The following is a 214,648-nucleotide window of genomic DNA, read 5'->3' as shown; positions in this document are numbered from 1 at the left end:
TAAGCATTTAACTGTGAAATAACAGCAAAGTAATTTCATTTCACACTTGTTTCTTGCATATGCCCGGAAAGAGGCTCCATCCGCAGTTTAGGCTTTAAGATAAGGAGCAGATTTGAAATCCTCGAGTCTAACACAACATGACTTCATGAACCCCCTCTCCATAGCCAAACACAAAATGTAAATGTTGCTAACTCAATTATGTTTTCTGCTCTGTGGAATAGTAATCCATTGTTCCTTCAGCTGTCCAGTGGCTTCACGTCGGACTGAGACTTGCTGATAGCAGAATCTTGACACTGCAGACAGACACACAAACATGCGCACATGCAAGCAGAATCTTGACACTGCAGACAGACACACAAACATGCATGCACGCAAACGCAAGTCCCTCATTTTCCTCGCCTGAACGCATGTAAACAGTGGGCTTTATCAAACTGCTGAGCTCCGGACTTGAGCAGGTTCACAGTCGAGTCTCTCTGGTGAATCCCTCTCAACAGCAGCACTCCCAGGCCTGAAGGGAAAACAAGTTCACATTGTCGACAGACACACAGGTTCGTGTGGCATGTTGGCACTTCACAGAACTACTCTAGGATTGTCAGTGCACAGGGACAAACGCTTGAATGCAGAAGGCCACAAGATGCTTGACCTCGCTACTGCTAAGGAAAACGATCACCTCAATATTCACCAGAATACTAAGAAAAGTGAAAATGTGTCATAGAGACCTTAAAGAACCACTGTCCAGGGAGGTATTAAATGAACATTTCAATTTCAATTACCTGAACTTTAAGTGCCATGTGACTAATCGCTCTGGGGAGGGATCAATTATAGCAATGCCCACAAGAACATCAATATTATAACAATATTGGCTGATTTTATTATTATATAATATGTGGTTGGTTGATGGCAACACTGGTTGTTTGATGGTAGCACAAGAAGAACATGTCAGTTCAAGGACCTTCATTAGCGACTGTCTTGAGCTCTGATATCAATTATATATTTTTAGGCCAGTTGACTTTTTATAGAATATTCATTTTCCTTTCAAAACGCTAGCTGAAAGAAAAAACATTACACTCATTTAGAATACTTTTAAGCATGTGTTTTTTATTTTTTTTTTTTTGCTGTAGATCTTCACTATTTTCAAAATGCATATCTTTTAAAGCATTATTTTAGAGTCTTGTAAAAAAAATAATATCCAAAATACTCCCCTGTAAGCAGTTTTTTTATTTATCTATATACTGAAGGTTTTTACGGTGTAGATTTTGTTTTTTTGTTTGCCAAATTTTATCTTTGAAAATCATTTTTATTCCTGTCAAATGTGGAGCCAGACTGTGATGTCTAGGGAACTTCCACCAAAGTTTTGAGAATTTTCTTATATAAATACTGGTCCAGTTTTTACAGAGGCGTATGGCTTGGTCCAGTTTTCAGATTTCTGCTTAGTGTATCAGGCCAACCAGCCAAACTTTGATCCTAGACCTTTAAAAACAAATTTTGGTAGTTTTATTATTTTGATTATTTTGTATTAAGTTTTATTTTTTATTTTTTTTTGATACTGTATGAAGCACTTTTTTAGCTTACAAAAATGGTTGGAAAGAAATATGGTAGAATTATTTAATTCAGTATATAATAAACTCAACATATGCCCGCTCACATTTGTTTTTAGGCATGGTGTGCTGTAAAAATGACCATCAACTGTATTTTACCGGTATTGGTTCCTTTATGTTGGCAGTGTATTGTGGAAATGATTTAATCAAGCTTCTTTTCACTCGTGTGTGGAGGTGGGGACTGTCTCATCACCTCTTCAATCCCTCCTCTGAGAATCAGCTTGAGATTAAAATATGTCATCATAATGTAATCCAAAAAAATAAATATATAAATCCTCAGTAGACGGGGGTGGCTACTCTATGGCTCATCCCTTAAGATCTTATTTAATCTGTTCAAGTTCATTAAGATGAAGAGTAGGGGGAGAGACGCTGATTTGAGTCGCCCGGGAAAAGAGGGGGTGGGGGTTCTCAAAGGCAGCCGATCCCTTGTCAGGCCCATGCAGAGAAATGCGTAATTACTTAAGCTTTCACGATTAATAAAGATTCTTTTGGCAATTTTTGCAGAATTTACTGTAATTGGTATTGGTGGGAGTTGAATGAGGTCAATGCTATGGCTAGCTCTTAAATAGCATTGCATGATTCTGCTCAAACTCCATGCATGGAAAGACCTGGATGAATCACATTGTGACAGGCTTATGTATGTGAATGTGCATGATAAGTGTTTCTAGGGTAAAAAAAAAAAATTAAAATATGTGAGTTGTCAAAGCTCATTATGTGGCGTGCTGGAATTTGGAAAGCTTGAATAGCAGCAAAGAGGAGCACATCATTGTGTATTAAGAGCACCAGTAGGATTGTTTTAGAAATGAATGGATGTTCTGTCTTCATGGAGTGTGTCCAACAAAAACACTGAGGTTTTATTATTCCTGGGACTGGGATATGCGTTTAATGTTTGTTTTATTATTCCTGGGACTGGGATGTTTTAGGATATTAATTAGATCGTGTTTGTTTTTATGTATGTGTTTTTTATTATAATTTAAATCATTAGATTCTCAAGCTACAAGGTTTTATAAAATATTCTTGAAGTGAGAAGCAAAACATAGTTGCACAACAAGCTTAAAACAAAAAGTAGAGCTACATTAAGCTATTTGAGGGGGCAGCATCTTTTCATATTTATTATCAGATATGTTTTATTTTTCTTTTAAAGTTAATAGCATTGCTGCCTCCCTAACACTGTAAAATGGTGTTTTAATGAAACTTCAAGTCCCAACCAACATTAAAAGACAACAATAATAAAAGAATGGAAAGCAGTGTGGTTTGTTTTTTTTTTTTTTTATGTTTTTTTTATTTATTTATCTTGTTTTTTTTTTTTATGTTAGTTCATTAAGGTTTGTTTATTTTGATTGGTTAGTTGATGGAAAAGCATATATGTTATATTTTGTTGTTTTTTATGTTGTAAACAAGAAAGTAAGGTACTGTGTTGAACATATGACATTATAAAGGTGGTTTACAGTAGTACATTGAATTTGATCTGCTGTATGGCAGAATATGGATGGGCTGAATTCAGGTAAATTGGGACACTTTTTGTCATTGAGATGATTGGGAAATATGGCCCAATTATCCTGAATTAACCCCAAGTTGTTTAAAATTAGACTTGTATTGCTTACCATTAAATACACTCCATTGCAGTAGTATAGCAATGCAATCTGATGAATAAGTAAATCATAGGTGCTGTAACAGATGAACAAGAAGAACCTGTTTTGGAACATTAATGTCTGAAATCTTATTTTTGGAATTTTCTATTTTGTTCACATTTCATAAGATATGCAGTTACACAGATGCTACAGTGACCATTCAAAGGGAAAGTTGACCCAAAAATTTAAACTGTGTGATCATTTACTAAAACCTTTTAAAATGTTTTTTTTTTTTGTCTTGTCCAAACAATAAAGTCAGTGTTCTGCTTTCAAAGGGGAAGTCGTGGCCTAGTGGTTAGAGAGTTTGACTTGGAGTCCCTAAGGTTGTGGGTTTGTCTCGGGCTGGCAATACAGTTCGACTGACATGCCCTTCTGCAAGGCACCTGCCCAAAATGCTTACACGGGCGCCGCATGATCTTAATGGCTGCCCACTGCTCCTTTGTGTGTTGCCAACATGTGTGTGTGCACTTTGGTCTTAAATGCAGAGCAGAATTCTGAGTATGGGACCATAAAGACATTTGCCTTCACTCATATGGGACAAATACTGTTGTTTTCATTATTTGCCTTGCACTGGCTGTCTTACCAATTAAAACCAGGTTACCTAGAAATAATATACTTCATATATGAGTACGATATTATTTTGCAAATGCATAATTTGGCATGTGCTGCAGACAGCCTCTAAAAACATCAGAACATAACTAAACCTAAAAAACAATATGATAACCATCATAAATGATATTATTGAGCACTTACCAGGATTAAGGGCTACTGTTCTGCTCAGCTGGCACCTTGTTCTTCATGTACGACAGTTGTGTGTGCATTGGTTTATAGCATTAATTTTATGATGTCCTAAAAAAAAGTATGGACCTGCTGTATATAAAATCAAAAAAGTCATTATGAACTTGTAAACACTGAGACCAAGCAAGATATTTGCAATGCACCTTCTTGTAAAAGCAACAGGTACAAGAAAAATACATACACCTGTATTCGGGTTATAAATATCTGTTATAAATAGTTGGTTCTGAAAGCAGTTGAAATGCGTAATTGTTTTTTTTTTTGTTTGTTTTTTTTCACAGTGTCCTTTTAGGTGTTTTCATACCGAATCTACTTTGACTTGGTTGTTGTTTGTCATTAAAGGAGATGGCTTGCTTTTGATCCGATCCGCAGCATCGTTTGAACTCTCTGGGAAGGACATCCTCGCAGTACAGAGTGAGATGATAATTTTTTTGTACTCTCGTCTGAAGTTTTGGTTCAGCAGTCCATATACTATTGCATTAAGGCAACTGTTGAAATAGGCCATAAAATAACTGGATACAAAAAACCACTCTGGGATGAGAGGCGCGACCCGCCTGGGGTTTATAGCGACTGCCAAGCCGATGAAATTGAGAGGGGCCCAGCAGACGGCAAAAAGAACGAATACTACAAACATGGTGACAAAGTTCCTTATGTCGTGCGGCGTGAGTTTGGGCCGGAACTCGGGTTTGACGCGTCTCCTCACCTGGATCACCAAGATCCAGATCCGCAGGTAGCAGTACGACACAATCATGATCGGAAGAATGAAGTGGAAGAAGACGACGGCGATGGTGTACGCCGAGCTTGCTGACTGCGCAAACGTACATGAGTAGACCCTGGGGTCATACTGCAGGGAGCCGACGTAAAAGTTTGGCACTATAGCGACCACTGTCAGTATCCAGATGAGAAGGACGTAGCAAAGCGAGTTCTTGTCGCTGTATAGCTTGTCATACTTGAGGCTGTGACAGATATAGCAGTAGCGATTGATTGCAATGCCGGTGATGTTAAATATAGATCCAATCACACTTAGTCCCATCAGGAATCCACTGATCTGGCAATGGACGAATCCCAAATTCCATCCATTATGGACAATGGAGACCAGCACGAGAGGATAAGGATAGATGGCTACTACCAGGTCAGCTACTGCCAGGCTCACCACAAATATGTTCCCTGCAAAACAATGACAGTGGAAGGACAATAAATGCAAATAAAGCAATTATAGCCACATAGCAACACGTAAAAATGGGAAAACCTTCAAGCAAAACAGCTTATTACAATTTCCAGAATGCATTTTATTAGGTTATTGAATAATATTAGGCCAAATACAATACTGTAGCGACTTTTAAATAGAGGGGAAATGAAGTTTCATATGATTTACCATCTCACATTTTGCAGATGGCTTGTCGGGTTCCTTGAAGCCATCAGATTAGATTTGTATGAAGTTTTGTGTGTGATGTTTTCCCAAGGTGCGTTATTTCTCCTGTCCTTTTCAGGATGGATGCCAGTATGCTTCTGCAGCATGACCTTTATTGCATCTAATTAAATCATATCTTTCCTAAGTCTGTCAGCTGCTTTCACTATTAAAAGGATTTGGGTTGCATCTGTTATTGTCACATGATGCTTCGCTCTCCAATGAAGACCTTTTAGAACTTTTGGGCCCCATGTTAGAAGAGACACTGATGAGACCAGGCTGTAGCAAGTCGCTGTTTTTAAATATACCATTTTTATGTTGTTGTTGTTGTTTTTTTCTTTATGTTATGTATTATGTATTTGTGATTCATACGTATTTGAAAAAGATTAATACCACTTGAAATAAATATGATTCTTTGACTCAAATAACGTCAAATCTTGTCATCTTTAAACATCTTAATTATTTTATGAAATCAAACATTTTGGAGTTACTAATTTCAGCTAAACTGAACTAACCTTGGATTTTCCTAAAGCAACCATATAAATGCGTGCTTTAAGAAATATAAATACATTGCTGGTTAAATATTAATATAAAGAATTAAAAATCAGCAGTCTTAGGCTTTTTACTGTTGGTAGTTTTTTTTTTTCTCAGCAATTTATATGAGACTTTTTTTATCCTAAAAGTTTATAGAGACTCACAAAGTCAAACTTTTGTCTTTGTGTCCCACACAAAAATAAAGAAATAAATAAAAAATACATATATTTTAGAACTTGCCAAAAATATATACAGTATGTTATCAAATAATCCGATAACTAAGGTACCTTTAAATGTAGGTTTGGTTATTTCGGAGAGGCTAGCAATAGCAAGCTAGCTTTGAAAGCATAAGATCCCACCCTCCCTGCAAATAACTCTCCAATCGTAGCCCTTGGATCAGGGGATATGATTGGGCAAACATTTTATAGTCCTAAGCCTTCCACAGATTATATAAATACATTAAGACCACTTAGTGATTGCTATCAGGATGTGAAGAGACTTTCAACCAGCATAACAAAAACATTTTTTATCAATCAATCACCTTCCCTGCTTTTAACTGAGTCATCAGTTCTATAACAAGGACCATTTTAAATGGTCTGGAAGTTTTTCTGTACTCATTCTAATGATTTCTGTACTCATTCTGTACTCATTTCCTTTTGGCTCACTTAGAAAGAAAAGGTAAAATATTCAGACTGCGAATCAGCCTAACTTTCTCAACATGCAGATCAGATGTGGACCATTGCACTCGTGTACTGGCATTTTTATCTCATATACAGAACATGCTGTGCAAATCTTGTAATCCTGAAGGATTGCCAAATAAATACATTCATGATTTAGCAAATTTAGCTCAATGTTAAGAGGAGTCATCGGAGCAGAAGATTGTTCCAGAACAGTGACTCAGTAAATTATTCCTGTGACATCTCAGCAGCTCCTCTATTTTCAACTGTTGTGTTCCTAAAGTTCCACTTGAACTGAGGATGACTAGCAGAAAAAGGGAAAATATGAACAGAGATCTGGAAAGCCCAGCAGGGGCCCTGTAGCATGGACCACCAATCTCACTGCAGAAGTCATCTGCGGCTATAGGCTTCATGCGAGACATCATTATTTTGAGTGCACAGCTGCAACAAGCTTAAGTTTATATTCCCAAGAGTTCTTTATGCTGTTTATATGATTACAACTAGAAGGAGGTTTGTAGGTTTACAACATAAGTAACTCTGATTTCAGTGTTCGCAAATAGAGTCTAACATACAACACTAGCTCTGAATTTTTGTCTGTAAGAAAAAATCTAACTACTAAAGCAGTTTAACAAAACTGTCAATGTGATGTCATTAAATATTCATAATAATTTAATGTCTAGTTCTAGCACACATATATTTTTTGTTTGTTTGGACAGAGACTACAATGTCCAATATTGAAAATGATCATAATGAAATCATGCTCCTGTCTCTAAAAGGATAAAATGTCAAAAAATATCAACTTCACACTTCCAATCTGAATTGTAGTATAAGAGGCAACTCTGAGACTGTAGAGTAAAAGCCCTTACAAGCACGTAACTTCTCCCTAGAGAGTTTGTTTGTGCCACTAATAGCATATATGCTGCAGGGCAAACCTTTGGTTATGATTTTTCCACACTACCAAACATACAGTGAGAGAAATTCACGGCCAGATTCACAGGATCCTTTGAGAGCCAGAGGAGTGCACAGAGAATTTCTCACTCTGTTAAGTCTTCTACATCCAATTGTTTATGTGGCTGCTTTTTTCTTTCTTTCTGCTATGCGCTATATGATTAAATTATCTTGTGAGATTTATTTTTTGCATTTACTTTCATGCATTTGGCAGAAGCTTTAATTCAAAGCATTTTACATTTGAACAGTTCTAGCATTCCCTGGGAATCAAACCCATGCCCTTGATGTTATGATCGCCACGCTGTAGAGTTTGATCTATAGCATGAAAGCAAAAATGTCAACCATAGAATAATTTCTTGATTTGAAAGTTTTTAATCATGAACATGACTACCATATACTACAAATCTTATTTATTTATTTTTTTTAAGAATTTGATATTTGTGACCCTGGACCACAAAACCAGTCATAAGGGTCAATTTCTCGAAATTGAGATTTATACATCATCTGAAAGCTGAATAAATAGGTTTTCCTTTAATGTATGGTTTGTTAGGATAGGACAATTTTTGGCCAAAATACAACTATTTGAATATCTGGAATCTGAGGGTGCAAAAAAATCTAAATACTGAGAAAATCACCTTTAAAGTTTAAACTTGTCCACCTTTAAAGTTCTTTGCAATGAATATTACTAATCAAAAATTAGGTTTTGATATATTTACGGTAGGACATTTACAAAACATCTTAATGGAAAATTAAAAAAGAAAATTTAAGAAAATTTAAAAACAATGTTTTTTTGGCTTTTGCTAAAAAATATACCCCAGCAACTTAAGACTGGTTTTGTGGTCCAGGGTTACATTTTATTCAGCAAGGACACATTAAATTGATTAAAAGTGACTTGTTTTGTTTAGGTGAGTTTCTAAAGACTCTTATTTTGTATTATATTTCCATTGTTTCTTTTTTTACTTCCTGTGTTTGACCTTGGCTAGCGATTAATCTCACCTGTTTCTAATTTAGTTTCCTTTTTCTTTTGTATCTGTAGCTCTTTGATCTGACTTTCCTTTGACAGTTCTTTTCATACTGTATAGTCTAAGTTTGCTGTTGATAGAAAACTTTAACACTGTTGTTTCTATATTGGATTCCTGTGTTCCTAAGTTTTTGGTTTGCTTTAATAAATTCAGTTATAACCTTCTCTTCATTCACACCACTGCGCCATGACAGCAACGACATTTATAATGTTACAAATGATTCCTAACTCAAATAAAAATCTTTTTTTTTACTTTCTATTCATGCTAAAACATAATGATGTTAATAACAATGTGTCTTGAGAAGCAAATCAACATATTAGAGCGATTTCTTGAGTTTCATGTGACACTGAAGATTGGAGTAATGATGCTGAAAATTCAACTTTACACTCACAGGAAAAAAAAATATATTTTAAAATATATTAAAATTGAAAACAGTTATATTAAATTATAATAGTATTTCACTTTTACTATGTTTACTGTTTTTTTGAATAAACAATTGCACTCTTGTAGTGCATCTACAAAGCAAGTACTACTGTATCTTAGTCTTTCCCCTGATTTTGTTGAAGTTCTATACTATATATCCACCAAGAAGCAAACAAGTTCATATCTGATTTAGCATATCACATATGCCAGATGCAAAGCCATCAGAAAGCAGAGAAAGCAAGCAAGAGTTAAACTGAATGAACCATTAGCTTGACTCTAATGAGTGATGTCAATCTGACTGGTGTCTGTGAGGGACCGCCTTTAGCTTTGCAGCACAAATTCGGCAGTATGGCAAAATAAATTATATTTGACTCGTGAGCTTTCAGTGTGAGTTGTATGTGACTGAGATACAAAAGACTGGTATTGCAAAATAATGTCAAGTCAGTAGGTCATTCAACTGAGCTAAAAAAACAAAACAAAAAAAAGCTAATGCTTCAAAGCATGACCACTGTAGTCTGATTCGCTGATGAGTGGTTCTTTAGCCAGTTTGTTTAATAAAACACTCAAAAAGGACAGTATCTTCTTCAGTATAAAACTACACCTGTCTAAGGTATGAATGAGATTTCATCTCTTTTCACCAAGAATATAAACATTTTACTCTTGTTTAAGTGCTGGACAGGCCTACGGGATGTAGAGGCGAATTTATTTATAGTAGTTGGAGATGGTAATGAAGTCTAAATGTTTACACACAACTTGTTCAGGAGGAAATGTGGTAGAGCATGTTCGCTATCAACACAGCGGCTAGATGTCATTAAGATGAAATGAATCTAAGTCCTGTTAGATGCTGCCGGTGGATTCTGTAACTACACCATCTGGATCTAAAAGGCATGTTTCTCCATTGTCAGCCATTCAAAAGCAGCCACGCATTCAGTATTTCATTATATTGTACTAGGTCTTTTGTCAGAGCCTGGTTTGTTTTTGTTGTTTTTTAAATGAATTGATATCGTTCCTGTCTGCTGCCTTTGCCATCACAGCTAAGGAAAGCCACGAGTTTGTATGGTGACATCAAGTCAGCGTTGTAATGGCGTCATTTTCCTGCAGAGCTAGAGCTAGTCACATGACATTTGCAGTTCAGGTGATTCAGAATCGTGTAAATGCAAAATCAAATCTTTTAACACTTCAGTGATGTCATAAGGTTCTAAGCACAATATTATGGGGACTAAAATCTAGATGCCAAGGTTTGTTTATTCAGTGAAAAACTGCACGTTAAATATGATGTTTAAAGTAATTAAATTGTATTTAATCTATGCACTTGTGTGTTTAACAGGCCAAATGCAAAGACTACAGTATATACTAGACAGGTTTGTTATCCTTTCAAATTGAAGTCTTTGGAAGTTGAACAGTGATGAGATATTGTACTGTTTAAAGAAAACACAGAAAAAAATGAGTGCAGTTGGTTTGGAGACCAAACATATAACCATACAAACAAATATATTAAAGTAGTGCAACAAATTGGAAAATCAAGAGCATACTAGTATAATACTAAGAAATATGTATATATCATAAATCAAGGGCACATTCAAATATAAAGTTATTATTATATTTTTCATACTGTGCCCTTGATTTTTGAAGCTAAAGACAAACCCATTGCCATGCTGTTGCTCTTTATCTTTGTTCATCTTACAGAAAGAAAAATACAGCACTCATTAAAAAGGGCAAGGAATGTTGGCTATTTCTTGGCTTTAACCTCTTGGCTTAAACCAAAAGATATTTGCTAGGTATCTGTTATATTTATTCAATATCCCTTTAATGAAGCCTCTCCACATCTAAGCAAATTTATGTTAAAGCAAGTTATTTATGAAAATGATTGTAATATTTTTAATATTTTGTTATAATTGGTTATTGTTGGTTATAGCTTGTTTTAATTTCAGCCTTTACAAAATAAACTTTCATATTATTTTGTCACACCTTCTGAGTGTAAATACAGCACTAAAGGGAAAACTACCCTTGAGTTCACAGAAATATAATGCTTAAATCAATATTTTATTGCTTTGGGATCCTGGAGGGCTGTTTCAAATGATACTGGAGTCTTGTCAAGCATAACTCATCACTCATGTCCTTCTGCTTAATTCAACTAAAGAGTGGCAAAAGACTTTCAGGAGAAAGTATCTAGCAGGTCCTATTTAGCTCACATTTGCACACAGATTGTATTGAATGATAAGCACAGTACAGTGTGTCCTATTCTGAGGCATGGAAAATAACCAAATGTACTTCTAGGAAAAACAATTGACAAGAAAAACGAACTGAAATTCATTTATCTATACCACAACTAAAATTACAGAGCCACAGCAACATGTATTCTTGAATATCATTCCTCACTTCATCTCTATAGATAATAAGACCATTATGGAGCTCAATCAGGAGGAGATATGACATTTAATATCAAGTCATCTGCAACAGTCAAATCCAATTAACGGGTCAAAGTCTGGTCTTGCACAAAAACTACTGAACAAACTAGTTCAAAGCCAATAGCAGCACACAGACCATAAATATGCTTAAGTGGGGATATTGCTTGTCTGCATTAAAGAATATTTCTATGTAAATAATGTTCATTTGGGTAAACATCACACACTGCTATTTTGTTTGACTCTGAAGTAGAACTATATGCAACCATATGTAATATATAAAAAATAAGCAGGATGGCCTGACATAACCTAAAAAAAAAGTCTTAAAATCTAAAAACAGACCCCTTGGTTCTTTGGTTTTGGAATTTGTGAAACGGATGAATAAATCACTCAGGAATATGGGAGGCAAAGAGAAACATACTACTGTATAGTGATTAATTATGACCTAATACACAGTGTGCTTCAAACAACAGATGGAGAGATTGCTCTGTTGTGATTTGCTCAGTAATACTTTTTTTATGCTAAATGGACCAAATGCTGGCCTCAAAACATGGCTGTACTTTTTGAAACTTAAAAAAAGAAAAACACAGCTGGCCATATTTACAAGATTATACTCTTGTCTCTTATCCAAAGCAACTTTCATTGCATTCAAGTTACACATTCTGTAAATTAATGTGTTCACTCTGAATTGAACCAACTGTTTTAGTGTTACCTACTGTAGCAACATGCTCTTTTGCTGAGCTACAGAAATGACTAAACAAAAAACAAGAGGCCCAATAAAAAAACATGGCATCAGTGCTGAAGATACACAAGTATTTGGAGTATTGCATTTTAATTTTTCCTCTTTAAATGTATGCATTTGGCATAAAGGTATTATATATTATGATGCATTCCCTGGGTATTGAACCTGTAACCCTGGCATTCCTAGCTCCATGCTAACTACTTGAGCAACTTGAACTGTTAAGTAATCAGAGAAGACAAACAGTATTTTGAAAAACAGTCATATAAGCAGCAGGAAAAAGTTATTATGTCTGCACTTTATATGCATAAAGAGCTGGGTAGTAACGGATTACATTACATAATTAGATTAAATTACATTTTAAAATACTCATAATCAGACAACAGTTACTTTTTTATTGATTAAATGATTATATATTATTCACACAATATCAATAAAGTATTCATATTTCCACCTTTTCATATTTTAAATGTTGCTTTCTAAAATAGCCTACCACTTATCAGAAAGTATTCCAGTTTTGTGGACATTCACACAAAGACCAGTCACTAGTCAGGTAGCTACACAGCATTCGACCAATGGATTTACAGAAATTATTTTGGGTTTAAGAAGTGTGCATTAAGTGATGTTATTTTAAAATGATTAATTTAAATTTTTCATTTTTATGAATTAATTAATTATTAGCTTTTCATTAAACTCATGAACCCCAGTTTGGGAAACCTTAATGCACTCCATGTTATTAATTACAATGACAATGGAATATATTTTCCTACTCTTTGTATTTTTATATCAGTATGGTACAAGTTTATGCTATTCAAATCAATGTGATAAATCAGTAAGGACAAAAGTAATCTAAAAATAGTCAGATTTTATTACCTAAAAATGTATAATGTAATGCATTACGTTAATAACTACAATTTTTGCCATGCAATTTGGAATCAGTAATGGACTATTTGTAATCTACCCAGCTCTGCATATATACTTTATGGCCACAGACCATTCACACTGAGACATTTGACTGACAAAGTGGTGGACCAGGCATTTCTGGCTGTGTTTAACAGTGGACAAGCCAAGAGTGGATCTTCAAAAGTGAGTCAGACTGTTAGTGAGCACAGCATCAGTACAGTGTATCGCCAATTGCCCATTCATTAAGGCATCGAAACCAGCCCAAGGGCAGGCCGAGGGCCAAGTCGGGCAGGAGTGAGCACATGAACTCCTCAAGAATAAATAAAGCTTCATGGCAAAAAGCAAAACATTAGGGAGTTTCCCACGGGGCAATGCAGCATGACAACAAAACTGCAAGGTAAAACAAGGGTATATGACCCTGCAAAAAAGTTCATCTTTAGGAATCAGACAGCTTGTATATTCATTTCAATATTATTTTATATGCATATGTAATTGTCTTGTCATTTAAAGCTACAGTTAATTTTAATCTTAAATTGCATGACTTTAGAAGATTTAGAATGTGAAAATTTTTCACTCTCTCTGTCTGTCTGTCTTGTCTTGTTCTTTTTGGAGCTTTATTAAGCAACCAATTCTGTTGCAAAGAGCAATCAAACCATTCAGACGTGTGACAGTAAATTTTCTACAACTGCATCATTGTTCAATTAAACCTGAACGATAGCTTTTAAATCATCAGTAGCATTATTTTATATCCTAAGGAATACACTTTGAACAAGACTTTTAGATGATGTTATTTGATATTACAGTAAATAATCACTTTATTCTCTAGAAAGATTCTGTCCTCGTTCCACCCATATTCAGCACCCGAGCCTGCTGAAAGGGCCCTTCTTCCACTCACACAAGCTCTGTGAATAATTGGTAGAGAAGAGTTCCTCTTGAATGAACAGTGAACTTCATCTAATAAGACCGCCTTGGGCTCATAAGCGGCTTCAGAGCAACTAAAGGACAGTAGTTAGAGATGAGAGTTGCACAGAGAAGACAAGCTCTGTTACAATGTCCAAGACATTGAGAAACGTAAAAAGGGAATCAAACACATGCATGGAGTTCCTGTAGCTCAGCTGGTAGTGGATGATGCTCACAACACAAAGGTCATGGATTCGATTCACAGGAAATGCACAAATTGATTACCTTTACCTTGAAATATACAGCTGGTCCCGAGTTATAAGATGCATATAGTCCAGCAGCATATCAATGCTAGCTCTCATGTGGAGTTTCATTTGTAATTTTATGATGTAGGTACACTGGCTTTGTTGAAATGAGGTTTACCTAACAGCAGGGAATGGTTGGTCTGAATAATCTAAACAGACAGTGGTGCCACAGCAGATAGAGTCTTTGAGGTTGAGTAGCTTAAATAAAACAGATAGACCGCAATGGGGAGGAAGAAACCACTTTGTTTTACCACAGAAGAACAATGGAGAGCGAATGTGTGCGTGCTCGTTTGACCATGCATGTATGCATGTTTTTTGAGTAACTGTAACTTTGGATATGTGGTGGAATGATTGCTAATTGAATATTCACACTGGGTCAGTGGTCTTTACAGTGGGCCATGGGAGGTCCTCTCACTAGTGAGAAACATAATGAAGCACACATCGCAGGAGGCTAATGGGACAATTACTGGGTTAATTTGATGCGCTAATCCAATAACATGGTGCACTATACTGAGTAGAGGATGAAACAATACAAAACAAATATAATAAATAAGTAATTTATTTGAAAAAACTGACAAGTATGCTGAAATATTTCAAAATTGATTGAAAAGTTTGGTGTTGTTACTTAAAAATATTGTGAATAATTCTATGTTATCTGAATGGTTCGGATTTTTAAAACACATTAGCTTCTTTTCCATTAGCTGGTTAAAATATACAACACTGCATTTATGCTGCGAAACAGGCTAAATGAAAATGCAGATTTCCAGTTTGACAGTAGGTGGCACTCACATAATAATGCATATGTAAGTAGTTCATTAGAATTGCTTTGTACTTAATATAAACATAATTACTGTCCAAAACCTGTTTTTCCATAGTGCTTTTTGTAATTTCAAAACTGGTGCCACAAACTTCACAGTTGAGGAACAACATAAGGTCTCTGTCTCTACTGGCAGAGAAAAGTGACATATGGGTCGGTGTGACACCGGTGATAAGCACTCCATCCACTCACAGGAAAATGACTGGCCTGTTCAGATTTGTTTGATATTGGGCCAGTTACCTGAAACCCCTAAAAATAGTTCCTTACTGTCCACTATGATTCAGTACAATAACCTGTCAGGAATGGCAGAAAATATGAAATCATACTAAGTAAGAATTAAGCTGCATGATATCCTAATTCATTTATAAACTCTTAAAACTCACTGTATACTACAGTACAATATAAGCTGACTGTTAAACAGTATGCTTTTTTGCTGTAATTCTGTCAATATTTAATATCCTGCAATTTACGCACTTTATTAGCTGGAATCCTGGGTCTGTTTTATTGAGGAATTGTTATTTATTATTATTTTTTGTTTTTTTTTTAGGCATTTTAATTTTACTTGGGAAATATAACTTTATCTTAAGTCAAATAAATCTTATCTTAAGTTAAGTTTCTGCAAAACACACCTGGTCCCTGGCATCTGCCCAGTAAGTTTGTAATAAACTATAAAGTTGCAATTCTGAATAGTCATTAACCCAGTAAAAAAATAACTGTAACTAGTGAGATAAAATGTTACTACAAATTAAATAGATACTAGTTTAATAAATATTAAGTACAATGAATAAGTACTAATAAAGCTGGAAAATATAATACATGCTAGCAAGAAATATTGGAGGTTTTTTAGTTTTTTTTTATTTTAGAATTAATTGGAAAAAACGTTACATTTGTTTCCAGCAACAATGGGATAGTCACTAATGTTACTAATAAGGAATAAGTAGGAGAATTTAAGGAATACGTACTGGTGACTAATTAATTAAATCTTAGTCACTATTTGTAGTACTAGTATCGAATAAACAGTTACAGGAGAAATAGAAAAGATACTAGTAATAGATTATTTGCCAGCAATTAAATCATCTGGACATAATCCATAGTTTAAACGAATAAATGTTTAAACGGCTTGCCATATTTAGTTTAAAAGCGATCTTACCTGCGTTTCGAAGTTTCTTGTTTCTGTACACAGAAAAGATCACCAAGAGGTTCCCCAATATATCAACCACGATAGTGAAGATCAGAAAGCTGCCCAAAGTTGTGGCGACCCAGGGTGGGCGATTCAGAGTGATCTCGTGAGGGCTCAGTGAAGAACTGTTCATCAAGCGGCTGCCATTTATTTTCATTTTATCTTCACTTCAGTAATCCTCGCCATAAATCATAGGATTTGATTCCAATGGAAAAACCATGTGTGGCTGTTATTGCGTAAACGTGCGTAAAATGAAGGTCTGTTATCATATCATGGTCCTCGATGGAGCGCACGCCTTCATGGTCTGAGCGCGGACATGTGTCCGCACTTTTATAGCTTTCTGTCTACATCAGATTGTTGGTATGTGACATCCGACAGCAAGTTAAGTTCTTCTCAAATGCACATGGATGGGTGATGCTGTCTGTAGATCGCTGTTACGCTGCCCCGTTGTGGAAGACAACGAAATCGGCTCGGAATTTGGGGCGAAGAAGGTTGAGTTGCTTCTTTTGCATTCCCTAGCGATTATTTATGCATGTGTTCAGTCATTTATTTTTGGTCATCGATGCTTTATTTACATCGAAATCGACGCATTTTAATACAGTTTAATCAAGCGTCGTGGGGAAAAATTCGTTTCAGTGCGTGGAATATTGGTTAAAGACCTGGGATGAAACTTGGAGGTTCAAACCCTGCTTAAAGGCTAAGGTTAAACTTTTAGTTGTTCGTTTGGGTACCCTTAAACTATTAGTTTTGTTCATAAAAATAAAAAATAAAAAATAAAAAAATTATTCACCCGAGGTTGTTTTATGGCTGTTTCTGTATTAAGTGACCTGTAAATCCCTTTGTGCAAAAGGTCTTCAAGATCACAAGTTTAAGTATTAATGTCATATACGTTGTCAAATCCATATATGTTGTCATTTATATAAGTTCAAAATTAAGGTTAGAGTTGATATGTGTTTAAATCTAAGATTAGAGAGACTAGGTATTTTGTTTTTTGACATTTGATACAGTTCATTAAACCCATGTTGACCATTTTTGAGGGTGCCTAACTAGACCTTTGACTTAAAACCTTAAGAGCTGCTGAATCATAGCCTATATACTGTGATAGCTTCCCCCTGAGGTAATATTGAGTTTTATTTTTATTTTTTATTTTTTTGCATCATCACCCAGCCCTAATAAGTCAGTCATGTATCATGCATATGCGCTTATTATGAAAAATGTATGAGAAGTGGTCATGTTTATTATAAATATATTGTTGGTGGTGCTGTCAGCAACTCATCAGTGCATTTTATTCCAAAAGAAAAAAGCATGCCTTTGCATTCTGTTATCTAAATGTTGGAGTTTTCCAACTGCTGGACAGAGCTGCAAAAAGCATCTGAGCAGCAATAATAAACTGCCCCTTAAAAACAACCTTTAGACCATGCAGCTGTCCATTTGCACATACAGCCAAATGTATTCGTCATAGAGTAATGTAGTCCAAACACTCTTTGGAATGAGGCTCAGTACCATGTATTATAGCTTTGCATTGGAGGATGCCTATCAGTCCCAGCCTCTTTAAATAAACCACACTGAATAGTTGCGAGTTTATATCTCTCATACACACTTCATTTCAGACATGTCAAAGCTATACATTCCAGTGTGTTACAAGTTAAACGGGTTATATCATATATTTGAAATATTTCCTCTCTGAGGTCCATTTCTAAGGTCAAGGTGTCTTGCACCAAAACCAGTGATAATTTAGACTCATTTACAGCCTCTCTATGCTTTATGCCACTATATCTTTAAAACTTAAGTAAATGTCTTTTACGTATGGGTTGTGGGCTTAATATACTGTAAACACCTCATTCTTCTGTAACAGTCTTTTTGCAAAATATTCATTACATTGTGACAAAATAGTCTGCACTGTTTTAACTGACAATATCAAGGACACTGTTAAAAAATTCCAAATTTTGGGATCCTTACGAAGACGTGGCAGAATAGCATATATTTTAGATTAACATAAAACTTTTTTATTTAAAAAAAAAGATTTTAGAGGATGTGTCTATATCTGTGTATTTTTTTCTCTCTTGTTTTTTTTTTGTATATTCCTTTTGATTTTAACAGTATGCCATTATGAAACTCCATCATCAATATACTGCAGTTTGTGTGTTAACAATTGCATTTGATTGAACTTTTGACAGCATAACTTGAACAATGCACAGACAGCTTTGGGTTTTGTTTTTGGTCCAGGTCTTGAAGAGCAGTTGAGTGCACTTGAACAAGTCACAGAAAAAAATTAAAATTCTTATCTGAAATGGAACAGATTAATGAGTTGGAGTCTGGGAGACAATTTAATGAAGAAGAATCCAATATAATTTTGCATTAGCTCATTCATCAAGAATGCAGATCTTAACATTTATTGACATGTACCCTCACCTTCCTATCAGAACACATTTACACTGGATCTTTTTACACTTTACCCATGGTATTGGTTACTCCAGAGGACACATTACAGAGAAGAATATACTTTTTTTTTTCATTAAATTGACATTCATTTTTACAGTAAACACTAGTGGAGGGAGAGAGTATTATACTTTTTTTTTAATATTTTTTCAGATTTCCCTGGGCTTGGTTATATAAATCTAAAACAAGGCTGCATTTGATCTCAGCAACGTGACATAAACATGAGCAAATAGGTTGTGCAATGGTGTGAAACTGCCAGTGTCAGCTTTCAAACTCAAGTTACATATATTACACGCTTGCAAACAAACAAACAAACAAACTTGGGCTCCCATTTTTGTTTACACTTGTAATATAATAATAAAAAAAAAAATCCTGTCAAATCCTGTCATGCTTTTTACTGCACCTTGTTGTGAAGCAGATGGGAGCAGATAGATAAGAACAGACAGCCCGGCTTACTGTCAAATTTATAAAGATATGATGATCTGACGACTGTCAAATTCATCAAATCCTTCTGCTTTGGTTTCACCAGCTCCGAACAAACAAAGGAAGGACAAAGCCACGTCCTAAGTAATTAACTCAAAGTGCATTGTTCGTCTCACTGGCATTTCATTGATAAAGGTTGACGTGTGGTGGATGTAGGACCTCTCTGAGTTAATGTTGGTTTCCCTTAAAGATCACAAGTTGATGTACTGTATTTGTTTGGATGGAGTTTAATTATGTTCTGAACTTTGTCGGTCCTCAGATATGAGGAATCCTCGCTCATATTACAGAGAGTGTGAGAAAGGGGATACAGGACCATAGTCATCAATAAATCATTAAAGTGTACTTCAAAGTTAATTCTGTCAGCCTTTGTTGTTTAGAAGTAAGAAGAGACTGGAGTTTTGGTTTTATCGTTCACTGTGTATCCAAGTAATACTAGGTTTCAGTTAAAGACACTTTTTGACTCATTCCCACTTTTCTGTTTCTTTTCTGTTTCTGTTTGGCAACTTCAATGTTGTTGAAATGTTTGTGAGTGAGAAACATGCATGTCTGCCATTGGCTTTCAGAGAAGATTGATTTATGACCATACAGTAGTTGTGGTCAACTCTACATCATATGATCACGTTGACAAACTTTCAGGGCTTTTGAAGTTTGTGAATTACATAGACACTTTATACCTTCTAGTGAAATCCACTAGAAGAAATTGCCATGTGAGTGCATATAAATAGAAAATGCCATTATCGGGTTGTGATTGTAAGATAATGTTGGCGTTTTTGTACATAAATTACCTACCTTAGGCATTAAACCAATTTTTGAGAGCAGCAGCAAATCTGTTAAGGAACAGACAGCATATTCAGCTTAATTATGTTTCTGATTCGTTGTGACACAGCCATGAGTAAGTCTCGTTGTGTTTCTAAGGCACACTGCTTCAGGTCTTCATGCAAATGCGAGTTCACAGTCTTTCGCTGAGAATTTGTGAAGTAAATATGAAGAAATGCCATGTTCTGGGCTGAGCAATGAGCACATGAGCTGCCAAAAGGGTGTTTATAGAAATTAAAAGACGCCTGTAGTGATGAGACTAAAAATGTTTTTAGGAAAGGGTGTTTTGTGTTTATGTGAGTTGGAGGGTGGAATGGAGTGAGGGATTGTTGACAGGCATATCGGTTCCTTAACAGATGACTGAAGGAGGAAAGACAGGAGGTCACAAAGAAGAGATAATGAGAGTCACCTAGAAAGATGGATGGGGTCGGCCTTGTGTGAGAAAGAGAAAAAGGTAGGAGAAACATCAGGCAAAGTAGATTGGGAAAAAGTTAACAAATATTGACCACAATTTACTCTGTAAGGAAGAGACATATGAATGAAACCCCTCCTTAAAATGTCTTTCAAATCAAACATTGTAATCTTTCATTCATGGCAATATTATTAAGTTTTATCTTAAACATTAGCATAGGTTGAATAGGAAAATGAACTCTGCACTGTAAAAATAAATAAATAAATAAATAAATAAAACAAGAAAATAAAACAAAGATTATTATAGTAATAATATAGTAATATTATAGTAATAATAATTTCACTCCTTATACTTAAAAAAAATTCACATTTAACTGTTAAATTCTCCAATTTTTGTGTTTGTTTCTAAATGTCACTTGAACTTTATGGGTTGGGAACCGAAAATCAATTCCAATTCCAGAATCAGATATTTGTTATAAAATTAAAATTTCAGTTCCATCTATCAATTCCTGGTTGTGCATTTTTTATTTTTTATTTTTTTTCGGTGGCGAAAAGGGGCTGTTAAAAATGTATTTGTCTTTGAATCACTCATTCAAGAGATTCATTCAAAAACTCTGATTCATCCAGTAATGAAGCACGTAAATCTTGAGTAAGTCATTGAATCATTCCATTTATAAATTCCGTGAGATTGTTAGTTGTCTAATATATTTTCTTCAGAATTGTGAGAGAACTACAACTTCCAAAAAAAAGAAAAAAAAAAAAGAAAAAAAGGACCCGGAATCATGCAGCTCTATTTTGCACACAAACAGCTCTTAATAGTTTTTATGTAGCCAGCTGATTTTTGTTCATGGTATTCAGCAACAATTAAATGTTTTGCAAAAAGAGGCACAGAATAAATATGTTTGATATCTAAATGTTTGACTTCATTTAATTAACCACATTGGAATCGAAACTGTGATTCGATAAGAATTAGAATCGATAAGGAGAATCCAAATCGGAATTGGAATTGATCAAATTCAAACGATACCCAAACCTAAACTTAAAAATGGTTTCTACCAGGTGACAAGTGACCAACAGACTGTTTGTGAAATGCACAAACTTTTCAGTGTCAGAGTTACCCACAGCAAAATTTAAGTGTACTTTTGAAAAAAATGCCATTGTGTTATCTGTGAAATTTTGCCATTGAAGGGAAAATTGATAAGGAGTGATCATGGAGTGACATTTAGGTAGAAAGGTGTGTGTGTTGTTGGTCTAGTTTGTCTTTCATTTTGTGGACAATTGCTATATTGCAGCTGTAATGTTTTTTTTGTTTTTTTTGTTTTTCTTTTTTTGTTTTATTTTTATATTGAAGGAAATTTAGATTTGTTATGACTGAACAGAAAGAGCACAATATGTATTCAACCACTGGAATTCAGCTTGTTGTTTATTTATCAATTTTTTTTATTTTTATATATATATATATATATATATTATATATATATTTTTTTTTTTTTTCTAGAAATAGCTGGGAACAACAATGATTGCCATGAAGAGGGTATTGTTTGTAAAAAATAAAAATAAAAAATCCTCCCAAAAATGCTTTGAGAGCTCTGGCTACTGTAAGTATCCATACAGAGTTGAAACGGGGTCATCCAACATTTCGTGGCTTTCTCACCTTCTGTAGAGGCCAGGTGTGAGGAGACTGCTCAGGACAATTAGTCCCAGTAAATAGGTTATTACCACCTGGCCTGCTCATTAACATGTTTAATTGATCTTGGTACATGTGTTAGAGAGAGAGTGTGTGTGTATGTGTGTGTGTGTGTGTGTGTGTGTGTGTGTGTGTGTGTGTGTGTGTGTGTGTGTGTGTGTGTGTGTGTGTGTGTGTGTATATATGTGTGTGTGCATGCATGTGTTCCTGAGAAATATAATGAGTGTATAATGAAAACTCAGTGAAATCTTGAGGTGATTTAGCACTCAAAGGTCAGGGTAAAACTGGATGTTGTAGACAGTGAAATGTGTGAAGTGGCTTTTCCTGACACATGGGTGTATTTCTTATTAAACAGCTTTTTTTTTTAGATTTTTATTTTATTATAAGGCATATTTCACTAATATGGGCTTGTCCTTTGCCCAGACTTTATTTATCATTTATATTATTATTATTATTATTATTATTATTATTATTATTTCATTTATATTATTATTATTATTATTTGTAAAGTCTACTTTCTACTGTCTACTTTCCAAAAAAACATAAAAAAAAATAATAAAAAAATATATATATATATATATATATATATATATATATATATATATATATATATATATATATATATTAATTTGGTTATTATTATTATTATATTAAATTATGGAAAGTATTCATATGTTATTGGTTTATTTTGTTAGTATTTTTTATTTTTGGTAGTAAAGAATTATGTAATGTTCTGTTATGAATAATGTATTATTTGCAGACTGTTGTTGTGTTAGTAAAGGTGCTTTTTCTCCAAAAATTTAAGTTGTCATTCCTATCACATACAATACCCAGATTTAAAAGTCCACTCTTTTACATATTATGCCAAAACCATTTGAAGGTTGATCAATTTCATTATGTGACATTTATTCCTTCGCATATGATAAATAAAGGTTAACAGAGATTAAATGTATTTTAAATACATTTTTCCAAACTGAAGAATCACTCATATATGTGTATATATATATATATATATATATATATATATATATATATATTATATATATATACATATATATATATATAGACAACCTGAACTAAGTGTGAAAATTCCCTTCATGCACAGCTTTTTAGGTAAGCATTTCCAGCCGTTATTGACATTTGAAATTCAGTCATCTATTATAAGTATGCAAGTCTCTTCTTGTATGTGCAGTGGATGATACAAGTGCACTGGCACAAAATTATTTAGACACATATACATATACATTTATTTTGTGATTATTTTCTAATATATCAAAAACTGCATGGCAGTATGTTATTTTGAACATATGAAGTCCCATTCGACCCTTGGAACATTTGTTGTTCATTGTGGAACTGGTTGGGCCACATGAGTCACATGACTGTATCAGGCAAGGTCAACCTGTCACACTGTGTTACACACACACATCCCGTTCCTCGCCTCAGGCCTCTGTCACTACTTCTCAAAGCATTTAAGTGCTGTCACTATCTCATACAGTGAACTGTAAGACATGCACTGTGTAGACCTGTCTTTTCCAGTATACTCTATTGATTGTAAAAGACATAATATAATGCCCACAGCAGTGCTCAAGAGTATTCTGGAGAATATTGTTATTTGACTATCAGCACTATTCAAAATGAAAATATATTTTCATTGAAATAGTCTCAAAATTAAGTGTTCATATGTGTTATTAACAGAAGAAACTGTATTAAGTTTTAAAAATCTTCCAATAAAACTGTCTCTGTTCAGGTTGTTTTAATAAAACTTCTGTGAATAATTTATGTTTTATTGTTGGTTGTTTGTCTTTATTTGAGTGTGGTTGCTTGTTTTGTTTTATTTTGTGTATAACATCGAAAGTGTTTTATTCTTTTCAACACTCCTTTTCAATGCAAAGACTTTAAATTGAATATTTATAGTTCATAAGTTGACACACCTGTTTTGCTGAAAAAAACCACAATGCTGATATGATTTGATGTTTTTTGATCAAATATAAATAGCAAATATACATTATAAAGCATAGATTTTCATTTAGTGGCTATTGTAGTCAACCATGTATATGATTTGATTAATTAGCCATTTAAAAAATTAAACTTAAATTTAAATGTTAACATGTTCATGCCCAAAGTTCTTAAAGAGTAAAACACTCCAATTTTTTAAATGAAATAAAAGGGTGGCCCTGACAGCAGATGACCTTCTAGTCATTTCCATAACAACCCTATTGAGAACATCTGCGTTTAGCTCCGGATCATCAAGCTTTTTCTAAATACAAAAATTTAAAGCTTCAGAAAAGTTTAAACTCCCCTAATGAGACTGTTAGATTGCATTAGAGATGCTAAAGCAGCAGGAAACCTGTAGTCTTCAGTCTTTTTTTACCATATGGATATTCTCTCTGTTCCTCAACCTGATGCCTTACTCATTAACAAAGACCTTCAGGTCCTTTATAATCTTTAAACAATCAACCAAACACTGTAAATGCATAAATGAGACAGAGCATTTTAAAGTATTATGTCTTAAAAAATATTTTCATTTTTGTACGTACAGAATATTAACATTTCAAAGGAGAGAATAATAGCATTTAACAGACAATACATAACTGTCTACTGTTATGAAAAAGTATTGTGTATTCACAGGTATCTAAGAATACATAAAAAAAAAAAAAAAAAAAAAAAAGATTTTTTTTTTTTTTTACTTTACAATGACACACTTAATTACGGAAGAGGATTAGGGCCAAGCAATAATAAAAAAATAAAACCATCTCGAGATTAAAGTCATTATATTGCGAGATTAAACTAGTTAAATTTCGAGAAAAAAAGTCGAAATACAATCTTGAGAATAAACTCATGAAATATCGAGAATAAAGTCGTTGTGTTTCGAGATTTAAACTCGTTAAATTTCGAGAAAAAAAGTCGAAATACAATCTTTTGAATAAACTCATTAAATATCGAGAATAAAGTCGTTGTGTTTCGAGAAAAAAACTCGTTACATTTCGAGAAAAAAAGTAAAAATACAAACTTGAGAATAAACTCATTACATTACACGCCATTAATGGCAATGCCGTACGGTTTTAATTTATCATAGCTGTCCAAGTGCCAGAGTGCATTTGGGTGAAGCCAGCGATAACCTTGCATTTGTCATCTGGTTGTCATTTCATGTTGGACAAAAGCGAGTAGCCTACATCGCGCAAAATTGGACTGATTTTTTTCTTCTAAAAAGACCTAGCCGCTTGCAAATTCACTTTTAAAGTTTGTGTGTGCTAATTATTATTGTGTCATAATTAGCTAAAGTTTATAGTATTTCTTTGTTACTGAAAGATATAGGCTATGCAATGAACACTGATCGAATGCGTTATTCTCTACATTTCATTTCGACTTTTTTCTCCGAAACACAACAACTTTATTCTCGAAATTAAATGAGTTTTTATTCTCACGATTAATTCGACGATTATTTTCTCGAAATTTTAACGAGTTTTTTTCCTCGAAACACAACGACTTTATTCTCGAAATTTAATGAGTTTTTTTGTTTATTCTCAAGATTGTCTTTCGACTATTTTTCTCGAAATTTAACGAGTTTTTTTCTCGAAACACAACGACTTTATTCTCGATATTTAATGAGTTTATTCTCAAGATTGAATTTCGACTTTTTTTCTCGAAATTTAACTAGTTTAATCTCACAATATAATGACTTTAATCTCGAGATGGTTTTATTTTTTTTATTATTGCTTGGCCCTAATCCTCTTCCGTACTTAATAATGCCCCTTTCTGGACACTGGTCTTTTACAAACTTCAGTAATTAAATACATTAGGAATACATTGAATATTCTTCTCATATTTTTTTCTGATTACCCAAAACTAATTCATAAAGAATTTCATAACTGTACAATTCCCACACTGATTTTTTTAATAACAATTTCATGTCAATTCATGTCATCATGGAAAAAGAAAAAAAAATAATGCTGTGTGTGATTTTTTTTTTTTTTTTTTTTTTTTTCTAATTAACTACTTCAATGCATCTAAACCAATGGCATGAGTTTGGGGTTGAACTGTATGTCGTTCGACCAATGTATGTAAAATATGCAAAAGAAATACATAGGACTATTTAAAATGTGTAAAGATAAATCATATAAGAGACCTAAAAAGATTGAATTCATTTGTACTGTAACTGACATTCAACAAACTCCAAGTAACTTTGCAACTCAACCGTCAACCAGCAGACATTAGAGTATTAGTAGACTGTATACTTAATATCTACTAACCCTTTATTTTAGTGTCCCCCAACACATTCATCTGACTACAAGAAAATTTTTTTAGAAAAACATCTTACTCTATTAACCCTAAACTAACAGTCTACTTATACTCTAATGTTAGTTGGCATGTAGTTGCAGATTACTGAGCGTTAGATGAAGTGTAGTTGCAAAGCTATTTATAGTTAGTAGTATGTTTAATGTGGACTGTTGAAATAAAGCACTACTACAGTTTTATTCTACATGGAGCGAGTCCCCTCTTATTGGCCACCATGTTGAGATCACATGACTTGAGCCAAACTACTTGTTTGACATTAACCCCGTTTGTACGTTTTCATTTACAGAATAAATTATGACTGACTGTGAATAGCATGTTTGACTGATGGCATGAATAACAAAAAAAAAACAAAAAACATTTTGTATGATGCTTCATCCATACCACTAGGTGTCAGTATAACCACCAAGTTCCCTGTCATGTCAACCAGAGCTAATTTTTTTCCAACAAATAGTTTGCACCTAGATTGCAAATCTAGGAGTGACATATCTTAGCATTTAAAGACTGATGGTTCTGCATTAGTGACTAATGGTGATTTCAAATGTGTCTGTAAACCCACCTCACCCTCTGGTAGTGTTACCAGCAACATATTTATGAAGTTCTTTATGGTCAGTAACTGTGGAATTGAATTTCTAACCACTGGCTGTTAAGTCTGATGGAGTTTAGAAGTGTGGCTCTCACAAAGGACTTTCTAAGGAATCTGGAACCTCAGCAGGTCCTGTATGTTGGCCCTGGGCATCTCAAAGGTTGTTTGAATGGGCTGTGGGTAGTCATGGATGTGATGTTGACTATAAGACATGGAGTTTGATGTTGCTGTTGGGTGGATGACGTGGTGGACCTCTGGCCTGGTATACTGGTTATACTCCGGAACTGCAGACATGTCAGTATTAAGAGGGAGAGCTGGAATCGGCAGGAAGTTGTCAGTGTCATAGCCACCAGTAAGGTAGTCCATGTCGAGAATTTCTGGAGCAGTGTGCGTGGTGGAGGGCATCTGCACCAATTCATATTTCAGAAAACCTTGGATCCCAGGAGAACAGATATTCTGAAGGCAGTCTGAGGTATCCCAGTAATAGCCTGTTTTGAGTTAAAAAAAACAGACAATTTGGCATATTTATTGTAGATTTTAAAGAACTCAGTATACTGTAGATTAACAGATAGTTTGCATTAAAAAAAAAACAAAAAAAAAAACATTATTAAAACATTAGATTCACCAAAAAAAAATTATACACTACTGTTGAAATGTTTGGTGTCAGTTAGATTGAAAAAAGAAAAAAAAAAAAAAAAAGGCAATAAAAAAAATTCTCTTTTGCTCACCAAAGCTGCATGTTTTCTATTTTAAAATATTCTGAAATGTAATTTATTCTTGTGATGTTTTTTTTTTTTTTTTTTTAGCAGCAATTACTCCAGTTTTAAGTGTCACATGATTTCCTTCAGAAATCATGTTGACTTGGTGCTCAAGAAACATTTCTAATTATTATCTATGTTATTACCATTGTGCTGCTTCATATTTTTGCTGAAACATACTTTTTTTCAGGATTCTTTGATGACCTGAACATTCAAAAGAACAGCATTTATTTTAAATAAAAATCTTTTGAAAAATTATGACAATATTATATAATCATTTTGTCACTTAATGTATATTGTCACATCATCCACATTCTCACAGCCACAAGTAGCTCCACAACACACATTTCAGTAAAGCTCACATGTATCTACAGACTACGGCATGCTTTGATAGTTCTGAGGCTCATTAATCTTAGATGTGTGAAAGATCTGAGCATGCTGGTTTGAAAGAGCTTGTTATAACTCCTCAGAGTTAAAGAAGATTAAACATCAAAGTGCCCCTGAGATCGATGCCACTGCATCTTGTTATAGCCGATACACAAGAACCTATCAAATTCTCACAGTTGTTCAGTGTAACCCAACTTGCTAAAGCAATGGAGCATGCAAGAAGGGTCTAATAAATAACAACAAAAATGTGATTCTCAAGGTTTAAAAGTTGATGATGATAGTATGTTGTGGTGTATAGGAAAAAGAAAAGGAAATTTTTAAAATTGTGAAAGTTTTAAATACATATTTAAAATGGCAAAATGAATCTCTCAATTTTCATGCGATTAGTTTGGTCCATGCTGATCACTAAGTAAATAAACAATCATCTGCATGCTGCCATGCAGGAACTGAGTTAGAGTAACAGACTCATGGGAAATGTTTAACACTCAACGGGACATGAATGTAACATTGTATACCTGTTTCTCACCATGTCAATCTATGTTTTGACAGGGTGTTTCACTTTGGAGGCTTGTAAAAGTAAAATACAAAGAAATCAGTTGTTAAATCAGATCTTACACTTTTTTAACAAAACAATACTAAAGACCTTATGTATTAAAAATATAAATAAAGCCTAAAATATAACAGACACAACATAGATACATAACATATGCGACCCTGGACCACAAAACCAGTCTTAAGTGTGATTTTTTTGAATAAATAAATAAATAAATAAGCTTTCCATTGATGTATGGTTTATTAGGATCGGACAATATTTGGCCGAGATACAACTACTGGAAAATCTGGAATCTGAGGGTGTAAAAAAAATCAAAATACTGAGAAAATCGCCTCTGAAATTGTCCAAATGAATTCTTAGCTATTCATATTACTAATCAAAAATTAAGTTTTGATATATTTACAGTAGGAAATTTACTAAATATCTTCATGGAACATGATCTTTACTTAATATCCTAATGATTTTTGGCATAAAAAAAAATCTATAATTTTGACCCATACAGTGTTTTTTTGGCTATTGCTAAAAATATATCCTAGCAACTTAAGACTGGTTTTGTGGTCCAGGGTCACGTATTGATATAGCCTAAATGTGATTCTAACTAGGTTCTGTGTTCTGTAAAGCCACTATGAAATCATGTAAACATGATTAAGATCTAGCAAGACCTACGCATTATGAAAATACTAAAGCAAGAGTTCTAAAAGTGTTCTAAAAGCAGAAATCTCAGGCCTTTCTTGCTTTTCTTTTTAAAATCCAGTCATTCAGCATAACACTTACACTGTAAAACCCTTTGGATCTGTTCAGAATCTTTACTCAGGTTTAATCCATATGGGGGCTGAATTCATTACAGAAATAGCAAAGATGTGTATGTTGCAAATGAATACACCGGTGCACAAAATAACAAAACACATTTTTGTCTGATCTGTGCATTTGTAAGAATGTTGTTAACGAAATGATACAGTTTCAGATTTGTAGAATTTTTAGTACAACTTACTGTTGTCATCCATGACGTCTGCTTGGAGGGAGCTCATGGACCGCAGACCTCTATTTTCACGTGTAAAGGAAATACTGTCTTCCTCAACTGCTAAACAGGAAGTCAAGTCTAGGACTTTTTCTGAAAGAATGAATACAAAGAAGTAACAGTAAACAGCAATTCTGCAAACAAAGGCGATAACTAAAGGTACATTAAAATGTCAACAATGTACTAAAAACGGAAAAGCTTCTTTGCATTTTTTAAAAATTTGCATACCGATTACAAAGTTATCAAAATGATCCCCGTCTACAAGGATCTGCAAAAATGACAAAAAACACTTTCATATTCATGCCAGGCCAGTAGTTGGCAATGCCTGCGCTTTTTGTCTCCAGAAGTTATGACCCATAAAAATTTTGTACTCTTTTTAACTAAAGTTGTGGCTCTCTCATAACCCTCTCTCACACAAGTGCTTGTCAGTGTGGCTGCCTGTTGTTGTTGCAATCCCCGCCATTTTGTTTTTGTTGTTCCGATTCTTTAGTTTCATTTTCCAATGAGAAACAACGGGCCAGGCCAGTGTTGCCACCTTGTGGAACAACTTCTTATTGCAAAACCAAGCCAATGTGCAATTGTTTCTGTTGTGTTGTGCTAATTTCTTTGTGTTGCGGCTTGTTTCTGTTGTGTTGGGCTAATTACGTTGTGTTGCATCCTTTTTCTGTTGTGCTGAGCTAATTTTTTTGTGTCCCAGCTTGTTTCTGGTGTGTTGTGCTAATTTCTTTGTGTCTCGGCTTGTTTCTGTTGTGTTGTGCTAATTTATTTGTGTTGTGGCTTGTTTCCGTTGTGTTTTGCTAATATCGTTGTGTTGCGGTTTGTTTCCAATGTGTTGGGAAAATGCACAAAGCACTGTTGTTGTGTAAATAATGGCCAAAACACTTAAAAAGTTTTTAGTTGGAAATGGTGTTGTATAAACGCCCCCTTAGACCAAACCACTGAACAATCGACTATTTAGGAATTTATTTTAAATTAAAATAGAACTCTGTTTTAGTTAAAAATGCACTCAGTAACTAGTTTTACACTTTTATAAATTAAACAATACTCTTCAGATAATCTACATGGAGCCCACATAAGTACCGAATAGTACTTGCTTTTTTACTGAGGGCACCTTAAAAGGCCCCCATCTGAGGGTTCAGATTTCACTTACCATCATACTCCTCATCCCAGTCCATTTGCTGTATGGAATAATTTTTCGAGTGTGAATGGGGCGCCTTGAGATGTGGTAGGTTAGGGGCTACACTGCACACAGCCACAGACTTCCTAAGACCAAAGAGTGCATCTGGCGTGAAGCTGCTGTACTCAGGCACGGAGCCTCGGTTGTTTCGACATTCTCCAGGAATGCTGGGCGTGTAGGAGATGGGTCGCACTGGGACCTGCGGAGGGGTGTCCGGGCACGATTCTTTTCGGGCTTGGTTGTATACGCTGGACCTTTGAATGTAAGAATCAACATCTTTGTACTTATCAAGTACTTTATCGCTCTTGTCAGGTTTGCAGGTTCCTTTCCACACTATTAAGAAAAACAATGTCAAAACAAAGATGGCTGTCAAGAAGGCCAGCATTGCAACCAGTTCTCCAATCCAAGCGTTCCAGGATGAAGATACAAGTTGGTTCCTCACTTCTGTGTCCATTTCACACAGTCTCCCGCTGAATCCCACCGAACAGGAACAGTTAAAGGATCCATATGTGTTGACACAATGGCCGTTATTGAAGCAAGGCCTGTCCACACACTCGTCAACATCGATCATGCACCTGAAATACAATAATACTAAGTATGTCACACATACTTAGGAAAAGTACTATGATATGTTCATAAGGATGATAAAAACAAAATACCCTTCTCCTTTGAATCCTGGCTCACACTCACAGATGGGTCCATCAAGACCGTCTATACAATGTCCACCATTCTGGCATGGATTCTCCTTGCAGTACGGACCTATCTGACACCTGCAATCACACAAAGAGTTTTGGGCATACAGAAATTCTGTCCCATTGACAGATTTTACAATCAAAAAATTTGTGTACATTGAAAGTGCAATACCTTTGACCTGAGTAGTGGCCCCTGCATTTACAGTAGTAGTCCAGGTTATTCTGGATGCAGGTTCCTCCATACAGGCAAGGGTTGGAGTCACAAGGACTGATCTTGACCTCACAGTGAGTCCCAGAGAATAAAGTGCTGCATTTACAGACATAACCTGTGGGAATATCAGCGACTCAGCAATACAATAAACCAGTTAATATAGGGGTTAGCTAAAGACATATATTGTACAGTGGAGTCTTAAAACACCAGCAAAATGTTTTGTTTATCTAATATATCTCTAGTAGGTAATTTTAAAAAAAGAATGGTATAGAATTATCTCTTTTTTAAATTTTATGGAAGCCCATTTCCTCCTTAGATAAATAAAATGTAACTGAGATAAAGTTAAAAATGAGAAGTACACTCACATTTGTGACTTTATTTCTCAAAATGATAACTATACTACACATGAGTTGAGCATTTTATAAAAAAGAATCACGTAAAAATGGAATATAAAATTGGAGACATAAATTTCTACATGAAATAATGTCACCATTGTGTTTGTTGCAGTTACCTTTTTTGTACCCTAAGGCAGAAATGGGCTCCCACATTTTTGTCCCCCCCAAAAGTAATTCATTTCCAGTTTAGCAGCAAGAAAATCAATGGGGTCATAGACTATTGGAGTCTAACAGTTATAATAAAATGTATATAAATAATAAATATAAAAAATATTGTCTGCATTGATAATAATACCGATCCTGTTAGTATGATATTGTCATGAATCTACAGTATGTGGGGTCCAGTCTACCTCCACTCTGCCTCATCAAGCAGCTCCCTCCGTTGAGGCAGGGATTACTGGAGCAGTCTGGAGATAGGAAGAAGACACAGCCAGGAGACACTCCCACCATGTCCTCAATGGCAACCCCTAATGGACCATTTGAGTCCAAGGACAGTCTCTGTCCATTAAACAGCACAGAGTCCATGCAGCCCTGTAGGCTGTCTGATACAGGCAGATTGCGCCTGAGTCTGGAACCGAAGCGTTGAGCGGGTCCACCCAGGACCACCTGGTCACCCAGGTTGAGGCAGTGGAGGGGACCGGGCGCGAGGCCTGACGCAGAATGGAGCTGATCCAGAACCAGCCTGGCATAGTTACCCTTCACCTCAAGTTCTGCCATGTGCCATTGTCCATCATTCACCAGGACGCTGTGCACAGAAACTGTAGCGAGACCCCAGCCGCAGTCAAACTGGAACTGCAGTCGGCCTCCCACAATCTGAGGAAAACATGCAGTCAGTTAAGAAATATAATGGTAAAATTCAGATGAAATGTAAAAATTATTTTGCTATCATTTAAAATACACTGCAGAAAAATCAGCTTTTTGTTGGTCTAAGCTGGCTTAAAATGGTTTAGTTAGTTGCTCTAAAACCAAGATTAAACACCACCTTACCCTTTTCAAACTTATCTAGGGACTTATCTGATTTTATTAGGGTTCAAGTATATTGTACTATACTTTTTTTTTTTAATCAAACACCATGAAAATAAGGTATGATTTAATATTCTTTTATACCTCTAAAACGCTGTGGCCTCTTCCTCTGGCGAGCATTACTGTTCCTTCTCTTGAGAGAGTTTTTAACTTGAGCGTGAGCTTCACTTCTCTCATGCTTTCTCTCAGGCGATATTTAATGTAGCTGCTCTCACTAAATGTCATTGAAGATCCTCCTAGAACCGAAAAAAAAAACAGACAAAATACAATTAGTAGCAAATTAATTAAAACATACAGATGACATTTAAGTTGTGATCCTGGTTGGTTTAGTCTGTTATACACACCTTTAAAACTGGCTGTATGTAATAAATGTCTTACTAAATCATTTTAAGCCATGGAAAATTTTAGAAAATGTCATGCACAGAATACCCATACTAAAATTACTGACTACAGTATGTTTCCATCACAATATCATACCGCCTACACAAGCAAGACAAAGTAACAGTAATCGTATCTACAATAAAACGGTTATCAATTGGTAAGGGTTTTAAAACATGAATGGTATTTTGGCAGAAATGAATGTTACCATTATAATGTCGTTGTAATAGTAAAATACACGTGTTAAACCCAATAGTATCAATTACTCTGACAAAGAAGTATAACACATGTGGTTGTGGAAGATAATTATAATTGTTAAGACATTCTCCTTAAGGATATAATGGAGGATACTCCGTTTCTCAGTTGAAGAAACTCTCGTCTTTTATCTTGTAGTTGATTTACTGTTAAACACCTCAAAGATCCTGCTCTCTGCACTGATAATAAAAACACCCTTGTGTTAAATTATGCGTGTAAACACTGCTCTACCTAATGATTAAATCTTCAAATAGCTGAAAGTGAAGCCTATATTATTGTATAATTAATGAATGTGTTTTCAATACACACACTTTAACACTAAATGCTTGCAAATTATGTTTAATTAAGTGAGCAGGGAACAATTTAATCTGCACCTGTGATGTGTCTTTTAGATGATACTGTCTTCTCTGATAAGGAAATTAATTCACTGTTACCTGAGCATTTCTCTTTGGCAGCACCTGTGCATACGCAGCTGTGTTTGTCTTCCTCAAAGCCTGACACACACTCATAGCCCTGAGGACATGGGCTGTCTTCACAGGTGGTTTCGTGCTTCTGGCACTTTCTGTCTGAAAATAGCAGGAGATTGTTTTTAAGTCTTGTCCAGTACTAACGGGTTTCTGTGCTCACACACCGAAAGCGTGCGAATGCTGAGTTCTCTTTCGCTTAAGTTCGCTTAAGTTCTGTTATTGCTATATTGACTTATTAACTTTAATAAGAGTCATCTATATTTAAAGTATACAGTGAAGATTATTTTTACATTTATTACTTCATGAAATGTCTATAGTATGCTATTTCTAGAAGCCTTTACTTCTATCTGAAAAACGTTAAAAAAGAAAAAAAAAACTATTTAATTTGTATTTTTGAGTAATATATTTATTTATCATTTAGCCTGTAAGTAATGTGTTGTGGGGGGAAAATGTTTTTTTTTTTTTTAAATGTTACAATTCATAAACAACAACTTTCCAGATTGTTACCCAGCTTATGACCGTAACATTGCATACCTGTGCACAGGCATTTGGCTGTCATGTGGTGTCTGGGTGTGACATAGCTCACTCGGGCAGTGCTGTACGTGGCCATACTGGTCTGGTTAAGCAGCACCACTCGTCTGCACATGCTACCAGGACACTCAGAGCTTGAGCACTGACTATTCAAAACCCGCACTACATGTAGTCCTGTCATCTCTTTGATGGCTGCTCTGGAAGAACTGAGCTTCTGAGAGAAGGCTTCCAGCGAGCTGCCACCTCGTCCTGGTTTCTCAAAGCACAGAAGAACATCCAGGCCATTTCCAGTTTCTGCAGACTGTAGACTGATCAGCTGCAGGGCACCCCTGCGGACTCCAGCGACACTGCGCACCACTTTTTGGAGGTTTTTCCAGTGGTCCTGAATAAAATCTTCTGCAGCAATGCCAGCAAAGCGCACAGAAACAGAACTGTCCAGCATCTGCTCTGTGACCCGCAGCACGTTCACTGTGACACTGGATAAGGCCGAGAAACGGCCGTCACTGACTGAGACATTAAGCTGGTAATGACCCACGTCCAAGCCTCCGTGGGCCGACAATCTGCCATCCGTGGCAACGATGGAGAACAAGCTGTGTGACTGTGGCTCCAGACTGAATGTGAGCGTGTCATATTCATCTTGATCTGTGGCCTGGACTTTGCCCAGCTTGCCTCCTAAATACTCATCTTCCAAGATCATGATGAAAACATCCAGAGAAAGCACAGATGGAGGATACACACTCGTCTGTAGTACAAGCACACTGACAGATGTGACTGATTTCAGTGGGGGCCTTCCATTGTCAGACACCTGAAATTACATACAGAAGATTTTCGTTTTTCATTCTAAACTATGGTAAACTAAGGCTGACAATAAATTTCATAAATGACCCTAACAAACATATATAATATGTGACAGATTATTTGTTAAAGTACATAAAATTAATTCATATTTAAACATTCAACAATTAAAATTTTAATCAATTAATATTTTTAAATGTAAACATAAAAATATAATATAATATATCAGTGTCACATGATTCTTCAGAAATCATTCTAATATGCTGATTTGGTGCTCAAAAAGCATTTCTTTATTAAAGTTTAATATATATATTCAATATTTATATATTGGATTTAAAAAACATCATTTATTTGAAATAGGAATATTTTGTAAAATTACTTATGTCTTTACTGCCATGCTTTTGGTTAATGCATGCATCCTTGCTGAATTACAAATATTATTATAATTTTTTTTAATTACTTATTTAAATACTGACCCCAAGTTTTTTAACAGTGGTGTAAAAAATGTAAACAGTGACATCATAATATTATATATGAAATATAAAATTGGTCTATAAGTTATAAAAAAAAAAAAAAATGTGTCTAACCAAAATTCTGCCAGTATTTCAAGTCTATAGGACCCAACATTGTGGAGAGGAAGACAGTACAAATTTTTACTTGCCTGCTATGACACTTGTTCAACACAAGAGGGAACTTTCAACACATGACTCTTTACAAATGTCCGTTACACAATGAAATCTTCCACTACTGGTGGAATCAAATACTTATGAAAGGTTTTTTTTGTTGTTTTTTAGATTAACATAAATTAGTGCTGTTTTCAGCCAACAAATCAGGCCATCATCCTCTAATCATGCATAGTTTGTCCATCTATGTCCATCTAAGCCATGGAACCTTGTCATGAACCCAAAGTGTCTGCAGACCCCGGTTAACTACCTTGTATATTTTATGATTTCAGATGCATTTTTGCTTTGATCCAGTTGGTTGGTTGGGTTTAAGGCTATTATTTTCTAATCCTCAAGAGGAAAACTAATACGTAGGAAACCCTATTCTGCCAAAGAAGTCATTGTTGCACTCCATCAGTGATAGTCCCCTGGCTATTTATTCGGGACCCACAGGGGTCCATAAAGTCCAGTTCGAGAAACACTGCTGTAAGACTCTCCTGAAGGCCTACTACACAACAAACATATGAAAAAAGCTCAATTCTCACCTGCACTTGAAGTATATGCTGACCCTTTCTCAGTGGTCCAACTGTCTTTACTACACCCTGCTGGTCTATGCTGAAGGGGCTTGTTTCTTCACCCTTTAAAATACTAAAGGAGAAAGGAGGCCCATTTTGGGGGGAGTCGTTGTCTGTCACATTGAGCTGTAACACAGCAGCCCCTGAAGGCAGATTCTCCTACAAAAGAGAGAAAAATATCCAGAATCACTCCGAAAGAACTGAGAGATTACAACATCACCTCTCACTGAGAACTCAAGCATGGAGTTAGGAAAGAGCGTGTAGGATTTAATTTCCTCTACTCCATAGGAGCGTGTGGTCTTGCCTGGATGATGAGACTGTAGTTAGCCTGAGAGAAGACAGGGGGATTATCATTCACATCAGACACGGTCATGTTGATTGCAGCGCTGTCGGATTTGGGGGGATTTCCACTGTCGGAAGCCAGCACGGTCAGCATGTAACTCGCTACCTAATTTAACCGAAATGAAAAAGGCAGAAAAGATGGAGACATCCTTGGGCTTTTCCGAGGAATTTGGAACACTGTTGTCAAGGCCTGTGAAGATGTAATGAAGGAGGAAGATTACCTTTTCCCTGTCCAACTGATGGGCCAGTCGCAGTTCACCACTGACTGCATCCATGATGAATGGACACGTTTGGTTGTAGTTCTCAATAGAATAGCGGATTTGGTTGTTTAAAGGCCCATCAAAATCATTCGCAAGTACCTAAGGACAAGGATCATTACACTTGATGAAAATCTGTTTATCTCACCTAAACCATATGCCACACATTTTTATACTGGTGCAGCAACACAATCAAAACATAATTTCATCATTTTAACTAGATTAATGTGGTGCCTGCTCACCCAGAACTCACTGGCATAATGCCAGGGAGTTGTTCTGTGTGGTTTTTGAGGTCCCAAGATATGGGGCTCTTTATTTCTTCCAAGGTATGTATAATTAATAAATAAATAAATACTAACTCTACTTTGATGCTTCAAAGGATATCGCACAACATCAAGATAGCCAACTTTCTAATAATCTACCTCAGTGATCTAATAGCGCTCATCAATGTCAAGATGTTTAAGATGACCAATCAAGTCAAAGAAGGCCGGTTTTATTGTTCACAAAGGCTGCTGAGTCAAATTCCAGTGTAGAGAGAACCTGAAACATAACTGCCATACATTCTGCAAAACATAACTGCCTACACTATGGACCCTTTCAAAGATATGGTGTAATTTAATGCAAACACATGCAAAACACTTACCGTCAGCACTGCGCTCTCGAGTTTGGTGTCCTCACTGACTACAGCTGAGTAGATCTTCTGGCTGAACACAGGGCTGTTGTCATTGATGTCAAGGAGGTGAATAGTAACAGTAGCTATGGCACTGAGCGACTCTTTCCCTCTGGTGGTGGCCTTCACTGTCAGAAAGTGCTGAGGAGAAGCCTCATAGTCCAGCGGCTCCATCACAAAGATGTCACCTGCAAACATAAAACATTCACTAGATCCACAAAGCCACAGTAGAGTCCTCTTTGAGTCACATCATCAGAGGAGAAACTGTGTGTGTCACCTGTCTGTGAATCAATTCGGAGAGCTCCTTGCTCATTGCCGCTGGTGATAGAGTATGTTGTCTGGGAAGTCATTGTCTTTTTGCTTGCAGCAAAGACATTCAGAAGTTTTGTCCCTATCGCAACATCCTCAGGAACTGTGGAAACGTATTCCCTGTGCTCAAACCCCAGTGGATGGTCGTTAGCGTCCAGCACTGTCACCACCACAGAGCTGAGAGAGGATAGTCTATGAGGAGAGCCATGGTCTGTCGCTCGTACCCTCAGCACATGTGTGGCCTTCGTCTGTCTGTCCAGGGACCTTTCTAAACTGATAATTCCTGAGCTCTCCTCGATTGAAAACAGACCTCTGGCAGAATCCTCAAATGTGTAACGTATTTTACCGTTCATCCCTGGAGATAAAGAAACAAGAAAGAGTATTAGGAAAGATCAGTTCTGGAGATCTGCATTAGATTTGTGATAGATTTGTATTAGATTTGTGGCAGCATGGGACTCTGGTGGAAGCAGCCTGCTTTAGAGTGTTTTTTTTTTTAGTTGCCTTTAGTGTTTTCTAGCATTCATATTTCTGTGAATTGTTGAAAAAGTCAATTTAGTCTATTGAGTGTTCACATAAGCCCTCCTTCCATTCTTTCACTGAAAGCCTAGCAAAAATATATTTTTTTTTTAATTTGTTGGTGAACAATATACCATTTATGGATGGTTTTTTAAATAGCTTAATATGCCAAGGCTGTGATGCTGTGGGCTGTATAAGAGATGGTCGCTCCCACCCCTTAAACCACTTACTATAAAAAATATCTGGTTAAATTAACAATTAAAACAAACAAACAGGCACCTGTGATGAAAAAGGTGTGATGAATCAGGGTTCATTGTAAGTGGCATGTCCATAAAAACTAAATATGGTAGACTGTGCACTTGGTCATAAACACAAAAACAAAATGCTATTAGGGTATTAAAATATTAAAATAAATATTAACTAAATAACAGAGAGTGTAACATGAAACATCCTAATGATGATGTACAAAAATAATAATTTAGTTATTAAGTTTTATTGTAAAATTACATGTGATATTAAACTATTAACAGTTTTTCACTGTATATGGTAAGGTAACTTACAGTTAACTCGGTTAACAGGTTTTTACTATAGCATTTTTACAGTTCTTTCCTGAAAATTTTAATAATAATAATAATTACAAACATTTTGTTTTCATTTTACAGTGCTACTTTCCTGAAGGCAAAAAAAAAAAAAATGCCCAACAGATCATTAGTAAATTGTTTAACAAGTTGATAGGCTGAAGTGTTATTAAAATGTAAGTTTTAAATGTTTTACAGTATATATCTTCTCAAAAGATTCATGCAGCATGTGTACCTTCAGTGACCCCTTTATAAACCTTTGGCTTTTGGCAACAAAAATAAATCTTGCACTTATTGTAAACAAGAGAAACAGTGATTTGTGCTGTGATTTATGCTCTTTGTTATTAAATTAATGATATTTCATGACAAAAACACAGCCTCAAATAAAGACACAGAGTATACAAGTTAAAAAAATCGACTTAAATTGAGTAGAAGTGGGCAGTGGAATATCATTAAGTCATGAGTGGGTTGACATGATAACATTCTGAGAGCGTCCGGACTTGCAACAAAACCCAAGGGATGCAAAAACGAGCCTGTTCCTCTAGTCTGTTTCATGTCATAGTGGGGCAGGATGCCATAAATATGATCTGATTGCTTCTTGTTTAGTTAATTTGCAGTTTATATACAAATACATACTTGTTCATATGCTCATTAGTGCAGTGAGAGCAGACCTTGTTGTTGGTGTCGCCCGGTCGTCCAGTCTAATTGCCTCTGACTAATTAACGCCTATGAAAATCCTACGATGACAGCTGAGTGAATTGGAATTAATCACTTCACAATCTCCCTCCAATCAGCAAATGCTCACGAACACATCTTGTTGATGGTAATTTCTGAAAGAACCACTAATTACAAGACACCCATCCCGGTAGTTGTTTACTTTAGTCATTAGTGCCCACAATAGTGTTTGCAAGACAGACAGGCCTTCAAGTGACCAAGCTTTAGAGAGTAATGATACGGAAGAGAATGGAACGCGTGCCCTTTAACTTCATCTGAACAAAGAAGACGGGCATCTCGCCATCTTCTAGTATTGAGACTGAAGCCCAGATGGACAAAAATAATTGAAATGTTACAAATTTGAAGATCGAACAAGCAACAGGCACTTGAGATGTTATAAAAGAGAAAAAAGTGATCTGAACTTTAATTCCAAGGCAGAAAGTTCAAATTATCTGCAGAAAATAAGACCACTGCAAGAAAGTAATTGTTACCTTCGCAGGGAGCAAAGACAACTGTGCACAAGGAGCAACGATTATATTCAACTGTTCCATTGTCAGAGAATGTTACACGCTGAGTGAAGATGAGAGTGATGAAATGCCACACAGAGCAAAAGATGGCACAGACTAATAACTACTGATGCAACAACTGCTTCAATCAAGATACACACTGCTGGAACAATAGACTACAAGCTAACAAATACTTTGTGATTGTATGAGGGAATTTGCACAAACAAGGTTACCAAACAACAGAAATGATAATGTTGAAAAGTTGTTCATACCAATATCTGCATCGAAGGCCTCTAGTCGTGCCACGTATGCCCCAGGTTGTGTATTATGGAAAATACTAATGTGATGTTGGTCAGATGGGAATTTGGGGCTGTTGTCATTAACATCATCGACTGTGATGAACACAGAAGCTTGGCAGAAACGATTGCCTCCGTCCACTGCACGCACAGTTAAGTTGTACACATCTGTCATCTCTCTGTCCAGGGTTACCAGTGTCCTCACTGCCCCTAGAAGACAAATACAAATATATACAGTACTCTTGAAAGGTTTAGGGGTCAGTATGTTTTAAAGAAATTAATACCTTTATTCAGCAAGGATTCATTAAAAAGATCCAAAGAGACAGTTAAGACATTTATAATTCTACAAAATATTTCTATTTCAAATGAATGCTGTTCCCTTGAACTTTCTATTCATCAAGGTATCCTCAAAATATGTCACAAAGTTTATATTAAAATATTAGGCAGCAACTATTTTCAACATTAAGTATTATAACCAACATTTCTTGAGCATCAAATCAGCTTATTAGAATGATTTTTGAAGGATCTTGTGACACTCAACACTGGCTGCTGAAAATTCAGCTTTGCAATCACGATAAATTACATATAATACAACAGAAATGTCAATTTCTATTTTTTTCTTCAAAATTTCTATTTATTTGTGATCATATAAATACAGCTTTAGTGAGCGTAAGAGATATATATAAAAAGTGAAAAAAGTGACATGACATACATATATATTTATATATTTATATATAGATATAAAATATATATATATATATATATATATATATATATATATATATATATATATATATATATATATATATATATATATATATATAATATAAATTTACCAACCCAGTAGTTTTAATTTAAAACATTTATATGTGCTCTTTAAACATACTCGCAAGGGAAGGATGGAAACACTCTTTTCTTGCCACTGTCATGTTTGGCTTTTTCGCTTTTTGGGTGGTTTTAAGGGGCTGTTCTATGTAAAGTGAAATTGGAACAACAGGTATAAGGAAAATTGCTATTCACATTAAACATTGAACGCATTAAAGTCGATACCGATCAGAACTGATAAACACAAGGTTGTGGGCTTGAACCAGGCAAGGAGTGATCAATGAGCTACTGCCATTATGTCCTTGAATCAGACACTTAACCTCTTGCTTTAGATAAAAATGCAGGCTAAATGGCTATATGTTTCTTATTTGCTCATTTTACCTGTTTTGGCATCAATTGTAAATGATTCAGCTCCACTGCCACTCAGCTGGTACGTGATTTCCGCATTTGACTGGATATCTGCATCAGTGGCTGAGACTTGAAGAATTTGTCTTCCAACAAGAGCATCCTCAGGAACAGTTTGAGTATACACATCCTGAGAACAAAAGTGGATTTCAGTTTAAACTGGCACTGCAGATGTCAGTCTGTAAAAAAGAAATTCTCTCTGAAAAATGTGTCTATGCGTAATGTGTCTAAAATGTATTAATTAAAAGTTCTCTGCACAGTTCAGAATAAAGAGCTCAGGGGCTAATGAATATACACATCATGCCTTCTCACAAACAGGACTGTTGTCATTTGCATCAAGGACAGTGATCTCTACGGTAGACTTTGTCTCAAAGGCTCCATCAGTGGCTGTGATGTTTAAAAGATAGAAATCTCTCTCCTCCCTGTCCAGGGTTTTGCTGACAGCGACCACCCAAACACCATCTGTGTGCCTCACATCAAACAGGCCCTGCGGGTCTCCACCTGAATACATTAAACAAGGAAAAATTAACTTTGGTCTAATCAGAAATATTTAATAAGGAGATCAGCAGTCAAATCATCATGCGTTTAGCATCATTTTAAACAGCTTGGGGATTCATTGTATTTCTAGCTGCATTCAAGATACTAATCAGGCGATGTAATGAAACTGAGGAAAATAACAAGATGCTCTGAATATCTCTAATCAGCTTCTGTATAATACAGAACACTCATATACATATCATAGATTATTCATTACATCCAGCAATTGAGTTTTTGGTGTTAGCTCTGTAATGTCTTTGCTAACTATCCAAAGGTTAATAAATAGTAAATACCTCACAAAATTACCATGTTGAAATGCCAATACAAGTTCCCTTAAAGGGATAGTTCACCTAAAAATAAAAAATTTGGTCTGTTTTTCACACAAAGTTATCATATGGCTTTAGACAAAGTGTTTTCAAACTGGTTCCAGGGGATTTTAGGTGATCAAGAAGGGAAAAAAAGGGGCAGGGTAATTTACACCATGTATTTTTAGGGTTGTCAAAGATAAAGGGATAGTTCACCTAAAACTGAAAATGCTGTTCATGATGCATAATACTGAACTCACAATATAAACATCTTAAATGAAACTGTCTTTATATTTAGGCAAGCGTTGCTTTAGATGACCAATGATTTGAGGAACACTGTATGGTATGATTTTATGGGTAGTCTGAACTGTATGGACATTCTTCTTTTTATATTACAGGAACAAACATGTCATTATGGATGCCTGTTTCCACCACTGAATAAAAAGTCAAAAAGGTAATTGCTACTTTTTATCTCTCACTTATGACTTTTCTTTTTGTACTGAGAGTTTACATCTCGTGATTGCGAGATATAAACTCGCAATTCTAACTTTTTTCTTTTTCATAGTTTATCTTTGCTGTTATTTTTTTTTTCTTTTTTGCTTTTTATTAGTTTGTAATTGTAAATTTAGATTTCTGAGGGGAATTTTTTTTTTTTTTTCAGAACTGCGAGTTTATATCTCACAGTTCTGATTTAACTTGCAAATTTGTGTTATAAAGTCAGAATTGTGAAATAAAATGAATGTCACAATTTCCTTCTTTTTTTTTTTTGTCAGTGGCGGAAACTTGCTTCCATATATCACATAGCATGGGGGAGAGTAAATGATGACATTTATGGTGATCTCTTCAATCTTATGAATCTCACTGGTTTCACTTAGTAGCATGGACAGTGTACCTGTGATAAAGCAGCTGAATCTCCTGTTGACCTCCTCACTGTCAGAATCTGTATAGCTAAGAATAGTGACAACAGTGCCTGGTGTGGATTCATCTTCTCTCACAGTGCCTTTAAAAACTGCTTCAGTAAATAACGGAGGGTGGTCATTTGTGTCCACAACTGTCACTTCTACAACAGTAGTGCCTGTCATCTGTAGCCCTTGGGCTCGGTCTGTGGCCAGCACTGTGATTCGATATCGGTCTGTCTTTTCTCTGTCTATCTCTGTGAGGGTGGTTATCCAGCCCAACTCACTGTCCACTGCAAACATCTCCAGAACGTCAGACCGCTCCTGGATTCCATGCAGAGTATAAGTGACCTGACCATTCAGCCAGGAATCCAGATCGGTTGCCTTGACCTGCACTACAGAAGTCCCTTTCGGTAGGTTTTCAACAATATATGACTGGTAGGGGTAGGACTCAAATTGTGGGCTATTATCATTGACATCCTTGAGATGGATACTCACATCTATAATTGAGACAATTTCCATGCTATCCTCAGCATCTCTGACCTGTACTGCAAGCTGGTACCATTTAATAGTCTCATAGTCTAGTCTTTTCGTGAGTGTAAGCTTTCCAGTACTGCTGTCAATAGCAAAGACATCATCTTTGTTACTCTCAGGAGTGTTCCCACCAACAAGGCTGTAGATCACAGGCCGCTCATTCTCAGTTTGGAAGATATCCATCTCACTTCCGACAGCCAGGTCTTCTGAAAGCTCTAGCAACAGTGACGGCTCTGCAAACTTTGGGATTGATGTTTCAGGGGGGACTATTCTAATTGAAACGGGAATAACAGATTGCCTTGGTGGGCTTCCAGAATCTTTAGCCTTCACAAGTAAGGAATAGAGGCCATTTTCCAGCCCAATTAGACTCTCCTTTGTGACAATTGCACCAGTAAGTGGATGAATTTCAAAGTGTCCTATATCAGAATCAATAGTGTAAATGATATCAGCATTACTTCCCTCATCTTCATCTACTGCAGATGTTTTGATCACTGTCGTACCACTGGGAGCATCTCCTGGCACAGTAACTTTATATTCTGAAAGCCTGAATTTGGGTGAATTGTCATTCACGTCAGAGAGAGTTACAATAACAGTACAAAAGCTTAACCGACCACCACCACCTTTAGCCATTAAACTGAGGCTAATTGTTTTCTCCTCTGGCTTTTCTCTGTCAAAACTCTCTACTGTGTGAATCTGGCCATCATCGTTGATGGTAAATTTATCCCTGGCGATATCATTTAAAATGAAAAATGTCAACTGTCCATATATCCCTGGGTCTTTGTCAATGGCTTCAACTTGTCCAACCAACGTACCAACTGGAGAGTTCTCAGCGAGCTCAATAACATACTCATCCTGGGTAAATGATGGGCTGTGGCTGTTCTCGCCCATCATATAGATGTTTGCCTCAGCAGTACTTCTAAAAATACCATCGGTTACTGACAAAACTAAGCTGTAGAAGTGCCCAAAAGACTGTTGGCTGAAGTTGGCAATCACAATTTCTCCACTTGATGCATCAATGGCAAAGATATTGTTGTCATTTCCAGACAAAATAGCATACTCAAGCTGACTGGTTCCATGGCTGTCAGCATCATATGCTTTAACACAGGTCACAAGCTGCCCTGGAGAAGAAATCTTGCTTATTGTGGCATTATAAAGCTGGTGTGCAAAAAGAGGCGGGTTGTCATTAAGATCTGTTACATATATGATCACTTGGACCTCAGCAGACAGCTGAAATGCTCCATGGTCAAGTGCTTTTATAATAAGTTCATGCTGTGATTGGGTTTCGTGGTCCAATAGTCCTGCAGTCCATATGACTCCACTCTCAACATCCATTCTGAAGTGATCTGAAGTGGCTCCATCCTTTTCATACAACTGATAAAACAATATTGCATTGCTTCCTGTGTCAGAGTCCATGGCTACCACTTGTAGCACCGAGGTTCCAATTACAGCAGATTCAGAGATACTGATGTTATACACTGCCGCTTCAAATTTGGGTGCATTGTCATTGACGTCTTCCAATATGATATCTACAAAGACATCAGAGTTGGCGCCAGTTAAAGAGTCTGTCGCCTGGATGCATAACCGATATGCAGGATGAGCCTCATAATCCAATGGCTGGATGACTTCAATGAGTCCTGAATTGAAATCAATGTAGAACTGATTGAATGGGTTTCCCCCACAGATGCTGTAGACCGTGCGAGGTCCTGCAGATTGATTGGCTATGACTTGTAGTACAGATGTACGTACTTGCACATTCTCAGGGATTTCAAGCTTGTAAAAAGGTCTTTCAAACATTGGTGTTGCTTTGTTTACCACTGAAATAACAGCCTCTGCTTTTGTAAACAGTGGTGGTTCACCTCCGTCTTGTGCGGTGATGTTAATGACGAATTTTCCAACGCTTTTGAGCTCAAGAGGTTTCTTGAGAGAAATTTCTCCAGAAGGGCTTACCTGAAAATATTTATCGTGCCCTTTCAAATTGTACGTAACCTTTGCGTTTCTGCCAATATCTTTGTCCACGGTGGTCACCTTCCTGATAACCGAACCCACGGTTTTGTCGACTGGAACAATGACATTATAGGGCTGATCTACAAAGACGGGGGCATTATCATTCACATCTTCAATGTGCACTCTCACAAGCACGTGGGCGGTACTGTTTAACGTTGGCTCTTTTGTAACCTCCACATAGATTTCGAACAAATCCTGCTCCTCACGATCAAATGGGATGCCTGTGGAGAAGAGCACTCCAGATGTGCGTCCCATTTCAAATTTGCTGTTAGGGTTGAGAATAGAATAAAACAAAGGCTCATTGACTCTATTTCCAACTACAGAGAGGATTGCCAGGGTTTTCTTCTCTGCTGAGTTTTCCTGCACATAGGCGGTGAAAATTTCCTGAGTAAACTTCAGATTGTGACCTTTATTTTCTTGAACACTGACTTTAACAGTTGCAGTGCCAGTAAAGCTTCCATCAGAGACTTGGACTGTCAGTCTGTACCTGCTCCGCAACTGTGTGGCATTTTGCACAAAAATATCCCCTGAAGTTGGATCAAGCTTGAATTTGTTCCCTATGTTGCCATCTACAAGTTCAAAGCGCAGTTTGGTGTCTGGCAGTGAGTCCTCATCTGTAGCCTTTACTGTTGTCACTTTAACCCCTTTGTAGGTTGGAAGGAGGAGTGTTGTCTCATATGAATCCTGAGTGAATTTTGGAGCACAATCATTGATGTTAATGACATATATAGTCACATTGGCAGTGTTTTGAGCAAACAAACGTGGCATTCCAATGTCATGGACCTGAACTCGGAAGACAAACACCTTTCTCTGCTCATAATCCAGATTGCTGAGCGTTTGAATAGCTCCGGTCCCAGAATCAATAGAAAAATAGTCATGAGCAAATGGCTCCACAATCTCATAAACAAGCCTCCCGTTTAAGTGCTGATCTGCATCTGTTGCACGAACAACAAGCGGAACATTTTGAGAAGTCAGAACTACACTTCTGACAATGGCTGACTCACTGATGAAGCCAGTGATTTCAGGTTGAGTGAAAACAGGAGCATTGTCATTTTCATCCTTTAAATGAATGTTTACTGTGACACTGCTTGACCTTTCAGCCATGTCTGACCCTTGCACAATCAGTTTATATGACGAAAGGGTTTCAAAGTCCAGCTTTTTCCTTGTGATGACAGCACCAGAGTTTGGATTGATGTCAAACGCACTGTTCACATTTCCCTCTTTGATCTGATAGTAGATGGTTGATTGACTGAAGGCTGAAACTAAAGTTACAAAACTCCCAACAGGGACAGATTCACTGACTTCAGCTGATACTGAACTGAAGGGGAACTTTGGCTTGGTATTATCTGAGATAGTGACCGTGATCTTGGCGGTTGTAACCACGCTGAGAGGAGGTTCTCCTTTATCTGATGCTTTAATTACCAATTCATACCAGTCTTTGTATTCACGATCAAGTTCTCTTGCAACTGTTACAATGCCTGAAGAATGTTCAATGTTGAAGGAATTTCCATGATTTCCTATACCATGAGAAAGAGGCAAAAGATGCATTAAGAAATATTATAATTGCATTGATCATCTCACTGGCAATTTATACAGCAATTATATTGGTATAATAATACAGTGTTAATAATAGTGCAGTGTTAGTAGAGCTGTGCTGTACCTGAATCTATGTTGTAGAGGATTTCAGCATTTAGGCCTTTGTCTTTGTCCAGAGCAGTGACCTGTAACACAGAAGAACCAATCGCAGCTGTCTCAAACACACGGGCAGTGTACTGAGAGCTGGTGAACCATGGTGGATTGTCATTACTGTCCTCCACGTTGATGATCACTCTCACAACATTGTTCTTCACAGGCACGCCTTGATCCCTAACCTGGAATAATATGACATACTGTACTGTAACAACCAGCTGCAGTTTTTCTTCTAATACTTAGTGTAGAGGACAAAGAAGATTATACATGGTCTTACCATTACTGTGAGGATGTGTCTGTGCATGGTTTCATGGTCCAGTTTTTCAGCGGTGTACAGAAAGCCTGTTGCAGGATCAAGTCGAAACTTCTTCAGGCTGAATAAGTCTGTGCTGCTCAACAGTGTGTAGGATAATTTGTTCTTCTCATCTTTATCTGTTGCATTTATTTCCAGTATCTTCATACCAGGCTGAGTTTCCTCTGGAATACTTATCTCATATTGGTTTTGTCCAAACTGGGGGCGGTGTTCATTTGTGTCAATAACGTGAATTATGACCTGTTTAACAAAGCACAATCCACACAGTTAAATATGGCATATATGCATTTATAATAACATTCTAAAGCCCTACTGTGTCATTTTAATTCACATATTTCTAAGGTCTTTAAATTACAGTTAATTTACTATAAGTTTATACTTTTTTACCAAGTAAATGCCTTTTAGCTTAATTATAAAAACATCCCCCTTCAGGTCTTTTTGCTGGGAAAGTTCTATTGATTTTTATTTTGAGATTATAGTGTTTATTTTTTTTTTAGTATTTATTTTCATAGGTGTGAGTTACACGTATGAATAAACTCAGGTTTACTTAATTATCGATACAGAATTTTTTAGTAAAATATTGTGAAAATGTAAGCATCAAATATGATTCATCAGGCTAGATAAATTTTTCTGACTATTATTGTTACTGGATATAGGGTTAACACATATATATATATAAATATATATATATATATATATATATATATATATATATATATATATATATATATATATATATTAAGTGATATAAAGTTATTATACTACATTATATTATATATTATTTCTTGTAGTAACCATAGTGGCAGTGAGATCAGTTTAGAGTCAAATGGGAAAAATTTGGCTGCTTTTAAGGAAGTACTTTCTTCAAAATCATAGCATATGTCCAAAATCCACCTTTTAAGTTCATCATACTGTAAATACATTCATGTTTTTTGAAGAATGTGTGTTTACTCAAGCAACCAGAACATAAGGGCACCAGTGCATATTATTTGTCCTGAGACACAAATTTATGAAAATCTGTAATTCACACAGACCCTGAAACTGCCCACAAGTAAGAAGCCCATTATGGGATGACAAACTGTACTGAGTGCAATCTCCTGGAGGGCATGCTCTCTGCAACTGGAGCGATGGGCTGAGGGCTGAAACGGAGCTCTCTTTTAAAACATTACTCCCTCTCACATCATTCTTTGCCTCTGGGTCTGCTCACACTGATGGATGAGTCTCGCACTGTGACCTGATAAGGCTGGCTGGCTTGGCTGATACATGCAGGTATCGCCCAAGGAGAGGTATGCTCACACCATGACAAAAGGACAAAGCCAACCTGTACATTAGAAAGACAGCCAGAGAGCTTGACTCCAGCCAAGTCTAGTATTGCAATATGCAGGAGGAGGGTACATTCCAGCTAGTTGAGTTATCATGTTTTTGACATGAAATTGAATATGTTCTATTGAGATTAAACCTGATCTTTCGATTTGGAATGTCACGTGTAGCAAGACAAAGAAATGAAATGGATACAACTAAAATCTGTACTACTTTATTATTCTTTTTTTTTTTTTTTTTAGAAACGTGATCAAGAGGTTAAGATATCAAGCGTTTAGGAAAAAGCAAAATGATATGTTTGCTTTCTGAGAAATTCAAATCTGTCATTCATTGTGTGGCATGTAATCTTGTTCATTTTAAATGTTTTTTGCAAGTTGAGCAGTGACGGAATGTATAGGTGATACTAAGCAACAAAACAATTATCCTGTCACAATACAGGTGCACGCGTATACAATCTTTGTCAAAAGCAAAGATGTGCATAATTTTTCTTATGCTCCATCCATTATTCAACTGCTCCAATTTTATAAATACATGGGCAATTTCTTGGTAAGTGCCATTAAAGACAAAACACCTGAGTGCTGATAGATCTTGTTCCATCTGTTGCTTCAACAGTGAGGTTGTAATTTGACTGCCGTTCAGCATCTAGAGCGCCAGCGATGATGATTGTGCCACTCGCCCTCTCCATGTCAAAGCGGCTGTCAGCGTTTCCACCTGTTCATACAAATACAGACAGCGGTCCCATTTTAACGCTGTTCACTAACAGGTGTAATTTTTGCATAATATATCATTTGCATCAGCTATTAAAGTAGCAAACATTCAAAGAAAGTAAATAATGTGCAAGATCTCTTCGCAGAATGCAAATTCAGAACTCTTTCTAGAATAATCCAAGAGCTGCAAGAAAAACAAGAAGGGATATTTCTATTTATCAGCAGATACCTGCTGTACAGTTCGGGTCACAAGCCATCTGTAGGATGTGAAAAACCTCTTTAACATGTGTGACTCCTTGTGAAGAAAGAGAAAAACAGATAAAGCAGAGGATGCAGACAAGAAGGTGGCAGAGGGAAAAGAAACATTTAGTTAGTTGAAAGCTGATTAGGGCAAAATCAAGGTTGACTAAACATTGAGTCATCAAAGATGACTAAACATTGTATTTATTGCTTTCTTTTAAAGGAGTAATTCACCCAAAAAATATATTTCCATTTATTCACCCTAATAGTGTTCCAATCCTGATGATGTTCTGGCTTTCGAAGTTAAATGGAGAAACGTACCAATGATTTTTTTACATTTACATTTACGCATTTAGCAGACGCTTTTATCCAAAGCGACTTACAGTGCATTCAGGCTATACATTTTTTTTTTTTTTTTACCTAACATGTGTTCCCCTGGGAATCAAACCCACAACCTTTTGCGCTGCTAACGCAATGCTCTACCACTGAGCCACAGGAACACTCCCCCCATGTACCCCCCATTCACAGCCATTACATTACCCCAATGTAATGGCTGTGAATGAGAACTAAGGCTTTAAAACTTCAAAAAGCACCATAAAAGTGATACGTGATTTGTGTGCTGTCTTCTGAACCCTTTCAAAAACAATGTGTGAGGATTAGACTGGAGTTTAAATAAACTGAAAAGCCCCAAAATTAATTTACTCACCCTCATGTCATATTTTGAAGAGAGTTGGAAACCAAACAACACTGAAACTCATTGACTACCATAGTATGGATGCAAAACAACTGACATTCTATAAAATACATTCTTTAGTTCGGTGAAAGAAACTCAATTTATTTAAATTGTATTGTTTAGTTAGATGTGAGAAACTCTGTTTAGTTTTATGTGAGTAAATTAGGTTTATTTTTATTTGTTTATTATTTATTTTTGTTATTTTTTATTGGAGTTTAGGTAATTAGGATTATCGTTTAAATGTTAAATTTTAGCCTGTTCTTTACTTAAAGCTACTGTATGACTTTAATTAGTAGGTTTAAAATGTGCATGAGTCATATTGGCACTTTTATGGAAATTTTAATGATGTTTATTTGTCCTTTTTGGGTGCTTGAAAGCGGCAATCCCTATTTATAGTGATTGTATGAAATATAGAAGACCACCATACTCTTGAAAAATTCTCCTGTTGTGCTTCACTGAAGATAGAGAGTCATATGGGTTTGGAATCACATGAGGGTGAGTACATGACAGAATATTCATTTTTGGAAATATTCTTTTAAGGCTGATTGTAGAGCTTTAGATCTTTACCTTTGATTGTGAACCATACTGGGGAGTCAAGTGGCTGAGCGCTGATGACTCCCACCATATGGGCTACTGGATCATTCTCCACCACAGAGAATGAGAGTGGAATCTCCTCAAATGCCAGCGGTTGTTTAGCCAGCTTAGGCTTTGGAATCCACTCAATGTGCAACCGACAGATGGACGACTTTGAAGGCCTTCCACTGTCTGATGCTTTAATCTGCAAGAGAGCAGTGTGAGTGTTTTCTCTTGTTTCTTGACATACTGTAGTGTGCCAAAAATGCCAAGAACCTATTTTTAAGAAGATATACTGTTTTTTAAAATCTGTACTTTTCTTTTTCTTTTTTTAGAAATCTGATCAAGAGGGTAAGATATCAAGCATTTAGGAAAAAATGTTTTTTTGGATCTGTATTTATTTGAGAAAAGTTGTGTTCTCATTCAGTCTGAAGCCACAAATACACCTTTATTATGTTTGACACCATTTGGAGACTAGGAATTGAAATAAACGTACCGTGAGAATATGATACTCCCCCGCTGAAAAAACCTCTTTGGAGTACACAAACCCAGTTGTGGGCTCAATGAAGAATTTCCCGTGCTCTTCACCCTCCTCGATTGTGTATGAGATATCAGAGAAGGAACTCTCATCTCTGTCATAAGCAATCACTCGATAAATTGGCTCCCATTCGACTGCCTCTGGTCGTTCCACCAGCTTGATTTTAAAGCTCTTTTCCAAGAACTGGGGACTGTTGTCATTTTCATCCAATACGCTGACTATCACACGAACCACTGTAGACTTGGATGGGCTGCCATCATCCGAAACAGTGATCTGTTTATAAGAAAAAACTGATCTCATGCCTGAGCGCTTAAGAAACTACTGCCAAAGTAAACATGAGGGAGGCATAAAATTATTGCATATTCAATTAATTGTAAACTTCAATATCTCTTCAATAAGAACAGTTCACCCAAAAATGAAAATGATTAACACACCATCAGTGCTGGGTAGTAACTGACATTACATTTTATTTACATTTTAAAATACTCTTAATCAGACTACAGTTACTTATTAATGATTACATGATATTCACACAATAGCAAAAAATTATTTATAATTAATTCAGTTAAAATCACGAACCCCATTTTGGAAAATGTAATGTAATATTTAATGCACTTCATGCAGGTAATAACAGTGAACGGAATATATTTTCTTTGTATTTTTATATCAATGTGATTGAGAAGATATCCTATTTAAATCAAAGTGATAAGTAAGTAATCTAAAGTCAAAAGTAAAGTCAAAAGTAATCAAAAAGTAGTCCAGTTATATTACCAAAATGTGAAATGTAATGGATTATGTTACAAACTACAATTTATGTCATGTAATGTGGAATCAGTAACAGATTACAATTTGTAAGTAATCTACCCAGCACTGCATAGTGCACAAGTGCACTGACTACTTTTTAAAATGCTTTTGTGTCCTTTTAGGAGCTTGACACATCTGGTCACTATGAACTATTGTTGTAAGGGGAAGTTGTTGTTAGGGGATTGTCCAAATACAATGTCTTCTGCTTACTTCAAGAAGATGCTCTGCTTGCTTTTCCCTGTCCAGTTTCCGAGATGTTGTTGTCACCAACCCTGTGCATGACAAATGGTATAGTTCAGTGTGTTTCTTCCTCTGACTGAGAAAACTTTCTATCAGTAATAAAAGATTCAAGCTGTTCTCCCTAACAAAAAAGAAACATTCAGGCATGACAGATGAATCTATCCTAAATTTTGTATTCTCCTCAGAGAGTGTTTCCTTTATATTGAATTCCTATTGAAAAAAAAGAAAACGCAAATAGAGTCATACATTAGAATGTACTGTGCTTGTTGTTCCTTGAAACACTATCTGAACGGTTACAATTCTTTCCCAGAAAAACATTAAGTTCTAAATTTATCAACTAAGTTCAGTTTGTTAGATTGACTTTGGCAGGGAAATCCTCTGAAAAACTTTTTTACTTGCACTGTTGAGACTGACTGAGAGTGGCAAGTAATTTGGTGGAGGAGAAATCAATTGACGCCTCAAATTAATTAGCTGCATTCATTACTTGTGCTGCTCGGTGAATGTAATTAACCAGCTGGTGTGAATATCAATTATGTCTATATACTGTATAAAAAACTTCAAGAAAGATTTCATGTCAAAACTTATATAGCATATGTGTTATTTGCATTAATGAACATTAATGTTATTGTTCATAAATGTTTGATTCTGATCTCCCTTAAAGGTGTGGAGACCACTCAAATGCTGAAGTTATCAAGAAAGCTTTATTTTTATTTGTGTATATGCTCAAATACAGGGTTTAAAAATGTTTTAAATAGTCTACTCTTTACTAAATGTTCAATGCGGTTTCTTTTTGCATATGAAACACAAAGGACATTGTTTCAATAACACAGACCCAGAAAATAGGGCATAGGGCATCATAATAATCATGCTAAAATAAAATAATAATAATAAAAAAATTGACATTTGTAAAACACAAATACATAGCCCAATTTTTATGAGAGGTATCAACTTACCTGTCTGGGTGTTAATGACAAAAAATCCCTGTGGATTTCCACTGGTTATTTTATATGAGAGATTATCGCTTGATTTTGTGTCCAGGTCAAAAGCTTGGATCTGGATGACTGAGATGTCTTTGGGAGAGTTCTCAGATACAGAAGAATAGTACACAGGCTCTGATGTCAGTGGAGCATTATCATTAACATCTTTAACCTCGATGTAAACCTCCACAAATGAGGAAAGAGGCACAATTCCTTGATCTGTAGCATAGATTGTGAGCCAGTAATGATTAGAAGTCTCACGATCGAGGATTTCTTGTGTCCTTATTATGCCTGTGACAAAGAAAAGTAGAAGGAACATGTTGCACTACATGTTAAGCACTTGAAGAACAAAAGGCACTTGAAATATTTAGACTGAGAAAGCACCAATGGAGCTGCCATAAAACAGTGTCACATGGTACTGAGAGTTTTGCATTGTAAACTCTGAAGCCTAGATAAGGATGGAGCAGAAATTAACCATACAAAGTAGGAACAACTGACACAACGCTAATAATATTCTATTGAAATGAAAAATGTAATCAACATAGAAGCAAAAATTGGATCTATTATCTAGCAGGGAATTGAGAATTCATAACGCAGACATTTGGATAAAGGATTAAATGTGTAAAGGGCAGACATTGTACACAAAATATGGAGTGATTAAGAGGGTAAAGGGAGATGAGGCAGCTCTTTTTGTTCGTCTGTTTCTCGGCAGTGTCTGCTTTCACGCTGTGGGCTTTGTTCTAAAGGTAGCGGTGTGGCTTCTACAACTCCAGTAAAACTTGATAAGCTCTTTCCTCAGGGTGAAAGTGTCCAGCATCGCTCTTTGTTTTACCCTCTTTTTCTCTTTGTCTCTCTCGCATGTGGCCCTGAAATGTACTGGTTATTTCGTTCACACTTAAAATTAATACATTTCATTGCATTAGATAACAAAATGGTTACAAAATATTTCAAAATGGTATATGCAGATACCACAGTAACACCACTAATTGTTCAGTTCACTATTCCTTTTTACAGATTTACAGTGTTAGAAAAAGTTACTTTTAAAAGTAATGCATTACAATAGTGCAGTACTCACTATAAAAAAGTGACTAATTAAGCATTACTTAGTTACTTTTTATGGAATGTAATGCATTACGTTACTTTTTGTCACCTGAACTTGACTTGCTCATTTATTTGAAAAAAAAATAAATAAATAAATAAAAACTGATATTTTTGGCAACTTTAAACACCCTTTCACACCAAAATTAACAAGTCTTAGGCTGAAGAAAGTGCCTTTGCACCTCACTCACAATTTCTCTCAACACAAGGACAGTTTATGTCATTATTGACTGAAATCTCATTTCTTGAGATGTCAGTCAATAATGGGAAAACAAAGTAACTTGCAACACTCAAAAATTTCATAGTAAATTTAAAAGTAATGTGTTACTTTACTAGTTACTTAAAAAGTAATATGATTACGTAATTTGCTTTACTTGTAATGCATTAGCCCAACACTGCTTATAACTGATCTCAAGGTGATTTCTAGTAGATATACAAAGCAAGTTCTCCTCAGGTCCTATCAGAGCAAACACAGGTATACTGTAGTTCATAACATTATCTATGAGCATTTTCCACTAACATCTGACATCCAGAAAGTGTCCAAATATATATATATTTTTCTTCATTTTGAACAATACAATGTTATTGTAAAGTTTTTTTTTTTTTTGGCAACATATTTTGGTTGAAATTGTTTATACCCTAAATGATACCTGGTTTTATATTTTGCTGTGATGCAAAGATGTTCACAGTGCAAAGCACAATATTATAAAGTGTCCAAACACTTAGTGGGGCAATCTTTCATCAGTTAATATTAATACTGAAAAAAATGAAAAACCACATACCATACAAAATAAATAAATAATGCACTTTTTACACTCTTTTTCTAAAAAAAAGAAAGAAAAAAAGAAAGAAAATGAATCCACAAACCTCCATTATTTGCTCATAATATTTTTTAGATGTGGTTTGTAGATTCCTTTACCCTTACTGATGACTTATTTGTTTTGAATCCTTGCACCTAATGAACCAGGCTTAATTTTCCACAGAACGAGATATTTTTTTATTTGAAAAACACAAGAATACTAATGAACTTACCGCTGTCTTCATCAATGGTGAACACACCAAGGCCTGAACCTCCTCGTATGGAGTAGCGAACTTCTCCATCCCTGCCGCTGTCCTCATCGTGAGCTGCAACTTTCAGAACAGAAGTGCCAGATGGGGCATCCTCACTCACAGCTCCCCAGTCCACAAAGAATGGGAAGGACGGGCGGTACAAGTTCTCATTAACATCCACAATCTCCACATGAATGAAACAGGATGAGGATAAAGAGTTCGGCTTGCCTCTGTCTTTGGCCTTTGCTGTCAGATTATATACTTGTCTTGTTTCGAAATCAAGAGTCTGAGAGACATACACAGCTCCAGTCATTTTATCCACTTGAAAGCTTCCATCTTCCCCATCTGTTAAACTGTATCTCACCTGTCCAGACAGGCCAAGGTCAGGATCGTGAGTTTCAAGCCAGAGCACCAAGGTGCCCACTGGAATGTCTTCTCTGACTCTGATATGGTATTGTTGGGGTATAAATGTAGGGGCATTGTCATTCACATCCTCCAAATGAATGTATAACAATGCTGTTGATACCATTTTAGGCTCATCAATTGCAGCGTCAAAAGCAGCTACCTTCAAAACAAACGATGGATTGGCTTCTCTGTCTAACGGACTCATAACAGTTACAATCCCTGTTTCTTCATGTATGACGAATTTGTCTGTTTTGGTAAGAAACGAGTATCTAACCATTCCATTGACCCCTAAATCTTTATCTTTTGCTATAAGCTGAATGATGTCTGTCGCCATAGCAATGTCTTCACTTATATCCACTGAATACTCAGACTGAAGGAACTCAGGACTGTTGTCATTTACGTCTAAAATGTTAACATTTACCATGTGAGATGAGGATTTCTGCGGTAAGCCAAGGTCATAAACAGTGATGTTGAGAGTGTAGTGGTCTGTTGTTTCTCGATCAAGTGGCTCGAAAACTTTAAGCCACCCTGTGTCAGATTCTATCGTGAAACAACTATCAAAATCTCCCCCTGAGATCACAAAAAGCAATTTCCCACTGAAGCCGGAGTCTGAATCGGCAGCTCTGAGGAGTGCTACGCTTGTCCCTACAGGAAGGTCCTCTTTAACTTCTATTACAGTTGGAGTGGACTCTATAAACCGTGGAGTGTGGCGGTTAACAGAATGGATGTCTGCGAATTCATCTTCTGCTTCTTTCTGACTGTGTCGTTTAGAGCCAAAAAGCAGCAGCCCGGCTAAAGTTCTCAGAACGCCAGTCTCTGCACATTTGGAGCGGACATGTTTAAAAGCACTAACTACTGTTAGATTTAGGAACATAGGGTTACTTGATATTTCTCCATCGCTGGCAGTTATTTGCAAGCGGTGGAAAGACTGTTTCGCTGCATCGCCATCCCTCAAAGACTTTTTAAGTGTCAGCACCCCTGAGCTGGAATCCAATTCGAAAAGATTCATGTTATTACCACTGTCAATTCTGTACTGCACTATGCCAAGATCATCAGCGTCAATGGCAGACACCACTATTATTTGTTCACCGACCCCTAGAGATCTTGGCACAGTAACATCACAATCCATATTCTCAAAGTGTGGCTTATTATCATTCAGGTTGGTGAGAGTGATTGAAACAACAATCTCTGCCTCACGGCGGAAAGGGGAGCCCCAGTCTGATGCCCGAATCCTTAGGGAGAATTTTCTCGGCATTGTCTCGTAATCTAGATCTTCTGCAGTGCTTATGACACCGGTGAAATAATCCACTACAAAAGGCTGTTTGTTCACATTGACAATACTGTAGGTGACATAGCCATTTTCGCCGTCATCTTTGTCGGTAGCACTGACTGTCAAGACACTGGTCCCTATGGGCATGTGTTCAGCGATACTGGCTTCATAATTAGACTTTTGAAACACTGGGGCATTGTTGTTCACATCGCTTACACTGATGATCACCTTGGCCACTGCTCGTCTGTCACTCGTAACAACATCAAACTCATATTGACTGACACTTTCTGCTTTTACAGGTGCCACGGTGGTGATAAGGCCCGTGTTTGGATTAATGACAAATGGATTCTCATGTTGTTGCATCTTAAATTGTAACAAGTAAGTAATCTTTGAATGTTTCTGTACAGTTTTGACCATAACAACCGGAGAGTGAGGAGGCGCAAACTCACTGAGAGTAACTCTATAGACGCTCTTCTCAAATGTAGGAGTTTCTGTGTATTCGCTGGGCGATTTCACCCTCACAACTATCGCTGAGGAAAACTTTGGAGGATTCCCCCTATCTTTGGCCTGCAATGTAAGATTGCACCCAAAACTACAACCCTCCCATTCCACGTCTTTGATGGCCTTGATTTTGTATTCTTTGCTCCCAGGGTTTGTTCTGAAGGCCTTGAACTGCTGGAGTGGATCTCCAGCCACGATGCTCAAAGAGGCAATCTCGCCATTGTGCCCTTCATCGGCATCCTCCACAGTCACATACGCATAAGTGGAATCCCTGGTTGTGTTCCATGGAGTTAAGGGGACAGCTGTGATAACAGGTGCATGTTCATTGGCCGGCAGCACGTGCACCTTTAGCTTTGCCGTGCTACTGCTGCTGCTACTCCCATAGAGCTTCAGACCTCTGTCCACAGCCAACACATCAATCTCATAAAGAGCCACCTCAGAGTAATCCAGCTTGCCTGTCAGAGTTATAACCCCACTAGTAGGATGAATGGAGAACATGTCATTCCACTCTTTGAAGCTGAAATAGTACTCTCCATTGGTGCCTGTGTCAGCGTCTGTGGCAAAAACTCTGCCTACACTTGTTCTGATGGCTGAGTTTTCGGGTACAAAAAAACTATATGTAGTCGGTGAGAAAAGAGGTCTGAGATCATTTGTGTCCATAACTTGCACTTTAACTTGTGTTTGTGTTTCAGCACCAGTATGTCTTTCAATAGCATTTACAGTCAGTAGATAGTGGTCTTTTACTTCCCTATTAAGAGTGGCAGAATTCCCTCCTTTGGTTCTTATTCGCAGGAAACAAAAATGACCCAAAACATACTTCTCAGCTTTGAATAAATTATCATGGTCCCCGGATTCTATTACGTACCAAATGTCCCAAGACTGGTTCGTCATAAAAATGCCCATTTTTATGGGGCATTCAACAAAGGTTTTTGCTGCTGAATTTTCATATATCATTACGTTGTAAAGTGGATGAGTAAACTGAAAAGACAATGTATCTTCCATTTGCTGGGCGCCTAAGCAAGTCCACATAAACAGCACTAAAAGACAACTAGTCCAGGATTTACCCATTGTGACAGGTGATTACAGAGCCAACTGAAAAAAAAGAACAGTGACAGGTAGAAAATATTTTAAATATGAAAAAAAAAATCACAATAATGCATCAATTCAACACTCATGTCAAATTATTTTACTCTTTAAAGCCAACTATTTCAAATTTGATGATATAATATGTACTTTTTTAGCAAATAAAATGCCTTTTAGTATAATACTAAAAATGTCCCCCCTGTTGTGTTTTTGCTGTGAAATCTACTGATTTTATATGATGTAAACATTAGAATAACTTTTATATTGTTAATAATATTTCAAGATGAACACATACTAGACTGAAGCAACTTGGATTTACTTGATTAGCAATACATAATTTCTCATCAAAAAATCATGTTAAAATGTCAGCATCAAATATGATACATGCAGGCTTTTGAGTTACATTTATATGTAATCATTATTGTACTGCATTGCATTATATGTTTTGCCCCCACAATAAAACCACAGAGCTTTGATCATAAGGCTAAGCATTTAAATACCATCTTACAAAGAAGATAGAGTGACAACTGATATTTAAATTCATTTTATGAAATTAGCCTGCTAATCTCACTGATTTCATAAAAAAATCATTGCTTTTTGAGACGTTACAAACTATCAGAATTTCATCTACATCTATATCCTAATCCTGTATCATACGTATGAGCCAAAAAAGCCTGATGTATCGTCAAATATGATACTATCTCTCTCTCTCACACACACACACACACAAACACACACATATTATCAAAAGTTCAATTAACTGTTCCATTAAAAAAGTAGACAATATCAAATCATTATTTAAGGGCTAATATAGTAAATACACATATACTCTAGAACAAATACTTAAGTCATACTTTCTGAGCATGTGATTTTAACCATTAACTTTTTGATGAAGTACCAGTTACAAAGATTTTGGTGGCGACTATTGTGCTAACACTTGAGCTGCCTGGAAACAGTTCTCTGCCATTTTTATTTTCCCGCTTCTCCTCAGTACATGTCCTCATGGGATGGCAAAGTTTACAGGTTGCACACTTCACAATCTTAGCACGTGCATTACGACATTCAGATATTTTTTTTACTTAGCCTACTAAACAATTTTCACACAGAATTAAAAAAAAAAAAGTACATTTCACAAATAATTACAAAGAAATGTAACACAATGAATTAGATGGTAAATTTTGAAGTAGAAAAGCAGAAATATTATTTTCTTGTAAAACGTACTTCAATATATGTTTTGATTAAGTATAAAATTACGTTAAATCTATGTAAGATAATGCAATAGGCTATTTAAACTCATTTATTTATATATTTGATTGACTGATTGATTGAACTGAACCCCCCTCAGGGTGAGACCACTGTATTGTTATACTTTCGTATTATTTAAAATGATTAGATGCAGTTTAGATGGATATTTTATTAGATAAAATGAGGAAAACGCACTGGTATTTAACCGGTATTTTAATAACTGTATTTTATTTGAAAGTTAATCCGGATGATTTGCTCGCATACAACAGTTTATAAAGTGCATGCACGGAAAGACTCAGTTCAAGTTTGTTCTTACGAGCTCATTGTTAATGTAAATGCACACGTCTCATACAGCTCATGATCATCACTATGTTCAGACATTGTTCAGACATTCATCGCGACAGCAGATTAAATTACAGTAGGCAACACATACAAAAGAAATAATAAAAAAAAAGCAAATGCGACTAACTTTACCTGTAACTATACCTGTTTTTGAGAGCAAAGGTGGCTTTAGTTTTTACTTACCATCGCTGCAAAAGAATATTTGTCTAAATTAAGAAATCTTCATTTCTGCTATCTCAGAAATGAAGCTGCCGTGTAAACTCCACATGAGGCGGAGAGCGCTCGTGTTTCTGTGCCTCACTGATGCTGGATCTTTACCGCTCCTCAGAGGACCGTCTGTCTGGATCAGCTTCTGTGATGTCATCGCTGTCAGAACTTAGTTGTATGGACTGTTCTTGATCTGTATTTACAGAAAGACGTGATAGAAAAATATGTAAGTAAAACGTCGATAAGATTGAGATGATAATTCGGTATCACTAGAATATTGTTCCATCATTAATAAATAACACAATAACACAGCCTAACACAATATTAGCACTCTACTAACTAGCCTAGTATCTAACGAGAAACTCTGATTAATGAATTAGTAAGTAATAGTGCTTAGTCGAATGTTGTAGTTCACCATTAGCTAATAAGTACCTATATTATTTTTCATACCTCCCCAAGAACTACTAAGAACTACTGTATACACAGGTTCATAATAATATAAATAATGCATAATTTATAATTGATTCTAAAGTGAAGGTCATAGTAACCCACTAATAATGACTCATGTAATACCAATTTCTTCTGAAGGAATTACTAATTATTTGGATCAATATTCTAAAGTGAATAACATGGTAACTCTCTATTAATTATGAAGTCATTGCAAACTTTCTGGTAGTAATTTATTTTGCTAGATTTGGTAACACTTAAATAGTGGGTTACTGTGATCTTCACTTTAGAATACTGATCTAAATAATTAGTCATTTCTTCAGAAGAATGTAGTAACACTTGAGTCAATACTATCCAAAACCTTTCATATATCTCAAAAGCTTACTATGACGTCAGCCAATATTAGCGAGTGTACTTTTCACTTTAGAATACTGATCCTTTTCCTTTTGAATGATTTGGTAGTACTTGAGCCATTACTAGTGGGTTACACGATCTTCACTTTTTATAATTAATTATAAATTATGCATAATTCACATTAAATATGAACCTGTATACAGTAATTCTTAGTAGTTCTCCAAGATTTATGAAAAATAGTAGTTATTGATTAGCTAATAGTGAACTACCAGTTTCAGCTGAGCGCTATTACTTACTTAATCATTAATCAGAGTTTCTTGTTAGTTAATACTAAAATGTTAATATTGCATTAGTCATTTGTTGTTGTGTAGTTATTCATTAATGATGGAACAGTATTCTAAAGTGTTACCAATAATTGGACTACATGAGATAATTTAAACAGCCGATATATGAATACAGTAAGTGGGATTTGATTATTTCATAATTTAGTAAATTTTAGTCTGCTGAGTTTCTAATGGGTAATAGATGGCTGTAGTCACACTTATATGACATAAAAAAATTTAATTTCTGCAAGAATTGTCATTAATGTCTTTGTTTATCTTCTGAAATTGTGTGGTTGTGATTGTTAGAGTTTTTCTTTAAAGACTTGAATAGGATTGTAGTGCTTGTTTTATGCAAGTCTCCTTGCCTGCATGTCCTCCATGATGCTTGCTGGTTTTATATAGCTTTAGCAAACCTTTTTGTCACAGAATTACACTTTCTTTTCATATATTCCCACTGTTATGATCGTTGTATGCTTGATCAAATGTTACAGATTTTACATGGCAATCATATCCAGTTTATTTTCAGTTCAAGGCATCTACTGAAATACAGTGCTTTAAAACAGTACTGGTAAAATAAAGCCATGTGAATGTGTTTATTGAACAGTTCTTGTCTGTATGGGGAAATAGACTGGAGTTCTAATGGCATTAAGGAGCATTTGAATGGTGTATAGAGTAGTTCTCAAAGGAAATAAAATGGGGGGGAAAGGCTATTTGCACTTTCCTAATAACTTCACATCATCTTTTCAATCACATCTTGCTTATGGGAATCAGCCTGTGTTCAGAGTTATTTAGCAAGAAATACCCAAACGCACCTCTACATTCATTAGAACATAATGTAACAGTAAATTCCAGTTATCCTGTATTAAAAGAACATTAGATAGATCTAGAAATATCAAAATCTAAACTAAACTTGCGTACCTGTTAGTTTAGCGCTTTGTTGGACTGTACAGTTCACAGAATTGTTTATCCTTCCCAGACTGGTGTAGTTTTTAACATCCATTCAATAATTCACTGCCAGATTTTCTCCTTAATGAAAAACAACAGAACGCAAACCCTGTAGCTGGCATAGTTTCAGCTTTGACTGTATTGGCACTTGCTTCGCAACAAGATGATACACACAGTGTGGAAGCTGTAAGCGTCGCATTGATCGTTCATGAGTGGGAGGATATATATTGGATAAGCCTGTGAGCAAAACACTTTTGCTTTTCCATCTCGCTCTAAGATGTTATTTGCATACATCTCCAGCAAGAGACTTCAGAGAAGCACTCTGCTGTTTTGAGACAATATGTGTTATTGAGTGTCTCTGTGTAATCTATATCCTCTCATGACACTGGCGATGATCTGTCCCTGTACAGTGTTTCTAAGTTAGACACAAAAGGAGAGATAAACACATAACACAGAGACAAGGGAGAACCTATATTGCATCATTGTCTTTATTTCCCTACCAGGATTACTTGAGAAGTCTATAATGATGCAAAAAAAAAAAAAAAATTAAATGAATCAGGGGGAAGATTGTATACGGACATCAGTAATTAAACATGCAGAACAATCTGTGCTATACATTTAAATAAGAATCTCATAACCATAAGAACATAAAGAAGTATGGAAGTATAGCGGAATGATACTGCCCATTTAATTCAGACAGAGGAAAATAAAAAGTTCAGACAACTGTGACATTAGCAGTAATTTCAACTCTTTTAATGTAACATTTCCTATCTTTTGTACACTGCACAGATAATATTTTTCCCTTTATGTAGAAATTGTAATTTGTAGATACACTGTCCACATAAAATGCGCTGAAGCATTTACTGAATCCAAAATTCCAAAATTGCTATATACTAATACTATACCAGACATCTTTCAAACTTTACAGTGAGAATACAATGCAGGATGCAATGCTCTTTAGCCAGTGAAAGTGTGAATCTTGGCCGGTGAAAATAGCACTGTTGCCATCTTATGTGTGACAGTCCAAGACGAACAGATGAACAGCTCTGACTTCTCTCTTCTCCCTTATAGCTCTGGTCACAGAACCTGGAAACATAATCTTAAAGGAATAGTTCATCCAAAAATTAAAATTTACTGAAAATGTACTTACCCTTAAGCCATACAAGATATAAATGAGTTTGTTTTTTCAGCAGAACAGATTTGAAGAAGTTTAGCATTACATCACTTACTCACCATTGGATCCTCTGGAGTGAACGGGTGCCATCAGAATGAGAGTCTAAATGGCTGATTAAAAACATCACAATAATTTACGTGACTTCAGTCCACCAATTAACATCTTGTGAAATGAAATATTGCATGTTTGTAAGAAACAAATCTATCAAGGCATTTTAATTTTAAACCCATAATCCATAAAAAGTCCATAATCCATAATAATGCTTCCTCCAGTCAAGAAGTTTATCCCCCGTTTTTCTTTAACATCAAAATTCAACAGCATTTTTGTTTAGAACTGTTTTGTACTGTCTTCACTTGTAAATGGTGTTTAATCTGTGCATATTTCTCTCTTGATTCAGGCGAGATTATTTTTTTTACTGGAGAAAGAAATGCATAGAGGACTTTAGGATTTTAGACAGAATTGGCACCCATTCACTGCAGAGGATCCATTGAAAAGCAAGTGATGCAATGGTACTTTTCTCTAAATATGTTATGATGGAGAAACAGCATCTACATCTTGTATAGCCTGAGGGTGCGTGAACATTTTCAGCAAATTGTTATTTTTGGGTGATCTATTGCTTTAAATAGTAAGATTTTAAAATCATAGAATGTAATCTTATCTCTAGCATGCTGTTACTTGCGCATACAAATTAATTTGGATGTAATTGTGACACTAGATGATGCAGAATTTTTACTTTGCTATGAAGAGTCTTCAAACTTGTCTGCTGAACTTTTTTGTTTTTCCTGTTGTTTCAGAGCTGTGTAATTTATGTGGTCATAAATAGACTGAATTGTTTTTCACCAGAGGTGAAAAAGATGTGTTAAATGTGGGTGACGATGGATGTTTTCAGCATTGCTGAAATGCTTGTGGGTTTTAGAATTTGTAACAATTTGTTTTAAAGGGTTTGGTAAAAATAGGTCCTTAAAGTGTGCCATTTCAGTAAGTCATTATGTATTGTAATCTGTAGATTAGTGTGATATTTTAAGATTTAAACTCTGATGAGCTGAGATATGCAATCAATACAGATGCAGACTTAAAATAGCAGCATACATATAAAATGATGTTATGAAAGGACTGAATCATGGACTGAATCACGGCCCAGACAATTCAGTAGGAAAGGAAAGATGCATTCAATAGAGTATACTTATCTTTAATAGAGAAAAACTGGATCATGGCTCAGTTAAAAAAAGAAAGACTTTAGCATGGATAGAAACCATTTATGTTTTTCTTATAGGTTTAAATCCAATTGACATTGATTTAGTCAGCATGAATCATCCTCAGATTAGTCACACTCAGGGAATAATTAGTGGGATTTTCATATTGATAGTAAAAGCATCATATACACTGCCACTTATTTCAGAAACTTTCAAACTACAGCCCCCACCCAATGTGTGGAGATATGGACCAGACGGTTTTAATTCTGAGCTTTAATACAAGCCGCCATCGAGTATAGCTGTTGGGCTTTCTAGTATTTAATTTATTGTGAACTCTTGGGAGGTTGGTTGGACTCGGTGCCTGGTGTGTGTGGCACACCTGCACAGAACAGATTAGAGAAGATTTATCTGGGGGTCTAAAAAGAACCAGTTTGCCATTGATTTGTGGTCAATCTATCATTTAATCTTGCTGACTGCAGCTGCCATTGCTGCTGCCTCTTAGGTAAGGAAGGTGTATCTCTTCTACTCACCCAGGAATGGGAAATTTTGTATGGCCTTAGGTATCTTTCTGAATGATTCACCATTAGAATGATCCTAAATATGTTTACAGAATGTCAGTCAGTGTAATGTGTTCACCACAAATGTACCTGGAATTTTATTTCTGGGATTTTGTCCAGGGTAGGGCGAAATCCAAAATTAAAGAACCAGTTTCCTTTCAATTCAGTTGTGAATATAAATGAAATCGGCCACAAAGGAAGTTGGATTGGAATTTGAATTAGAAAGAGTCTATATGTCCATTCATTCATCAAACTTGAAGACATTTTAAAAAAAAAAATTTCCTTTGGATTAAGATTTTTCAAGCCAACAGACTTTGTAGTTAAATTTCAGTTCATTTTAATTCTTCTTCTTTGCATTCATCATTCAACTCATCCATTATGAGTGTCTTTTACTTCAGAGCTCATTGACAAAACTTTAATTTGGACACTTTGGATATCATGACCACAAGTTATTTCATTCTGTATTCACTGTTAAACTAATATAGTGTAACAAAATAAAGCAATTAATACATAAAACAGTGAGTTGTTGGATGTATGATGGCCAGAAAATAAATCTACATTGTGAACATGACTCTGATGAGACATTAACCTCACACTTAGCATGATTTATGAGTTGTTACTTCCAAATACAAGGACATCGTTGTATAACACAAAATTAGCTTTTCAAGCTTAATTACAAAATATGTGTTTGTGTTTAGGTAATTAATCAAAAATGATTTACAGTGAAGTCAGGTTTTAAGTATAGATTAATAAACTCCTAAATATGAAACAGATTGAGGTGACAAGGTAAAGCTGGCGTTATAAATTTAATCTGTGCACATAAAAGGACAAACAGATCCAGTGAGTCAAAACGATGAAGTTAATTTAAGTCCCTGTTTCAATCAATAACAGCTTCGAAGTGTCTTGACTAACAACATCCTCTTCCCTCTCTTCAGGAGTTTCGTTCTTATGAACTCTCTGATCTGATCAACTTGGAAATAGGTAACCATCAACCTAAACTATCAGGTCTGAAGCATGTACTCCATCAAAGATGTCAACACAAATTTGTCCTTGAACAGGTCTATTAGTCATGCACAATTTAACAAGCAACGGTGGGGATCTGTTAAGTAATCACATCACGAGACATTCCCCTCGACTGCCAGCTCTTCACTCACAGCTGTCATGCCAACTGAGCGATGTTCTAGTGTACACACTCACCTTACTAATCACTTGCTACAAATCACTCATCTTATTGAATTGTAGATGAATCGATGCACTTGGACCACATATTTAGAAAGGGGACTCTCTGCAATGCTTGTGTGTAGAAAATACTCTGTAAAATTTGATGTTAAATTGACTAAACAATGCTAAAAAAAAAAAAAAAAAAATGTAATACTTTAAGTATATTTTGGTTCATTGGTTTTCTGATTCTGATTTAGTCCCATGTACCGGGCATTAATAATTCATGTGGGTGCATATGATTTTATATGCACTGATGTTGATTTTTGTCACTTTTACTGGCATCAGGAGAGTTTGTTCCTAATTATCAGTCTGTGAAAGGCGCTTGAAGGTATTTTATGAGTGTCTTTAGCCTCATTAGTGTTCATGTGGTGATTGTTTGTGTGATGTGATGATTATTTTAAGACAACAAGTACTTTTATTCCCATGACAAGTATGCTTCTAATTGAAAACATGGTGAACAGTTTGAATAGAAATCTTTTGATGAAGATGTAATTAAAAAAATTTTTTACAGTAACTGAATCGAACTAATCAAGGCATATTTTAAGTATTGTCAACTTGGTGGCATTTTAAGGCCACTTGAAGGAATAGTTTACCAAAAATGAAAATGAAATGTACTCACCCTCAGGCCATCCAAGACGTAGATGAGTTTGTTCTTCATCGGAAAAGATTTGGAGAAATGTAGCATTACATCACTTGCTCGCCAATGGATCCTCTTAAGTGAATTGGTGGCGGATGGATGATTTTGAAGTGATTGTGTGAAGGTAAAATTAGTTCAAGTAGTTTATAAAAACTCCTGTCCATCAATTAATGTCTTGCAATGTCTAATAAGAAACAAATCCATCATTAAGGCATTTTCAACTTTCAATACTAGTCCATAATCCATAATATTGCTTTGAAAAAGTCTATTTCCTGTTTTTCTCTCACATCAAAATCCACTGATATATTGGTTTAGAACTGTTTTGGTCTGCCTTCTCTGATAAACAGTGCTTGAAATATATATATTTTTCTCTTATAATCCAAAAGAATTGACTTTCACTGGAGAAAGTAATACAATGGACAGAGTAGTCTTATTTTATGATTTGAATTGAAAAATGTCTTGATGGATTTGTTTCTTACAAACACACTACTTTCATTTCACAAACTGATGGACTGAAGTCATGTGGTGTATTATTGTGATGTTTTTATCAGCTGTTTGGACTTGCACTCTGACGGCACCCATTCACTCCAGAGGATCCATTGACGAGCAAGTGATTTGATGTTAAATTTCTCTAAATCTGTTCTGATAAAGAAACAAACTCATCGAGCTCTTGGATCATTTTGGGGTAAACTATTCCTTGAAGACATTTGCTTAAATTAAGTAAATAAATAAAATTAAACAATATTCAATAAGTGATTCATGAATTATACACCCTACCTAAGGAAAAGTACTATTATCATCACTTACAAAAGTCAAAATGGAAAAGCTTTGCATAGCCTGTGGCTCCTGTTGAGGAATAACAATAAATTTTAGTGCATTTGAAACTCCAGATTCAGCTGCTGAGTTGTGGACTCTAGTGGTGAATGCCCCAGCTGCTGTGCCAAATAGAGACTCAATCACACAGGCACTGGGGCTTAACCTGCAGTTTTCTCTATTTCCACAGCCTTGCTCTCTCTGCCATCTATACGACCCGACTCCTGCCAAAAGCTATTCATCACCCTGTCACCTGCTACAGTCTGACCCGCGCCCAACTGAACCATTCCTAATGGACCATCATATTCGCCTGACTTCGTTCCATTTAGCATGGAGCACAACTCCGCACGAGCTCAGTCAGAGATGATATGCCGCATGGAGATGGATTTGTGGGCTCAGCCATGCCTTCCCTCGGTTGTATCTACTCAGCACTAAGATGACAGTAAACATATACATAATTGGAGTGGAATGTGAATGAAATTGAATAAAGTGAGATATTTTTTATTCTGTTATGGTGAAAGTAATGCAAGCTTAGTAATAATCAATATGATTTATGCAGACTACCCTGCAAACAAAAACCAAAACATTTAGGATCAAAAGGAACTTAAGGACAATGTGTGGACTGCAGATAAATGTTTTCACGTTTAGATTAGCATTTTCAACTCAATTGATTTGTTTTGTTAAATTCTGTATATTTTTATGTTGATTTTTATGCTTGTTTTAGCTGCCTTGTGCTACAATGTCTATTATGGCTCTCTGATCTGGTTGATCAATAATTTTTAATTACCACTGAACTTTATATTGTTTTTCCTCATACACTTGGTTTCATGTATCACTGTGCAGAGGATAGAGGATTTGTATTTTACGGTTTTGATTTAAAAATGTCTTGATGGATTTGTTTCTTACAAACACACAACTATTCACTTCACAAATTAATGGACTGCAGTCATATTGTGTACTATTGTGATGTCTTTATCAGCTGTATGGACTCTCAGTCTGATGGCACCCATTCACTCCAGAGGATCCATTAACGAGTAAGTGATTTAATGTTAAATTTCTCCAAATCTGTTCTGAGAAAGAAACAACTCATTGGCTTGAGGGTGAGTATATTTTCAGCAGTCTCTTTCCCCTCACGTAATCAGTTCAAATCAATATTTATGTTCATTAATTTACTTATTTGTTAAGTAGTCATGTAATTAGCTGCATAATTGAAAGTACCATTTTGCATCACCATCCTGATCAACCTGTCTGGGTTTATTTTGCTATAAATACTAAGTTTTGGCTTGTAAAGACCTGTACTTAACATTATGTGTTATATGGTATGCACTATATGGCTCCATACAACAGTTAAAAAAGGACATAAAATCTGATTGGTCAGCGTTCCAAGAGTTCTGATACAGACCTTATGCATCAGAGAAACAAGCTCGCAGCCATCTATAGAATTTTGTCTTTGAACTTCTGTTTTTTCTGTAGCTTTATAGCATCCCCGTTAAAGAGTTATTAGGTGGTAAAGTGGATTACTTATTGTAGAGTTAACAAAAGTTATAAGTTATAACTAACGATACTATATCTAAAATGTCAATTATTTGATATCACACTTGTAATTGTGCTATTTATATATATATATAGATAGATAGATAGATAGATAGATAGATAGATAGATAGATAGATAGATAGATAGATAGATAGATAGATAGATAGATAGATAGATAGATATAATTAGGGCTGTAGTGTCTTAACTGACTTGACTACTTTAGCAAATATATTGTGATATAATAACTGGATTATTGCTAATAAGGAGTATTGTTAAAGATGTTATCAGATTGCTGTGAAATGTGAGTATGCGGTGACAAACAGTATTGCTACACGAACATGGCCTTACAGAGCGGGGGAGTTTCTCCTATAGTCTTCCAAACTCTCTCCCAGAGGACAAGTTCTGTCAGTTGAGTCTTTTATCTTTTTCTCTCTTTTAGGACTTGGTCTGGGCTAGATATGGTGCATTTTCATGTATTTTTCATCAGAAGAGACTGATGTAATGCTTCCACATGGTGGTATGGCATGGTGATATCTTGATAAATTCTGGGTGATGTTTTGCTGTTGTTGTTTTTCATAGATAAATCGTGTAAGTGACTCATCTATTCTCACCAGTTGTCTGGGACTCTTGTTAGCCAGTTTAAATGAACAAATGATATTATCTTTTGAAGTTCTGGCTCTCATGAAGGATTTTTTTTCAAACAATACAGAAGTTGATATACTAGAGTAGAAATCTCTGAAATCAGCTGGTGTATTTGTGAATCATTATATAATATGAAATTTACATATTTATATGAAAATGAATATTTAAAATTTGTTTTATACTAATGTATACTGAAGGTACATTAATTACTTTTATTGATAATAATACTGGTGCACCATGGATATATGATTGCTAAATCTGTTTCCTTTTCAACTATGAATTACTTCACTAGCCTAATGTGATTCAGTGTAAAAAATAGCCAGAATTCCTCACTTCATCTTTGACATGTAACACAATGCGTGATGATAAAATGACAGCTGATGTCAAATAATGTTTTACAGATGATTGCGCATTCACTGTTGACAGGAACATGCAAAAGATTATCTGTCAGTCCAGTGGAAGCTTTTGCATGACTATGTTCCCATGTTACAATCTATGCATTCAGGCCTTTCATCCAAGGCGAAGGAGCAAAATAAATAATGATGAAGACACACCATCTGTCTCTACACTCTACACTCTCTGCTACACTCTTTCCAAACAATAGTATGGAAAACTTTAATTCACTAAAGAAAATTTTCCATGAGCTTCCATTTATGCATCTGACACTTCACACAAAAAAATATATGCTAGTATTTTTATGCCCACAGACAGTGACTCACCAGTGATTCATTCAATTCATTGCATGCTCCATTTCCACTATGCATTGTGTTTTATCAAAAGGTGATTTTGTGCAATTTTTTTGTACTTCATTTCTTTCCGACCTCAGAGGAAGCAGAAAAATAGCAGCTATGATCAGAAGCTTTGTTGTAGAGAAGCCTTTTTGTTGTGGGGACTTTCTGAATATGTGGAATATGTGCAAATATGTATGTTAATAAGTATTTATGGTCATCAGAAGTGAAATAGTTTTTCTAATGATTTGAGAGTTCTAATGGCAGGAAGGGGGGGAATGTGTATTGTGTAGTGTGGTTTTATCACAATATGTTTTGGGGTTTTTTTTTTTCTAATGGCTCATCATTGCAAAGAGCTGCTTTATGGCTGCATGATATTTTTATTTGTTTATGGATCGCTGGTCACCTGGTTTTAAAGTGATAATATTCTAAAGTAATTTTGTGTAATCATGCATTAATCACTTCCACAAGGGATGGACAATGACACTGGGAGTCTCTTCACTATAGTGCTTTATTTAAATGATTTTTCATATCTCTGTGAACAAAACAGCTGAATAATCATAACATGTGATGCCTTTCCATTCAGGTCTGAAACGCTCAATCTCTAATGATTGCTTTATCTGAAACAGTATAAAGTGAAACTTATATGGTTAAAAGTCCTTCCAAGTAATAATTTCAGAAAGGCTTCTATAGCTCTATTCAAATGGGACTAATTTTCTAAACAAATTATTTTATATTTTTATTTTTTATGGTATTGTTTTTTTTATAATGATATTTTGTATCTTAGAATTAAAATCTATGCATGTGTCTTTCCTGATGCTGACACTAAAGAGGCCAGTCTTAGACATTTCCAAAACTTGGTTCTCCTTAATTTTATAAAATGATATTTATTTATTCATTTTTATATCCTGGTTCTGATTCTTAATATTTAATGCTTAAATTTTAGGTGAGGTTCATATGGAAGCCTGTTTCTGCCACAAAAAAAAAAATAACTTATGAAAAAGTCTAGGCCAGTCTTAGACATTTCCAAAACTTGGTTCTCCTTAATTTTATAAAATGATATAAGTGTAAGAGAAACTAGTGTTTTGTTGTGAGAATTTAAGGAAAAATTCCAACTGTAAAATAGTCACAATTTTTATTTTTTATTCCGTATAGCAGAAACAGGCTTCCATAGAGGAACCGTTTGAATCTGCAAAGTACATGTGTTAAACAAGAATTTCTTTTATTAACCTCTTCCAGAAAACTAGTACCGTCTACATAGGGCTTTAGTATGCTGGCCACATCTTACCTAATTTGAAGTTTGAAAATGACACTTTTAAGAACACACAAGAGGATCCGTTTACATTTGGATGTTCTGCACACTCCTCCTTTACCTAGGGGTGCTTCACCTCTGTGTTCATGTGTCTGAATTAATGAAGTTTCAGGGTTATATTGGCACGCTGACATAATCTGTAGTCACATAATGTAGAATAAAGCCAAAAACAATTGCATGCATGGATGACTCATAATGCGTTTATAACTCAAAGTAATTTAATTACCCCCTCCTCTTTTTTACACGATTTCACACTTCAGTGTGCAGTATTAAATGATAACAATGGCACACATTAAATACAATGTCTTTCTTCTCTCAATGTAACTATTATCATTATTATTAGCCAATTATTACAGTGCCTATTTCTAATGCATAACAGCTAAGCTATTAATGGCCACGCCAGCTGCTCTGTTATTTCACTGTAATTTGAAACTGAAGTAATCCATTTTTTTTTCATGATGTCTTTTGTTATCTAGAACTGTCTGCTAATTAGGAAGGCCATTATTCATTACCATCCGGAATCATTCCGCCAGAGCCCTTCCGATGTATTTCTGTCTAAAGAACATATGGCTTTTATTTTTTCTCCCCTCCATTCCACATATAGAGGTTCTCCTGTGGAACCTTACAGAAGTTATTGCCCCTTGAAATACAATAAACCTAAATACCTCCGCTAACTATAGTATATGTCCGAGGAACCTCCAGACAATGATGGATGAGAGCCTCCCTATCAGAACAACTGGAGGAGCTTCCTGAGGTGCGCTTTCCACCCTGCACTGATAGACACTTTCATTAAGTCTCTGTCCATACATCATTTGTCACTGGAGGACAATGACAAAGAACCAAACTGATACAATATTCTCCTTTCTATTTCTGTGCCAGACACAGAAACGACATACGTAGCCACTCATTAACCCACTGACTAACTAACATCCGTGTAATGTTTCAAAACAGTTAAAGATGAATAAATATAATATTAGTATTACATTCACTGTTTTTAAGTGTTGAGATTCATTGTTTTCTGTTGTTTATGTGTTTTGGGTTTTATTGTGTTTTCTGTGCACACGGCCAGCAGTCAAGACCAAGGACACCGATAAGGTTAATAACAAACTTGATGTGCTATTAGTGTCGTGTTTTCTGACAGATCCTAATAGAAAATGAGTAGCTTAATTTATCTGAAATCATGTTGGTAATTAGGCTCTGCATGACTGTGAATATCTGTGATGCAATATGTTCCTAATGTTCGATTGTGCAGGTCTCTATTGCAATTAATGAGTTTGTTATAAGTGCATCACTCATTGAACTAAGACAGAAGCAATTACAACATGGCAAGTTGAGACTGACTTTTGAAAATGTACTATTTTTTACATTTAGAAGACTCTGTGTTATTATTTTCACCCTTTTTGGTCTTTCTTTTCTTCTTAAATTTTGTCTTCTTAAATTTAGAAAAATCTAAAAAGTCTGATTCTGAGTGAAGAGTGTCGTATTTTTCTAATATATTTCTAGCCTTCCACTGCAGCATCACTTTCATGGGATTTGAAGTCGAAATTTACTGGACTCATAATGCATTTATGAGTGTTCCTGGACTGATAATGCATTTCAGTAAAAAATATCTTTGAAATATCTCATTAAAATGTAACTTGCTCTACCTCTGAAATGACTTTACAGTATTATCAACCCCTTTACCTTCAACCATCTTTCATGAAAAGACCATTTTTTAACAATAATTAATTTCTGATAAATAAAAACAAGCACCAACTCTACATGTATTTATGTATTTATAAATAAAATAGATTTAAAATCATCCAACAGAGAAGCCAAAACTGGGCAGAAACAAAGAAGCAATCCATCACTGGAAGATCGAAACCACATACTTTATTTTCATAGTCTTTTTGTAAGATCACCTAAACTGATGGAGCAGCTTTTGAAATTAAACTCAGGGCGTGAAAGGTGTGTTTTTAATACATAAATATGTGCTGTTTATCTGAATGAGGAAAGAATATTGTTGACAGTGCATAATTTAAATTATGCTGATATCTAAGCTGAGCTGAAGTAAATATAAAGTTTAGAAGTAAACATCAAACACCTTTTCCATTAAATTCCTGAAACCATTTAAGAGCAATGTATTTTCTATTTTGTATTTTTAAAAATAATAAAGATGCATATAAAGACATTTTAGTACTAAAAAATGTTGACAAATCTCACAAATTAAATTAAATGTTCTCAACTTATTTTCTAATAATAATAATACATAATATGTCAATAAATATGGCTCCAACTATATATCACTTTATCACTAACACGATGTCACTATCATCACCATGTAGTGACAAAAGTCGATTTGAGAGGCACCATTTAGCAAGCAAGTTGCTACAACACTACAGTTCAGTTCTGGTAAGAATTCGAAGGTTTAATCTTGCTACTCCTGAGAGAAAAGCTATTTTATATAGTAGTTTAATAACACTTCCCTGGCAGCTCAAGTGGTGTTACAAGGTGTCTATGCTTCATGCATCACACTAAAACCCTGTTCTTTTTGTGTTAATGGTGCCAAACAGATGCCAGAAGTGTCACATTTCACCTCACTTCTCCCTTTACCTCAGAGACACTGTGGAGGCAAAAATGGTGTGTCAACCTGAGACTTTGTGACATTTGACAGATGCTTACAGAGGCTTGGATTACCATCTCAGCAACTAGCCAGATAACCAGTCCCCACGGCACTGCCTAGTTAACTCTTTAATGTGACATGACATTGTTCCAATAAACTGCATCTAATTCCTGTCTGTAGCTGCTCTAATCCTTAAAACAACTTCTGAGCTTGCAAAAGCTTTTTACTTTAACTGGATTTCGATCCAACAAGTCCAGGGGGTTGACCTTCTGATCCGCTTAGAGTTCCCAGGCCCTGGATTAACATTGAAGAAGATTTGCATTTAGTCTACGTTTGTAGGGAAGAAGAATTAGTTGATATTTAATGTAATGTAATTTAATTTTATGTTTACATTTTTGTTTATCATATAGACCTACTGTACCTGTGGAAGCCAGTTTCACACTCAGAGAGAAAATAAATAAAATATGTCTCATAACTCAGACTTCATTTCTCACAATTATGACTTTATTTCTCATTATTTTGACTATATATCTCTCGCAGTTGTGAGTATTTCTTTTTTTTAGTTTCACATTTTTCATTTTATTCTGAGACAGAAACAGGTTTCACGTTTCACAAACCTTGTTACGTGGTCAAAATAATTTCCACAAAGCATTTAATTCTTATTATAGGCATAAGAAAGTTTGTGATTATGTTTAATCATGTGTAACTTTTGAAAAATATGCAGTTTAATTTTGAATGTCAGCACTAAGAATTCAACTTGAAAGTTTTCACTTTGCAATATGGGAACATTTCATAATGTCAGAAAAACATTCGAGGCCCAGGAGACTTTTGAGTCAAATGAAAATTCTCCAGTGCTACAGTGCCATTAGCTTTCATGCTTCCGTTTGTGTGTGATTTATTGCCCTGCGACAGATGCTTAAATCATTTTCAGCTTTGACAGTGAACAGGTTTACAGCTACAAACATTTCAGCTGTATAGAAATCATCAAGTCTTTATATGGTTTTCATGAAGCAGAATGCATAAAACGGTGTTATTTGTAATACAGTTTGTTGTAATATATTTCATTTCAGGTAAACAAGGTTAGAGAAAGTTTTTAAAGTTGCATCAAAAAGGCCTATATGTACATAACCATAGCATACAGACACAGTTAAGATACTCCAGAATATCTGTTCTGTAGTCAGATATGATATACATGTATTCGTTTAACATGCAGCCTGCATTGTGTTGGTAAAGCAACGTCCTCTGAAATCTGAGCATGATGTATGTTTTTGTGCTTTTTTTGCTGGTTTCACCTTCAGAAGTCATACAGTGTATTTCAGTGCATGCACAGGGTCACCTTCCATTAATGCTAAGTGACAAGGTGATTATAATTGGTGATATGTGCTTTTGTGATGGTTTTGAAGAAGACAATGCAGCACAGACAGCTTCCCTTTGTTAGACATGCTGTAATCTGTCAGAGAGTGACAAACCTCCTGCAGTCATTAAATGATTGATTTACCCTTTTTTCACTTGAACATGAGTTATTTGAGTTGTTTGTGTATTTTGTTTATGATTCAAAGTGATCACGCCAATACTAAGTCAGTGGGATCATCAATATTATCCAGAGGAAATGGAATCCAGGGACACCTCAGTAAAAGTCAGCATGTAAAGGACTCCATACACCTGAGAACAGGCACAAATTGATATTGTAAAAAGGAAAAACCTGAAAAAAGTGCATAATTTTATGATGATGTTGTGTAGGCAGTTATGAGTAAAATGCTGTTTGTGGGACTTGTGTTGAAAGTATGCGTATATGTCATTGCACTTCAGTTGCAGTTTGCATTGCAAACCTAATCTACTGTACAATGTTTTAAGATTGAGGCTAGTTTTCACACCTTTCACTCTAGTGAATAAATCTCAGGGATCTACTGTACAATGTTTTAAGATTGAGGCTAGTTTTCACACCTTTCACTCTAGTGAATAAATCTCTATATAATATTTTATTTTTTATATTATAATATATTATTATATATATTTATATATATACTAAATATAGGGATGGGTAGGATTTTTTTAATTTATTTTTTAAGACTATAATTCTCAACAGGGCTACATTTGTTTGATAAAACTTATATAAATAACTGTAATATTGTGAAATATTATTACAGTTTAAATAACCATAGCCTCATAATCTTTTACTCATAAGCTGTCTTCTCACATGATCCTTCAGAAATCATTCTGATTTGCTGCTCAAGAAACATTTATTTTTATCAGTATAAAAAAGTTGATTTTTTTTTGTTATTAATAAACATTAAAAAACAGCATTTATTTAAAATAATTTATTGTGATCTTTATTGTCACTTTTGATCATTTTAATGCATCCTTGCTGAATAAAGGTGTTCATTTCTTTCAAAAAATAATTCATTTTAGCTTGTTTGCCTTCCTGAGAGTCAGAGAAATCAGCTCTCCTTTGGGTCAAACTGAAAATTGCACTCAAATTCATTCATTAATGTGCGTTTTACAGTATATAAACCCAGCGTAAACGAAGTGAAATGCATCACATTGTGTTTGTGTTTTGATGTAACAGCCCATTAGGTGGGTGCAGCCCTGACTCTGGAGATAAGTTCTATCAGGGGGCATAATCACTGGGAAGTGTTTAATTAATTGAGGATTCTCAGCTGGCTGAGCAGCCAGTCAGCTTTTATCTCTTGTTTGTGAAAGGCTCATAACTCAAACTCCACTCTGTGCTCCATTCACCGCTCCGCAGGGGGCTGTGCTTGTATTTTAAAGCTGTTTCCACAGGAACCTGAATGTTTATAACCAATAACGGAAATGCTCGAATTTTGTGATGCATACAGATGGTTGCTCATATCCTGCATTTTTATAGACAAACAGGATGCTAGTGGTTCTAAATTGGTTTATTGTCAAATCCAAAGGAAAACAAAATTAAACACATTAAATAAATTTAATTAGGGTTATCCAGTATGTACAGTGCTTTAGTCAGCATGTTACCTGGTATTAAATGATGACTCAATGTATTATCATTCAAGTCAGGCAAAAATATTTTCTTTATTATTATTATTACTTTCTCTTTTAATGCATGTTATTTTTTTTCTCAGTTTTATGCAATTTTTTGTCTGTTTATTCTGTGGCACAAAATAAATAAATAAATAAATAAATAAAATAAAAATAAAAAAACATTTCAGGATGGTTTATATTCCCTGTCCCTTGCTAGCGTACTCTGAGGGCTGTTAACCAATCTGCTTTAGCCAAAGTTGAGACTGTGTTTTTGTGGACCCCTTTTGGTGGATTAGTAATGCTGTTTCTCTGTAATGGAAACTGAGGCTGGTGCTAGCGTGGTCAGTTTGGTGAGATTGGATAAGTTTTGCTGAACAAGCTGATCTGTCACTTTGAGAAAACACTTTTTCATGGCTTGAGAAATGCACAGAAAGCAGCACTGTTGAAGGCAACCAGTGGTAAGCAGCTCATCGTTGCTTGAGATGGGAGAAGAGGTGGATCAGTGCAAATCAATTAAAGAGGTAGGGATAAGTTTTTGTGTGGTGATGGTGTGGTGGATAAAGACTTGAGTTGGCAATCAAAAAGTCCCATCTAGAGGTTGAGTTTATTCTTATCCAGCTGCAAATACATGGTTTATAAATAATACATGGGTTTAAATTTTGAAATGTTTTTTTTTTCTTTTTTATTATTAGTTCATGGTTTTATTTAACAAAGTTACAATTGACTTCGAAAATAAACAGCAAATCATTTCATTGACCTTATATTAAATCCTAATATTGCTGATGAAGTGTTTATAAATTGCTACATTTAGTAAATCATTTTGTCAGTTTGAAGAATATTTTCATGATGTTTCTTGAATAATGTTTTTGTGATCTAAACAGGGTTATACTGCCTCCTGCTGGATATACTGAATCATTTCATCTGAAATGAATTATCCTACTTATTTTAGAGCCTTCGTCTTTCTTTCTTTCTTTCTTTCTTTCTTTCTTTCTTTCTTTCTTTCTTTCTTTCTTTCTTTCTTTCTTTCTTTCTTTCTTTCTTTCTTTCTTTCGCTCTTTCTTTCCGAGAAGTTTTGTTTTGCTTTCAATGTCTATGCTGAGTAGCCCAAAAAAATCACAGCCGTGAAATAGGGAAGTCATTAATCAATTTTATATAATACGTAACCAGGTGTATGGAAACCCATTTCCTCCACATAAGGGAAAAATCATGCTAAGTCGTATAAAAAATAAAATAAAATAAAATTTAATTATTAGATAGAAAAGTCAAAATTGTCAATTATCAGAAATTATTAGTCATATGCCTAACTATGAGTTTTAAAAAAGTCGTAAGTGATATAAAAAGTAGAAATTAGGAGTTAGAAAATCGTATTATTATTATGATTTCGACTTTTTAAGTCATAATTCTTACTTTTTAATTATTATAATTGATAATTATAATTTACATGTGATTTTTTTTCTCTCCATGTTTTTACGTGGCGGAAATTGGCTTCCATAAATTGTTGAGAAGCTGAAACAGCAGAAAATAAACCCGTGATGATTCTTCTTTCACGTTTAGTGCTGCCTGGTAAACCGGTGTCGTGGAAGCTCACTCGTGATCCCTCTCTGTCACGCCTGATGCACAGCGGACAGATCAAAACATTGAACAAATGAACTTGAACTTCCTTGTTTACTTGCCGAGAGAAGCTCAAGCAGCAGAATCACGGGGGTGTTCGTGTTGTGGGTGTACTCATAAACAAGCACAACCTAACTAAATCCAATTAAGTATTAGTTAATATATGTAAGAATATTGTTAATTAATATTTATAAGAAGAAAAACCTATGTTAACCTTTCCTTAAAAATAATGCAAACGTATACTGTGTCTGAGCACCCCTTACATTATGGTACGTTCCGTCGCGAGGCTTATTTCCTGCACTGTCTTCCGCAGGGAATGACTGAACGTTTAGAAAACTTCGCGGAAAGACAATGAAGCCAATATCAGCTTATGACATTATTGTTATATATTTATTTGTTTTCTCACAGTTTGTTCGAGGGGTAAGAATAAATGCGGTTTCTGCACCAGAGTGATCTGTCTTTGGTTATGAATAAATGCGGCTTCTGCACCGGGGTGTTTCACTTTGTGCTGGTGTCACGCTTTTCTCATTACTGTCTGTATTTGCAGCTGGAGGATTGCAGAAGTGGAATGTATCCACCTAAAGGACCCACGTACTGCTGTTACTCTCTTCTTCAAATATTCAGTTTGATGTGCTCCTACATTTCAGATGCTCTGTGCTCTGCATTAAGTGGAGCTTATATGTTTTTTTTTTTTTTTTTTTGGTTTATCTAGGTTTAAAGGTAATGTAACCTGGTACACTGTTGATCTCGATTTACCTCCTAGTGAGAGATGGACGCAAGTAATCAAAGATAAAAACACAGAGGTAAAACTCTTTAATAACGTGCATGTCTTTTATCATGTCTCTCATGTCTCTTACAAGAAGGCTTTGATTTGTTTACAATAATCATGTTGCATTACAGCTGATCACAATGGTGCAAACAATAAAAGACCTGGCCAAGGGCTTTTTTGATGGAAAACTTGTTGATTTAGTGGACGAGGAGCTGGTAAGTAATTAAATGTATGAATGAATTTGGACATCTTAAAAATGCATTTTGAATATTTTGATATTATATATTTTGATGTCTTATTATTTTGCTGTGATTTATGTCCTCACTGTTTTATAGCCGTTGATTGTGGATACACTTCCACAACCTTTCAGTGATGAAATTAAGGGAATAGCAGCTGTTTCTGGCATCCCTCTAGGTGGGATTGTTATTATTTCCATTTTATTTGTTAAATAATAATTATGGTAAATGCAAGCAATCTAATAAATTAAAGCTCAAACAAACTCCTTAATTATGCTTAATTGTCCCCATTTCTTTAAAAAAGGCATTGCAACTGTAATTTATCATTTTTATATTTTTGTACATTTATTTTATGTGTCTCCCTAGGTGAAATTACACTGTTCAATATCTTTTATGAGGTTTTCACTGTTTGCACATCAGTTGTTGCTGAAGATTTTAATGGTGAGAATATATAAATAAGTTTGCATAATGTTTTAAATCAAGTTTAATTTTAATAAACATTTTATTGCATATATTTTATTTTTTCTAGGAAATATTTACCATGCCCGGAATTTGGACTTTGGACTGTTTATGGGGTAGGATTTTATTTTTTATTTTTGGCAAATATTTAGAAAATAATAGGAAAAAATATCTGATTCTGCACACTGTTATTCTCCTTTTATAGAAAAAAAAAGTTAAAAGTGGCAATGTTTCAGTCAAAGACCTTTGTCAGGCAAGGTCTTTTTTTTATAAAGGGGGAATAACAGCATGCAGATCTTTTTTGCTGTTATTGATGAGGTACCTTTTGATCTTGCACCTGGCCAAGACATTTTTGGATGTGTGTGCTCTGACCCTTCAAATATTTATATTTGCATACATACTTTATATCATGTCATAAGAATGATATGTTTTTTCATAAAGGTGGGATCGACAGAATAAAACATGGACTTTAACAGAGAAGCTTAAGCCTCTTGTGGTTAATGTCAATTTCCAAAGAGGGAACAAAACCGTCTTTAAATCAACAAACTTTGCTGGATATGTTGGCATACTTACTGGAATTAGACCTGTAAGTGAATAAAGATAAAAAATGATGTTTCTCTTTTTGTAAATGTAAAACAAGTAACTGTTTTACTTGTTTAGGGTGAATTCAGTCTAACAATGAATGAGCGTTTCAACTTTGATGGGGGTTATGTAGGTAAGATTTTTTTTTAAGTGATTATGACAAATGAAATGTAAGTGACAGGTATATAAACAGTTGTAGGAATGTTTAAAGTTTGTAAAGAACTACACAACACTACGTATATATTTCTTCTAAACATAGCTACTGTACAAATCATTGGTGCAACTAGATGTTTTTGATGGTTGACTGGTTAGATAACATCATAAATTCTTACAGGGATTCTGGAATGGATTCTTGGCTGGAGAGATGGAATGTGGATGGGTTTTCTCACTCGGAAAGTTCTGGAAAATGCTACCAGGTAAAAACAACACCACACTAGCATAACACGAAAGCACAACTTCCTTATTTCTCTGTCATGACCACATAGTTCCCGCATAACTTTAAGTAGTAGTTTTAAAATTATTTTAATTAGCTCATGGGTAGATAAAAAGTATATATATTTTTTATTTTAAAAATATAATTTTAAACTTTTCTGTGACAAGAGGAAAACGAGTTCATCACTTTATTTTAAAAATATATAATTTTTGATATATACCAGCTCTCTCAGACTGAACTGCTTGCACCAGCTTACTTCATCTTGGGTGGTAACGGAACGGGCCAGGGTTGTGTGATAACCAGGACGAGAATAAACACATTAGACATATGGGAGTGAGTAAATCATATCACATAGAAGTATCAAATTTCTGTCTGCAATGTTTTAAAATGACTCTAAACTTTGTTGTGTTGTTGATGATGTTAAAGACTTGATATGAAGCTTGGGAGATGGTACGTCCTGGAAACAAACTATGATCACTGGGAAAAGCCTATGATATTTGATGACCGTAGAACTCCGGCAATGAAGTGCATGAATCAAACCACACAAGCGGTATGTTGTATTATGTTTTAGAAATAAAACTGCTTTGTAGTAGTAATTTAGAGAGTAGTTTTGAAGTGCTTTTAAAAGAATGAGCATAATTAATAACTAATTGTTCATGAAGACATGTTTTATAGAAGATAACAAATTGTAATTTCCACAGAATATTTCTCTGGCATCAATATATGATGTTCTGTCTACAAAACCAGTTCTTAATAAAGTAAGTCTTCCTTTCAGTTTTATTAACAACAGCCTTAAACTTACATATATCATACTTTATATTTGGTTTATTTGGTTATTGCATCTGGTCTAATGTCATATGAAGTAATAATGAAGCCATTTTCTGGTCATGTGTTTTAAGTTGGGATAATGAAGCCATCTACTCTCCTGTTTTTGCAGTTGACAACCTACACGTCGCTGATGGATGTGTCAGCTGGAACTCTGGAGTCCTATATCCATCAATTCTGAATTAACTAAGGCATATGAAATACTGTTCTAGATATCTGTCATTACAGAGCGGTGTATAAGAAAAGGAGGATGTTAAAAATCATAATGGTTGCAATTCTACCTCTGAACTTGCACATATCTCTTCTCATGGACACGTCTGTTGTAACTGATTTACCACTGCAACATTTGTGCTTGTTTCTTTTGCATAATAAACTGAATAACCACACATTTTAAATGGAAATTTGTTGCCTTTTTCTTTAATGTTTTGATGATATAAGGAAATCTATTTTTCTGAAATCCTTGGTAATGATGCAGGAAAGTGTTTTTGTAGTTTAAACTGACATTTTATGTGTCTCTTTCTGGGACTGTATTGAATGTGTAATGATAGTATGCTGATTTAGTTACTGCTTTGACATGCCTACTGAAACCAAGGTCTGTCTCCAGAATCACAACAAGATTCTTCACTTGATTTTTAGTTGTTTAACCCCTAGAGTCAAGGTATGCATTCACCTTGAGAACTTCATCTTTGTTTCCAAATGCAATGACTTTAGATTTCTCCTTGTTTAACTGAAGAAAGTTCTGGCACATCTAACTGTTCATTTCATCAATGCATTGGCAGAGGGAGTCAATGGGGCTCTAGTCATTTGGTGATAGGGCTGGGTAAATCTGGGTATCATCAGCATAGCTGAAATACCTTACAATAACTTTTTGTTATTAAATACCAGTTTTTATTTTATTTTTTGTTTTGTTTTATTTACTTTTTTTTTATATTAAACAAATTTTAAATCTTTTATGTTTGATATTTGGTGGGGAGAGAGTTTGGCAAAAGGCGAATTCAAACTCTGGTCAATTGCATCAGAAGATATCATCACACGCCTTACATCTTTTAGAGCACTGTTTAAATCATGTATCTTGTGTAATTTTGTCTATCTCAACCAGTAATTGGTAGGCGGAGTTAGTGTAAATAGCTTCTGCCAACAAGGTGGACTAGCACTTATTGTGTATAGACACTTTGTTAATATTAACATTTCAGATTATTTAAATGATCAGCCCTTGGGGTGGCCCTCAAAATGCGGGGCCCCAGGCAATTGCCTGCCTTGCGTGCCTTATTGCTACTGTACACCTCTGCTTGATTTAAATTTCTTTTAATTGTTGTGCAAGTTTCTTTTAATTGTTGTGCATATGCATGTCTATCATCAGCAAGATCAATTATTCTTTTAATGGTTTTACTTTTGGAATGAAACTCCCTCTCTCCCTCTCCTTCTCTCTCCCTCTCTCTTTAGGATCAGTGTGCCTTGTATCACACATTTTTTTTTTTTTTTTTTTTTTTTTGCTGTTAAGGTTTTGGTATTCTTAGTTTTAGACATTCTTTAATTTGTGATTTTTCTATTTATTTTGTAAACAAATATTCATGTGTTTTAGATATACAGAGAATTAAATGTGTGCATCAATGTAAATTACAGATAATTTTTTTATTTTTATTTTTTTAATGTAAAAAACATCTAAACTTTGAGCGCCGTTCGTTTGTTTTACTGGAATTTTATTTTAACAAATTTAAGGATTGAGATCAAATGTCTAAATTGTTTATTCATTTACAGAACATTCTTCTTTGTGACGTCTCGGGAGCTGTTTGTAGTTATCTGCACATCTGTTTTGATCCAGAGTGACTCAGCTCAAAGTAGTGCACATTCAACCACAGCAAACTTTGTCAGGCACCAGAACAGACCAGAGAAGCAACTGTACAAGCTGAGAATGTATTTGTTCTTTAGTGCCTAAATTGCACGACATCACTTGGTTTACAATCTTTTATCTTTAAATACAGCATCGAATAAGTACATTTGCAATGTCAGTTTTGCTCATGATTTGGATGCTTTGTACTAATCTGGATTTGTCAGACTCTGTAAGTATTGTCTTAAAATTCATTTTGCTTCTTTCTTATGTGTTTAAATTACTTTTAGTTACACCCAAATGAAACAGTGTGTATATACTTTATTTGTATGTTGAGTTTACAGTAGTCATTCTGTGTGTTGTGTGTTTAGACTCCTGACGAATGTGAAGATGAGATACAGCGCCTTCAAGCAGAGTTGAGGAGTTTGGAACTTCGCCATACAAAGCAACAGCAACTTATTCAACGATTAATGAATCTCAACCAGATGGATGAACGTTCCCTTAAAGCAGGCTCATTTTATGACATGGGAGACAAACAGTACATGGGTCAAAGCTCTATATAATTTTCTTAAGATGTAGTATTCATTGTGTAAATATGTTATACTTTTCTGATTATAACAGCACAAAGTAATCCTAACAAAAATCTATCTGCCATAAACAGACTGTGCTCAGATCTTCAAAAATGGCAGCAATCAGAGTGGGTTTTACATGATAAAACCACTGCTAAGTCCATCCCGGATGAGAGTGTACTGTGATATGACAGAGGGGGGTGGATGGACAGTCTTGCAGAGACGCTCGGATGGCAGTCAGTCATTTGACAGGTACTGAAAACTCTATTTCATTGTTGTAAGAAGAGATGTCTACTTATTAATAAATGAAACATGATGTCTCGATGTTCATGTTTAGAGATTGGAATGATTATAAAATTGGATTTGGTGACATGAAGGTTGCTAATGGAGAGTTCTGGTTAGGGAATGATAATCTGCATTATCTGACATCTCAAGGTGAGTAAATCTATAATCTATGCATCTAAAATGCATACAAACTGAAAAAGATATGTCATAATAAGCCATAATTATATGTATTTATACCCTACATTCGAAGAATAGATGGATATATTATATTATATTATATTATAAAGCCATAATTATATGTATTTATTACATTATAAAATTATAAAATTATTTTGTTACATACAGAACTTTGAGGGATTAATATTTGTTTCTACCGTATTCTGCAAAATACACACAATGCATGACATATTTTAATAACCTTATGGTTATGGATATTTATATGAAAATCAATCTGAAAGACTTTTTAATAAGTCTCTTTCAAAACTTTGAAGGCAGCCACCGTTTTGCAGTGTACAAAACGTTCAAAGTGGATAATGAACAGGTCTTTTTATTAATCTCTTCATATTATGAAAAATGTTGTGTGTTTATATTTTATGTTCTTATTATGGACTTATATGTGTTTTTTATATTTTTTTTATTTTCATTAAGAAAGGGGTTAAGGGGTTTCACAATTCATAAACTTCATATGACCCAAATGGTATAATATCTGTGTGCTGTTTATTTGGTTTATGTTTTAACGATCCCATTCGTCTTCTCAGAACCATTACCAGCTCCAGTTTGGCGTATATACAGGAAACGCAGGGGACGCTCTCTCTGGAAGTTACCATCCTGAGGTTCAGTGGTGGGCCAGCCATCAAGGAATGAAGTTCAGCACACGAGACAGAGATAATGACCGTTATGGTGGCAGTTGTGCTCAGGAGGACAAGGGTGGCTGGTGGTTTAACAGGTTTGCATCTGTAACAATGACAGAGCTTTTCACATTATGGTGGTTTAACAGGTTTGCATCTGTAACAATGACAGAGCTTTTCACATTATAGTAATAAGACAACTACAAAATTTGTTACGTTTTGTATGTTGTTTAATGTTTTTTTTTATTGATGTCACTCTGCCAATCTGAATGGATTCTACCACAGAGGCCCCTACAGCGCAGTCACTGATGATGGAGTAGTGTGGTACCCGTGGCATGGCTGGTGGTACTCCCTCAAATCTGTGCAGATGAAGATCAGACCGGCCAGCTTTGAGCCTAATGATGTTTAATTCCTGGATCTAATATCTGAACCATGAAGGAAATGATGAATTTGTGGACGGATGACAAATGATATTAGTTCAGCTTAGTAGTCCAATTTAAGTTTTTACATGTGTAGTTAAAAAAGCTCTTCTCCTGCATGCAGCGCAATAAAGTTTTCAACACATCCTTGCTGCATCCATGCATAATCCGCAATAAAGTTTTCAATTAATTTCATAGTTGCTTTAGTAATTGATGATACATGTTTAATTTTTTTAATTTGGTAGTTTTTATTTGAAGTTGTCATTAATAAAAATAATTGAATATAGAATACAAAACTTGTTGTCATCATTTATATTTGTAAATATCTGTCAAGGTTAATGTAGCTAATAATTAACATCCACTGGTAAATATACAATTCAAAGTTCTACAGAAAGTGCAAACACTATCAATATCAGGGTATTTAGAAAACTGGCAGGGTGTTTAGAGAACTGGTTTAATGTGGTAAATAAAATTTAATTAAAAAAAAAATGTTATTACATTTTATAAAATTTTATATATATATATAATCTTTTTTTTTTTTTTTAAACCCATATGACCAAAGTGCACTATCCAAACTTAAATTGTTGTATTTTATGAACACTTTGGAATATAGACCTAAGGTTGGTCTCTTTTTAAAGAAGAAAATTAGCAGATTTTGGCAAAAGTGGAATTTTTTAAAAAAAATTAAAGTATCAAAAATCTATAGAAGTTTAAATGTACTGCCAAATAAAATGTGCTATATTATTTTTATTTTATTTTATTTATTATAAATATTTTACATAACAGGTTTTACTCTAAAATTGGTTTAGCCTAAAATTAAAAGCCTTGTGTTAAAAATAAGTTATGTTCCAAATTTGAAGTTGATATGAAAAAAAATTGAGGTTCCTGTGAGATTTTATTTAGGGCGTCATCCCACAAACAGCCACTGGGAGCATTTCAAAACTCCTTTGAAATGTTTAATGAATTTTCAGAATTAGAGAGGAAAGTTATTTTACTTCAATACTCAAAATAACCACCAAATATAGAATACTGAGACTTGACCTGTCCAAATTTATGTTTGTTGTAAAGTCTATCAAAAGTTAATGATTCTAAGAGACCGTAATGCAGTTTGTAATATGACACTTGACACTGCCCACTAAGGGTGGAGACCGCCATAAGATTTTTAAAGTACCATTTCATGGTATTTCCGAAAAATGACAGGGTTCACAGAGAATCTTGGCTTCTAAGCTGGTAAATAAAATGAATATTTATGATGATTACTAAAAGATTTTATAGAGAAAAAGGACAACAAAAAAAAAAGAGCGCCAAGCGTCCCACAGGTGGGACGGTGACAGTTAAGGGGTTAATAGAGCCTCTATAATAATAGTTTTTTAAAAATTAACACTGACAAATGAAGTAGTAGAGATTTTATAGTAGATTATTATTATTATTATTATTATTATTATTATTATTATTAAGATATTATATATAGGAAGTGTCAACAGTCAACATTTATTTATTCATTTATTTTTATCTTTTTTAATTATAATATTTAGTTATCTTTAACTGAAACATCAATCCCTCTGCATAAGTGGTCGGGGACGGGTTTTTTTTTAATTTTTTTTTTTGGTGGTCGTGAACTGTAGAGGCTAGTGTCTTTCCTGCTGTGACGTCATTTAAGGAGAGCGCGAGCTCACCTGAGCTCTCACCTTTCCAGTGCACGCGCTGCTGTTAACGGTAGACAAATCTGTGAGTCCCAGTTTATATCGCTTGCGGCGTGCGGGGTAAGTAGGGCTATTCTGTTATAGGTAGAGAAGTTTGTGAGTCAGTGTTTATATGGCTTTTTGAGTTTTGTGTAAGTGCACTTTTGTACCTTACATTTCATCCTTGGTTTAGTAGCGCGAGGCATGTTTGTGTTGTTACTCGAGTCGCGTGAATCTGGTTTTTGTTTACGCCTGTTTAATGGTTATTTAGTCTGTATACATTTATTCGAGGGGGGTCTTCTGCTTTCTATCGCTTTACAACTTTGTTTACTTCAAGTGTTATATATAGACCGAGCTGCCAGAGATCCCAAGCAGGCCTCTGATGTTTATGTCAGGTGCACAAGACAATTTAAAGGCAGCGATCAGGAAATAGATTGTGAGGTATGAGGGAGAAACACGAGCTCAGCAGGAAAAAGTAACTAGATTTAAAAGAATCCAATGAACTTTTTATAGTCTTTTCTATTTCTATAGATTTTTCTGAGAATACAGTTCTGAGTCTCCTGATTTGTTTTTGAATGAATACTGTGATTAAGACGCTTTAGACGTCTGCCAGCCTATGCAATGATGTATTCTATGAATATTTTGAAGTGCGTGTTGGTTTGATGTGGCTCAAATGCACCATTAGCTTATGGTACTGTGGGACGTGTGTGCTATGCCTTGACCAGATATGGTGTTCAGAAACAGTGAAAAGCTCAAAGGGCAGAAGCTTTGAATTCCAGAGCAGGTTATAGTGCAGGTGCCCTTTAGGACCCAAGTCTCTGATACACTGCCATTCAAAAAGTTTGGGGTTGGTTTAAAAAAAAAAAAAAAATGTTGTGCTCACCAAGGCTGCATTTAATCAAAATTACAGTAAAAACGTAATATTGAAATAATTAATTATATTAATTAAATGTGATTTTTTAAAATGTGTTGGTTATTCATGTGATGGTATCAGCATGAATTTCTATATTTTAAAATGTGATTTATTCATGTGATGGTAAATATGAATTTTCAGCAGCCAGTCTGTTGAAAACAGTTGTGCTTCATAATTTTTATTTGTTTCACAGGTGCTTCTCAATAAATTAGTATGTCGTGAAAAAGTTCATTTGTTTCAATAATTCAACTCAAATTGTGAAACTCGTGTATTAAATAAATTCATTGCACACAGACTGAAGTAGTTTAAGTCTTTGGTTCTTTTAATTGTGATGATTTTGGCTCACATTTAACAAAAACCCACCAAATCACAATCTCAACAAATTAGAATACTTCATAAGAACAATAAAAAATTAAATAAAATAAAACTGTTTTAGTGAATTTTTGGCCTTCTGGAAAGTATGTTCATTTGTGTACTGTACTCAATACTTGGTTGGGTCTTCTTATGCTTTAAGCCTCAGTTCAGCGTGGCATGGAGGTGATCAGTTTGTGCATTGTTTGGTCTCTTGTTTTTCATTTTCCTCTTCACAATACCCCATAGATTCTCTATGGGGTTCAGGTCTGGTGAGTTGGCTGGCCAGTCAAGCACACCAACACCATGGTCATTTAACCAACTTTTGGTGTGTGATGTGGGCAGGTGCCAAATCCTCCTGGAAAATGAAATCAGCATCTTCAAAAAGCTGGTCAGCAGAAGGAAGCATGAAGTGCTCCAAGATTTCTTGGTAAATGGGTGCAGTGACTTTGGTGTCCAAAAAACAGAATGGACCAACACCAGCAGATGACATTGCACCCCAAATCATCACAGACTGTGGAAACTTAACACTGGACTTCAAGCAACTTTGACTATGAGCTTCTCCACCCTTCCTCCAGACTCTAGGACCTTGGTTTCCAAATGAAATGCAAAAACTTGCTCTCATCTGTAAGAGAGGACAACCTTTGACACCACTGGGCAACAGTCCGGTTCTTATTCTCCTTATCTATTTCCAGGTAAAGACGCCTCTGACGTTATCTGTGTTTCAGGAGTGGCTTAACAAGAGGTATACGACAACCATAGATCTGTGTTTCCTTGACTTGTGTCTGTGTGTGGTGGCTCTTGATGCCTTGACCCTAGCCTCAGTCCATTCCTTGTGAAATTTTACTCAAATTCTTGAATCTATTTCACTTGAAAATCCTCATAAGGCTGCAGTTCTCTCGGTTAGTTGTGCATTTTTTAATTCATAAATTTTTAGTTAAAATATTTTTTTTTTTGAAATGCTTGGTTTAAGCAATATTTGATGTTTTACTTATTTTACAAATGAATGTTTGTGGCTTACCCTCATATTGTGAAGGGTGTCAATGATTGTCTTTACTGCACACTGGACAACTGTTCAGATCAGCAGTCTTCGCCATGATTGTGTAGCCTATTGAACCAAACTGAGAGACCATTTTGAAGGATCAGGAAACCTTATGCAGGTGCTTTTTGAGTTGATTAGCAGATTGGGCATGTCGCCATATTCTAATTTGTCGAGATTTGGTGGTTTTTTTGTTAAATGTGAGCCAAATCATCACAATTAAAAGAAGTGCTCCGAAATCACCAAAGACTTAAACTACTTCAGTCTGTGTGCATTGAATTTATTTAATACCCGAGTTTCACAATTTGAGTTGAATTACTGAAATAAATGAACAGAACATTTCACAACATTCTAATTTGAGAAGCACCTGTATTTACTTATTTTATTGTCAAAACATTACAGGGAAAATAGAATGTTCAAAAGAACAGCAGTTATGTGAAATAGAAATCGTATGACATTACAAATGTAGCATTATACATAGACTGTTTGCGGTCATTTTGATCAGGTCAATGTTCTTGCAGAATAAAAGTATTAATTTCTATCAAAATAAATTTTCCCTGACTCTGAAGTTTTGAAGGGTAGTATGCTAATTTTTTGAGAAGGACCTGTATGTCTTGCCAAATAGTCTCAAACACTTACAAAATTATTTTAATAAATTTAGTAGTTATTTAATTAATATGATTTTGTGCTTATTTTATTGTTTGAGTGCCAGCAAAAATTACAGTCTATTGTTTGCTGAATCAAAATGGGTTGAATGATTTTATCTTTTTTGATTATGTAACTCTGTGACCTGGTGTCCAACACTTATTGGTATCTTTTGTTAACCGCGATTATGGATCCCTACCCTTGTGTAAAGACCTTTAAATAGGGATTAGTCAAGAATAGTACTGTTCCCAATGACAGATACATTAATTAGGGATTTAGATGTATTGGATGTAATTTGTCTATTTAATGATATTGTTGCTGATTTCTATGCCAAATATGCGTAATTGGATTACTTTTCTAAATAGATATGACATTTGAATTCTTCTAACTTTTGTTTTATCATTTCTTAATTCTTAACAGTTTTACATTGGAGGTTTTCCATGGTAGGAAATATCTGCATGGCTGACATCCAGTTTTTGTTTTTTTTTATTGTATGATATATATTCATGGTTGACCTCCAGATTTATGGCTGTTTTTCTACTGTTTTGTTTTCTGTTATCCAGATGTGTTTTTTTTCGCCTTGACTTGCCTTGGGCTTTTCTATTATAGGGTGATTGTTTAGTGTAGGCTGTAAAGTTAGCCTTGGGGCTTTGCAGTGGGTTCAGTCGTGGCCAAGGCTGGAACTTGAAGAGCGCTGTACGAGTAGAGGCGTGTTTTAGTATGCAGGGATAGCCCAAAAGTGTGCTGACAGCAGCCTGGACTGTGCTACATTCCTATGAGACAAACCATTGCTGTGAGCCAGGAGTGGTGCTGAAGGAGGGACTGCTGGGGCTGATGGGTATTTTGTCTTTATATATGTGCGTTCAGTGTGGTGTAGTGTTTACCACAGCACTAATAGGATTGATTCTGAGACATGGAGCTATGAGTGCTGCAGGAGCTTGAATGGGATGTGCTGAACTGACATAATGGCAATGCCTGGTAGGACTCTGAGGTTTTTCTGATTTTTGTTTTTTAATGTGTTTTAAAAGATTTTAGATAGCATGAAATTGCTAAGATTTAGATAAGATAAGGGCATAAATACTATTAGAATTCTATAGCATTTTTAACAATTACAAGCTGAGGGTATTTAATTTAGGAGAGATGTAATTACTCATAATTTTGACTTGAATGAAAGTTAATGAAATTTGATTAATACAATGCATCTGTTTTATTTATTTTATTGATTTATTAATTTTGTTTAACACTAATTGAAATGCTGTTAAAAAAAAAAAAAAAAAAAAAAAAAAAAAAAAAACTGTAAGCTTGGTTTGTTATGCAGTGTGCTATGTTTTTATGCCATAAACTGATTTAGTGCTCCAGTTATGATATTTTTCCAGACTGGGCTCTTAATGATTAGGCTGCTTTAACCTTCAGGAATGAATGATCTATTGTATTTCACTGTTGCTTTTTATGAGAGTTTGACATATCAGTTTTATGTCCCTTCAATTTGAGTTTAAGTAGGATTCATTAATAATTATTTATGCGGTAGTTAGTTATTTATTGAGGGATGTTGTTTTTTTTATTCTAATGCCTTGCATGAGCAGTCAGACTGTAAATGACTAAGCACACTGTTAGTTTCTAAGGTAACCTTTCACTTTGCCAGCGAGTCGAGGAAGGAATTTTTGCACTCCTTTTTATATCAGAATATTAGTGATGTTTTAATGAGAGTTTAATTTATTTTATAATTATGCTTTTATGTTAGAAAAGGATGAGAAATGAATGGGATGCAGCTTTGTAGTTTAAATATCTTGGTCCATTTGATTAACTTGAAGATTATATGAATTTAAAATGTTTAAGCAACTAAATAGAGGATAATTAATATTTTCTTTAACCTGCGAGGGTGTAATATTACACATTTTATACATTGTAAATAAAACAAAGATTATTGGTGTATGTTTTACAAGGAAATACTATTGTAGTCTTTATACTTGAAAAAATGTTTAATTAAATGTTACTTGCCATTTCTTTACTGGCAATTTCTGAGTGAAAATTGTTTCTACGCCATTTTTTTTCAGTGCACTATATGCTGAAAGTTTGTGTTAATATTTTTTCACGAGTAACATTAGAAGAATATCAATTATTGATAGTCTACATTTTAGAAGCAAATTCCAAGTGACAATTACTGGTCATTGTTTTATGAACATTTACACATTAACCTTGTAAACGGGTTCTGTGTTGGTATTTATTTTGTGAATTTTTGGTCATTTTTTTTTTAAAATTTTTATGTTTGTGTATTATTTGGTGGTTCTGTTTGTTTGTTTTTTGTTTTTTCTATTTATTGGTATACATTTTTATAAACTGGCCTCTTTCCTCATTGTACTTGTCAGAAGTGCATTAGAGCATGCAAGGCCTCCCCTCAGCAGAGGCAAAGTATGCCATGCCTTTTCAACCCTTGTGGAGTAAGGCAGTGATGTTAACATGAGGAGACACAACCCAAAAAATAAATGAGACACTTTGGCACTCAGAAATTAATTATAATTTCAGCAGATTGCAATTGACTTTTTGTCTTCAATCTTGAAGAAACTGTATTGATCATTAGATTTCATCAAATTAAGTGGCACATTTTGCAATTATTAATGTTTGTGTTAAGTCACAGCAAGCTTTCTGTGTTTGAAAAAGGCATGTTTGCTGGGGTGTAGCCGTCCTATCACAGAGCTAGATCTGTCCCTGCTAAACACAGTGAGGTGTTTTCACTTGCACACAGAGCTGCTTATCTAAATGCACTAAATGCACATGCTCCCACTAACCCCTCACCAGTCTCCATCTAACCCATGATTTGTCTCCAACTCGCAACGTTACATTCAGGCCACTAGACTGCTTTATCTCAGCAGTTACTGTTATTAAGGGTTCCTTTCTTTGAATAGACTAATTACACCTGTTTGTCCGTTTTGTGATGTGTTTGTGAAACTACTGTTCAAAAGGTTTTTTTTTTTTTTTTTTTTTTTTGATAGCAATTGATATTTTTAACAGACATTAAAACAAATGTTAAAGTAATGTAATGTATTATATTATTTTTATTTTTTTTTGTTTTTATTTTATTTTAATAATCTTTAAATATTTTGTATTGTGTGATGTGATATTAAACAGCACAGCTGTTTTCAAGATCGATGATAATCAGAAATGCTTGAGCATCAAATCATATTAAAATGATTTCACAGCAATGAATTACACAAGTTATGTTGAAAGTTATTTTACACCAAACGGAATGATAGTGTACATTCAGAGTTTCTGAGATGTTTTATAAAAACACTTTAAAATTCGTTTTTCAGTTCCATTTTAAGAACTAGAGGTTGGTAACCTATGAGTAAGCTCTTGCAATTTTAATGGTGTTTCTCTTGGAAACATAAAGAATTAAACAGGGGATCAATTTCCTCATTACTCTAAATGTAAATGGTCAGTAGATTATGTAACAACTTCTCCACAAAGAAGACGTTACTTATTTTGTAACCAGCAATACAACAGGTTTCACAAATTGTTATTGGCCAGGATGTGTGTTTGTTCAGTGAAGTATTACATCAACAATAGTTAATACCCTTCTAATTTCAGCTCCAGCACATGTTGAGTCACCTTCATATACTTCATAACCTCTTACATCAATCTAGACTATATATGCATTGTTTAGAATTTCACATTTGTTTACAACTTTTCTCTCTCTCTCTTTCAGGAACATTCACACAATGGGTTTCAATAAATAAACCTGTGCTGAAGTTCAGGGGACGACTAATGTAATTCTCATAAAACAAGAGGTGTTTCAGATAGATGTGAGATTTGCTCATAGCAGCTGATCCATGGAGATCACAAGTAGATCCGTGAATCTTACTTTCTCCATTGAGGACAAAAATGGAAATAACGTCACCTGTCCCAGTGAGCATTCCCCCGATTCACTAAGGGGCTCTAGCAGTTTGAGTTGTGGCAGTTCAGATAGTCCTCTTGATGTAGAAATGGAGGACTGTATCACTTTCACAACAAAAAACGAGACTTCTTCCTCAAAGGTAGTGAAATTAAGCAGTGCAATTTTTGACAACTGGAATGAGAATATGGCTCTCTTGATAGTGGAAACAAAAAACACTGAATGCAATGGCAGTGACCGAAGCTCGGAAACCTCCCCTGACTGTGGTGAGCGAGAGCTGTCTGAGGTGGACTCCTGCGAGCCATCACGTCGTGGATCCAGTGAGAACTGCTGCTCTGTGAGCTCAGGTGAGATGGTCATGAGAAGTAACAGCTTTCTTTTGCACCAGAATGATCAGCTACTGAGCATCTCACTGACTGGGGAGTCGAGATCCTCCTTGGATATATCTTCGGATCTCGGCGTGGTATCTGGGATGTTACCTGATGTGTGTGAGGGCTTAGCTGAGGTGCCACGAGGAGATCCCAAGAATCAGGGCCTGGAGTGTACTTACATCCAAACCAACAATCAGACCTTTCTCATAGATGAAAAGTCATTGAGCAATGAGAAACTTGAATGTGTTACACCTGTTCATTATCACAAATCCAATGTGCAAAAGTTGGTATGCAACAGCAGCGGATCAAATCAGTCAACGCCAGTGGAGGGAAAAACTGTTCTTATTACTGCTTCTGAGGATTTAGACATTAGTGGCAATGCTCAGACATCAACTCCAGTGCAGTCTGTGAATAACAAGACATTTTGCCTCCCATCTTTGTCTGAGTCACCTCTGAATAAAGATGAAGGTGATTCAGTGAGTCCAATGGCTCAATTTATTAGTCAGAAGCAAGGCGCTGCCTCTCAGAAGCCCAAAACTCCATTGGTGTCAGCAAGTAAAAGCAATAAGATAGAAATAAAACGGTTTCCGAAGCCTAACTTCAGTAGTATAAAGTCTAAAATTATGTCACGTGCCACCAACCCCTTTAAGATATCAAGTGCACAAGTTCCAAAGACTTCATCAAACTCCGTCCCTCAAAATAATGAAAGCCAGACTATGGACCAGCATAAGTCATCTCCTACAAAATCCACTTTTGCTGCAGTAACCAGCACATCTGCCACACCAGCTCGAAGTGTAAAGAGCTGTAATGCAGCTAAAAGGACTCGCTCATCTTGCCAAGAAAGTGGTCTAGCCTCGAAATCTCGACCTCGCCGATGGTCTGAAAGTGCTACCTCTTTCAAAACGAGTAAAGATGGAACACAAGAGAAGAATTCACATGTCAATGGAGTTTTGAACAACCTCGTCACACCACAAAAAAACACTAAAGGAGGTGCAAAGACCAAACCTGCAGAAACTAAGTGGAATAGAGAGGACACGCAGGGGAATGAGTCAATGAAGGTTCGTGGGAAGAATCAGAAAGTCAGTCTGTTGGTAAGTATGTCTTGGCAAATAACTGTAAAATGATAAAATGAATCCAGAATCAATCCTTTTAGATGCTACAAATGGATTTACAGAGCACAACATTAGTAAATCTAATACTATACATAACACAAAACAAAAAGATTGCATTAAATAAATGTAAGTGAGAGTTAGATGATGGTAAAGGTAATAGGGGAAATGAACATGCACAATTAAAGATAGTTTATCCAAAAATAAGACTTTTGTTTATCTTCAAAATACAAATGTGAAAAAATAACAAAAGTTATTTTTAAAGAAACAAAAAAGATTTCTTTCTCTCTATTCAAAGTCGCTTTAAACTTTAACGTTTCGAAAAGTTCATAAATGGGTGGTAAACACAATCAGAATGATTTGAGTAGTTTATTCCAAGTCTTCTGAAGAAACACGGTAGCTTTATAAGCTGAATATATTAAATGTAAGCTCTTAATCATGTATAAACATTGATGATACACACAGCATATATAGAGCACATGAAATATGATAAACAAAAGCAAGAATAAGTCTCACTGGTTGGAAACAAACCTCACGTTTTGAAGTCAAACTTTTGTTTGGATGTACAGAAATCTCATAAAAAATTTCATTAAAATATCTAATATAAAATAGAGTATGTTTAAAAGATGAATGGAGGTCATACAGGTTTACAGGGGGTAATATAAGTGAGTAAATGATGATAGAATTTTTGATTTTCCCCTTTCCTTGTTTCTTCATATATCCAGTATCGGCCAATATAGCCAATCTCGACTGATAAAGATGGATTAAATCTCTAATATTGGGCCACTATTAAAAATGTTAAGTTCTAAGTAAATTTTGAGTGAGTTTTAATTGATTTGGGTCTGTTTTATTTTGGATTAAGGCTGCCATCTCAAACAAAGCACAGTTCACAAACAAAAAAAACTAAAGAGCAAGTATTTATGCAGTGTACTGTAATTGCTGTTTTAATTACTGCTGCAAGAGGGCAGCAAGCTGAGTCTGTGGAAAATGCGTTTTATGTGCACACATCAAATCATGTTTACAGAGCAGGAGAGGGTAACAAAAAAAACTTGGCAGTGACTTCAGAATTCCCATGGGGACTTTATTACAATAGCTGCTCACATCTCAAGTCTGCGTGAGTTTCAGTCTCACTCTTCAGATGTGTTATGGCCAATGCTGCTGTAAGCGTGGGGAGCTCAGGTTTGGGGCGGCATGCGTGGGTGCAAATTGCTGAAAGGGGACTTCTCTTGCAGGCAGTGTCTGCCAGGCCATCGGCGGCAGCAGCATGTGAGAGGAGTAGAATCAGGCTTGGCTCCCAGCCATCCCCAGCCAGGACAGGAGGTGCCTCTGCTGCTCACGTTCCAGCTGCAAACTTACGACCACCGCTTTCAGCCTCTAAGCTCAAACCTGGTACAGCGGGAAAAGATGGCAGCAGTACCATTGACATGCCTTCACCCAGGAGTAAACTGAGCACGTCTGATGGTAAGGGCGTTGTGCACTGCAGAGCTCTATCTTTGTTGTTTGGTAAGCTTTTATTTTTACGGTGTGAGTTGGTGTATGGTCTATTGGTTGAAGTTTTTTAGGGATTAATTTTTTTTCTTTTTATTTGTCTTGTGTAGTGTCATTCCTGTCAGTCTACATTGTAAGAAAACACTGGTTTGATGCTACATTATAATAGAATTAAATGTGTGTTGTAACATCGTTGTTTCTTCATCAGTACAAATAGTTTCAGGGAGGACTTGATTTATTTGTAGATTTTGTACTCTACTGTTCTAAAGTTATTTTGAATATTTAAAAAAAAAAAAAAAACAAAGTCTCGTGCTCACCAAGACTGCATTAATTTGTTTAAAAAATACAGTAGTTTTATGAAATATTATTACAATTTAAAAGTATTGTTTTCTGTTTTAATATATTTTAAAATGCAATTTATTCCTGTGAAGCTAAACTTTTAGCATCATTACTCCAGTCTTCCATGTCACATTATCCTTGATGCTCAAGAAACATTTCTAATAATCAGTTGTGAAAACATTTGTGCTGCTTAATTTTTTTTTGTGGAAACTTTTTATTTTTCAGGATCCTTTGAATAGAAAGTTTAGAAGAATGGCATTTATTTGAAAAAGGAATAAATTGTTAATACTAAAATAATTCCATATATAAACAGTTTCTTTTGTCACAGATTTGTGTTAGGCAGTATGTTTAATCACATTTCTTTTGTTATTCTTTTCTGTGGGCTAGGCTATTTTAGGTATCTTAAAAGCCAGGTTTGGATCATTTTTGGCAGATTTAAAGCAGATGTAGTTGAGTGTCCAATGTGGGGTAAAAAACTCAACTTCCTGTAACCATGAACTTGGCACAAAACATTCATTGTGTTTTTTGGAGGCTTATGTTAAATTGCCTTTCCATTGTTTTTTTTTTTTTAAATAGTGCTCTGTTTGCAGTGCAAACATTTTTACAGTACAAGTATCTAGGCCTATACACTTATTTGTGACATCTGAATAACAATAGATTTATTGTTTGTCACTTCCCTCTGCAATTATGCTTAAAATCCATTTAACTGAAGGTGAATTTGAATTTTAGTGGATGTGAGTTGTGATGTTCTCTGTTTGGATCTGCTGCATCAGCCTCCAAACTGCCCGTGAAACCCAAATTACAGACCAAGAGCTCCAGTACTTCTCAGACAAATGGACATCCAAAGCAAGGTGAGCCTTCCCAGATTGTCAGCCCGGTGGAGGAAGAAAAAAATATTTATCAATAACTATTAAAAATGAAAATAATTATGGATAGAAGTGACTGATTTAGACAAAATCAACCTCATTTTATCCAGCTTGACCCATATTTTCTGCTAGGTCAGTGTTGACTTAAATCCAAAGACTTATGATTAAATCCCTTCTAAAGGATTCAATCTACTTTAACTAGATTTTTGAAACATGTCAACTTTGAAATATGATTTTAGCTTAAATATAAAGCCGTTTAAGTCCAAGTAGATTAAATGACCTGAAATCAGCTTAATCAGGAGTAGCACACATGAAAATATAGCCTGCTTTTTTCGGTCTAGACAGTGATGCTCTTTAACCTTTTGAACATTTGTGCTTATGGGCTTGTTTTTTTGTGTTTTTGTTTTTATGGTTTTTTACATTCTGTATAGTATTTTATGCGGGGAAGGGTTTGTTCCACCTCAGTTCACTTGGAGGGGTATGAGAAAGCAGTGCACATCCAAATAATGAGGATCTACCAATGCAAACAGACCTTATTTTCTCATTATTATGCTAGGCTCACTGTGGAAGGTCATGCCTGCATACAGAGGCACCTTAACTGAAATCTCAGAGCAAGTTTTTACTAATTCAACTCTGAATCAGCAGCCAAGCTCTTGTGCTCAGTGTGATCTGACTCTTTTGACATGCCTACTTATCGGATCTTGTCACTTTTGTATTATTCCTTTGTTGTTTGCCTTTTATGGGAAGCCTAAGACTCCGTTGTGGAGAAGTAAGTATAGTTTTTGTTTGTTTTTGTTTTTGTTTTTGGTAGGCTACTGTCAGATGTGGAGTTGCAAATATTTCCGAATTTGTTTGTGATAACTACATAAACATGGGTACCTATATTTTATCAGGTAGCAGTGTTGCTATATTTGCTGTTTGTGGTCAAATCAAGTCACGTTTATTTTTGTGGTGCTTTATACAATACAAATCATTCCAAAACAGCTTCACTTGATTAAAGTAACAGAATCAATGATGCAAACTTAGGCAAATAAGAATCCTGCTGTTAAGCAGGTGTAGCAAGACAATATGTGATTTATTCAGCTCTCATCAGTTCAGTGTTGGTTCAATTCATTTCAATAACTGTGTAAAGTTGATGCATTATGAAATGGGTCAGTGAAGTTCAGCTATAAACAGTTCTACTGGAGACAATAGTGTCATTATTCAGCTCTAGTCAGTTCAATATCGGTTCAATTCAGTGATATAACAGTGTTGATGCTGTGGAATTAATCAATGATGAACAAATCCAGTTCACTTAAAAAGTAGAAGACAATAGCAGCGTTATTCAGCTCCGTTTAGTCAAGTTTTGTTCTCATCTGATATTATCAGTGTGGTCAAATTGATATTGCGGAATATTAAGTGTTTTTTAAACAAGTTTTGTTATAATATGGTATTGTTAGTGTGGTCAAATTGATGTTGAGGATTATTAAGTGTTTTTATTGTAACAAAAGTTTTTCAGTTTTATAAGTGCTGTCGTCATAACATATTAAAAATCACTATATCAGCTCACAGCAGTTGCGACCCATCAAAGAAGGTACAATATCAGGGATAGATCATCTGTTTATAGGAGCAAGGTTATCATCAAAAAGAGATGGGATGATAAAATCTGCTTACAGTATGTTTTGATTCACATATAAGGCTCCTAGGAAATTTTCTCACAGGCTCACAAACTAATTTATGCACTAAGAAACTGTTGAATATTAATATTGGTTGTTTGTTTGTTTATTTATTTATTTATTTATTTATTTATTTATTTATTTATTTTAAATCAGACCATGCTGAGCCCTCTGTGGGAACCTTGAGTAAACCTCTTTCTAACAGGACCACATTGTTAAGGACCAAGCTGCAATGTCCACCTATCAGGAGTGTATCATCAGGTATGAGTCATATTTTCAATATCGTTTTGAGCATTAACTTTTGCATCTCAGATGGAAGGCTAAAACAGTGAATCTCCTGAACAGGCTTGGGGATGTCTGGGTCAGTTCCCCAAAAATCGAAAGAATCTTGCAAGAAAAGAAAATGTTTAGAAACTAATGCCTTTTTAGTGCCATTCATATTTTTTACATTGTGACATTATTGCGCCCCATTCTGTTCATTCGATATAAATAAGTCAAATTTTGGACTAAAATTATTTGACTTCTATTTTTCTTTTCTTTTATTCTTTTTCTTTCTTTTAGGAGCAGGATGCAAAAACACATCTTCACCAGGTTCAGCGAGGTCTTCAAGCAGTCCTCTGAAAACCCATCAGGTTCATCGAGGTCTTCATAGTCCTCTGAAAACCCCTCCCACAGCCAAACGTATGAGACCTGCTGCTACTCCAACAGGTAAAATGCCCAGTTTATGATGTTTAAAATAGCTATACTGAGTACTTTAATTTATTTGTGTTTTTTTTTTAATGTACAGTATATGGCATTTGTTTCAAAGAAAGACCCTCTAATTCTAATAAATCCTGTTGCTACACTGTCGTGTCTGTGATCTGTGAGCGGGGTGGCAGTTGGTTGCACTGTGTGAGCTCTGTGAAACCCTCTCAGCAATGCAGGATATTTTATCCCAGCCAAGTCCTTAACACAGCTGACACAGTCTCTGTCTTGTCTCAGCCGGCCTCTGTCAGCCTGGCACATGTAATGTGTGCTTTCTTACCACCCATAAGTACTGTAATTAAGAATGGCGATTGCATTCCTCTCAGGGATTAAGTCTTGGGTGTATGCATGCAGCATGCCTTCAAGTCTGTTAGACTGGACTCTGCCATCACACTGATCTATGAGAATGTTTTGTTCCAGAGAAAGTGTACTATAAATAATGATATTTTCCTACACCTTTGGACAGAATCACTTTGAATTGCTTTTATATAGTAAATGGATTCAATAGTTAGGTTTATTTTACTCTTAATAATTGCTCAATTCAGATTTGTGCCATATAATATAAGCCACTATACCATAACTCTGAGTCCACACATTAATCTTTTTATTTTTTATTTTTTTTTATTTAATGAAATTAATTAACTTAATAATTTGGAATTTTAATGAATGAAAATCGATATTTTATTAAATTAGATAAGATAAATAGAACCATCAAAAATAGTAAAGTAGAATCATGTTTACTTCAACCTTTAACCCCAGTCTTTTAGACCCCACTCTTTGTTTTAGAATTTGTGAAATTACATATTCATGTGAAAGCCTTGTATTTCATAAGCTTATTTTATGATTTTTGTTTATAGATTTTGTGATGTTTCTTGAAATGTTTTTATGTGCATTGTCTGCTGCTGTCAGCAGCCCCACATAAACACAATAACATTTCAAACATAAAATTATGTCTTCCATGGGCTGCATACTTTGTTTTCTGCATTCTTGCTGGCATCATAGGCGTGTGTTAGACATTTTTTGCGGTTGACTGTTTGTGACCACAAAGAAATCTGTTCTCTGGCCTTGTTGTGGGTCTTATTTGAGAGGTTTAAATGCAATGTACACCTCAGGACAAATTAAATGTTTGGGGTTTTATTTTTTTTATTATTATTATTATTATAATTTATTTTTAATAAATTTATTTTAATATTTAACTTTTTTTAAAAATATATATATATATATTTTTTAATTTTCTTGATTTGATGACTTGATCAGGGTTCATATCTTGCTGTAAGCTGTTACTTTCTCTCCTGCCATTTTTAACCCTCCCCGGTGTGTGAATATGGGAGAAAGCTGTGAGAGAGTGAACCACCCACCCACTCACGCTCTGCTGCTTACTCCTCCCAGCGCCCTCCCTTCACTCTCTTCTTCCTTCCGTTTACCCAGCATCTTGCACCTCCGTAACACCCAGTGGAGAGTGAGAGATGCTGAGTGTCAGTGGATGAGAGCTAAAACTGGAGGATGCCGCCTTCTCTGCCTCATTTGTCTCTGGGGCTCCTGTCCCTCTTTAATCCAGTCTGCTTCAGTTCATTTGTTTTTGTTAAAGTGTGACGGGAGACATGGATGTTTTCTCCCTCCTTTCTTCATCACAATCTTTGCCATTTGTTTGGCAGATGTAATTATCTATATATTTTTTTTGCTTTAGATTTGTTTGGTAGATGTGGTTTTTTTTTTTGTTTTGCTTGTGTGGGGTTGTTGTTTTTTTTTTTTGGCAAGATGATTTTCTCTCCCAAATTTTCATTTTCAATCCACATGAGGCTGACAGCGAAGGGATTGCTCAGAAGCCTCCAGCTGCTGTCAGGATGCAAGAGCACTGTGGTGTTTCAGGCAGGTCTGTTCGTCAGAAAACGCTGTTGTTGTGGCTTTTCCTTCATTCTGCACAGACGTTTCAGAGTGTTTCTGTACAGCTCGCAAGGTGCTGTCTTCGCTCATGTGGTGTTGATTCTATCTTTAGACTCCGCTTTTCTCTATCTGCCAAAGAGTATTTGATATGTGTACGTGGCCAGTAGGCATCTTCTTGCTAGCCGCAAATAGAGCCTGGGATCTTTTTGCAAATAACATGTATATTTGTGCCACAATTTGGGTTATGGTAATCACCTACCAAGTCAGTAGATACAGTAAGTTCATATTTACCTTATTCCTCTATTCAAGCAAGTTGGTTCACAGGTCTAAAAACTTAATTTACCTGTTTTCAAATGCTCAGAGGTTAATTTGGCCTGGATATTAGGTTGAATGTAATATCTTGTAAATATTTTGACAAGGTGAATTCCCATCGTAGGGATGAAGTAGACATGTTTGTGGCAGTAACTCTTCTTTTTATAGTGTCTGGCCAAATAAGGACTCTAATAAATAAGGAAACAACTATTTATTCCATGTTCGTAACATCACCGAGGACTATATTTGATCTCAGTAAGTATTTGGCTAAGGTTTCACCTGTTGAAATATCACTCTAAAAATAAATGCATATAAGCTCCAATTATAGCATTAATGATAACCTGATTGATGGTTAAATCTGTTTCTGCATGCATTACCTTCAATAGTACCTCTGACCTTTACGATGATTTGGAATCTTTTTATCTAGTTACATTCTCTGTCAGTATATATCGGCTAGCCTGAAATTGGTGTAACTGCTTTGTTTTTCTGCTTATCCTATCCTTTTTTTTTTTAATCTGCATAACTTATATTATTAAGAGTTACTATTCTGTGCTTGCACTTTAATGTACCTTCAGTCTACTCTTATGTGAGTTTTCCAGCAGAGGGAGCCACACAGATGTTTGCCTAGCAGTGACACCTTATGGTTTGAATTATACTGCATTTTTAATGTGTTGGCTAACATGATTTCTAATGTGCCACACCAAGACGACGACCTACATTTTTGCCTTTAAAAATGCACTGCTAGTTTTTAAGAGAATGGAATATGAAAAACAACAAAATTAAATTTAGGACCTCTGGAATCATGGTAGCAAGGCCAAAGTATTCAGAGGTTATTCAGAGTTCCTGATTAATGTTGTATTTCTGATTTGTTTTTAATTGCCTTTTTTGTATAATGTCTTAGTTTAATGTCTGCCACATAAAATTTTTCTAAAAAGCCAGTCTGGATTACATTTCATTAGCTTATTAAATATCATTACAGGAGAGACTGGTCTGCACAAACAGAGGTCAAGCACAGTAGATGTGTTCATAATATAGCCTCATTAGTCAGTATAGACAAGTTTTTAAAAAGGACTAATATTTCCAGTTCCTTCAATCCAAGCTAAACCGCTTTATTTACTTTATAGGTGGGTACTGTGAACTAACAGACTTGTAGCTGTTTGAGTTTTTGTCTTGTAGTAGAGCAGTTTTGATGTTTGTTTTGAAGGATTAATATGTTGTTGGAAAGGAATGATTTTTTTTTCAGCTGAAAATTTCAGCATTCTAGACAATGTCTGTTGGAAATCTTTTATTGACATTTGGATCAAGTTCCAAAATGGTCAATGTTTCCATTCTTATTGCTTAGTTGTTTCTCAAAAGACCTATATGGTCTGTTTCCTAGTAGCGTTAAACAATGCACATTTTGTGACCTTAGAAAACAGACTCTAAAAGGACTATTGTGAATCCCTGCTTGCATTAATTTAGAAGGTGGATAGTTGTATGATTAAAAGTATGCATATTCACATTAGTTTTCATAGCATTTAAAGTTGTGCAAAATGGACCAACTTGCACTGCTGAAACAGTGTGCATAAATGGTATTTAACCTTCAAGTATTGTTTTTTTTTTTTTTTCTTCTTCCCCCTGCATTCTTAAGGCATGATATATGCTGAAAATCATGAATCAGTGCTAAACATTTTTTTTTTCCCTCTGAAAGTGTTTCTCCCTCCTTTTTTGCCTTCTAGAAACCAGAATTTAAATAGTTCAGGTAGTAGTTTTGACACATTTTGTATTTTCTTTTTTTCAGTTTATTTTATATAAATATGTACATATTTTATAATACATGTTATGCATATTATATTTACATTAACACTTTTGGTTAAGAAAAGAGCGTGATAAAATGCATTGTTGTTGTTGTTGTTGTTGTTATTATTATATGTAAATAATATAAATATTAGATATATATTATTATAATATTTAATATTTTATTCTTTAAATAATTTTCTTTGGCACCTTAATGTCTTTGCAGATGTAAATTTAGTGCTGTAAATCAGTTGCTGTTGGATTGACATTAGAGGAGAAAGGCTTCATGGGGTTTGTTGTCCCGCCCCTGCCTTATTAAAGTTGGTATTTCAGAAATATCCTAGGCTGCTAACACCAAACTGTTATGTAATAACTCTGCTAGGACACACTGGATTAACAACATGAAGACTTTAGGTGTTGGCATTGGAAAAATGTTCCTATAAAAGCTGTATATACCTCACAGGGGTTTTACGGCTTCATATAGTGCCATTTAAATGCCAATGGCTTACTTCAGGTAACCTTCCTCTAGTAGTGAGGCTTTTTTTTTAGAGGGATTTGTGCCCTGATTATGTCTGGGTGTTATATTTATGAGCTGATGTAAATGAAAACCACTGTGGCATAGCCCTGCTAAAATAAGAGGTCTCTGATGGCCTGATCTACAGAGGGGGAGATATTATTTAGTGATGGGGTGAGCTGTTATCTCATTCAGCATTGCATTTGGTGAAGGGTTGAATCTGTTTTTGGATCGTCTCTTGGATTTTTTGTTTAATTATCTTATGTGGTTTGGTTTGATGTATGTTAATTGGACTGGAGAAGCACTTTGAAGAAAATAATGCTGAATGTTGTCTCAACACTCAATACATATTCTCTTACAGTTGACAAGTCAAGGACGAGTTCCCGAAACCAGCAGCCCCCGACAAATGGGCAACCAGATCTGGTACCGCCAGAAAGCAAGTCCAGAAATTCGAGTACTACAAGGCTCTGTGTGAGAAGAAGAACCAGACCATTCCAGCAGCTGGAGAGCTCTTCCGATCCAACAACCGCAGGTTCGAGGCTGTTGCTGTGGTCATAAAGCATCTATGTGCTGGGGTGAGTAGGCCTGTTATGAGATTACATTGCTTAAGTTCATGATGAATCATTCTGCTATACAGCAGACATGAATAATACATGAAGATGGTGTCTTTGATCAGTTGTCAAGTTAGGATTAGATTTCTTTGGTTAGGTTTAGATATCAAGTTGGGTTCTGACCACCCAGCACTGATTGTATTGGTTTGTAGTCTCGTTGGGTGTGTTTGCAGTCAGGTAATGTTGTGCTACTCCCTTCTGCTCTCTGTTTGTTCTAGTGATGTTCTTTTTGTTTTTATTTAAATTTTTACTTTTTTAGTGTTCTGTGTTGTACTGTCTTTTATAGGTTATGTTCTTTAAAACTTTACTACTTTAAAAATCAACCCACCAAAGATGTTTCTCAAATCCATTCAATATGCAATGTTTTTTAAATAACCCTCCAAAGTTTTGTCTGTGCAATTACTTATTTCACATTTTTATTAACAACATTTAATAGTAATTTTTTTTTCATGGTTTTTGAAAATCATCTTATGTGCACCAAGGCACCAAAAATTATTGTGATATTTCAGATTATAATCTCTTATAAAATATATTTATCTTTTGTAATTTACTTTCCACCCTAGATGTATCTATTAAAAATCAGGTTACATGTAATCTCTCCATAAAAATCAGGTTACATGTAAGGACCCAATTAGATTTGCTAATTTTAGAATTTTGTCCCCCTTGTTAACAAAATACTCAATATATTAAAATGGCAATATAAAGGCCGGTTGGCTTTACATGGTTAAAGTTAATGGTGAGAAAAGGACAAAGACGGGTGGAAAAATGGAGTTTGTTTGAGCTGGAGTTTGGTTTGTTATGGTCCTGGGGTGCATATTGCACAAAAGACGGGAAGAAGTGCAGTTTGTTTGAGCTGAACCTGACAGGTTAAAGTCTGGGGTGCATATTGGCTGCTCCTGCAGAATCTGGACCAAGACCAACTTATTAATTAAGCTTCTCTTTGTACTGTAGATTGTGGACAAGAAATTATATTTAATTATACCTTTAAGGTCCTAGGTCCACAGTTATTTATTTGAGCAGAGGTAATTTATAAATGGGATGTTCTATTTCAGGCCATCTTCATTTTTTTTTCTTGTAGGTGGTTCTTATTCAGTGTGTTTTAAATGTCTGAGCCACAATTTCGATATGTGCTGCTTTCGAAAATTCAGTGTTCAATATTGATTGTCAACAGATTTATGAATCTGAAAACTGGGTGATACAACATAATTTCATGACAAAAATCAGATATATAGAGCATGAAAGTAAATGTAGTGTTTGAGCAATGTCTTGTATAGGAATCTGTTAAGCATTCATTAGGAGGTTGGGCTTCAGCATGTCTGTGTGAGAGTGTACCAGCTGCTGCCTTGATATGGTCAGAAGCTGCTGGGGGCTGCTTCATATCCTTTGTTTGCACTGAGCTGTCAGCACACTGTGTGCATTGCCATAATTTCACTACAAGAGGCCACACATGCTTTCCCTGAAGCAGTAACATTAATTGCCATAGTTGATAATGATAAATGAATGTGTTTTTAATATTTTCCCACTCAAGTTCTTGGTGTGATCACATGATTCTAAATGCATTAGTTAAGATTGTATTTAGTATTGATTTGCCTCACCAAACTGTCCAACATTATTTAATTATAACTGAATTTTTTTTTGCATCATGACCCCTTTTTATTTTTAAGGCTGTTATATATATATATATATATCTATAATACTATATATGGATACCATATATATTTATATATATATTATATATAATATATATATATATATATATATACTATATATATATATAATATATACTATATATATATATACACACATTTGTTTATTTATAGTACAAAAATAAACCTGTAATCTAAAAACAGAAATGGTGGTGTTGTTATAAAAATGTTTATATTAAAAATATTAATCCATTATTTTCTATTGTGTATATAGAAATGAATAAAAAGGTTACTATTTCTTCAAAACAGCATTCAACATTATAATCATATTTTTATATTAAAAACATCATTCAATAATTATGATAATTATCATTGTTATTAGTAATAATGATAAATATAGGTCCTAATAATGTTATCCATTATTTTCTATTTCATACAAAAATATAATATTATTTATTAGATTTTAATGATGATAATAATAAAATGGTTAATTTTTTTGTATTGTGTATTATTTAATTGTTTTCTAATTCAATTGTTTTCTACTGAATAAAGATAGTATTTTAGTATTTTAATAATAATGGTATTGATAATGGTAACTATTTTATTTATTATGATTAAAAATACAACTTTCTATATGCAGTAGAAAACAATGGACTGTTATAATAACATTAATAATAATAATTTTTAAATAATAGCATTTTTATTATTATTATTTATTATTATTATTATTTATTATTATTATTATTTATTAGTTATTATTGTTATTAAATACTTTTTTCTGTGTGCAGTAGAAAATAATGGATTGTTATAAACATTAATAGTAACTTTTTGTTATGTTATAACAATCCATTATTTTCTACTGCATATAGAAAAAAATAGTATATAATAATTAATAAACAATAAAAGGCTACTGTTATTATTATTAGTTATTATAATAGTCATTTTTTTTCTACTGCATACAGAAAGTTGTTGTATTTTTAATCCTAATAAATAACAATAAAATAGTTACTATTATCATTATCATCATTATTATTATTATTATTATTATTTAATATTATAATTTTCATCATTTTTGATTGTTGAAAAGAATTGTTTTTTATTATTAATTAAAGTAACTATTTTATGGTTTAATTTTATTATTACCATAAAATACTATTATTTTTGTATGAAATGGAAAATAATGGATAACATTATTAGGACCTATTTTATCATTATTTCTATTACCATTGTTTAATATGATGATGATGATGATGATGTATTTTAATAGTAATACAAAAAATAAATTAATTTTATTATTGTTGTAGTTTTTTGCAGCACTTATTCGGTGTACAATAACTACAAACTTGATATGGACCTCCAAATTTTAATCTGACAGCCTTGATTAATTAGAGACGAATTAAAAGTGACATCCCTGTAGTTTTGTGTGTTGTCCAGTTGTTAACTTAATAATAAATATGAATGTTAAATTGTATCCTGCACTGCTTTCAGTTAGAAAATTCTGAGGAGGAAACCAAGAAAGACCGCTGTCCTCCTCTGTCCTCTCATGTCCTGTGGGAAGGTCACTGCACACTTCTCCTGTAACACGCACCATTTCATTAAGTGCCACTCAATCATCCAACTGTCAGACATTGCATTTTTTGTCTGCTCTCTTTGCTCTACTTACTGTGGTTGTCCTAAATTGCAGCATTTATGTAGCAGCCTACCAGGCACAACATAGCCACCTCCCTCCATTGCCCTTCTCTTAGATATATTACGGTATCCTTTCACCACTGAGAAGGCAAGCGGTTGGAGGAGGTGAGAGCCAATGAGCTTTTTCCACTAGTCCCTCCAATGTTGAGCGAGACGGCAGAGAGAGGAGGTAGAGGTGGCAGAGGTTTATGCATCTGGGCTGCTGCCGTCCTGCATTCTGGACTGAAGTCACAGAGACGGGATCATGGGCTGCTCCGGCAGCAAAGTGTGCCTTAACGCTCCCTGCGCTGGACACAGGGTAAAGACATTATCCTCTCCGCAGGGTGCAGGGCAGGACAGATTGGCATTTGAATGGGATAACTGTGGATGCCTATGTAAAGCATGTCAGTTCTGTATGATTAGTTTGTGGTATTCTTAAATCTGATTTGTTTCACTGTTTGATTTATTCTAATGAATATACAAGGATGAGTTCATAGCTGTAGAGTAAATGTCACTCTGCAAGTGTTTGCATTGATCTCGGGGGAAGGGGCAGGTCAGGGCGGCAGCACGCGGTTTTTGAAGCGTCTTTGTGTTGGTTGGGGAGGCTGACAGCACTGCAGCTGTGCCGCTGGATGTCCTCCCCCTTAAATGAGAGACAGTGGTAGGGAGAGAGAGAGACACTGCTGATTTCATTGCTCTGCATTCAGTTGTTGATGTCATTCATATGCTTGTTTTTTCAATTAAATATTTGGAGAGATGTCTTTGTTAGTGGTTATAAAACAAAGATGGGTTGTGTGTTGGGTGCTCGAGTTGGTGTTGAGGTGATGTTATGTCTTTTCTATAATTTTTTGTTTTGATTTTTATTTTTTTCAGGAAAGCCTGTTTTCTTTGAACGCTTCTGGGCTGCTTTACTAATACAGTTATTTATCATGACAATCAAGCACATTCAAAACTGAACTATAACTCCAATCCATCCACTCCTGTGGTTGACAGTCACCCTTCGAAGGGAAAACCTAATGCATAATTCATGTCTGCCGAAGGAATTTCAGAGTTGTTCATCATGACATTAGATTTCACTTGGCACTGCCCTGCTCTATTGTGACATTTTTTTTGGCATATTGTGTTTGAGTAATATGATGCATTGAGAAACGTTGAACTGGTTTTCCTTCTGTTTTCCTGCAGCATGAGGAGATGATGAAGCAGCGCAGGGAGCTGTCTCAGGAGCTGGTCACCTTGCGTGAGGAGCTGGGTAAGTGTGTGTGTGTGAGTCATTGTAGAGTGCTTGGCTTTCACTGTCTGCGGAAAGAATGAAAAGAGCTGCCAAAATGAAGCTGTTTGTAATTAATGTAATATTTGGATTGCTGGTCACAAGGTAATCATTGGGATGAGCGGTAGGTGTGTTGTTTGCCATAACATGCAGACTACCATGACCTCTCACGCTACCGTGTGATGGCCTCTGTCAGAATCTGTCAAAAGTTTGGACACATCTACCATTTCTGTGCTTTTCTCTGCATTTTACAATAAAAGTAGTAATAGAGTAGTGGTAAAAAACTACAAAAATGCAAATATGTGACCAAAAAAAGGTTATTGTTATTTGGGTAAATGATGTTATATTTTTCTTTTGCACATTAATTTATTTAGTTTTGTGTTTGTTTTTCTTTTTTGTTTTTGAGGTCCTATGGACACTACCATTCAAATGTTTTACAATCTAAGCTTCTTGTCCAAATTCATGTAGTGCTTCTTGGGATGCTTTTATTACTCTTTTTTTTCAATAGTATATACAAAAGTTTCAGTAACTACATTTATAATTACAAAAGATTTCTGTATCAAATAAATGCTGTTCTTTTGAATTTTCTATTCATCAAAGAATCCTGAAAAAAATCCACAAAAAAAATAAGCAACACAACTGGTTTTAGCATTGATTTAATAATAATAATAATAATAATTGTTTCTTGAGCAGCAAATAGGCATATTAGAATGATTTCTGAAAGATCATGTGACACTGAAGCCTGGATTAATGATGCTGAAAATTCAGCTTCGTCAGCACAGGAATTAATAGCTTTTTAAAAGGTATTAATATTTCACAGTATTGCTGCTTTTAATGTATTCATTTATTATATTTTAAATGTAGTAATTGTGGGCATTGTGAGCATTAGAAAATCTTTAAAAAATCGTATCAACCCCAAACTTTTGAATGGTACTGTTTACTAGGTGCTTGTTAAGTTTGGTATTCTGTCCTATTTACCCATTAAGTTATTTTAGAAAAATGCATTTAAGCTTGTCCACTTAGAACATAAGAAATATAATGTGTCCAGTGTACACTGGTACTATGTTTGAATTTGCCTACAACTGAGTGTGCCTACTAGTACATGAATTACCATGTGTTTGTAGATAAAGAGGATAGTCTGTTTGTTTTATTGGTCCTGTTGGAAGAGCTCTCCCCTCCCATTGGGCTCATTTAGGAGACACACCTCCAGAAAGCACATACTGAAAGCAGAAAGGGTGAGCCGTCCTGGAATGTGTAGGTCATGATAGTGTCTGTCGACAAGGTCGGAGAAGTCTGATGTCCCTCACAGTCTAATGGGCAAAGTAACATGGAGAAATGAATTTAGTACCAGTCAGTGTTTCCCATGAGACGTCTGATGCATTGATTTGTCATGGATAATTTTTTTTAATATTAGAAAGTGTTTAGCATGAGAGGTATGGTTATTTGATTTATGTTCTTTCTTTACTGATATACGGTATCATCTGAGCAGGGTTAATCTATTTTTGCTAATCAGTAAAATTTATTTATATTTTTACACTTTACAAATGTATAAGTCTGGCACATGATTACTCTTTATTATTATAATCTATGCTTAAGCGTATTAGCACATTCCAGGGCTCCTGACCCCTATAAGAATTCTTCAGACCACCTCCTGAAGTCAATAATATAGCTGCAGGAAAATATCAGCAATATTACCCACAGACAGCTTTGTTTTCAGCTTTCAACCAAGCATAAAGCGAGTGATGTCACTGTGAATACTGCAGCGTGCCATGTTTTTTGGCACGCACCCAGAATTCCCTTATAAAACAAAAGTGTCTTTTAACACAGGACAACTGCTCTCTTCCAATGAACCGAGTGCTGTCTTCACACAAAACCTGCTAGAACTGTGTCCAATTAATTTAGCTTGCTATTTGGCATGTGCCTTTATTAACTTCTCTGTGCAGAATGTTAACTTAAGTTGCCTTTTGTGTCATTTAGTGAATAGTTTTAATGTAAAAACATCTGTTTACGGAATAAACATGTCTAGACGATGTCACGTGATTTATTTGAGGCACATTCAAACCGGACTTTTAAATGTACAGTTTAATTTTCCATTTTGGTAAGAGATTGGATACAAACAGTGCATGTACATAAACAGCACATTTGACAAGCTTTCTTCTGCCAAGAGCTTTCTGTAATAACCTAAATATACTGTTTGGATGCATATGCGCAGTCATTTTTGCTGACTGTCGAGTCATGACCTGTGTGTCTCCTTTCTTTTTTTCTTCTGTGGAAAAGAAAAAGGATCCTCCTCCTCCTTAACTGTCTGTTTTTCCTCTTGTTTGCATTATTTGGATTATTTATAGGACTTCAGCTGTGCTTTGCATCATAAATATAACCTATAATCGAATTACACTGCAGATTCATGAAATACATCAAGCCATTAGTGAGCTCTGGGTCTGGCTCATCTTCTCTGAGTGGATCTGATCATGGTTTAGCTCTGTTTACTGTTTCTTGTACAGCAGGGTCAATAGATACTGTTCTCATTTAACCCCTAACAACAGCTTTATAATGATTATGATTGTAACTTATTTTAAGACTCTCTTTTAAAGGGGAACAATCTGTGGTTTTCATCTCAGAATATAGATGATTAGATTGCAGTGCCAGTAAGGGATGTGAACCTAAGTGTTCCTCCTGGAGAACAACAGCCGTTCTTGTGTTGTGACTCATTCAAGTAATTTATTTTGCTGACATGCTTTTGACCTTTGATAATAGATGAGGTTCAGAAATGCCTACTGATGCGCCAGTAAACAGATAAGATTAGCCGAACAATCTGGTGTAATTAAGCTGTTATATAGAAGTTAGACATAAGTTTGTTCCCAGCACTCACTGAGTGTTTTCACACAAATATGAGCATCACATTAGCCTCATAAAGTGAGTGGACTGGTAAGCTCTGTTTGAAACAGCTGCCTGGATTTCTGCTGTTATTTCATTATAGTGGCCTGGGCCAGGGACAAATAAGTCTTATAAAGAGACTTACTGGCCTTTGCGTGCTCGTTGCATCACATGACTTTGTTGGTTATGCCAGATCTCTTGGATTTGGCAGTTTTAAGTTTTTCAAGTATCAATAAACACTGAAGCATCTTTAATTTTTATTCAATAATAAAACCTAAAGTAGTTTGGCATAATCTTTTATTTTCATTCCATTATTTAATTTATTTTTTATTTTTTTCATTGTGATATGATGACTTTTGTATTACCCTGACATTTCTGATTTGTGCCTCTGACTTTTGTATCACCCTGACATTTCTGATTTGTGCCTCCTAATTATTAATATATTTAAATCTAAAAAAAATAATATTAATAAAGATATTTAAAAAAAAATGCATGTGTATTTAATATTGAAATAAATAATTTTAGATGCATAAACATCAATTCAGATATATAGATATATTTATTTTATTAATATAAAGGTAATGATATAAATAAAGAGATCCATACAGATAACCCTGACATTTCTGATTTGTGCCTCCTAATTATTTATATATTTATATGGTGGTATTTGGATAGCCTGTTACTCCATGTAACAAACTTGTACACTACAAAGACCGGAGCAGCTGCAGGATTCAGCTTGCTACTTTGTGTGAAAACCACAGCAGTTCTGTGCAGAGCAGTGAAGTGCCATCTGTTTCTTTCTATAAGAGCAGAGGTGGCTAATGCTCACAGGGACCGTATCTGTGACACAGTTCTGATTGAGAAAGCCTAGTGAGTGGTTGGGAAACTCCTGTTCATTATGGCTCTGTGGATTAGTGTTCCTTTTGCTGAACCTACCCTTAGTTGTAATTTGACATGTTCCTTGTAACAGTTGACACATTATTTACAGAACTGCTGGAGATACCATAACCGTAGAGACAACTGGGACTCATGCAGAATACTTGAGTATTGAATCATAGCATCGAGTGTCGGCAGGGCCTGATGTCAAAGCAGCAAATGGACATGTTGGCCTTTCAACATTTGCTCTGGTTATCCCACTGCTGTCTGCATATAGCATATCTAAATTTTCATATCAGATGTCCTACTCTTTTTGTTTTTTGTGGGTTGCTGTTGTATTGTGTGTAAATATGGAATATTTTTAAATGGTGCTTTACGGCTTGATTTTGTTAACTGAATTAATCACTTAATTGATCTTCTAACTTCTCCGATTGGATCTTTTCCTCAGTGAGCTCTGCTCATCCTGTGAGCGTCTGGAGCAGGAGAAGGAGGAGCTGCGTGCTGCTTTTGATGGAGTTCTACAGAAGGTCCAGGAGCAGCACCACTTGGACCTTGCTGACCTCGAGGAGAGACTGAAGACCTTTTACTCCACTGAGTGGGAGAAGGTCCATCAGACTTACCAGGAGGAGGCTGACAAGTGCAAAGCTCAGATGGAGCAGCAGGTGTGGAAGACACTGGGCCTTTTTTCATTTGTTCTCCAGTGTCCTTACACACTTTTTGTTGGATAGATTATTTCAGATGTCTTAAAGGGGTCATGACATGGGTTTTTTTATTTTATTATTATGGTCCCATAGGTACAATTATAGTATTACTATAGTTTTTTAAAAAAAAAAAAACTTTAAAAATGTAGTGAATTATGACATTTTTTTTTTTATTTATTTTTTTTTTTTTGATTTTTTTATTAAAGTCTGTTTTTTGTTTTTTTGTTTCTCCTTTAAGAGTTCAGTGTTAACGCCCACTGTTATGATTGGCTAACGACAGTGCATATGGATCAATTATTAAACACCCCCAGCCAGAACATTTGTGGATTGAGCGTAACTGTTTAGTAGCGGGTGATGCATTCGAAGCGATGGCTCTTGCAATGATAAAACCTTATATGTTTGAGCACATCTGCGTGGCATTGTATTTTTCTGTACACAGACCCACTCGCTGTCCGTTGACTGAACACTTGTGAGGCGCGCGGCGCGACAACGATACGAAAATGAGCGTAGTTGTCTTGTGCTGGAGGCGGTCATATGCAAATGGTTGGAACGTCACTTCGCACCGTGACGTCACTTCCTTACCATGGATCCAGAACGAGGTGTATTTAGAGCTTGATTAAATAAATGGCTCGTTTATAATGGGGAGGACGTCTTAAGCTATGAAACTTGCAGGACGTTTTATTGGTACAAAGACCTCTTATATTCCAAAAGATCAAGGCAAATTTGGTTTCTCATTTCATGACCCCTTTAAACTGTCAAATTAATACTTAAACATGATCACTTTCTCAGAACTATGTAGAGTGGTTTCATAGTTTTTGTTTTTCTTGTACATTGGCATATGAGCCTTGACCTTTTAGTTGTTTGAACATATGGTATCTGACTTCCTCATCATTTATTCACAAAACAAACCAATAAGACTTTTTCTAAATTAAGTTATTTATTTGTACTTGTCTAGCTAAAAGAGTTGCGAGAAAAACATGAGGCTTTGAAGAAGGAACTGGAAGTAAGCCATATGGAGGAGGTGGATGGCCTTAAACTACAGTTTGAACAGACTTTCAAAGGTAAATCATATTGGGCTTTGTTTTTGTCTAATATGGTCTTTTTCTCTCTTTAAAATGTGTGTGTGTGTGTGTGTCTACTACTGAACCATGTTTTGGGGACAAATTTGTTTCCAGAAGTAAGCTAAACATGACAATCTCTCTAAACCTTTTGGGAACGTCCTCATTTGTGAAAATTGTATTAAAGTAAATAAAAGTTAAAAAATATATGTATATGTTAGGTTAAACTATTTAATATCCCTATGTAGTTGTCTCTATTTACCTGAAAATGTTGGACGTTTATGGGGAAAAAGTTGAAGTCTGTATTAGGAAAATTGTTTATAAATTATACCAAATGATGTCTGTTAGGTTTAGGAGTAGTGTTAATGGATAAAATATAACGTTTGTACAGTAGATAAAATATCATGTCTATGGAGACTCCTCATAATACACACACAAATTCAACAAAAGTACACCAATATTACCTCTCATGCTCTGATATATTCTGCTCTGTCTTGACTTTCTCAGAACTCAGACAGTCCCATGAAAAGGAAATGCAGGCTTTCAATGCAACACTGAAGGAATCAGAGGACACGTTATCTGTAAGGCAGTGACCAAGAGCTAAAATTCTCCACACAACATCCGTGTTTCCTGCTCACCTTTCCTTTCTTGTATTTTGCCCTGTCAAAATGTAACAAACATTTTCATATCAGTGCATTTTTCCTCAAACAGAATAGAATTCAGGAGCTCATAACAGAGAATAACAACCTCAAAGAAAAGCTGGATGCAGAGGTGAAGAGAAGGATGGACCTGGCTGAGAAAACACAGGTATGTTATCACTCCTGTATAGCTCCCAAACATCTGTGTTATCAAGCAGACTTAGCCAGTGCTGTTGATAGTAATGCATCTCTGTTTTTAGTAGTGCATCTCTGCTTTAACTGGAATGTTATTTTTTTATTGGTCTTTTCTTTCAGGTTTGGGTTGATTAGGGAACACTCAACATTCTGAAAATGCATGCGAGGGCATTTAGATAAAGACCCTGTCCTATAAATAGTGTGACAATCCAGCACAGGGAAAGTTAATATATCAGGGTTTCTTCAACTATGGACACTTTCGACTTTAGAAAAAGTAAAAAGTTTCTTACATTTATGCATTTAGCAGATGCTTTTATCTAAATGCTCTTAAAACACACTTTTCACATTCTCACATTGGTTTAGTTTGTTCATCAACAAACGCCCAACATTGTATATATTCATACACCACAGGAGAAGTCTTTATTAGAGACCGTAACATCCTTTTGGGTAAAATTAGAATAATACCAAATGTGGAAACCTGAATTTGAGACTTTTATTTTATTCTATTATTTTACTGGATCTTAATGATCCAGTTTAGGAAAGCCAGTATATATTCCTGATATCTCTTTCTTATTTTCTTATGTTTAAGGACTCCCATACTCTTTATCTGGAGCAGGAGCTTGAAAGCCTTAAAGTAGTGCTGGACATCAAAAACAAACAGATCCATGAACAGGACAAGAAACTCTTGCAGATAGACAAACTGGTGAGCTCAGTTATCTGTTGTGCATAAAGCATCTACATTCTAATCACAGTAAACAGATGAACATAAATCTGACGCTCCTACAATATATGTGCTGGAGAAACTCTAAGATTTTATTTTATTTTTAGATGGAGAGGAATGTGAAGCTGGATGAATGTCTTAAGAAACTACAACAGGAAAACGAGGACCTTAAAGCCAGAATGGACAGACATGCTGCTTTGTCAAGGTAGCATACCACAAGTTTGTGTTTATAAACGTGATACTCTTGGGTTTTTAGAAATTATTTGACTTAATCCACCTGTCTAGCTTCTGACATTTGGGTGCTTTCCCAGTGGGCTTCATTCAGTTAGCAAACCAAAGTCTTTTTTGTAGTTTTACAGTATTTGCATGTGGTATAGGACATTCTACAAAATTGCTTCTGGCTATGCTTTGAGACTTTAATTGCTTTGATTACTGTTTGTGCTCTTTTCGTGGTAAGAATGGTGTGTTTTCATTGCAGCAAAGCTTTGTGCTGAGAGACCTTCTGCTCTTTCATCTTGTGCAGTAATAGTGACTACTTTAATCAGGTTTACCAGAGCTGCCTTGTTCCGTTGCAGACAACTGTCCACAGAGCAGGCGGCTTTGCAGGAAACCCTCCAGAAGGAGTCCAAAGTGAACAAACGCCTGTCTATGGAGAATGAAGAGCTGCTCTGGAAGCTCCACAACGGTGATCTGAGCAGCTCCCGCAAGGTGTCTCCTTCCCCGTCCTTGAATCTCCAGTCACCGCGGAACTCTGGGACAGTGTTCTCCAGCCCTCCCGTCTCACCCAGATAACAATGGCCTTCAGCTTCCAGGAAGCTCTTTCATTTATGAGGGAGCGCTTCCTGCATGCTGAATCTGGTCTGGACCATGTCAATGGCTCTCAATATGGAATTGACTTTGTTGACTCTTGTACAGATTAAAAAAAACAAACTGAAGACTAGATTGCACAGAAGCACTTACCAATGAGGTTACCCTCGTATTTTGCCTTTCACGTCAGACTATGGAGGAAAAAAGAAATATCTCAGGGCTTGTAGAAGGTTTTTCTCAAAGGTAGGGGGTTTTGTTTCCTCTCCTAGATTGCTTTGTTCCCTGAAGCTTCCTGACTTTTTCTTTTAATTTTTTTTTTTTTTTTTTTTTTTTTAATAGGTTACTGACTTTTGAATCCTTTACAGGGGCGTCTGACATTTTATTAAATTTTTTGGGCATTTGCCTTTAAGTGTACCTGTATATACCCAAATGTATCTTTGCTCTGGGATGAATGCCCAAATGCCAGCTGGCCAGTGGACATAACCCAGATGCTGCTGCTCGTGTAGCGTTTGGTTTCCCTTTATTTTATGCAGGACCTCAGACCCCAGATGAATTTTTCTAAAGAGACACTTCATAGATCAACTCAAGCCATAAACTGACTGTTACTATTTACTCAAATGGAAATATTCACTGATCTCAACCAGGTGTTCTCAAAACCTTATGCAACATTTTGGTTTATATCATTTTTGATTTTGTAAATGGTATTTGTTTTAAATCACACATTAAGAACTGCAAAAAGTTGAGCTTTACTCAGATCATGATGCATGTTTCATCACATATATGCTCTCCATATCACTCTCATATGCATAGGAGAGATGCAATACAGTGATTGATGCAGAATGAATTGATTAAAAGTCTTGAATGTTTTGATTAATGCCTGTTTAAGGGTTGAATTATCCCTTTTCCTCGTATCTTGGCAATCAGAGATGCAGTGGTATAATGTGCTTGATATGGAAATGGCATGTCATTGGGCAGCACTGTGACTGAAGGCATACACTATTGGGAATCTGAAATTTTTAATGACTTTCTTGAATACGGGTTTTGTATATTATTCTGTATGATTGAGCCCTAGGGTGGATTTGAGTGTTTGTTTGTCCTTGTTTCTATATTTATTTCTGATCATGAGACCAATGTAATGACGGAGCATGTTTCGTGGTGTCATCAAGAGCCCCCCTGTGTGTGAAACTCTACTGTGGATTTTTATTTAAGCTATTTACAAAGAAGTTAAATAGCAAAAGAAGAACTTTTTTTTTTTTTATGATGGTATGTATTGCTAAGCTGTTTGTGTGAATGTTGGTGTGAAACTGAAACTCATGAAAATATGCAATTAATAAAGAATTAAATTAATCTGTGTGTAATTGTCGCCCTGTGTTTATAACATGTAATTAAACTGCTAGTCCACCTAAAAATAAAATGAGTCATTAACAATCTAGTCTCACTCTCATGTCATTCCAAACCTGCATGAAATTCTGTAGAACACAAAGAATGTTGGTAACTGTTTCAGTTCCTGTCGATCCTCTATTGTATTTTTTTTTTACCATTTTTTTGCCCATATAGTGAATGTGTGGTTGTCTGTTTTCTTATATTTTTTTTAATTTTTTAAGTTTAAAAAATAAAGTAATAAAGTTTTGGAACAGTTTGTAAGGGTGAATAAATGAAGACAGAATTCTCATTTTTGAGAGCACTTTCCCTTTAAGGAGCCAAGCAGTGAAAGTGTGCAGGAACCTGTTGGTTTTCACATTCCTTTTAATCATGTTCAGGATGGAAGTCTATGGCAGCATTTAAAACTCCATCAATAGGCTTGTAGTTTGACTCTGATCTCTTGTTTTTTTTTTTTTGTGTAGTGAATTCTATTGTAGCTTTTTTTTGTTTTTGTTTTGATTGTATTATGTAAATCTCTGTGAGAGGAGGAGAAACATACTTTAAATATGTCGCACTGAACCAAAATAAGCACTGGGCTCCCACTGCACATTCCACATATGGAGTCCATTAGAGCAGAGCACAAAGCCTTCACGCTCCTCAGACATATTTCATGCATATAAAACATAACACCTACCATTCTGAGTATTATAGGTTAGCATGTTTTAAAAACACTATTTCAAAGACAATGGTGCATCACAAACTGTATTAAGTATGCTGTTGATTTACCATTGAACGTGAAGCTTGCATTAACTTGCTTCATCACTGAGTCTCAATTTAAAAAGTTTTTTTTATTTTCTAAGTCCTATATAGAATGCATGTTTTTCATAATGATTTCATTAAGCAGCACAAAGCCTGAAGTTTGAATGGAGTCCAGCTCAGCTCAATAATATAATCTTTATGTTCTTCTTATTCATGTGACTTTACCGTTGTGGCCACCAGTGTCTCTCCATGCTTATTTTTGGTGGTGCAGATGTACTTTCCATAGTCAATCGTTTCAACATCATCCACTATCATGACACTCTGGGAGATGCGTGTTGTGTGTCCCACTCCACGGTTTATCAGTCGCCAAGATTCATGAATGCTCACCGGCCTCTGACCCTGAGAAACACACACGTCACATTAACACATATTTATCTGAATCTATATTACCTACCAAACATTAGGAATAATTTATATTTTTTATGTTTTTGAAAGAAGCCTCTTATGCTAAGGCAGGCTGCATTTGATCAAAAATGCAGCCAAAATAGGAATATTGTGAATTATTGTTACAATTTAAAACAACTATGTCTATTTGAATATATTTTAAATGCAAGTTATTCCTGTGATGGCAAAACTGAATTTTCAGCATCACAAGATCCTTCAAAAATCATTGTAATAAACTGATTTGCTGCTCAAGAAATAATATTCTTATTATAAATGTTGAAAATAATAGCACTGCTTAATATTTTTGTGGAAACACTACCATTCAAATAAAGTTAATTAAAATATATATTTTCAGCAAAGATGCATTAAATTGATCAAAAGGTACAGTAAAGACATTTATAATGTATATTACAAATAACTGTTCTTTTGAACCTGTTCTTCAAAGAATCCTGAATAAATGTTTCCACAAAAAGCTAAATTAAGCAGAAAAACTGTTTAGTGCTGACAATATGAACCCTTAACAGATGAGCACCAAATCATTGTAATAATATCTCACAGTATTACTGTTCTTAATGTATTTTCGTTCAAATAAATGCAGCCTTGGTGAACATAAGAGATGTCTTTCAAAAATATAAAAAAATCATAATTGCTCTAAACTTTTGATCAATAGTGTATCTCTTTATATTTGTTATGAGCAAAGCTGTAGCATCCAAAAAGTAGCATAATACTGAAAAACTCAAATATTGTTGTCCCAATCATCCTGAATCAGACCCTCAGATGAGCAAATCTTGACCAAATCACCTTTTCTAAAAGAGAATAAAATTTATGTGGTGATAATATTTGCAGTAAATATTTTTCTTAAGGAAAAATTCATCTCAGGGTCACCCAGAACTGTGCATGTAACATTGAAGATCTCTCCACCACTCACTACGTTCGAAGAAGCCTCAATAGTCACAAAAGGGGGGCCACTTGGCACTACGAGGAGAAAAATGGCAAAACAAAAATGCATCTTTGACAAAAACACTATGTAAAATGTGTTTGCTAACACTATTATGCTCTCCTCTTACCTTCCACATACAGCAGCTGGTATTTTGTTGATATTTGTGGAGTGGTTTTCGTGGTGCTGTTGGCCTTGCAGTAATAAGCGCCTTTTTGTTCAGGACTGGGGTTTTGGATGATGAAGCCTTTCATGGGATTGTAAGAGATCTGGGTCCCATTCAAAGCAATTTCTTCTGCAGGAACTTCCCTATGCAGCGAGACTTTGATTTTGGGGTTTGTCACCCGGCACGGGACAGTGGCAGGCTTGTCAGGGCGCAGGTAGATGATCTCAAAATGGATGGCAGAGGGGACGAACAGCTCATCTTTGTCTAGATACAAAGAGAATAGTAAGAATGTCTTTGGAGTTTGAAGGTGGCGTGGTTGTTATGTTGTTGGTTGATGTGTGTTTGTGGTATATGTAGGTAGCAGAGGTGCTTTCTCCATCCTTTGTACATTCTTGTCCGTCACAGAGCACCACCCAGCAGCTGTACTCCCCCGTATCAGCAGCAGAGGGAGACGACAGAATCAGCTGACTGTACCGCTCATGCTGCTTGATGCTGGAACAACACAGTCAATCGAGTCTAGACCTTGGCTATGCATACTAATATCATACTACTTGTATTGTTTCTGCAGTATATAATAGGCTTATATATACTATGGAATGTATGATTCATTCTACAAATGTAGGTTACGTTTTATGTCCACTGATGATAAATATTTGTTTCTGACAATTTTCTTCAGAAAAATCATATTTTATCCATAAAGGAAAGCATATTCATTCAGTTTAGTTGATTTCAGTTTAGAAATCATTTCAGTTTGATGTCTTGATGTCTCTTAAATGTTATTTTTGCAGTGTCCACTTTTGAAGTGAGTGGGTTAACTATAACTAAAATCATTTAAAAAGTCCAGCACTTTAAATAAAATTACAAAACTTAAAATAATATAAAGCTTAAATAAGATTTTGTTTTAGCTACTTGCCAAGGGAACATTTCTCATTTTCTTTTAGTTCAACTTGTACTAAAATATATATATATATATATATATATATATATATATATATATGTGTGTGTGTGTGTGTGTGTGTGTGTGTGTGTGTGTGGTGTATATATATATATATATATATATATATATATAAACGTAAACACAAACCTACTAAAATGCTAAAATTAAAATGAAAACAGAAAATAAAAATAATAATAATTAATTCAGAAACTATAATAACATCTCATTGATAATAAAATAATATTTGAATTTAAAATATAAAATACATAAATGAATTTTAAAGTTAATATTATATATTGAATTTATTTCTAACAGTGAATACATGACCTTCCTGAAGTTATTACAGTTGACCACTGAATTAAATACTCAAAATTTTTCACATTTGATTCCTTATCAGACTGCCAAATGTTTAAATGCAATTTTTTAAATTTATCTATTTATTTACATTAAAATAGAATTTTGGGTAACAATTTATTTTAAGGTGTCCTTGTTGCATGTTACACGTATTTACCATTATAATAACAAAACATTATGCATAATTGCATGCAATTAACCCTAAGCCAATCCCTTATCCTAACCCTAACCATAAAGTAAGTACATATAGTTAATTAATATTCAGAAGTACTTAAATGTATAATTACACTGTAACAAGGACACCTTAAAATAAAGTGTAACCGAAACTTGTATTTATTCACATATAGTGTAATTATGCAACTTTGAAACACTAGTATTCCAAACTGAAAATACTCCTGGTATATTAATGTGTTAGATTTATGATTCTAACATAAATAAAATAAGAAAGAAGAATACCTGAGGCGGTTTTCATTGAAGGTGTCCAGATAAGAGGGATATGCCCAACCAATATTAGTCCCTTTGCATCTCAGTTCCATTGTTTTCCCAGGATTCAAGGAAAGGCTCTCACCCAGTCTGAGAAAATGGCCTTTATCGAGGACCTGGGTGAGAAGAGAGCCTTGCTGGCCCTTGCTTCCTGTCTCCTTTTCTTTTACTTTGGGGTAGCGAACCTTCACCCTCTTTCTTCCTTGTCTATTGCGGTTCTTGCCAGCCTCTTTCTTATGCTTGACCTGCTGACACACACCTGGGTAAACCAAAACACAGTTTTCCTAGTCAACAGCATGTTGTTTCAGCATTTGGATGTGACTGGCAAATTTTACATGGGGAACTTCTAAAGAGCAGTAACATTAATTTATTCACTGCTAGTAGGCAATCAACATAATACAGTGTATGTGTTTCATTTCTCTCTTTGTGACACTTGATAACTCCTATGACCAAGCCAAAAAAAAAAAAAAAAAATAAGGAGAGAGAGAGTGCAAGCGTAAGAGGTTTCTGCCATCTGGAAATCTGCTCTATATTCTTCAGCTTACAGCTGTGCAAACAGAAATGCTGGAAGTATGCCGTTCTTGTTCTCTGTGCAAAAGCCTACAAAACTGATCAGTACTGAGGTTCATTGAATCATAAATTCCTTTTAAATTCATTCTGACACATGCAAGGAAAACTGTATACAGATCTTTTGATTCCTTTTGATTTGTTTGAACTAAAAACAAAAATCATAGAAAATTTTAGTTGAATTGTTTGGATTGTTAGGTTTTTGATTTTTTTTATTTTGTTTTTTCTGTGCTGTTTAATTTTAAGTTTAGTTTAAGTTATGCCCTGATTTGATCTCTCCTCCCCTTTCTGCTCTGGAATTTGGTTTCCTTGGCACCATTGTCACCACTGGCACACCATACACATTCATTTATTTCCTTTTCAAGCAATAGAAAGTCCATTTTTGACTTTCTTCATGATTTGAAGTTATAATAACAAGGCAGAAAAAAATAAAATAAGAGAAAGATCTGCTCACCATTTTGGACCTCCAGCCAGAGCAGTGCCAGTGTGAAGAAGAGCCAGAGCTTCATGATGTCTGAAGTGGAGAGTTCCAGCAGGGCACACGGAGCTGTTTTTGCTGCTCAGGAGGCCTGAGAACTGCACAGGAGCTCTTCGTCCACTGTCTGTCCCGTTGAAACTCAGTCAGCTCCATTCTCTGTGAGAAAAGAGGAATTTCCCAACCCATCTGCACACGCCCCCTTTATAGTCAGTCTGTGAGCCCCGTCCTGCGATCCTCTAACGCCCTCTGCTGGACTGCAGCTATTTGCAGTATTTGCCCCATAATCCCAATCCAGATAACTCAAATTTATAAGAATAGTTTACCCAAAAATTAAAACCTGCTGTTAATTTTCTCACTCCCAGACCATCCAAGATGAATATGACATTCTTTAGAACACTAAAAAAAACTGAACCCATGCTCCTTTGTAATTCATAATATGCAAGTCAATGGGCACCGTCACTTTGAGAGTCAAAAAAGCAGACAACAAAAACTCGAATGAATCCCCTCGGCTCATGATATACATAAAAAATTGACATTATTTACAACATTATTTCCTCAAATCCAAAATAATAGTAGACAAACAGTCACATTGGGCTGCAAACGGACTACGTCATTGTTGTTCACAACAGGATCTTCACTACACACATGGAGAAGAAAGAAAAAAACAGCCTCGGTTTGTACTTCTAATTTACGACCCGAGTTTTAATTTGTTCTCTGAGTCCCTTTCGTCACTATTTACCCAAAGCTGACGTATTACGTCATCCACCGGAATTGCTTCAGTAGAGAAAAGTGTTTATTACGTTTGAAACATGGATATGGAAGGCCTTTATTCACCCCCAGAGCCTGTGAGGCAGGTTTTATTATGGATGCGCGCGCTTTATTTGACGACTTGTGGACTGTTCAACTGCAACATCAGCTGTCTGCAATGATAGAGCTTGGAAGAGCCAGGACAATTTTTAATATAACTCCGACTGGATTCGTCTGAAAGAAGAAAGACAGATACACTTTGGATGCCTCGAGGGTGAGTAAAACGATAATTTTCATTTTTGGGTGAACTAACCTTTTAACCGCAGATTTTCATTTTTGGATGAAGTATTTTATAAAGTATAGAATATTCATACAATATTCAGTATGAAATGTTGTGAGATAGTTTTGTCTGTAGCATTCATTTTATACCCATGCTTCACAAATAGAGGTCACCTTATCAATACTTTTATTAATTATATTATTATTATGATTATTAATAAATGGGCAGTTTAGTGTTTTGTTTACTGACGCGTAATGATGAAATCTGTTTCCATTGGCAGTTGAGTTATGCGGTCTTGCAGTAATTTGAAATCAAATATCATCTTCTTTTGATAGAAATTTAACATTACTCATATGAAATAGTATGTTCTATGAGATGAGCTAAAACTAAACTAATCAACAGCTCAACAGACCTACCAACCAAGAAAAAATATCCTTTAAATTTTAATAAAATGATGCAATGCCTGTTTAGAATAATGTGGGGAAACTTTGTTGAAAAGGGAGAAATATTTTAATGTTTTGTATGAAACCACTTTGCAATGTTTTGACAATGGCATAATCCACACATTACGTACAATATTAATAAACTAATTATAATGATAAGATACAATGATACAAAGGCTTTAAATGGAAGCTGATGTGCATTACTTAATGAGACACTAACACATTGTTATTAATGGTTGTTCCACAATTTTAGCCTTTCAATGATTCATTTACACTGCAATCTACAACACAAAATTGAGTATTTAATACAGAGAAAGACTTGAAGACCACTGCTTGCATCACTTTGTTAGCTGGATTAAACATATTGTCATGCATTGAGTGACTGCAGTGAACTATGTAGTGTAGATTGTTGATTATTCATCATAACGTTTCTGAAAATTACGGATTACTTAATTGTAGAGTAAAAAATCTAGAAAGTAAATAAAGTGAAAAAAGGTAAGTTTACAAGACAAAACATACATACATACTTGCTCCTTTTCAACATCATCAGACCTTCTGGTTGTTAAACAACAGATGAATACTGTACATTGTAAGATATCCCTGTCAAACATTCAGCGATAATTACACAACACATGTAACATAGATTAAGATAAAAAATTGTGTTTATCAGAATGCAAGAAAACATGAAATAGTGTTATCCAGACAGCTTTACATCTCAGGCACATACAGTAAGTTAAAAGAATTAATTCTAAATCTTAAAATGTAACACTTTAACAAGACAGTCAAACATGTAGACATGCTGTGAAGCTGGACATTCACCATTATCATGGCTTTACCAATATTTCTTCTGGTGTTCCACATTATTTAATAATGCCACTTTACCACATGTGTCCCATACCTTTAAAACTAGGTATATATGCTATAAAATGTTTTGTTTTCTTTTTTCTTTCTTTCTTTCTTTTTTTAACAGTGGAAGTAATTTTCGGATACTGTCTGTGGAAATCTTAATACTTTCATGCAAAAAAAAACAAACAAAAAAAACTTTTGCTATCCCTTTTTCTTCAAAACACATTTAAAAAGCAAATTGCTTAAAACACAGAGGTATGTCTTACAGGGATGAAAATATTTGCTCTCACAACAATTCAATGCTATTCTAATGATTTATTAAAGAAAATTAATAAAATGTCAAATTTAAAAAAAAGTAAGAGATCTTTCTTTTTCACATAACTTGGTCACTATTCATGTTAAGTTATTTTGCTACTATTCATAATTATGTATGTTTTATATCCAAAGTCACAAATATCAGTTTATATTGGGTATAGAATCAATTCCATAATCAATGCATTGAATTTCTATTGCCAGATCGCACACCCCTAACGTCCTGCTATCACGTCACAGATGAGAGCATCAGCACTGAGAGGTGTTACAGTGATTGTTCATGATGGCATTGACTGTAAAGGCAGAGCTGAATACACAGAGTTCAGGTCTGTCAGCAGGTTGGTGAATGCCGTGGATAACAGCTAGTTACTATTATAGTTTATCTGTCACTCTTTAACATGGGCTAGTCTTCTCTGTGTGCGTCACATATTCCACAGTGCCTTCATTTTCTGTCAGTGTCTTTTTCTCTGTCGCAACAGTACAGTTCTTTAGATGCCTCTTACGTTCATCGCTATGCCACATTCCATATCCAAAATAGATGAGGAAACCTGTGGATTGATATCAAAGTTAAGATTTCTATCAAATTTGTGTTAGGTTGCATTTGGATCCATTAAGATGCTTAAAGGCAGTTCATCCAAAAAAATAAAAAATAAAATTAAAAAGATCATCAAAGGACAGTTTACCCAATATAAATTTAATATATATGTGTATATATGCTGCCACTCCAAAGTTTGGGATCAGTAGGATTTTTATTGGTTTTTAAAGAAGTTTCTTTGCTCGTCAAGGCTGCATTTATTTGATTAAAAATTACAGAAAGAGAGTAATATAAAGTTTTTGATAAAGTAAAATATAAACATACTTTTGTCAGGATATTTTGATGAATAAAAAGTTAAAAAGTAAATTTTTTAAAAAAAATAAATATTTTTTGTAAATATATTATATAAATATATAAATTTTTTTTTGAGAAGATGTGTTATATATATATAAAGTGTTATTGTAGAGTTTTATTGTTACAAAATATTTCTATTTTAAATAAATGCTGTTCTTTTTAACTTTTTATTCATCAAAAAATCATCCTGACAAAAGTATCACAGGTTCCACAAAAATATTAAGCAGCATAACTGTTTCAATCATTGATCATGAATTAGCAGAATGATTTCTGAAGGATCATGTGTGACTCTGAAGACTGGAGTAATGATACTGCTTTGCATCACAGGAATAAATTATATTTTAAAGTATATTAAGATTATTTTAAATTGCAACAATATTACAGTTTTTTTCTGTATTTTTAATCAAATAAATGCAGCCTTGATGAGCAGAAGAAACTACTTTAAAAAAAAAACAATAAAATTCCTACTGATCCAAAACTTTTGTGACCCTGGACCACAAAACCAGTCTTAAGTCACTGGGGTATATTTGTAGCAATAAACAAAAATACATTGTGCAGGTCAAAATTATAGGTTTTTCTTTTATGCCAAAAATCATTAGAATATTAAGTAAAAATCATGTTCCATGAAGATACTTTGTACATTTCTTACCATATATATACCATATATATCAAAACTTAATTTTTGATTAGTAATATTCATTGCAAAGAACTTCATTTGGACAACGTTAAAGGCGATTTTCTCAATATTTTGATTTTTTTGCACCCTCGGATTCCAGATTTTCAGATAGTTGTCTCGACCAAATATTTCATTGCAAAGAACTTCATTTGGACAACGTTAAAGGCGCTATGCATTTAAGACTGGTTTTGTGGTCCAGGGTCACATATATGGTAAACACGGGTACATGTCTCATGTGTGAGTCACATGCTAGAACAAACCTCATTGGTTAAATACTTGAAGAAGAAGAAAAAAACAAGATCAAAATGAGGGTAAGTAAACAGTGACAGAATTTTCATCACTGGATAAACTATCCTTTCCAATTTTCCACCGACATAAACCTAACCAGTGAAAACCAGCCTTGACCACCATGGAAGTTCATGCTCATCTAAGCTGGTCTTTTCTGCAGGGTTTTCTTGCATTTATTTCCGATTATGCCTGTTTTTCAACCAAACAGCCTTGAAACGGCAATGAGACCTTTAGATTTGTTTGAATGTGGTTTAGGATTGCATCCTGTGTGTGTTTACTCAAAGTTAGCACGTACCTATGGCCATCCAGATGGAGAAACGGATCCACGTGTCTCCGCTGAGCTGAACCATGAGATACACATTGACAAATATACTCAAAATGGGTAGAAAGGGCAACAGAGGAACCTGAAACAAAAAATACACAATGCTTCAAACATGTGCTTGACTGAACTCTGCTTAGCACTTGCTAATGAAATGACCCAGACTAAAACAGAAAAAACAGCATGAATGGAGACTCTCTCGGGTCATATCACATTGTTTTTCATGTTAGATTAAGGATGGCACACAAAATGGTCCTCCAAAGAACACAGAATGCTTGGCAAACACAGATATTTTATACAGGCTATTACCCTAAAACCCAGTGCTCTTCTGGACAGAATACACAAGATAAACAGAGCAGCAACGGTTCAACAAGGTGCACATTTATTGAAAGGAAAGTACACCCCAAAATGAAAGTTCTGTCATTATTTACTCACCTTCACATCATTTCATTTTAGATTTTAGGCAGCTTGTTGCTTTTCTTTTCAATACAATAAAAGTGAAAGGATTATAGCAGCAGTCCTCACAACCTGTGTACTATGTAAATCTTGTGAAGTCATAGTGGACACCATTCACTTATATTGTATGGAAAGAGCAGTATCCTCACAGAGGGGAAAAAAACAGTTTGGTGATAATTTTTGGGTGAACTATCCCTTTAAGAGTGTGAACGGTATGTATATTTACATACACAAAAAAAAAAAATTGTTATAAAGTTTCAATATTTGGGTTCAGTCAGTTTTTTTTTTTAAGAAATTAATATTTTATTCAGCATAAAAAGTGACAGTTTTGACGTTTATAATGTTACAAAAGATTTCTATTTCAAATAAATTCTGTTCTTTTGAACTTTCTATCCACCCAGGATTCTTGAAGAAAATGCATCGCTTTACAAAATAAAAAAATAAATAATAATTAAGCAGTTTTAGAATTAAACTGTTTTCAAAATTGATAATAAGAAGAATTGTTTCGGCATATTAGAATGATTTCTAAAAAGATCTTCTGATACTTGTGATGCTGAAAATTCAGCTTTGCCTTCGCAGGAATAAATTACATTTTAAAATATATTCAAATAGAAAACTGTTATTTTAAATTGTAATAATATTTCACAATTTTACTGTTTTTACTGTATACATGTATGTTAAGTATGTTAGATTTCAAACCTACATACCATGAAGGAAACTTTCTTCCTTGTCTGAGGTTGTCTGCAAACCAGAAGGATGCACATGATGAAGATGAACAAAGATGCACCCAAGACCCCCAGGGCCCAAGGCTCCAAAGCAATAATTGCCTGTCCGTAGTATGTGTTGAGTGAGCTAATAACACACACAACAAACACTGTAGGGAAAAACAAACACAGATCAGAAATCTGCCTAATTGTCATCAGCTAACTTAAAGTCAGATCAGTCTCTATCTGCTGCTGTACTAACCTATGATAATAACAGACACGTTGACGGCAGTGGAGGTCTGTTCAGTGGGCAGCAGTGGAGGGTTGAGCAGAGAGCGCAGGGTTATGCTTCCTTCCTTCAGCATGTTCAGGTGAGACTCAGACTCTGTCAGTTCAGACTCACCGACCTTTTCCTTGCCTTCATTGATCCTAGAGCTCTCAAACGTAGATTCTGGCTGATACCTGACATGAGAATTTTATATTAGAATAGCTTCTTCATGCCATTAGAAACAGAAAAATTAATAAATCTATTTTTTTTAAATATGATAAATGCATCATAAAATGAGACAGTGTCATTTAAGCTCTACAGAGATTATCACAAGAAAACTGTCATATAAAATCTGTTCAAAGTCAAATCATTGAAATATGTTTATATGCCACAGTTGGAAGATGACACATGTCCAGTAGATGGCAGTATATAATTCTCACTGCATAATTCTCGCAGTAGGGGTTGCACCAACTGGTTTGCATCCTTGTATTAACAGCTGGATTGAGTAATGCTATTACCTTGAAGTTTTTTGAATGCACCGAATATACACTAACCTAAGGATTAGAACACAAGCAGCCACCAAAGAGTATGCCAGCAAGGTTCCGATAGACATCATGTCCACCAGCGCTTTCAAGTCAAACAGGAAAGCCATGATAGCTGTTGGTAGTAAACAAAAGCTTGTCAGATGTCAGTTAAAAAAAAAATAATGAATTAAATGCATATTTATATAACAGGAACCTCTATAAATTAAGTAGTTTACATACAGTGGCCCAAATATTTAGACACTTAAGCCATACTTAAAATGCATTAATTGCATTGCATAACAATTTAAATACCTCTATTTTTTCGTGATTAATGTAATTTTTTTAAGCGATGTTTACATTTACTTCCTAGGCTGATAAACAGAATGTTTTTTTTTTTTTGTTTTGTTTTTTCTGGATTTTGAGTTTTGCTTGAAAAGTGTGTTATTTTCCAACTTGTTTCACATTATATTGATACTTAATACAATGAACTTATGAACTTTTAAGTGTGGCGTGGTTGTCAAAAATATTTCAAGGCCATTATACACCAACAGAGCATGCACAGTTTATTACTTCATTTGAGTTCATTGAATAAATAAATCTTCCAGTTTTGAAGAGCCTGATTGGTAAATCGTGATATTTCCAAAATAATCCAGGTGTAAATGAAAGCTACTGTAAATGTACTGTGGGACTTATAAATAAATCACAAAAGTCTTTGTCAATAATCAATAGAGATTTCTTTATCAGTGGATGTCTGACTTTAAACTCAGATAGCAATGGTATTGGTATCTTCTGATGAAATCACACCAGATGTGCCCTATGACTTCATATACAGCTGTTTAGACTTCCCTCACAGTAAGAAGGCTATGTACACTAACAAACATACAGTGCTGTATAGATTTAACATGTTAGGTGTTAAGGTGTGTATTGTGAAGGGTTATCTGAAATGTGTTATCTTCCCTTTGTCTTCATCCCTTCATTATTTCTCATTCTTTAGAAGTCCTTGGAAACCATATGCATCCACTGAGTGACCCCTGCTAGCATCAAAGTGCTGTATTACCACACTGTAGGGAAGTACTGAGAGTCTCTCCCTGCAGCTGTCAGCAGTACATTACACATCTGCACCTGACACATGAAGTCAGATATAAATACACTACCAGTCAAATGTTTGGAATAATTGCTTTTTTCATATTTTTAAAAGCAGGATCTAATATGCTCACCAAGCCACGGCTACATTTATTTGATCAAATGTATATAATATATATATTATCAGTTATATATATGGTATATAATTGTTTAGTAGGGTATCAATTATTATTTGCAATGTTGAAACCGTTATTGCTGTGGTTAATATTTGCAATGTTGAAACCATGGTACATTTTCTTTTCAGGATTATTGATGCAAATAAAAGAAAGCATATGTTTGAAACAGACATTTTTGCAATGTCTTTGTCTTTAAATGTCATTACAGTCACTTTTTATCAATTTAATGCATCCTTTTTTTAATCTTTCCCCAAACTTTTGAATGGTAGTCACAATCATATCATCCATATTTTCATATATATCTATAATATAATTATGTGGCAAAAACGTAATAAAATAAATAAAATAAAAAATAGAAAACTTAAAAGTTACTTTAAATTGTATTAACATTTTCTAATATTACTGTTTATACTATATTTTGAACAAATAAATGCAGCCTAAAGCATAAAAGGTTTCTTTCAATAATATAAAAAATGAATGATTCCAAACTTCTAGTGGGTGACTTATTTCCTTTCTTTTCTACATATCACTTTTGCATGCAATAAATAGCTTCCACAGAGATTTCTATCACATATTGTATAATCCCAGCAATTTTAGCACCACCACAGTGACAGCATGCATCTGTTAACAGGGTACTGCAATTAAGCAAGCACACTGCACCTCCACCAGGCTGACACAAACAGGACAGCAGGCCATGCAAGGCCTACCTTGGTCTTAGCTTACCCGCGGTAGTGCCCGCTGCCATAGTGGCAGCCACTGGCGACTGATGCTTATTCACTTTGGAAAGAAATCTGAATAGCACGCCATCTCGTGCCATGGCAAACAGAATGCGGGGAAGAGGGAACATAGAGCCCAACAGGCTAAAAACAAAAAAGGAGTCATGGTTCAGATACCTGCAACTCTGGAGGGAAAAGAACATATTAACCAACACCAGCAAATGTGAAGGAGCAGATATTGACCAATTGCAGCCAGTTGTGTTTTTCCAGTCATTTGTAATTATTGGTGTTTTTTCAATTGTGTTTTTTTGTTTTTTTCCAGTCATTTGTAATTATTGGATTTAGGATTTTATTCATTTCCTTGATTCATCCAGGCTTGGAAGGTACCATTTTTAAAAGTCCTTATATTTCAAGTTTAAACCGATTTGATGTATGTTTTTATTGATTTTTTTTTTTTTTTGTATATTTTTGATATTTTTCTGGTTTGCCTGGTTGGTATTTTTGGTAGTTTTCGTGGCTACATTTCTCCCATCTCTCACCTGAAACTACACTTGAAGACATTGTAGCAATAAGAGGGGTCTTCGTCTTAGGATTGATTTGGGCTAACACTTTGAAAAGCACCCCATCCTGTGCCATAGCATAGATTACACGCGGCATTGGGAAAATGGAGCCCAGCAGACTGCATATGAGGCAAAGACATCAGCAGAAGCAAAGGGTCAATTAATTACATGCTGCAGACCTGATCCCAAACAGTTATGTTGCTGGGTACGGTTACAGGCCTCCACAAACAATGATTTTTATTTCAAAGTCAACATGAAATCAAAATGGGGGGAAAAGAGCTGGCTTTTGACTGAGTTTCAACTTATTTTCAACACCACTCCAATCACAGGATTTTTCACAACATCAATTCCCAATGCACAGAATTAAGTTATATTATGCTTATGTTCTTTCTGAATATTCTGTTTGACTCTTAAAAAAACTTATTCCAGAACAAATGGCTGTTTCATGTTGACTTTAGGAAATATGAAATTTGACAGCACATCTTACAGCACTTTGCAAATGAGGCAAATGGGACCAAACGTACAGTAAAATCATATTTACATTTTTTATTGTGTGTATTGTTTTTTGGTGTGGGTTTATAGCAACGTGTAGTATGTTTTCGTAATTTCTAGGATTGACACTAGTGTATAGAATTATTATGTTCGTTCTTGAGCATAAAACTTTTATAGCAAATAGCTAGATACAATGTAAATTTTTGATATTAGGCTTCTTGCTGATTTTGAACAGAATCAAGCAAATATAATAAATATACTGTTAAAATGAGTGGGTTGTAATTCATGCTGCTTTAGGGAGCGTTGCTAATTACCAAACAATAGTCCTTACTGATTTATGTCACCAGGAAAAAACAAAACTACATTCCACTTGAACATTTTGTTCTGAAAGAGAGCAAGTATAAACCTTAATCATGTTAAAGCTTATAATAATAATCTGATTAATTAAATGCTATGTATAATTATTTATATGGCTCTCTTTCAAACAAATCACCATCAAAAAGTCATTAGAGATGCAAAGCATAGGAATCAATCCACCACAGACCCAACTAAGAACTTCATACAAATGAATTAGGAAAGAAATGTTTAACTGAATTTCAAACAAATGACAAAATGAATGAAAGCATTTTTTTGTGACTATTCACAGTGTTTGCTATCAGCATGCTGCCTCAATTTACAATCTTGTAAGAAGCCTTGGCCAGCAGAACAGCATTATGGGAGCAAAGAAAGATGTTTACCTGGTTGATAAAGCACAGAGTGATCCTGCCGCTACAACATATTTCGCAGGTCCCCAGCCCACATATTCAAAAGCCATAGGCAGGGGACTCTTCTCATCCAGCAGGTAGTAGGGCATCATGAGGGTGAGGGCGGCTGAAACACCAAAGTAGGCAAGGAAACATACCAGTAGGGAAACAACTATTCCAATGGGAATGGCCTTCTGGGGATTCTTCACCTCCTCACCTGGTCACGATAACAAATATCAGAAGTCTTTGAGCACAAGATCAGACTGGAGAAATGAAGTTAACTGTTGTATAAAACTGAATAAGTGATTGAGTACCTGTGGTTGCAATGCAGTCAAATCCCACAAAGGCATAAAAGCATGTGGCTGCACCAGCCAGTGTCCCGCCAAAGCCATAAGGCAAAAATCCCCCTGCCCCATAATCGCTGGTGACATTAGCAGTGTGTGAGAGATTCCTGTAAGCGTATTTTAACATTTTAATGGTAATGATCATGTGAAATTAGCAGTTTGTGATTGATTCATTTAGGTGTATTTTGAAATTTTATGAAAAGATATCCTTCACCTTGTGACAATGGTAACATTTATGAGAGATTCCTCTGATATATTCCAATTGAGCGAGTCTCCTTTGACAAATCCAGAAATGATTACAAACATCAGCACGAGTACGTTTACAGCTGTGAAGATTTTGTTTACCCAAGCTGATTCTTTCTTTCAAAAGGAGGGAGGGAATGGGTGGGGGTTAATTAGAGAGGCATTTATTTTAATTTTAGGAAATAATTCAAGTAATAATTTAGTTGCAAATTTGCTTTCAGGAGATTTGAGATTTTTCTATTTGTGATTAATTTTTATTGTAATAATTTATTTAAATTTTTTTATTAGTAGATTTTTTCTTATTGTTGAGGAATACAACAAGCAGGTCATCTTAAAGCAGCAGTAACAGAAGTACTACACTCTCAGAAAAAAGGTACAAAAGCTATCACTGGGGGAGTAACCCTTTCAAAAGCTACTCGTATGTAACATATAGGAAATATGTACATTTAAGTTACAAAAATGCACCCTTTAATGGTAAATAAGGAAAAAGGGTGTACCTTTTGAATGGGTACTGTCCCAGTGACAGCTTTTGTACCTTTTTTCTGAGAGTGTGGCAATACAACATTGTTCAGAAAATAGTACAAGCCAAAACAAGGAGAGATTTAAAGTTTTTTTAAGATGAATGAAGTTCATGATTTTTTACCTGAAAGTAGTAAAATCAGGCAGACAGCAAAGAAATCAGGGTACTCCGCTAGGCCAGGCAAACTCATTTTGAAGTACATTTTGCAGAACTTTTCAATGTGGCCCCCTATAAGCTCATCAAACGTCCCACTCCATGCACGCGCCACACTAGAGGTCCCTGTCCCAACAGAATATTAGTTTAGGTTGGAAAATGATCTTTTGATTCTCTATAGAACTGCATGCTTTAGCATATTGCTAAACCATAATTAATTTTAATTTAGGTTGGAAAATTTTTTTTTATTTTGTTTTTGGCTGATTTCTCCCCCACGGTCACATAGCTGTACAGATAGGCTGAGCCCGTCTTGGGCACCCGCGCACCAAACTCGGCATAACACAGGCCGGCCATCACAGATGCGAGAGCAGCGATGAGGAAAGACACCACAATGCTGGGGCCAGAACTGCTTTTGGCCACCTCCCCTGCAAGCACATAGACACCGGCCCCAAGTGTACTTCCCACCCCGAGGGCAATCAGATCAACAGTGGAGAGGCAGCGGCACAGCTTGGATTCTTCCAGACAGTCCTGGTCCACATTCTTCCTCCTCACAAGGGAGCGACCAAATGTGAGGCAATGTTCCAGCATTATTCCTGTTAGCACAAACTGTCAAGATGGTTTTTTGTCAACTTAATAAATCAAGTATACAAACTTTTTTCTTTTCAAGTGAAAGGATACAATTTATTTCCCTTTTTTTACATACTCAGGACTGAATCTGAGTGGTGAACAGTTGTGTAGTTTTTGGCTAACACTGATAAGTAGGTATATCTACCTACTTATTTGTATTTTTTATTCTTTTATTATGTGTTTTTTGTTCTGTCGTTGTCATTCTGTTGCACTGCGGAAGCTTCTGTCATGAAAACAAATTCCTTGTATAAGATCATTCTGATTCTGATTCTGATTCATTCTGATTCTGAACATTGCACACAATAAATGCACAATGTAATGATTGGAGTCTGCAAGATTGCGGACCAAAGTAGAGCTGAGGCATGTAAAAGAAAACTGTATTATTCAATAACACTTTTGGCCTTTGTTCTCACTTGCACATCTGCAGTTTAAGCAGGTTTTAGCATTGCCCAATGTACAATAATGTAAAGGCTTTAGGCATTATTGCAAAATAGTGGTGTGAAGTGCTTTCATGTTGAAAGGCGTTGGTATTTGGTACATCGCTTATTGGCCAGTGCGCTTCTATGCAGTTAAAGAGTTAAATTAGTTGTAAGCAATTGACATCAAGTTAATTAAAGGTAAAAGTTCTTTATAAATGTTATATAAAAGTTTATATAAGGTAGGTTTTTAGACTTGTAAAAACTGAGGACAATCCTCCTCACTCCGCACTCAATGAAAATTTGTTATATACCCCACAAAGTTAATTAAAACCCTTTTAGCTTTGCCGTCATGATTGAATTTATTATCAAAATTTTTTTAGATAAATATCTTTATATTATTATAATTTGTATTTTTATACACTACTATTCAAAGGTTTATTTTGAATAATTTTTTTTTACGTATTATTTTATTTATTTTGATAGGAAGTGACAGTAAAAATATTTATAATGTTACAGAATATTTTGATTATCAATATACATTAGTATTCATTATGATGTTAGAGTTTTTTTTTTTTAGATATTATAACAAAATATTATTAATTTTTTTTTTATTCATTTATCATTTTAAGAACCATTATTAATAATTGAGCAGAAAATTAGCATATGAGAATGATTTCTGAAGGAGCATGTGACACTGGAGAATGGAGAATGATGTTAAAAATTCAGTTTTTCCATCACAGGAATAAATTGCATAAAAATTGAATTATTTATAGGAAAGGTTATTTTCAATCATAATAACATTTCACAATATTTCTGTTTCACTATTTTTTTTTTTTAAATGCAGCCTTGGTGATCCTCTTTTAAAAACATTATAAAAATCTTAACCCCAAACTTTTGAATGGTAGAATACATATTTTATATAAACACCCCCAAACAAATACTGTAGTAGGCTATACAGAACAGTTTTAGAGATTTTTTTTCCAGTCTCATTTTGCATGTAAATGAAGTTGCAGCCCAAAGCTGCAGGGAAGTTATTTTCTAAAGTACTTCTTTTACACATAAAACAGATATTTTTACAAATGATTTGGCACACTGTGGTGTGTGTGACCAAATTGCTGAGCATTAGCATTACACTGTGTTTGCATACAACCTGTGAAAGGTGTTAAGAAATCACACAGGCAGAGCAGATTGACATGCATGAGGCTGTACGAGCTGTAGCCCTGAGGGCTCATCATGCTTAATTTGACAAGCAACTCTGAAGCTCAGTTAAAGCATAGCATATTTATAGCTGGGCCAGATTTTATCATGTCTTACTGTAATGAGTGAGCAGATATCATTAATACTACAGTAAGGATTACAGACAGACTTTGCACATGCAATGGTCATAGATTAACATTTATACTTTAGTCTGCTTTAAAATTACATTTTCAGTTGATCTGCTAAAAGTATTTAAGTGTGTGTAAATGCATGTGATCAGATAGAAATTATTTACAATTATGTATTTGCTTAAACACAAAAACTAAAACTTACCACTTGATGAGAGACTGGCAGCTGTAGAATTGCCTTGTGGACGTAATGTCTTACGGTTTCATGCAAACACACACATACACGCCTCCACACACACGCCTCTCAGGGATCTCCAATGATTTCTTTAAAAAGCTCACGGACTCCAAGTCAGTCCTTCCAAAAAAGCTCACAGGCTTATTGAGGTTCAAGTGAGTTGTTAGCAAGTAATTTCACTAGTTTTACTGCCTGCTTTACTCTGTTCTGGTTTGCCTTAACTTGTCCTGCCCCCCACGAGGAGGGCTGGTCTGGCTAAAAAGGAGGAGAGACACTTCACACAGAGGGAGGCAATGCTAATTTTCCTATTCAACCAGGTCTCTCTTATTAAAAAAAAAAAAAAAAACTTTTAATAATGCTGCCTGATTTATTCTGAACATGCTTTAAAAAAAACCCTCATGGCCGAGTAAGTCCCAGCTGCCAGTGCACTTATTGACCACTGATAAATGGTTAAGCAATTGACATTGACAAACATTGAAACAGACAGATCTGTTTGCCAAATGCAGTGTGGAAGAGTCGCTAAAAGCATGAACACTGATTGGTCAAAGAGGTCTGTCAAAGGTAAAGGGCTTTAATGGATGCTGATTGGTCAAAGAGGTCTGTCCCATGAGCAGGATACAGGGTCAGTTGGTCTCTCCAGAACTACAGTATAGTGAAATCTGAGAGACCGAGGTGATTGACGGTTGAATTTTATTAACAAAGTCAAGTCCAGTTACAGGAATGGTGAACACAAATTCTTAAACAAGAAAGTATTTGTCAAATCTGTGGGCCTAGTAACTAAATGTAAAGGGCAGAGCAGAACTAAAGATCAAGTTACCATAGACCTTAGTCAGGGTAAAGAAGGAAAGGAAAATGAAAGCAGGGTCTCAAAATGCATTTTTTGCATTTGTTTACCCAAACATTAAAATTGGCTCACCTTCAGGCCATCCAATATGTAGATGAGTTTGTTTCTTATTCAGAACTATTTGGAGAAATTTTGCATTACATCACTTGCCCATCAGTGTATCCTCTGCAGTGAATGGGTGCCGTCAGAATGATAGTAATGAAACAGCTGATAAAAACATCACAATATTACACAAGTAATGCAAGTAATCCACAAGCTGTGTGTTTTTTAACCTCTAACCACTGATTCCTGTTAAAATATGAGGCCCTCTATCCATAATATTGCACTCCCCAGTGAAAAAGTCGTCTTGTCTGAATCAGGAGAGAAGTATACAATATACGAAAATAGTCCATTAGAAGCATTATTATGGTTTAGGAACCTGCATTTTTGGTGAAAGTTTTATTTTGTATTGACTTGTTTGTTGATTTTTTTATGTTAGCTTTTCACATCACAAGCTGTCAATTAATAGACTGGAGTTGTGAATTATTGTGATGCTTTTATTAGATGTTTGAGCTCTTATCCTAATGTCACCCATTCACTGCAGATGATCTACTGTTGATCAAGTGATGTAATGCTACATTTCTCCAAATCTGTTCCAATTAAGAAACAAACTCATCTGCATCTTTGATGACCTGTGGGTGAGTAAATTTCTTTTTTTTGTATGAACTTCACAAGGCATCTTAAAAATAAAAAATGCTGGGCTCATGCGTGAGACGCTTAAAAAGCAGCACAATGCTGCACAATAGTCAAAGACGTCCACATAGCTTAAAAATGATTAAAAAACAGATCTGCAAGATGCAAGCCTAACAGTCAAATATGTCTATCTAGTGCATTTATACATAGCCAGGACAATGTGAATAATGATAATGAAAATGCTTTTAAAAATCTACCAAAATATAAGAAGCTCTATATGATAACCCTTACGAAAAATAAGTTTATTCAAGTGTGCTATTAGTATACTTATTTTAAACTAAAAAATAGGAAAGTATACTTTTAGTTTACTTTTTATGTACTTCTCAGAAATGGGCTTTATGTACTTCTAAGATATATACTTATAATGACAATTAAGTATACTTGACTTATACTTACAAAAAGTCAAAATATACTTGAACTTTACTTAAGTATACTTAATAAAATAAACTTGAAGTATACTACTTTTTGGTAAGGGAATGCTTAGTAAGATCATAAAAAAAGAGGGATATGGACGTGCTTGCTATTATTACTAAAGGCAAGTGGAAAATAATTAACCTAACATGAAAATATGTGTATTTACAATATTTAATTCCATCTTGCATGTTATTTATTCAGTCCACCTTCTGTGTTGAAATGGTGAAAGTTTCTGAAACTGTGTGGTGCAATGAAACTCATTCTTCAATTGCTCTGCTCTAGCATGTGCCAGGCTGTTTCATTTTTCTTCATCAGTTGTAAGGCTGTGTCCATTCTGTGCCCTTTATCTATCTGAACACCTCAGTGAAAGTAAATACCACCCTGAATGGATGGCTAAGTAAGAGCCACCACTGCAAAAATTCACACACTACCCAGGGAAACAGCAGAACAGACTGCTTTACAGAAATTCAGGGAATGTGGTTTAACACATTTGCCAGTGCTGGCACAGTCATCAGGTAAAGACAGACCTGACATGAATCAAAATAAATTACATTAAAAGCCTGATGCAATTACATGCTAAAAGAATTTTTGAAACATAAGATGTGTATCATTAGAACAGAAGCTGTAGGTCCATTTCAATTTAACAACCTTTATATTGCATAAAAAACTACTGAATGTGCACTGGCGAACTTCTCTCATTGTTGGTCTAAAACCCAGAGGCCTTTTCAGGCATAACATCAAGTCCAAAGAGCAGCTGTATTCAACTGCCAATGTAGTTCTTCACAGTAGAGAAAACAAAAGAAGACAAGATTCCTTGAGAAATGGGAAGAAACCGGTTGAACTGCTATTTTTTTTTCAACTGCGCATTCATGTCAGGTCATACAACCAATTTTTCCCAAAATGAGTGAGGGGTTTTCTAAAATATGTTTTGCTCTGTCTCTCAGGACAGGCCGACCTCACTGATTTACTAGATTGCCAATGTCACCCACATGACCACAGTTAAAATATTGGTTCTAATGTCAACACCACTATACAGCAGTGCTGAAACTGTTTGTCATAGTGACACTCCACACCACTTAACAGAGCTGTCACCAGGAAATGTTCAAGTCAATTATTAGTGGGAAGACACGAGGACAGTCCAAGCTAATGGCTGCAGATAAGAATATAAGGATGCAAATCAGAAAACCTCTGTACAATCAATTTTAGTTTCATGCAGTGTCATTGTTGCAAAACACATGGTGCTGTTACGAAGATGAACTGCCCTCTCTCCCTCTTTATCTATGAGAACAAATAAAGTTTATGCAATGAGCGTCACTTTGTGCTTGCTTTTGTTTTGATGACGCTCCAATGGTGGAATCCTTAGAGTTTAGTTACCTGTTAACCATCCTCTATTAAATGACAAAAGGGACCATTTTTATAATGTTCAGTCTGATTGAAGGAATGAGACCAATAATGATCCTGTGCTCCACTGAAACTCACAGCAATTACCAGAAGACTACAAGTCTAGACTTGAATCATACTGTGCTGACTCCTGAATATCTAGAAAAGTTTAATCTGTTAAACTGAGCATCGGCATGGGAAAATGATCATCTATGACATCCCTGCATTTCCTAAGGAGAATCTGGTGAAGGTAAGATGACAAAAACTTTATTTTTTTTCTAAGAAAGCATTACCTGGTACCATAAAAGTAAGTGAATTGCAGTAAGTGCAATAGAAGGGGATATGAATATTACCTCATGCAGTGAAGTGGCATACTGACCCAGGAACCTTTGTTAATGCCCATAATCTTATTTATATTGAATACCAGTGTGAAGGCTGAAATGATCACCTATGTGTATTGCAAGATCTACTTAATGCTTGTTTTATTACAAAAGAGCTCAATTTGCCTAATCCTCTTCAGCACAGTGTGGGAAACTACCCCAAGGAGCATGTATCCAAGGAATTTTTTATTTTATTTTTTATTTATTTTTTGGTTACTAGGCCAGAAGTCAGAATACATTTGTTGATTTTTGCATGTCAACTAATGATATAATGAAAAAAAATGTTACGAAGGCTGAAGTCTGATGGACCAAGCCTTAGTTACAGAAACTGGCCCATTACTGAGGTTGCAATCCTGCTTTATTAACCATTATGGCCAAACACTTAACCATAGGTTGCTCCTGCATGTCTTTCCTTGCCATTACATATACAATATGATTAAGTGTACTATAGGGTAATATGGACAATAATTACTGATTAAATTGTAAGTACTGCTAAAATCTGGGACATGGGTGGTTATCAGAGGTATGTTTAAAGAAGGGGGAATGACGCAGGTGAATACATATATGTTTTCAGGCAAAATACATTATAATACATAGTAGGCCTACTCAAATTCTGCAAGCTTGAACAGGTTTTAAGAAAGATGGTAGGCCATAAAATCTACTACTAACTATTTTTGTTATCTGAAATATCTGTAGTAATAAATATTTTTTTTTTTTGTAATATTTTAGGGGTATGATAGGTTTTATAAATGGATTTTATAGATGATTTGAATTTATTTTTTTTAAATGGACAAACAATATGAAGTCCGTGTAAATAGTACTGAACTAAATTACAATGGTGATTGGAAGTGAAATAGTCAATTGGCTTTGACGCAATTTTCCCCTCTGGATGTGAAATGGTTAATTTGTATGATAAGGGTCATTGATTATATTTTAGAGTCATATTTAGTGATGGAAGTGTCAATATGTATTTTGTGTAGGGAGATGGGGGACATAGGTTTTAAGAATGAGAGATAGTTATTTGTTAACTCAATCTGTGCTGTAAAAAAAGTGAACAATTTAGGGGAAAAATATCACTAAGATTCATTAGAGATCTTCAGGTCAAGAACACAATATATTATGATTGTCAATTGGATATTTTATACAATTAACCATCATTTTACTGCCATTGAATTTTTTTTTAACAAGTCATGAACTGTTCAAGGTCATAATGATGTTTGATCCTGGTTAAGCGTCATGATTCAGTCATGTAATCTTTGCTCAGTGGTTTCAGGCCCAACAATACGTAATCCACATAATCCACAGTGTGCATGCTGATATAACAGTCCAGTAATACTTTGGTATCACTGTGCTTGAGCTGTGGGGATTTGTCAGTGACTTTTTGCAAGTTACATCATTACGCTAGTAAGTAGTGACCATAGACTGTATAAAAAGATGGATGACGCATTTCTACTTCCTTCCACTGTAGAAAAGTGAAGCCAAAATGTCACTTAGGCATGATATTTCATTACATCCACTAATTTTCTTCAATCCAAATAAATCCAATCCAATTTCAGATTCTAAAAGTTCTGTAAAACTAAACTTAATTCTTAAGGCAATCTGATTCACATATTTGATTGCATGTGCATTATGCATTTCAAACAATATGTCAACATTTGCACAGGTTCCAGCCACCACAAAAAAAAAAAAAAAAAAAAAAAAAATGAATAAATAATAATAATAACAATAATAAAGAGAGAGAAAGCACCATGATAATGTCACCAGAGCTAAAGTATAATTGTTGTTTTGGCCTTGATGACATATCTAAATGTAATCCTTAAAAATATCTAGGAGCTTTTCAGAAAAAAAATAAATAAATTATATACATATACAAATATATATGTGAACACACAACATTACATGTGCATATAGCCTACATAGGTATTTTTAAATCTAATTGATACAACAGTGAATAAGTCATTTGTTTTAAAAACCCTTATTCATTTAGCAACCAAAAAAGAAAAGAAAGAAAGAAAAAAAGAAGAAACAAATATTGTTGGGAGTTGTGGTTCAGTTACTTGTGGCTTTAGAACTATTTTCATTGGCAAAAACAGACAAAGTAACTGACAATTTGTATCTAAAATGTATCTAAAATCAACTTCCTGTTTATTTAAGTGTTGTAAAAAAAAAAAAAAAAAAAAAGTTTCCTCCATGTTAATCCCATATGACAATAACGTCTGTAATAACAGTTCTAACATGATGTTTCCGAAGACTTAAATCTTTTGTGCAGCTAGATTGCTTTTACCCTTAGTCAGTGTGTCTTTCTTTTGGGCAACAGCAATGGAAATGCTTTTTTTTCTATCCAGGACTTCAAACATCACCTAAATATTCACTGGAGTAAAACATAATTTAATTAGATTAAGAAAAAGGCATACATACGCTATATATTCACACGAATACCATTATACTATTGGCGTAAAGACAATTTGCTTCCATCTAATTAGCTCACACCACGAAACTCTTCGGCTTTAGGACCCGGCAGCGGTCAGCGCTGCACAGAGACCTTACGGTGAATCACTACAGATGACGGGAGGAGCCATATGTAACCGTATCATCCTTGGTTTAAAGGAGGTTTAGCGGTTTTTAAGATATTTTTGTTTTTGTTTTGTTTAAATTTAAATAGTTCTGGTTGAGAATGAGTATTTGTATTATTTGATATGTTTAACGTGATGTGGGTTTGTTGGTAGGTGTTGTGGTAAGTGATTGTGCTGAAGGTAGGTGTGCAGCATCCATACAATGATTGTTTGTATCCCTTTTTCATGACATGTACCTCACATCTCCTTGCATTCCTCCCACATCCTCAACATTAGTAACTTGAAGTTTTATTACTTGTAAATGGATTCATTCATAGGATTCAACAGTCAGTGAAACCAATGTGCAAGGATAAAAATACAAGGGCCTACATGTGTTATAGTTTACATTAGTTATAATTTAAAGAAAATGACTCAAAAGCCATATTCAATTTTAGGTTTTGCTATTTGATAATTAAAACATGCAGTATCATTTCAGGGCCACTAATATGTTTGTGTGATGGTGCATTAGTGCATCACTAATACAAATGTTGTCTAATTACCTTGGTTATATTTTACAGGTTGAAAATGTCTGGTTAGTGGACAGAAGTTCTTCTAGAAGAACTCAAGTGGGCACGCTCTACCTGACAGCCACACACACTATCTTTGTAGGTAAAGGATCTGAGGACAGAAATGAGCTGTGGGTAAGTGATGTTTTCAGTATGTCATTGTGCGATATTTCTGTGCTCTAAATATGTATTAATTCATTAATTTTCTTTTTTATAAGTACAATAGCTGACACTTTTTGTTTGTTTTTCAAAGGTTCTTCACAGTTTGGTGTGTGATGTTGTAAAGCATAAAGCATCTCAGAGTGGATACCCTTTATTAATCCACTGCAAGAACTTTCAGGTCATACAGTTTATCTTTCCTCAAGAGAGCGACTGTCACGATGTTTACATTTCACTCTCACGTCTCTCCAGGCCAGGTGGGTCATCTAGCATGCATTTTGTCATTGTTTTAGGTATATACTGTGATTACAATATCATTGCAGCATTTGTGCATTTAAGTAGAAATTATTTCTGTGTGCCAGGACATTGCTGTCATGATTTTGTTTTCTGTCTTGCAGAAAAATATGAGGAGTTGTATTGTTTTTCCTTTAATCCCAATGTTGGCAAAGCTGAAAGGGAGCATTCATGGGACTTTTTAGATCTGAAGGCTGAGTACAGTCGAATGGGACTTCCAAATAAGCTATGGCATGTCACCGCAATCAACCGAGAGTACAGAGTTCGTATTCCACCAACCATCACTATGTAAACACAATCAGTATACTATGTAAGTGCTTGTTTTTATGCACAACTTTTCTCCTTGTAACACAGGTGTGTGATACTTACCCAGCTGACTTGTTTGTTCCTAAATCCGTCACCCTTCCTGTTATCGTAGGGAGCTCGAAGTTTCGTAGCAGAGGTCGATTTCCCACGTTGTCATACTACTGCAAGGAAAACCATGTGAGTCTGTCTGCACATCTGGAACATTCTTTCTGCAGTCTTAGTATTCATCTGCCTCTTTTAATGAGGCTGTGGAGAATTTTGTCCTGTCCTTTATATGTCTTTGCCTGCCAAATATTTTGTCATTGGATTGAGGAGTCCAAGGTTCAAGAACACAGTGTTCTTATATATAAAAATACCTTATTTCTGATGAACCATAAATGTGATGCAGCTTGATTTTGCATTAAACTCCAGCTTGATTACAGAAAAAGTGCAGACTACTCTAGCTTTTCACAGAGCAAACTTACAGTCAGTTCAACATTAAGTTGTAGGACATTTACCATGACAAGATACTAAATGTGTCATGCATCATATGCGTTCAATAATGGATATTTTAAAAGCAAGGTCAAGCTCCTTCTGCACCCTCTTGGGTTCGGCATTCTGTTAAAAGACATTTCATTTCATTGAGGTCAAATATTCCCCTTGGAGTCTTTGTGTTTTCTTTTGGACACATGAATTCAAACCACATGGAGAAACTTGTGTGTGATTTCCACATAAGGATCATGCTGGTGAGGCCCAAAGGGGTCAGTTATAGTTTAATATCTCCTCCATTCATGGTTCGTTAACCCCAAAATATGATTAGAACAGTGTCTAAAAAAGTAATATTGCAAGCTCAGCCTTTAGAGTTTTATGAGGCCAGGGTCAAATTCTCATGAAATGTCCATTCCACAGAGAGGACAGTGTGATCTTCTGTTTAAGTTTAATTTATTAATTGAGCATGACAGGATCAGACTGGGAATTACTCTGAGACTGTATGAATGCATTTTAGTGAAAAGAATTAAAATATCATTTAATTTTTTTTGCAGTGATTTAAATAAAGAAATATATTTTATACATTTTAATAATTAAATTAAAATGTTTTCTTGTTTATTTAATTTTTTTAATGCTTTTCTCTTTCCCATTTGTTCAAAGAGCTGAATTTATTTAGCATGCCAGGCTGGGAATTACTTTGAGACTGTACGATGCACAATTTTACTAGATAATTGGAAAAATGTTTTTTGTTTTTTTTACGTATTAATAATCCAACAGAAATATACTTTCATGGATATATTTATATATTCATTTTGCACCACTTTCACACTAAAGAAACACTTTACCACTAAACTATTTTGTCTGACACTTACTTGTCGTGCCTTACCTTGTCTAGGTTACCTAATGAACAAGGACCATTACTGGTGTCCATTCAAAAAAAGAAAAAACAAAACCTGACACCACAGGATGCCAACATATGCTAATACCTACTCATATGATGTCTTTTTTTTTAGGCCACAATATGTCGCAGCAGTCAGCCTCTCTCTGGCTTTAGTGCTCGCTGCCTGGAGGACGAGCAAATGCTGCAGGCCATCATGAAGTCTAATCCTGGCAGCAGATTCATGTATGTTGTGGACACAAGACCCAAGGTCAGTCCACTTAATAATATCAGTGGACCAGATAGCAGAATTACACATGAAAGACACTTTATGTAAGACTCTCATTTATTTCCAGCTAAATGCAATGGCGAACCGAGCTGCGGGCAAAGGCTATGAAAATGAGGACAACTACTGCAACATTAAGTTCCAGTTCATTGGCATTGAAAACATCCATGTGATGAGGAACAGTCAACAGAAACTCATAGAGGGTATTGTCTCCATCTTATTAAGTGAGAAAATGAATTTCACATTATAAACCACTGTAGTAGATCCTTCTGTTAAGGTTTTAAAAGGGGGAGGGGGGGTTGCTGTGGTTCCATTAAGAGTTCTTAAAAGAAACCTTTTTCCACTAGAAAGACCCTTTTGGAAAGGTGGGTGTTAAAGGATCTTCATGCAATGCCAAAACTGTTTTGGAGAGTGTAGACCAGCTTTAACCATTAGCAGCTTCCCTTCAGTTTTTTTAGGAGATCTTCCCATAGTGCATTTAAAAAACCAAGACTTTAGAACAATTAGCATTTTATTGTCTATTATAAATATGTTCTGCAGTGAACCATTGATTGTACCACAGGAGAGTTTCTTGGCAAAGCAGATTGTGTCGTAGGGGTGCTTTGAATCCATCTGGCTTTTATTCCTCGCCTATTTTTGTTTTGTTGACTTAACGATTGGAGACCCTTTTGCCCTGATTGAGAAAAGGAGGGCGTGAGAATGAAATCTTCCAGTGTTGAAGAAATAATAGTGGTACTGGGTGTGATAGTATTCTGACTCACGAAAACACTAGGGAGTCATCTTGTTGAATAATCAGAGATTACCCTTCCAGCAGAGACTCTGTGGCTATTTGAGATCTCATTACAACATGCTTGATTGTTCCTAGAATGGCAGTTTCCTTGAAATACTGTAAAGTTAGTTTGGTCTCTGCCACCAAGAGTGACCGGGTTTGTCAGTATATTGGCTTGAGCCCTCATCTGGAGCGTTCTCATGGGCCGTCACCAGGCCTTAAATACTCTTATCACATTTGAACTGTTGGCATATCAAACCTTTCAGTGCTCACAAGAAATGTTTATGTTGGTTTGGAGAAAAAGAATCAATGCCACTTTTAGAAATACAAATTCTTTTGGTGGTCAAGCTAACTAATGAGCCATAAGACAGAACTGTCATCAAGCCAATTTATCAGTTATGCATATTTTAAGTAACATAAATAAAGAGGACACTCACAGAGGACGCTACATATGAGTCACCAGCTTTCTTAGCGAAGCCAAAGTAAATATTGAGCACTTTAAAGAAGAGGTCTCTAAACTACGGATATCCAAAAATATTCCTCACATCAGTTCCCTATTGTAAATTCTCAATAAAGCTCCTGGTTTTCATCATATTATATATAAACTTTACTTTAGCAATGAATTTATCTGGATCTTCTCAAAATGTCTGTTGTTTTTTAGTTTCGGCACTGCGTTCTCCCTCCATGGGAGAATTTCTCATGGGGCTTGAAAACTCAGACTGGTTGAGACACATCAAATCGATCATGGAGGCGGGACTCTTCATATCTAAGGTAAAAGATCTCTTTGAGAGTTCTTTGGCCCACGCACGATCACTCTGGTACTGATTTCATGTTCTCACGTACACAGGCCGTGGCAGAGGAAGGGGTCAGCGTCTTGGTTCATTGTTCTGATGGCTGGGATAGGACGGCTCAGGTGTGCTCTGTGGCCAGTGTGCTTCTGGATCCTTACTACAGGACCCTCAAGGGACTGATGGTAAATGAGAGCATGCTACAGTACAGCTTGTAAACTTTACTCCAAAAGTCACAGAGTTCACAGTGTACTGACAGGTTGCCAGTGTGGGTCTTACTCATTTAATTGTACGGATCCACTCTGGCTGGTTCTCTGCTGGAGGGAGGCTAGATCTCTGCTGGAGAGGTTTCATTCAATAGCCGGGCTCAGTTTGGAAAATCATATCTTACTTCTTTGAAATTTACCCTCATATGGGGTCAACATAAAAGGAAGAATACTTTCTAGCACAGATTAGTTCTGTCTGGGAATACAGTCTCATTTCCTGATAGTCTGGTAGCAGAAGGTACAGTATGTGCAGAAGCATAGAATGATTTTGTGACCCATTTACAAAGATGAAGTGTGTAATTTAATGTGCACACAGTACTAAACAGATATAATAAAATTATTACTTGTATTCAAACAGGTTTTACCAGCAGTTCCTGCCTTTTATTGATCAACTAAACAAGATGATCAGGATGCTCAAACAAATAGATCAATGTTGTGATAGTGCCAGTGTTTGCACTTTTTGAGGAAATGAGTGTACAAATTACTTGCTTATAGTTGTCTCTAAACTGGGATATGGAGTAGGGCTGTGCGATTAATCGAAATCGTAATAAAATCACGATTTGAGCGTGTGCGATTTCTAAATCGCTTTATAGCATGATTTTCCGTGGTCCCGAGCTCCCGCAGTATGCTATCCGATCCAAACAGAATGCAGCGCACCTAAGTGGAGCGCGAGAACAGAACAGACTGGGCATATGCCTAACTCCAGGTTCACACGCTGTCTGTGATGCGGGTTTTTTCCGAGCCCATGTTAATGGATCAGAACGTTCACACAAGGTTAGAATTTGAGAGGTGTGAAAAGAATGAATATCTAGCGCATGAGCATAGAGAGAGTTGTGAGTGAGTGAGAGGAGACATGTTTCAAGTGCGCGCATTCTCTCTGGACGAGAGCAGCGTGTATCTGAGCACGAGTGTCTGGTTTTGTGACAGCAAAGGAAATCTGCGTGCGAGCGGAGAGATTCGCGCTCGCGCATTATTTTAATGTGCTTTCGCGTTACAATAACTCGCTCTCGCTGCTTTGTGATCCGGGTTCTGAACCGAATACTGTAAACGCACTGCAGGCGGAGTACGTGTGAACCTTGGGCAGTAAATATATTTCTGAGGTACCGCTACAATGAGCTCTATAACCATGCATGGCAAAAAAAAAAAGCCCTGGACACGGGTTTTATTTTATTTTATTTTTTTACCATATGTCTTGACATTTTGTTTGACATCTTTACTTGGTGATTATTTTGACTTATGTCTGTCTTTAGAGGCATGTTACAACTTTTTGGTAAAGCTCTCATTGTATTCTTTTTTTTTTTTTTTTTTTTGGAATTGTTTTTATACTGAATGGTAAAGCATCTCTGTGTGTGTCAAAATCGTGATTAAAAAAAATCGCAAAATTGATTTGATAGGTAATTGATCAAAAAATCGTGATAGGTTTTTTTTGTCCATATCGCACAGCCCTAATATGGAGTATCTTAACATCAGAAATTGACATTTTACCTTTAAACAGGTCACAAGTACTGTTTGGTCCATTCTTCAATGTCACATTTTCCTTCAGAACCCATTCCAAAATGCTGATTAGCATTTTATGTTGATTTGTTTTTTTAATCTTTTGTAAATAGAAAGTTCAAAAGAACAGTATTTATTTGATTATGAATGTCTTTACTGACACTTTTGAGCTATTTAATTCATCCTTGCCGAGTAAAAGTATTAATTTCTTTTAAAAACCTATCTTAAATATGAATGGTATTTAAAGTAAAATCCTGTTTTATTTTATGTGCAGGTGCTGATTGAGAAAGACTGGGTTTCTTTTGGACATAGGTTTTCACACAGGTTGGCCTCCATCATGTGATTTACAGAGGTTTTCTGATGTATTAGCTCAAAAGTGCTCATTCTAAATGTAATTTACTTTATGGCATTTCAGATGTGGTCATCTTATTGGAGAGGCAAAGGAAGTGTCACCTGTCATAGACCAGTTCCTGGAATGTATATGGCAGCTTATGGAACAGTTTCCCTGTTATTTTGAGTACAATGAGAAGTTTCTAATCAGCATCCACAACCACATCTACTCCTGTCACTATGGCAACTTCATTTGTAACAGCCAGAAGGAGAGAAAAGACCTGTGGTAATTGTCCTGTTTATTTGATGATATGAATGACAAAACTTAATTTGCTGTTAAAATTTATGGTACTGCAGATGTCAGTATTCTCTGCATGTACTGAACATGTTTTATTGCATGTGTTTGTTTTTTTTTGTTTGTTTTTTCTGTAGCATCAAAGAGAAAACTCATTCCATATGGCCTCATTTATGGGAGAACAAGCTGGATTTCATGAACCCTCTGTTCAAACCTGATCAGAGCCAAAATCAGGGACTTCTTAGGCCCAGAACTGCCCCCTACTGTTTTAAGTATGTCAGAACATGTTAAATAGTTTTTTTCTTCTTGTTTTAAGTTTGTCTGATAGTTTTATTTTGTTTTTTTTTCATAATTTGTCTCTTTAGTCCTAAGTATCCACCTATCTTTAAGTCATCACAGCTATTACAGACTAACTGATATATGGTATTTATGTTTGTTTAACTGCAAAAATTGTTTGTCTTTTCCGTGTTTAGATACTGGAGAAGGTTGTATAATCGTTTTGATCGTGAGTTGCACCCACGTCAGTCTGAGCTAGATTGTCTGATGACTGTAAAAGAGGAAACACAACAACTTGAGGAAGCTCTGGCTCTCTATGAGCAGGTAGAACACCAGATATATGCCTAAAAATATTCGTATTTTCATTGGTTTTATAATTTGATTTGAATCTCTTTTAAATTGGATCATCATGTTTACTTAAAGTAATAGTTCACCCAAAAATAAAAATGTACTCACCCTCAGGCCATCCAAGAAGTAGATGAGTCTGTTTTTGTTTTTTTGTTTTGTTTTGTTTTCATGAAAACAGATTTGGCGAAATTTACATCACTTGCTCACCAGTGGACCGTCTGCAGTGAATGGGTGCCGTCAGAATGAGAAATAATCCACAGTCTCATTCTGACACCACTTATTCGCTACAGAGGGGTAAAGCTGAATTTCTCCAAATCTGTATAGATGAAGAAACAAACTCGAAGATTGTATAACTTTTCCGAAACTTTTCATTTTTTGATGAACTGTTCCTTTAAATATGCGTGTTCTACAAATGCAGAATTTTCATCTACACAAAGTCTGCCTTTTTACCTTCAGTGATCAAGTATTTTCTTGCAGAAAATGGCTGTTCTGGATAAGGAGCGTGCAAAAACCCTTTACATGCAAAAGGGTGTATTGGACAGCAAGCAGGCCCTTTGGTCGTTACCTTTAGATACAAGCCTGGCCAATACTCCTCAGGACTACATCAGTGGCTTTATAGGTGGTGCTCCCAATGTTTTCACCTTACAACAAGGAGAGAGAGAAAGCGCAGAGGTTTGCCTGTATGGAGACAAAACAAAAAGCTCTGATGCTGACAATAGTGACCAGGAGTCAGGAGTGGCAGATTTCAGCTCCCATTCTTCTGGTGAAGAGTCCCTGCCAAGTGAGGAGAGCGTGAAGGATCCTGACTCAGATGAGACTGGCCCCAACAGAGCGTGAACAAATACAACCGTTTGCAAAAAGAAAAAGCTGTAGCATCTACTGTATGTGAGCAAGATATGAGTGAGGGTATTTCAAATTATGCAAAGATATTGGACAATGTGGACATGTGTCTCATATGTCTGGCATTACAGAAGCATGTCTTTCTGTCTGAATGTGTAATACAGGTGTACTATATAAAGAGTTATGTTTTATTCTAGTATATATTTATAATTTCTCATTAGCATGAATTCTTTCAAGCATTAAATACTTGTGTGCAATAAATGATCTGATCTTAATTTTTTTGCACTTTATGCACAATGAATACATGAAAATTCAGTTTGTTGTGAAATTAATGATGTTTACATTTCTTCGGGTGTGCTTAAGAAGTAACGTTTACTTAGCAGATTTGGTCAATGCTTGGATAGTTTGGATAGTGTACAACTTCTAAAACTGTCGTTTTGGTGCATATTGTATAAGTTGTGCACTTTAAACTGAGCCTGGCACATGCACGGAACCAAAAGAAACCAGACCAAATACAATAATTTACTTTTAATGCAGCAAAAGGAATATAATACTAATAAAATACTCATATATATTTAAGAAATTAATGTTCTGTTAAATGATTTTGAAGGAGTAATGGAGGCGATTCTCAGATTTAGGTCAGTTTAGATCCATATTGAAGGTTTGCTCACCTATTATCATGTCTTAAAGGTGTGTAATGTTGATATGCTTTAAAATAAAGGCAACATTACAAGAAACAAACATTTCTTTAATTTGACTGATCTAGTTTTATCAAATCACCAGGTGGTTGTGATTTATTTATTCAATTTGTATTTTATTTATTTATTTTTTATTTATTTATTTGTAATTGTTTTGAGGGTGTTGGGGCAATGTAATCACAGCTATGTGAATATTACATTAAATTACATTATTGTTTATCCCAAAATATATATACCTTTTATATTGTAACAAAGAACACAAGTTGTACAGGCAAAGAGACGAACAAAACATTCTAAGAGGGTTACAATCACTGATCTATAATAGAGAATCTATATAGTCATATATAGATCAGTGGTTACAATATATGGAATTTTGAAATGTTCTAAACTGCATTATAATGTAACACCATAAAAGGGTCTTACAAGCAATCAAATGTTTCGAGTTCTTTAAAGAATACATATAAACGTCACCTTGAAATTAAAACAGGTATACGTTTGAAAAGTCATATTTATGAACGTAAAATCCCACAAGGAGTTCAAAGGTCACGTGTCGTCGTCTCGTGACGTCACGCTGGAGCGCTGTGGTGTGGTTCAGAGGTGGCAGCTGGTTGTTGATATCGGTGTTAGCCCAATAAAACTATATAAAAGTAAAGAGCAAGGTCCCAGTCCTTTCTAAACAAGGTGATTTTGTATTACAGAAGCAGTATATGCTTTAAGTGTAGCTGCCTTGTTTGAGGAAAGGTAAGTCCTGACAGAAAAAGTGAACTTTGAGCATAATAACAGGACAAACTTTTGTGGCTAGGCTAATAGCTAACACTCTAGCCACATACACAAATAAACACTCATGTCGACAACAAACAGCCTCATTCACATCTTACAAGAGGGACTGTTTACAAAAACCTCCAAAAGCTGACTGCAGGCATGATTTCGGGACGTATGCGGTTTTTTGTTTTAAAGTTGTTTAGCAGATGTTGTGCTAGCTAGTGCTGCTAACATGTCAACCTACAAGAAATGATTCGGACACTTAATAGCCTATGGACATATAAAACAACTTATAAAAGGTTAGAAAGGCACTGTAATGGACATGTATGTTTACAAGCATTTTTGGCACACGGCCAATCTTCCCACCTATTTTATTTTTTTTGGCACACTGAATGCTGCTTCATTTAGCCTGCGAACGTCTTGTCTCATCTTGCATTTGTTGTAATGTTTAGTCACAGTACAACAGTTTTTTTTTTTTTGCATTATAGGAGTAGGTCTGAATCATTGTCCTTTGAATGCTGTCATGAAGCAAGAATAGTAGATGAGTAGTGATGTTTACTAAGATTAAAGTGGAAAAATATGAAGTATCGCAATCTCTCTCTTCTGTTTACAGTCCTCATGATGCTGTCTGGGGTGATAAGGATGAACTAACCTAATATCTAGTTTGAAGTCAGTAAACAAACGATTAATGATTTACCAAAGTCAGTCAGCCAGGCCATGAAAGAAGAATTATCCACAAACCATTGATAAATGCATATTTGAAAATATATGTGGACCTGTTCTTTTTGACCATTTTAGAGAATACAATTTGGTGCAAAAATAAACAGTTTGGTCATGCTTTAACAGGAGAGTTCGTATGGTAATGTTAGAGTAAATGGAAGTAGATGTATTATGTTAATGTTTTGGTAATTGTTTAACAGGAGAGTTCGTATGGTAATGTTAGAGTATATAATTATAATTTATATATATAGGCATTCAATACATTTACTTCCATTTACTCTGCAATTAGAAGTAAGGTTTTTGCACATTTTTAAATGGTCTTAGTTTCCTTTTTTATTTGATTATGGTTTAGTGACAATGAAGTAATTTGATTTAAATCAGCAGCTCCATTTACTCTGAGTTTTTTGGTTTGGTTCAGCAGCTTTCTGATTGTGATGTTGGTGTTTTTTTTTGTATATCCCCTGGGAGGGTGTTTTTTTTTTTTTTTTTTTTTTGGTTTTGATGCCGTGAACCTGGAACTATGCCCGCAGCCACTGTGGATCATAGTCAAAGAATATGTGAGGTTTGGGCCAGCAACCTGGATGAGGAGATGAAGAGGATCCGACAGGTGACCCGAAAATTCAACTATATTGCAATGGTGAGTTTCAAACTCCGAATGCTTTATTCAAATCAGTTCAGTTTCATTTCTCAAATGTGATCTCGAACTGACTGTCATTTTCTACGCTATGAAATCAGATCCATATGTTCAGACAGTGCAGTGTTAATATCCGGTAGGTCTGTGTCAGTTGCCATAGTAATGATTTAAGTGTCAGCCTGTTGGCGAGGGACATAAATGAGCTTCTGTCTATGTTGTTAAGAGAGGACAGGAAAAATGGGTGAATTTCACTGAGGCGGTGCATCAGACAACAAAAAATAGGTCAAATGCATTACAGCAAATCATATCAAGTAACTAATTTACTGTTCGTTGTGCATATTTAATACACAGTGGATAATGTGAGCAAAATGAGTGTATTTTGACAGCTGTAGACACTACTATTTGTGAATGACATTAGTCACATTGCATCCTGAATAATAATTTAAAATAAAACTAATTTGAAATCCAGCCTGACTGTTCCAGTGTTGTTACTGGTAATTAAAATTAAAGCTATTGAGAATTGATTTTTGATAATTGAAATTGAAATTCTTCGTTTTTTTTTTTTTTTTTTTTTTTTTTTTTTTGTAAAACGTAAACTTAAAAGACTTGAACAAAAAAAAAAAAGAAAAAATGCAGCTAACTGAAATAAGGTTAGGTTGAAGTACTAAAATTATGAAAATGATTACTGGAGTAAAAATAGATTAAAGCTAAATAAAAAAAAATCAGATATCTCCTGCCTGTATGAACAAAACCATTTTTATACTGATAAATATACAAATATCCATAACAACTATGATGCATTTTGTTGCATTTGTAGGACACAGAGTTTCCAGGTGTAGTTGCAAGGCCAATCGGTGAATTTAGAAGCAATGCTGATTACCAGTACCAGCTGCTGCGGTGTAATGTTGACCTATTAAAGATCATCCAGCTTGGCCTTACATTTATGAACGAACAGGGTGAATACCCTCCAGGGACGTCAACATGGCAGTTCAACTTCAAATTTAACCTCACGTAAGCATTGCACTTTTGTAGTTTAAGAGGTATGGCACATGTTTTCAACAACAATGCATCAATCCATGATCTCACTTTTATGTACATAACTCCATGTTGAAGACATATGACAAGATGACTTTTCTTGTCTTCAGGTGTATCCATAGCCATCAGTGTGATTCTTTATGAAAGCTGGACATTACACCAACGGTACTGTCTTTTGCAGGGAAGACATGTATGCACAGGATTCCATTGAGTTGCTCACTTCGTCAGGTATCCAGTTTAAGAAGCATGAGGAGGAGGGTATTGAGACACTGTACTTTGCTGAGCTGCTTATGACCTCAGGTGTGGTGCTTTGTGAGGGGGTCAAGTGGCTCTCATTCCATAGGTAATCTTACAGTAATATTCACATAGTGAAATGAACACAGTGTTTCAGTGGTTATTCAAACCACAACTCCATTAAAAGTGGAAGATTCTTCACAGCTTGAGAAAATGTACAGTAGTGTTTAAAAATGTGTTTCTCTTTTGTGCTTGCTTATAGTACACGTCTAAAACTGTGGTTCAATTAATTATACTATCTATTTTCAAGCTAATTTTTGTCTTTTTTTTTCCAAACAGTGGCTATGACTTTGGGTACTTGATTAAAATTTTGTCTAACTCGAAATTGCCAGAGGAAGAGGTTGACTTCTTCGAGATTCTTCGTTTATTTTTTCCCATCATTTATGATGTGAAATACCTCATGAAGAGCTGTAAGAACTTGAAGGTATCTTAGCATTTAAATATATGAAATACAGGCTTTGCAAAGTATTTACACACTCGTGGACTTATTCATCAGTATTTTGTAGCAATGAGTCTTTTTTTTTTTTTGTGAGTCCATTAAACAACAGAAAAGTACTCAAAAACAAAAAAGACTACAATAATGAATAAATTAATTTTGAAACTATTTTGAACTATTTTAAAATAGTTTTGTCAATTTTATTAATTTTTATATTTCTATTTAGCTTTAGTTTAAATAGATTAAAAATGAGGAGCTGAGGAGCAAAATCATTTATTATTATTTTAAATTATCTTATTTTCTGTTTACATTTTTATGTATTCACTTTTTTCATTTTTATTAGTATAAATATTATTTATTATTATTTTTTTACCTCCATTTTAGTTTATATATATATATAATATTATATATATATATATATATATATTATATATATATATATATATTATATATATATATATAATGAGCTTTATTTTCAGTTACTGAAAATTAATTTGAATCAATATTAATTATGATAATTTAATTAATAATTAATTAAATAATCGTTATAATAAAATTATTAATCTATTATTTTTTTATTAATTTATTTTTTATAGTTTTAGTTAAAAGCTAACAGCACTGACTGATACGTATCCTTATAATGACTGGTATGTATCCTTATAATAATTATAATAGTACAAGGTGTAATTTTTAGTGTCCAAGATGCATATAGTAATTACTGACTTAAATTCTTGTATTGTGTTTTAGATTTTGCGTGTTTTGGTTTTTGTTTATGTTTAAATTGATAAATCATATTTTATGTTTTTTGTTGTTATTTTATTTTTTTTTTTTGTTCTGATCATTTTGTATTTTATTGATTTTTTTTTTTTTTTTGCTGTCATCACTGCAGCATTTGCTGTGAAGTATATCAGTGGTTACTCTAATTTGTAGCAGTCTGTGTGAATAGAAGGAATCTGTGCCTGATTTCTGTCATGTGATGTGCAGGGTGGTCTGCAGGAGGTAGCAGAGCAGCTTGAGCTGGAGAGAATTGGACCTCAGCATCAGGCAGGCTCTGACTCACTCCTCACAGGAATGGCTTTTTTCAAGATGAGAGAGGTGTGCCTTGAGATGAAAAAAATCATCAAAGTGCTATGCTTATTCAATATCATGAAAACCTTTTAAATTTGGCACTAAATGCAGCATTTGTACTGACTGTAGCATCGTTGTCGTTGCAGATGTTTTTTGAGGATCACATTGATGATGCAAAGTATTGTGGTCACTTGTATGGACTGGGTTCAGGCTCATCCTATGTCCAGAACGGCACCGGAAATGCTTACGAGGAGGAGGCAAACAAGCAGCAGTCATGACACAACAAGAATCCCTCACCATAAAGAACCTCATATACAGGGCTCGAAACATGGGTTTTTAGTTGTTTTGTTTTTCATGAAAGATTTGATAGGATTTTGCACTTTAAAGCTCCCATCCGACAGAACTTCTTCCCTTTGTTGCCTTCTCTGGGTTAAGTCTTCTCACACAATGTTCATCTTTTATGGTTAAAGAGGAGGAACCATTTGGTGTTTTAGTTCCCCCACACAGCTCAGCCTTAATATTAAGCTATTTTTTATATTCTTTTTTTAATCGTTAATTTATTGGATTCGTTTCTTCTCGTGTGCGGTTGCATAGTTCGACTAATTTGGCGAAACGGAGTACACCAGTCATCTGTGTGAACTGTCATTCCCTGATCACAGGAGTACTGATTTCTCACTCTTTGCAATAGCTTTAGGCAGTTGGAGGATCTCACAGACTCTTAAACAGGTAAATAACAGGCACTTAATTGTAAAGCAAAGCCTTGCACTGATTTTACCCTTTATGTTGGGTTAGCACAGATTTTACCACACAAGTAAATTAAGAGTGATGATGTAACTGCCACTATTTAAGTGAACTGAGGTCACCTCATACTTCTGGATCAAGATCGTCTTTCCATTTTCATTTTTAAAAGAGATTTAAAGGTTTTGTAGTATTTTAGTATCAATGAAGTTCAAAGCCTTTTATTCATTTAAGAAATAATGCCTCTTAAAAGAAATCTTAGCCAAGTCAAGTGCTCAGTATCAGTGGAATTAGTTTTACTTGTAGTGCTGGTTTTTGAATGGTGCACATTTTGTGCTGTTTGGGTTTTTCCTCCGTTTTCCTCTCTTTTTTGTATTGTATTGCTTTAGTGTTGCCTAGATCTGCTGCATGTACTGAAACATTTTTGAATAAATGCTGTGTTAACTAATCTGAGCTTTTATAGATATGTGAATCGCATGAACGCAGCTTGTCCTTTTTTTCTTCTATTTATTTTTTTGTATGTCTGATTTGGTGAATGATTTTGGTAGCTCTTAACCTCCCTCCTCCTGTTTGTCCTATCATCTTGATGTGTACAGTATCCACATTGGTATTATGCAATATAAAGAGTGGCTGTTTTTAGAGCATTTGGAAATAAAAGCCTGATTTTTCTAACATGTCCAAAATCTGTACAGATTTATGCTGTTCAAGTTTTATTGCACTTTTCTTAAAGGAATAGTTCACCTCAAAAAAATTACTTTGGACCCTCAGTCCACCCAAGATGTAGATGTGTGTGTTTCTTCATCGTAACAGAAATTTAGTGTCACCAGTAGATCCTCTGCAGTGAATGGGTGTCAAAGTCCAAACACCTGATAAAAACATCACCATAATCCACAAGTAATTCATATGACTCCAGTCCATCAATTACGGTCTCATGAAAAGCTGTGCGCTTGCAATAAATCCATCCTTAAGACATTTTTACCATTTCAACTGGCTAAAATACATGTTACGCCAAATTGTTTGAGTTCAAGAAGCTGATGAAAAAAATCAATATTATATGTTTATTTGATGGCCTGAGGATTTTCAGCAAATGTTCATTTTTGGGTGAAATATTCCTTTAATGGACAGATGCTATAGCTGTAACAGTGTTAGACAAACAATACCAGAACAACACTGTAGAACTTAATAAAATATCGCTTTATTTCTCTTACAGTAACACTCAAGGCGTATCATTCAATGGTGTTATCATACAGAGTCTGAATTTATATGAAGACACATCAAGCTACCAGCGCTGACTAGCCAGCAGAATTTTACATACTCTCAAAAAGAACAAAAGCAGCAACAACAATCGGCTGGTCTACATACACAAAAGCAAGAACCAGTAGAAATCTTGTATCACAGTTTCTTTTTAATGTGGTGTGTGAACCTAATCACAAAATAAACAACAGACCTTTCCATAAAAACTACAAAACAGACAACACACCACAATTCTTGGCATTTCTGAGGTTTTGTTCACGCCTCAGTCAAAATCAAGTACAAGTATGTACAGTATTAGTTTTTATATGTGATGAATGTTGTTTGGATATGAGATGTGGTATATGGTAGTAATTACATTATTAGAGCCCTTAGTTAAATTAGATGTGATACAAAACCACATCTTTCGTGGGTTTTGCATTGATTGTGCAAACAGTGTTATGAAAAGTATGTTTAAAATGATCTAATATACTGACTTTTAATAGTGAAATATTCTCTGCAGCTGTAGTGTAATAATGTATATGGAGTTAACACAGTACATTATCCTTGCATACTTGATTGGACAGAACCATCAAGAAAACATAAGGACAAAGACGATTTAAAAATTTAAATAATGTGCAGCTTTAAGCACTTTTCAAAGTGCAGATATAGTATTTTTGTTTTCCCTGTGCTTGTCAGGTAAAAACTTAAATAAACAGTGTTTTTGTCTGAATATCCAGTGCTAAAAATGGCCTAAAATATTTGCTACATCAGTCATTTTTTGCCTGTGTATGACCTTTGCAAAATTCATGACAGCTGCTATCCAGACTTAAATGTGATGGACAAGATCCTCACTGACACTTTGTCAAAAAAAAAAAAAAATATTTTTTATAGTGATTATGTTCATGTTTTTCTGTTTTGTATTTATTGTAATGAGATAAATTATGGTGTGTTTCTGCATTTCAGGATTGAGGGCATGGTCAAATTTGTAGAAGTCTAGTGCAAAAGCACTTGGGCTTTTCATTGTTCACATTTCAAACATGACAAACAGCTACATACCATGATAAAAAGGTATGTATAAATAATTAAACTTTTCCAGACTAACAAGTAAGAAGCATTGTTAAGTTCTTCATAAATGACTAAAGCTATATTGATATATTCAAGGCATTTACCATACAAACTTCTACATTTTTAAAAATGTGGGTCTTGCAGGAACCACGGTAATGTTACCAAATGTTCAGCCACATCTGTGGGCTTTTTTAGGCACATTAAGATAGCCATACAGTTTGCAAGGAGGACAAGCGACTCAGTGGCCCCTTATTTACAGTACACAGCATAATCCTGCACTGTCAGCTTTTGTGAAGGATCACAATTCATTAGGTAGAGAGTAGATGGTCATTGCAAGTCTGTGCAAGAGCAGTGGAGACGTCCTTACTGTTCCACTGACAACAGACATCACTAGCACAAAACTCCTAGAGAAAGAAAGTCAGATCATTTAGAATAAGCAATTAAGACATTCAGGGATTTCAAGATAAGAATCTGGGTGAAATTATATTATTATAATTATATTATATTAAATGACAATATATGTGGTAGATACACTACCATTCAAAAGGATCAGTTACATTTTTAAATAAAGAAATTAATGTTTCTATTCAGCAGGGATGCATAAAATTAATTAGAAGTGATGGTGAATGTTACAAAAATATTTCTACTTCAGATAAATGCTGATCTTTTGAACATTCTAATCTCCAATGAATCCAGTAAAAAAGTATCACTGTTTCCACAAAAAAAATATTAAGCAACATTTATAATAATAATAATAAATGTTTCTTGAGCAGCAAATCAGCATATTATAATGATTTCTGAAGGATCATGTGACACTGTGAAGACTGGAGTAATGATGCTGAAAATTCAGCTTTGCATCACAGGAATAAATTACATTTAAAACATATTAAAACTGAATACAGCTATTTTAAATTGTAATATTATTTCACAATATTACTGTTTTTTTCTGTATTTTTAATCAAATCAATGAAGCCTTGGAGAGCTAAAGATACTTTCTTCAAAAACATTAAAATATCTTACTGACCCCAAATGGTAGTGTATGTTACAATACTGTAATTTTAAAATACTTCAAAATTTTATTATCTCAAAATAAGTTGTATGTTATAGCAATATATACACTTAAAAGTACTAACCAGTTTCATTAACACACTCCTAAGTTTCCTTCTCAATAGTCAAGGCTGGGTTGCTTGTACCTGTTAGAAAAATACAGATTGAGCACCATGTTGTTTGACCACATTGTAATTTCACCTCACACATTCATAGCTGCATATTTATCTCTTATATAATTATTGTTTGAGGGCAATGTTGTTTGTCAAATTTGTAGTGTTTCGTGTTGTTTTGTAATGTGGCGTAACTGTGGTCTCACCTTGCGTGTCTCTGTCTTCACTTCCCTCTGACTGTCCGTTGCTGATCAGTCGGCTCTGAGACTCTCTCAGAGGTTTAGGTGGAAACTGATGGGATTCTCCAGCACTAGAATGTATAAGATTTGAGAAACTGATGGGATTCTCCAGCACTAGAAAAGAATGAAAAGGGTATGAATGAAAGGCTCTGTATATCATCAGTGCAGTATCCCACAATGCAATGGTGTTTTGTAATGATCTCGTAGATGTGGCGTTCCTATATAAAATCTAACTATGGTCTCATACACATTGCGTATATCATTTTAAAATTTCTATGTTTTCATATGTGTTCATCCCTCTGAAATCTCTCCGTTATATGTTATACTGCAAAGTGCAAACCTAGAATTTCTCCGTTGTTTTTAATTGATTAAAAAGATCAAGTAAGTGTAACTCCAGTATATTAAGTTATTTGTATGTCCAGTTTGAATTAGGTGATTTTATTTTAATGTTAGGAATTGTATAGTTTTTATGAATAAAGCAGTCTATAGTAATCTACTATAGTAGTCTTAATGTTTATAGACCCATCCTCATCTTCTTAGCACAATAACCTACCAAAAATGCAGACATAACAGAAACCAAACAAAACAGAATATTAAACGCTAACTATATTAATGTTGTGCAAGAACAAATAAATTAACAGTTATTTTCAACATTTACTCCTCTGAAGCAAAGCATGCTGTGAACTATAAACTAGCTTGACATAATGGTACAAATAACAGTCAATTTATCTTAACCTGGCTTTTCTGAGTAACAAGATTTTTACAATTAAAATCAAACAATTGTACATTAGGTAAAGTCAGCTAAAAAGTGTTAGTTAGGGCATCTGTTTAACAGGTTTTACAGTGTAATATGTGCAACATTTTTGTGATTCCATTCAGTTTCCTAAATGAATAATTCATTCTGAGCCATGAACCTTTTGACTGAAGGGTTGCGTCCAGAGGGTGAGGAGGGTTGTTCAGGGTCTGCGTTCACTAGACATGTGGGGAATGAACAGCCGTCGCCCAGACTGCAGAAACACAATGTGATGCTGAGGGAATGAGATCACAGAACACTCACACCAGTGTTTTCAGTGCTACTGAACAATACCTGCTACCTTGAAAAAACAGGCAACAGCCAGTATTTCTTTTCATCTCCAAACACTTGGAGAAAGTTCTTGCTTGTTCCTAAACTGAAGGCGTTCTTGTCTGGTCCGTGCTGGAATGTAGGAGCTCTGAAAGCCTCTGACAAGAGAACCATTTAAACCACATAAATACAACAACATGATAACATGATTTTCTTTTTTTTCTCTAAACACTGAATGCTGTAAAGCCTAAAATATGAAATATTAGTCAGATTTTTTATATATATATATATTATATAGAGAGAGAGAGAGAGAGAGCAGTATACTGAACCTTTAAACAAAATATTTTATAAAATCTAAAAAATCTAAATTAAAAAAAGTTGAATATTATATTTAATACATGAGGCTTTTATAGGGTAACATGAAGCTCATACTCTAGGAGGAAAAAACAACAGTTTTATTCAAAAGCCCAAACCAAGCAAAAATATGCAATTTGGGGCAATTGCTGATGTATCTATGGCCAAAAAGTAAGGTGAAATTCTGATAGCTTGCAATGTACATCAACGTGATCTTTATAACACTATAGCAGACATAACAGTTGTCACTGTATATCTCCCAATAATATGTCTTAGTAAGATGATATTTAAATGATTGAGAGACAAATGTTCCTCAAAAATCTAATGTATCATATGTGACCCTGGACCAAAAAAACAGTCAATTTTTTTAAATTAAGATCTATACATCATCTGAAAGCTGAATAAAAAAGAGTTCCATTGATGTATGGTTTGTTAGGAGAGGACAATATTTGGCCAAAAATCTGGTATCTGAGGTAAATTTTTTTTGGTTTTCTAAGGTTTGCAAAAAAATATTGATATTGTTGTATTTGTATTTGTAGTTGTTAAGTTTATTTGCTTAGCAATGTTATTTTTCTAATTTTTATACAGTATATTTACGGTAGAAAATTTACAAAATATCTTCATTGAACATGATCTTTACTTAATAGCCTAATGATTTTTTGGCATAAAAGAAAAAAATTATTTTTACCCATACAACATATTGTTGGCTACTGCTACAAATACACCTGTGCGACTTATGACTCATTTTGTGGTCAAGGGTCACATATGTGATACTGACAGTTCAGCAACATTTTCCTAAAAAATTACATATGGAATATCAAGTTGCTTCAGCCCAGTAAGTGTACATCTTATTACAAACAATATAAAAGTTATTCTTACATTTACTTTATAAAAAAAAAAAAAAAAAAAAATTTTCATAGCAAAAAGACACATGAACCACAAACTGGAAGGGTGACATATTTTTAATTATACTAAAAGGCCTTTTTCTTGCTAAAAAAAAAGTATAAACTATTAATCAGATGACTGAAACAAGTGATAGATTGTGTACAACAGGTTTTTCAGTAAAGCTTTGATCATGCAAATCATTTAGAGGCCTTAGAAATTCACCTATCAAATATAATACAGTAGGCTTTACAGTGTTAAGATTAGAATATGTCTGTTGCTGAGATGAATTTTCAATACTTTCAGCTGTATTGCATCTTGACACACTTGCTTTTGCCAGAAGAGTGGGCATGTTGTCACAGATACATGTTCCCTTGAGGATCTGCCACAAAGGGCAGACTGCAAGAAGACCTAAACACTACCTGCCCCAGATCTGAGCCACTGGACGTGTATGAGACATATTTGGTCAAGCAGTGTGGACAGATGATTACAGAAAGCAAAATACACACTATTGACGAGCCTGTGTTTACTACTGATATCCAAGGGTAATTAAAACACAGCCCACTCACCCAAAGTAGATCTGTTCTTGCAGACAAGCCAGCAGTGATAAGCAAATAAAAACGCTAGGCTCACTGAGAACGTGGAGGCAGCGAAAAACAGGAACATGATGTGAAACTTGGCTTGTGTATCAGGCAGACCATTCTGTGTAAAACATGGGAAAGACTCTTCATACACCACAAACAGACATGGACTAAAACAAATAAACAAAAAACAGCCTAGGCCTAATTTAAGATATTGCCAGTTATATTATCAAGTCTGGAATACTCAATTCACATCATAAAGGTTGAAAAAATGGGAACAAGCAGAAGTGGGATACATGGTCCCTATGGACTGTCCATGCCAGACTACAAGAGCCTATGTTTGCTTGTCTACTGGATCTAACAGAAATTGTAAAAACTAAGTTGTTATGCTGAGGGAAACAATCCAAACTACTGGAACTAGAGGAATAATTAGTGAAAGTATTTTTGTTAGTGAAACTATAGAAATTAGTGGAACTATGATAGTAGATCAATTATTTAAATCACAGAACAAATCTATTTTGTTTGTTTTAGTCAGTCATAGCAAATATTTGATTTGTGTGTTATGTGTTTTTCCATCAACCTTTCAAAATAAAAACACTCTTTTTATTGCTCCGACTAGTGTTCTGTTAAATTACAAACAGCCTATCTGCACATTCCAATTATTTCTGTTTCCTAATATAAGCCTAAGAAATTAATAATTCATACTTACTGTCCAGAACTGAATGAAATACTGCAAGTCTGTGGCAGTGACGAAGAGGCAATACAACAAAGAATATGCTAGGAAGAGCATGAAAAACTTGTAGTTGGCGAAGCCCACGCAATTGTTTACCCTGTCAAAGAAGATAAAAAACACATATACACACATTAATATCTATTCTGATCGCAAAATACTGCCCAATATACACTGTAACAAGGGGAAATGTGCAGTTGTTACCTTAATAAGATATTTCTACCCTTCTAGACCCTTCTGTCTGTGAAATGTTATGTAGTCAGATTGATTCGGCACATTTAAATGCTATTTTTGACTTGAATAAAACATTTTAATAGTACTAGCTACACAATGTAACTTTTGGCCCTCTAGCAGTCGAAGCATAACATTTATAAAATGCACTATTTTTAATTTATGTGATTTGTACGGAAATGTACAATCTTTTGAACAAAAAAAAAAAAGTAAGCATGATGGTTCACCCCTAAAGTAAGCAGATCGTACTAAAACACACTAATAAAATTAACTAATTTCATATCAATTCACCAAAACAACTGCTTTTAAAGTATTAAAGTTTGTTGTAGTAAACTCTTTCCTAAAATCATATTTGAACTGGGGTAAAGCAAAAACACGGTTTGGAGGATGGATTTAAGATATATTCACTCATTATTTGCATTTTATTTTTGTGTTTCAAGCAAAAATGTTACATAGTGTAACTTTAAATGACAACGTTAAATCATGTTCATTGAAAAAATAAAGGATTGTTTTCTTGGTCTTACAGAAATTTTGGTGCATGTGTTTCTTCTGAGACAAAAAAAAACAAAAAACTTTTTATTCTTGCTTTGCACCAGTACATACCACGGACAATGGTGATCCATCTTTAAAATGCACCTGTAAAACAGCAGAGGGAGGAGCTGTTAAAATGCAACACAGCAAAATCTAATGTGTTGTGTCTTTAAAAAAAAAGAGAGAGAAAGACATACATATCACAGGCAGAGCAATGATGACATCGATCAGGCTTCAGCAGCAGACAGCGATCACAGTAGCGGATAGCTGTATCAAGACAGCTTGTTAAAACACAGATCGATAGGATTCACTGAAGACTGAAGATAGAGTGAAACAAATGTAACTGTCTGTGACCATTATTTGTTATTGAATTTTATTGTAATTATTTGTTGATTGGACTAAATTTGGGTGGTATGGGTTGTTAAATAATTGTGAGCTGATGTTAATAGTGGAAAAATTGGGAAGTTCCAGACATTGTGCTTGTGTAAATGGGTAAATCCTTAGCAATTCTCCTCAAGATCTCCTGTTGAGATTCTCTCCGATCTTCACGCTCTAACAGCTCTTTGTCAGAATGTGACAGGTGGAACTGAAAGGAACAGACGAAAACCAAAACATTTTGATATTTCCGTGTGACAAGCAGCACGTTCTGCACTCAGAGATGTGAGAGGAGTACGACTGATTGCCAGTTTGAGCCATATGTGGCTTCTCTATTACAGTTTGTTTCTAATTCTCTCGGCTTGCAGTGAGGTGCTACAGTTACATCAACAATCACATGCAATTTGCAACCCAACATGCAGTTTTTTTCATTATGCAGAACCAGCAACTCATCATAATGGCCATTATGCCGTATATTTACAAATATTATACAGTAATCTCTGCCCTGCAGGGAACAATATTTATTATATGCCAACACCTCATGCTGAGTATATGCAGAGCAATAACGTTTAAATTGACTTTTACTTAGAGATTATGCAGCTTACACCACATTCTGATGGCTTCAGTTGTCTGCTATTAATTTTCCATAATGTTTACTATGAAATGAGTATCTATTTAATATATAACTTGTTTCCATAATCTAATATACTCACCTCTTTGAGTGGGTTCATAGGTTTTGTGAAGATGGTTTGCCAGTATGTCCACACGAACATGATGAAAAGCACATGATATACCAGGAGGTAAACTACTGTGATACAAAAATATTGAAAGGCGAAATTATTTTTTTTTATATAATTTTAATAACTTTTATATTAAATCATTAAAGCATCACTATTATTTTTTTATCATTAAATGATTTAAATTATCAAGAATATGTTTAAGGATTATTAAACTTTGGTGTGTAACTCATCCTGCACTGTTCAAGCTAAATACATAACAATAAAAATACATCAAATCATGTGGTTGTTTGAGGAGATGTGTTTTCTTTTATACAATTTTATGCAGGCAAATAATAGAATTTAAAAATAAATAAATAAAAACCATGAAAATATGGGTCAAAATATCCCATAGACTTTCAAATATTTTTTCGTGTTTTTGAAAGAAGCTTCTTATGTTCACCAAAGCAGCATTTATTTGATAAATACAGTAAAAACAGTAATACTGTGAAATATTATTACAATTTAAAATAACTATTTTCTATGTTAATGATTTAGAATGCAGTTTATTCCTGTGATTTATTCCTTAATTACTCCAATCTTCAACGTCACACAAGAAACATTTCTTATTATTTTCAGTGTTGAAAATGGTTGCGCTGCTAAATATTTTTATGAAATCCATGATTCATTATTTTCAGGACTTTTTGGATGAATAGAAAGTTCAAAACAGCATATATTTTTTGTAACATTATAAATGTCTTTACGGTCATTTTTGTGCAATTTAATGCATCCTAACTGCATAAAAGTATTTTTTATTTGAATTTTTTTATCTTGTAGACCCCAAACTTTTGAATGGTAGCCTATACATTAAAAGACCCAAGTCATATCTAGAGACCAGAATATCACAAACCTTAAAAACTGCATATAAGATCACCTTAGCAACCGCATAGCAATGCCCATGAGCAAACACCACTTACATGTTCTTCAGAAAATGCAAAAATCATTAAGGATTATCAGGTAATTCCAACTGAAAAATAGTAAGAAAAGGCTAACTTACTTTTCTCTCCTATGTTTTCAATAGTTTCTGCAGAATATATGGAGAGAGGAAGGTGTAAGTTTGTATTTATTTTTTTTTTAATAATTTGTTATTTGTATTTTGTTTTGGTTATTATTTGGTTATTATTGTATAAACAGTAGGTCAGAAACTCCTTGTGCATTTCATAGAAGGTCAGTGAGCAGCAGATGGTTCTCAGCACAGTTCTCTGATCGCTGTTGCTGTACGGAGGCTCTTGATCAGATGCCCAAATTCTCTAGCTCATAATTGCATCTCTTCAACTGGTGTTCTTTCAGAACGATAAGCTATATTGTGGTGATGAGGTTAGAAATACTAACCACAACCACGCAGGAAAAAAGCTGTTTCAAAAACAAGACACGACCACCCAAACACATGACACAGAAAGAGGCTTGCTGTTTTGCACAGTGCGTGTGTTAAGAACTTTTTTTTTTGTGATTATTCTTTCACATTCTACACTCTACTACTTTTCAAAAGGTACTAATATATACACTTGAGGTACTAATATGCACTTTTAAATTACTAAAATGTACAAAACTGTCACAATCAAATTCATCTGAACTTGAGCGGTTCTGCAAAGAGTGGTCAAATATTGCAAAGTCTAGATGTGCAAAGTTAGTAGAGACAGAGACACATTCCAACAGACTAAAGGCAACAAAATGTGATTTAAAGGGGTGTGATTCTTTTCTATACCCACTGTACCTTTACAGTGCCATTTAAGAAAAAATAAGGCACAAAGATGTACTTTTTAGCTTTTGTATCTTAGGGTATCACCCCAGTGGCAGCTTTGTACTTTTTTTCTGAGAGTAAGCATATGGTCTCTTCAGTAAATATCTAGTTCTTTAAGTTTACTGTGAAGTTGCAGTGTCCTAAAAGCCTCATTAGATTATCCTCTTATTTAATGTGGTTGGGCTGCATTACTCTCTATCCAAAATATGCTCTTTGAAAGATGATAGTGCCTGGCACTAAAGTAAAAAACTGTAATTCCTCAGAAGCACAGAGCAGAAATGAAATCCCAGAATGCAGTGCATCTCCAAACAGATATATTAATTGAGTATGTGTACCCTACAGAGCACTCAAGCGGGTTCAGGGGGTACTTAAAAATTGTGATGCATTTGTGGCAGTGCAAAGATTTTCATGATTTTGTAATAGTACAGAAAAAGCATGTAAAGAATTAATGCTAGTGTAACTGCACATTATATACTGTAAAAAGGGCTGTTATCATAATAACCCTTTGTAGACCTTAGTCAGGTTAGATGCAATATTTAATTTAATGCAGATGAAAAAAAGGCTGTGAGGGACAGACTTACAGTCTTCACAATGGCATACACTGTATAAAGCTCCTAGATCATGTCATTTCACCATGTTTATGGAGATTTTTTTAACTGAATTTTTTTTTTATTTTTTTTTTGATCATCAGCTGAACAACCTATATGTTGTTAAACAATAGTACAATCTATTGAACACACTGTACTTCTATCCCTCACAGCCTCATTTTCAATCCTATCAAAAAATAAATATGGTGCAACTTTGACTAAAGTCTACTGGTATATAAACCTCTCCATTAGAGCAATAAAAACTGTCAGCAGATCACGAGATTCATTATGGTATATTTCAATATTTATTAGTTTTATTTAAATGATGGTGTGGTTGTTGCAGTCTAAGAAATGTCATATGTGTTTGTTGCTAAACTCAGTGTGCAGCACAAGTGATTTGACAGCAGAAATAGGTCAAGTAGAGATTGGTGAGGTTGAGTTTGACAGCTTGGCGGTGAGATTAGCTGTGAGATATGAGGATCAGTAGACAGTGTGTTGCTTAACATTTGTCACCTCAGGTTCAGTAAAGTAAAGACTCATTGACCCCTCATTATCATGGTTTGCTTAGATAGATGCAAAGACAGCATGAACAAGTGAACAGATATTTTAAAATGACACTGTCTGTTGTGGTTTTGGCTATTCACGTGCTTGCTGCAATGAACCAACTAGATAATCCTACTGAACCCATGCAATATTATAGTGTTTTTTTCAGTGATTAAAGTATTTATTGTTGTTGTACTGGTGTAAACTGGTAGTTTTGAGTTTAAGAAATTAATACGGACACCCACTGTTTGTGGTTCAGCATAACAGCAGTCAGAACTAAGGCCTGGCCACTGATACTTCAGTCAGTGAAGTCTCTGAGGAACATCACAAATCTGCTGTTTTATGCACAAATATTTGAATGTCATTTGATTCTATTAAAGGAGTTCAAACACACACAACAACATTAGTCTTCAGTGAAAAGCAGGGCATCCTCATGATCATCTACCATTCAGGAGAACAATAAAGCCTCTTCATGCTGTTTTTATGGGGCCATGATAGGAGATGTTATCAAAGGAGTGAATGATGTTCTGAAGTCAATGTGAACACAAACCTTTTTTTGTTGTGCACACATAAATAAGCCACAGTCTAAACAAATGACACAGTACATCACAAAGGTTGAAGATTTTTTTTTTGTTTTTTTTTGTTTTTTTTACAGTGGAGAGAGCTCATTTACAGCAACAAAGGATTGGGAGAGAAGAAGTTTTGTATAATGCTCTAAATGTCCACCACAGAGTAGTTATGGAGTGATGCCAAATTGCTATATAAAGTATTGCATATGACTCAATGACATGATGCTTTTTTGTATGGATCTATTATGTTAATCTGTAACAGGCATTACAAATGAAACTATTTGTGATGCTTAAAATAAAAATTTTTTAAGTTGTGTTAACTGTCCTGAGATTGCAACAAAAATATTAAAATGCTACTATTATTCATTAAAATAAAAAATGTTTTCAAACACTATTAATATTTGAAAGACTGTGCAGCAATTCAAGGTCAATGTGGCATAACTAATATATATATAATATATATATATATATATATATACACACACACACACACACACACATACTTTAACCTTTTATGAAAATTTACTTTTATTCAAAGCTAAGAAAACATATTATTCATGACTAAAATAAATTCATGACATTTTTAACATCAATGAAACTATTAAAACAATTTTTTTGTAGATAATAGTATTCCAAATAGTATTGCAAAATGTATGAAACTAATACAATACAAATATCTTTTTTTTTTTTTTTAGATTTATCCTTTATCTCACACATCCTTATTAGTCACTGACCCATGCTCTTCAGTTTTGTACTTATTGTACATTGACATGCATACTATTATAATTTTCTTATACAGACACCTACAGAAGCGTATGCACATATAAAGAGAGAGGTTAAATAAATTAATCGTATAATCATGACCCACTCTTAATCAATGTGTTTATAAGCAAACAGACCCCATCAATAGCAGCAGAGACATTGCTCTAGTAAGAGAAGCAGACATATGCATAACGCATGGCGAGGCCAGGTGTTATTTATTCATTCTCTCTCCGTTTCACTCCAACTTCATTCAGAGAGCTGCTTCCAGTCTTACCTATGCAGAGCTGCACTACATAAGCGTAGTAGGACCATGCCACGATCAGACTGATGAACAGCACAGGGATCCAGTATAAAACTCTCCAGCAGTCAACGCTTCGCGAGCCCGACGGCGCCATCTTTCTATTTGAGGACCAAAAGTGGCCAAAACGACAAGTTCAGCCTCACCGAGCCCGCACTGCTCCTAAAACATCATATCGTCTTCCGCGTACAGCTGCGCTTCGTCTGCTCCTCCATCCTCCGGTTCTCTGGTCGCTCTTGTTTGCAGTGTAGCACATCGGTACCGCCCCTTTCTACAAACTTGCATGACGCTCAAGCGATGCGATGGATGTGTTACTACACTAAAGCCAGATTCTACTGTTTTGCTTCATCACCATAGGTTGGTCTGCTATAGTTTAACAAATATGTTCTAGCCTATATCTAGTAGAGGCTATTTAAATGTTAGTGATACCGTATGTCCACATATTACAAAATATGATTAAAAATGTCACACCGGTGCAACGTTCAATAACAATTTACATTGTTTCAATAATGAAATAATATAGCGATATCTAGTAGAGGATAAACATTTTTTTAATATAATTAAAATTTGGCTGGGTCGTTAATAAAACATTTCTCTGTGGTGTGACAAGCTCATAACACATTTAATATTTAGTTGGACTTTTAACACTGTAGGTCTAACATGAAGGTTTCACTGTAAACTCAGTTTATAAAATAAATAAATAAATAAATAAATAAAACTATTATAGACATAGTCTTCTTAACACAAGCACGCACAGACCATAAGGAATGACACAAATTATTATTTTGATGGTGGTTTTTAATCTATTCAAACCTTTAGCAAACTGAATGCTAATGCATAAAAACCATAATGACAGATGCACACTGTAATAAGTGAAAAAAAACAATAATAATGGTCTTAATATCTTAAAATATTTATATGAATTAGCTAATTAAATAAGCTATTGTAGGATGTACAGATCTAAGTCATGGCCTATATTCATTTTTTCATATATTTTTTATTATTATTGAGTGGAAAGTAAAATACATTATTGAAACAACAATATTAAAGACAATCCACAGTTTCTTTTTAAACTTTTACAAGAAAAGACAGCAGAAGAAGGAAAAGGAGAGGGAAAATAAATAAATAAATAAATAAATAAATAAATAAATAAATAAATAAATAAAAACCAATTTCTGGAGGAGGAAAGGTGATGATTCAAAGATTCAAATAAATTCAGTCAACTGGCAAAATCTGAAGGGAGTGAAAATGTTATAAAAGGTTGCCATTTATCATGAAAAGAACCATAACTGGTATACCAAAAGCATCTTATATTTTCCAACTTCAAAAAGTACATAGTATCCACAAGCCACTGTGAGATACCTGGTGGGTTGGTGGACTTCCAAAGAAATAAAATTTGTCATCTAGCCAATAAAGAAGGCAAGTTAAGGCAAGTACATCTAACTGTTTAGATGTAAACCGAGTCCAAGCTTTGGGAACCCCAAAGATTGCAGTAGTAGGGCAGACATCAACCTTGGTATTGAATATTTTGGACATAGTCTCAAAATAATTGTTACAATAGTTATGAAGCACTGGACAGAAAACAAAAAACATAGGACTCAAACATGACCAATTTTCTTTAGAAAAGTGAGAGCGGAGCTAATTGTCTCAAGGCAGTGGTTACAAGAGTTACTAATATAAAGTTTTGAGTAAAAGGTCCAAAAACACAAATACTTGTTTTATGCTAGTTCAAAACTGTCTTTAATTAGAATAAATTAGAAAGGGAAAAAAATAAATAAATAACAGTTGCACTGCAAGGTCAATATGTGTTCAGTTTCCTGGGCAATAATGGTGGTAATGTTCAAAAGTCTTTTTGTTGCCAATGATTTAAAATATCTGCACAGATGTTGACTTTAAAAAATAAATATACCCTGAGAATTATTCACTGGAGTAAAGTGTGACAACTAGCCCTGGTCTCCCTTATATATGTATCACAATGGAAATGAAAACTGCACACTGTAATATGCAGAAAAACTGTAATATGCTTAATCACCTCAAAGAATAATCTGAAATAACTAAAGTCTAAAGCACTGTCAATATTCTGAAGACAAGTCAGTGGAGACTGTTCTAACATGATTAACAGAGATTGATGTCGAATCTCGAAACCTAAATGAAATCAGGCCTGATAAGTTTCTTCTTGTTTGTTGTTTTGGCTTCGTAAGATGTTTCTTAAAGGAGCGGCAATGTAAGAAACCCATGAAAGAGGTGGAGAGAGGGATCTGTATGTGTAGCACATTGTGAGATTACTGAGGACTCATTATTGTTGTGTGCACTCAGCACTGTCGGACCCTTGTAAGCTGATCTGGGTGGTGGGCAGTGGACAAGCTCAGAGAAACTATGTTAGCAATGTGCTCATTGTAAGGAAAGATTATCTGGCTTATAACTCCTAGAGAAGCAAATATAACGATGCATTGCCAATACAGCACTACAGAGGCATTAAAACCCTTTACACAAAATAGATCAATAAATAGAATAAATAACTGTACACTCCATCAACATTACCATTTTCATTTCACCACAGTTTCCTTTAAATTTTTAAAGTAATAAGTCATCTTAATAAAGACACTACTTTGTAAATCATTAAACAATATAATTTATCCCAAAATGTGGGCACTGGACCCATTTAAATTTAAGACCTTTAATAAATAACTCTTTGATTAATAAAAGTGTTATGGCTATTTCATTCATAAAAGTGTTATTCCTTTTAGTTAATGGCTTTTAAAGAGTTCAGAAAGTGCCAGCCGAGTGACAAAGTTGCAACTACAGTCTAGGGAGGTAGCATTTGTTAATCTAACTATGGCAGTATTTGTATCTTACAGAGTTTGAAGCAGGTCAGGTAGATAATTGCATCGAGTCACTGAGAACTTTAATCCAACTTGAGATTTCTTCAGTGTGACATGAGGGTGAAGAGAAACACTCAACGGGACTTTCACCTGCACAAATATCAAACGATGATTCATCTACATCATAACTGAATCCAACAGGTGATACTTTGAATACAAATGTGCTTTATAAAAATAGCAACACCTGTTTATTTAATTCAAACTGCAAATATTTTCACAGTAAGTCTAACTGTTCCCTGTTTTTAGGTGTTTTATGGTGTAAGCCTTTTCTTGTGGGTTAGGCACTGTATTCTATTACTGCGTTAAGTCCTTATACACTGTGTTAGGCTGGTATCTTGTATCTCTGGATAGCAGACATTAATTTTACAGAGTAATCTGATGCTAGAGAAAGAGCTTTGGCTGAATGCTGAGCAGTGTTAGCGCTGTACTTCAGTATCATTAATTCTGAATTCTCCAGGGCAATATCATGAAGCCAAACTAAAAACACTGCATAATATCCACTTCATTTTTTTGTATTCAACCATGAACTTACCTATTTAGCAGTGAGTTCCTTCTTCATACAGGCTTTAAAGGATGTGAATCTCTCTTCGCCTTTATATCCCTGGGGTCATGATGATAATATAAAGGATAATATGTGTTACATCATTAAAATAAAAAACATTATCTTCAAAATAGGGAAAATTAAATCAACAGTGCTAATTGATAAGACTAGTAATATACTAAATGAACAATAAATGGCCACTAGATGTCAGCAAAATTGCATCCACAAGAAGCATTTACTTGGTTAAAAAAATATTAAAGGCATCAATATAAGGTTTGTATACAAACGTTTGGGGTCTGTAAGATTTTTTTTTTAATGTTTTTGAAAGAAGTCTCTTATGCTCACCAAAGCGCATTTATGTCAAATAGATTTTTTAGATAGAAGTCTACTGTCACTTTTGATTAGTTTATTGCATCCTTGCTAAATAAACATATTAATATCTTTAAAAGAAAACTTATTGACTCCAAACATTTGAACAGTAGTGTAATAATATTAATAGTAAAACTGTTTACAACAGTATAATAATAATGACTAACTTGAATTTGAATTTGAATTTTTTTTAAATGTGTTTAAAAAAAAAACTTTCTTGTCAAGCATAAATGTGTTATGATGACTGACAGCTGATTTGCATATTAAAAACACAAACAAATCTGGAAAGCACTCTCCCGAATACAAACACTAATGCCATGTGTCCATTCAAAACCTCAAACCAGATTTCTGGACCACCTGATTTTCTCCACTTGGATCTCAGAAACCTGTTTTTAAGGCTCGCCAGTTGTTCATTACTCTGCAGTTATTGCTGTGAAAGCTGGGAAAATGGCATTTAACCAACTGGAGAAAACCATCAACCTTCCCCCCATATTTACCCAGGAGCCACGATGCAGCCGGTCCTTCATTATCCCAATGAACTCCTTGTAGCTCAGCTGGTCATCATGGTCCACATCAAAGATCTTGAAAACAGTGTTCACGAGGTGTCGTGACAGCTTCAGCCCAGTGGCCACATAGACCGCCCGTGCAAACTCATCTGTGAGAGCCAAACATCATTACCCACAAGCGTTTCAGGAGTAAATGGATTATCTGAATGGATTATATGTTTACCTTGTCCAATTGGGCGATTTGCATAGTTGTACATTTGCATGGCAATTGCAAAATCCTCTAAGTTGTTGAGGAACTGAAAAAAGGACCTAAACTCTTCAAACGTGATGCCCTAGAAAAGAAGATCAGTGTTAAATCAGTGTCTTACAGATTGAATTTTTAAGAGGAACCTTTAGGCAATGGAAAGATAATTATGTCATCGTCTTTATAATATGACAGCACTCATGCAGAGAGCTAGTACATAAAATGATGAATTTTCTCAAATAGTCTCAGATTAATTATCTGGGTAATAAATGCAGCACCCCTAAACAAGACAAAACTGCATCCTGCCTCACTATTCCGACCAGGAGGACACCTTAAGTGTCTGTGGGACCTTGAAGAGCGATAACAGATCCCAAGACAGAAACAGCAAAGTCAAACAATCCCAGGACACATCTGTCCTGATCCTATACAATTTGAGCTGTCGACACCTTTAGATTGTTTTGTTTAAGGAGAGGTCAGGTAGCTTGTCGACTCTTCAAAAGAAGATTAACCTGATACTTGCATACATAAAAACAAAAGGGGATGTGTCCAAAATATCTCAGCGCTAGCAGATTACCCAAACAGCGGCCCTTTTGATTTCCACTCATCCATTTCCAGGCACTAGACCCACGTCTTTTTCTGAAGCCTCTCTTGCAACCAGACAACAACTGTTTTACAAATGATCTAATGAGTAATATGTGACGCTTTGGTGGTTTTACAAGTTAAGCTGTATTGCAATATCTCTTAACTTAAGAATAAAAACCACTTATATAGCAATGGCCATCCACCAACAGCCTCTTTGAGCAGCTGAAAAGAATCTACCCTCATAATGTGAGGGTCAATGTGCAAAAAGGGAAACAACCTCAAGGAAAAAAGACACTAGCATCACTCAGATTATAAATATCTGTATCTCTCTGCTATGTGGTGGTATTTGTTTTACTATGCAATGATTTGAATAGACTTGTTCAATAAAAATACATGAACTTAGATAAAGGTAAAAGAGCAGAAATATTAGAATATTGACAAACTGATGTGACTGATAAAGTTCATACCAATCTAGCTAGCGCCTTTCATTTTAATTCTGTACTTCTCAACTAACAATGAATGTTCTTATAACTTTGGCTAATGTTCTAACAAGGTTCTCCTAAGTCATCTGGTCTGTTGTTCTCAAAACATTAGCACAAAACACTATTTATACATGTAATATTCATTTAATGCTTTTCTTAAATGTTTTAGTTGGTTGTTCATCTAATGCTTTTTTAATATTACTAATTGATTCAGATGGTTCAGAGAACATTGTTAATGTTATCCATAATGTTTTCGAAAAAAATTGAATGTTTTGAATGTTCCAAGAACATTCAGAAATCACACTTTCATAACATAATGGGACTGTTTGCAAAATGTTCTTAAAATATATTTTGTTAGATCAGTTGTTGTACAAAAATAACAATGTGTTTAATTACAATATTTTACAATTTTGTTGGCAAATGCAAATTGAAATAAAATTTGAATGTGGTGTCTGTGGCGCTTGTTTGGAAAGCCTCCTGATTTTCTTGAGTGATGATGGTGGTGAATGTGTGTGTGTGTGTGGCCAGAGCAAATGTATTACCTTCTCATCAGGTATGCTCTGACGCACATTCTCAAGGTAGCCTGTGATGTTCTCCACTGTGGTGTAACGCAGCAGGATCCGAGCGAAGTCTTCCTCACTGATGGTGGTCATTCCCTTGGAATAACTGAGGAACTCAATCTCAAGGACTTCTGTCTGCAGGTTGTCCATGAATCTGCCGACAGAGCATGACACAGACACAGTGATAAGAGGAGATGCCATCACTCGCTCAGTAGGACACAAGACTAAGTGACTGGACCGTCCCAACATTCTTTAATACCAATACAACATCCTCACTGACGGCATCAGGCCATTCAAACTCCTTCTTAAGGGTCATGCATTAATAAATGACGGCATCAGGCCATTCAAACTCCTTATTGAGGGTAATGTGTTGATGCATTACAGAAACTTATGCACAGTCATGGTACCTGTAGAAGTCATCAAAGTTAAGTTCACTTTTGCCCTTTTTTCCAAAGAAATGCACCAGCAGAGTTGTGTGGATGACATTTTCTGATTCATGCTGTGAAAGGAAATTATGAAAACACATTATTCAGCTGTAAAAACTGAATAAGGGAGCAAAATTTGTCACAGAATAAGTGTACACAAAAATAGCTTGATGAGGATATTATTGTGCAGCCATAAACATAATATCCCAATATAAACAACACAGATACAGACACAAACACAAATAAATGTAAAATGAACTGGAAAATAAATGATCAATTAAAAGCAATAGATCAATTTGGATCTCTATCATACATCTTAAAATCACAAATGAACACCTGTGATTTGATTTGGACTTCAGATAGCCGTGAATGTCGATTAAAGGTATAATGAAGATTCTGTCATTGTTTTTTTCACACTCATGTTACTCTGGTTCTTCTTAGCACATTCATTAGATATTTTTATAGCACTTTTTGCATCATTTTGAAAGCTCCTGTCTCTACATTCACTGTAAACTAGAACTGCATAAAGGAAATCACAGATTTGGAACAACATGAGGGCGAGTAATTGATGACAGAATTCATTCTAGATAATATATCCCAATCTATAAAGTCTTGGAAAGTTGATATGTACATGTACTAATATGTTTGATAGAGCAAAGACACATCATGGAGCAGCCGACATCATCTCATGCCACGCAAACAACAGGTTGCTCGTGCAGAAATCTGCATACAAGATATACCTCAATGCTCCTTTGCAGCCATGTATCATTTCAAAAACAAGAGGCATACTGTATCTCATAGTCTTTTTCACAAAGATGCCTTAAAATGTCAACTAAAAGGTATTTTGGAAACCTGCATTATCATAATATTCTAGATATCATTAATATCATATCATAGAATCAATATCATATAATAACAAAATTTTATTTCTAATAATAATAATGTTTATTGAGATGCATAAATAAAACCAAACATGATCCTTTGTTGTATGGTTCAGTTGCCTTCATATACATTTTAAGGTCTTGAACTATCTGTTAATATCTAACTGTGACAAGATGAAATGTAGTGGCATTAATTAATGAAAATGGCGATACCACAAAAAGAAAAAAAAAAACATGAAACAATGGGCAGAACCTCACAGGGGATGGGGACAGGGAATGGCCAAGGGAATTATGAGATTAAAATGAGAAAACATGTGAGATCGAGGATACTTGTACCTCCATCAGATCTGAAAAGAGAACTATTCTCGCACCATGCCTCAGAACATCCCAGAAACTTCTGGGTTCAGACTGAGGCTGCTCTTTTTTAAGTACCTGCATATCAGAGGTGAAAATATTAAAGGCTTTGGTGAACAGAATTCAGTGAAAGACTATTCCACATGCAAAAACAACCTGAATTAATGCAACACAACGTCAAAGAAAAGCAAACTTTGTTTACCACACCCTTCTGATGAATTTCTCCCTATGTGATCAATGCTGTTTTATCTTAGATTTGTTATCATTTTGTTTTCAAGGTTTTTTAAGTATCCACTAATGTGAACTTTGCTTTCAAACCAAGCAATATAAAACACAGCTCATATTTCTGTCCCTATAAGTCAGCAAAACCACAAATGACAACACTAGTAGAACTAGTTGTCCTCTCAGTTGTGAGTCCTGAAAAGCTATGGGTATGAGTTTTGTTAATTTGTGACTCTCATAAACAACTAACAAGGCTTAAATGGTATTAAACACTAAAATACAGGGCAGACAATAATATTCTGCTGCTGTGTGAACGTGGCCTTAGTGCTTCAGTCAGTAAACAAGAACTCTGAATCAATCCAGTTATGTCCTTGCCAAGATAAACAGTGGATTGTGTTCAGTATTATTATATTTTTAAACTCAGCACAAGTATATTGTGGTTTACACAGAAAAACACTGACTGAACAGAGCTGAAAGAGCTTCTCATTTCTCTTGTTTGGTACTGAGACTGGCTCATTCCTCAGCTGCAACTCTAAGTGACACAAAACTCTTTATGGTCAAGCCGTCGCAAGAAGTAACCTAAACCCAAATACCACTCTTCAAGCAACTGTAAAAATAAAACATGGGGGTCCAGGGAGAGTTGCCTTTCTTCAGGTGAGGGCCTTTTAACGTGATTCTGTGAGACCATTCCTTTGTAGAAAGCTCCTGACAGTAGACAAGCAACATAAATCATCTGTCTCAGCCTCTGGATGATTTTTCTGCTCTCCTAGACATAAAGCTGCATTTCTGAGCCCCATTAGAGCTGCATTGTCCCTCTTCTGTGGAGGTGAGCCATGTGTGAGGGTCACTCTGTTACGCCCTATCCAAACATTTCAGTATGTAAAATAATATTGCTCACTGACTGTTTGAAAGAAGTCACTGAATGTGGATGTAACCCTTCTGGTTTATTGAGCACTAATTAGGGTGAAGCTGCATAAACTTTAGTGGTTACGACGGGCATGCATGGTTGCTGTTGATCATGACTGTACAAGTTCAATCGAGCACAGACCACATTACTGGCATGCAAAAACATGTCATACTCACAAGGATTCTTTAGTACGCAAATACATACATTGCTGCTGACAGATCCTTGATGTCCATACAGTTCCACGCTCTCACACACCGAAGATTATGATGGCGTGCAGAACAGGAAAGAAATCAAATCAAATCACCATTCAGCATCTGTCAAATCTCACTAAGGAATGGTGAAAGACAATGAACTCTGTATGTGTTTTTCAAAACACAATCTATAATAATCAGCATTTCCCCAGCATGAGCGATAAGAGACTTATTGTAGTCTTGTACTCTGCAGAAAGATATTCATATTTACACCGTGCATTTTTGTTTGGTATTTATTTTTTCACCATTTAAATTTTTTATAATATATATAATTCATTTGTGATTGAGTAAATGATTTATTATATTTAATTTTGATTGATTTCTATTTCAACAGATGTGTTAAAAAATTAAGAAAATAGCTCATCCAAAAATGATCGTTCACTCACACTCTTGTCTTTCTAACTCTTTATGACTTTATTTGTCTTTCATGAAACACAAAAGGTGAAATTCATAGCAGATAATGGATAGATATAGATGATAACAGTGTTGGGGAAAGTTATTTTTAAAAGTTATGCATTACAATATTGCGTTACTCCCTAAAAAAGTAACTAATTACATAACTTAGTTACTTTTTATGGCATGGAATGCAATGCATTGCATTACTTTTGCATTACTTTTTAAATCTGGGCTGGGCTTGCTTGATTGTTTTTAATATAAAAAGTTCTGCTTTTGGCCAATGTAAAAGTGCTTTCACACCAAAAGTGAAATGAATAAGCCTCAGGCTGAAGGAGATGGAAATTCACATCTGTACAGTAAGAGGGCACAGCTCAAATAAACACAAATGTTATATTTTTGAAAGTCATTTTTGCTTATTAGTATGATTGAATTGGATCATCAAATGTCAGCTGCAAAGACATGGTTTTATAAAATGGGATTAAAAACATGAAGGATATTTGTATTATTTAACACTCAATTATTGTAGGTGTGCATCATATTCTGAGTGCATTTTACTGTTTTTATACATGTTTAGGAATACTGAATCTGTTTTTGTGCAGGTGAGATGAGTAAATGCATATTCACATTTAGTCTAGAACTACAGTAAGCCTCATGTTGACACAACACACACAATGCCTCTGCACTCCAGGTTTCTCTCAACATTGGACAAGAGAGCTGTCAGTCAATAAATGGGAAAATAAAGTAACTTTTGTTACTTATTTGAAAAAGTAACTCAAAATTGTCTTAGTTATTTTACTAGTCACTTGAAAAAAGTAATCCGCAGTAATTTATTAAATCTAAAAATATATATAATAACAATTATTAATATAGTCAGTATATATAATTTTAAATTGAATTTAGTGTGTATGTTTAATATGGATTACAATTATTTTTTTTATATTAATCTTTTCAAGTTATCTTTAATTATATAGTGCTTCATACAATAAAAAAATTAACAGTGCAGCTTAACAGTGAAGGAACAGATTCAACAATGCAAACTTCATTAAATATGACAAATACCAATTTTGTTAGAAAATAAGTTTAATTCTGTAATGAGTAGCTCTGCTGACAGTACTGTATGTCATTATTCAACTTGAGTCAGTTCAATGTATTCAATTTAGTTCAATAACAGTGCTGATGTTGTCTATCAAACAAACTGATTTAGCTATAAAGCAGCTCTAAAGACAATATTGTCATTGTTTTGCTCAAGTTTTGTTCTCATCTGAGTGTCAGTGCCATCAAATCAATGATATTACCAAAGATAATGATATTACGACTTTTAAACCCCAACTAAGCAAGCTAAGGTCTTGCCACATGTTAAGCAATCAAATAAGAAAGAACTAAGGGTTTGGAATGACATGAGCGTGAGAAATCATGACAAAATTTTCTTTTTCTGCATGAACTATTTCTTTAGATTACTTTCAAATACCTACACATCGAATCAAGATATGGTAAAAGAGTATGCTCATGCAACAGAGTACTGTAAAATGCTTTTGGTAGGAAAGCAGAAATGTATTTCTTACCAGTTGAGAGTAACTGTCAGGATTTTCTGCGCGCTCTTTTTTCTTTTCATTTTTCTTAAGGAATATATCCTCCAGCTAAATGGAGAAAGTAGAAATTGATCTTTAAGCATGCTGACACTCAGATTAATAATAAACAACAACAAAACCAACCGTACCACCATGAATTCCCTCTTATCCACCATTTCATTGCCATCTGCATCAAACATTTTGAAAGCTATTTTAAAACCTGCATGCGGCTCTAGAAAACAAAAGAAAGACATATAACACATCATCATGAGGCTATATGTCTCGTGACCATTGTTTGTGCTAAACAAGCGTGGGTTTAACCTAAAGACAAACTTACTTGTCAAAATGCAAAGCAGAAACAGATACTCTGTGTAAGCGATGACACCTGAAAAACAGCACATAAACATTTCCTTTTGAGAGTTCAAACAAAGCTTGTTTTCTAACATCCCAGTACCTGCCTTTAAAATAAGTTTTACTATCAAATGTCATTTTAAACTAGAGCTCCTTTCTTCTTTTACACTGATAAGATCTTAGAGGACCCCGTTCTTTACTCTTGTTTGGTGTTCTCTTTGCACAAACAGAGACGTTAAAACGTAAAGTAACCAGGCTGGACACAAACCCAAACAAAATTAGAGCTCCTGAGTTCCCCTCTGTTTATTTTCCTAGGTGTAAAACATTCTCAAGTGATCTGTAACTGATTGCAGATGCCTGATGTGGGTTTGTTTTCCTTTTTGAGGTCTGTTAGTCCTTTGTTGTGTGAGAGGAGAAGAAAGGAAGATAAACTGTCAGGTCTCTGTCTAGGAGAGACTTAAGGAGAATTGTTCCTGCCACTGAAAGCATTCCCAAGCTTTTGTTTGAAGGAGATGATAGTGACTTGGACACAGATAGTTCAGAAGGGCTTCTTTGAGTGCTGTGGGAAAAGGACTTTGGAATGTTTAAGGAAACGGATGAAGAACAGAATAGAGAAGATAAATTTTCACATTTCAGACCACCTTGATCCTGATGTATATGTTCGTGAATTCACCACTGTTTTGTATTTGTATATAACTAATGCTGTGTATTTAAGGTGTTGATTTAATATAATTAATTATATAAAAATAACATTAATTCATTTATTTATAATTTCATTTAAAATGTATTATGCAACAATTATTATTTTTAGCATTGATAATAATGGTAATTGTTTCTTGAGAACCAAATCAGCATATATGAAGGACTTCTGAAGGATCATGTGACACTGAAGACTGGAGTAATGATGCTGAAAATTCAGCTTTGCCGGCACAGGAAAAAAATGACATTTTAAAATATATTAAAATAGAAACATTTTCCTTAATTTGATCAAAAAGTCAGTAAAAACTGTAATATTACTGTAATATATATAAACGTTACATGCTACATATATATTTGTGTGACTTTAATTTATTACATATTTTACATTTAATTTAATAAAAATTTATGTGATATTCATTTGAATTTAAATTAATTTATATATATTAAATTCAGTACTTTTAGATTAGATTTTTTTAAATGCATTTAAAAAAATATCATGACCCCAGATCCATAATTCAATGCCATCAGAGGAATTTAGGCCTGAAGTACAACTTTTTGTAATATCTATTCAATGCTCCATCTGCTATAAGTCTTTTTATTATCTTAATTTACATGCTTTATATAGCAAATATTCATTTGATTGCCCTCTGTATACCCACACTATTCAAAACTTAGTCTTTTAGGATCCCAGACAGGTTTCATTAGTGCCACACACCTTCATTTTTGCAGAAAGAAACCCATCCCAAGAGCTCAAACAGTTGTCAGAACACAAAGAATTCCACAGAAACAATTCATTGAGTGTCAGTGATGGAGATGTAATCCAACTCCATTCTTAGAATTCATACTGTCCAGAGTGATACGGGGCTGCCACTAGGACAAGTCTCAACACTGCAAAGTTCAAACAGCTCTTTTCATTTTCTGAAGTAAGGTTTTGTTCACAGATCAAGCCTATCTTTTTTTTTTTTTTTTACCTAAGTGCAGCTTTAACATTTAACAGCCGGATTAAAAGCTCAAATCCAGGCACTGGCACTCAAGGAGAGCAAATGGTGAGCAGAGATATCATGCACTATGTGGAGTGTTTTGGTGTTTTAAGTGTAAGAAAGAACATTACAAGGAATGTACTGTTAGCATCTTGGAAAGCCCCTCGTTAAAAGCTGAAAATGTTCTCGTACTTTTTAACTATTCTGTGTTAAATTATAAACTACATGAATATTCTTTATAAAAAAAAAAATAAAATAAAAAAAACCTTCGTGACAAAAGTCTAAATACTGTATATATAAAGAAAGACAGAGTTAAATTAAATTCAATTACATTTTTGTTTCTTTCTTTCTTTAAACATTGTGGCCCATGCCATTTTAAGAATTCTTGCAATACCATACATTTCCTTTTAATTTTTCTATTGTTGCTGATATGTCAAGTTTCTTGAAGCACATCTAGAAAATAAGACCTCAGGATAATATAAAGCTTGCTAATTTATGGATTATATGACTGTGTGAGCGTGGCTGAGTGTGTGATTATTTTCTATTATTGACTGTGTATGGCGTGTTCTTTAGGGTGTTTTTTTTTTTTTTTTTTTTTTTTTTGTCACCTTCCTATCTGTGATTATCCCAGAGCAAAGTCACAGTAATGTCAGACTGATTGCGAGATAAGAGAGTATTTACAGCCTGTGCACTCTCCTGCCACATGAGGCCAGTTTTAGGAACCAGACTTTCATAACACTGGGTATGTGGGTGGCCTAAGCATCTACAAGCTAAAAACTGTATCCTAATTGCACCTACATCACAATATCTGTTTTAATTGTAACCACATCATCCATAATTTGCACATTACTGTATATTAACTCTGTATTTAGAATGATAGCCACACACGTGGCAGTTTGAAAGCAGATCCTCTCAAAGTCAAATTGCCGGGAGGCATTTACTGTAGTAAACCATATTCAAATGACAAAGCATTATACACTGCATTATATGATAAAAATGCATTTTAATATAAAGATTGTTTTATATAAGATCTTTCCCGCAGGTTTCGGAACAGACGGGATGATCCTTTCCAAACAGGTGGCGCATCTGACAAAATCTTGTCTAGATCCTTTTTAAAAGGCACATATATTCAGTATCATTCAGATTTTCAAAACTCATAAGCAGATGTATAATCAGTCAAAGAAAAATCAAACCTGCTTTTTGAGGGATCTCCAAAACCTCTTTTCTAAAAGAATGAAGATAGATGTAAGAATTAGTTATTAAAACTATTTTTAAATGAAAGCAGATAAAAGATAAAAAATGGGTCAAAAAGTATAGCATAACACACTAGTTTATACACAATAATTCTGTATTAATGATAAATAAGTCTTTTTCGTATCTGAAAATGTAAGTGACAGTGCAGTTTCCTGAAAAGCATGATTACTTGCCAAAGATAGCTAACAAACTAAAGCTTCTGTTTATCTAATGCAGTTAAAATTGTGTTTTACAGCCACAGCATAAAACCATAAATACCACTATTCGTTCCGTCACGCATATGCCATTAAAGATAGTGATGCAATGTTTGCCTGCCATATTACAGTTCACATTTTATTCTCGTCTGCACATTCCAGGAAGTCCAAGTTTCAGATAGCAGCAAACATGACTGGTTGAAACTCAACTCCCCTACAAGTATAGCTAGGTCCTGAAAATACATTTATAGAGCATATCAACTCTACCATCTGGACCGATCTCAGTGCCTTTCCACTTTATGTGAGATATGAACTTAATGAGATCCACGGTACCTGACACACATGTTTAGAAGTTGTCTGTCTAGCTGGTTTCAGATTTTGGATACAGAAATAGGTCATAAGTGTGATGCTGGCAGAGAGAGATGACTATCTTCATGCAGGTGTTGCAGCTACATATGTTGATTTTAAGCCTGCAGGGTTACTTGCTTTTAAGATAATAGGGTTATTCCACACTGAGGCAAATATTAATAAGAGGTTCACCCAAGAAATGAAAATTCTGTCATTATTTACTGCTCATGTCATGCTGTTTGAAATCCATAAAAAATAAAAATTAAAGAATATCCTATTCATACTTCCTTGTGGGTTTGATTTATTAGTGAATTGGTTGATCTGGTTAACAAAAACACTACTCTAAATGATTTGTGATTCTTAGCCACTGTTACTTTTCTTTTATGGTGCTTTTAAATTCCTTTTGAAGGTTAAATGCTCCAATTTTCACTTTTGATCAACAGAAAAAAATAATGTTAAAGGGGTTTAAAAACTCTTGAAAATGAGTAAATGATGCAAATTTTTCTTTTTTTTTTTAATTGGAATAACCCTTTTAACCCTTGTGTGTCATTTACAAAAAGTTACACATACGTCCATAGTGGACAAAAATGTCCATGTCAAAAAACTGTCAAAAATTTTAAGCTTGGGAGCACAGAGTTAAGTTTGGTCTCATTTTAAAGAAGACCCATGGCAAATTATTGTTGAAGTAAAAAAAAACTTTAAAAAACTTTTCACTGTTGTATGTGTGCACTTTGGATGGGTTAAATGCGGAGCATGAATTCTGAGTATGGGTCACCATACTTGACTGTATGTCATGTCAGTTTCACTTTTTTTTCACTTGCTAGAAAACCAAAGCCATGAATCTGAACAAGTTGTGTTCCAAATTTGAAGTTGATATATCAAAAAATGAGCTTTCAGTAAGATTTTGTTTGGGCGCAGTACCAAATTTTCCCTATGCCAGCAAAACTCTGCTGGTGCACACAGTGGTTGGATTTGTGATTTGAAGTAGAGTTTTTTCTCTCTCAAATTTTACAAGAACACACATGCACACACATTTTTTTTTATGACACACATACAAACCACACTCTGACATCCATACCAACACACCCACACAATTATAGATGCATTATTTATCCAGTTGACTCTATAATATGCAGAAGCAGAAAACAAGAATAAAGCGAGTATTTGCTTTATAGGCCAAACTTGAAAAAATGGCACCATTTGGTTAAAAAATAGTGTAAAATTACATTTTAAAGCCTTGCCAACAGAATGAAAGCCTATTAACAAAAAATGCATCATTTTACAGTTAAATGGCACTGCTATTAAAAATAGCAGTTTTAATGGGTTTCAATGGGGACATTTTTTGTCCTTAAGGTCCAGAGAGGAACAATCTTGTGTACCAAGTGCAAAATAGATTTATTAAAGGAAATGGAAGTAAAATAGTAAAATTCCCATAAAAATACACACCTGTGCCAAAATGTATGCAGTTGGCAAAAACACAGGCAAAATTATCAAAAAAACAAAACTGAAAAGGACAAAAATGTCCAAAAGGTCGCACAAGGGTTAACTTAGATTGGCTAGGTCAATTGGAGGAAGCCCTTTTGTTCATAGACCATTTGCTAACATTCCTATTAAGACATGAAAACATTATTTATGATTGTTCTCGGAATGTTCAAAACACACAGTTTTTATTAAGTTTTTATAACTTTTTTTTTTTTTTTTTGGTTATGCAAACATTCCGGTAACATTCCATTTTGTCATTTTGCAACTATTACAGGAATGTTGTTTTTAAAAGTTCACAAAATATCCTGAAACAAGTAGAAACATATGAAAACATTAAACAAAATAAACTGCCCTGAATGATGCATTGTACAGTAATGTTTTGGTCTAATGTCTTGAGAACATAATTAAAGACCAGATGAAAGTGAAAAAGTGAAAGTGAAAGTCGTGACATTTGCCAAGTATGGTAACCCATACTCGGAATTAGTGCTCTGCATTTAACCCATCCAAGTGCACACACACACAGCAGTGAGAAGTGAACACACCCCCGGAACAGTGGGTAGCTATATATCCAGCGCCCGGGGAGCATTTGGGGGTTCAGTGCCTTGCTCAAGGGCACTTCAGCCATGGGTATTGAGGGTGGAAGAGAGCGCTGTTTATTCACTCCCTCCCACCTACAACTCCTGCCAGCACCAAGACTCGAACCTGTGACCCTCGGGTTACAAGTCCAAAGCTCTAACCAGTAGGCCACAGCTGCCCCAATTAAATAACTCTGAATAAACATTCTAGTAACGTTACTAGAAGAACCTTTGTTCATAACTTTTCCAGAATATTAGTCAAAGTTCTGAGAACATTTGTAAAAAAAATAAAAATTAAATAAATTGTCAAAAAATAAATACCCTTTTGTGGTGCTTTAATTTGTCATCAGATCACCATAGCACCTCAGTTCAAATGGCACATGAACTGATTATCTCTTCCTCTTTACTAGATATAGCACGATATAAACACAAATGAACATCAGCAGGTATCTTGTTTCAACCGTTTAAAGACATCTGTACATAATTTTTCATGATCAAGTCTACCGACGTTAATATACTCTACTGTCTGGTTTGTTTGCCAGACAAAAATGGCAGATTCTGCGTTTTTGGTCAGATGACCTGTCAATCAAACTCCCCACGAAGGGCCAATTATTTATCTCAATTACTGTTGCTTGCCATTTGTCAGCCACTAGGATTCTGAGAGCTTCATGTGGTAGTCTATAGTTACACAATCATATAATGAGTTCTAAGAAGGATTATTAACTGTTTGTGTAACTCACTCTTTGGTTCGCTCATAGTGACGGACTCAATGAAGTCAAGGGGAGTCATATAAAGCTGTCCATCATACTCCAGTGAACTGAAGAGCCTGAACCTGTGCTCATGGGCTGACATTGAAACCTCTTCATCTTCAACAGATGCACTGGCCTATAATTAAGCAAATTCACATCTCAATTAGAGGACATAGAAATACAGGATAAGATAGGTGTGACACTGGAGAAAGTGCTATCCATCTTCTTTTTCCTTCTTTAAGTGGACGGCCTCTCCTGTACAAAAAAAAAAAAAAAAAAAAAAAAAAAAAAAACAGACACATGCACAAAACCATCCACAAGCAGAAATATCAAGAAGACAGTGTACTTTTCACTCTACAGTGGCCAGCAGCCAGACCAACTAGGTACTGTGCAAACACCCTGGGAATGTGTGCCCTGCTACTTATTACCCCCATCAAACGTCCACCCAGCTGCCAAGCTGCAGTGTCCAGTTACCTCAACCCTGGATTCCTGCATCTCAATCCAAAAGTCAAGGTTACGTCTGACCCAAGCAGATAAGAGTATAAAAACAAAAGGAAACAGTGTGGACAGAGTCACACAAGACTGATTCAATCCTCTGTGGTTTAATGATCAATCTGATAACAGTCTGATAAATGCTTTTTCAACAACAGTCAAAACCAAGATTAGCGTATGTGTACCAGAGGCACTTAAACACAATCCAGAGGGTTCTTTTGCTTTGTTAAACCTATAAAATAGAATAATAATTAATAAATAAATGTAATAAATCATGATCAATGTCTTAATTTAATAGCAAATCTTTAGGGAAAAACAAAAAACTAAATGTATTGTTTTATGTTTAATATATAAGTGTATTAAATTTTTATCAGTGTATTGGTTTTTTTCTTCTTCTTCTTTTCTAAAAGTGACTTTAAAAGGCCTAATAGGCGTAATGACATTACTCTCTAAAAAAATATGAGTCTAAAAATATTGTGTTTTAGTATGAATTTATTTAGGTTAAATTTATGATGTATTTATGTAGAAGTACTGATGTGACCGAAAGACAGATGACGAGATTTTGACAATACTTGAGAGGAGGTTTTTGACTGAATTTGCATGCCTAGTAAAATGACCATAAGTCAAATGAGCATAAGTCAATACTACACATGCAGAATATATCTATAAAATGTGCAATATGTACAACGACTTTAATATTTGTTCCAATGTTTCTTTAATGTGTATTTTATGGAATCACAGTGTATCACCTGGCTTATGAATTGGGAAACCGAATTCAGCACCTCTCTAGTGGAGAGCGACAGTCTTGATGGCAATTTGTTTTAATGTATTTTAGAATAATAAAAAATAGGGATGGTTTATATGTATTGTATTTAATGTAAAATGTAATGTTTTTGTTTTGTAGTGTAGTAAGATTTAGATACCTTCTCTTTTGCAGCCACGGCTGGGAGCGGAGAAATCAATGCACGCAGACTAGCTGCGTGCCCCTGATCCGGACTCGAATTGTAGTAAACAACAGCGAATCCGCCGACAGTGATACACAGTCCTGTCCCTACACGCCTCAGAACTGCTCTTTCCCTCGATGACTGTCTGCTGTTAAAGTAAGGGCTTAAACCGTTTGTAGAGCTGGTGAACTTGTTTCGAAGAGCCAGAAACCGACGCACGGCGGCCATCATGACTGTGTCACCGCGCGCAGACCGCGCTCACTCCTCGCGAGATGAAATATGTTACCTCGCTACAGCAGCACATGGTGCATCAACACATTAGCAGCTGTATTTGCAGTCAATCGTCCTTTCCATTCAGGGCATAGTTGGAAATAATAGTTAAATATATGACATTGGCATATGTTATTGTTTAACGTTTATCGTATTTGCCTTTCAGGGAGTTGTTTGTTTATTTTTTTTTTGTGGGTTTCTTTTACACTCTTATTTGAGTTGGTAAACAGTTTCAGCTGAAATACTACAGGAGAGCTTGGGTTTGCTGTAGCCGTAGATTTTGTTTCAGCAACTATAACTAGGTGTTTTGTTTGTGTGTGTGTGTGTGTGTGTGTAGGAGAGCTTGGGTTTGCTGGTAGAAATATTTTTTGTGTGTGTGTGTGTGTGTGTTTTTTTTTGTGTGTGTTTTTGTGTGTGTGTTTTTTACATACAGTATATATATATATATATATATATATATATATATATTATATGTATATATATATATATATATATATCCATCCATCCATCCATATATCTATATATATATCTATCTATATATATATTATCTATCTATCTATCTATTATTTCTATCTATATATTATTGTCTATCTTGGTCGCTATAATTCTGTCTGTATATATATATAATATATAGGAAAGATCTTCTACCACCACAATTCTTCTACCATAATTCTTCTACCATAATTCTTCACCATAATTTCTATACAATTATTCCCCATAATTTACTCTGCTTGTGATATAGATACATATGCATCCCACACTGTGTGCAAAACCTGACCCACACAAACATATGACAGACAAACTAAAACACAACTGAGATTGTGCGCAAAAACTCAAGGCTGGACCAAACCGACGTCCCGCCCACAGAAGTGAGGTCTGTTCTCTTGCCACGTGCGCGAAGAGCAGAGAATCAATTCGGTGAGCAATTCACTTCCCAGCACATAGCCTACCTGCTGCCTTATACCTGCTCCACAGTTATTCATGTCAGAAAGCACCACCGGCCACCATGTGGACGAGGCATGAGAGCAGAAATTAAAGGAAGTCAGTTCTTTGCAGTGAAGTTTCTTGCCCACTGGATATGTCTGTATACATAATCTACAGGAGCCAAGTGATATTTCATATGCGCTCAGCATGGATCCACTACAAGTGAAGTGTTCTCATGGATATTATTCGTCGTTATAGCTTTGGACGATTGCTTCACCATATATCTCCAGATCAAGTTTCTCTGACCGCTCCTGTTGGATTTGAGGTTTGTGATGGCAGCTATGGGAGAGATCGGGACGTTTTTACAGAGCCTGGAGGGTTTCGGACAGGTCGGATCACAGTTCTTCCTACCACCTCTAGGAGAAAACCTCGGGCTGTTGAATGATCATCTAGTTCCAGCAGAGAGACTGTCACGGAGCACCTCCGCAGATCTAACGCACTTGAAAGGGATTTTGCGGAGAAGACAGTTGTACTGCAGGACTGGATTTCACCTTGAAATACTCCCGGATGGCAGCGTGCAGGGCACGAGAAAGGACCACAGTCGTTTTGGTAATTTCCCACTTTCTTTTCAGCATGATTGGTTGTTTAAACAGAATACGAATCATAATATGTACCCACTTTGACCGTACGCTTTTAAAAATGTGGGTTCTCCCGTTTTTATAGTTCTTATAGGTCAACTTAAAGTTGTTCTGGTCACTTTTAAATAACCCACAAATTCAATACCTTGATATGAACAAGGTAAAATGTAATAACAATTACTTTTTAACTTCTAAAAATAAATAAATAAACAAACAATAAACTCAAAAGCACCTTACAGTAAAGGAAAAATTAAAATTGTTTTTTTTTTTAATCTAATGGGCAAAAAACTTATAAAGAACTTTTTTTTTAATTATATTTATTTTAACTCTATAATAGTCTATGTGATATACGGATGGAATATGCAATGCATTTCAACTTCCTCACAATGTGTGATGAGGGTTTAGACTTCAAAGAACATCTCCTGAACAACTGGTTTATTCTTCTCCAGGTATTTTGGAATTCATAAGCCTTGCAGTTGGATTAATAAGCATCCGTGGAGTGGACAGTGGTCTCTATCTTGGGATGAACGACAAGGGAGAACTTTACGGCTCTGTAAGCAGAGTTTTGACTTTTTAAGATCTTTTTTTTTTTTAAGAATGATTCTGCATATTTGTTGTTCTTGTTCAAGCCCAGTAGATGGCATATATGTTTTATCATTTTGACCACCTCTCTCTGTGTTATTAATTATTGCATGAATTATATCACTAACATGTTTTTTTGTTTCTTAGGAGAAACTCACAGCTGAATGTGTCTTTCGTGAGCAGTTTGAGGAGAATTGGTACAACACATACTCTTCTAATCTCTACAAGCATGGGGAGAGAGGAGCGAGATATTTTGTGGCACTCAACAAAGATGGCACGCCACGTGATGGGACAAAATCTAGGAGACATCAAAAGTTCACTCATTTTCTTCCAAGACCAGTGGACCCTGAAAAAGTTCCAGAACTTTACAAAGAAGTGCTTGGAGTGCTGAGACCATCAGTCCCAGCCAAGGGGTGAGAGGGATGCCCATTTCTTCTCTAAATGAGGTGGAGATGCTAATGTTCGGTTAAAGTGTGAAAGGGTTGGATGTGCTCTGGAAATGCACGGGCTAGTACTGACGGTGAAGACAACAGTCTCAAAAGACTCCCTATGTTAGTGCAGTTGCTGTCTTTGTTGCTGGTTGCAACTGACTAGTAGCATAACATGTCTATGAAAACCAAAACTGAGGGTTTTGGAGGTTTTAAACATGGTGCTGCTTTGCTCTGGAAATATTTGATATGGGTTTAGAAGGACTTGAAGGAACAATGCATACATGATGCTCAGAGATGACAGAACTGGGACGGTGGAGAACAGGAGATGCCATCTCACATGATGTTATTTATACAGTTCTTGATACACATATTTATTGTATGTATTTATTTATTTGAAAATATAAATATATATTTTTACATCTAAAAGTAGATTTTTTTATTAGACCAAACAGTAGAAGGTGTTTTGAAATAGTGGCAAAGCTGTTCTTTTTATGTGACGGAAGCTGTACAAGTTACTTATTATCACTGCTATGATATTAAGAAAGATTGTGATTTAATATTGCAAATGTATGAAGAATGCAATAAGACTCTGTGATTTTAATAGATTTGTTTTCAAGCAGGATTTCCCGGAATGGCATGCTGCACAGTATATTTTACAGGCCATTAAATCAAGTATTATAATAAAAAAGCTTGTTTTGTTTGATATGATTTATTAATTGTGAAATTATTATTATCTGGAAAAATATAAAGGATCCAATAGAGTTCTAACATGACAACCATAGATTCTGAAACTATTAATGATTTGTTGACCAAAAAAAAAAAAAAAAGGTAAAAAAGACCCTCTCTCTCTCTAAATGCTCTCTTATTCTCTCTCTCTCTCTCTCGCAAAAGAAGATGTCTATATATATATGATATATATATTTGGTTATAATGTTCTATAAAAGAAATTCTTCAAAGAAAGAAAGAAAGAAAGAAAGTCAGGTTTGGAACGACTTGAGGGTGAATAACTTTTTATTTTTGGCTGAACTATCTCTTTAAGTTGCTGTTTAGCTGAGACCCAGGGTTACCCTGCACTCATCAGCATCAAAGTTCTTTTGCGAGACCTTCTCAGGTAACAGCTACACAATGACTGAATCTGAGTGAAATAAAAACTGACCTTTTCTTTTGGGTCAAACCCAAAGTCAGAGTAATCTCAGCTGATGCTTAGTAATGATGCCTGCTAAATATTTCAGGGAAAGTTATAAGGAGAAAATGTGTCTGCTGTGCAGTCTGTAAGAATAATGAGATCAAAAAAAGTTTAAATACACTTTTATATATTATTTTAATTCCTCCTATATATAAACCCCACTAGGCTTTCGGTTTCCTTTGACAGATAGTACCAGCATTTTCACATGAAACCAAGCAAGAAGCTCTAGGGAAGATGATATGAGATTTAAACACCACGGGCTAAACCTTCCTGAATGTTGTTTAACGGCTGAATGAGACATTTCCACAACAATGACTAAAGAGGCATATCTATACACAGTTTCTAAACGGATGAGATGACATTTTATGTTGAAGCATGAAGATATAGTCTGTGATCTCAGTATCTCTGTGATGGTGAGCCAGGGTCTGTCTTAAAATGGGAGTGTACCTGTAACATTTTACCGGAGTAACAATGTGGGATTTTCCCCATCTTAAAACCATAGACAATAATTGTTAACAACATATATGAGGGTGGAGGATGAGTGTGAATATATACAGTGAGCTTCGCACCATTCAGAAATGAAAGATAAACAATTTAAAAATCAAAAAGTGCTCTGATTTCTATCGTATATAGATGAAGTTTGCAAAACGTGGTTTAACAAATAAAAAGTCAATGTTTTCCCAAGTTTCCTGTAATTATTTTGTTTGTTTTGTGCAAATGTCACAATAGCTATTGGGTCATCGATTTAATGGAAGAGAGTTTGTCACAAAAAACTCCCTGACACTTGAAGAACCAATATTTTTCAATCTGTCTGAGCTGAAATAGATGCCTTTGTCTGTACTTCTAGCAGGTGGTCTGAGGCACTTTACAGGCAACACTTAAATCCTTCATCCATGCCCTCTCTCATGCACTTAATGGATGCACCCTTATTTTCATCACCTCAGACGTGTCCTCAAAGAGCTCTCAAAGAAACCCTATCAGATAGGTGTGTGTGTGTGTGTGTGTGTGAGAGAGAGAGAGAAAGAAAGAGAGAGAGAGAGAGAGAGAGAGAGAGAGAGAGGGAGAGGGAGAGTGGCATGGGTTCACAGACAGGTGTGTAAGTGAGGGATCTGTGTCTGCGGCCCAGTCAGACGTTGCAGGTGTTCCCACAGCACATGTCAGCATGTCCTGGGTCTCTGATCTTCAAGGCCCAGTGTTTGTCAGCTGTGAAAATGGGGCGGGAGGTTATGCAAACCCGTAGAAATACAGCCTTGGTAGCTTTGTAGTCCGTGTGGATTACAATAGTACATAATTCATATCTTTACAGACTGGGGGAAGTGGCAAAGTCTCACCTGGTGTTTTAAGTTGTAGTCTCAGGGCAGATTTGTGTTTGCACATGGGTGGTGTCTGACAGTATCCTCAGCAACTGTTTATCTGGAACCCTTCTGTGTAAATGACCTCTTTAAAGCCAAAGGACAATGCTGAATGATCAGTTGAATAATACATTACTGGGCAAAATTTTGGAATAAATAAGATTTGGTTGTTTTTTGTTTATTTATTTAAAAAAAAATTTTTTAAAGTATTCTCTTATGCTCACCAAGGCTGCATTTATTTGATTAACAATACAGTAAATGCTGTGAAATATTATTACAACTGTTTACTATTTAAATATATTTTAAAATGTAGTTTATTCCTATGATGGCAAAGCTAAATTTTTAGCAGCTATTACTAGTTATTAGCGATTACCGGTTATTTAAAATGTAATAATGTTTCATGCACACAAATACACAATGTTACATTGAAACTTTTGGTTACACTTTATTTTAAGGTGTCCTTGTTACAGTGTAATTATACATTTAAGTAATGAGTAATATTAATTAACAACATGTACTTACTATATGGTTAGGGTTAGGATTAGGGCCTGGCTTAGGGTTACTTGCATGTAATTATGCATAATTAATTGTTATTATAATAGTAAGTACATGTAATGTGTAACAAGGACACCTTAAAATAAAGTGGTACCAAACCTTCAATCTTTGTCTTTTCAAACGTAATGCTAACTAATAAAATGAAAAAAAAAAAAATTATAACTGGGACTGTCAAAATTACAACATTAAAGTTTTTATAAAAGTTGACCATATGCTCTCTTTGATGTATTCACAGCAGTTCATGAGAAAAAAAGTGGTGTCAAATTGTTAAAGAATGGTTATTTTTTTTAAAGAAACATGTCTAAAGAAATAAGAAATGAATCAACAACGAATCAACTGTATTCAAGGTTTCCTGAGGATTCTTCTGTGTAAGTGCAGAAGAGTTAATAACATCCTTTCACATCTTTTTGGCACATTGCTGCATTTTGTACTGCATGTAGTAGAGGAGTTAGTAGTATATTTTGACATGTTTTTTTTATATTGACTTTTGACTTTTTGTGTTTTATGTGTAGCTAAAATGTTGTTCTGTTGTTTGCATCACTATGGAGACATCAGGAGCAACTCACATGATCCAACTAGTGGTTATGCATTTTAAGACTTTTAAACACCTCTTACAATGTTGCATGTCTTTTTCTATCATGTATTTAGGAACTGGCGATTTCTAACCTTGTCTTTTGCAAACAGATAAACAAAAGGCCTAGTTCAGAGTGTGAAAATGATGTATGTTAAAACCAAAGATCATAATGAGCAAAACAGCTCAGATCAATGTGACAAAGTTTTTAAAAAAAGAATAAAAAAAAGACGTATATTATATGGTTTGAAAATACTTTGCAGTAGACTTCACATCTTCTGAAGGCTTTTCCCCACCCCCAGACTTTTTACAGAGACCATCTCACATCTGCTGAGCAAACTATTCCGATTCTCCCAGAGGGGTCCGGATCTGGCCCTCTCCTTGGCCCATGTGTCCACATTATAAAGCCACAAATTAGCTCTTGACATTTGGGCACCATAATTGCTCCTCAAAAGCATGTGGCATCAATTAGGCTCCCAGCAGTGTGACAGCTTATCCCTATAGGACATATCTGATCTGAGGACAGAAGCTACTCAGGGCCTGAAAATTGAAGCCCTCTGAATCTGTTATTGGTACTGAAGCTACTCAGGGCCTGAAAATTGAAGCCCTCTGAAGAATCTGATATCGATAGATATATAGATATAAGAGAAGAAGAGATAGAATAGATATAGATATAATATAGATATATATATATATATATGAAGAAAAATATATAATGACTTTTAAGATCTATGGAAACTTATACCTTACACTTTTAAGAATCTGAATGGGAACTTCTTACCTTAACAAATAAAAATATCTATTTTTTTTATAAAACAAATAATCATTTGCCATCATTTATTCATGTTATATGTTTTTTGGTTTTTTTTTTTGTTTGTTATTTTTTGATATGAGTCTTTGATTCTCCACAGCAAGCTTTTCCCACAAAGCTCCCTTAACCCAAAGGTCAACACAAAGGTCAATTGGTTAATTTCCATACTTTCCACCCAAAACATACTTAAAGCACTCTGAGTAATTCAATCGGTTGCTAGAACATGCAATAACATCCTTGAGTGAAACAGAAAATCATTAGTGTTTGTTTTACATACTAATACAAAAATGACTGTGAGATTAACTCTTTACAAAACTGGGTAATTATTTGGGGACGTCAATGAAAACTTATAACTGATAGGAAGAGAATAAAATTTTTAAAATGTAAATTTATTTGTGAAAACTTGTAAAGAGGGTGATGCAGAGTTTGCATAGTCCGTGAAAGGTATGTGCACTGTACACTCGACGCTAGCAAGTGAAAGTGGAAATGTGCATTGTTGGCTATAAGTGAGGCAGAAAATTGCCAACCCATTTGTCATTGTGCTCCTTGATGTAGAGGTCAATCAGTGGATTCTTTCATGACAAGCCTGCAGAATTGAATGTTTTTCCATGGCCTCACCCCTTCACACCTGGACTGCTAGGTAAAATAACAGAACAAGAAGAGCACAAAATAGAGGAGGGTTTAGCAGAGGACTGCTTTGTAGGCCAAGGAAAACTGATAGGTGAGAGGAATTTGTCATGCTCTGAGTTCAGTTTGCAATGAATAGAGTGCATGGCAGAAGAAAACCTTTGGGATTTTGTCCCAAATCTTTTCATACCTTTTCCATTATGTACTGTTAGCATGCACACATTAAATGCTTTGGCCTTAAACCCCAAGGGAAATTTTCAAGCATTACTTGTACATCAGAAAACAATCAATGGGACTCTCTATCTGTTTGTGTGGTCCTCTGTAAACTCACTATATAGATGAGGATGTTGAGAGATTACTTTGTTTTCCTGTCTCTGCATTAAAGCAGTTCATTCATTATTTGTTTTGTGCTGTACATTCCTGATTAACTTTCATTCGGTTCCTGCTAGAGTTCCTTTGCATTCAAGGGTGAGAGGAGATTTCGGTTTACATGACAAATTGCTCGTTGTCTAAATGCAAATATCTTTGATTCCCCTTAATAACCCCATCAGAACCTATTGACGTCTCTTGAGGTGAAATTATTTCCGCTTGTCAAGTGCTTGTCTGTATTCCAGTTGCTTAAATCAATGGTCTCCTCACTTATTGGGACGGTGGTTGACTTTGTTGTTTGGTGAGAAGCCAGTCACCCCTTCTAGCACTTATTCTCTTACTATTGTAAGAAGAAGAAAAAAAGTTCTGTAGTACAATGAATTTCAAGGGAGAGAGTGTAAAAGAAAATGTATTTAATTTTGAGATCAATTTATTTAGGGGAATTTATTAATATAAAATATTAATGAATTTAACTGATAAAAAGTAATACATATTTGATGTAAAAATTTCATATGAATACATAGACATGCACAATAAAAAGCAAATAAGTCTCATGCTTTTGTTATGACAGTGATTGTTATGGCTCAGTTCAATTTAATGAAACCAAAACACCATGTGTTATTTTGCTGTCTTTTCCGTTTAAATCATCATCAACTGTAGTGGCACCTGAAATACAGAGGATGTTTTTACTTGGTGAAATCCCATGTGTAGAGTCTTGGTTTCTTTGACATGGCCTGCAGTGATCATATATACAGAGATCAAAGCATGAATATCAAAAAGAGCGGCCACCTGTCAATGCGAACATATACAATTAAAACGCTCCCATCAAGACACTTTTTAAATCATAGGGCTGAGCATTGCAGGTTCTGACAAGACATCAGATGTGTATGAAAACACTATCAGAGACAGCAAAGGTATGACTTGGGGGTTCAGGGGTTAAATTATCATATCCTGATGAAATTGTCACTTTTTAGTTCTTTAAATAAAATGGTAGATTGGTGGCTCACTGAATATTTCACTAAAGATTTGGTGTAATATTTGATAATGATTTGATTAATCAGACAAAAAAGCCATTTGCGAGTAGCAATTTGCTATTGCTAGTAGCACCAAAATCAAGGATTCAGTTTCCAGTTGCTTTGGATAAAAGTGCCTGACAAAGAAGTGCAAACGCATGTAAATACAGTGATTGCTTATAAAAGTACAAAAGTGTGAGCTGACACTGAGCTGTAGTTAAAAATAACAGCAGAGTGTTTTTTTAACTAATTTCAAAATGTCAATGAAAATACCAGCATCCCTCACCTCTCCCACAAAGATCTCAAAGTAAGTGAATATATAGGAACTGATAGTCCAGAACATATTCAAGTGTGGATAGTGATCTGCAGATTTGTAATATGTCCCCCAAAAACACACTTCACAGTCATTTGGAGGCCTTCATAGGAGAGGAAATCCCCTCACTGTGAATTCCTTTCACCCTGATCACAAGTTTTGGGGTGATGGGTAGGAGTGTTTGAGTGTTTTGTGAATTGTGCATGTTGCATTTAGGCATTTATGGATTGTTGAATTGTGCAATCAATTTTACTGCAAGAAAGATGCAGACCAATTTGCTGAGGACTGGCAGATATCCATTTACCATCACTTTGTCAAGACACATTATTTATACAACAAAAAAAGAGAACATGTAAATGAGCCAAATCAAAATCCTTGGCCATTTTTGATAAACCATAATCAAAATTTGATGTGATTTCCCATCTGTGCTGCTGGAGTACAGGCCATCAGGCCTGTAAATTTCAATGGAACGACTAACATTGACATAACATTGACACTGACTAGCTTGAGATCAAAAGTGCACAGGCAGGTTATCAAAGGAGCTCTTTTTACATGTGCTTTGTATGTAGGTCATAACACATTAAAAGCTCTTAAAGAGTTCAGAAGACCACATGCATACTTAATCATACAAGCAAGAGTGCCATTTTCCTGAACATTAGCAAAAGTTTTTTTTCCAATGAGAAAGAAAAGGGTTAAAGTTGATATTCATTCATTCATGATGTGATAGCGACGATAACAGCAATCAATAGTGTGGCAATTTCAAGCACTGAACAAAATCCAAAGCTATCACAGAAAACTCAATAAATAAAACCAACAGGATCCACGGTTGTCGGCTTCTTGAGGAAGGATTTTTTTCGGGCCTTATCAGGGAGCTCAGGTACAGAAGTTAATCAGCGGAGTACAAAGGAGGCCTTTATTTTGGTGAAACCTCTATGTTCTCCGATATCAAAGGCAACACAAGCTACCACAACAAGATGCTGCACAAGGTGATAAGATGTATACAATCTGACATGCAGAAGAATTTCTGGAGGGAACCTGGAGAATTAGAAATGTGAGATTCTGATATAGAAAGGTCACTCAATAGGTATAGTTCATGTCAGACCTCTATGGGCATTACCATAGAGAGATTATCATCAAGCTGATTTAGGAATTACATTTTAAGCCATTCAAACGTTTAATAACTTAATATGTACTTAATTAAAAAGTTATGTGTTTAATTATGTTGTTATGTTTTGTGATACTGTTAGATTGTTTGTGGAAAAAAAAAATCACCAATTATGCATTAAATTGTGAGAGTAAAAAAATTAAATAAATTTCAAATAAATACTGTTCTTTTGAACTTTCCATTCCTCTGAGAATCTATAAGTAGATTATATATAATATAGAAAATAAGAAATGTTACTTGAGCAGCAAATCAGCATATTAGAATGCTTTCTGAAGGATCGTGTGACACTGAAGACTGGAGTAATGATGCTGAAAATTCAGCTTTGCATCACAGGAAAAAATTGCATTTTAAAAATATATCCAAATGGAAAACAGGTATTTTGGATTGTAATACTGTTTCACATTATCACTGTATTTGTGTTCAAATCAATACAGCCTTGGTGAACATAAGAGACTTAAAAACACTGAAAAATCTTACAACCCCCTGTCTGTACAGTAGTGTATGTGGTATACATGTGTCAACTCTAATAAGCATTTTTCTATATTTTAGATACTAAAACTGAAGGCTATAAGTAAAGAAATAGGTAAAGATTATTACACAGCAATTTAAAAAAGATTATTTAGATATGTTGTGTTTTCTTCCTTTGAACTGGACTGCTTTAATTTGGGGTTAAAATGTTATTTCTAAGAAGTGCTTGGAAAAACTTCCTGTCATCTGATTTGAAGTTTGGCTTCTGAGACCAGTCTGACCCCAGCTGTAATTATCTGGAGGGGAAATCTGTAGGCAGACAGGTATAGATGGAGTTCCCACCAACATATAACATTATGGTTTTGAGTAATAGATTAAAATGAAATTCTCTTTCTTCCAGTAGAGAATTTAAATCAAAAGTCATTATACTGGTTAAGTTTCAGTTAATCTTTTAATAGCCTTCCTAAATAGATCCAGAGGAGATATCGTGATCGATTAAAGACAAGTGAGCAGCTAAAGAATGCATGTGCCAGCGTTTCCCTGCACAGCAGTGCTCAGAATGACCCAGTGCTTTAGATGTTAATTATCCCATAGTAATCTATGCACACCCCCCTCTGCCCTCTGCCCAGCCATTCCATGTTAAAAAAAAAAGGAAAATGAATAATCCAGGCTTTCTTTCATATACAATATTTTTTAGTATATTCATTCACATTTATTTTAGCACTAGAAACTAGTAAAAATCAGTGCAGATGTGAGGAAGAAACTAGTAAAAATCAGTGCAGATGTGAGGAAGTACTGTGTATTTTTTTTTAGTTTTATTGAGGGCATTATTTGATTGGAATAAAAAATAAATAAAAGTAGGACAGCTACATTCCTAAAATTAGATTCAAGGAATGAGTTACACCAGATTTTGCACAAAAACGCTGACAATTTGTGTAGAACCAACAAAATAAATAAAACATTATTTATCCCTGCACTGATGTAGGGAGGTTATTTATTGGTATGATTTGGATATTGAGAGATTCCTTCATGGGATGCCATAAATAGCAAACACATCTTATAGAAAAAAAAAGCTTTTATTTGTCAAAAATGCAGCTAGACATTGCAAACATCTACAGGAATGTTCTGTCTCACAGTCAATAATTCCAAAAACTCTATGGCTCTGACTTCACATGGCCCACTCTAACACAAAAAAACAGTGACAGCTATTCAGCTTTATTCCAAGCTTGCTGCAGATGTGTAAGAATCAGCAGATCAAAGTAGTTCTGTGTGCACATTAAGGCTTTTCTGAGGTTTTGAAGAGCTGAAGCGCTGCTTAGTCTGACATTCCCCCTGTCACCATCAAACAAAAGCATCTCTCTCCCTTGTGAAAGGGATGTGAGCTCCAAGATGAGCTTCAGCGATGGTGACCAATCACAACAGTGCGCACAATCCATTGCCTTAAGGTGAGAAACAGTAAGGTTTATGTTGTCACTTTCAAGACATCATATGTTTATCTTTTCAGCATTTCTGCTTATGTTCTTGAGCGCTTGTCATAAAAGAAAAGGGTGAGAATTTTTGATTTGCTGTAAATGTAAATCACCGGTGATCATGGGAATACATTCCTTACCAGCATTAGTCATGTGCAGTTCCGTGTTTATGGTGACCATGAAGCGTTTACAAGAAAAACAAGCAGGGAATTAAACATGTAGTGATGTCTTGCTGTGAAATCCCACTCTGTCAACAAGAAACAGTTATGCCATGTTCAAGAGCAGATATAGTGTTCCTCGCTGCAGTCTGCTGTGTGCACCTGAGAGCTGAATAATGTCTAAATTACAACTGGAACAAAAGATTCTTTTATGCAGGGAGCACTGGGCAGAGATGACAGCTATAATATTGGCCTCGGTACATACAGGTAACATTCTAGAGGAAATAGCCTTTTTAAGCTTGACATTGACATGCAGAACTGATAACATAGGGTTAGTGTGTGTTGTGGGATATATGGGGGAAACATTAGATGGCATTAATGCTGTGCTATGCAGCATAGATAAGAAGAAGAACAGCAAACATCTTATTTTGTGAAAGTGTGCACTCCATTTGGTTGCTTTAGGCAATTTCTGAATTGAATAAAATTATATATAGTGTTTACAATGAATGAATCCATTGTATCGCTACTGAATTTCAATAATATAAGTGTGCTATCTGCTATATTGTTTGTGTGAATTGCTTTATTGTTCATTTTAACATTTTTTATTGAATGTTTATTTTTTATTTAAATCTAGGGAAAAAACATCGGGGTTGAATACAATGTTGACCGAGTCAAGACCGAATCCACATGCTCCCAAATCCAACACCAGGAAAATATGGTCCTTGACTCTGACTTGAATGTGAGGTAGATTTCAAGACCATATTTTTATGATCTTGATTTTGTCATGGATTTGGGAGCATGTGTTCTTGGTCTTGACTTGGACCCGAATAAGCCGGTCTCAACTACAAAACTGCACTTACAACAAAGAAACACTTTGAGTTAAAAAGTTTGATTTAATATGGAATATTTTTATGTATTTTTTAATCAAATAAGCAAATCTGTGACACTGATCATGTGACTTTGTATTAGTTTATCATTAAAGCAAAAACAAACAAAAAAAATCCATATATATTCAATGTATCGCAATTTAATATAACTGTTTTCTGTCTGAACATATTTTAAAATGTAATTTAATCCTGTGAATTTGAATTTTCTGCATCATTACTCCAGTCTTCAGTGTCACGTCATCCTTCAGAAATCATTCTAATATGCTGATTTGCTGCTCAAGAAACATTTCTTATTATTATTAATGTAAAAAAAAAACAGTTGTGCAGCTTACTATGTTTGTGGAAACCGTGATACATTTTTCTGGATTCTTTGATGAATAGAAAGTTCAAAGAACAGAATTTATGTGAAACAGAAATATTTTCTAACATAGCATGTCTTTACTGACACTTTTGATCAACTTAATCTGTCCTTGCTGAATAAGTATTTATTAATTATTTTCGTTTTTTTTTTCTTTTTTATTTATTTTATGAGTTTGGTGTATTAATGTTATGGGAGGCTGAATTTTCGGGATTGATGCTGTGGTGCTTTTTTTATCTCCTGTCAACCCATGCTGCATCTCTGCCAACTCTGAGCCCTTTCAGCTGCCCCCTGCTGCCATCATCATGGTGCTGTGGGGAAAAAAACACACAAAAAAACTGATGACAAGCTCCTTTCATGACACTTATCATTGCATTCTATCTAAAATCTAGATGAGCCAGACAAAGCACCACCAGTCCCTATACCACAGATCAAAGCGTAATCACTCTCAGCATAAGGAGTTAGGCTCATATCACACTACCTTTATTCCTGTATGTGAAGACCTCCGCCTGGTGGTCCACACATCTAGCCTGAATGCTGCATGATGATGCTTGCTTGCTTTTTTAATAGATATATTTGTTTTTTTTTTTTGGTTTGTTAAATAAAGAAGAACAAAGTCTTGCCGCAGATCCTCGGAGACACACACACTTGCACGCTACTCTTACGTCGCTGATGGATACATTGTGGTGTTGGTTTCAAGATAAGACAATAAAGTCCTATGTTTCGTCAGCACATACAATGTCACAGAAATGTGGGCCACAGTCAGAGCAAGTTAGGACAGTGCATGCGTTTTTACATGCATTTGTGCGAGAGTGCTTTTTTTGTGCATTGACATGAAATGCAATTTCATCTTTTTTTTTTTTTGATTTGATTGAATTTTATGTGAATGTTGTGTAGATTAAGGTTTTTTTTCAGCTGACATACCAGCACATGGAAAACTTCCCACAAAGCTTTTCTTTAGTGTAACATCTCAACCTCAAACATCAAAAGAGACAGGACTGCAAAAACAGCGGGCATGAGCCGTTTCAAAAGACGAGTGAAGCTCCATTCATAGTCATAAGATCCAGCCGCACCTTCAATCTCTTGACTAGCAATGAGTTTGTTCCATCTGGACCACCTGGAGGATGATTTTATATTGTTAAACAGGCTTTGGGATCTTTGTGGCTCTCATGCTCATGGACAAGTATCCATGTCTGCAAAGCCTTCTCTGAAGTTTGATAGTCATGATTTTACTGGTTTTATCATTGGGCTGTTAGAAGATGTGTATCGTAAACACAGAGGGCAAGATGAAGGTGACTGGGGTTGAGATGGATCACAAAGCCCCCCTGTGCGTTTAAAAGCCCCTTCTGGAAGGTGCTTTTCTGTCAGTTTTAATGTGGATCTGCCTGGAGGTGCTGTTTCAAGTTCATATGTAAAGCTCTCTTCAGATGGAGTGCAAGGAGAAAAAAAAATCACTTTGCATTCTAAAGTCATGACAATGTCTGAGATTGAAATAAATAACTCATATATTACTCTGTTTATTAATAACTGTCAGAAATAAAAATGTGTATAAAAAATAAACAAAAAAAGTAAACTAATAAAGTATTTCCTCTTTCCTCAATTATATCTAATACATTTTTTTTAATAAATAAACAAAAAAAGTAAACTAATAAAGTATTTCCTCTTTCCTCAATTATAACTAATACATTTTGCCATGTATATATTTTCCCATCGTTTTTAGTTATTCTTCCTTAAAATGTGTGAACTTCATCATTCATAAAGAAATGAAATTCATCATACACCCATTTGAATAAAGTCATGAAGGCATTTTTCCACCGCATTTTTTTTTAGTCTGTATGATTGTATTGTTATTTAATTTTTAATTTATTTTTTCTTAATTAAGGTGTTTATTTCTTATATTTTAATTTCATTTATTCCCAAAAAAGTGTATTCTGAATTTTTATTTAATTAACCTCATTCCAAAACTGTAAACTGTTGACAAATGTCTCAGTGTTTTTTGTCCATACACTGAAAGTTACCAACATTCTTCAAAATATGTTCTTTTGTGTTCCACAGAAGAAAGAAATTCATACATTTGTAATGACTTTGAAGATGAGTAAATGATTACAGTATTTTAATTTTTTGGTGGACTATCGCTTTAATATATATTTTTTTCAAAAAATTAAAGAAATTAATACAGGTTTGTAGTGACATTTTGGTTATAGCAGCTGAATCTCTGAGCAAACTTTTTAAGCTTTAATGTGGTTAAGATAAGCTGCATACACTTACAACACAATACAAGGCATTTGTATTTGGCTGAAAGCCAGCCTGTACTTTCCAAATGTAACTATGGCACTTTCCCAATTGGATCCACTAATGCTGCTTTGGGAAACCCCTCATCCAGGCCAAAGGTTGTTTTCTCAAAGTATACATTGCACTGCTGCAGCATAGATGCCAGGTGTTAACTAAATGTTTTTAAATACTAGTTTCTGCTGCATGTTTCCTGTGAATGACAAAAATAAGTTTGTGCAACGCATAATGATAATGTGATTTAATTTTTTAAACAGCAACAAAGGTTGTTTCAAATTTCAAATTTGAACATTTCCTGTTGGAACATTGAGTACAAGATCAAACAAATTTGCATGATGAAGAACAACATATTTAAACCCCATGTTTTCTTTTTAAATAAATTAATTTATCTTTTTTCACTCACATTGCTTTTCAGGCCTGTTTTAAATTTCTAAATTAATATTATTTAGATATTTTTGGAGTGCATGAAGTAAAAAAATGTCAGGGTGATACAACTGTCATAATATAATATATTTTAAAGACTTCTGCATGATGACTAGAAAAACAGTAGCATATTTAAAAGTTTTCTTAGGACAAAACAAATTTTTCTATTTATTTATTTTTTTCACATCACGTTGCTTTTCAGCCCTGATCAAAACCATCTCTCTTTGTATTTTTAGCCAAAATACAAATCACACACTATTTTTAACTGCCGCCAGCTTTTTCTGCGCTGACCTTTGAACTGTTAAATTGTTCCTCGTTTTTAAAAAGGGTGTTAGAGGTGGTAGAAGAGTGCAACCTTCTTTTTGAGCTGAAGTACATCCTGACGGATTACAAGAACTCTAGAGCAGAAGTTGCTACCCAGCATGGCTTTAGGCTACCTGGGTCATGGCCCACCCACTGCAGGGGGTTCTAGGTCAGAGGAGCCGGCAGGGAGCACTGCGTTCAGACACCAGAGAGACTCCTCAGTTAACACACAACCTCAGGGCATGACAAACTCCACGTCTACCAAAACCTCTGTTCATGCCAAATGCTTTAACAATGCAGCTTGAAGTGATAAACATGGAAAGAGCTCCATATTTGTGAGTTCATCGCACAAAGTGGACACAATTGCACATTGTTAGTTTCAAAAGAGCTATTTATACAGTACGAAGGACTAATTGTGCAGAACATTGTGAAAGAGTTTATTTTTTACGCATTCAGAGGCAAATTATACAACAATTGACTCTCCAAATTAATAGAGCGTTTGTATGGCTCCCCAATGAAAGACATTATTCAGCAGAAAGAAAATGTCAAATAGTGTCTCAGCAGCACAATTGCTAGTCTCCAAAGCTATTGTTACCACGTTTTTGTTTTGACTATCTGGGAATAGAGGAGTATATCACATCTATTTACTCTCTGTTACAGAACTGGGCGGTGCTCTCTACTACAGTGGCTTATAAAAACAGTTTTTGCCCACAGAACAGCTATTAAGGATTTGGGATCTGTGATAAGGACAATATTCAGCAAGACTTCCTGGCTGACATATGATAATGAACAATGGCTAAACAGGCCTCTGTTGCACAGAATCGACCCTGAAGTATAAGTTCTTAGGAGGCTGCCGTGACCTTGAGCTTTCTAAAAGGCGTAAATAAACCGCAAACCATTATTTAAAGTGTAGGATGCTGAAACAGAGCAATATCTGGTGTGATCACTGCTGCAGTAGTTTTGGTCTTCACACCCTGTCAGATACTTAGCTTTGTGGTGATGCATGGGCAGTGGCCCTGCTCCGAAGACTGGCGTGTCCGTCACTGCTGCCTGGAAGAGTGTCCAGCTGTCCTGTCACTCTGTCAGCAATGCTGCCTCTCATGGCCCGAGATTAAACGCTCCGGATGGGGCCTCCAGGAGAAGTGGCTCATCCGCCTCTCAGGACTTATGTCAAAAATGTTTCAGCCCAGGTAATTTGCTACAGTCAGTGCTCCTTTCTCCGTTAACTTCAAAAGCCCCTGTGGAGGGAAAAAATACAAGTGAAAGAGGGGAAAATGGTGTGTAGTTGTGAGTAGCGAAAGATTGAATTCTTGAGGACAAGGACGGACTCATGAAGAGTGTCTTCCTCCAGGTACACCAAGCCAAATCTCAATGGTGTCCTTGCAACCAGTTCTAATTTTTGTCCTCGCAATAATCCAAACATACATACATGTATACATACAATGCGAATGCAAATACAACCTGCCTAGGATGAATTTCTAAATTAAAATTAATTTCTATATTCTTTTTTATTTGGGGGGGGGGACATAAAACAAAGCAAAAAATATCCAGGATATACACTGTAATAATATCACAGTGACCCAAACATAATGAAGACAAAATTTTATATATATATAAAAAATATAATAATACTAAAACTCCTATTATTGTTTCCTAAAAGTCATGTGGTCCAATCAACATGCAGGGAAAAAACACAAACAAACATAAAATGCTATC

At 35.1% G+C, this 214,648-nt stretch overlaps 13 protein-coding genes and 1 long non-coding RNA gene across 19 annotated transcripts; 8 read left to right on the top strand and 6 right to left on the bottom strand.

The window, feature by feature from the left end:
* Nucleotides 1–3,826: 3,826 nt before the first annotated feature.
* Nucleotides 3,827–16,720, bottom strand: mtnr1ab (melatonin receptor 1A b). The gene is made up of 2 exons (XM_042738544.1): nucleotides 16,256–16,720; nucleotides 3,827–5,191 (listed from the first exon to the last, which is right to left on the bottom strand). Exons 1-2 carry the CDS (start codon nucleotides 16,440–16,442, stop codon nucleotides 4,323–4,325), a joined length of 1,056 nt encoding a protein of 351 aa, XP_042594478.1. The 5' UTR covers nucleotides 16,443–16,720; the 3' UTR covers nucleotides 3,827–4,322.
* A 10,322-nt stretch (nucleotides 16,721–27,042) lies between these two features.
* Nucleotides 27,043–60,376, bottom strand: fat1b (FAT atypical cadherin 1b). 3 transcript variants are annotated; one of them, XM_042738543.1, is made up of 28 exons: nucleotides 56,836–60,375; nucleotides 54,682–54,996; nucleotides 53,699–53,760; nucleotides 52,643–52,957; nucleotides 52,141–52,351; nucleotides 50,830–50,895; nucleotides 50,465–50,604; nucleotides 48,538–48,813; nucleotides 48,232–48,442; nucleotides 44,030–48,088; nucleotides 42,600–42,796; nucleotides 42,272–42,425; nucleotides 41,042–41,275; nucleotides 38,424–38,810; nucleotides 38,120–38,334; nucleotides 37,441–37,578; nucleotides 37,182–37,325; nucleotides 36,848–37,036; nucleotides 34,849–35,650; nucleotides 34,282–34,413; nucleotides 33,299–33,450; nucleotides 32,542–33,004; nucleotides 31,758–31,911; nucleotides 31,553–31,663; nucleotides 30,867–31,468; nucleotides 29,690–29,809; nucleotides 28,661–28,712; nucleotides 27,430–27,488 (listed from the first exon to the last, which is right to left on the bottom strand). In XM_042738543.1, the coding sequence occupies exons 1-27, from the start codon at nucleotides 60,095–60,097 to the stop codon at nucleotides 28,681–28,683; spliced, it is 13,143 nt and encodes a 4,380-aa protein (XP_042594477.1). In that variant the 5' UTR covers nucleotides 60,098–60,375; the 3' UTR covers nucleotides 27,430–27,488; nucleotides 28,661–28,680. The 3 variants fall into 3 exon arrangements, with proteins under 3 accessions (XP_042594474.1, XP_042594476.1, XP_042594477.1); XM_042738540.1 differs by lacking the exon at nucleotides 28,661–28,712 and having other exon boundaries at nucleotides 27,043–27,488; nucleotides 56,836–60,376; XM_042738542.1 differs by lacking the exons at nucleotides 28,661–28,712; nucleotides 50,830–50,895 and having other exon boundaries at nucleotides 27,043–27,488; nucleotides 56,836–60,376.
* Nucleotides 60,377–81,282: 20,906 nt separating this feature from the next.
* On the top strand, nucleotides 81,283–84,481 carry asah1a (N-acylsphingosine amidohydrolase (acid ceramidase) 1a). The gene is made up of 14 exons (XM_042738809.1): nucleotides 81,283–81,416; nucleotides 81,544–81,587; nucleotides 81,709–81,799; nucleotides 81,897–81,980; nucleotides 82,101–82,179; nucleotides 82,368–82,442; nucleotides 82,531–82,576; nucleotides 82,902–83,046; nucleotides 83,121–83,175; nucleotides 83,377–83,461; nucleotides 83,683–83,808; nucleotides 83,902–84,025; nucleotides 84,177–84,233; nucleotides 84,413–84,481. Exons 1-14 carry the CDS (start codon nucleotides 81,348–81,350, stop codon nucleotides 84,479–84,481), a joined length of 1,149 nt encoding a protein of 382 aa, XP_042594743.1. The 5' UTR covers nucleotides 81,283–81,347.
* A 1,521-nt stretch (nucleotides 84,482–86,002) lies between these two features.
* Nucleotides 86,003–88,394, top strand: fgl1 (fibrinogen-like 1). The gene is made up of 7 exons (XM_042738539.1): nucleotides 86,003–86,360; nucleotides 86,500–86,674; nucleotides 86,790–86,949; nucleotides 87,035–87,139; nucleotides 87,418–87,523; nucleotides 87,741–87,928; nucleotides 88,080–88,394. Exons 1-7 carry the CDS (start codon nucleotides 86,304–86,306, stop codon nucleotides 88,237–88,239), a joined length of 951 nt encoding a protein of 316 aa, XP_042594473.1. The 5' UTR covers nucleotides 86,003–86,303; the 3' UTR covers nucleotides 88,240–88,394.
* A 5,119-nt stretch (nucleotides 88,395–93,513) lies between these two features.
* On the top strand, nucleotides 93,514–96,632 carry LOC109071110. The gene is made up of 2 exons (XR_006156466.1): nucleotides 93,514–93,857; nucleotides 96,583–96,632. It is a non-coding gene; the product is annotated as an uncharacterized LOC109071110 (long non-coding RNA).
* Nucleotides 96,633–96,643: 11 nt separating this feature from the next.
* Nucleotides 96,644–98,412, top strand: LOC122134510. Its single transcript, XM_042738537.1, has one exon. It carries the CDS (start codon nucleotides 96,707–96,709, stop codon nucleotides 98,261–98,263), a length of 1,557 nt encoding a protein of 518 aa, XP_042594471.1. The 5' UTR covers nucleotides 96,644–96,706; the 3' UTR covers nucleotides 98,264–98,412.
* A 6,677-nt stretch (nucleotides 98,413–105,089) lies between these two features.
* On the top strand, nucleotides 105,090–121,241 carry LOC109103558 (microtubule associated scaffold protein 1). The gene is given in 12 exon segments (XM_042738538.1): nucleotides 105,090–105,213; nucleotides 108,188–108,274; nucleotides 108,277–108,401; nucleotides 112,934–113,000; nucleotides 113,539–113,543; nucleotides 117,221–117,430; nucleotides 118,425–118,530; nucleotides 119,035–119,108; nucleotides 119,239–119,334; nucleotides 119,950–120,063; nucleotides 120,189–120,286; nucleotides 120,657–121,241. Coding segments are annotated over 12 exon segments (1,314 nt in total). The 5' UTR covers nucleotides 105,090–105,098; the 3' UTR covers nucleotides 120,874–121,241.
* A 1,712-nt stretch (nucleotides 121,242–122,953) lies between these two features.
* pdgfrl (platelet-derived growth factor receptor-like) lies at nucleotides 122,954–128,054 on the bottom strand. The gene is given in 6 exon segments (XM_042738536.1): nucleotides 122,954–123,444; nucleotides 124,247–124,428; nucleotides 124,521–124,827; nucleotides 124,904–125,048; nucleotides 126,304–126,589; nucleotides 127,352–128,054. Coding segments are annotated over 6 exon segments (1,203 nt in total). The 5' UTR covers nucleotides 127,407–128,054; the 3' UTR covers nucleotides 122,954–123,216.
* Nucleotides 128,055–128,889: 835 nt separating this feature from the next.
* slc7a2 (solute carrier family 7 member 2) lies at nucleotides 128,890–141,889 on the bottom strand. The gene is given in 12 exon segments (XM_042738535.1): nucleotides 128,890–130,551; nucleotides 132,152–132,260; nucleotides 133,339–133,505; nucleotides 133,598–133,797; nucleotides 134,158–134,260; nucleotides 136,110–136,246; nucleotides 137,892–138,114; nucleotides 138,212–138,348; nucleotides 138,456–138,615; nucleotides 139,122–139,332; nucleotides 139,419–139,763; nucleotides 141,734–141,889. Coding segments are annotated over 11 exon segments (1,929 nt in total). The 5' UTR covers nucleotides 139,746–139,763; nucleotides 141,734–141,889; the 3' UTR covers nucleotides 128,890–130,396.
* Nucleotides 141,890–145,089: 3,200 nt separating this feature from the next.
* mtmr7a (myotubularin related protein 7a) lies at nucleotides 145,090–157,168 on the top strand. Its single transcript, XM_042738534.1, has 14 exons — nucleotides 145,090–145,383; nucleotides 148,644–148,766; nucleotides 148,885–149,047; nucleotides 149,189–149,346; nucleotides 149,439–149,567; nucleotides 150,872–151,006; nucleotides 151,092–151,224; nucleotides 152,452–152,561; nucleotides 152,638–152,763; nucleotides 154,613–154,662; nucleotides 154,754–154,954; nucleotides 155,101–155,235; nucleotides 155,437–155,563; nucleotides 156,065–157,168. Exons 1-14 carry the CDS (start codon nucleotides 145,336–145,338, stop codon nucleotides 156,422–156,424), a joined length of 1,998 nt encoding a protein of 665 aa, XP_042594468.1. The 5' UTR covers nucleotides 145,090–145,335; the 3' UTR covers nucleotides 156,425–157,168.
* A 1,901-nt stretch (nucleotides 157,169–159,069) lies between these two features.
* On the top strand, nucleotides 159,070–163,488 carry cnot7 (CCR4-NOT transcription complex, subunit 7). Of its 2 annotated transcripts, XM_042738532.1 has the most exons (6): nucleotides 159,070–159,244; nucleotides 160,059–160,252; nucleotides 160,458–160,619; nucleotides 160,850–160,994; nucleotides 161,991–162,101; nucleotides 162,221–163,488. In XM_042738532.1, the coding sequence occupies exons 1-6, from the start codon at nucleotides 159,128–159,130 to the stop codon at nucleotides 162,350–162,352; spliced, it is 861 nt and encodes a 286-aa protein (XP_042594466.1). In that variant the 5' UTR covers nucleotides 159,070–159,127; the 3' UTR covers nucleotides 162,353–163,488. The 2 variants fall into 2 exon arrangements, with proteins under 2 accessions (XP_042594466.1, XP_042594467.1); XM_042738533.1 differs by lacking the exon at nucleotides 159,070–159,244 and having other exon boundaries at nucleotides 160,111–160,252; nucleotides 160,387–160,619.
* Nucleotides 163,489–165,200: 1,712 nt separating this feature from the next.
* zdhhc2 (zinc finger DHHC-type palmitoyltransferase 2) lies at nucleotides 165,201–176,819 on the bottom strand. Of its 3 annotated transcripts, XM_042738529.1 has the most exons (14): nucleotides 176,509–176,818; nucleotides 173,030–173,056; nucleotides 171,970–172,064; nucleotides 171,349–171,467; nucleotides 171,079–171,150; nucleotides 170,954–170,986; nucleotides 170,099–170,219; nucleotides 169,378–169,510; nucleotides 167,604–167,730; nucleotides 167,424–167,516; nucleotides 166,605–166,623; nucleotides 166,477–166,561; nucleotides 166,244–166,303; nucleotides 165,201–165,514 (listed from the first exon to the last, which is right to left on the bottom strand). In XM_042738529.1, exons 1-13 carry the CDS (start codon nucleotides 176,627–176,629, stop codon nucleotides 166,263–166,265), a joined length of 1,086 nt encoding a protein of 361 aa, XP_042594463.1. In that variant the 5' UTR covers nucleotides 176,630–176,818; the 3' UTR covers nucleotides 165,201–165,514; nucleotides 166,244–166,262. The 3 variants fall into 3 exon arrangements, with proteins under 3 accessions (XP_042594463.1, XP_042594465.1, XP_042594462.1); XM_042738531.1 differs by lacking the exon at nucleotides 166,605–166,623 and having other exon boundaries at nucleotides 166,477–166,580; nucleotides 171,970–172,061; nucleotides 176,509–176,819; XM_042738528.1 differs by lacking the exon at nucleotides 166,605–166,623 and having other exon boundaries at nucleotides 166,477–166,580; nucleotides 176,509–176,815.
* Nucleotides 176,820–179,388: 2,569 nt separating this feature from the next.
* micu3b (mitochondrial calcium uptake family, member 3b) lies at nucleotides 179,389–196,043 on the bottom strand. The gene is made up of 15 exons (XM_042738527.1): nucleotides 195,750–196,043; nucleotides 194,326–194,470; nucleotides 190,926–190,957; nucleotides 190,764–190,840; nucleotides 188,040–188,089; nucleotides 187,852–187,934; nucleotides 187,697–187,771; nucleotides 185,692–185,733; nucleotides 184,341–184,436; nucleotides 183,106–183,197; nucleotides 182,681–182,852; nucleotides 181,054–181,162; nucleotides 180,822–180,979; nucleotides 179,947–180,015; nucleotides 179,389–179,504 (listed from the first exon to the last, which is right to left on the bottom strand). Exons 1-14 carry the CDS (start codon nucleotides 195,999–196,001, stop codon nucleotides 179,947–179,949), a joined length of 1,452 nt encoding a protein of 483 aa, XP_042594461.1. The 5' UTR covers nucleotides 196,002–196,043; the 3' UTR covers nucleotides 179,389–179,504.
* Nucleotides 196,044–196,974: 931 nt separating this feature from the next.
* Nucleotides 196,975–198,653, top strand: fgf20b (fibroblast growth factor 20b). Its single transcript, XM_019102912.2, has 3 exons — nucleotides 196,975–197,573; nucleotides 198,052–198,155; nucleotides 198,332–198,653. Exons 1-3 carry the CDS (start codon nucleotides 197,297–197,299, stop codon nucleotides 198,599–198,601), a joined length of 651 nt encoding a protein of 216 aa, XP_018958457.2. The 5' UTR covers nucleotides 196,975–197,296; the 3' UTR covers nucleotides 198,602–198,653.
* Nucleotides 198,654–214,648: the final 15,995 nt, after the last annotated feature.

This window comes from Cyprinus carpio, chromosome B14, assembly GCF_018340385.1.
Source record: "Cyprinus carpio isolate SPL01 chromosome B14, ASM1834038v1, whole genome shotgun sequence".
NCBI lineage: Eukaryota > Metazoa > Chordata > Actinopteri > Cypriniformes > Cyprinidae > Cyprinus > Cyprinus carpio.
The sequence above is the reverse complement of the archived record's forward strand: the minus strand, read 5'-3'. Positions and strand labels throughout refer to the sequence as shown.

Bases quoted from the DNA above. Each gene is read 5' to 3' on its own strand.
- fgf20b (XM_019102912.2), top strand. From the start codon at position 197,297: ATGGCAGCTATGGGAGAGATCGGGACGTTTTTACAGAGCCTGGAGGGT. The intron at 197,574-198,051 runs GTAATTTCCCAC...ATTCTTCTCCAG, and splicing joins AAAGGACCACAGTCGTTTTG to GTATTTTGGAATTCATAAGC. The intron at 198,156-198,331 runs GTAAGCAGAGTT...TTTGTTTCTTAG, and splicing joins AGGGAGAACTTTACGGCTCT to GAGAAACTCACAGCTGAATG.
- LOC122134510 (XM_042738537.1), top strand. From the start codon at position 96,707: ATGGAGATCACAAGTAGATCCGTGAATCTTACTTTCTCCATTGAGGAC.
- cnot7 (XM_042738532.1), top strand. From the start codon at position 159,128: ATGCCCGCAGCCACTGTGGATCATAGTCAAAGAATATGTGAGGTTTGG. The intron at 160,253-160,457 runs GTAAGCATTGCA...TGTCTTTTGCAG, and splicing joins AACTTCAAATTTAACCTCAC to GGAAGACATGTATGCACAGG. The intron at 160,620-160,849 runs GTAATCTTACAG...TTTTCCAAACAG, and splicing joins AAGTGGCTCTCATTCCATAG to TGGCTATGACTTTGGGTACT.
- asah1a (XM_042738809.1), top strand. From the start codon at position 81,348: ATGAAGCCAATATCAGCTTATGACATTATTGTTATATATTTATTTGTT. The intron at 82,180-82,367 runs GTGGGATTGTTA...GTGTCTCCCTAG, and splicing joins TGTTTCTGGCATCCCTCTAG to GTGAAATTACACTGTTCAAT. The intron at 82,443-82,530 runs GTGAGAATATAT...TATTTTTTCTAG, and splicing joins TGTTGCTGAAGATTTTAATG to GAAATATTTACCATGCCCGG.
- micu3b (XM_042738527.1), bottom strand. From the start codon at position 196,001: ATGATGGCCGCCGTGCGTCGGTTTCTGGCTCTTCGAAACAAGTTCACC. The intron at 190,958-194,325 runs GTGAGTTACACA...TCATTCTTTTAG, and splicing joins CACTATGAGCGAACCAAAGA to AAAAGAGGTTTTGGAGATCC. The intron at 181,163-182,680 runs GTAATACATTTG...CTTCTTTTCTAG, and splicing joins AGAGCATACCTGATGAGAAG to GGCATCACGTTTGAAGAGTT.
- mtnr1ab (XM_042738544.1), bottom strand. From the start codon at position 16,442: ATGAAAATAAATGGCAGCCGCTTGATGAACAGTTCTTCACTGAGCCCT. The intron at 5,192-16,255 runs GTAAGATCGCTT...ATTGTTTTGCAG, and splicing joins CAAGAAACTTCGAAACGCAG to GGAACATATTTGTGGTGAGC.
- mtmr7a (XM_042738534.1), top strand. From the start codon at position 145,336: ATGATCATCTATGACATCCCTGCATTTCCTAAGGAGAATCTGGTGAAG. The intron at 149,568-150,871 runs GTGAGTCTGTCT...CTTTTTTTTTAG, and splicing joins ACTACTGCAAGGAAAACCAT to GCCACAATATGTCGCAGCAG. The intron at 151,007-151,091 runs GTCAGTCCACTT...ATTTATTTCCAG, and splicing joins TTGTGGACACAAGACCCAAG to CTAAATGCAATGGCGAACCG.
- fat1b (XM_042738540.1), bottom strand. From the start codon at position 60,097: ATGGGTAAATCCTGGACTAGTTGTCTTTTAGTGCTGTTTATGTGGACT. The intron at 41,276-42,271 runs GTAAAATGAGCA...TTTGTCTTCTAG, and splicing joins TACAATTGATGCCAAAACAG to GGGCAGTGAGGACACTGGTA. The intron at 37,037-37,181 runs GCAAGACCACAC...TCTCTTTTGTAG, and splicing joins ACTACAGTCTCATCATCCAG to GAGAATCTGCCTTCAGGGGC.
- fgl1 (XM_042738539.1), top strand. From the start codon at position 86,304: ATGTCAGTTTTGCTCATGATTTGGATGCTTTGTACTAATCTGGATTTG. The intron at 86,361-86,499 runs GTAAGTATTGTC...TTGTGTGTTTAG, and splicing joins ATCTGGATTTGTCAGACTCT to ACTCCTGACGAATGTGAAGA. The intron at 86,675-86,789 runs GTCAAAGCTCTA...TGCCATAAACAG, and splicing joins GGGAGACAAACAGTACATGG to ACTGTGCTCAGATCTTCAAA.
- zdhhc2 (XM_042738529.1), bottom strand. From the start codon at position 176,629: ATGGCGCCGTCGGGCTCGCGAAGCGTTGACTGCTGGAGAGTTTTATAC. The intron at 171,468-171,969 runs GTGAGTATATTA...TGTTCCTTTCAG, and splicing joins CTATGAACCCACTCAAAGAG to TTCCACCTGTCACATTCTGA. The intron at 166,304-166,476 runs GTGAGACCACAG...TTTTTCTAACAG, and splicing joins TGAAGACAGAGACACGCAAG to GTACAAGCAACCCAGCCTTG.